Source organism: Onychostoma macrolepis, chromosome 01 (genome assembly GCF_012432095.1).
Source record: "Onychostoma macrolepis isolate SWU-2019 chromosome 01, ASM1243209v1, whole genome shotgun sequence".
Classification (NCBI taxonomy): domain Eukaryota; kingdom Metazoa; phylum Chordata; class Actinopteri; order Cypriniformes; family Cyprinidae; genus Onychostoma; species Onychostoma macrolepis.
The window spans coordinates 43,837,480-44,125,837 of record NC_081155.1 but is presented as its reverse complement, the minus strand read 5'-3'; the positions used below and the strand labels follow the sequence as shown (position 1 = coordinate 44,125,837).

Genomic DNA, 288,358 nt, shown 5'->3' with positions numbered 1-288,358 from the left:
CCTCAACAAGTCAGCCGTTTACTTGGATGATGTTAAACAAGTCCAAGTTAACCACAATGAACAACAATGTTTTTCCTTGAGGTTTTTCCCTTTACACTTGAAGACAGCCGCGTCGCGGCTTTCCGCCATTTTTCGAATATGACGCCGCCTCTCCCGCGGCCTCATGGGATAGTAAAGTGTCCATCGTATGCCTACTACAGAATTCGGAAGGAAGTAGTAGGTCATCCGGGTACTTCTCGCCTACTATTTTTCGAATACTATGAATTCGGACATACTACTCGCCTCGCATACTGTTTTTCGCATACTATATAGTAGGGAAGTATGCGATTTCGGACGCACCCTTTGAGATCACTGTTTCCAGGAAACATGTCGTTCAACCCGGAAACCACAGCTTGAACGTGGCCCTCATGTTTGCGGCTGAATACAAATTATCATAATTGATGGACAGCTAGGCTATATGCAGGGAAAAGACATAAGCACAGTCCGGCGCAGAGAAAATAAAAATTAAAAAAGCCCTAGATGAAGCCCGTGCATCACTTAAGTTTCAGGTAACTACTTTCATAATCCTGTGACACTTTTTTGATTGTTGACGTTAGTAATGTGTTTTAATGTAGGTAATAATTTCACCACCAACAACAACGCATCTAAATCAATATTCTAGTTTCCATGACTTATAGCTATTATATAAAAACAACGAGGCAATGTATTTTTTAAATATGGTTTAATTGAATAACACTGTTAAAATACATAATGTAATACAACATAAACAATTTACATTATTACAAATGCCAGCAAAGGGCACCACAAGCCTAATAATTGCTGTTGTTACACTTACAGGATGATCAAATCCTTTTTTAATATTGACCAAACATTTAATTCAAATATCCACTTAATTTGTCATTTTTGGCCACCTTTTTTGCAATAGAATTGCTACAGCCTCTTTAATGTCTTCAACAAAAAACATGTGGCCATCACAACCCTTACCAAAATTAACCATGATTGTATCGTAGTAAAACTGCTTAATTTTATTTTGTGTGATTTCTGAATGCTTAAGACCATAAAATCAATCAGACAACTGTATTAATAAAATCATAGCCATAGGTAACTGTCTAGAGCTACAATTGTAATTTATAAATAATACAATTTAATTAAAATTTTTTATTTACTTTTATATTTTATTAAAGTTCTATTTTGACCCCTTATAGTAGGTTTTTTTTTTTTGGGGGGGGGGTGCACAACAATACTATTCTGCTTGGAGCACCCATTTGGCCAGCAGCAGCTCTGCATTTATGAATTATTAATTAAGTTTCTTTTTATTTAAACTAGTTGCCTAGGAATGTTTCTTCATTCAGAATGTCAAAAACAACATTTTTTACTAAACTTAAAATGGAAAAATAAATAAATAGAATAAAATTAATAAATAAAAAACTGCAATAGTATCTTAATGACCTTAAAATAACTGGATGCATTGGGATTAATTATCTTTGTTGCATGTGTTGTGAATGCATGAGAAATTGTGAAAAGGCTAAATTAATAAAAGATACAATATTAATAATTAATAACAACAACAACAACAATAATAATAATAATACTTATATTTACTTGTATATACTTATTACTTATATACAATTCAATACAAATAAATGCTTTTGCATTGAGATTAATTATCTTTGTGGCGTTTGTTATGTATTATTATTATTATTATTATTAATTTATTTATTTATTTAAACTAGTTGCCTAGTATAGGTAGCATTCATTCATTAAAAAAAAAAAAGGTTACATTTTATTTCGATAGTCTACTTTAGACATTCTACTAACTATAAGTAACTTTGTAACTACATGTCAACTAATTCTCATTAATTTGCAACTACATGTCTACTAACTCTCAGTAGGGTGGGTTTAGGGTTAGTAGAATAAGATGACATATACTTGCAAAGCTTCTCATAGTCAGTATGATGTATGCTGTGGACCCATAAAAATAAAGTGTTAGAAGATATTAAGCAGACAGTCTGCTAATACTCTAATGACTGCTAGTTGACATGTAGTTGCAAAGTTACTTACTGTTAGTAGAATGTCTAAAGTGGACTATTGAACTAAAGTGTTACCAAAAAAAAAAAAAAAAGAATAAAAAATAAATAAATAAGTGTATGTAAATACTAAAAATGCTTTGGATGCATTGAGATTAACCGTTTTTGTGGAATTTGTTATGAATGCATGAGGAAATGTAAGATGAGATTTTTGAATCCACTAAAATAAAAGTAAAGTTTGGCAAGACAAACTTTGTTGTTGGTCTGCTGGATAAATATTTTTAAAGCTTGAAATATAGACATAAATGACTTTGTAAAAACGATAATGTTTCGTTTTATTTGCACTATAAGGTGATTGTCTTTTGCAATCAGTGCAAATGCAAATACTTTAAAACATTTCAAGATGAAATAATTGATTTGATTTCTCACCAGCCCAGGCAGCTGTTAAAGCTTTCCTTACATTATAAAGGCTAAAGTGCTAAAAACATGTGGAGTGGTGAAATGTGTGTCTGTAGCTGGATGCTGTGAGGCTGTTTGTCTGATTTGTGAGATGAGGATGTGGTTTTATGTAAACATAAAGCTGCTCACTGTTGTGTAGAGCTCGATGTGATCTCATAAATGGGAGAAATGTCGCCTGTGTCTCCCATTATGCAGCTAAATGACAAGAGCAGTCATTGAGAAATGACACAGAGAAATGGAGTTCATTTCCATTCACTCTCTTATTTATTGCTGTCCTTCTGCCGAAATTTACACAAGCAAGGCCTGAACTTCATTTTCAGGTATTTTCACATATCAACATTTATTCAGGTCTATGAGATGAAGTCATGACTATCTCACTCACCTAAAAGGCTTTGACGCGCACCAAACGAATGCTAAAAACAACACTTCTTTTTGTCAAACTATGCCAAAACAATTTGCATCATTATCATCTCATATCTAGAGGCATCAGTGAGTCTCACGTATCTCATTCGCAAAACAGTGCTAATGCAACATAACTTTCCTCTTCCTTCTGCCGATTGAGAAAAAGCGGTAACACTTTATTTTAGGGTCTCTTAACTAGTTGCTGTCACGGATCGGCCAGGCCCAACTCTCCACCAATCACAACGTTCCAACTCACCCGAGTACTAATCACGTCCACCTGCACCTCATCCGCTCATCACCATCACTGAAGATAAAAACCCCATCACCAGTCACACACACTGTCCGATCTCGTCAGCTAGACGTGGACTCTTCACCCAGCTACCTGCTAAAGACAAAGAACGATATCCTTTACGAATATTACTTACCTCGAAATCCTTACCCTCTGTTTCTACTCCTTGTGTTCCTCTCCTCCTCCTAGATCGTCAACCCCCGGATCAGTGCGCCTCTCCTCGTCCCTGGAAAAGAATTCAGTGTGTGTGTCAGCGCCAGACTCCATCTCTACTCCACTATCGTTGCCTCTCATCTCTGTCTAAATAAACTTTGTGTTATCACTCACCTTGTGTCCGGCCCATACTGTGACAGTTTCTTATTAGCATGCATATTGCTAGAATATTAGCCATTTATTAGTAGTAATTAAGCACATATTAATGCCTTATTCTACATGACCTTATCACATAAACTTAACAACTACCTTACTAACTATTAATAAGCAGTAAATCAGGAATTTATTGAGGGAAAAGTCGCAGTTAATAGTGAATAAGTGTTCCCTATTCTAAAGTGTTACCGAAAAAGCTAAATTTACAATTTTTGAGACTCAATTCTGAAAAACAAAATGTTTGCGACCACATTAAATAAAGGATTTTTCTTCATTATTTTCTTTCGCATTGGTCTGATTAGGCTGATATTTATGGAAGCTTATTTCCGTCATGGAATAAAATGCTAAAAAGATAATATTCTGTGACTTTTTATTTCACAATTCTGACTTATTTGAGAGGAGGTTCTGATAAGCAAAGTCTGAATTGTGAGTTACTGTATAAACTCAGGAATTGCAAGATGTAAACTCAGAGCTAAGATAAAAAATCCAGAATTGTGAGATGGAAACTCAGAATTCCAAGAAAAAAGTCTAAACTGTGAAATGTAATCTCAGAATTTCAAAAAAAAAAAAAAAGGTAACGCTTTATTTTATGGTCTCTTAACTAGTTGCTTATTAGCATGCATATTACTAGAATATTAGCCATTTATTAGTAGTAATTAAGCACATATTAATGCCTTTGTAACGGGGCTGACGAGACGTGAGACGTGCGGATCCAAGTGCAAGCTTTTATTTATAGGCATGGTCATAAATACAGGCAGGGTCGAGCAATGGCAAACAGGTATGGCAGGGACAAGACAAGAGTAATCCTAGGGCAAGCGAAGGTCGATGATCGGCGAACAGTATCCAGTGGGCAAGGCAGAGAGATAATCCAGGGAACACGGGCTAGAATCCAATAGGGGTGCAAACAGTGTCCAAACGGCAAGGTAAGGGTTAATCCAGGGAACACGGGCTAGAACAAACACAGGAAAACACAATCCAAAACAGGCAGGGGAAAACTAACAGGGGCTCTGTAGAGTTGCTACTGCTAGGGGAGCGGTAAACGCATACAATACTCGGCAGTGAGGGAAACAAAGTCCAGGGTTTATATAGAGTGTGTGATTAGTGAGAGCTGTGTGATCAGTGCCTTCAGCTGTGCGTGCAATCAGTGCAATGGATGATGGGAAATGAAGTCCAGTGTTATGTATGGTGTGAGTCAATGTGGTGAGCGAGTGACCTCTGGTGGAGGGTGAATGGAAGTGCAGACCAGATTCGTGACAGCCTTATTCTACATCCCTAATCATACCCAATACCTAAATTTAACAACTACCTTACTAACTATTAATAAGCAGCAAATCAGGAATTTATTGAGGGAAAAGTCGTAGTTAATAGTTAATAAGTGTTCCCTATTCTAAAGTGTTACCAAAAAAAAAAAAAAGAAGAAAAGTCTGAATTGTCAGATTTGTGAAACATAAATTCATACAGTATTTTTGAATTGTGAGATAAAAAGTCATATTTACCTTTTCTTTTTTTCTTTTTTCCCTTTTTTTAAACCCCTCATCAGAATGCTCTGTTTGAATAGACGTGGTGGATTGTAGACTCGGAAGTAAACGCCTAACAGTTGTGTATGTCTGACAGCACACATTCCTCACAGATGCTGCTGTGATTTACGTTAAAAATGCATAAATGCTCATATCAAACGATCTGTTTAACAGACAAGGCAATAGTGATCACGTAATAAAAACAGTTCTAATACAGTCACACAGCATCATCTTTTAGTTTCAATATTTCTGAAAATCCTGTGTCGAATTGTGATTTGTTTGCAAACGAATCTGTGGTAAAATGAAGTGAACAAACAAAGGGCCGAGTTCTTACTGACGCGGTCTGGATCTTCATTAAAAAAAGTTCATCAAATGCAGTTTATCGTTTGGTTTCTGCATAGACCTGTATGTTCGCCTCTCTCGTAAACACTACATGCACGAATCGGTGGGCGGGGCTAAACAGGCAGTGATGTCATTCCTCTTCTGCAGAGGCGGTGCTTATCCACACTATGACATCATAGAGTAAACATTCCACAAGCTGTCATTTTGACAGACTGCCTTCAATATAAGCTATTTTTAGACTAACCACAAAGATTTGAGTTCTGAAACTTACGGGTGTTCTTAAAGCACAGTGGCCTCTTCTATATCAAAAGATCAAGGGAATTTTGATTTCTAAGTTCGTGACCCTTTTAAACATAATAAAATGTACATTATGTTTTCACCAACTGTAATGTGACTTTTTTAAAGGGCAAAATAGATTTTTATTAAAATAGATTTTTTTTTATTTTATTTCATATATTAATTTTCACTTTTAAGCAAATTATTGATTTCTTAAGTTCGTTTTTATGTCCATGTGATTTGAAAATTACAAATAATAAATAAATGCATGCAGTCATTTACAAGTGGTCACAAAACTGCATGTATGCAATAATAATGCTATTAGAAAAGTGTTAATCTTAGCATAATTAAAGTTTTATCTTTGTTAAAGTAATTGTCTGCTCATTAATGCTGAACATCTCATTCTGTTATGTGGAGGTATCACACTGCAGGGCTAAATGAACACAATAATTACAAAATTAATTTACAGTAGGAGATGAAAGCTCTTTTTAGCTTGTCTTTTTGACATTTAAAAATGTCTCATTTACTTCCTGTTGGGTCCTGAAAACTGAAACTTACAGTAGTCTAAAAATTTGGCAAGAATAACTGAAATCAACTTCTTTACTAAACAGATCAGATAGGATCATTGAAGTTGTGTTTCAGTAATACAGTTTTGCCATTTTCAGTTATCCCCAGATGTTAGAGAAGCGCTAAATGTTTAGAAATGGAGTTAATATACAGGGTAATTGGTGAAAATATTATACAATTATTACATTTTCATAAAATTATAAAAATGTTGTTATTATTATTATTATTATTTAAAAGTAGTTGTGAGAGTTATACTGTAGCTAACTATATATTTTATAAAGTTAGCTATATATTGACAGTTTTTGACATGAAAAATGCATAATCATAATTATAATTTTTATATATATATATATATATATATATATATATATATATATATATAAACTGTATATATGTTTATTTATGAATGTATTAATTAATTCATTCATTCATTTGTATATTTATTAATTTACACATTTATTTATTTTAGATTTTATGGCCTTGAAATGTTTGAAAATAGAGCCCAATCCGATACCAACATGTTTATTTATATCAACATTTCACAAATAAATAATTAATTCATTAATTAATTAATTCATTAATTAATAGTTTTTTTATTTTTTCGTTTTTTTTTTTATTTGCAAGGCAAATTCTAAAAATATAAAAGTAATTTAGGCTTTTTCTTTGAGCACAGTAAATGACTCATCAGTGTTATCATGTGCTGTGTCTAGTTATGCAGCTTTACGTTGCAGATTCACCATTTGCGGCTGAACACAAATAGTGCGTTGTCGAGTGAGGAGGTGAATGAGGTTCCAGCAGATAGATCAATGTGCTGATGTGGGATCAGCGGCCCGTCACACGTCCTGTGTGTCTCTGAACACTCCTGTCTGGAGCTTCAGTGCTGCGATCAATAGCAGTTCACTTCAGTCCAGACTCACGCATGTGTGTGATAAGAGATCATGCGTCATGCTGCCGTTCTGCTGGGAGAGACAGAAGCTCTGATACTGCGGTAAAACATCATGATGGACACAACATGAGTTTACTGTGAGTTTATTGTAGCTGTTGGACAAACATAATTCATCCACACTGGCATAAATTCAGACATGATATATATAATCATAGTAGATTTGAATTGGAAAATTGATCTGCAATCTCAGGACAAGAGTATTTTTAAAAAAATGGCAGGTTAGAACAAGTTGTTTGCTGTGTTGTAAACGTTAAAAATGTATACAATTTAGTGTATTTTGATGTCTTTTGGCCAAAAATGTTTGATATTCATGTTTGAATTTATATGTACTGTATATATAAATACAAACACATGCATGAATACATTTAAGAAAAATGTTATGTTTATATATTAAATATATTTATATATAATATAAAATATAGGCATATAAATATATAAAATTATATGCATTTAAATATTCTCAAAATATATACCGTATGTGTGTGTCTTTATATATACATAATAAATATATACAGTACACATACATATATTATGTAAACAAAAACTTTTATTTTGGATGTGATTACTCGTGATTAATCGTTTGACAGCACTATATATATACATATATAATATGAAAAGTTGGTAACACTTTAGAATAGTGAACACTTATTAACTATTAACTATTAACTACGACTTTTCCCTCAATAAATTCCTAATTTGCTGCTTAATAGTTAGTGCGGTAGTTGTTACATTTAGGTATTGGGTAGGATTAGGGATGTAGAATAAGGCATTAATATGTGCTTAATTACTACTAATAAATGGCTAATATTCTATTAATATGCATGCTAATAAGCAAATAGTTAAGAGACCTTAAAATAAAGTGATACCGAAGAGTTTATTTGCAAAAACAGATCACTTCGTTTTAAATATTTTTTTATTTTTTTCATTTTTTATTGTGTTTTATTGTGTTAGTTAACTGTATTTCTTAGCTATTTTTTAACCTAATCAAAATAACCCAACTGCAGTTTGATTGAGAATAATTGGAATGCACAATGAAAAAACATGTTTTTTGAAAATTGTTAAAAACGGAGTTATCTGTTTTTGCAAATTAACTCTTCATATACAATATATATATATATATATATATATATATATATATATAAATATTTTTAACTGTAATATTTATTAAATGTACAGTTAGATGAATTATATTTTTTGTTTAAATCCATATTGTATATAATAAAATTCAAATTTTGATGCATATATAAACAACATAAACATCGGGTATGAAATATATATTAAATATTTGTAGAGAAGTTCTAAACATCTACGTAGTTAACTTTACATAGTTTTTTTTAACAGTTAGCTATATGTTAATTATTAATTTAATGTAATTATTTATTAATTAAATTATTTAATTTCATTGACTAAATATCCATTATTGCTTAAAAATAATATACATTTTAGTAGTAATTGTGGGATATCAGAGCGAATCAGACAATTTAAGATTCGATCAGATTGGTGTTAGAACCATCAAAAGAGCCACATTCCACAAAGAGGCCCAGGACAACACAACAGGATGTCATAAATCAGATCCAACCTGGTCTCATAAAAATACGTACCTTTGCGCACTTTTTGTGCGACACCGTTTTACGTACCTTGCTGCACGTTTCGCCGCAGTTTGAAATAGAAATGTCCACTGAGTGGCGCTAAAACACAGGTTCAATATGTGAACCCTGGCACATTTTTATTATGTAGATATTGGTACGTATTGCTGTTTTTTTTTATTACGTTGATATAGGTACGCGTTGCTGTTTTTTTATTACTTTGCTTCAGATACGTATTGCGGCGGTTCAGAATTCAAATATCTGGGGACTGTCGCTAAAAGTTACTCTGAAACCATTTGTCAGCCAACGCCCAACCATTGGCTTCCCAAGACATCACTTCAACGACTACTGAACTTTCAGCCACTCAGCAACTTGGGAAACCCCCTTTCTGCAAAGATCCCTTAACACAAAGACAACACAAGTACAAACTCCAGAATCTGGCTGAGCTGGTGCATTTAATATAAATTTTAGCCTCATTGAGAAAGTCAATGCGATGGTTAAATAAGTGATTGATGGTTGTTCAGGTCTATGCAATAGCACATATTGCCATAAACTTGGGATTTCACATTTTCATTCTCTTAAACTCATCCTTTCCTCACTTTACCTCACTTTCTGCAACTTGTGTGAATGTGTGAGTGTGTGTGCTCATGTGTTAGATTAGTTTACATGTCTTAGGTTTATCCAATAAAGTCTCATTTATATTGAAAAGAGAAGTATCTTGTGTTTTGTGCTTACAAGTTAATGTCTTAAACTGCCGATCTTGTTACTGTGCTATTTAATAGTGTTTTCACTATATTTTGGATTGTAATATCCATTGCAGAGTTGATCGCCGGCCAACTGAGTGATCAGCCGTAAAACAGTGATTCTGTCCAAATTCCCTATAAAATCTAATTAAATGATTCCCTTTGAGCTAAATAAATCAATATATAAAATAAATAAAGTTCATACTTCTGAACTAAGTGAAAATAATTTCCTAAAACTTGGCTCCAATCCAAAAAAATGTAATCGGCTGAGTTTCCTTCAGCGTTGTTTTGAATAACCTAGTTTAATATGTGTTTTTGCTCTTTAAACACAGTCGTACAGATCCAGTGTTTCCCAGATACCTGAAGAATCCTTCAAATGTGTAAGTTTTCTCATTGTTCCCTCTCTGTTCCTCAAGCACACACACACGCTGCTGTCTTCACAAAAGTGTCTCAGACGAGGTTTTGAACGTCTGTCTTTTCCCTTGTGTAGCACACAGACATCGACACAACACCTGCCACAAACCTCCAATCTCTGCTTTTATTCCAGTCAACATGTTCTCCTTGATGAAACTTTCCTTAAACCTCATGAGAAGGATGAAGCTGAGCTAAACATAGACGGGGGAAACGACCTTATTATCAGCGATTGTTCCTGCTGTTCAAGGTAAAAACTTTCTCCTGCATGTGTTGCTTCAGAGAAGTATCAGTTCACTCAATGCACCCATTAGTCGAGCAGCCTGCGGTTGATTCACTGTAACACCTTATAATTTTAGTCAAAACTGATGGTTCATAGAGAGAAGCGCTCGTCTTTCTTGAGAAAACTCAATCTTGGGAATATTAAAGACCCGCAGATCTAATCAGTCTTATACAGTCACTAATGAACAGAAAACACTGGCCTTGTGTGTAGTTGTTGTTATCGAACATTGCGTGTCCGATCTCATCTGTCATTTAAGCTAATCAAATTAGACAGATGCTAACGAGAAGAGATTGAGTGATATGCCATCATCCTTAAAAACCATGAACAAAATTACATAAGGTCAAATCAACAACACAAAACATGGAATGTGTTTATTTATTGATTTATTTGAATGTACTTTTTGCTTCTTACACAGTTGTTAAAGGGATAGTTCACCCAAAAATGAAAATTCTGTCATTAATTACTCACTCTCATGTCGTTCCAAACCTCTAAACCCTTCGTTCATCATCCCTCCATAGACAGCAACACAACTGAAATATTCCCAGGTCCAGAAACGTAGCAAGAGAGATTTCATTTTAATGTGTATTTTTTTTTTTTTTTTTTAAATAAAAAAGTTAAAAATAAATGATAATGTATATTTCGTGGAAAAGCAACACTAGATACATTTACTAAAAACCAACCAACAAACAAACAGGTAAATAAATAAATAAAGAAAGAAAGAAAGAAAGAAAGAAAGTGAACTAACAAATGAACAAATAAATACATAAATCATTTCTGAAAAGACTTAGTATCTCATTTAATGAATCCTGGATTGTAGTGGGAAAGAAGTCCTTTTTGCAGTGTACAGTGTTTCTTCAGTATTTATTTACCAAAACAGTACAAGATTACATAAAAAAATATGTGTGTATGCTAATTAACATTCACGAGTTTAGCTGTCACAACAAGCTCATCTGTAATGCTCATGGTTAATACGAGTTCAGCAAATTCATTTACAAAAATGAATAAACAGTGCTATTTTTAATGGAACATTTCATTATGTGAAAACCCCATAATAATACTTGTAAAATTCAGTATAATGAAACAAACGCATTTGATAGCAGTCGGTGTTCACCTGTAAAGATCCCTGACAACATCTGCATCAGAAGCCAGTGAATGCTGTGATCAGGAGGAGCAGCTCTCAGGAAATAACTTTCATTTCATGTGGTGCTGCTGCCCAATAAATCGTACTGAGCTTTATTAATAATTTGCTGTGGCAGCTGGGGTTACGGCGACAAGATGATCGTTTTTCCATAATAGTAACTTCATTTTTATCTGAAGCATCTGTGCATTAGGAAAAAGCTTCCAGCTGTATGATTTCATCACGATTGACTGGTTGTAGGTTCGAAATAGTAGAATTTGGGCTGTTTGTATTGCTTCTTAAGATGGTTTGTTGCAGGTCAAACTAACTTGATTCAAGATGGCTTTTATAATTGCATCATAATGTGAAACATATATGGGGGAAAAATGGCAAGACTTGATTTTATAAACTTTTATTTTGATAAAACTAATTTTATGAATGGTTGATTTTAAGTTATTGCATGTAATAAAAAAACTGACAAAAAAAAAAAAATATATATATATATATATATATATATATATATAAAACACATACTATATAATGCAAATGAATACATACATACAAAAATGAATGAATGAATGAATGAATGAATGTGTATACTGAGAATTTTCTGGTTGAAATGTTATTGTCTTTAATCATTTAAGCGAAGAGAGTGTAATGTGTGCACATCCAAAAACTTTGGGCAGGTGCTCGATCATATGAAACACTTCACAGTCAATAAACAAAAACCGGCACACTGCCACTGCACTCAAAAATGTATTCAAATCACAACGGTTCGACCCTAAGGTCATGCCAGACAAAGACCTTAGAGTCGAAACGTGATTGTTTCAAGCAAAATAAATGTATTCAAGAAACAGCGTTGCATAATTGTCAGAGATTTTATTTTTAATATGAGTGTATTTTGTCATTTTTATTTTCTTGTTGAAAATTTTCTTGAATGAATTAATTTATTAGTTGACTCTTAAGTAATTTTGAGAAACATATCCTAGATTTGTATATATTTTATTGGATTTGTTTTTGTTTTTTTTATATTTATTGAATATAACAGCAAAGGATTATGTGAAATTATAGTAAGAAGCAAGATATAGCAAGAAGTAATAAACCTTTGACAAAAATAATTTCATGAAAAGGTAATGTCAACCAAACTGGACAGTCATTTCAGAAGCAGAATAAGTTTAAATTACATTTAGTTAAGAGATTATGGAAAATAGAAATTTTCTCCTCGAATGAACTGATTTGTTGTCAATAAGAACAGGAATGTGCATTAAGAAAGTCCAAACTTTGATTTCATGTTGACTTTAAGCTGGTTTTAGCAGGATTTGCTCAACCCAGGCATCAGTGTTGTTGTCCATCATATGGCACTTACTGTAAGTTGAGGTCTTGGATGGATAAAGCTGTTCCTAGATCAGCATTAAAGCGCCTACTGCTTAGTGCTCAATGCCTCAAAGCTATTATCATCAGCTCATTCCAAATTGGCAGCCGAGGTGTTGCGAGAGGCCGGTCAAGGTCAGCTGAACATGTTGACACATAATGTTTTAAATGAAGAGGCGGTTTAGATGGATTAGTTCAGAATGATAAATGGTTGGGGGCCGAAAACATGATAAATAGACGGAAGCCAGAGGGGCCAAACCTGCAGATTTCTGTGCTACACCGTGGTATTAGAGCCGGTCTGGATGGGCTCCAGGGGAGAGAGGTTAAGTCCCCCAGTCTTGCTTATGTCAAAGAGCTGGAATTGAGCCAGCCGGTTCATCGACAGATGGAGAGAGAGAATGAGAGAGAGAGAGAGATGGGTTTGTGCGCAGGCATTGTTTCAGAACGAGGATTTTTACATAAAGCGCTGTGATAGAGATGTTCTTCTCTGATGAAGTCAAATGTGCAGCGGCAGTATCAGACAACATTTAAGTACAGTACAGTACAGTACAGTTTCATTTAAGTGTCAGCTTTGTGCCAGATGTTTCTCTGAAATCAAAGCCATTGTTGACATACAGTAGAGTCTCATGAAACCTGCCAAGAGCATCCGTATTATAACGTTACATATATATATGTATAAAGACATTTGTGAAAGAAATCTGTGCTACAGTAATATGTGAGCAAGATGGATGTACATGTTTGTATTTTCTAAAAAAAAAAAAAGATTATGAAAAAATGATGTAAACGCTGTTATTGTCACTTTTCTTTTTTATCAATTTAATATTGTTTAATAAAATTACTGCTTTTCTCAAAAATTCACATTTACAGAGATTTTTCTTTTCACACACACAAATGCTTTATTTATTCATTGGAATGACATGCTCACATGCAATTCATATTGTTAATAATATACATTATATTTCTAGGAAATATTTTTATCTGGAATATTTTTATGGATTTTTTTTTTTTTTTTTAGGCGAAACTTCTAAGACATCTGAGTTGACATTTGAATGAAACTGGGTCTTCTAAGCTGAGCACCTTTGACCTATGAAATTATCCTCTGGGAGTTTCTCCATTGGTCTCTCTGAGAAACCTCTCGCTGACATATGAAATGTGCATTTCACTCCATGTGACAGTACCTAGCGCCTTGCAATTTACTTTTCACCTGATCAAATACAAGAGCTCGATCAATCCCTAGACAGATCGTTCCATTTCTGACATCCTCTAGTCTTTTGCTTTTCTCAGAGGTGTGAGTCTGTGGAGAAGGACTTCATCAATACTGGAGTCTCACGCTGCGTCTCTCCCACTGCGCTTAAGTGCTCGCATTTGCCTACTGTTGTGCTTTCACACACAAGTTTGTGCCTCCAACATCTCAGCAGACTGATTACGGCAGACTCACCCAGAACGAACTACTCACGTTCAGCATGGGGCTCGATGCTTTCGTCTGAACCGAGAGAACAAACAGATCCGAGTGTAGTCAGCGAAGGGTAACAGAGACCAACAGAGACAGGTGAGGAAGTTTTGATGAGAATCACATTCACAGTCCATGCAGAGTGATAACTGAAGAAAATATCAGTGATTGTTCCTGAAAATAAGTGTATATTCATTTCAGTGATAGAAAATATTCAATTTTTCCATAGTTGTGTATACCACTAATTTTCCTAGTATTTTACTAGTAGGTGTTGTTAGGCAGTTATTAAGGTATTTTGGTTGGTTGCTAGGATATAGAATGTTGCTAAAGTGTTGGATAATAGGTGGTCGCTAGGGTCTTCTGAGGCGGCTATTAGAGTATTGATAGGTGTGATCTGGGTGGTTGCTATGACATAGGCAGTTATAAGTGTTTGTTGTGGTTGCTAGGCAGTTCCTATGGGGTTCTGGGTGGTTACTATGGTGTTGCTAGGGTCTTCTGGGTGATATGTACAGTGTTCTGTGTGGTTTCTAGGGTGTTTCTAACCAGTTGCTAAGTGTTTATGAGTGTTAGCTAAGTGGTTGCTAGTTATAATTGTTTGTTGTGGTTGCTAGGCAGTTGCTAAGAGGCTCTGGGTGGTTCCTAGGATGTCGCTAAGGTCTTCTGAGTGATTTTTACAGTGTTCTGGCTGACTGCTAGAGTACTGATAAGTGGTCTACATAGACTCTGTTGCTAGGCAGATTTCACAGTGTTATGGGTGGTTGCTAGGGTGTTTCTAACCAGTTGCTAAGGTTTTTGTTATGCTTTCTTGGCAGTTGCTGAGGGATTCTTGGTGGTTACTAGGGCATTGCTATGGTCTTCTGACTGATTTTTACAAAGTTCTAGGTGGTTGCTAGAGTATTTATAAGTTGTCTACATTGCAACTGCCTAGCAACAGAGCCTAAGGTGTACTGGGTGGTTGTTGCTAAGGTTTTATGAGTGGTAGCTTGGTGGTTGCTAGTTATTAGAGTTTGTTGTGGTTGCTAGGCAGTTGTTATGGGGTTCTGGATGGTTACTAGGGTGTTGCTAGGGTCTTATGAGTTATTTTTATAGTGCTCTAGGTGGTTGCTAGAGTATTGATAAGCGGTCTACATAGACTGTGTTGCTAGGCCATTTCTAAAGTGTTCTGGGTGGTTGCTAGGGCGCTTCTAACCAGTTACTAAGGTTTTGTGAGTGGTGGAAAGGTTGTTGCTAGGACACAGGAGGTTAAAAGTGTTTGTAGTGGTTGCTAGGCAATTGCTGAGTGGTTACTAAGGTGTTGCTCTGAGCAATTTTTACAGTGCTCTAGGTGGTTTCTAGACTACGGATAAGCAGTCTACAAAGGCTCTGTTGCTAGGCAGTTGCTAAGGTTTTCTGGGAGGTTGCTAGGGTGTTTCTAACCGGTTGCTTATAGGTTGTTGCTGGACATAAGAGGTTAAATTTTCTTAGTGGTTGCTAGGCAGTTACTAGGGCATAGCTAGGTGGTTGCTAGGGTCTTCTGGTTGAATTTACACTCTTCTGGCCGGTTGCTGGTGTATTGATAGGTAGTACTCGCCTACAGTACATAATCTCTGTTGCTATGTGGTTGCTAAGGTGTCATTGTTAATCTGTTTCCAAGTTTTTCTGAGTGGCTGTCGATCTGTTTTGAATGGTTGCAATGGGGTTGCCAAAGTGTGCTAAGTGGTTGCTAGGGCCTTTGGAATGGTTGCTATGATTACTAGGTTGTGGAACAGATTATGTACGTAAAAGTGTGTGTGTGTGTAGTACAACACCGTTTGACTAAGGCTATTTTGAAGTTGCATTACAAATGGACTAAAATGTAACTAAAATGTCCGTATTTGCTTTTGACTCGCAGAGAATCCGAGCACACAGTAGCATCTCCGGCTGTATTTGCTGTGTGTATTAAACCCAGTCCCATATATCCCACTGATCCACATTTGAGCTCAAACAGTCATGCTTGTGAAACGCTCCCATTCATTTTCTCCTCCTGACATGTGATTGGCTACAGTGGTTTGTTGGACAGGTCACTAGAGACAGGCAATATTACTCTAGTGAGAGAGCAGACAAGCTGCTAGAACAAAAGGTGATGTCTGGGTCATCTTGATTGTAGTGGGACAGCTGTTCATCAAATCACGCCTGATTTATCAGCACACGGCCTCTCCTGAGTGACTGAGGTGGAGCACTGAGCTGTTAAGCCCTCATTCAACTTAAAATAATCCAATAGCATTGCTAAAACTGCTTCTGATAGATAGATAGATAGATAGATAGATAGAACAACAACAACTATTCTCTGTTGTTGCTAGAAAGTTGTTCTGTGTGGTTGCTAGGCAGTTTCTCTCAGTTGTTTCTTAGAATTTTCTATGTTGGTTGTTTTCTGGTTTCTAGGGTGTTATAAGTGGTTGCTAGGCAGTTGCTGTAACATTGTGGGTGGCAGCAGGTCTTTTCTAAGCAGTTGCTATTTTTGATTAAATCCTAGGGCATTGCTATGCAGTTGCTAGGGTGTTGCTATTTGGTTACTAAGAGGTTTACTAGTCTGGAGAAGTTGACGCTAGTTGCCGAAAGTCAAAGCCAGTCTGATTCCATAGAAAATAACATAGTGTATAATGGGCACAGAATGGTCAGCTGATTTTAGAACAAATATATATACAGTATATATATTATTTTTATTTGCCAATGGTCTCCTAGCAACAAGGCACACATTTCTGTGTGAGTTTGATGTGATTGGAACGATTTCAAAGTCTGCTAGTGTGTCATCCCCAGTCGTGCAGTGTATGAAGCCCGGTTTTCCTTTCTCACTATTTAAAAAGTCAGTAAGTGTATGATGCCAAGTGTTTTAAAAATCTGTTCAGCCTGTGTATTCCAGCCTTAAGTGTTTGCTAAACCATTTTCCATTTTAAAAAGTTATTCAGGGTGGATTGTAGATGCTAAATTGCTCTGAGGGGTTGTTTGTAATTTTGTAGTTTGTTGCTAGGTGTTTTCTAGGACATTTGGAGTGGTTGCCAGGGTCACTCATGACACAGTATATAATAATCATATTTAGATAATTGCACAGCAGTGTAGGTTACACAGAAAACACCATACAATATTGGAACCATGGTTATACTTTGTAGATTTTTGGTCAATCTTAAAGTAAAAAATAAATAAATAAATAAATTCTGCTCATTGATATGTTGTTTACTTGCTAATATGTGCATCAGATGAAACGATGACTGTAGTTCTGCATAACCATTCAGGCTCATTCAAAATCGAGAAAGTGCTCTCCATTTTCTGTGTGCAACATGGATGACAAAACATGAAATATCCCAACAAATACTGCACTGTGGTTAAATAATAAACAGCTACGTTGATCAAGTACCAAAAAATTGGGTGTAGCAACCTCTCAAGACTTCAGCTCATAGTTTCTAATGCATTATAAGCTGTCTCAAAACCTGTAGTGACCATGAACCTCTGCAGATAAATCAAGAGTGCTTCTAAAAGTCTGATCCTCTTTTTGATTCATTATCTCTTCCATTATGTACCACATTCAGCCCTGGCATGGCTTTGACTCAGACGCCTCTTCAAGATGAAGGAGACTCACTGTACTTTGGGGTCATCCATTCAGCTCTTTTCTTTACATGCGCTCCTCTTGTGCTGTATTAGTATTAGTATGATAGGCCCTCAGTAAGGGAGTTTCTTTACTCGCTGGTGAAATTTCTGAGATCTTCACTCACATTTCTACATTTCTCTGAGAGAAAGAGACAGGACTATAGAATAGAGTCAGAGCATAGAGACCTGGATACACAAAAAGGCCCCATTTCAGGTGAAGTCTCATCGGAGAGGTCATGAACAAGCTTTGTTTCAAATGACGTAGTGTGAGTACTGAGATTTTACTGTGAGATGCTTCATGAATGGTGTCCTTTCCTTTTCACTGTTTCTCTTGTACTGGGAACAGACTGAACCCTGATATTGCATGATTTGTGTTCAATGGAAATTGAATCAGCTCAATATTCAATTGATTCAAGCGTTTCAATAGCTTCCCATGTGGGCAAGACAGGAAATCGTGGAAAATGAATGTCAGAATGAGCATGTCAGTGTGATGCGTAATGATTACCTAGGACATATTCAATAAAAGTATTCAACAAGAGAAGAGAAATGTCAGAATTTATCCAGCAGGAAATAACTGGATGGTAATTATTTTTATTAATTAAATTATGTAGATCTTCTAACTGTTTGAAATACAATCAGGAGATGTATTAACTCTCTGGGGTCTGAGGGGGTTTTGCAATTTGTGCTCCAATTACAGAACTAGTTCACCCAAAAATTATTTGAAAATTTACTCACTGTCAGGCCATCCAAAATGTGGATGAGTTTGTTTCTTCATAAGATTTGGAGAAATGTAGCATTTCATCACTTGCTCTGCAATGGATCCTCTGCAGTGAATGGGTGCCGTCAGAATGAGAGTCCAAACAGCTGATAAAAACATCACAATAATCCACACCACTCCAGTCCATCAATTAACATCTTGTAAAGTTAAAAGCTGCATGTTTATAAGAAAACAAATCCATCATGAAGACATTTTAAAATGGTTATTTCTCACTAAAATGTGTCCATAATCCATAATAACGCTTCTTCCAGTAAAGAAAAAATGTCCATCTCCTGTTGTCATCGTAAATCAGAATCCACCTGCATATTTGTTTTGAACTGTTTGTAAACGGTGCTTGATCTGTGCAGATTTCTCTCCTGATTCAGACCAGACCACTTTTTTTTTTTTTTTTACTGGAGGAAGTGTTATTATGGACTCATATTAGCCAGAAGCAATGGTTTGAAGTTAAAAATGTCTTAATGATGGATTTGTTTCTTACAAACATATAGATTTTCTCTTCACAAGACATTAACTGATGGACTGGAGTGGTGTGGATTATTGTGATGTTTTTATCAGCTGTTTGGACTCTCATTCTGACGGCACCCATTCACTGCAGATGATCCAGTGGTGAGCAAGTGATGAAATGCTACATTTATCCAGATCTGATGAAGAAACAAACTTTTCATTTTTTTGGCCAATTATTCTTTTAAGATACTAAATGGAGCTAGTTTTGACATTAAGTCCAACTGAAGATAATTGAAGATTCATTAAACATCTAACAGAGTGCTTGTAAGGTTTTTATGCACAGTAGCAGTCTGTTGCGATGCTGTGTGTGTGTGTGTGTTTTTTTTCGTTTTTTTTTTGGTCTATTCTTGACTCTGGGCCTTTGTTGCATTCATTTGCATATTTATTTATTGTTGAATTATGACTTTATACCAACAAAGGCAACAGATCCGACACACATGCTCAGGTTACTGATGTTCCCGGGTGAGTAAGCACTACCTCAGTGATCAGGAGAGACACGCTCAGCATTCACACCAGCGTGCAAACTAAAGGCCCTCTTGCACCAAATGCAGAGTCATTCATTTAAGCATTTTGAGTGCACTTCTTATATAAAGATGTATTTTTATAAAAATACTGCAATGCATGCATGAATCAATGCATTCTGAGTTGAACAGAAATAGTGGCACATTCATTTTCAGTTTCATTTATATTAGACAAGTCTTAATGTTTTACGTTGTCACAGAGCTGCCCTCTGTTCCTTCTGCATAGTCCCTTATGGTATTAAGACATGAACACATACTTGGGATTTACAAGCTCTTTATTTACCTTGATGTGTCAGCAAGGTGGGGAGATGGATTATACAAACACATGCACATACGTTTACACACCTGCAACTGCCCGTTGTGTTCAGACTGGCCACCTGAACACTAAAACCGTTGGACATTTAAGTTTTTCTTATAAACTGTTTGCTATTACCTGGTTCAGCATATATAGTGGTGGCCATCTTGAACTGCATAAAAGACCCAAAACGACTTTTGTCAGCCTTTTTATACCTTTGCTGTGTTGCATCATGGGGAGTGGGAGATACCAAGTATGAGTGAAAAGGGGTGGAAACTGTTTTATGAGTTCTTGCACTTGACTTTTTATAATTATTGCTGAATTGAAGTTATGGTATATTGTGCTATTGATATTGGTGGATTGAAGGAAATGGTGTTATTCGATTACTAATCCTTTATGTGAGATTATTTTATATTATTTTCATGTGATATTACGGCTTCTGAGAAATGGTTGAACCCATGAGTATAAATTATCACGTAATGAAGCAGTCAGTTAGTTCTTTGACTGGTGTGCATAGCTATTGAAGAGTACTCTGATTGAGTCATTGTAATACTGGAACCAAGGTTTTTTAAAGTTTTATTTTATTTTATTTTTTTGTTTGGTTTGGTTGTTTTTTCTATGGAACTTTTTCCATGTTTTTGCACCTGTGAGCACTCTGCACTTTATTGGCTTGGGAAAAAAAAAAAAAAAGGAAAAAGCTGGCATTCAACGCCCTCCATTCATTATTTGAAGAACTTTAGACGGTGCCCCTAGGTGAACTCTGACATACATGCTGTGATATAATTCAGATATTTGAGTGATTCAGTTATTGAATTCATGTTGCTGCACTTGACCTCTGTTTATTTTGATGAGTGTCAATCATCTACACGACGACTCATTCTGAATCTCATGCAAAAATTTTGCAACATTGATTTATAGGAATCCACAAATGATAAACCAGGAGCTTCTGTTGAAAAAAAAAAAACAAAAACAAAAAAACAAACCTTTTTTTTTTTTCCTCCCCCAAACAGGCATAACGACAATATGAAATTGCAGATGACATCATTATAGAGTATTAAAATTGCATAAGTATGTATAAATAAATTACTAAAATCCTCAGGTGGCCACATTCAGCACAGGCTAACGTATCACGATTCAAACTCTGTCAATCATTGCAGTGAATAGAGATTAAGAGCATTAGTTGAGCTGGAGTGACGCCACTGATTCTCAGCCCACCTTTTAGCGCTCAGAGAATGAGTGCAGTGGTTTTTGCATATTCCCAACACATTAATGCATAATTTGGGGCTGTTCCCCATGAGAATGGCACCCTGATCGCTTTCTGTGCTCATTTAAATATATCGCAAATGTGGTTCAACCTGTATGCCCATTAGCAATAATTACATTATTACAGTGCCTCAGCCACTTTATTTCATTTGAATTAGATCATGTGTCTTGGGTTAAAAAGGAATAAGTCATTTTTAAGCAACCTCATTTTGTGATGTGTCATTAAAATCATATGAAGGCTTGTTTGTTTGCTTTTTAATATGTGAGAGTCTGTTAATTAATTTCATGCAGCAGGGCAAAATAAGACATTTTGGGGATGCATTCGATTGCTAACATGTTCAGCTATATGTGGTTTACTGGCATTGTAATGACATACAAGATAATTTATTCTCAGTTATGCATGTATTATTGTTGTGAACATAATACATAACATCACTGGAGTAGCAGTGCGGTATGGCTGTATAAAGGTAATCACAGTGTGCCAATATACAGACATATTGCGCAGCAACTACACTGAAAAAAATAAGAAGTTAAATTTACTTAATTTTTCTTTTGCAAGTTTTTGCAGAATATTTTTAAAATCTACTTAACTAAGTTATCTAAAATTAGTAAAGGAAATAAGTAAATTTAACGTGGCCAGGTAGAGTTTGATGAGTAATTTCTACTTAATTATTTTAAGTTTACCCTACAATGCTCAAGCACTGTACATTTCACTCAGTCACGGTTTGTAAACTTTACTTAAACAACATAGCACTGAAAAAAAAAAAAAAAAGTCTATAAAGCATGTGGTTAAGTTATAAGCATGTATGTAAGCAAGTAGACTGCTGGTCATTCATTTTAAGGTAATATGTTGATACAATATATTTATTAACTGAATGAACACAGAGACCTCAATACTTGGCCATGATACACAATGACGGTGACAATCAGTAAATGGTGTTTGAGTGCGAATGGGTCATTTTGAGTAAAAAATTAACTCCAGATGTCATAAAACAGCAAGTTACTTCACCTAACAACAAAAGCAACCATAAAACAGTGTAAATACATCTCGAAAACAGCAAAAAAAAAATAAAATAATTACCTTATTAATTATTCATGCCCAAGTGCATGATGGGAACAACGGGATCATGATGTTGATATTTACTTAAACAATATTTGTAAAAATAACAAACAATTCCAAGTAAAATATACTTATAAGTTCAAACTTTAAATTCTACAAGCTTAAATTGAGTACTAATATTGAATTTACTCTTTTATTTAAATTCTTGCCTGAACTAAATTATTTAATGTAGAAATTGCATTTGTTTTTCTGTAGTATTTACTTCACCACAAAATCATTGTTATCAGTGTAGTGTGATATTGCGTTTATACAACAGCTTGACGTATTGTGTAAATACATAAGACATGGAGTGTTTTTTTTTTTGTTTTTTTACAGAACTACTTCCTTCCACCACAGATTCAAATCTCAAGTTGACAGCTGAGCCCAAGACTCCATTACTGATTCGAAAATGCATCTGATACTGCATTCATTCTTCAGATCAATCTCATATTCACAATAAAACATTAGTTTGAATGTCCACAGAGGAAAGCGATATCTTTGTCGTAAATTACTATCCTTTCATTTGTTAAGGGTGATTTCCAGTGGCAGCGCTGCTTAGTGCAAACAGCCATCATAAAAGTTGCTAGGCAATTCAGTCAAAAGTACAAAGACTGCGCTCTGATATACAGCACTAAAGTTCTATAAAATATAACGTGATGAGATTTTGCCCACAGCCGAAACTATTTGCTTTGGAACAAATTAAGACTGCCTGTTAGATTTACCGACAATGAATTATATCTCATGTTTAACCACTATAGAGACATCAAAGCCAGCGGTAAATTCCAGAAGATCTGGCTGAGGTAAGGCTGCTCTCGGCGGGTTTGTGAGCGTTGAACGGCCTCTAACGCCCTGGAGCTCACATCTCTGAAAACCTCGAAGCAAATTTTCAAAAAGACATAATCTTTATTAACAAACTGCGTATTTGAAATCTAAACAAGTACATTCTCTCCCAAAAAAATCTTGGTATTAAAAAAAAGTTTTATTTATAAAATTATAGTGGATTTGGGAGTCTGCCATGACACTTGCTGTGAGATATACTGCAAGCGGAGTGAAATGGTGAAATGGTTGGATCTGTTATCACTAGAATATCACACTCCTGGAAAAGGCTCTCAGCCAATCAGACTTGAGGATCAGAAACGTTTAATTAATTCTATTAATTCATGATATAACAAACAAAAAAAAAAAAAAAAAAAAACTGATGACTTATCATGGTATCTATGATTCCAAGAAATTTATTTTGACTATAATTTGGCATCTCTTCAAACGTCCACAAAATGTCTGAAATACGTGAAAACGAGACCTCATGACTTAAAAAGGTCAGGCTGTTTTGCAGCGGCGCTCTGCTGTAGAATATAATTGTAGCTAATGTAAACAACTAGCTCAGCATCTTAGGATCAATGTTTGCCTTGTGTGGCATTTTATAGGTGATGTGAAAATGATTAAAACGAAGACACACTGTGATGTAACATTTAGACAACACGCTACTTATTGATCCAGATCTTTACTGCTGAAGACAACAGCCAATACTACTCACTCGTGATGAATTTCAGAGCCGTTTTGTTAACCTGCAGGTGCTCTCGAATTCAGAAAATATAAGATAATGGCTTTAGGTAGAGAAAGGTTGTGGATATTTAAAGAGCAAAGACATTTAACGACAAAATGACAAAAATCATTATTTATTTTGTTTATACACTACCCGTCAAAAGTTTGGAATAATTCAACTTGATCATGTTTTTGAAAGAAGTCTCTTCTGCCCACCAAGGCACCATTTATTTGATGATAAATGCAGTAAAAACAATAATATTGTGAAATATTATTACAATTTAAAATAACAAAGTAATAAATATATATTTCTGTGATCAAAGCTGGATTTTCAGCATCATTACTCCAGTCTTCAGTGTCACATTATCCTTCAGAAATCATTCTAATATGCTGATTTGCTGCTCAAGAATCATATCTGATTATTATCAATGTTGAAAACAGTTGTGCTGCTGATTTTTTTTTATAGAAACTATGGTGCATTTATTTTATTCCGGACTATTGGATGAGTAGAAATAAAATACTGTGTAACATTATAAATGTATTTACTGTCACTTGTGTTCATTTTAATTAATCTTAATTCATCATTTTAATGCATCGTAAAAAATATTGCTGTTTTTTTTTTCTGTATTTTTGATCAAATAAATGCAGCCTTGGTGAGCAGAAGAGTCGAGAGTTACAGATTTGAAACAAACTCATATCCCTAAGTATAAAAATGCAGTACAATCTGTAAACAGCAGCCCGTACCATAACTATTATAATTCATTATCCCAATTTTTAACTAGCCATCCCTCTTCACGTGTGTTTCCATATGGCTAATGTTGGCTCATTTCTGCTCTAAAGGTCCACTTTGCCTTTGAGATATTAAGCGTCTTGCAATTTGTTTTTAGTGCGATATGAATCATAGCCTGCCATAATCACTTAACCTGCTCCCGAGATTTGAGTTTCTCCCCGCTGACAGCCATTTTCCACGTTCTTAATCATTCCTCCTCAAATCAATTTAATCTCCAGGAAACAATGTGCTCAGGCGTACCCAATAGACACTTTGCTGCCAGCGTGATGAGAAATGGCCTCCGTCGAGGGTTAGTAAAAAAAAAGAATAAGCATTTCGACCTCTTCCGTCTTCCCTCAGGCCCTCTGATTGGATGCGGCCCTCAGGTCGGCACTGCAGGCATCATGGGTATCTTCAGGCCTGTGAATGATGTTCTGGCAGGGAAGCGATGGATTATTTTTAAGGAGAAGCTGCCTCGTGGGCACAAACAGCTCCGACAATATTGATTTTGGGGCATGTGGACTTACCAAGAAACTCTTTTAATATTTAATTGTTGCTCTCAGCATGTACTGATGGGATTGACTTTTGCCTTAGGTGTGCTGCAAATTAAATGAGGAAAATGCAAAGCATATTTAAATAGGATTGTCATTTAGGGAGTTTCAACTAAAGTCAACAAGTAAACAAATGGTAGAGCAGCTCCTCCGGGGCAAAGCCGAACCAGGTCACTCGCTGTTGTGAGGATTTTCGGGGAAAATAAAAGCAAATGTTTCACTGGAGAAAGTTTGAAGGAGTTGCTTGTGTTCGCCAGACGTCTGTAACGAGCACACAGTTGACTTTTGAAAAGTGTGACCGTGAAGATGATCACATTTTGACGGTTTCTAAGGAGAATGTTATATGGGTCAAAATTAGGATTTTATGTTTTTTAGTCTTTTATGCGCACCAAAGCTGTATTCATTTGTTAAAAATACAGTAAAAAATATAAAATAGTATTACAATTTAAAATAACTGTTTTCTATGTGGATATATTGTAAAAAAGTAATTTATTTCTGTGATAAAAAAAAAATGCTTTCCAGCATGTAAAAAAAAAATTACTCCAGCCTTCAGTGTCACATGATCCCTCAGAAATCATTCTAATATGCTGATCTAAGTATTTCTGATTATTATCAATGTTGAAAACAGTTGTGCAGCTTCATTTTTTTATTTTATTTTTTGGAAACCTTCATACATTAAATCTTTTTAGGATTCTTTGAAGAATAGAAAGTTCAAACATTTATTTGAAATAGAAATCTTTTGTAACATTATAAATGTATTTATTGCCATTCTTTGATCAATGTAATATATCTGTCACGTCCTCTGTCGTGTGTGTCATGTGTTCCCGCCTCTTGTGTCCATATTTGGTCTTGTTCCTGTCCTTGTTAAGTGTGATTATTAGTTAAGTCTTGTCCAGCTGATCACATTTCATGCACTGGTTCTGTTATTAAAGAGTGTTCACTTTGGCTGACGTCTTCATTCGAAGTTGTTGTTGAAGAAGCAGCAACTCTGTCAGCCTCTTGTCTCGGGACAAAGCAGGCGCGGGCGCAATCATCAATCTTATTTAAACGGAAGCCGACGCGTCCTGACCGCATCACTGTCTTTACTGGGTGTTTTTAGGGAATATTTGCATTTATTCACAGATGATTTGATTAGCAAATCATGTGGTGGACTGTCATTATTTTGACTAATGCGAGGCACCACTGAATGCGCATCAGAGGGTATTTAGAAGTAGGTATAGTCTGATACGCCGTATACCTGAATATACCCTGCACTACACCACTGAGACTGACAAAACCATGCATCAACAGATTCTTAGCTCACTGACAAATATCTGATCTTGTAAGATGTTCTCCCTTTACACAGAGCACTGTAGGCGTGATGGCCAAATCGAAAGTGAAAGTGAAAGGCGCGAGCTCTCATTCAAAAGGATTTCAATTCTGCGCATATTGATAGCGGCTCCCTCATGTGTGAAAATACAGTATTAGCACGTATGTGGGTGTGGACGGTAAGAAAACGAAAAATAAAAAAATATATGAACCTCAGTTGAATATCACAACAATTTTGTGATTGGCTGTTATGTGTGGGGCCAGGGTGGGCCAAGCTTCTGATTGGGTGGGCCTGTATTATTGATCTGACTCCACTGACACTATTGGATGAGTACTGAACTGAGCTAGATGATGACACCACTGCTATCTAGATGCACTGAAATTATTTTATATTTGATGATTTTTATACAGTTAATCGAAATTAACTGAGTCAACACTGATTTCAACTGAACAATGACACGTTTTACTGTTTAGAGCTGCTTCACAGCAGATGTGAATTCTGTTTGCATCATTATTTTTCTTTTTATCACTGTAAAGCAGCACTGAAACAATCTGTATTGTATAAAGCGCTATATAAATAATGGTGACTTGACTTAAATTGGTTCAAATCTTCAAAAAAAAGTGCATGAAACAGGCAACCTGAATAAACACAAAATACAGTTTACAATATTTAGTGCTGATATACTCAAAAATAGAATAAATCAGGATTTTTTTTCACAGCACTGTACACCAGCATTTATGTGCTGTAGTGTGACATTAATGTGTGGAAATGGACATTTTATCAGTGTGTGATTGCTGTTTTCAGGAAAATGCACTGGTAACAACTAAAAAAAGACGACCAAAAATATAATTCAACAGAGGATGATGGCTGTGGTGAAACAAGCACTCAAATAATGGTGAGCAGTAATCTACTTTATTTAATTGATCTTTTATTAACTATTATCTTTATAGTTTATAATACATAATAACTGCTATTGTATTTCAGGAACTAAGACCAGTGGGAGTGCTGGAGAAATCAAGTGTATAAGTCCTCTGTCGTCTCATCCATGGAAGAGATCTTCAGACATGAAGAGATCGAGGAGTTAAATGAAATCAAAGAGCTAAAAGAAGATCTACAATATTAGTGCCATTTCAGTATGAAAACAGAGAGAGAGCTGAGGCAGTGGAAAGGTAATGAAATCTAGTTATAACAGCAATTATTCTCAATGCTTAACATAAGCTCTCAACTTTTTTTTTTTTTTTTTTGTGGACTCTGATTCTCTCTGATTGACTGGAAGGTGTGCATTAAAACAGTGAATGCAGATAATTACAATCAGTTCCATCGCTATTTTAAATCAATGTGCTGCTTGTACTGTAGCACACACATACAGTCAGAACGCTAGATCTAATGACCTGTAACCAAACAAACTAATGAAAATTTACTTGGTTTTACGCTTCCAGTCAAATTGTACTCCACAAACATTAAAGGGTTAGTTCACCCAAAAATGAAAATTCTGTCATTAATTACTCACCCTCATGTCATTCCAAACCCGTACGACCTTTTTCATCTTCAAAACACAAATTAAGATATTTTTGATGAAATCTGAGAACTTTCTGAACCCTCTCTATAGGCAGCAACGCAACTTACACATTTAAGTTCCAGAACAATAGGAAAGACATTGTGAAAGTAATCCATGTGACTCCAGTGGTTTAACCTCAATTCTGTCTTCTGTCGCATGAACACAACTCTCATGCATTGTGATGCTCTTGTGAATGCACATTACAGATCAATATTTTTGTAAATAAGTGGTAAAGTAGTTTTTTTTTTTTTTTTTGGATGCAAACACTCGTGTCGCTTGATGAATTACTTTAACGTTGTCTTTCCTACCATTCTAGAACTTGAATGTGTAAGTTGCATTGCTGTCTATGCAGGGTCAGAAAGCTCTCGGTTTCTTTATAAATATCTTTGTTTGTGTTCCAAAGAGGAATGAAGGTCTTACGAGTGTGAAACCACACAAGGATGACTAATTAATGACAGAATTTTCATTTTTGGGTTAGCTATCTCTTTAAAGGCAGCTTTAACTTAACTTTTTAAACTAGCTGTAACAGGTGTGTATTACACAATTTTAATCAACTTCAGTGGAGGCAACCTGTTTCATGTCGAGTGGTTCTTTGCCTCCACCTCATGCATTAAAATCATGTAATGCACACCTAGCCATGGATTAGCCCTTATGTGTGAAGAGAGTTATAGGCTACACAAAGTATTAAATGAATAATAACACAATAAATTCCACAATAACTGTGGAACACATATATTCTATATACTGTATTCTAGTAGTATTTAAATTATATACTTGTATATTTGTAAATTGTTTTTTTTTCTATTATTTTTTCTTTTTATTATTATTTAATTAATTTATTTAAGGTTATAATTTTGAACGAAAAACCAAAATGATAAAGAGGGCAAATAACTTTGGAGTACTTTGGAGTACTTAAACATGATTGTGTCTATGCTTTTTTCCAGAAATGCATGTTATTGTTCAAGGGGTAGTTGAATGGACTATCAATGCAGGAACAGAAAGCTCTGAGATTTCATTATAAAGATCTTCAATTGTGTTCTGAAGATGAATGAAGGACTTGCGGGTTTGGAACGATATGAGGGTGAGTTATTGATGACAGAATTTTCATTTTTGGGTGAACCAACCTTTTAACTTCTGTTACCTGGAGTGTTCAAAGACATTGTTAATGCTGACCAATATGTCATAAGAATTTAATTGGGAGTAGAATGAATACTTTACACAAACACTTGGTAACATCACAATTCAGGATTTATTTTAAGCATACTAAACATGCCTGTAGTAGTGAAAAGTGTAACTGAAACTTGAGATTTTCTGAGTTTTTGTTTGTTTGTTTTTCCAGACTACATCCAAAATAGTGTTTCCACATCTGAGATGAAGGCAATCATAAGAACCAAGCAAAACGATGAGGATAAGCTCTTCAAAAAATGAAACCCGTCAGAATAATGCGGGAAGAAATGTGCATGATTGTGTGATTTGTAAATAAACACTAAATACATTTAGTGTAACTCTCAGCCTGTTATTTTAAGTTTAAAGAAAAGTAAAATCATTTATTGTTGCATTGCTGTTTGAGACATTCACTGTTGTTTTGTACCTTAATTTATTATATTGCAGTTGTGTAAAATAAAACTTGTTATTCTGAATATTCTGGTTGCATTTCAGTGTTACTGTACATCATTTTATTAGTATTGCACTTTGGTAGTACTGAATTGTACTTCAGTTGTATTATATATTGCAGTACTACTGCAGATTTATTGCAGTATAATTGTAGTACTACTTCAGCTGTATTGCAGTAATACTGCAGTTCTATTGCAGTTGTTTGTTAGTAATACTGCAGCTCTACTGGAGTTGTATTTCAATAGTACTTCAGATGTATTGCAGTAAAACGGAAATAATGCAGTTTTTTCGTGTCCAAAAAACGGCATTTTTCTACATGTAACAAAAACTGCAGTATTACTTTTTTAAACTGCAGTAATTTTTTGTAAGGGCGCCACGAGTGCGTACGGCAAGCCCACCTGGAGCGCGTATGGCAAGCCCGCCTGGAGCTCCCGCCCGCCGGCCGCCGCTGACTCCAGTCCAGACCCGGGTCCCCGTGGAGCAAGTCTACATGTGACGGCCAGGAGTGCCGTCCTGTCGTGCCCACAGGAACATTTTAACATTACCTTGTCTTGTCCATGGAGACTCGTCTGGGGCAGGCGGCTCCTCTTGTTGTGGCCATGGAGGCCATTCCAGCCGCCTGCCTCCCTGTTGTGGAAGTGGAGGCGGTTGCTGAGGGACCCTGTGAGGGCCCCTGACTCCTTGTCATGCCCAGTAGAATCCTCAGCTTCCGAACTGTTCCTGTGGGCTGTCCTGTCTGTGTGTCTGGCCTGTCCTGTCCCCGTCTGTTTAGCCCTGGAGGGCTACCCGGTCCTGTCTGTGTGTCTGGCCAGTGTCGTGTCCTGTCTGTTAAGCCCTGGAGGGCCCCTGATACCCCCTGGATTCCCCAAGGAAATTTTTTTGGGGGGGGTAGTAGAGCTCTTGGTAGGGTGGGCGGGCCGAAAAATGTGGCCAGGGCCACGAAGACCATCCGCCATGGCCGCCTGAGCTCCCTGCTCCGCCATGGCCGCCTGAGCTCCCTGCTCCGCCATGGCCACGAAGATCATCTGCCATGGCCTCCTGAGCTCCCTGCCCTGCCATGGCCTCTGTCTGTCTGTTCCACTCTGGAGGTCCCCGTCTGTGTTCCTGTCCATGTCTGTCCTGAGGGGCTTCCAGAGTGCCCACCCCCCCTCCCTGGTGGAACTGTTACGGCGCGGGTTGCCCCTTTCGGGAGGGGGGAGTACTGTCACGTCCTCTGTCATGTGTGTCATGTGTTCCCGCCTCTTGTGTCCATATTTGGTCTTGTTCCTGTCCTTGTTAAGTGTGATTATTAGTTAAGTCTTGTCCAGCTGTGTTTTAGTAATTATCAGTGATTGTCATGTGTATTTAGTTCCTGCCTGTTCAGTTAGTTTTCGTCTGGTCTACTCGTTATTCCCCGGTGTTCCTGTCTGTGTCTACCTTGCCTTGTCTTGCCCTGTCCTGATGTCCTCATTAAAGACTGTTATTTTGAAGTTACTCCTCGTCTGCGTGTTCCTCGTTCCTCCCTGCTGTGTGCACCGTGACAATATCATAATAAAAGTATTCATTTCTTTGAAAAGTATTCAATGCAATTTCATGCATTAAATTGATCAAAAGTGACAGTGAAGACATTTATAATGTTGCAAAAGATTTCTATTTCAAATAAATGCTGTTCTTTTGAACTTCTTCAGAGAATCCTGGAAAAAAAAAAAAAAAAGATCAGTTTCCAAACAAATATATATAAATTAAGAAGCAAGGAATGTTTCCAACATTGATAATAATAAAAAACATTATTTATAACTGAACACCAATAGTAACTGAGCAGCAAATCAGCATATTAGAATGATTTCTGAAGGATCATGTGACACTGAAGACTGGAGTAATGATGCTGAAAATTCAGCTTTGATCACAGGAATAAATTACATTTTACAATATTCACATAGAAAACCGATATTTTAAATTGTAACAGTATTCCACAATATTACTGTTTTTACTGTATTGTTGATCAAATTAATGTAGCCTCGGTCAGCATAAGAGACTTCTTTCAAAAACATTTTTAAAAATCACAATTATTCCAAGCTTTTAACTTGTAGTGGTTGTAAGTGTGTTGTTATGCAGTTGCTAAGGTTGTCTGGTTGGTCACTAAGGTGTTGCAAGTTGGTTGTTATGGCAGTCTGAATGGTTACCAACCCAAACTTCATTGAAACTGAGCACCGTATCAAAGACTCTATTCTACAGAAAGAAAGAAGTTTATAAAGAACTTGCTTTTATTTTTCATTTACGAAAAGAGAAATCTGCAAGAACTCGGTTGTAGCCACAAATACGTGAAATTGACAATCATTTTTTCATGCCCATGAAGAGAAACGGCAAATTCTGTGCTTCTATCTTTACTTTTTCAGTGCCTTAATATTTAATTGAGATTCAGGATATAATGTGGGCGTGTATCTAATGACTACAGCTCTTTTGCATATTCATGAGGTCCTCATGAATTACACAGAAAGAGCAGAAACACCGACAATTTTGCCACGTACTGAGTGTAAAAGAAATGAGCAACTTTACTCTGTCATTTTAGACTCTGGAACACTTTGTGCTGTGAATGTTATGCTGCTGACTAATATTCTGTATTGATAATGACATTTTTGCCATGTAATTCTAGTCTTTCATGATTCATTGATACATTTAATCATTGTGTGAAAAGAAAAAAACAATTTTGCAAATATATTATTATGCAGATTCTATTAATAAAACTTTGGCATTTTTTTTGTGAAAAAGTTGCTTCCACAACGTTTTTATATTGCTATAAAAATGTTTAAAAATATACAATAAATAATAGTTCATAGAAATTCAACTGTAAGGTTTCAAATCTCCAGTATAAACGATTTATCACCTGTTTTACTGTGAAACTTTATGTGTTATCAATGTGTTAACTTTAGGAAGAGCAATTTTTTCACAGTTTTTCTGAAAAAGCTTCATGAACTGAGATGTCGTCGTGTCAAAGACAAAGTCATGATTATGGATTTATGCAAATTACAAGGCAAAACTAGAGTAACAGCCTTAGCGAGCAACACTAATTTTATTAATAATAATGCAGATTTTATTGTTCCATTAACTGAAACTTCATTTCCTTTTACATTCAAAGTCGAAAACAGCATTACGGAGGTTGATGTGGCAAAATTAAGATCCACGATTGTTCTCTCACCAGATTACAATAATTGCCCATATTTGTCTTTAGGATTCATAAATTATGGAAGGCTCATTAATAATGCAAAGGCTTACTCTCAGCACTAATGCGAGCAAAGAAACCTTTCTCTTCCCTGTAGTGCTAAATTAACAAAAAATTTTTTGTTCTCGCACGGCAGGCATCCGCTGAAGCACGTAGAGGAGGGTTTGCTGTAATGGGTAACTGTAATCCAGATCATATTTAGAGAGACTTCTGTGCGTAATGGTCGCTCACATCACACGCTCGTGAACAGTCACTCTAATGGCATCTAATGGCATGAAATATGAGTGCTAAAAGAGTAGAGTAATTGTCATTACCGCATCACAACAACCTAAATTATGAAGTTTCACTACTGCAGTGGAGATGAGTCATGAACAATGAAACTGCATCTGATTCCACTTTGCATTTACATTTCCATAATGATTCAGTGTATGTGAATCAGTTTCTGGGGTGTATTTGTTGTGCAACCTATGGAAACCTGCTTCTGCCACAGAATAAAAAAAAAAGAAGATAATTGAGACGAGAAGCACCGTTTTGAATCCAGTGTAACTACGGTTCGACAAAGCAGTTAAAATCTGCGTAAAAGGAAGTTCAAATGGCACAGTTGCATCAGCTAACACATTTTTATATCAGTTTTGCATTTGTTAACACTATCGGGTAGATTTAGGGTTGGATTTGGTGTAGGGCATATTTCCAACACGATAGAGCATTAACTTTTAGCGACAGTCCCCGGATATTTGAATTCTGAACCGCCGCAATACGTATCTGAAGCAACGTAATAAAAAAACAGCAATACGTACCAATATCTACGTAATAAAAACGTGCCAGGGTTCACATATTGAACCTGTGTTTTAGCGCCACTCAGTGGACATTTCTATTTGAAACTGCGGCGAAACGTGCAGCAAGGTACATAAAACGGTGTCGCACAAAAAGTGCGCAGAGGTACGTATTTTTATGAGACCAGGTTGCCAATTCACTATCTCAACAAATTAGAATATGGTGACATGCCAATCAGCTAATCAACTCAAAACACCTGCAAAGGTTTCCTGAGCCTTCAAAATGGTCTCTCAGTTTGGTTCACTAGGCTACACAATCATGGGGAAGACTGCTGATCTGACAGTTGTCCAGAAGACAATCATTGACACCCTTCACAAGGAGGGTAAGCCACAAACATTCATTGCCAAAGAAGCTGGCTGTTCACAGAGTGCTGTATCCAAGCATGTGAACAGAAAGTTGAGTGGAAGGAAAAAGTGTGGAAGAAAAAGATGCACAACCAACCGAGAGAACCGCAGCCTTATGACGATTGTCAAGGAAAAATCGATTCAAGAATTTGGGTGAACTTCACAAGGAATGGACTGAGGCTGGGGTCAAGGCATCAAGAGCCACCACACACAGACGTGTCAAGGAATTTGGCTACAGCTGTCGTATTCCTCTTGTTAAGCCACTCCTGAACCACAGACAACGTCAGAGGCGTCTTACCTGGGCTAAGGAGAAGAAGAACTGGACTGTTGCCCAGTGGTCCAAAGTCCTCTTTTCACATGAGAGCAAGTTTTGTATTTAATTTAGAAACCAAGGTCCTAGAGTCTGGAGGAAGAGTGGAGAAGCTCATAGCCCAAGTTGCTTGAAGTCCAGTGTTAAGTTTCCACAGTCTGTGATGATTTGGGGTGCAATGTCATCTGCTGGTGTTGGTCCATTGTGTTTTTTTTGAAAACCAAAGTCACTGCACCCGTTTACCAAGAAATTTTGGAGCACTTCATGCCTCCTTCTGCTGACCAGCTTTTTGAACAAGCTGATTTCATTTTCCAGCAGGATTTGGCACCTGCTCACACTGCCAAAAGTTGGTTAAATGACCATGGTGTTGGTCTGCTTGACTGGCCAGCAAACTCACCAGACATGAACCCCATAGAGAATCTATGGGGTATTGTCAAGAGGAAAATGAGAAACAAGAGACCAAAAAATGCAGATGAGCTGAAGGCCACTGTCAAAGAAACCTGGGCTTCCATACCACCTCAGCAGGGCCACAAACTGATCACCTCCATGCCACGCCGAACTGAGGCAGTAATTAAAGCAAAAGGAGCCCCTACCAAGTATTGAGTACATATACAGTAAATGAACATACTTTCCAGAAGGCCAACAATTCACTAAAAATGTTTTTTTTTTTTTATTGGTCTTATGAAGTATTCTAATTTGTTGAGATAGTGAATTGGTGGGTTTTTGTTAAATGTGAGCCAAAATCATCACAATTAAAAGAATCAAAGACTTAAACTACTTCAGTCTGTGTGCATTGAATTTATTAAATACACGAGTTTCACAATTTGAGTTGAATTACTGAAATAAATGAACTTTTCCACGACATTCTAATTTATTGAGATGCACCTGTATATATTAGGGCTGTCAAAATTAATGCGTTAATGCAAATTAATTTTAATGGCACTAATTTTATTAAAGCACGATTAGCAGCGCACATTCTCTGTTTGACCCCTGGCCTAGCCAGTAGTTGGTGAAATGGAGATGCACAGTGTTGCGAACTTAGCGACTTTTCAGACCCCTTTTTGTTCAAAGAAGTGCCTAGTGACAAATCTTTAGGGTTTGCCCAAACCTTATTTAGTTTCTGAGACTTGCCGGTACACTCTCTCTCTCTCTCTCTCTCTGCTCTGTTCAGCGAGCGGCAGAGAGGAGCAGCGCTTAAAACAGATATTATGTTGCTTCTCTAATTTTACATGCAAGTATAGCCGAAATCACAGCACAGTTATTGTCATTATCTTATGTGTATTTGATTTCATCAGACGACGACTCGATTATCAGGATTTTTGTGCAGATTAACATCTTGGAAGGGAGAGCTGGTTATGTAGTCTTAATGGGTCGCATTTCAGTCACTATTTCATATTCATTCCTTTGTCTGACAACACGAACAGTAAAATATATCAATGAAAACAGTTTTATTGAGAATTTAACTGCATCAAAATACAGTATGGGCACAGAGACAAATGTAATAATAAATAATAAATGTACATTTTGCATGTTCAGAAGAAGTGAGCTGCCCTGTCCTGCAAAAATGTAAACAGGTTTGTGTAAGTAAATTGCTCAATGCAAAGAAAGAGAAGTAATGGGAACCTGGTATTTCTTTTTTCATGTGTCTAATAGACATGAACAAGTTCTTTGAAAAACATCTATGACCTTTGAAACATGTCTAGTCTTCATGCTCTATGTTGACTATGGTTTCAATAATAATAAACATACATTTGCAATGCATAAAGCATCCATATTTGTCCATGCCCATGTTGATTAGATTATTAAAAACATTAAAAAGTGTTAATTTAAGGTACATTTATAACAGATGAAAATGTGATTAAGTTCCAATTAACAATCATGTGATCAATCGCGATTAAATATTTTAAACGATCGACAGCCCTAATATATATATATATATATATATAACATTTGATGAGCGATTACTAGCTTTCAACACTTAAAAAAAAAAAAAAAAGGGGAAGCATGTTTTACCTTTAAACAGAGCAAAGCCCCTGTAGCACGGCTTGGCTAATAAGAGCAGATAGGAAATATTGCTGACTTCTGCTTAGTTAGCGCTAACAAAGCCCTCAGCGTAACACACGCTCTGGAAAATCATCAGCGCAGCGAGCGTCATGACAGAGGGCTGCTAGTTTATTGTGATCAACTAATAAATATCTGGAGAGTGAGATATGATAGTTAGTTCTTTATCTCCACGAAGCATATTTGGTTTTGACAGAAGTGAGCCAAGAAAGATGCTGTTTTACGTCTGGAAAGAACAGAACAACAAGACTATTAGCAGGGTTGCAACCTCATGTAAACATTCCTGAGGCTAAAGACAAATAAATGCACATCAAAGTGTGCTGCGTGTTTCCTCCGTGTCGCTTTATTTTATCTTTGTTCTCCAGACCGTTGCTGAAGCATCATTAGTGGCGTTTGGGAGCCGTTGCCGTCGGGAAGCAGCATTTGTATGCGTCCAGCAGCTCTGGCAGAACACCGGCCACCTCCTGTTGATCCGGTTATGTGATTTATTTCTTACAGGGCGAGGAGCACAAGATGCTCCGCAAGGCTTGTTTTCTCATTTTTGTTTTTTTTCCCCCCTGGGCTCTTATTTCTTTGCTGGAGAACAAGTGGTGACAGAGCATCATAGAGGGCGTCCTTGACTATGTGTAAACCTGATGCTCTTTATTAGTTTGACTGCTTAATCTTGGGTTGAGTTAGCAAGTTTTCCAGCAGATGCTTTCATGCACAGTGCATCTAAAGGGTTAGTTTGCACAAAAATCAGCAATGTGGTAGCCGGAAGATGCAGTAAATACACCATTATGGGAGGAAAAGCATCCGTATTGGTGGACATTCAAAGTGGCTGTACATTCTGTCAAAATAAAATGTTTGCAGCAACCTGTGAGTCACAAATATTTCACAGTATTATAGTAGATATTTTGCCAGTGATCGATTTTTATTTTATTGGATTGTAAAAGCATGAAATGGACTTGTATTTTTCCTGTCTGCCGCCTTTGATGTCACAGCTCAGGACAGTTGCTTGGTAAATTAATTTGAAAACTTTACAATTATTGTTAAGGATTTTATTCAAGGTACTCTTAATAGTTCTTATAAACCAAATAGGTATAATAGGTTTTATAAAAGGAGCACTTTAGTAGGTTTTAAGGATATTTTTATCCTAAGTATTAAGTTATAATAATTACAAATTTTATTAGCTTTTTTATATTATTATTATTATTACTATTTATTTTTGTTCTTTTTTTATATTATTATGGAAAATGGGATACATTTTTTCATTTATTTTTACGTATTGTAACAATTATGTAACGATGCTAAAATCTTTCAAAATTGAATAAACAAAATCTATATAAATAAAACAGACAGACAGACAGATAGACAGATAGATAGATAGATTAGTTTTTGGAAATCTGTATGCTTTCTACAAAGTTGTGTCTATTTTGTGTGGGCTTGATGAGAAGTGTCAGTATAAAGTCAAAGAAAGATGAAGAAGAGAAGTGAGATGTAAATAAATCCTCACGGAGTGCAGCTTTCATTTAAGAGGTTTGTTTGACTGGAGTCTTGCGCTTTAGCCGCTTCACCAGCACAGGCACAGAGAGGTTAAACCCACAGAAGCGCACATTTCAAAAGCGTTTTCAGATCCTCACAAGATTGTGCACCTGGAATGGAAAAGTAAAAAGAAGACCTGACAAAATATCAGGCTATTGTGTCTGCTGGGATTTGCAGTCTTTCGACTTTTTCCACTTAGATGAATGAAACATCAAAGGCAGCCATTCACAGCCGCCGTTTGCAGAGTGGACTCATTTCAGCCAGATCAAACATACATTCTCTGACTGCTGCTCCTGAGCAGACACCGTGCTCCTTATGAGTGTGTGTGTGTGTGTGCAAACAGGAACAAGTTGGAGAAACAGTGTAAAGAAGGAAAGAAAGCACTAGTGTTCATTGAGTGTCATCGATCCATAAGAAGAGCAGCAGAAGTTGCTGGAGACTCCAGAACTCATGGTGGTCAAACTGCATCCTTTAACACTAAATCAGCTGACTTTTTTACTACGGTCAATCAAAACATCATGGCGAAGAAAATGTAATATAAAAATTTGAACTATAATGTTATCAAATTATTTAAGTGAAACATTTTTACACACACACACACACAAAACAATTTAGTACATTTAATCAGTTTATTGTTAAAATCAATATACCTTATGAATTGAGTAAATGTTAATAAATGATGTAGAATATTGATATACAAAGAATAATAATTGTAGTTCTTGATAAGTATAATTTCTTCGAGCAATGCAACAAAATTTTAAAATGTGATTTTTTAAAATCAAATACCACTTTTATGTTTTGTTTCATAAACTCATAGAAAATCATGCATCCACACTGTAAAAAATTAAAATAAATAAATAAGAAGTTAAAGGAAACCAGCTTCAGCAGATTTTTGAGTTTTGTCAACTTGTTTTGTTTTGAGAAAACTCAAAAATCTGCTGAAGCTGGTTGCCTTAAAATGTTAAGTTTCCTCAACTTTTTATTTATTTATTTATTATTTACAGTACAGATGGAATCTGTATGCCAACATTTATGTACAAATAAAATAAAAATAAAATAAAATAATCAATTAATTACAGATGGATTTGTTGTTGGATTTTTTTTTTGGATCAACTCAAACAATCACTTATTCAAAGATTTTATTAAGCTCGTGTAGGTATTATTCTGGAAGATTTAATATTTGTGAGTGTAGTGATGGACCGTAATGATTGCAGTATGAAAAACTCAATCTCAAATGATAGGATGCAAATCCAATCACAATTATATATGCATTATGTATGCAAATGAATGCAAGAAAGAAGACCAATCACATTTCAAAATGCTGACAGTATGCTGACATCAGTTAACACAATCAATTAAACTGGTAAATATTGTTAACATAAGTCAATGAATACATATTAATCAGTCTATTTTTAGTCATTTTGGTAGTTAAACTTACACTAAATTTAATTAGTTGCCAAAACAGCATAAAACCTATTTAGGCTTTATTCAATTACCATAAACTTGGTGTTTGTTTGTTGTACAACTGAGTGTGGAAGCCTGTTTCCAACAAACAAACAAACAGATCATTGTGAGATAAAGTAAAAAAAAATTAGCACACTGATTATTTAAAGTCACAATTATGAGGAAAAACGTGATTGCGAGATAAAGTTATCAAATTTGTAATTAATACCTTACCATGAAGGTGTTTGAATGATTTCATCTTTAAGTGCTATACTTAAAAGCTTTTGTTCTCTAATAAGTCAGCTGGGTTTTTTGATGTGTCAGAGCTGTGGTGTGGTGGTTTATGGATGCAGGTTTGAATCTGGCCAGCGTCATTTGGCCCACTCTTAGCCATCAATAAAAATGAATAATTTGCACCACAAACTGAGAAACTCAATACTGGCGCAGGATGCGAATTGACTGATTTTATTCTAGGCCTGTGAGTTTTCTGTGCGGCCACGGCTGGTCTCAGAGGAGACACGTGTTGCTGAGACAACAGGCAGAACAGAGCGCTACTTCCTGTTCACACACACACACACACACACACACACACACACACAGCACCTGCAGTCACAGAAAAACCACTGACCTTCCATGTGGTGAAACACTAAAGTAATCCATCTTCAGGATGCTGAGCGCGGCCGATGGCTTTCAGACCCTCGCTGCTGCTGCTGCTGCTTCGCTTCAGTACATGATGCATTATCACAAGGACGATGCACTGATGTGTGTATTCGGATCAGACTTCAACATCTATTTCTTATTTCATTCTACATTACAATATGGATGAGCATAGTGTGTTTGAAACATTGTACTGCTCGTACTGTTTTCAGAGTGGATATGCACTGAAAAACATTCCAAGTTGTAAACAAAACAGAGATACTTTTGTCAGTGTTCATATGTCAAAATGTCATTTTTAATTGTGACCCCAGATCACAAAACCAGTCATAAAGGTCAAGTTTTTGAAATTGAGATTTATACATCAAAGCTGAATAAATAATGAAAGGAATGAATAGATAAATAATGAATGAAAGCTGAATAAATAAGCTTTCCATTGATGTATGGTTTGTTAGGATAGGACAATATTTGGCTGAGATACAACTGTTTGAAAATCTGGAATCTGAGGGTGCAAAAAAAAAAAAAATATTGAGAAAATCACCTTTGAAGTTGTCCTAATTAAGTCCTTAGAAATGCATATTACTAATCAAAAATTAAGTTTTGATATATTTATGGTAGGAATTTTACAAAATCTCTTCATGGAATATGATCTTTACTTAATATTAATGATTTTTGGCATAAAAGAAAAATCGATAATTTTGACCCAAACTAAAATAAAATAAATATACCTGTGCTGCTTATGACTGCTTTTGTGATACAGGGTCCAGTTTTTTTGCAATCAATTTACAATTTTGAATCAATATATTTTTCAAAGTTGCAAAGAAAACAACCAATGTTCAACTAAGTTTTACAAGAAAATACTATTTCAATCTTTCTATTTCAGGTTTAATGTGTTAATTGCCATTTCTTTATAATTAAATTGTGAAATTTAGCATTGTGTGAGTGAGAATTGTTTCAAACTAACACAATTTAATATATATATATATATATATATATATATATATATATATATATATATATTGTGATTTTTTCCACACAATTTTGCATCAGTTGATTTTCAGTGATGTAAACGAAATAATATTTATTGTAGTACATTTTACTAAATAAATACTTTCCATCTTTCTACTTAAAAAAAGTCACGTTAATTCAATGTTTTTCTTGCCATTTCTTTGTAATTAAGCGTGATTTTTAAAATTGATTGTACATCAATTTATTAAATTAATGTAATTTTTAGATTTTTGTTCACCCTTTTCCCTATTTGTTGTGACCCCCCACACACACACATAATATTGCATCAACATAATATTAGCCGTCATTTCCTTCTTGATTTGAAACTGAATTAAAAATGCAAAGTTCTCATTCAGTTTATCATTTAAGAACTGGTACATATACTACTGTTTTTAGTATTTATCATTGAAAATATTTATTTCATATTCAATATTCAGCATTTTGATATTTGCCAGTTAATATTCAGTTTCATCATCTGATTGACAGCATATTCATTTTGACATACAGTATATGGAAACCTCATATGTTGGAATATTTCAATAAATTCCAGTTCAAAAAGACCAGATGCATTCAACATTCGTTGGGATTGAGCATTTATTTGCAAGAAAAAAATATGCCTGGCATTTCAGGCCCATCGGTATAAAACACTCACATATGCATTGAATAAATATGAATCAGAGCTAAATAAACTGGAAAAGGTGAACTTTATGATGCCCTCAGCAGTTTAACCATTCATGAGAGAGTGATCTGGGAAAGTCAAACCTGCTGGTTATTACATTAGACTGTGTAGTGAATCAGTCGAGAGATTCCCGCAGGCTCAACTACAGCTCCTGTCCTGATACTGAACTCATGCATGCATGCAGAATATGCTGTTATACCTTTCTTTTTTTCTTTCTATTGAGAGAAAGAGAATTAAAATGTATTTTAACTGAAACAGATTAAGGCGATTAAGACAGAAATACTTTTGACCAAATAATACAACATAACCAGTGGTGGAAATAGCCAAAATTCACTGGGGGGACTCTAGCTTGAGGGGGAGGGGGGCTTATAATGGTAATTTTAGATGACCTTTCGAATGCATTTAATTATAAAACAGTTTATAATCTATAATAGATTAGTTAGCGGTTAGTTTTTAATATTACATTTATTACATTTTTAAGGATTCTACGCTTACATTTCCTTTCAGGAGCTAAAAAAAAAAAAAGAGGAACAAACACCTTCTGATCAATGACAGAAATGAACCTTCCCATTATGACTCCTTAAAGGTTTTTTGGTCACACTTTATATTAGGTGGCCTTAACAACTATGTACTTACATCAAAAATAAGTACAATATATACTGAACAAAATTATAAACGCAACACTTTTGTTTTTGCCCCCATTTTTCATTAGCTGAACTCTTTGACTTTTTCTATGTACAGAAAAGGCCTATTTCTCTCAAATATTGTTCACAAATCTGTCTAAATCTGTGTTAGTGAGCACTTCTCCTTTGCCGAGATACTCCATCCACCTCACAGGTGTGGCATATCAAGCTGCTGATTAGACAGCATGGTTATTATACAGGTGTGCCTTAAGCTGGCCACAATAAAAGACCACTCTGAAGTGTGCAGTTTTACTGTATTGGGGGGGTCCGAAAACCAGTCAGTATCTGGTGTGACCACCATTTGGCTCACGTAGTGCAACACATCTCTTTCGCATAGAGTTGATCAGGTTGTTGATTGTGGCCTGTGGAATGTTGGTCCACTCCTCTTCAATGGCTGTGCGAAGTCTGCTTTGTGTGATCAACCTGTGCTGTAAGGAGCAGGACACGCAGCGATAGAAAAGCATTTCTATTGGCTGCAGTCTGCAGGTATTATGGCAAAAGATGGCATTGCGCAGCGCTACGTTTATATGCAGAAATGGGATCGCTTTCACAGTCTTTTGAATGGATAAAATATAGAAATCACTTTAACTTCCTAAATGAAAAAAATAAAAAATAAAACCTAACCAGTTGGAAGTGAAACGCCATCAACAAACCCCCGGAATTCACTCCCCGTGTCCCCCCATTTCCAGCAGGCGCGCAGATGGCACTAGGGACGGGGGGAACATGACCCCCTCCCGATCTGTCCCCCTCACTGTCTTTACAGAAGGCGACATTGGTAAACAGAGGATTAATCGGGGTTTCCGCTATGTACATTAGCCTAAGTATTGGCAGCTAGGGATGGGTGATACCTCTTATTTTATTTTAGATCCAATACCAATATTTTCAAGCCCAGTATCGTCGATATCGATGACGATACCTCTAAACTAAACTGATCTTTTAAATTATTCAAATAATATAATCAGTAATTATATTCACTTAATATTATATTTTAAAGCCATGATTTTTTTTTTTTTTTTTTACATTTCATAGGCCTTTTTTTTGTTTACACTGTCAGAAATAAAATATATTAAAATTGTATTTTAGCCGTTTACTGGGGCAGTAATCTCAAAGGTGCACCTGTACCCCTAAAAGGGAGCATATTAGTGCCATACAAGTATGCATGCTTTAAGGTTAGATAAGGTGTACCTTTAAGGGTACCTCAAGAAAAATAAACATGGTGTTACATAAGTACTAAAATGTATTATTATTATTATTATTATTATTATTACCATGGTAAATTTGTGGTTACTGCAGTTTTACTACAAATACTGTGGTAAACTGTGGTTACTGTAATAAAACCATGGTTAATTTTTGTAAAAGGTTGCCATGCTGTTGTACCACTAAAGGTGAAACTTTAGCATATTTGTTTTTCTGTCAGATTTATTAACAGCAATTGCAGAAAATAACACAATCTATTTGAACTTTCAACAACCAGTTTAAATAAATTTACTTGCACAAGCCAGCCTATTTAAAATAAATATTACATGTACACAAAAGTTTTTTTTTTTTTTTAAATAAGTGATGCTCACCAAGGCTGCACTTATTTAAACAACAACAACAAAAATAAATAAATAAAAAATAAAAACAGTAAAAATAATAACAGTAAAATATAATTAAAAACAACTACTTTCTATTTTAATATATTTTAAAATATAGTTTAAAATGCATCTGTGATCAAAGCTGAATTTTTGCATCATTGCTCCAGTCTTCAGTGTCACATGATCTTTCAGAAATCATTCTAATATTATTTTCAGAAACATTTCTGATTATTGCTGCTTCATATTTGTGTGGACACCGTAATGCATTTTTCAGAATTAATTTTATGTATAACGATGATATGTAGTAATGTAATAATGTGGCAATGGTTTCTTAAGATCTTCTTATGCTTCTGATGCTTTTGGGAAACGCAGCCCTATTTGAACAAGCACTGTTACTGAGCCATGCGTCAGCAGCGAACGCTGTCTGTGATTGGTTGGCTCTGTCTTTCAGCATTTGCGTGTGTTCCGATGAGCAGGAGAAATAGCTCTATCCAACACAATTATTTGCTAATATAGTCTATTTTTCCACTTGGAAGCTTATTAATGCACCAAGTTTCTTGATAAATAAAATTAGTGGTTAAAAAAAAATGCACTTTAGAATCGATATTTTTATATGAGGATCGATCCTTTCGATACAACATCAGTATCGAATGTATCAATACTTTAGGATCGATTGCCCAGCCCGCCGCTCCTTAAATGTGCACTAAGCGATTTTTGAAAAACGCTTTTGACTGCAGTGCCTGACCGAGTCCCAAAACACACTTGCAGCCAATCAGCAGTAAGGGGGCTTGTCTTGTACTGATAGAGAGAAGAGTATCATTAAATATACCATTAGAATATCATTAAAATAAATCCTGCCAAAGGAAATTCAAATGGTTGGTGGGTGGAGAGAAGGCTTGGTTGAGCACTGCACGTTTCAAAATCGAAACCAGGTCTGAAACCAGGTCAGGTGTTTTTCAGAAGGAAACTGACTGTCTTCAGAAAATTTTTGGATGTCATTTTCATTTCATCTTGCATGTAATGTCTGATAAAGCAGTGTTTGTGAGCGGAGCTCTGCTTTGTGTTCATAAACATAATACATACTACCGTTGCACTTATCTGTACATAGTAAATGCAGTTATTTTTAAGCTGTTGTTGACATCTTATCTAAAAGGTGATTTAGCCCAAAAAAACAAACAAAAAAACAATAACGTTACCACTTTAATATGTCTTGCAATGTTCATGCGTGCAAAGGTTCTGCGCGTTCAACTAGTTCAATATTCTTGGGGTCTGAATTGATATGGCAATATTGACTAACTTGCTGCTTTGGCAAGGGGCGGGGCAGTACTGAAACACCATCTAAGCTCTTTCTCCAATCACAACACATTTAGTTTTTTGGAAGGCAGGCCTTCATGATACCTGGAACTAATCGAGCCTTTGTGCCAGGCTGAGGAGAAAGGTATTGTAAAGTAAAACTGTAAATGTTATTTGAAAAATAATGCGATTTTCGAACCACCAAGCACGAGAGCATGTTCTAGTACACCCCCAAAACAAAATCAAGACTTTGTAAAAGAGCATAATAGGACCCCTTTAATAAATTAAGTAAGTTAAGGATTGGATGTAGTACAATAAAGTAAAAAGGTTTAGTCTTGTTGATGTCGTGCATAATTATATTTATTGGAAATATCATGGTTTTGAAGTGAATGAAGAATTGTAATGATTTTTAATTGATCAAAACAACTTTTTTTACCCTCTAATTTTATTTATTTACAATTGTATTTTTTTATTTTTTTTATACTTATTTTTTACTGTTTTCATTGTTACTTTGTTGTCTTAGTGATTTTTGCTCTGCCATGGCGGCTTGGCCAAATGCATCAGTTATTGTCATGCCAATCTAGCGCACATTTTCTCATACACAATCCACTGAATTGCATAAGAAAAGGGCAAAACATGACGAATAGATCAGATGCTGACAGCTTGAGCTCAGAGAGTCCAGATCCAGGAACCCCCGAGGAGAAACTCCATGAGCCTTCACGAATCCAGTCCATGTTTTCTCTGTTCTGATACTGGCCACTGGGCTGTGCGGTTTATCTGCGAGAGAGGGAGACACCTTTCTTTCTTTCTTTCTTTCGCTCGACAAAAAACTGCTGGAAAAAGCAACTGATTGACAATGTATATATATTAGCCTATTCTTTGCTGTTATATCATATTTAAATTTAAAATTAATTAAAATGAAAATAAAATGAATTAAGTGCAAACGCTTAAATCAATAAATATCATTAAATCATTACATTTACATTACAAAAAGATCATTACAATTGCTAAAGAATGATTAAATGTATATTTATAGTATTTTTTTATTTTATTTTATAGTATTTAATATTATTTCATTAAAATTTGTTCTAGTTTTTGCTTCAGCATCTCCTAAAGCAAAACGAATCCAGTCCGTGTTTTTTTCCATGTTCTCACACTCACCGCTGGGTTGTGCGGTTTGTCTGTGTTAGTGTATGTGTGTGTGTGTGTGTGTGTGTGCGTGAGAGAGAGAGAGCGCGCAGAGAGAGCAGAAAGAGAGAGGGGATTGCTACTTTCTCCCCGCTGATAGAAACACACAGCAGAAGTTGAGAGCGCGCGGCTCCGGATCTATTCTGGAGGTTTCGCTGTTCTAATCACACGCGCGTTCGTTCTGAGCGGATCCGTCGGAGAATTCTGCTATGAGCCGGATGCGACAGAAAGCCTGATTGATCATTGATGAGCGATTGAATGATTGAAACATTTGTCCACCTGCAGCTGGAGACGCCGGTGCGCTGAGCGCGTCTTGCGGGTTTTGCGCTTTTACGCATCGGCTGGATTTGCGCACAGGAGGGATGTTGAAGACACCTGTCGTGGTTTTCACTTCTTTATCGCTGCTATTGTCGCTGTCATGTGCAGGAGATGTAAAATCGCGCAGCTGCAGCGATGTGCGACAGGCGTTCACGACCAAAGGCTCCAGTCTCCATAATGTGCCACATCAGGAGATACCAGGTGAGGACGAGGTGCCACATCACAAACTCTGGCGAAAAGCGCATTTCTGCTTACATTTCAGTTAGACTCTGGCTGAGAACAGCTCGTGCTCATGCAGAAGGTTTGCCTTCAAGTCCTATTGATCATTAATGAGCTTGATCAATGCTGATTTGCGGATGATTTACATGTAATGAACGAGAAAACCTGAGCTCAATAATTCGGGGATTTGGTGACTTGATCTTTGAAAACTTTTCCCACCACAGTTGTCTTCAGTATTGAGGATGGTACTCTGGATATATAGACAGCGTGAGGTCATTTAGCAATTGCGTTCACAGAAATGCATGTTATTGAACAGATATCGAGCATAGCGTAATTTGTTTGCTTAATTGTTAAACCTATGCATCTTTGAGTATGCACGACTTGGAGAAGTTGAAAAAGTCTCAGACTTTCCCATATATACTTAAAAAGTTAAATTTTGTATTATTATTTAGACTGTCATTGCAAATCCATATACATAGTTCAAAATGAGCAATTTTGAGGCCAAACTACATTTGCATTCAGCTTAAAAAGTAAATATAATTTTGAGATCAATTTATTCAATTTTTGTAAAACATTCAGCACGTTCACATGCAGAAATCTTGTAAAATGAATACATATCCAAATCAGTTAAACCAAGATTTTCTTCAGAAAATGTTACTTAAAACCAAAAAAGAAAGACAAACAGGTAATATAGCGTCAGCCAACTTCATAGTTAATGCAAACTTTTCACCTCAAGACAAACACAATTTTGCATCATCAGACACTCACAAAAAAAAAAAAAAAGATCAGTTGTTAGTAAATCTGTGTATTATGATGCAACTCATAAACTCTTTACCCACATTGTAAGAGTTGTGCAGCTCTGCCTCCAATTAAAGCCCACTTGTGCAATATCAACAGCCCCAGTAGGTGGCCCTACTCACTCAGTAGGATGAGCCCCTGTTTAACATTGGATTTATGGAGTCCTTAAGGCCATAGTGTAGCTTTAATTCATACTCCATGCTGTGGCATAGATAGGCTTTTTTCTCTTTGTTATCTGTTGTGAAGTAATCACATTTGAGGGCTTCACCCAGTAAAAGCAGATTACTGCGGTAGGGACATAATTCAGAAGACAAGCGATTGTTTGAAAGGATAAGATAATGCAGTCATAATGTGTTTGATCCCACAGTACAGATGCATTTGGCTTAACATGACATTTGTTGCTCGTTCTGATGGCAGGCGCAGCCGGATATTGCATGGTTGTGATGATGATGTTTTGATTTTTGTGAAGTCCTTTTCAAATAAAGTAAACATGCACATTGTTTTTGGCAAAAGTTTGGTGGTGAATAATACACGAACGCCGGAATATTGGGGACTTAGAAGCACTGAAATGGACCTTTGGGATGTGTGTACAAGCAGTGTTTTGTGCATTTCTAAAATAAGATTATTTTGTCTTTTCCCTGTGGTCTCAGCTGTGAGCATGTTGTCTTATGGTTGTTCTCCAAGGGCTCAGTCCCTGTGAGCATCTAGTGTGAAGGTCTGCTGTTGATGTAGGGTGCACGTCTGTGTACAGTATATATGTATTCCTGCTGTTGTATCAGTGAGCCATAATATAATAGCATGCAATAGTGTTTGCTAGAATACATATGCAATGCAAATTCAAATCCAAATCAGTTTAGTGTTGACAAAAGCAATGGCCTTAAATTCCGTAGGGTTTTCTTGTGTATGTAACCTGAAGTTGTGGTGCTGTAAGATACTTGCTAATTCAGAGACTGCAGTAACTGTTGAACCTGTGTGTGTGTGTGTGGCGTTCAATTCGAATCAGTTTTCACTTAAAATTTACTAGTATAGTTCATACATAATTGCAAAGGAATGGGGTTACAGTAGAAAGGTGTAAACCATACTGTACTGCAGTGATCTTTATTTGCAACTTCAATATATATATATAAATATAAATATATATATACAATTTTTTTTTTTTTTTTTTTACAGTGTAGGTTAGTAAGTAAGTAATATTTATTTCTATAGCACCTTTCAAGCGCAAGTGTCACAAAGTGCTGTACAACAACAGTATACAATGAAGAAATAAAAGACATGACAATTTAAAAATTAGACAAAAGCAAGTTTAAACAAGTGAGTTTTCAGCTGCTTTTTAAAAATGTCCACTGAGTCCAAAGATCTCAGTTCCCGAGGAAGAGCATTCCACAACTTGGGAGCAACTACTTCAAATGCACAGTCTCCTTTTGTCTTTAATCTAGACCGTGGAACAACTAGCAGGAACTGATTTGAAGATCTCAGATTCCTACTAGAGTTATAGGGTTTCAACATCTCATGTATATACACAGGGGCTTGACCATTCAACGCTCTAAACACCATGACAAGAATTTTAAAATGAATTCTAAATTTGACAGGAAGCCAATGTAAATAAATTAAAATTGGGGTTACGTGAGATCTCTTTGATGACTTAGTTAAGAGTTTAGCAGCAGAATTTTGAACCACTTGTAAACGTTTGAGTGTTGAATTACTAAGACAGGTAAAAAGAGAGTTGCAGTAATCAAGGCAGGAGGAAATAAATGCATGTATAATCATTTCCAGCTCCGCTGTAGACACAACTGGCCTCAATTTTGCGATGTTTCTCAACTGATAAAAACAATTTCGAACCAAATAATTCACATGCTGATCAAGACTGAAGGCTTGCCCCATATGAACACCTAAATTACGAATGGTAGATTTAACAGAATGTGATAAAGAACCAAGACTTTCCATCACTTTTGGAAGAACACCAACAGGAGCTGAGATAAGTACTTCAGTTTTTTCAGGATTTAACTGTAGATAATGATTTGCCATCCAGACTTTAATGGAGTTTATACAATTTAAAAGAACAGACAATTTTGGGTTGGATATAAAGCCAAACAAAAAAGTTTTTTTTGACACTGATGTCTGAATGCCATTGCATTAGATACGAAATACCAAAGCAAGTGTATGTTATTTGAGTGAAAAACAGCTCATGCAATGAATGTGACGAACATGAGGAGAACTGACTTCATACATGCACCAAAAACCATTGAGCAAAAATGACTCCTGATTGGACAAAACGTCCTGCTCAAACCAGGTTTGACCACTAAGCTTAAGCTGAGGGGTTTTTGGCACATGCCAGGCTTGGAGACCGTGCGACTGATCAACTAAACCAGCTGAACAGCTTAGCTAGACTGGAAGACTGATTTAACCAGTTTCAGCTTGAAAAGATGAAATTATTATGTTACATTCACAGAAAGATGTTATTGAGCTTATATTGGGCTTCATTTGTGTGTTTAACTGTAAAACATGCATATTTTAGCATGCAGTTGGATGTTGTACTTAGATAAGTTGAAGATGTCTCAATCTTATAGACCATATCAGCTTTTATTTACAGATGATATCCATGCAAACTGCAATCACATATAGTAAATCATTATATAAATAGCTCAAAAATGAAGGAAAAAAAAGACAAAAACTACAATTGCAACATTTGTTTAAATGTAAATATAACGCAATATTCCAAAGCAAGTGCATTTTGTTTGATTGAAAAACAGCTGATGCACTTTTGTTTATAGTTAATGTGATGAATTTGAAGAGAACTGATTTCATACATGCACTAAATATCATTGAGCAAAATACACTGACAAAAAATGACTCATGATTGGACAAAACATCCTGCATAAAAAAAGTCAAAGGTGGTCTGTTGGTCTCAGCTGAGCAGCAAGATGTGTCAGCTGGTCTAATTTAGATGGTTAACATAAGGTTATGAACAAACATTCTTCCAGTACCATTAATAGACCGTTCGTTCAAAGTTATGCAGTCTTAAATAACTTTCTCAAAATGTTAGCACAAAAACAGTATTTATACATCATACATGGAAAGTTTTTTAAGACCGTTTAGTTGGATGTTCGTCTAATGTTTTAGTTTTAGTATCAGATGGTTTAGAAATCATACAAAAGTAACATTCCCATATTTTGAAAATAATGAATTGGAACGTTCCTTTAATGTTGTCTTTAAATTCACATTTTTCAAAACATTTTTTAAATACAAAAAAAAACAAAAAAACCTCCATAACTTAAAGGGAACGTTAGCGAAACAACACCAGCTGATTCCAACATATTGAGCAAAAATGTAGGGACTTTCGCACCGTGTAGTTCTGGGAACTCCGTTCTAGAAACTAGCCAGCAGGGTGGTTCCTAGAGAACCAATTTCCAACTTCTTTATTTTTACATGGCTTTCAGACCCTGCTCTGAAGAGGGGCTTCTGCACCGGAGGAACCTTTTCATAATTCTTAAGAACTATTGACAGTAGTACATGCTTTTTGGCGTATTTGCCCTGGAACTCCATTTGCAGGGAACTAAATTAGCTCCTACTTCATAGTAGGGTCTAAAACAGTTCAAGGAACTACCAGTGACGTACTGATTGGCCAAATGCATGCGGAACAGGAACTATGGAAATGTCCGTCCTGTGTGAAAGCCCCTTTTGTAAGCTGGTCTAATTTAGAGGGGGTTTCGGCACTTGAATGTGGTCGATCAACTAAACCAGCTTTGATAGGGTTGGAGACTTTTAAACAGTTTTCAGTTAGAAAAGATGAAATGATATCTAAGAAAAGCAGTAACTTATGATATTTTGTCTGCAGAGATGATGTTTGGTGTAATTATTTTATTATGTAATGCAATGACATTTACGCAGTTTTTAGTGTGATGTAAGCGATAGAATCATTTCTATCATCCAGCCATTGATACTGGTTGTGTATGCAGTTACATTAACATTCAGACATGAGCTACAGAAGTGAAATCACCCAAACATGAGCATCGACCTTTGCTGTTCAAAATCTAGATTTATAAAACAAAAACCAACAGCATTAGTTGTACTTGACGTGCATTTACACAGTTTTAGGGTAAGTTGTTGATTTCAGAGCACGCTTAATTTGAAGCAGACACGTGTGGGAATATTATATCAAAGTTTGAGACACTTAGAGCAAACTAAACACAGAGATTCAAACAAAATAAGTTAAATCACTCCCCGCTCTACACTATATCAATGTCACATCAGGCTCATGGGTGTGTGAGAACATTCCACAAAACACGGATCATACAATTCCCAAATCATGAGATTAGATTTCCCAACTCCGGCCAAAACCAAACAGACAAACCCAAAGAGAGTCAAAGAACAAACATTTAAGCTACATGATGTATTGGGAAACAGCGCTGGAAAACACACACACACACACACACACACACACACACATACTGGTAAAATAAGGCTTTGTCCTCAGATAAATCATTCGGTTGATTAATCACACATGTCTGATTGTTGCTCCTCTCATGAGCTCATTTGGGCTCTCAACGGGCTGTTGTTTGTGTGGTGAGCGTTCAACGGGTAAATCGCTGCCTGACAACACAGAGGTCATCTGGGAAGTGTTACATAGCGTTACACCAGCTTCATCACAAATAGACATTTCAAATCAACAGGATTTGCCTCATATTGTCTCTGTTCATTTCTTAATTTGAATTCATCTTCATTTTTTTTTTTTCAATAAATGTAGGCCTACCTGGGGTCACTTTTTAGCGAGACCGTTTTTACGTACCTTACTGCACGTTTTGCCGCAGTCTCAAAGAGAAATGTCCACTGAGTGGCGCTAAAACACGGGTTCAATGCGTAAATCCTGCCACGTTTTATTACGTTGATATAGGTACGTATTGCTGTGTTTTTATTATGTTGCTTCATTCAAATTCATTGCATGAATTCAAATATCCGGGGACCGTCGCTAAAAATTAATGCTCTGTGGAAATATGCCCTGATAGTGTTGACAAATGCAAAACTGATATAAAAATGGATTTGTTGATGCAACCATGCTATTTGAACTTCCTGATTTGCAGATTTGAACTGTTTTGTCCCGTAGTTACACGAGATTCGAACCAGAGCTCCTCAGTTCTCAAGTACGTCTCCGTACTCCGTGAGCTACCGAACAAACTTATCATCTATGAAAACCCATTGATCTGAAGCTGGATATGTGTGATGCTAACGTTCAAAATAATCAGTTTTCAAATCTCCCAGCATATTAATATTGTTTTGAAATCATAACATGATATTCTTCAAGTAATTGTGCGAAAATTATGCTTTATTAATCAAAACTCTGTAAATTTGTGTGAAAAGAGTTTTACTGCCTCTAGTGTTCACCGCAGTGATATGTACTTATTGGTACGTATTTCGCATCTGGCTAAAAAGTGCCCCAAAGTACGTTTATGCCATGAGACCAGGTAGTTTTTTTTTTTTTTTTTGCATTACTTTTCTACATTCTCATTCAGAGATAAAAGGGAACATTCCCATAACTTTTACTAATGTTTGTATGCAAATGTTAAGGCAAAATAATGTTTATGGAACATTCCTATAACATTATTAATATCTGATATATGTTCTCCTAAAGCTGAGAGGAAACATTCTTAGAACAATGATATTATTTGCACATTCTTAGAAATTACATTTTCATAACTGTTTCAAAATGCTAAAATGTAATGTTCCTCTAACGTTCGCATAACCAGGAAAAGTTATTTTAATATATAAAACATGCTTTAAGTTTTGAGTGAACATTCAAATGTAACATTCTCATAACATTTTCAAACTGATGAAATTGAATGTTCCTCTAACATTTGCATAACCCAGAAAAGTTCTTTAAATATTAAAAATAAAAAAGGGTTTTAGATGTTGAGGAACATTAATTCAAACATTTTAAAAACTTCTAAAATAAGTTTGATAAAATAAGTTCATAATATGCTCATAATTTACTGATGATGTTGTGTGATGCATTTGCATACTGAATTGTGATTGGTCTTCTTTCTTGCATTTATTTGCATACTGAATTGTTATTAGTCTTACCTTACTTATTTATCTATCCATTTGTTTTGCATATTAATATAAATGACAACATTTCTAACAATTTTCTCTCTTTATATTTATTTTCTACTATCTTGAAATCATGAAACAGCTTTTGCCTGTCTTGTACAGTTGCAATACAGGAATCAAATCATGACCATTGCTGCTGGTTTTAACTACCATCAAGGATTTTAGAAGTTTAGCAGTGTTTAGCAGTTTATTTGTGCTGGTTAACTCAAGATCACCAGTTTAGTTATGACAGGTAGGGGTTTTGTTGAATCGTTGATACCATGGTATTTATTTAGTGTCCAGGACTTCTGTACGTCATTTGAAGTGCAGGAGAAACATGAAAAAATGTCCAAAAACAAAGTGAAAAAGGAGCAACAATGTATTAATTTTGTGTTGTTTGGCACAATATGAATTGTTTTTGGTTGCTAAGAAACACCACAGCTTTGGGTGTCATAAGTATCACTTTGATCAGTTTTGTGTGTTTTTTTTTTTTTTTTTTTACTCACTAGTTAAACAGTGTTATAAACAATCTTTTTAGTTATAAATAATCTTTTTTTTTTTTTTTGTATGTGTGTGTGTGTTCATCAAGTTCACCACCTTTGTGGTGCTGATTCCAAAAATAGTGTCTGCTTTGCTTGAGCACATCACACTTTATCACAAAACATGATGCATTTTGTAGCATTTTTGATTTTACTTGTAAGGTTAAAACATCTTATATCATCCCTTCATCACAAGAAAAACTGCCACAAAAACAATTTCTGTCTTCACTTGAGCCTGTTACCACTATTTTGTTTAATCCTCAACCCATTTTTAAGTTGTAAATAAAACTAAGATTATTGGAGCATGTTTTACAAGAAACTACAATTTTAGTTTAGTTTTACATCACATTTCCACATTTAATTCAGTTATTTCTTTATAATTATTTGTGAAATTTACTAGCAATTTCTGAGTATTATTATTTTTTTTTGTGGGTTGGGGGGGAATGGGGGCTGTACACGATGGAAAGTTTTACTGGTATTTTTTAACTCGGCATGCACGATGCAGGGTTGTGTTATCAAATTAAAATTATATATTTCACTCAGTTTTCTAAAATAAAACAAGCATTTTCACACAGTCATGTGATGTCTATACCACGTTGTCATTATATTTCCAGAAAAAGTTAACTATGTTGTGAAATATACACAAGTTAAATACAACCCAGCTCTGGGTAAAATATGGACAAACCCAGTGATTGGGTTGTTTTGACCCAGCGGTTGGGTTACTGCCCAGAAGGTTGGGTTAAACATTTAACATTTAACCCAACTGTTGGTTGAAAACAACCCAATCATTGGGTTTGTCCATATTTTACCCAGCGCTGGGTAATTTTATAATTACTTGTGCTATGACATATGAGATGTTGACTGAACCGCCCACATCTACCACTGCCACTACTTTATTAATGCTCAAGACAGGTTGACAGATACTAAATAGACTGATTTTGCTGGAGGCAGGTTCCTCTGTCATATCATAGGCGTTTCTGGCATGTTCAGCAAGATCTTGGACACGGCTCCGTGTTTAATATCGCATCCACCTGTGTGTAGGGCAGCGCTGCTGATCCCAGCTGTCTGTTCCCTTCTCTCTGCTTCTCTCCTCACTTCTGTCTCTCTTTGTGTCTCTGCCTGTCGTCTAATCACTCTGCTTAATGAAAATCTTGGCCTCTAAATGTCAGGAGCTGGAGTGAAAGGCTTTGATCAGTGTCGCGTATGCACACAGCCTGTTTGTCCAGTGCCGGCGTATTGAACGACATCCATTTGCATTCATTATGGAACACAGACCTGCACAAACACAGAGCACTTCGCCAACATCGTGCCAGTTAGGAGGTGAACAGAGGTACAAAGAGAGAACTTGAAGGAAAATATGCTAATGTATGTGAGAAGAATGAATTATGCTGTCGTTCAATATGTCATCAGCAGCAGGTGAGGACACAGAGCGTTGCTTCAATAGATCAGAGCAATATTTGTATGATTATATATGCAAAAGAATAACATTAAACCTTGGCAAATGACAAAACATTGGTTGAAATGTAAAGATGTTAAGAAACAAAGCAATTGTGCCTTTTCTGTGATTTAAAAAAAAAAAAAAAAAATCTGAGCCATTACAATCCAATTTTTTTTTTTTTTTTTTAAGTCATACAGGTTTTCATGAGTGAGTGTGAATAAATGATGACAGCAAGATCATTTGCATCCCCAACTGTCCCTTTAAGGCCTCCACAGTTCATTATAGGAATAAGAATACAATACAGTCCAACATCTATATGTTTTCATTTGATTTCATTTGATTTTTCCTTTTCATCATCAGTGGTAATAGAGAAATCTAATATTAGCTCAGGGCCTGTATATAATATGGCAGAAAACTCTAGTCTGGCAGTTGCTTGATGTACGGACTTCTGGGAAATCCTCCTACAAGAGCCTCCAGTGATGTTCACAGAAAGAGAATATTATTTATAGATTAATGTGTTTCTATCAAAAGGCTGTTTATGTTGTTCACTAAGTTACAGACGTGATTATTATCACTCATCTAAAGGTCAAAAATGTACTCACACATCTGTAAATGCCACATGCTTCTAAAATTGGCTTTGGCAATTAAGCAAATGAAAGAGTTGCCTAGTAATTATGTTACGTTGGCTATTACTGTTACCATTACTTAATAGTAAGTTGTGCTTGTAAGTGCTATATGTTGGCTAGTAATTGTTGCTAGCACTTATGCTGCTGTTCAAGAGTTTCCTGGTATTAGTATTGGTGTTGGGGTTGGTATTTTGAAATAAATATCTCTTCTGCTCACCAAGGCTGCATATATTTGATCAAAAATACAGTAAAAATTGTGAACAATTACAACCCGAATTTCGGAAATGTTGGGATGTTTTTTAAATGTGAAAAAAATGAAAACTAAAAGAATTTCAAATCACATGAGCCAATATTTTATTCACAATAGAACATAGGTAACATAGCATGTTTAAACTGAGAAGTTTTACAATTTTATGCACAAAATTAGCTCATTTCAAATTTGATGCCTGCTACAGGTCTCAAAATAGTTGGTATGGGGGCATGTTTACCATGGTGTAGCATCTCCTCTTCTTTTCAAAACAGTTTGAAGATGTCTGGGCATCGATGTTATGAGTTTCTGGAGTTGTGATGTTGGACTTTGGTGCCATTCTTGCCTGATATAGGTTTTCAGCTTCTGAAGAGTTTGTGGTCGTCTTTGACGTATTTTTCATTTAATGATGCACAAAATGTTCTCTATAGGTGAAAGATCTGGACTGCAGGCATGTCAATTCAGCATCCGGACTCTTCTACTACGAAGCCATGCTGTTGTAATAGCTGCAGTATGTGGTTTTGCATTGTCCTGCTGAAATACACAAGAACTTCCCTGAAATAGACGTCGTCTGGAGGGGAGCGTATGTTGCTCTGAAACCTTTATATACCTTTCAGCATTCATAGTGCCTTCCAAAACATGCAAGCTGCCCGTACTGTATGCACTTATGCACCCCCATACCATCAGAGATGCTGGCTTTTGAACTGAACGCTGATGACACGCTGGAAGGTCTCTCTCCTCTTTAGCCCGGAGGACATGGCGTCCGTGATTTCCAACAAGAATGTCAAATTTGGACTTATCTGACCATAGAACACTTTTCCACTTTGAAACAGTCCATTTTAAATGAGCCTTGGCCCACAGGACACGACGGCGCTTCTGGACCATGTTCACATATGGCTTCCATTTTGCATGATAGAGCTTTAGTTGGCATCTGCAGATGTCACAGTGGATTGTGTCTACTGACAGTGGTTTCTGGAAGTATTCCTGGGCCCATTTAGTAATGTCAATGACAGAATCATGCCGGTGAGTGATGCAGTGTCGTCTGAGGGCCCGGAGACCACGGGAATCCAACAAAGGTCTTCGGCCTTGTCCCTTACGCACAGAGATGTCTCCAGTTTCTCTAAATCTTTTGATGATGTTATGCACTGTAGATGATGAGATTTGCAAAGCCTTTGCAATTTGACATTGAGGAACGTTGTTTTTAAAGTATTCCAAAATCTTTTTATGCACTCTTTCACAGACTGGAGAGCCTCTGCCCATCTTTACTTCTGAGAGACTCTGCCTCTCTAAGACATCCCTTTTATAGCTAATCATGTTACAGACCTGATGTCAATTAACTTAATTAGTTGCTAGATGTTCTCCCAGCTGAATCTTTTGAAACTTTCTTGCTTTTTGAGCCCTTTGTTGCCCCCGTGCCAAATTTTTTTAGACCTGTAGCAGGCATCAAATTTGAAATAAGCTCATTTTATGCATACAATTGTACAATTTCTCAGTTTAAACATTTATGTTATCTATGTTCTATTGTGAATAAAATATTTGCTCATGTGATTTGAAATTTTAGTTTTCATTTTTTTTTCAAATTTAAAAAACGTCCCAACATTTCCGAATTCAGGTTGTATTACAGTTTAAAATAAAAGTTTTCTATGTGAATATCTGTTAAAATTTAATTTATTGCTGTGATCAAAGTTTTTTTTTTTTCAGCATCATTACTCCAGCCTTCAGTGTTACATGATCCTTCAGAAATCATTCTAATATGCTGATTTGCTGCTTACGAAAATGTTTTGATTATTATCAGTGTTGAAAACAGTTGTGTTGCCCAGTATGTTTTGTGGAAACTGAGATGCATCTTATTTTTCAGGATTATTAAATTATTATAAAGTTCAAAAGAACAGCATTTATTTCAAACATAAATATTTTGCAACATTATAAAGGTCTTTACCATCACTTTTGACCAATTTAATGCATCCTTGATGAATAAAAATATTAATTTCTTTTAAAATAATGCTAATGATGTCAGAGTTGCTTAATGTGCAATTCACTTTACCTTTTTCTCCAAACATTGTCATTTTTGGAAAAAATAATGATTTCAAGTGAGCGCATGTGCAAATATCTGACATTTGAGACGGTAATAAACTTCAATTCAGATTCACCGTGAACCACGACAAGCGTAATTGGTTTTTCTTTACGTCTCCCAAATAATCCGAGCATAAATATGCCGCAAACGAGCTGCCGCCCCAGAGGAGAGAGGCTGTAGAAATCACTTAATTACTGCTAATTAGGAATACTAACAGGAGCGCATCAGGTGCTGTACACACAGATCCGGATTAGATGGTGTTGGTGATGTTTATCCCTTCAGAGGATGCTCCATCACACCAGCATTAATAAATTCAACATTAATAAAGCTCAAAGACATGTTTTTATTAAATGGCCAAAGCTCACCAAAAGTCAATTTACATAAGTTAATTATTTGGACAGCTTTTTCACCACAGAACGGCTGTATTTGATTAATAGCGCTTGGAAGGTGAGTTGCATTAAAGAGGCGAGCCGAACGGCGCCCTGGAGAGCGCTCAGATGCACAGGAAGTAATGAAGGCATTAATACTGTGGAAATTGACTGCTACAGGAAGTTGTAGCTCAGACATAAGGTGTTTGGAAGCGTGGGCGAGGTGAAAACCCGACGCTTTGTTTTCCCTGTCAGTCGTGAGATGCTGATAGCGTTGCTTTCTTGCCTCGCCGTCTCCCCCGGAGCAGCAAGAAAACCAACACTACATTATTCTAGCGCTGCTTGCAGGGCTTGTAGTCACTGTCAGCATCATTTGGGACTGTTGTTGTTGTTGTGGTGGTGCTGCTATATAGTTTTTTTTTCTCCAAACTTTCTGGTTTTCTTCTGCGTGTTTGTTTTTCAGCAGCCTGACTTTGTTAAACGGGATGTTCTTTGAAACAGCTTATGTCAAGGAAGACTTTCAGATCAAGCCGAGCATCATTATTACTTGTAGTAGAACTTAAGGGATTTAAACAAACCTTTAGAACTTATGTGCTTCTTAAGACAGTGTGCTTTTACTTTTTCTTTAAGGCATATAACATAGTAAGACATAAATAAGTAAGTAAGTAACTAACAAACTAATATATCTATCTATCTATCTATCTATCTATCTATATGCTTGCACGTCCTGATATTGCCGAGTGCGACGTGTTCCTGGGTCAACATATTTTGTTGACCCTGGAACAACATTTTAATCCAAAAATATAATCTTAACCATATTCCTACACCGAACCTTACCCATGAGTAATCCCTAAAATCAGAGGAACTGATAGATGAATTACACTGATGTACAGGCACCAAACACTGATTGTAATCCTAAACTTTACAAAAATTATAAACTGGTTCTTGAAATCTGATTGGTTAATCGCAATGCTGTTCCAGGGTCAACAAAGATGTTGACCCAGGAACACGTCACACTTGGCTATATGCTTGGTATTAAAAAAGTCTATAGTGTTGGTGAGTTTTTGATAAAGGCCGGTTTAATTTCTGAACACAGAGCATCACATTAATCAAATGGGTTTAAAGTGCAGCTATGCCATCTAAAGCATGTGCTACTTGGCTTTTAAATGCAGATTTGTTCAAGCTACGTTTTATAGCCGCTTTGCTGCACAATCTTGCCAACTCACATTTTTGGGGAATTTATGGAAGTCTCACCTTAGCCGACCCGTGTGCCTCCTTTAATGATGCTGGCCTGCAGTGAATCACTTATTGTTTAATTTTTATTCAGAATTGGTTGTCTGCAGTGTTGAACTTTGAAACTGTACTTTGCCAAGCTGAAAGGTTTGTGATATTTAGTAGCATTTACCTGGCACAAAAAAGATCCTAAAAATACACCCTTGATAGAGAAAGAGCCTGTTACATGAGAGATGCACATGCACATATGAAAAAGAAAAAAAAAAAAGAAGAAAAAAATAATTTTCTACTTGGCAGTAGGCATTAATGAGTGGGCTTGTCAAAACAAATCTATCTAGGTATCTAGTATCTTCCAACAACGTGGATGCTCCAAGGAATATCATCTTGGAAGAAGATCTGCATCACCATAGTTAGAGTAGTTCCTACAGTTGCAGCTTGTGGCAAAGCATATCTGATGTTTACTTCACCTAATTATATAATGCTATTATGTAAAACTATGCCACTTATTTGGTAAATTAATTAATAATGACACAATTTTGACAAAATCATTATATTCATTCATTCATACATATTCATTTATTGTGCATTAATATTTTTCTAATTTATGTTTATATATTTATTTTACATTTTTATCATTGAAACACTATTATTTGTATATTTTTCATATTTTATTTATTTGTTTTTTGTTTGTTTGTTTGTTTATTAATAATGTGCTGCAAAATAATAGTACTTGGTAATGGGATTCTGCATTAGTATATTTTTTTATGTTCATAGATTCATTCATATGTGTATATCAGTGATTTTGAACCACTGAGTTACTATTATAGTTTTTTTTTTAATGTTTTATTTGATTTTATTCCAGTTAATGCATATTTTATTGTAAATAACATTTTTAATTGTTTTAGTTTGTTAACTATAACCCTGGTGTATGTGTGTGTGTGTGTGTGTGTGTGTGTATCATTTTTTATTTTTTCATATTTCTATTGTTGTCTTTTAAATGCCTCTCATTTCAGTTGATTGCTGGCAACCTGATATGATTAATGGTATTGGTATTTACATTTTGCATATTTCTCTTATTGCATGTTAAATGCTTGTCATTTCAGTTGATTACAGTGATCGTCATATAATTAGGTGTATTAGTTTTACATCTCACTTCTCCATGGCAAGACAAGTTAAAAGTGAAGAAGTACACACTCTCCCCGATCTATTTTATATTCTCGTCTGCTTTATCAAAAGCAATGCTACGGTTAAAAATAAGACTGGGCCTCTTAAAGACTGTGGCTGACAGTGTAGAGCGTCTGTGAAGAAATCCAGAGAAACCTGTGAGCGTTTTCAAGTCTGACAGCGATGGCTCAGAAAAACAATGGAGAGATGCAGCGAGACGGACTGACAGCGGAGCGCTGCTTCATAGCGAGCTGCTCCTCTAGTGCTCCTCTGCTCGGCCAAATCAGCTGTCAGCCACTACATTACACGCCAGTCAGTCTCTCAGTAAGGCCTGGCCTCCAAACACACCTGTGTGAGTATGTGTGTGTGTGATACAGAGCGTGATGCTGAACACCGTCAGTCCATGGGACGCTCTTATAGGGGCTTCCAAAAGGATCTGGAAACTTCAAATGCATGAAGGTCTTTAAATAATAGAAAACAAAAAGTGCAATTAATTATAAAGATAGACATAGGTATTCTTTCCAAGCCCTTAAATCACCAGCTGATTAAGTGCATGGTGAAGAAAAGTGAAGAGATCCTGTAGCATTTTTTTGTGTTTTGTTATATAATACTTTGACTTTCATACAGTGTCACTAACTCTACCATTTAAAAGTTCAGGGTCAGTGAAAGAAATTAATGCTTTTATTATGCAAGGACACTTTAAACTGATCAAAAGTAGGTGTGAATACATTTGTAATGTGAAAAAAAAAAAAAAAATCTATTTTTATTCTAATTCTATTTCCACAAAAATATTCAGCAGCAAAACTATTTTAACATCGATAATAATAATAATAATAATAAAAATGATTTCTGAAGGATCATGTGACACTGAAGACTGGAGTAATGATGCTGAAAATTCAGATTTTGATCACAGGAATAAATTACATTTTAACATATATTCACATAGAAAACAGCTATTTTAAATTTTATTTTTTATCAAAAAATTCAGCCTGGGTGAGCAGAAGAGACGTTTTTCAAAAACTTGTAAAAAAATCTTACCAACCCCACAGTTTTGAACAGTAATGTCTAATAAAAGTATTGCAGTGTGTAAAGTTGACATAGTATATAATTTTACTGTTATTTACTATAAATTTACTCTAATATTTTCATTATTCAAAATATTGAAGGAATCATGTGGCTGCATTTGAAATGAATGTGCAGCATATTTGCACAGAAATATCATAAAACCAAAACATGATTTTAATCAACCTTTTGCCTTCATTATTTAATGTAAAATAAAATTTAATACAGAAACATACAGAGTACAAAAAATTCCATTTATTTTTTTAAAATGACTTATAATGAATTTACATGTTGCTCTAAATATGAAAACACACAAGCAAAAGCTCAGGGGGCTGTTTCGTAAAACAAGTTTACCAAATAAGCCAGGCTTATTTCAGTTAGCCTGACTAATTTTGAACCAAATCAACTGACGATAAGTCAGACTAACTGAAATAAACCTGGCTTATTTGGTAAACTTGTTTTATGAAACAGCCTTGAGTTTAATGATTTAAATCCAGTAGATCAATTCTATACAGGCAGCCTCTTGGGAGTCCTTGAAAATGGTGCTCATCAGGACCCCAAACAGAAAAGTATAAAGGCATTTTCAAGCTGGTAAAAGCTAAAAGAGCTTTAATGTCCTACAGCTATCTGAAGTTGTGATGTTTGTGTGTTGTTCTTGTGACGCCTCTTCAGCTTTAATGAGTAAAGCTTCAGGCCTGTATTGGAATCTATCCGAAACATTGTGTGAATGTGCTTATGATTTACTGTGCGTGTGATCGAGAAACTGCATGGAATGTCTGCAGTTTTAAAAATGCATTTGTCACACAGAAGGAACATTTAAATAAAATTGTGAGGCAAAAGTTATTTAAAAACTTGGAAAATGTGCGAAATTAATTTCTCTATTATGCTGCTGTGCCTGCTCCATTTCAAACGCAGCCATGTGATTCAGTATCATTACAGTTGTGTTTTATTTCCCTTCAGTGAACTGGTTTGATTTGATCAGTCAGAGAAGCTGTGTTGTGCATAAATGAATGTGTTGTCTGTAATGGATGCCAGTAGGCCTAAATTAAAATGTGATTCTCAGTTTATTTGAGGCCTGATTTCTGCTCTACCTGTACATTGTGTGCATCTAAAGCCACGCGACCTCTGCATCTGCTGTTGTTGTTGAGATACTAAATACAGGATTATATTATATTATATTATATTATATTATATAGTCTTATAATGATGGCTTTCAATCTGATATCACAATTTCAGCATTTTGCCATAAGGTCCTATTAGTTAACGATAGTCAAAGCATTAACTAATGCATTTGTTAAGCTGTTTAATCTTTGTTAACATTAGTTAATAAAAATACATCTGTTCATTGTTAGCTCAGTTATCTCAGGTCCATTAAATAACATTAACTGATACTCAGGATTTTAATAATGTATTAGTAAGTGTTGATGTTAACCGGAAGATTAATAAATGCTTGTATTTTCATTGTTACTTCATGTTAACTACGCTTGACTATTTTCACTCTGAAATTGGTGGTAATTTTCACAAACAATTACAAAGAAATGTCAATTAACACCTATATTAAACGTGATGTTTTGAAATATGAAAATAGTACTTTCTTGTAAAGCAAGATAACACTTTTTTTTTTGTGTTATCAAACATTACAGTATTAAATGCAAAATTACACTTTGTGGCTAATTAAAAAAAAAAAAAACATTAAAATTGACATTAACTAAGAGTAATAAATGCTTGCGTTTTATGAAATGAAAGGATTTTATTTTGGAAATGATTGACATTTATTGAAAAAAATGCTGTAGAACAATTTTACTCTGAAATAGCTAGTAAATTATTATTATTATTATTTTTAATTTATGTGTTTATTTTTATTGTTTAGCTATAGTATTTATGATTTATAATATAAAAGTAATTTAATATATAAATAATATAATAAAAATTGTAATTGATATAATATAATATTTTTTCTTGTATTCCCTTTCTCTTTATCTGTCATTTGTTCAAGACTTTAATTAGTTTGAATTAACGTTAACTACTGTAAGACTAGTAAATGGTTATCTTTTTTAATAAATGAAAGTATTTTATTTAAAACATTTGAAATTTATTGAAACAATGGTGTAGAAATTGCTAGTAAATGTACAAATAAGCAAGTAAAATAAATTTTAAAGTAGAAAATTGTGCATTGAAATTAACGTTAATTAAGATGAATAAATGCTTGTATTTTCGTGAAGTGAACGCATTTTCATTGTTATATGCGTCGATATATCGCAGGCCACCTGTTGAGTATTTTCGCTGTGATTTATTATTTATTTGTCGTTCTCTCTGATGTAATTGTGTACAGTGTGTGTATATTTAGGTTCAGTACATGTACCAGAGGTATTAGTGCAATAAAAACAAGCACTACTGAAGTCCGTTTTAGGTGTGCTGGAGGTACAGAGGTGTCTAATTAGGCAGTGGGGGATTTCAAGTGATTGCAGAATAGCTTTGTATAGCGGTGCTGGCGGTGGAGAGCGTGTAGGAAAGCGCTGTGAAGGGAAGATGTTCCTCAGAGACTCGCCGCTCACGAGACTTCATTAAAGTAGCTCGGGGCTGTCGCTGGCGATTTGTTCACAACAAGTGCTGTCTGCATTTAACCAGACTGTGACGGCCACGACTGCCTGGGCTAAATACAGCTCCCATGATGTTAAGATTACTGTTTTGTGGCTTTAAATGTTGATGCTCTTACACTGAAACAAGGGGTATTGGATTTACTTGCAGACAGCTTTCACTCAGAAATTGCTAGTAAATTTCACAAATGAATTACAACGCATTGAATCAAATGTGAAAGTTTGAAGTCAAAAGACTGAAATAGTGTATCATTATAAAACACGCCAATAATCTTGAATGTTTTATTTACAACAACTTCTTTTGGCAGATCTTTTAACATCTTTTTAGCATCTTTAACTTGCTATAAATATTGTTGATGTTCTCTATTATAGAGTTGGAAGTGGCAAAGAGCCATGCATGGAGTTGCGTCGTCATTTTTGGCTGTTCCTGTTTTAGTTACATGATAAATCAAAGCTACTGAATGGTCAGTTTTGTCAAGAAATGCAATCAATAAATGTTGTTTTGTGGTGTTTGACAGATTCAAATGGTTTTTATGTAACCAGCTGTTATAGAAATCGCAACAGTTGTAAATGTTTAATTGTAAATATATTATGTATTAACACTAATGTACTGTTTCTATTATTTTTCTATTATTTTTATAATACTAAATAATAATAATTTATGTAATTAATATTGATAATAATCAATTATTAATTTTATTAAAATATATAATTATAAAGTTATAAATTATTATTATTGATAGTTCATTATTTAATTATTAAATTAATTAATTATTTATTTATTAATAATAGTATTAATTAATAATCATTTAATAAGTCATTTTAATTAATTACATTTATTTTACTTCAGTTTTAGTTGTATAATAATAATAATAATAATAATAACAATAATAATACATGATTAATATAAAATATAAAATGTATTTTTATTATTTATTATCATTTTTAGAATTTTATTCTTTGGGTTTTATATTTATTAATTTTTATTTGTTTTGGAAAATATTACTATTTGGGTTCAGTTTTAGTTTAAGCTCAGTTTTAGTTTAGTCTTGTTTTTTTTCAGGTAGTAATTGTAGTGATTCATGTTAAACTTATTTCACTTAATTACCAAGTCCATGTCAATGTTTTAGGACAGCCACCATTTAAATGTGTAAATCTCGACAACTGCTTGGCAAAATGTCATTAAATAGTGAGATTTTCATTTTCAATTCAACGCAAAATGTCTAAGTCAAAATAATGAAGCAACACAGCGTGTTTCTCTGCCTCTGATTAGAAATACTGCTGAATGACAAATCCATGTATTTTGAAACAGGTGCATGCTTGATCTGTAATATTACTTTAGAGCCAACATGCTGTTTCACTTTTGTAGTGTGGTGAAAAAAAAAAAAAAAACATTGGCCAATTGATTGTAAGAAGTGGTTGCAGGGAAAGGGCTAAAAAAATAAATAAGAAAAAATCATGTTTTTGCATTTTGATGAAAGGCTACAAAATGGCCCATGTAACATGCTCCATGGCTGCAGAGTCTCAAGACTGTTTCTAAAGCGTGATCAGTGCATGTGTGTGTTCGTGTGTATGTGTGCGGTCTTGTTTGGTTTTTATTTCTCGAGCGGCTATGAGGCATATGCTGCTACTTCATCTTGCTGCTGGAATGAGAGTGCTTTGTTTTCATCTGACGCCATCCAACATATTGCAGCTTTAATTCCACTCTCCTCCAGAGACACGCGGAGAAACGCCGGCCCATTACTCTCTGTCATGGTGTCATATGTGAAGAAGAGATGCTTCTTATATAGTGTGACTGTGAGAAACTGTGAAGTCTTATTGATCTGCTCTTTCATGCCAACCAAGTTCTCACATGACATATCCAGTTCTTCAAGACGTTTCTCCTAAAATGCCTTTAGAGAATCTTTGCAGAAGATATAAATTTAAGAATTCTCAGGAGAAAAATCTACATTAAGATGACAGAGAGGAGAAATCTGAGCACAGTTTGAGATATTGTTGAGATTCCTCTGAAATCTACAAGAGTTACATAAGAAATTTCAGGAGAAACAAGTCTAAGTTTCCATATGCTCTCCATTTTATATATAAAAAAAATTATATATATATATTATTTTTATTTTTTTATTATTTTCAAATAATATTTTTATATTAAAAAATAATTATTCAATGCGAGATATCTAAACTGTTTCTTACATTTGTTTTCCATGTGTTTTTTCATTTTAGTTTGTTCAATTTGAATAATAATAATAATAATAATAATATTTAGTGGATTTAAATGTGAAATATCTGATGACATTGTCAGGAGAAACTTCTAAGAAACAGGAGACAGATTAAGTTTCCATGTGCTCTCTAAAAATGTTTGTTTTTATGTTATTTTTAATAATAGTTATAATAACAATAAAATAATATAAATGACAAATTATTATAATATAATAGTTTTTTTGTTTTCATGGTTTATTATAGATGTGGTTAAGTGAGAATAGACGCAAGCATTGTCCTCTTGAAATGGCTGTCATACTAAACTTAAATAGCCGTCATGCAGATACCATTAATATAATCTATTCAGCCTAACAAAAGGATTGTTTTAAGCCTTTCAAACAGGGTTCAAAAAAGCCCATCTTTAGTTTCTAGGGGCTTAAACTTTCCATCACTTCCCTGCGACGGATTAAAGCCGGATGCGAGCGCGGCCGCAGTGAATTTGACTTCTGTAAGCCTCTGTAAGCATCCATGTGTGAAATACATGAAGTCAGTGGAGAGCCCTCCAGCTCCTCATAAACTCTCATATACGGCCGCATCCACGCTGCTGAGGAACGAGCTTGAGCCTCAGGCAGGGTTCGGCGAGACGCCGCTGTTTTCAATCAGACGCCTGCCAGTAACTGTAACGTATAGGAGAGCAGGATTATGGCAGAAATATAAACTTTACAGACGAGAGGACTACAGTGAGGAGCAGTGTAATGGTACTTGAATTACCATCGAAACATTACTGCTGAAGGTTTAGAGAATAAAGGTCCCAGATAGAAACAAAAAGGATTTCCCAGCATGATTTAAAGATCTGAGAAAGCACAACACTGATCCAAATGACTTATGTTGAAACGTTAACATCTGCTATATCTTTAAAGACCAATATATTCATCTTGATAACTAAGGAACCATTGAAGAGTCATTATTTTTTAATAAAGAAACAATAGAGTCCAATGAAAATCCTGTCATCAAGCATTCACCCTCATGTTGTTTCAGATCTATATGACTTTTTTCATGGATGATAAACTGACATTCATATTGAGATCCATTTCTTTACAATTAAATGAATGGAAGCAGAACAGTGTTATATTAAGTATTTAAAATGTATTATTATTTTGAAAATGGTTATTGTAGTTAACTAAAACTAAAACCATAGAACAGCTTTTTTGTTGCTTGGAGTAAAACAGTCTTTAAATGAAATAAATACAATATTAAAAACCTTAAACTTATTTAATTTCAGCTAGTTGAGTTTGTTTGAAAGTGAAATTTTTTTTTTTTTTTAAATTAACTTGAACTAAAATTAATATGAAAATTAAAAAAAACAAAAACAAATTAATACAACTATAATAGTAATAGTATGATATTAAAAGAACCCTGCAATTGAATTGCCTTTTAAATCAATATATTTTTCTAAAGTTGTCATTTGAAAGTTGCACAAGTCGTATGAACAACTTTTGTGATGCTTTTATGGAGCTTTTTTAATGTTTGACAGCCTCAGCTACTATCGGCTATCTATCTAAAACAATTCATGCGGTGTTAGATCAACATGAGGGTGAGCAAATGATGACAGAATCAGTCTGCTCCGGACACCGGCATCAAAAGCACAACGTATGCTGGCGACCGGCTCTCGCCAGACGGGGAAATGAAAGGAGGCGAGGAGCGCGGGGTCAGAGAAAGTGTTGTTTCCACGATAAGAGCCGAGTGCAGGAGGCGTTCATTATCTGAGCTGTGCTTTAAGGGATTACGGCCTTTGATAAGCCGTCTGTGGATATTGCCGGGTCATGGATAGTCCGTGACAGATCGCAGGATGTGCTGTTCATCTGCCGGAGAGAGGCTTAATGGCGTGACGTTCATTTGTTTTCCGGGACCGAGTAACAGCAAACAGCAATCAAGCTGAAAACACAAAGATGAGTGGAAGGTTACAGTTTCAGAAAGTGCTTAGATTATAGCTGAGAACATGTGCTGATTGCTTGTTTTATTCAGAAAGCTTTATCGTAACCAAACACGGTGTGTTTAATTGACTGACCCACGTCTACAGGTGCTCAAGTGTATTGTTGAAACTAGTGTTAATGTCACAATAACAAGTTAGTGTTTATATTTCACCATTTTGTATACTGAACATCAGTGTAATTATTAAATACAGTTTTGTCCATTGAAAAGCCTTACTATTTCAAACTGTAGTTATATGCTGCTAAATGACATGTGGTAAAGGCAGGATAATTGTGTTTCGAGATACTAACACCTATAATATAGCTTTATATGCTAGGATAATTCAATTAATTAATTACTGTAATTTTCCTAGTACACTGTAAAAAAACAACAAAACAAAAGTTGAGCCAACTTAAAATGAAGGCAGCCAGCTTCAGCAGATTTTTGAGTTTTCTCAACTTGTCGTTTTAAGTTTAAACAACAAAAATGTGAGAATCTCCCACAAAAATAAGTTGAGCAAACTCAAAAATCTGCTGAAGCTGGTTGCCTTACAATTTTAAATTGGCTCAACTTTTTTTTTTTTTTTTTTTTACAGTGTAGGGAATGCACAAGGATTCTTGTTATGGTTGGCTTTGCTGAGTACTGAGTATCCATCCATCCATCCAAAATAGTAAAAATTGTAAAAATTTAAAATAACTGTTTCTATATGAATACATGTTAAAATATAATTGATTACTGTGATCAAAGCTGAATGTTCAGCATCATTACTCCAGTGTCACCATGAGCCTTCAGAAATCATTCTAATATGCTGATTTGCTGCTCAAGAAACTGCTTTATATTTTTGTGGAAATGGTGAATAGAAAGTACAAAAGAACAGCAATCATTTGAAATAGAAATGATTTTGTAAAATTTAAATGTCTTTGCTGTCACTCTTGATCAATTTAATGTGTCTTTACTGGATAAAAATAGTAGAACTGAACCCAGATTTTTCAGTGGTAATGCATATTTAGTGTTGTATCAACACAGTATGACATCCTTTTGAACAGACTGTACAATCAAAAAATAAATAAATATTGCAGTATGAATTGGTGTATACTGTATGTTCTTTTGATATCCTGATTTGAAACACAAGAGAAGAGAATCCATGCAACATTGTTTGGAAAGTATATTAGCTTTCAGATTTCAGAGAGGAAAGAGAGTCTTCAAGCAACGTAGATCTTTCTTCTTCCACAAGCTTCTTTTATCTGTGTGAATTTTGTTAGATTTGTGTTCTGTAGAAGATCTGAAAGTAAGCCATACGCTTGTTGTGAAATGTTCTTTTACCTCTGTTTTGTTAGAAGGTATACATTTTGGTGTTTATTATTGTTCTTTGCTCCTATTGTTTTATTTTTATTTTCAAATGCATGTTTTGCATCAGTCAGTATCCTCAAGAAAATGTAAAAAAAAGTCTAGTTTTATTAGTGTCTTCGGCCAAGCAGTTAAAAATAAGAGTCAAAAACAGCAGAGAAAGGACGAATATTTCAGTGGCTTCATCCTGAAGAGTTTCATCCAGCCGGGGTTGCAAAGTCGCAGTATTGTTTGATGCACCTTTGATTTGCGGCATCTTTTCCCTTCAAGAGTTCTTTGTAGTGTCCTGTGGGGCTCGACTGTATCTAAACCCCCTGGAAAGGCGCTATGGAGAAGATTTGAAGGATGTGCAAGTAATGCAGAGCAAGTTTCAAGCTCTCAAACAACACGGCAAGGTGTCAGGCGCGCAAATAAAGCTCCCCGCGGGACGCCTTTATTGTTGTTTACATAAGAAAATCATTACACGCTTGACGAAATTTGGCATCAGTCGTGCCCAGGGGAAGTTCATCAGGAAATATCTTGTTGCTAAAAAACAAACAGATGACTGAAATTACCGTGGTAACGCATTCAGAGTCACTCATGCACACAAGATTGTGTTCCTCAGCGTCTTCTGAAAGTTATTGGTGCCGTTCAGATTTGAGGAAAGCAGGAGGGGTGAAAGTTTCAGAGTCTAAATTAAACCCAAGGGTCAGTTCATATGCCTGTAAGATGCTTTTTGTTCATGATCAAAGACGTTGTTAATAAGTCACCAGGAAAAGACATCTGACTTCATGTGAAACATATCCCAGTGTTCAATGAGGAAAAAGTGTAGCATGGGACGTGATTTTTATTTTTATTTATTTATGTATTTATTTTGGAGAGAGAGACTTATTTACAGTGAATATCACATTTAAATTTCCTTTTTATTTGTATGCAATTTGTTAGACACATTGCACAATCGTGTGAGTTTTAGAGCTTTAAAGACACAGATGTTTTAGAAATTTGATTTTAAATGTCAGAAAATGCGGTTAAGTTGACAAGCTTAATTAATTTTTGTGAATCAGTTCAAAACCGAAAAGCACAGAAATCTCTGTGTGCTAATTTCAAGTGTTAGAAATTTACTAATCATCATATGTGTAATCCTCATAGTGAAAACTAATGTAGAAAATATGCATTATTTTGAGATACAATTATTATTTATTTTGGTTGCATGCATTAAACATTTGGCAAAAAATAACAATCAAATGATTATTACTGTGATTCAATTAAAGAAAAAAAAAGAGAAAATGTATACTTTTATTGTGCAAGGATGCATTGAATTGATAAGTGGCAGCAAAGACATAATTTTACAAAATAGTTCTATTTCAAGTAAATGTTGTTCTTTTTAAATTTCCATTCATCAAAGAATCCTGAAAATAAATAAATAAATTAAATGTGTGTGTGTGTGTGTGCATATATATATATATAATATCTTAATCATTTATAATTTATTAATTAATCACATCCAAAATAAAAGTTTTTGTTTACATAATATATGTATGTGTGCTTTGTATATTTATAATGTTCAAATACACACACATGCATGCATATATTTCAGAGAAATATGTTATGTTTATAAATTAAATATGTAAGGGATAATCAACGGCTAGCTGTGCATTAAACGATTTGAATGCATGACGTGGAGGCGAAGAACCGCCCGACGTGCAGCGGAGGGTGCTTGCCTCCGCGAAGTGCATTCAAATCGTTTAATGCACAGCTAGCCGTTGATTATCCCGTTTATGCCATGGTCATTTCCCAGCATTCACATATTAAAGATGTTAACAATATTTGCGCTGCAATATTTGACCGGAACGATAAAAATGACGGTTATTTTCGTCTGTATTACTATTCAACTGTAACTGTATGTTACTATGGTTACCAATGTTTATAGGAAGTGCATTAATATAGAACGTGATTAAACTGACCTGGAACTACCTGTGCGGTTCAACGAATTTAATCAACACCTGCCAGCCAATCAGAATTGAGTATTCAGACAGACCATGGCATAAATTTATTCATAACATAAATTATATGAATATAAATATTAGTGCTGTCAAATGATTAATCTCGATTAATCACATCCAAATCGCCAATCCAAATAAGTTTTTGTTTACATAATACATGAGTGTGTACTGTGTATATTTATGATGTGTATATATAAATACACACACATTCAGTATATATATTGAAAATATTTACATTTATATATTTATATTATCATATTTTATATTATATATATATATATATATATATATATATATATATTATATAAACATAATTTTTTCTTAAATATAGGCATGCAAGTGTTTGTATTTATGTATACATAATAAATATACACAGTACACACTCATATATTATGTAAACAAAAACTTTTATTTCGTATGCGATAAATCGCGATTAATCCTTTGACAACACTCGTTTAGAGGTGAGTGAATTCGGGCTAACTTGAACGGAATGGCCAATCAGAGGTGTTCAAGAAATCAACAGACATGTCTGTGATTGGCTATACTGCTCAATGCTACAAAAACACTTTGTAAATTGAAACATTTGATGCTTTCCAGAGGGCAAACACAAATACGCACTGGAGCCTTTACTAAATCAGTTTCGCCGATATCCTGTCATTACAGTTTTAACTGAGAGTGCTTTTGACTATGTGAGAAAATGAGAGTTGCTAGCCTTGTCAGAGCGTGAGAACAGTGCCAACTTGCCTGAGTCTCACGGTGAATGCGTGAGAATTGGCAGCCCTGTCAGATAGATACTGTAGCTTTGCTAATTTTATATAAAATAGCTTTTAATTAATATCTGTTTTAAGTGATTCATTGTGGTTAATATTGACCACTCATATTGTACCAAAATATTAACAGCGCATGAAAGCACTTAAAGTACAAGACATTTCCGTGTGTGTGTGAGACACTGTGGTAATTTTGAAGTAGGCCTACCTTGTAACTACAGCTGTTTATAGTTATCATCCAGTACACACAGCATTGGTGGTTTATTTTAACATTGTAATTTAATTGGCAAATTACAGCTGGTTAATTTTAATGTTACATATTTATACAGAAATATGAATAGTTGCTTTCTCCATAGCTGTCACACTTGTTGTTGTTGATTTAGCTATTTTTTCTGTAGCTTTCCCAACACTTTAGTACAGCTTTGAAGTACTTAAACTGCATGAAATACAAACGCAATGCAAATACAAAAAGTGACTAAACATGATTGTTCATACACATCTCTGTTGTACATTTGTACTTAACTTCATGACAATCTAGCACGTTTTATCATTTATATAGGCTATAGAGGTTATCAACTGCTGGTGGTGCATCAAAGGGAGCAAGTCAACTGGGAGGCATACAGCTTGTTATTAATAACAATGTTTTGTTAAAAAAGTTTTCTCAATGTTCCGTTATTATTGATGTAGCTCTCTGAACTGCACAATGAATCTCTTATTTTTGACACTGAAGACCGGAGTAATAATGGTGAAAATTCAGATTTGAACACAGCAATAAATTATATTTTAACCTATATTCACACAGAAAGCATCTATTTTAAATTGTAATAATATTTAGCATTTTTTTTTTTTTTTTACTGTATTTTGATCAAATAAATGCAGCCGTAGTGAGCATGAAAGCATAACAAACTTTTTAACAGTGCGTTATGTCAGTAAACATGATTAATTTTAATGTCATGTTGATTTTAGACACAGCTTTTATGATTTGTTACCAGATCAAACAACCTTTTGTTGGCTAACGTTCACCTTTGGTGAATGGGACACACATGCTGTTCTGTCCTGGAGTTCATTACAGAAACTCGCAGCCTAATAAGAATTCACAGCAGCTCCTCTCGATGTGTTACTTTAATTCAAGGTCTGTTTCAGACGGCTGTTGATGTAAAAGCTTATTTTGACAGACGCAATACCTCTTGAACTCACGACAAATTGGATAACAAGCCGCGGTGAAGCGTATCGAGGAAGTCACTTCAAAACAAACCAGCGGCCGAAAAATAGCGTCTCGCACATTTCCATTTATTTTTCATTTCTTTATTTGTTTCCATCTGTATTATTTTATTTTTTTATTTCAGCAAAAACACATTTGTCACAAAATGTCACAGCCATCAAAGTCTATTGACACAGTGTACTGCACAGCGCAGTTGTCTGATGGAAAGACCGTTGTTGTCATTTCCTTGAAGGTGCACTGCTCTTACAAGATATTTAGCGTAGAAAATAAAGCCCACTGTCCATGAAATAATCAAAATCTAACAGACAGTCTCCTCAGATGGAGGAGTCACACACCATTACGTCTGTGAAGTCTGCTGGGACGGAGGTGAGCCGGTGTGCTGGGAAGAGTGATGCCGGCTCGTTCCTCACGCTAATGCATAGGGAATTAAACTAATATTTAAACAATGGCAGCTCTGACGAGCTCCGCTCAAGCACAAACCAATCCATTCAGCGACCCAAACGCACATCTAGACCAGAGACGATAGGAATTGGAGTTTGCCTTCTGGATAACAGCTGTATTTGATCATGGAAATGATTTCTGACAGGGCTGAGTTATGACACTTTTCAAGTTTAACCATATAAATATTGTTTTAGCTGCTTAAAGAGGACATGATGTGCATCAAAGCTAAGAATTACGGGTGTCATATGCTCTGTGGATGATGAAGTTTTAGGTGCATGGTTGAAATTTTCATTATTTTGAATTATGTTTTTCAATGGCTGGTAAAAACTTGCATCACAAGAATTCATTGCATTGGAAAAAAATCAAGTCGGGTATGCATGAAAGTTTGTGAATTTCATTCATTCATTCATGCATTCATGCACTCATTCATGCATTCATGCATTCATTCCTGCATATATTGTAAAGGCAAACGTTTTAAAGGGAAATTCTCACTATTATAAGGGAACGAACACAAAGTGTTCACAATAATACCAAAACATGTATTAGGAAAGTAAAGTCAGTTTACTTTAATTCAGTTTAATTCAATGTTTTCACTATTTTGCAGAAAATGACAAATAAATCAATAAAATTTGCATTAGGCTTACTATAAGTTTGTTAATATTTTAGGCTAATTAACCAGCCTGATCGATGTTTCACTCTTTCATTTAGTCAGAATGTTTAGTGAAACTTAATGAAGCTAATAAACTGATGAAATAAATAGTGTATCATCTTATTTGAACTAATAATGCTAAATTATACCCTATGTGCAATAATTAAACATTGTAATAGTGTTACGTACTGACACTTTATAGCTAATTATATTTATTTATATATATATATATATATATATATTGATATAAAATCAGAGTTTATTGATCATATTTTGATGCTTTACTACCTTTGAAAACATAAACTTTTGGGAATGTTTGTATTTAATCCTTCATATTTCTGGAAATATCTCATAAATTTTAAGTATTAAACATTATTATTATTGGTAATTGATTATACTTTCTTCCTAGTAATTATTTGATAATTATACTTTCTTCCTGATAATTATTCTAATTTCCTTGAATTCAAATTCTACATCTTGTTTGTACTTCATTTGAAACCAAATTGTAATTTTAAGGCATTCTCAATTCAGTTCATTAAGCTAACTACAGCTTCTATAAGTATTATAGGCTAATTAATTGATCTGGTTAATGCTTTGGTCTGTAATATGTCTGAATTTTAAGGCCTAAAGTAAAGGGTAAATGAATTGGAATTACATATACACTTTAATTTTCTACAGATAAGACATGAACTTTGAAAGAAACTGTTAGAAAAATCTGTTGTTGGTGATGAAACATACTGCTATGATCATTATAATGGACACATGGTCAGTCTGAAGATCAGTGGACGTGAACCATACCGGTCACATTAACAGAGCGTTATGAAAACAGTGCTGTGGTCCAGCATGACTAATTTTTGTGGAGATTGCAGCATGGCGCTGTTTACTTGATCTGCACATTGAATTGTCCATTAAAAAAAAAATAGTTTTAATATATTTAAAAAATATGTCTAATTATGCATGATTATTCCCTGATTAGCTGTTTTCTAAGCTAATTAGACATATTTTACTACTGTATATTGACATTAAAAATAGAATGTAATTATATTTGATTTTATATTTTTATTTATGTGACATTTTCTTTTAATTTATATAGTAATTTATTTATTGGATATATTATGTTTGTACATAGATGCATACTTATGTATTTAGTTAGTTGCACTTTATATGAGATTTTTCTTTTAATATAACAATCTATGTAAATGTAGTGTTTTTATGTATTTTAGTTATTGATTATTTATACATTATAATTGCAGATGATAATATAATTATAAGATAATAATCCATATTTATTTATTTACTTTTATGCCTTTTTAACTGTTATAGAATAATCAATATAATTTTATTGAATATATTATATTAATGATGTATTTATTTATTTATGCACTTATTTATGCATTTATTTATTCATTTACTTCTACATTTGTAATTTTAAGACATTCTCGAGTCCGCTCTGAATGCCGCACATTGATGAAGTGCTGTAGGACATTAATTTTTCATTATATCACTCCTGACATTCAGTCATAAAATAAGCATACTAAAGTTTTATTCCGCTTGTGAGTGGAAGAGTGTTGTAGTAGTTTTAATAGCCTGCATGTATCATTGTGGACACCTGCGTTCCTGGCTAACAGCGTATTCCTCCATTGACATTTAGCAGAAGCGGCTCCACCTGCGTGCGGTGTGTGTGTGTGTGTGTGACCCTCATTAGTGCTGGAGGAGCTTTGAGCAGGGAACTGTAAAAATGCTCATAAGGCTGTTAATGCACATTAAGTGGACTTTAGATTACAGCAGGCCTGAGCACTGTATGGAGAGCATCTTTGAGTGGATGAGGGGCCGGTTATGGCGATGTTGGATGAATTGCTGCCGTCTGTCCGTTTTGTAATAGCTGTGGATCAGTGGCTCATGGAACCGTTTGCTTGAGAGCGCATTTCCATTACAGCACGAGGTGTAAAAGCTGCTGATATCGAGGAGTTTGAGGTTTAATGTCTCAACGTTATTGAAGAGTTTCATATTGCCCCTCCTTAAAAAAAAAACTGTATTATTTTAGCAACAATAATAATGATAATAATAATCAAAATTGTGTTATTAGTGTGTGTGTGTGTGTGTGTGTGTGTGCATTTGGAGGTATACTGACAATATATATATTTTTTGGAACATGTAATGCCGTAACCACTATAGACATTTCCAAGTAATATTTGACCCCAAAATCTTAATCCAATGTGTCAATGTGAGTGTATTTTTTTCATTACTTTTCATGCCAAAAAGGCAAATTTGCCTCAATGTCTCATTACTGTAAGGGGGGAAAAAATCATTACAGCTAACAAAATTAATCATTATATAATTCTGTTAGAATACTCATTACATTCACATTGTTTTATATTCAAATTATGTATAAAAATACTATGTGTTATTACATTTTTTTTTTTTTTTTGGTAACATTTTTAGTTACAATTTCAAATACAATTTACCGTTTTTTTGTGATGTTAAAATGCATTAATTAAAAAAAAAAAAAAAATGAGTAAAATATTTTTGACATGATATAGTTGTGTTAAAATATGGTTGACCTTTCTTTCTTTCTTTCTTTCTTTCTTTCTATTTAGCTAGTCAGTTTTTGCCATAATACAACATAAAGATGGAGATGTAGTTTAAAAAATCGTAGTTAAGAGCAGACTAACCTAAACTAAAAAAATAAATAAATAATAAAATAAAAAAATATAATAAAATAACTATTTTTAAATGTTTTGTATTTCTCATTATATTCACTTTACATTACTTTAAAATTATAAAACATAACTTAAATCAGCTTAAATGAAAACATATAGAACAACAAATTGAGTAATTTTGACAAGCATAAAGTCTGGTGTTTTCTGTATCTCTTTGAATGTGCCTTCACCTTTACTCGAGGAAATCCCAGATATCTGTGGGCAAATTATGAGCGGCTGCCAAAGCGGGAAGTGATTTGGAAGTTGAAGTGAAGCCTTCATCGCCTCGCAGAGCTGCAGCATATGGTGACATTTCGTTTGGGGAATTCTCTTCAACATCTTGTATGGATGAATTCAATTTGGGTCTCGAGTTTCAGCTCGGAATTGAGGAAAGTGGGATATGGAGTAAAAGTTCACGTGGGCAAAGATCATGTATTATGGCTTTTTTCCCACTTCCTGTAAACTCACTTACATGTTAACATCCAATTAGAGCATCCACATGGAATCTGTTTTTTTTTTCCTTGTTTGGCCAATATGTCAGAAGCAAAACTTTTTTTTTGGAAAAATCCTTAGTTTCCAGAGATGTGAATCATGATATCATGACATGAATGCAAAGTTGGGTTTATTGTACAGCTTTAGGTGTTGAAAAGTACATTATGGTAACTGATACACAGCAGGTAAAATAAGTATTGAACAAGTCATCATTTTTCACATTAAATACATTTCTAAAGGTGCTGGTGACATGAAACTTTCACCAGATGTCGGTAACAACCCAAGCAATCCATACATACAAAGAAAACGATACAAATAAGTTCATAAATTAAGTTTTGTTAAATAAAATAGCATGACCCATGGGAAAAGTATTGAACACGCTTACTGAAATTGATTTAATACTTCTCACAAAAGCCTTTGTTAGTAATGACAGCTTCAAGACACCTCCTGTTTGGAGAAACTAGTTGTATGCATTGCTCAGGTGTGATTTTGGCCCATTCTTCTACACAAACAGTCTTCAAATCTTGAAGGATCCATGGGCCTCTTCTATGAACTCTGATCTTTAGTTCTTTCCATACATTTTTCTATTGGATTCAAGTCAGGTGATTGGCTGGCCATTCTAGCAGCTTTACTTTCTTTCTCTGAAACCAGTCGAGTTTCCTTGGGATCATTGTCTCGCAGAAATGTCCACCCTCATTTCATCTTCATCATCCTGATAAATGACAGCCGATTTTTATCAAGAATATCTCTGTACATTTTTCCATTCATACTTCCTTCAGCTATATGAATTTTGGCAGTGCTACACCATGATGTTTTGGGGTGATGTGCAGTGCCATTTGACCTCCAAACATGGTGTGTATTATGGCATCCAAAGAGTACAGTTTTTGTCTCATCTGACCAGACTATATTCTGCCAGTATTTCACAGGCTTGTCTAAATGTTGTGCAGCAAACTTTAAACGAGCTTCAGCATGCTTTTTCTTCATCAATGGAGTCTTGTGTGGTGAGCGTGCATACAGGCCACGGCGGTTGAGTGCATTACTTATTGTTTTCTTTGAAACAATTATACATGCTAATTCCAAGTCTTTCTGAATCTCTCCACAAGTGATCCTTGGCTCTTGGACAACTCTTCTGATAACTCTTTTTACTCCTCTGTCAGAAATCTTGTGAGGAGCACCTGGTCGTGGCCGGTTTATGGTGAAATGATGTTCTTTCCACCTCCAGATTATGGCCCCAGCAGTGCTCATGTAGAAGTATAGAAATCCTTCTGTAACCAATTCCATCAGTATGTTTTGCAACAATAAGGTTGCAAAGGTCTTGAGAAAGCTCTTTGCTTTTACCCATCATGAAATGTTTCTTGTGTGACACGTTGGTAATGAGACACCTTTTTATAGGCCATCAGTTGGGACTGAACCAGCTAATATTATTATTTATTATTATTTATTATTTCCACTGACAAGGGGCAGGATTGCTTTCTAATTACTGATAGATTTCAGCTGGTGTCTTGGCTTTCCATGCCTTTTTGCACCTCCCTTTCTTCATGTGCTCAATACTTTTTCCTGTGTCATTCCACTTTATTACACATAACTTCATTTCTGAACGTATTTGTATTGTTTTCTTTGTATGTATGGATTACTTGGATTGTTACCGACATCTGGAGAACATTTCATGTCAACAGCACCTTTAGAAATATATTTACTGAGAAAAATGGTGACGTGTTCAATACTTATTTTACCTGCTGTATAATATTAAATAAACAAATAGTTGTGTTATTGAGAAAAAATAAATAAAAACAAATAAATTGTTTTATTAAAATTATTATTCCATAAAATAAGGAGATGCTAGTCAATAATAAATATGTTATAATCAAACAAAATAAATTATTTTAGAAAAATAATAATTTGAGAAATCATTAAATACTAGTTATTATATATAATTATATGTTGTTAATATAAATATCAAATATATCAATATAATATATTATATAAGTTAATATAAATATCAGTATCAAATAAATAAATAATTAATTGTTTTAAAAATAAATGTCAGTCATGAAATGCTACTTAATGTTAAATATGATGATTTATAAGCAAATAAATTGTTTTATTAAAAATAATACAATTATAAAATATTTAATTGTTTTATTACAAATAATTGAATGCACTGAGAAGTTCTATTATTATTATTATTATTATTATCATATTTATTCATTTTTAAATGATGTAATTTAGTAAATATTATGTAAAATACATTTAATTTCAGCAGTTTCTAAGCATGTGTTTTTGCTATCTTTGCCTTTAAACAGTTTGATACCCATATTTAAACAGTATGATATCCATAAAACCCATATCAGTCGACTGATAGTTTTTTGGATAGTTTTTTTTTTTTTTTTTTCTGGAGCTTGACAGCTATGAACAGTTCTCCTTTAATGCATATGCAGTTTGAAACTTCATAAAAGTGAGTAAATAATGACAGAATGTTAATTTCAGGGTGAATTATTCCTTAGATTCAATTAGACTGAATCAATTACTTAGATCTTCCTCCCAAAAGCGACATGAACATGCGGACTCGGCGTTGGCCTGGACCCAGTTGGATCTCAGCATCCATCTTGGCTTGAAGGGATAATTAAGCAGCGTTTGGTCTGAAAACTCATTCATTATGCAGCATGAAGCTGATGTGTTCATTAGATGGACTCGTGTTATTATTATTTTAAAGGGTAACCCGGCCGTGACAGCACAAGCAGCTTGAAGGTCTTTAATCATGTTTGTTGGTTTGGTTGGAGGAGGTCTGGCAAACGCTCAAAGAACTCGGGACCGAGAGCGTCTGTCTTCGTCTTCGTCTTCCAGGACCTTTAATGTTTGCTTTGGCTCATCTGAAGGTGCTCAGTGTGTTGAGGTGGGACATGCTTCTGTATTAGTCTGGGGTAGCTGATAATGACAGACTAGATGAAGATAAGTCTGCATGTGGCTCTGACTGTCCGAGAGCGTTCTGTGGGATAATTTTGGATGGAGATGTATTGAGTCGTTTGTTTAGCTCAGAGAAGAAGTCAATGACTGTGTCTCATTCTACTCCTTAGTTCCATTTAATATGAATTAGGATCAGTTTCAGCATCTTCATTCTAAATAGTATAAGCTACATTATGGTCACTGATTATGCCATTATGAAAAATGATATATAATCAAATAATAATCCTATATATATATATATATATATATTTATATATTTATGCCATGGTCTGTCTGAATACTCGATTCTGATTGGCTGGCAGGTGTTGATTTAAATTCGTTGAACTGCGCAGGTAGTTCCAGGTCAGTTTAATCACGTTCTATATTAATGCACTTCCTATAAACATTGGTAACCAAAGTAACATACAGTTACAGTTGAATAGTAATACAGACGAAAATAACCATCATTTTTATCGTTCTGGTCAAATATTACAGCACAAATATTGTTAACATCTTTAATATGTGAATGCTGGGAAATGACCATGCCATAAATGCTGCACGTCGGGCGGTTCTTCGCCTCCACGTCATGCATTCAAATCGCTTAATGCACAGCTAGCCGTTGATTATCCCTTACATATATATGTGTAAATACACACACATGGATGCATATATTTAAGAAAAATATGTTATGTTTAAATATAAATATATACATGCAAATACATGTCAATATTTTCAAAATATATACTGTATGTGTGTATTTATATATACATAATAAATATACACAGCGCACACACACATGTGTATTATGTATTATGTAATTTTATTTTGGATACAATATTATTATTATTATTATTATTATTATTACTTAAACTTGTATTACATATTATTTCATAAAGTCTTGAAATCCTAAATAATATCCATAAAATCCATAAAAAATAATTTCATGAATGTTTTATTAAAATAATTATTCCATAACATAATTGTTAATAATAAATAGTATATAAACAAATAAAATAATTCAATGTTTTAGAATAATATAAGTAAATATATCATTTCACAAAATAAAAAAAATAATAAAAATACTAGTTAATGTTAATTATTTATTTGTTTGTTTTAATTTTAATTTGATAAAAGGCACTTACATTTGTAACTATTGTAAGTAAACATTAGAATGCATGAATTTAACTCGAGAGATTTGAGAAATCATGACATTTCCAGTATAGGTGAATATAGTGAGCTGCCCAGACTTTTTTTTGCACTGAATTCAGGGATGTTCATTGGAGCAAATGGAGCATTGTAGTGATTTTGACAATGGGACAGCTCTGTATTGTCCTGTCCCTGTAGTGTGTTTACTACTGAAGTATAGAGCGGACGAAGACAGAAACAACAGAACTTTTAAAACAGTGCAGGCTGATTTGTGTTTTCTCCTCGTCTAATAGACGGAAACATGGTGTCCTGATCAGCTGCACAGGAAAGCAACAAGCCCTTTTATTGGTTGCTTTGTTTCTATTTACATTGCATCAGCCTTATTCACACTGGAATCTATTTTTTTCCCGAATCCCACCTCTCATAGCTGTGTTTGAACCATTAATATATTTGGATTGGTTGTGTTGTTGTGGTATTTCACTTACACAGAGGACAGACAAATTATTTGCTGCTCAAAATATTCTGTTGGAAGTTGGCTTGATTTTGCATAACTAATGTTTTGAATTTAAATGCATTGTGCTTATTTTATTTTGTTTTATTTGCATATATATTTCTCATTATATTCATATTATATTACTGATAAAACACAACTTAAATCAGCTTTAACTGAAACACAGTACAACAAATTTCTAAGAATTAAGCACATTTTGCTCCAATTTCTCATCTGTAATGTATTTAATTTAATTTAATTTAATTTTATAAATATAATACAATGTATAATTCTCTATTATAATTCCCATTACACTGACATTATTGCATTACTTTAAATAAATAAATAAAAAATGTAATAGTAACAGTAATTTGCTTTAAGAAAAATATAATTGCTAATAAATATAATTTTCGGGTGAAATATGTTTCTAACAGGTTTCACGTGCTTCTTTCAATGGCAAGACTGTATGAAGCAGATCAATGCTTCTGCTGGACTCCAGCTCGCTGCTTTCCTCCTCATAATGCGGTAATGGAGCACCTGAGCAAGATGTCTGATCTATAAAGGTAGTGCTCGGCCGCTGGAGAAGTCACTGGAGTAGTGGAGCAGCTTCTGATGAGCACGTATCTGATGGTGGATCGATGGGCTGCAGGACTCCTGCGACGTGCCACAGCAGCCTGCAGTTGATTAGTCTCAGAATTAGCAGAGAGCTCGGGTTTCCCGTCTCAGCCGCGACTGATGACGACCAAATCTCTTTGCGGTTCTTAAATGAGTCCGAGTGCTCTCTGGTTTTCGCTGTCCCATCGTTCTCTCCAGGGCCAGGGCGCTACATGATAAATGACTTATTGGGTGGCCGCTGACAAAAGTCTCCACACACCAGCCAGGCAATAAACAACAATGATTATTGATTTTTCTCTGCTCCTCGCCACAAAACAAAATGAAGCAAAATGACGTGTGGTTTGTGGGGACCGGCTCCAGGTGCCGCGAGCGGTGTGGGCTATCAAAGCGAGCGGCTGTAAATTAGGCTAGCACTGTTTCGTGAGGTGCTGGAGGTGAAGGCGCTGGCAGAGAGGCTCTCGACGGGCCGCGGGACGCACCATATGGCAGTGGCCATATGCAGGAGATCCCTGTGGCCAGGTAGACTAATGAATACCATGGAGAGTTGCTCCAAGTTTTTTTTGGCATGACTTTGTTCGCTGGGCATAATCAGATCCCATGGCTGGTTTTGCCGCAGTGTGAAATCTCTATCCCACTTACTTTTCAGAGTTGTGTCAAATACCTGCCGTATTTCTCAGGGTTTGCTCACTTCATGTCCAAATCAATTCCCATGACAGTGTCCACTTGTCCAGAAAAAAATATCCACTATCAGGTCAGAAAAATGTAGGAGTTTTTTTTTTTTTTTTTTTTTCAAATAGACTATTTTAATATTTATTTAATGTGTAATATATATATATATATATATATATATAAAAAAAAAATATATATATATATATATATATATATATATATATATATATATATATATATATATATATATATATATATATATATATATATATATATATATTATTATTATTATTATTATTATTATTCAGTTATTGATGTTTAATATTTTGTAATTTTTTTAGTTTATTAACTACTTTAGCAAAACATTTTTATAGTGAAAAAAAAAAAAAAAAAATCTTTAAAGACAATTAGTAACAGAGGTTTTGATTATTAGCTGGAAAGTTTATATCTCTAATATGACCAGCTATAAACTAGATAAATAAACTTATAACTTGATCATTTTTTTCTGCCAAATGGAGCAAAACATAATTGAATTGTCCAATATAAATTTACATCATATTAAAAGCATCACAGAAAACCAAATATTAAAGAGTGCATGGCATCAAAATGCAAGGATGCTATTGTTGAGCCTTGATTATAGAATTTGTCTATACAAATTTGTTTGATTTCCATGATTTTCCAGGCCTTATGTGAACTAATAAATCACAAGGATTTTGTGTTAAGAAATTAGGGCCTATTTTAGTTTCAGTTTGACTTTGGAGATGAAGATAAATATTTGCACTGCACTGTATAAACTTAATGTTTTTAGCATTTGATACCAAAGTCATTTCCAAATCTTCAGCCACTGAATGCAAAATCTACATTTATATAAACCTTTTCCCCTCTTTTTAATTTCAGTGTTAAAATACTTATATTCCAGCTTCAGAGTTATTACACATGTTTATATAATTATATATTATATATACAGTAATTATTTTACAATAATGTTTTACCACTGTTTTGCTGAAAAGTGGTTGAATTGATTTGTCCATTCATCCATTTCTTTCTTTTTTCTTAGCTTTACAACATATTGAAAACATAGAAAACCAAATCATAGTTGATTTCCTGACGGATTGATCTGTTGATGCATTGATGTGTTTGTTTGAACATCCCAAAACTCTATTGATTGACCCAACCAGTAATTATATATTATATTATATTATATTATATTATATTATATTATATTATATTATATTATATTATATTATATTATATTATATTATATTATATTATATTATATTATATTATATTATATTATATTATATTATATTATATTATATTATATTATAACTATTTGCCAATGAGTTTTGAAAACTGTTTGACCAGAAAATGTTAATAAGCGGTAAAAATCAATGCAATCTGCATAAGAACTCTGTGTGCACGGAGCTACAGTCGTGTTGCGGTGTAAGTGTTGTTTCTCTGCTTGACTGTGGTCATAACATAATGAAACATGAAAATCCTGTCTGCTCAGATAAACTTCACTGAGTGAAAAATCCAATTCAAAAGCCACATATGAGCAGAAACAGGCAGGTAAAAGCGAGCCGTTTGCTCAGAAACAGCCCGTCTCTGTTTGGATCCACGGGGAGGTCTGAAGATGGAGAGCTACAACAGTTTGTCTTCTGTTTAGCAATATAATCCCACCATCAATTACTTCCATTTACTCACTTTTAAGGAAAGCTAATTTGTCTTACACTACAATCAAACACTCATTATGTGAAATGTAATTACTGCCAGCTTGAGTCAAGATTCAATTGTAATGATAGTGCTACAGATGCTTCCTTCTCCTCCAGTCCTTCCCAAAGCAAACAATAGACACTTTTCTGTTCCTGCGACATATTTCAGTTTGGCTTTGTTTTCTTAGAGCTTATTTAACTTTGCACCACATCATTGTACTTTCAAAATGACAGCCGTATCTCTAATTCGGTTCATTGACTCCACTTGAAGGCCTCTCCGTTGATGAATCGCATGGCTTATGAAATTAGGCAGATTGTGGGGAAACTGGCTGCATGCATGTTGAAGCGAAGCAAGACGCTGACGTTTAATGGACGACGGGTGGTCAAGTATGCTCCGGACTCAGTATGAGAGAAACTTTATATTGATTAGCACAGAGAATCATTTGATCTCATCCTTCAGTAAATGCTTTAAGAAAAAAATCAAGCTTACTTCATTTCAGCTCTGTAACACCAGTTTTACTTTTTTCTGGTTTAAAAAAAGTGGGACGAAACAAAATTATTCTCTGTGCTAATCAACATTATGCCATGCTGTTGATAAAGGTTAATAACTGAACATGTGATATTTATTTTAAAGTCTGCAAGTTATTTTAGACTTGCTTCTTTCACTTCTTTCTGTATTATATTAATTTGAAATGTATTGCACATGTTGCATTATTATATTATATTATATTATTATATTATATTATATAAAATAATGTAATATTGCAATGTATTGCAATATAATATAATATAATATAATATAATATAATATAATATAATATAATATAATATAATATAATATAATATAATATAATATAATATAATATAATATAATATAATATAATATAATATAATATATAAAAAATAAAGAATTACTAGCAAATTTTAAAAGGACTGTACCGGGATCAGTTCAATTTACCTTTACCAACATTATAATATAATATAATATAATGTAATGTAATGTAATATATTTCAAATGTTATCTATTATTTTATTTTAATGTAATTATTTTATTAATTATATTATTTTTACTTGTATTTTTGCTTGTATTTTTTTTTTTTTTTTCAGTATTTTATTGTTCTGTTTACTTTTTTTGGGTGCAGATTGATCGTAAACTTAGGCTAAAGTTGTGGAAAGTAAGATCATTTTATAAATAAGTAATTCAATATAAACCAACTTTTCGACATGGAGTCACATCCTCAGGATGATTTACCACTAGTTTTTATTTAATTATTTTTTCATAACTACAGCAAGTTTATCTGAGCTCTGGGAGTTTAGCCAAGACTGTAACCTTTAACCTACACACAACTTGCACAGTAGAAGTAAAAATTTCCAAAACCTTTTCTTTGTCCAACAGCTACTGGAAACTGGAGTCTAATGCAGTGTTTAATTTGTGTGAATCTCAGAGGAACTGCTCAATTGCTGTATTCACTTCTGTTTAAATTTAATTTTGCATTTATTATTTACAAAAGTTTTACAGTATCACTTCTGCACATGAACGGAGATGCTTTTATAAAGAAAAAAATCAAACTTTGACTTTGGGTTATATTTACTAGCTGGCGTGATTGGTCCGTGGAGATATTGGCCCATCAAAGAGATGCAAATTCAAACGATGCCCAGTGGAGGAAGAAGCTTGAAATCGTTTTATGAAGCAAGCACTGCCATAGAAATGTCTATTAACTCTATCATTTCTATAATGATGCAATAGAGAGTAAGCATCAAAACAGCCGACTCCTGAGGAATAGAAAATAATGAGAAAAGAAATAAGCAGGGTGTTTGAATATGATCATGCTTTTTGCTTTTTTAATTTGAAGTTATCCTCAGGGTGTGGAGTGTTTTTTTTTTTATATGAGTTTTGGATTATTGATCACCTTTTAAAAATGTAATTAGTAAAACAAAATACTGCAAACAAATTTCATGTCTGCAACTCATTTTTTGCTAAGTCAAAAGTCTCAATAATGTTTTGGTTTCTGGTTAGAGTTAGAAGTTTTACGCCAGACTTTAATGCTCAATTTAAGGGGATTGTTGATCTTCTTAACTGAAAGTATGAGGAATAATAATGCTATATATATATATATATATATATATATATATATATTTTTTTTTTTTTTGTATATACGCTGAATTGGTTTTGGTGGCCTTGGGGTCTTTCTGATATGTTCATGTACTAATGAATAAAAGATTGCATGCTGTTAAATGTACCTGTGGTTTTGTAGACCTTTGATTTTTTTCCAGCATGCTCTCAAACAGCTGATGTTTATACTATAGGTGTATTCAAACTATTTTTAGCTACCTAGCTGGTTAATAAGCTGATTTGGTTGGGTTTGAAGTGTGAAGGTGTAGCGCAGCAGTTAGTCTTACTGTCAAACTCTTCGTCAGGTTGGATGTTGAATCTTTTGATGCAGAGAGCATGTTCAGTGCCGACAAGCATCATTTGTACTGAATAATCTGATGTGTTTTTTTTTTTTTTTGCCTTTGGTACTTGAAGATAAAGTCATTTCTTAATCTCCAGTCACTGAATGCATTTTGGTTTTCAGTAAACCGTTTGATTCACTGCTTTTTTTTTTTTGGCAACATTTTGTTTATTTATGTATTTTTGTTGACAGCACAGATGGGGTTGTTTGTGCATCAGCAGAATATTTTTAATAAATGTAATCCCTCTTGTAATCACCATATTTTAAATGCATCTTTAATCTGATTAGTGTTATTTTGATATGCATATGTCTATTGCACCGCTTCCCGTCCTGGTGATGATTAGCACAAATCCAGAACGAGTGATATGAGGCTTTGCTGCTGTAATATACAGTACCTTGGATTTGACATTTACATGTACATTTATCAAAACAAAATAAGATCCAAAACTGTATTAAGTGTGAAGTTAAATGGTATGCGTAAATAAAGATGCACTATTTATATACAGCTTTAAACCTGCATTTGCAACCAATTTTATTTCTGTAACGTGAAATAAAATGTTTATCTTGAATGCAATGCACGTCGCCTTAGATACATTAAATGCATCTGCCAAATGTGTAAATGGAAAATGGAAACATGATATTTAGTAAGAAAAAAGTAAGCTGTAGAGTGTACACTACTGTGCCAAAAAAAAAAACATTGACTTTTGTGAAATTGTGATATTTCTGACTCTACTATAGTTTGCAGAAGGACTTTATGAGCTCTTGTGGCAGGACTGATCTTGTCGTCTGTCTGTGGTAAATGGACGTTGTCTCAGCATCTCTCATTTGAACACCAGCAGCACTCGCTCCAGCTCCTCATAGTCAGCATTTCCAGCTAATTACAAGGCTGCGCTTCAATCACGCTCCGTGCTCGAGGTTCCAGAGATAACGATCCGTAACGATCCGCCACATCTGTGCAGAGATAGAGAGGAGAAGCGAGAGAAAATGACCGTGAATGAATAACTTAACGTCTTGGAACGGTTTGTGAAAACCTTGTGTTTATCATGACCTCACCTCAGTGTGCTTAAAAACAAGTTGGGTTGAAGCCAGTGTAACGTGTGTTGAGAAATAACAGGCTTTTCTTCAGTTATTTTGCCCTCATGAATTACTTGCATCATTCTGAGATGGAATGTGTGGGCTTCGTCTGTCGTTATCTTTGAACAGTTCATCTGACACCAGCCAGCTGTTGGCACACCGTAAGGTGAGCGATGAATCTGCAGCATGAACATTATTGTGCTTTAGAATTCAGCTGACCTCAGATTTCATTGCTCAGGAGACTCGGAGGACTTCTTATGTATGTTTTTGTTTAAATGGCAGCTTTGTTTCTTCTAAAATTCCTTTGGAGCAATAAGAAATAGACCCGCATTAGTCCAAGGAGTCAGATAGTAAGAGTACAGAGAACGTGGATAGCAGATCAGATCATTTGGTGAGAAAGAACCGAGTTGATATTGAAATCTCTGATTCTTGCAGACTTTCTGGAACGCCTCTTGAAATCCTTTGTGAACTCTAAAGGAGATGCATGTTGGATCACTGGTGTCATAAGAAAAACGTGAAACTTCTTCAGAAACTTCATTTGATCTTCAATCTCATTGTTCTCTAGAAGATGTTAAGATATTATTGAGGTATTAAAGTTTTTGAACAATACTGTGACAAGAAATTAATGCATCTATTCAGCAAGGATAACAGTAAAGACATTTATGTTTAAAAAAAACGTCTATTTCTTTTGAACCTTTTGTTCATCAAAGAATCCTGAAAAATAAAATGTATTTTAATTTCCAAAAAAAAATATTAATTAGTACAACTGTTTCCAACTTTAAACATATTTGGAAATGTTTCTTGAGCTGCAAATCAGCATATTGGAATGATTTCTGAAGGATCGTGTGACACTGAAGACTGGAGTAATGATGCTGAAATTCAGCTTTGATCAAGAAATCAATTACATTTTACAATATATTCACACACAAAACAGTTGGAATAATATTTCACATTTTTACTGTAAATGCAGCCTTGGTGAGCAGAATAGACCTTTCAGAAATCTTACCAAACAGTAGTATCAACTTCACCTTGATTTTCTATTAAAATACTATCAGGAAAATAAAAATGGACACAATTGTTGACATGCATTAAGAGTAGAGCTCCCCCGTTTAATGTCATTGTCATTGAAGAAACTTTTGAGGTATCTCATTTGTGATTTTCCTTTTATACGGGCAAAAAGCTTGAAATACCCTTGACCAACCAATTCAAGATACTGAAATCGTGCATAATGTGTGACGAAAGTCAAATGTGATTGAACTCTAATGTGAAAAAGTTTCTACAATGAATACTGAGGCTTATAATGTCTGTTTCCTATTATTCCCGTCAAAGACGTGTTCAGATACGGCCCTGTTCATAAACTGCACAATTTCTCACTTATTACATTAAAACGTGGAGACGCAATCAGAAATTAAATCGCACACAGGCTTCAAAATATTTTCTCTGCAGAAGTCAATATATACTTGAAAATAAACACTAGTATCCGCCTGCTCACTATATAATGGTCTGATATTAGTTTTCAAATCAACTGGCAGTATGAGAATGAGGTTTTTCTCACACACTGTTCAGCTGCCATGTCATTACCAACACACTCTTGTTTATCGCTTTCGCTCACTGGGAGCAACTAATGATTCCCTGCCAAAGTTTGAGGTGATTTTAAATGTATCATTAGCCTGTGGTTTGGCATTTCCTCCATACGTTATGTTGTCCCTCGATCCACACGTGCCAGAAGCGCTTTAGCTCGGGAGCCGATGCAGTGGTGCTCTGCCTGACAGCATGTTTCATCGAGCAGGTGTTGGAGATTTTTTTTTTTGGTGAAGTTGCGATGGGAAGGGCAGTTTAATGCTGAGCTGGACAGATGGTGGAGATGGGCAGGTGCAAAATACAAACTGGACAGAATGACTGGAGGGATGCCATTTACACTGTAAAAAAATGTAATTCGTTTGGTGTTGAGTTGGGAACCCTACTGAAAAACAGCTTGGAACAGTTTAACCTCCTCCATTTCTCCAATTCTGGTCTTTTAATTGTGGCATTGCACAATAAGTCATACAAACTGTGTGTGTGTGTGTGTGTGTGTGTATACAGGTGCTGGTCATATAATTAGAATATCATCAAAAAGTTGATTTATTTCACTAATTCCATTCAGAAAGTGAAACTTGTATATTATATTCATTCATTACACACAGAATGATATATTTCAAATGTTTGTTTCTTTTAATTTTGATGATTAGAGCTTACAGCTCATGAAAGTCAAAAATCAGTATCTCAAAATATTAGAATATTTACATTTGAGTTTGAATAAATGACCATCCCTACAGTATAAATTCTGGGTATCTCTTGTTCTTTGAAACCACAATAATGGGGAAGACTGCTGACTTGGCAATGATCCAGAAGACGAACATTGACACCCTCCACAAAGAGGGTAAGTCACAGAAGGTCATTACTGAATGGTGTGGCTGTTTACAGAGTGCTGTATCAAAGCATATTAAATGCAAAGTTGACTGGAAGGAAGAATTTGGGTAGGAAAAGGTGCACAAGCAACAGGGATGACCGCAAGCTTGAGAATACAGTCAAGCAAAGCCGATTCAAACACTTGGGAGAGCTTCACAAGGAGAGAACTGAAGCTGGAGTCAGTGCATCAAGAGTCACCACGCTCAGACGTCTTCAGGAAAAGGGCTACCAAGCCACTTCTGAACCAGAGACAACGTCAGAAGCATCTTACCTGGGCTGTGGAGAAAAGAACTGGACTGTTGCTCAGTGGTCCAAAGTCCTCTTTTCAGATGAAAGTAAATTTTGCATTTCATTTGGAAATCAAGGTCCCAGAGTCTGAAGGAAGAGTGGAGAGGCACAGAATCCATGTTGCTTGAAGTCCAGTGTGAAGTTTCCACAGTCAGTGATGATTTGGGCTGCCATGTCATCTGCTGGTGTTGGTCCACTGTGTTTTCTGAAGTCCACAGTCAACGCAGCCATCTACCAGGAAATTTTAGAGCACTTCATGCTTCCTTCTGTTGACAAGCTTTATGGAGATGCTGATTTCATTTTCCAGCAGGACTTGGCACCTGCCCACACTGCCAAAGGTACCAAAAGCTGGTTCAATGACCATCGTGTTACTGTGCTTAATTGGCCAGCAAACTCGCCTGACCTGAACCCTATAGAGAATCTATGGGGTATTGTCAAGAGAAAGATGAGAGACACCAGACCCAACAATGCAGAAGAGCTGAAGGCCACTATCAGAGCAACCTGGGCTCTCATAACACCTGAGCAGTGCCACAGACTGATCGACTCCATGCCACACCGCATTGCTGCAGTAATTCAGGCAAAAGGAGCCACAACTAAGTATTGAGTGCTGTACATGCTCATACTTTTCATTTTCATACTTTTCAGTTGGCCAAGATTTCTAAAAATCCTTTCTTTGTATTGGTCTTAAGTAATATTCTAATATTTTGAGATACTGATTTTTGACTTTCATGAGCTGTAAGCTCTAATCATCAAAATTAAAAGAAATAAACATTTGAAATATATCAGTCTGTGTGTAATGAATGAATATAATATACAAGTTTCACTTTTTGAATGGAATTAGTGAAATAAATCAACTTTTTGATGATATTCTAATTATATGACCAGCACCTGTATGTGTGTATGTGTATATATATATATATATATATATATACAGCTGATATTAGAGGAGCACACAAGGTTATTATAGTTTTTAATTTTTAAATTTGTTTTATTTTAATATCGTTTTCAAATTTACTATAAAATTCAGTTTAGTTTTTATTAGTTGAATTAATATTTTTGTTAGTTTTAGTTTAGTTTTTATTTTGTGAACACATTTTTATTTAGTTTTTATATAGTTTAGTTTCAGTTTTCATTAAAGTTTAGCAGAATCAACAGATCAATTCCAGAGCGAAGGCCAAAGAAAGACGTAGGCATAATTTAAAGTCTAGCGACAGAAAATTAACGCATGCTGAGATTGATTAGAAGGTAAAATTATACAAATATACATCAAAGGAAGCAGTCAAGCCTTTTTACTAAATAAATCTACACAAGTTGCGCTTAATGTCATATCTAATGGTGTTGAGATATTTAAAATAAATGTAGCCTAATTTGGTTATAGGCCTATGTCTTTTTTCTTATTTAACCATAATCATGATATTGTAACCGTCGTGTCTTGCTCACTTTTCCGTGAACAGCCGCGCAGAAATCATAACTGGGACTAATGAAATTCAATAATAACGGCAATCGAATTTAACAGTAAAGGCTCATATTTGAATAGCCTATGTTCTTTTCTTTATTTATGAAGAATTACAAGCGTGTGTATATGTGATTTAGCCTATGCTTATTTGTTCGAAAGTTTGGCAGAGTGATCATAAGATGCTAGGCCAAGTTACCTGATAGATTAATGCGGGTGCGGTTCGGGTCGCGACTCGCGGTCTTTATGTCAAACAATTCTGGTCTGGTACAGAAATAAATTAGTGCTGCTGTAGGATAACGGATCGGGTGTTCTGTTAAGTACTGCTGGTGCACGTTTACCAAACAGGACCAGTGGAGGACTGTTTTAAACTGCTTTGCGTCTCTCCGTCTGATAACCCCATGTGCGTGATGCACCATTGACAGGTATTTCCCTAAACTGTCACTTATATATTTTTCCACCAAGGTAATGATTACGAAAACGATTATTTATTTTTGTTAATTATTATTTTATTTCAGTTAGTTTTTCAATAACTCTTATTGTTATTGTTAGTTTCGTTTCGTTTTAGTTTTTCAAATATTTTGAAATTTTTATTTTATTTCAGTTTACGAAATTGTTTTTTCATCAATAGTTTTAGTCTTAGTTTTCGTTTACGAAAATAACCTTGGGAGCACTCACTCAAAAAATATTTAAATCATATCTTAGGACACATTTTTTTTTATGTGCAAGGTGTGTCAGTAAAAAACAAAAAAAAACAAAAAAAAACACAAACTTTTTAAATACTTAAGCTGAAGATAAATTTACTTCAGATGCACAAATGCATCTGATATGCAATTAATGCAAAGTCTGAATATCAGTTCTGATACTCGGAATATCCTGTTTCAGTCATACAGTATGTACCTAGCAAAATGCTTTTTCATGCTGACTTGAACCTGGCTTAGACTTTTTCTTCGCAGGGAAACTACATAAAACATCACTATGAACATATTATAATGCAATGTAGCCTGTCAAGCATGAAGTTTTAAAAATAGATGAGAAATACTTTTTCACACTGACACTCTGACAAGTTTTCTGGTTGTTCGCAGTCATTAAAAAGCTCACCCGAGTGCGAAACACGTGCCTGGAGGAAGTTTGAGGACGGCTCTCAAACATCCATCTGTCGCTTTGACGTAATTAAAGATGTCACATCCAGCAGCGACATGCTCCATTAATTTCGCTTGGTGCACCTTCACGTCTTCGGTGCGGTTTGGGAAATCACACATCGCAGCGCTGGCTTAATGAAGCGTGTTTGATTTGGTGCGATGAGCTCCGTGTCTCCCAGTGCGGCTGTGTGAAATATGTCCTTCTCTCGTCCCACAGGTGAACATCTGCGGGTTTGTTCCCAGGGCTACACCTGCTGCACTTCAGACATGGAGGACAGGCTCGGCCAGCAGAGTAAACTGGATTTCGAGAAATTAGTGGATGAGAACAGCCACACCATACGGACGATATTTACCTCCAGGCACAAAAAGTTTGACGGTAAGTGTGCAACAGTTTTCAGTTTGATTTGTCTTTTATAGCCCGACATTATCCATCTAGGCTTTTTGGTTTAATTACCAGATTGTCCATAATAAACAGATGCAATGCAAAGCAATCGTACTTTCAAATTGCACTGGAACTGATGTGCAATGAGACCTGGATGAGTTGCAAAACAGGGGGAGGAAAGCAATAAATCTTTGTGGGAAATGTTTGGTGTTACTAGTGGCAAATTTGAGGTAGCAATTTGTGAATGAATTGTTCTGTTGGGTCTGATTACTGAATTGTTTCAACCAGTTCAGAAAACATATCCTGCATATGAATCTTTGTGTAGTAAAGTGTTAAAAATAATGTTATATGTTACCGCTAGTGAATTTGAAGTAGCAATATGTGAACGAATTGATCTGCTGAGTCTAAGCTTTTGAATTAATTGTTTGAACCAGTTTATAAAGCTGAGCTTGCAGATGAATCTTTGTGCAGTAAAAAAATAAAATTGTGTAGTGTTACTAGTAGTGAGTTTGTTAACAGGTTGTTCTGTTGAGTCACATATTTTGATTAAAGGGGTGGTTTACTGCTTTTTTTCTTTGCTTGATTGTGTTTATGGGGTGCAATATAACATGTCTTCGTGTTTCGTTTGTTAAAAAACGCCTTATTTTTCATATATTTCACCTTTATTGTAAGCCGCTTTCTCCTCTGTCATTTGAACGACCGGTTGACTTCCTGATTCTCTGCAACCACTCCCTCAGAGACAGGCGATGGGCTCAGATTGGTCAGTTGGGCCGGTGTGTTGTGATTGGCTAAACAGCGTACTGCACATTGTCCGGAAACTTCACGCCCATTCCCTTCACGGGCAACCGTGATATTGCCGTATCAGTTTGAGCCAGAATCAGACCCAGAAAGCGGTAATGAAGAGAGTCAAGCAGAACTTCCGCAAGCACGGCTCTTACAAACGTTTCTGAATGGAAGTTTGCTGTTGTGATTACATATAATTTTTTGAAGTTCGTACACGTTTGTCTTATGTACACACAAAATAGCATCGAACTAACTGGCTACTATAACCAAACAGCGTTGGCTTGTGTTTACGTTCTTGATCAAATCGAAAAATTACGTCATAAAGTATACATGGAAAATACATTTACAAAATTAGTACATAATTACAAATTCGGGTCCAAAATGTTTGTACGCGTTTGTCAAAGACACACAAAATAACATTTAACTCTAACTGGCTACTAAAGCCAGCGTTGGCATTTGTTTACATCCTTGATAAAACTAAAACATTACGTCTGAAATTATACATGCAAATGCATTTAAAATTATGAAATCTTACTTACAGGTTGTGGCCCAACAACTGCTGCCTCTGGTTTTAAAATTGTAACTGCTCCATGTTTTAGTAATAGTTTCTGTGTGAATCCAGCATTGAACTCGTGTAGATTCTGGAAGCTGTCTTCCGTAAAATGCGAAGCACAGAGAGCTGAATTAGGATTGTAATTGTCAGGAACATAATCAAACATAAATTTTAACCATTGCTGGCGAACTACAGCGTCCGTAGGAAGCCCGAACACAGAAGACCTGACAGCTGGGTGAAAATAACACCGTTTCGACGGCATGGCTACAACTCTCCACTATAACTCTTCCTCTTCGACAAAGCCGCAGAACATGGCCTTGCCCCCTCTTTTGCATGTTCCGGAGGGAGGGGTTTGATGGGTTTTTTACGTATGCAACCTGGGAAGTATCTCGTTGTAGTCCCATAGGAGTCGTTTTTGTAGGCATTAAACTTCCTGATTTTTAAAAGACGATATCCCCGCTTACGGTGAACTTTCAGTGCCTCAACTTTGCAGATACTGTTCATGCACCAACAGCAACATTACACACTATTTAAAATGAAAAAAGTGAAATCGCAGTAAACCACCCCTTTAAATTAATGCAGGTGAAAATGAATGAAGTAGGAGTTTTTGAATGAATCATTATATTGAGGCAGATCTTTTGAATTTACTTTTTGAACTGGTTCAATAAACTAAAACATGTTTAGCATTTTGAGTAGGAATTGGTGAACAAATCATTCTGTTGAGTCTTGAATACTTTTGAATGAATTGTTTGAACTGTAGGGTTTGATACATAAATATAATTTAATTTATCTCAAAGGGAATCATTTATGATTTTATAGGGAATTTGAACAGAATCACTGTTTTGCGGCTGATCACTGAGTCGGCAGCGATTCACTGAACGAGCCGCATAACATCAACTCTGCACCGGATATTAAAATCCAAAATATAGTGAAAACGCTATTAATAATCACAATAACAAGATCGGCAGATTAAGACATTAACTTGTAAGCACAAAACACAAGATACTTCTCTTTAAATATAAATACGACTTTATTTATATAAACCTAAGACATAAACTAATCTAACACATGAACACAAGCAGTCACACATTCACACGTTGTAGAAAGAGAGAAATGAGGAGTTTAGAGAATGAAAATGTGATATCCCAAGTTTACAGCAATATGGGCTATTGCACAGACCTGAACAACCATCAATCACGTAATTAACCCTTGCATTGAGTTTCTCAATGAGGCTAAAATTTATATTAAATGCGCCAGTTCAGTTAGACCTGGAGGTACTTGCTTGCGTTGCCTTTGTGTTACAGGGATTCCCTTTTGTCATCGTTGTTGCAGGAAAAGGGGTTTCCCGAGTTAGTGATTGGCTGGAAGTTCAGTAGTCGTTGAAGGGATGTCTTGGGCTTTGGCTGAGGATGCGGAGTTGGTCTGGTTGAAGTTTTGAGGCGGTCACAGGCTCGAGTTGAACTCGGAGACAAGGCGTGGCGGCAAAACTTAAACTGAGAACACGAAACTCGCAACGGAAAATAAAAGAAAGAAAGAATGTAACGAGACTAGGTGGTTTTTCTTCTCATCGTGGTGTTAAGTAGCAACTGGCCTGTAGGCCAGAGCACGCTCAAAGAGCGCTAAAAAGCAGCGTCAAAACGCGGTGGCGAGAAGGGAGAAGGGCGAGAAGGGGCGATTTGATGGTGTCCTGAGTTTTTAAACTCGGCTTTTGGACACATCCCATCTGGTGTCTTGACCAATTAGATAGGCTATTATCTTAGCTAGGGTTGTTCCTTCCATCATAAATCAGCATGTTATCAGTCACATGGTCAGAATTTTACACACTCTTGCAAAGTAAACTTTTGGATGTGATTTCTATAACCAGAATATGATACATTTGACAAAGAATCAGTTGGAAGAAACGTTTCAAGGTAGAATTGTCAAACTCATACATACCAAACACGAATAACCCTTAAAATCGTTCAATAGTTATTAAAAAGACATACATAATATGTGCTTAAAACATGATAGTCTAATGTGTGGGTTACATACATAATATAGTGTTATGCTTAGAAATGTCCTTTTAGGATGATTTTATATGCATATGAAAAAGAAAGTCTCTGTGTAGTTCTGTGGAGACCAAAATACATTTTCTTTGGACAGAGGAATTTCAGTCTGGTTCTTTGTCTTCTATGTGAGGGGGAAAAGTCAATCTAAAGAAGCTTGTGATTTCTCTCGTGGAACACATGTGATGGCCATCTCTTTGACCATTAATTTTGATTATTTACCCCAAATTTGACAATCTCCTTCCTGCGTTGGACTTATCAATAAGTGTTCTTTTGTCTTAATGTTGCAAACTGTTCTGGAAGAGGCTTGTTGGTTAGGCTTGCTCCAAAGGTCGGAGATAGGAATCTGATTTACGACATTGTCCTGTTTTCTTGGGGCTTCTCAGGAATTTCGGCTCCTCATGTTTCGATGTTCTGATCGAATCTTAGTTTTGTCTGACTCGTTCTGATCCTACAGAACCATTCAGAAAGCTGAACCTGCATGAAAGCATGAAGCTTTGTGTAGTAATGTTAAACAAAAGTTTAGTGTTAGTAGTAGGAATTGTATACGAATCATTTTGTTAGATCTTTTGAACAGGTCTAAGTGATTCGTTCCCAAACTGGTCAAAGTGGTTCTTGAGTTAATGGCTTCATAGAAACAAAATAATTGGATAATTTCCAACTAAATTTTTGCATTATGTTGCTCATGAATAACTTCTCAAGTTTTTTGACTGGCAAAGTTGGAAAAAGAGAACAAATATTTGAAGTCTGGTTAATTTGAACCTACTAAAGGAGCTTTGAACCTAAATTGTTTAAATTGGTTCTGCATTTGTGAACGTATCATTCTATTGAGTCTTTTGCCTTTTGAATGAATTGTTTGAACCGGTTGAATAAACAGAACCTGCAGATTAAAGGTCTAGATTAAAGGTTTAGAGTTACTAGTAGGAGTTTGTGAACGAATCATTCTGTTAAATCGGTTCAGAACACTGGTTTAAATGATTCATTTGCAGATCAGTCACAGTACAGTAGATCTTGACTTAGCAGTTTTATTATAATGAAACGTTTGAAAGAACCGGTCTGCACTAGTAAGTCATAATTCCCATCTCTTGCTATTCATTTTTGCCTACTTTGTTTCTCTAATTCTTCAAGTTTTTAGACTGGCAAAATTAAATATAAAGAGAAATATATGAAGTCTGACTTCAAAGTGTCTTGGTTTTGACCGTTATGGACAATGTGTTTTCTTTTTTAAGCTTTTTGAAGTGTTAGGTGTTTTTAGGCAGTGGCTGGATTTTACATTGTTTTTCAAGGTAGTCAGTTGTTCCAAAGGTCATTAAAGGTCATTTAATTTGGCTGTTCAAAGTGGAAAGTGTTCAAGCTTTGTTCACTTCTGTGTGTGGAAATAAATGCTCTGATTTATTGTTACCTACTTTTGTGGCCACTGAAAAGTTCCTTATGTAATCTTTTGAATGAGAGATCTACTTTTTAACCTTTTGTTATGCCTTCCTTTAGGGGGTTCGGCTTTAATTAAGCGGGTCAGACCCGCTCCAAACCACCACTGTAATGTGCCCGGAAACCAGACAGACCTGCTCCATACAGCTCACACTAATTATACAGTTTTTGAAATGTCATAATGAAGGCGTACAGTGGAGAGCTGAAGTACATATTCATGGGTTATGTAAAGGTTAATATCAGTGCTCTCGAAAAGTTGGTGATTTGCATGCAGTGCGGATGGAAGTGACACTTATGGAGCAAATCATGTGACGTAAACGAACCCTGCTGTGTCCTTAGAAGATTCAGTGCATATAGATTGAAACTTTTTTTTTTTTTTTTGGTACTTTTTATGTACTTCTCTGGCTTCGTAAATGAGACTTGATGGAAGGGTTCGTACGGTCATGAAAAACCAGGAAAAGTCATGGAATTTTAAAACCGCAATTTCCAGGCCTGGAAAAATTAACCCAGAAAGTTTTGGAAAAGTCATGGAAATCTATTTCACAAATCTCTGTATAATATAATTGTTTAATCAGGTCCTGAATTTTGGTGCGGGATTGCGCATAGGCTATATTGCATAGTTTTACTCATTCCCGCAGCTTTTGACTTTAAAATGATGGATATTCACACATTTATTCAATAGCTTATAGCATGTAGGTTTGATGAGTAAATAGGTCCACACAGAATATCAGATCAAATCAGTCATTTGAAAGCAGCGTGAGTGATTCAGCTGTACCGCATCTTCTCTCTTTGACTTCATCTTAAAACGGCTTCATGTCGGCACGTCTCGTCTGCACTAAAGAGCTGCTGCACGCTGCGATACAAGTCTTTCGCTAGAGTTTTGGTACAGCTGACAGAATTGTCACTTGACTAAAAGAGTCATTGGTGCATCGTCACAAAAATGTATTATTTCTTTGCACGTTTGTTTAAGCCATTTGGTACTGGCACGCTCCAGAGGCGGTTTCCTGTGCGCTCAGTAGAGCCCTGCATGGGCCTCAAAAATATGCCCTTGTCCAACAGCTTATCAGAATTGTCGGCCCGAATCCGAGTGGAGCCCGTGTCTTTTTTTCTCTTTCTCTCTTCCCCATTACACAGCTGCTATTGTAGCCATTCAAATAGTTCAGTTTTGTTTTTTAAGGGCAAAGTGGTTGTATTTATTTTCGTTTCTTTATTAAGTTCATTTAAAAATATGCTTGGAACATTTTTTAGTTTGTTAAATTCAAATTTTTGTTTTTAAAGTAGCCTAACGACCAAGTGGTCAGCTGCAGACAGTGAGTTAACCTATATGTTTGTTCAATTTAGCCTTCTCCAATCATCACCACTTGACTAAAATAAAATCTATAGAAAATACTTAAAAAAGCATATCACAATGTTAGTTTAAACACATTCATCATGGTAATTGATTCCTGGGGTTTTGTGGCAAGCTTTATTGCGTGCGCTTTAACGCGGAACTCTTCCAGCACTTGCTGCTGCTGCTGCACACTAAACACCATCCGAGCCGCTTTTGACAGTTGCGGTAGCATCGTGTTGTTTCCACCAGCGCGGCAAATCCTTTTCATCACCATAATAATTGATGGATATCCAAAATATAAAAATAAGGAGGAAGCCTAAAACAAGCCCGATGCCCAGTCAGTGTCTGAGCTATGACATGAAAATTGTCCCGAAGCCGTAAATAAGTTGGGACCCGTCGGGGTTTGGGGCTGAAATATAGGGCCCCAAAGCGCAGCTTGTTGCATTTAAGCGGCAAAAATAAACACAAAATGACGTTAAAATGAGTATCCTCATAAGCATTGTCGTTTTTTTTTTCTTAAGTGAATGTAAACAATTGCGAAAGAGAAAAGTTTCCAAAACAAAATTCAGGTCCTGCATTTAGGCTAACTGAGTTAAATAAATGATAATATTCAGTGATGCGATATGTTCTTTGCGTGGAGTAAAGTTCATTGCACACTGGTCCGAAATTTTCGCACAATAAAAAAAAAAATAATACAACTTCACATTGTGTCAATCACGTTTACACACTGCCTCCGAAACTTTCGTCCGTCTTCAAAAAATTCAGATCGGATTCGATTTTCTGCATTTTCGCATCCGTATCAAACATTTTGATTGGAAAGGATGACGAATATGAAAAAAAAAGAAAAAGAAAAAAACGCATATGAAAATTTTGGACTCAGCGTGCAAGGACCTTCATTTTTCTATTTCTATTATTCTTATTGTAAATTAATGGAACATTAGGTTGTGAATATTGTCTCAAAAGTCATGGACATTTATTGGTAATAATGTGTACGAACCCTGTAATGGGGATCACAGTGGCTTAAAGTATCTCAAATGTCTCCTCAAATTCCCCAGGAGAAATAAAAATAGACCCAAATACAGTCAATAATTGTCATACAGTAAGAGTACACTCAAATGTGTGTATATATATATATATCTTTAAAAATATGACTTTTTTTTGTGCAGTCTGACCTGTTTCATTTAATGTATAGCAGACAAATATTTGTTTTCAGTGTAATTCAAATGGATGAAGATTGTATGCAATTCAAATACATAAATCTTAAATTTAGTCCTATTTTTTATTTCAGAGCTTCACAGGTTGCCACTGGAGTCCTCTTCCACTCCTCCATGATGGCATCATGTAGCTGGTGGATGTTAGAGACCTTGCGCTCCTCCACCATCCGTTTGAGGATGCCCCACAGATGCTCAATAGGGTTTAGGTCTGGAGACACGCTTGGCCAGTCCATCACCTTTACCCTCAGCTTCTTTAGCAAGGCAGTGGTCGTCTTGGAGGTGTGTTTGGGGTCGTTATGTTGGAATACTTCCCTGCGGCCCAGTCTCTGAAGGGAGGGGATCATGTTGGCATTCATGGTTCCCTCAATGAACTGTAGCTCCCCAATGCCGGCAGCCCTAGACCATGACACTCCCACCACCATGCTTGACTGTAGGCAAGACACACTTGTCTTTGTACTATAATTATGTACTCCTCACCTGTACTCCTCACCTGGTTGCCGCCATACACGCTTGACACCATCTGAACCAAATAAGTTTATCTTGGTCTCATCAGACCACAATACATTGTTCCAGTAATCCATGTCCTTAGTCTGCTTGTCTTCAGCAAACTGTTTACGGGCTTTCTTGTGCAACATCTTTAGAAGAGGCGATAACACCAAATTTAACACACCTGCTCCCCATTCACACCTGAGACATTGTAACACTTAACGAGTCACATGACACCGGGGAGAGAAAATGGCTAATTGGGCCCAATTTGGACATTTTCACTTAGGGGTGTACTCACTTTTTTGGCCAGCGGTTTAGACATTAATGGCTGTGTGTTGAGTTATTTTGAGGGGGCAGCAAATTTACACTGTTATACAAGCTGTACACTCACTACTTTACATTGTAGCAAAGTGCCATTTCTTCAGTGTTGTCACATGAAAAGATATAATAAATTATTTACAAAATGTGAGGGGTGTACTCACTTCTGAGATACTGATTAATATATATATATATATATATATATATATATATATATATATATATATATATATATATATAATATATATGCTGTATTATGCATTTTTATATGTTTGTTTAAATAAGCAATACAATATATACTTAGAAATATTAGTTTTTTCGCATTCTGTAATCTGTAATAATATATCATTCTCTTTATTGCACCACCAAACATTCTTATATAATTATTGTAATCATTCCCATAGTTTAGGTCTATTTTTCATAGACTTGTACAATGAGTGTAACTAGCAGTTCAAATTGTTTGATGAGAAATGTTTGAGAAAACGCTAAAGACTTCAGCAAAACTCTCCATTTAATGTCGTTGCTGTCTAGAAGAAGCAATTGAGCTGTTAAAGAGATTTTTTTCTTCCGTTCCTATATGAGAATGTGAGCAGAGTCACTCGCTGAATGACTGCGAGACAAATCACACCGGCGGTTTGCATACTGATGTTCCTGAGAGACGGAGGCCGTGATACGACATGTCATGCTGGAAGTTTCTAGAGACTCTGTGCTATCCAGCCCACATGAATCCAGTGACACAACACAACCCTTCACCATGAATCACTGCTAGCTGATAGCCTACAGTACATTATTCCTCTGACGGCTCCAAGTCCACTCCAAATCAAAGCCCTGTGTTCTTCTGCCCACTTCTTAGGGAACTTGCATTGAATCGCTAACTCAGCCTAAAAGAGTTTTACAAACCAACAGCGAGGCTTTGATGAACATAGGCGGCCTATAACGCTGACAGATTGTTAATTACGCTGGTGAGTTGCTGGATCTGGGCATGGCCATGATTATAGATGCTGTTTTGGGCCAAAGGAACGGGAGAATTTTCATTAATAGTGAACAGAGCCATTAATACTTAAGCAATGCCATTAATAAACCTGAAATATACAGGCGCTGTGGTTTTATAGCTTTTTGGCCATTGTATTCGTAGACGAAAATCAACCCCATTCACAGTGCTGTTATTAATTAAGCTCGGCTTTGAAATCTACAGTTTGTTTACACTCACTTAGTCGAATGCATTAGCATTAATTAGTAATTAGCATATCAGCATGTAATAATTTGAAGTGGTGATGGAGTCATGTGACTTGTTGGCTGTTTTATGGATATTAAATTCAAGTGTAGACTCGGATATCTCATGAAAACATGTCTTGAGCATATTTCACCTCAAAATCAAGGAGATGCAAAATTATATTTTGCTTTTAGAGCGTTTAGGATCATGTCATTTAAAGAGGATACATGTTTGGCTTTGTAAAACAGGCTAAAATGGTGATTTTCATTAACGTAGTTAATGTTTATTTATTAAAATACATGTACAAATATATTAATTTAACTAATCAGAATAACCAAGACTTTAAAACTATATATTTATTTATATATTTAATATAATGCATTGTATAAAATAAATCCATAGTTTTTCAATTAAAAATTAAGCAAAATTTTAATTAAATTAAAATATCAATTATTATTATTATTATTATTAAAGTATTTATGCTGATTTAAACAAAACTATTATACAACAAATGTGTATTTTATATTTAATATAAACATTAATATATTTAATATATATGTTTTTTATATTTTTGTCCATATTTTTGTTTAAATCAACAATATAATTTTAATTAATTATTATACTTTTTTATTATTAAGTCTCTATACGATACATATATTTCTATATATCATCGTCTTTATACTCTATACAAATGAATTTCTTCCAAATGGATTTTGAGATGAAGAGACTTGGCCATCCATCCATTTAGTAAACGCATGATCATAAAACGTCATGACCTGATGGTTTTATCTGTGAGATGAATAATCCGCTCTCTTTAGCCACACGTCTGTATCATTGAACGGTTCTCTTCTGATCTGAAGTCAGGTCGTGGCGTGTGTTTTCTTTATCGTCTCCAGCTCATGCTTTGCTTGTCTTCTGGTCTTTATCTCGGAGGGCAGGTGTGTATCTGACAGACCAGCACACTTAAACACACACAAACACACGCATATACACACGGCTTTATTTATCACTCTGATAGGCAGCACAGATTTGGCAGCTAATCCCCAGAAACACCTTCAGCTTGGCGGGATAAATATCGATCCATCCGCAGTATCTCTTTTCCTCAAAAAGCCGAGCTGCCGTGTGATGAATGGATCTCTTTTTGTACTCTGTTGGGTGTGAAGTGAAGTTAGTCAAGTCCATCTGCTTCCCCCGAAGAGTACAGTTAGCCAAAAAAACGATGCGAACTGCAGATTTGTATCTGTTTTTACATGTATTGTCTGTCATATATGAATTAGCTGTAATGCACACAAAATGATTTATTATTAGTATTTGTTCATTGCATAGAATTTATTTTACTGCCTTTTATTTAAATAAATTAACATTAATTAATTAATTTTTTTAAATGTTTTAATCCAAGCATAATGGCAATCGTCATGAAGATTAATGATTATTTAAAGTTATTATAAAAAAGTCTAGTTGTATTACAGTAATGACAATGAGATATTTTGAGATATTACAGTAGGTAAATAGTAATAATAATAATTAAAAGTAAAAACGTTTTCCCCTAAAGTAAACTTCAAATGCTATAATCATTATTTTAGTTTTTTTTTTTTTTTCTTGTCAGTAGTCTTTATCTTTAAACTGCCTTTATGCTGATTTAGATGTAAATATATTTCAAATATCTTTTAACGCAATAAAATAAAAAACATATATATATATATATGGTCATAAAATAATGCAATAAAACTTAATCTTCATCCATTTTATTATTGTACTGCCTTTATGCTGATTTAAATATAAAAATGACAGTTTATTACATTAAAATGTATTTGAAATATATTTAATCAAGTCCATCTGCTTTCCGATGAGTAAAGTGAAATTTATGTGAACTGTGTATTTTAATCTTTTTTCTTTTTTTTTTTTTTTTTTTTTTTGTATATCATCGCCTTTATACTCTATACAAATGAATTTCTTCCAAATGGATTTTGAGATGAAGAGACTTGGCCATCCATCCATTTAGTAAACGCATGATCATAAAACGTCATGACCTGATGGTTTTATCTGTGAGATGAATAATCCGCTCTCTTTAGCCACACGTCTGTATCATTGAACGGTTCTCTTCTGATCTGAAGTCAGGTCGTAGCGTGTGTTTTCTTTATCGTCTCCAGCTCATGCTTTGCTTGTCTTCTGGTCTTTATCTCGGAGGGCAGGTGTGTATCTGACAGACCAGCACACTTAAACACACACAAACACACGCATATACACACGGCTTTATTTATCACTCTGATAGGCAGCACAGATTTGGCAGCTAATCCCCAGAAACACCTTCAGCTTGGCGGGATAAATATCGATCCATCCGCAGTATCTCTTTTCCTCAAAAAGCCGAGCTGCCGTGTGATGAATGGATCTCTTTTTGTACTCTGTTGGGTGTGAAGTGAAGTTAGTCAAGTCCATCTGCTTCCCCCGAAGAGTACAGTTAGCCAAAAAAACGATGCGAACTGCAGATTTGTATCTGTTTTTACATGTATTGTCTGTCATATATGAATTAGCTGTAATGCACACAAAATGATTTATTATTAGTATTTGTTCATTGCATAGAATTTATTTTACTGCCTTTTATTTAAATAAATTAACATTAATTAATTAATTTTTAAATGTTTTAATCCAAGCATAATGGCAATCGTCATGAAGATTAATGATTATTTAAAGTTATTATAAAAAGTCTAGTTGTATTACAGTAATGACAATGAGATATTTTGAGATATTACAGTAGGTAAATAGTAATAATAATAATTAAAAGTAAAACGTTTTCCCTAAAGTAAACTTCAAATGCTATAATCATTATTTTAGTTTTTTTTTTTTCTTGTCAGTAGTCTTTATCTTTAAACTGCCTTTATGCTGATTTAGATGTAAATATATTTCAAATATCTTTTAACGCAATAAAATAAAAAACATATATATATATATATATATATGGTCATAAAATAATGCAATAAAACTTAATCTTCATCCATTTTATTATTGTACTGCCTTTATGCTGATTTAAATATAAAAATGACAGTTTATTACATTAAAATGTATTTGAAATATATTTAATCAAGTCCATCTGCTTTCCCGATGAGTAAAGTGAAATTTATGTGAACTGTGTATTTTAATCTTTTTTTCTTTTTTTTTTTTTTTTTTTTTTTGTATATCTTGCCTGCCTTAAATGAATTAGATTGATTTCAGCAAATCGGTTGTGCTTTAATTGATCTGGTTTGTGATTTTTGTTGGAAAGATCTCTGTTGTGGTGGTAGCTGCTCATGAATCTGAATGGTTGGAGTCGTTGGGCTGCCCACTCTGCCCGGCTGTGAAGCAGCATTCATCCTTTATCTTTTGGAGCTCTAGCCTCCTCCTAGGGATTTGATCCTTCATCCATTTTCCATGCCCTCATTTTTTTCATTCCTTTGCTATTTATAGGAGCCTATTTAGAAATTCTTTAACTCCCACTTTTTGATTACCGCCTCGGCTTCCTATGGGGCCTTGTGTTTTTTGATGCATTATTGAAAAATCCTGATGCTGTTAAGGCCTTTAAAGGCTGCAAGATTAAGTCTGAATTGGAACGCAGGGTATTTTTTGGTTCTTATATGTCTTTTAAACACATTATGTGTAACACTGGCACTTTTATGCAATAACTAATGAAAATTTGCAATGCTACAGATTTAGCAAAATTTTCAACGCCATGGATGTAGCTTCTTTCTAAACGATTCACCTGTCAAATTAAGGACATTTACTACCAATCACAAGTTTGATTAAAATACAGTAAACACTACAATATTGTGAAATAACATTACAATTTTAAATGAGTGTTGATTTGTTTGATTATATTTTAAAAAGCAATTCATTTTTGTGATGCAAAGCTGAATTTTCAGCATCATTACTCCAGTCTTCAGTGTCACAGGTATTAAAAATAACAACAACTTTTGAATGGTATTGCACCTTTTTTGTAGTTTAATATTTTGTTAAATTGTTAAAATTGTTGACATATAATCCAATAATGCATCGCACCGAGATCAGTTGAGACACAATGACAGTTGAGTTGAGAAAATTTATTAATATAGTTTTATTAATTTATTCATTCATTTAATACTAGATGTATTAATAAAAATGAATAAAAATACACAATTTTACTCAGTTTTTATCTGTGAATGTTTTAATTTATTTAATTTTATTTTATTTCTGATGCTGTTAAGGCCTTTAAAGGCTGCAAGATTAAAACACAGGCTTTTTTAAAGACATTCTTTATATGTCTTTTAAAAACTTTGCACTTTTATGCAATAACCAATAAAAATTGCTATGTTTAAATTTTATTTTGCTAGATAATTTTTTTTTTTTTTATGTTTTATTTTTTTTACCATCAAGACATTTTATTGAAATAAACTGTTTATTTTGTTTTGTTTTGTACATTTTTACAACACAAAATGTATTGTGCTATTTTTGTGTCATCACATGGAGTTTCTGTCTATGTAGTGCGTTCCAGATCAATCACTTATGAGGTTCCGTATCAGTTTGACAGTTTGACAGCTGACTGGCATCAAGGCAATGTGTTTTTGATAGTTATTAGTTTGTCGAATTTGCCTTTAAGTTTAATGTTGCCACCCTAATTGTGATCCTCCCTGGTTTTGTGGTAGTTAATGCTGCTCAGCTCGTTAAAATAAATATAATCTGACAGTTGTTCATTCATAATACAGTACATCTCTCCTCTTAAATAGCTTTTATGCAGTTAGCTACTTTTTCCAAAGCAACAATTTGACTGTAGTTGAACTACTTTATGAGAAACATGTAGACTGATGAAGAAGTTTTTAAAGCAGCTTCTCCAGCACATCGGCACGTTGTTTGGCACAGAGTCCTGAATGACGCAAATGCGAAACGTTCATCTCTCTCGAATCGGCCATCCATTAGGCCGCATTACTCCTCTTTTAATACATTAGTCGGGTTCAATCTCCCGCTTTGCCTCATCCTGACCTGTTTTTAAGCACAGCTCGATGAGTAACTCTCAGGATTAGACAAATACGGGCACTTTGCTCAGTGTGGGAGAGCCAGTGAATCACAGATGTTATGGGGGGAAAAAGCCACAGAGGATTGATTACATCAGAGCGAAAAGCCTCTTTCTTTGATTCTGGTCACCCCCACAGACTCGACAAATCTTCTGCTTTTTTTTCCCAGCAGGGCAGCTTAAGGGAGAGAGCAAATTTTTCACAATGTACAGGTTTCAACATCACTCACTTTTTAATTTCGTACGGCTGAAGCTTGGAGGAGCCGCCTTGGTGGAACTCGCACTGGCATTAAAACCCTGTGAAATGTCAAACTCGGTGGGTTTTCAAGGGTTGAAACTATTCCCGATAGAAGCCAGGTGCAAATTTTCTGTCCAAAAGTGCTTTTCAAAACACTCATATTAAATTAACATGGTGCAACTTTCAGAATCCAAAAAGCATGGCAAGATTTTTGTTTTGTTTTGTTTTGTTTTAAGTTGTAAGTAGCATGAATGATTGATTGATATTGATATATTTACTTGTTTAATATATAAAATAGATGTTTTATAAGCTTTTGTGTATTTTTATATTGTTTTATTATATTTATATTTTTTACATTTTTGTTTTCTTTTATATTACTTGCAAATTGTTGTGGAAATTATTAAATATCATATTCATTCATTCATTCATTCATTCATTCATTCTCATCTCATCTCCAAAAATGATCTCTCATCTCCCACAGAACTTTTGCAGTCTCCTCTAAGAGGCTTTGTCCCAAAGGATTTTTGAATGTGACTAATCCACATCAAACTTATTTTGTAGTTCTTACCCAAAACCACCTAAAAGACCAATTTATAAAGGCGCTAAACAGATGTCCTTGCTCTGGGATGTCCAAATCCAATTACATAGGGTTGTGCAACTATTTTGCCTCTTTGACCATTTCAAACAACATTTCAAGCGCAGGAAACAAGACAAGAAAATATGAATAGATTTAGCTTTTCCTCACATGATTCCTTCAGTGCTTTTGATTCACTCTTGGCTAGAGAAAAATAATGGTTACAGCAACTGTAAGTAAGCAAAGGCCAATCCATGCAAAAACATATGCATTAGAAGATTGCAACAATTTTCACAGAAATATATAACAGAAGAATGTGCAAAGTGCTTTAAAACCAACAGTATACTCTTGAATGCAGTACTGAATATGAGGATGAGTGGATGTCTTCGTCTTTGATTCCTCCCAGAGGGCCAAGTGTTTGTCTCCAGCCCCTGACCTGAAAGAGAGCATGTTTAAGGCTCCTCTTCACAGCTGAAGCACAACCTAGACTTGAACTCCATCTGAAGATGCTTTTGAAGCTGAGATGGGTTTCCTGCCTGGCGAAGCGGGGCTTGGATCGCTGTAAAGGGCAACTTCCACCCCGAGCACTGGATTCCCATTACACACCGCAGACCTCAGAAGTGTTTCCTTCCTACCCAGAGTGAGACATCAGCAGTCGACTAGACTTTCAGATGAAACTGCAAGGGGTTTGCGCATCTGCAAAAGCTGCAGTCACAATTCTAGGGTGAATTGTATGTTTGTTTGTTTTTTGTTTTTTATGATCTTTGCATGATCTTTGATTAATTCTTTGCATGCAAATGTGACAAGAAAGTGCTTATAAAAATTGTCGACAAATAGTTTTGTTGCTGAATAGTTGTTTGATCTCATGTGACCTAATGGAAGGGCCTGCAGTAATGCAGTTTGACCAGTGTGGCACTGTAGCGCAAGATTGTAATTCAGCCCTTCAGTATGCAGTCCAAAAGAAGAAGACATGCTTATGAGACGTGCAAACAAAGCAGTATTGCCAAGTCTGCACTTTTCCTGAAGAATTGGGCTACTTTTATACAGTTACCGTTTTGTGATTTTGGAGCAAGTTTGATAGCCAATTTCCCTTGCAACGCAATTGACCCTTCGCAAAGAGCTTGATTGACAGGTGATCTGACCAATAATAATACTGAATCCGCCATCTTTCCTGACAAATAAATAAGACAGGAGAGTAGATTAAATTCGGTGGACTTAAACTTGAAAAATTGTGTGTATTGATGTCTTTCCGTGGTTGAAATAAAAATGCATTCTGATGTTCATTCATGTTTATTTTGTACTTTAACTAAATATGAAAAGACGATTGAATGAAATACAGTACTGAACTGAGAAAATACAGTGATCTGTCATGACACATTATAGAGCCACAAAATGGTATTTATTGTTTGAATTTCTTAGAAAATGACAAAATTTGAAAGCTGAGACCTTGTTTCATACCTAAAGTAACCTGCTCTGTCTTATCTGTCGGTGCGTTGTCAGTTTCTTCTTTGTTTTGCGATGTATTTTTTTTACTGCATAAGAACATGATGTGTAGTGCGCGGCATTGTTTGTCAGACATAGCAACAGTAACTAAGGAGGGCAGATTTTTGTGAAGGGTCAATTGGGCTACTTTTGGCCGAGATTTGGCTAGTTTTGAGTAGCAGTTGGGCTGGTTTTGTTATGCAGATCTGGCAACCCTGAAACGGGGCCAAAATTGTAGAGTTTTACAAAAATACAAACAAAAAAATGTTGTTGATATATTCATGGGCAAGTTTTTATTCTTCGGTTAGGAGTAAAAAGTTTTATATACGCTGCTTTCCTCTCAATAACTAAATAAATATACAACAAAACATGAAGAAAACAGCTTTACCGTTTTAAAACGCATCTTTGCACCTAAAAACGTGAGACACAGCCTCAGGGAAGGTTTTTAAAAAGCGCAGTGCAGTTTGCCTCCTCTGCCATGTTGGTGTCAAATAAAACAGTTGCCATGCCAACCAACTTGCTTCTGTAAACAAAAGTTTGCAACGTTTGCCCTGCCTCCGGGGTCTTCTGATTGGTCCACTGTTTTGGAAATGACATTGATGAGCAGCACTGCGTGTAAAAGTTGAAATCATTTTGACACAGCATCTTAAAAATGTGGTGCTCATGTGCAAGACACTGCAAAAGACGCAAGACATGAGCACAACGGTCATACACATCCATCTAGCATGTGTTTACACAGGAAAAACAACGGAAAAGTTGCGCATTGCAATGGAAAAATGGGTAGCACTTTATTTTACAGTCCTGTTCCTCATGTACTAGCTTTCCTGTAGCTCAAATAGTAGAGCATGGTGCTAGCAACGCTAAGATCATGGGTTCGATTCCCAGGGAAAGCAAGAGCTGATAAAATGTAAAAAAAACTCTAACTTGAATGCAATGTAAGTCACTTTGGATAAAAGCGTCTGCTAAATGCATAAATGTAAATGTACATACTATGTACTTATTACAGTAATTACAATAACTAGGTACTGAACCTAAACCTAACCCTACCCTATTTAGTTACCTTATATTAGCAGAACTTTCTTAGGTAGGTACACTGTAAGTACACTGTAAGAACATGTAAGCACATGTACTGTAAAATAAAGTGCAACCGAAAAATGCATTCCGCGTGAACACGTACAAACTGTCAGTGCTGCTTTCAGTTAGAATTACGCTTTGACTTTCTGCTATAAAGCAGCTCTATACTGTATGTATAGAATATGTCTAACTCAGTATTTTAACAAATTGCACAAGCTAAATAATCAATCAAAGCCTGATTAATTAGTAAAATAATTGAGAATTAGTTGATTTACTGTTCTAATAATCATTATATTAATCAATTATCAAAATAATAGTCTGTTGCTGCCCTAGTATGAGCAATAGCAACAGTCATGGTTGATTAAACCTCAAAAATCAGTAGATAATATGAGAAATACAATTTTGCACGCATACTTTACTGAAAGTTCTCGTCTTCCCATGCATTTGAGGCCCGAGGAGATATTATGGGCATTTCTAAGTAATCTAGGATCATATTGTGTCTGAAGCAGATGATTTACAGAGAAATCAATTTACAGATTGAGACATACAGGAAGAGGCAAAAAATAGCAGAGAGAGCGAGAGATACAGATGCTCTCTGGCAAACACTGTCAGATGCCCATTACGACTGCAGTGTAGGAGCGCGTACAAGCCAGACCTTCAGCCTGTAGTTTTAACTAAGCCTATAAACATTCGTTATGGAATCTAAGGATAGACATAAAATAAATTGACTTTACATTTTGACTGTGCAAAACTCAACACAAGTTGCTTTGACAATATTTCTATTATTGTGAATGTTGCCAAGTTTCTCATTATTTTAATAAGTCATTGTTAAGATGTTCTGTAAGGTTGTTAGGGTGTTCTGAGTGGTTGCTATGCTGTTCGTTCCAGTTGGGTGGTTGCTAGGGTATTGTGTTTGCTAGAATGTTTTTATTGGTTACTAATAGTTCTAAGCAAGGTTACAGGCATTGACTAAAACTAGTAAAACTTTTTTTTTTTTATTAAGCTGAAATAAAATGTAAATAACTGCAAAATGAATACAACTGAAATGATTTAAAAAGTGTGAACTGAAAAAAAAAAAAACTAAATTGTAATATTAGTATAAATAGCGCAAATAACATATATGTGTATATATATGTATATGTGTGTGTGTGTATATATATATATATATGTATGCATGTTCCTCAAAAGAGAGGAACAGTGAAAGTAAAGGTTCTAGAAATAAACATTCCTTTAAAACATGTTGATCATGTTTTCTAAAAAATGATGTATGGATATCAAGTAAACCTAAGTTGCTCCAGTCCAGTAAGTGTTCATCTATGAAAATTGTGTGTATGTTTACTTTCTGAAAATAAGTAGCAAAAAGAAACATCAACCATAACCTGAAGAAAGTCAGATCAGTCAGATGTCAGAAGGCATGTAGTAGATGCCAGAAGTTTGATCATGTTGATCACATATGATACAGCAGGTTTTATAGAGTAAATTATATCAAGGATTTCACACTTGAGATGCATGTATTTGGTCCACAGCATACAGTCCCCTTAAATAATTCATGCATATCTGTGAGCACAGCACATATTCTTGATTGAATGTCAATACATCGATCAGAACATAGTATAATCCCAAAAAGCTGTGTGTTTGACAGAGCATCGCTCCGTTTGTGGTCCCGTGCGGCCGTGACGCGTTGACAGCAACATTTCCTCTTCAATTCTGCAATTCGAAACCACACGTGTAGTTCCTGGAAGCCAGCATGAATAAGTAAGCATTGTTGTGATGGGCCGATGTCAGCTGAAGTGACTGTCAGCGAGGGCGGGTTATTCTCAGAGGACGTCGACCGGGCTGTCTCTCTCTCTCTCTCTCTCTCTCACGGCCTCCATCATCAGGGGAAAGGCTGCCACTCCGGGTAATTTCATCACGGTGCAGATGACTGATTGGAAATTCGGGTCATGCCGTTTTTTCCTCTTTTTTTCTCATCCTGACTAGATGGACAGTCGGAAGAGGTGGCCGGACGTCCCCGTGGACTCTCCTGGAAAGGCTATATGAGATCCACGGCAATTTTATTTCATCTCTTTTCATTTATTTATTTCCTCGGCTGCCTCGCTTCGGTGTGTCAAGGATGCTGAGAAAACCGCACTGCCATAATTCACTTTGTTCCGAGTCCCTCTTCAGTTGGATATTGAGTTTGCTCAGCCCAAATCCTCCCTGCTCACTTACTCTGGATGAAAAAGTACTGGTTATGATGGATTATTTCTTTTGTTGTTATTTCTGTGTACACATTTTTTTGCACGAGGCATTCAGGGATGAATTTGCTAAACTGCTGTGCCTCTTAAGCATGCTGTATTTCAGGGTAAACACCCGAGTTTTATGCTAGTTTAGCACTGTAAGGGAAAAAAAAAGAAAAAAAAGTTTTTACATAAACTCATGAAATTAATTCAATGCAGAAGTACAGAAATACAATTTCTGTGGGTCTTAAAAAGTCTTAATTCACCCTTTTCACAAATTAAAGGGTTAAACGGTCTTAAATCGGAGCAGAAAGTCTTAAATATTGCATGCAAAAAATGAATGCCTTTGTCACTATTTCTGGCTTGCATTTACATTTGCATACATTTACTTGAGATGCAAAATGAAGATAAGAAGCCTTATTTTCTAAGAAACTGAACAAAATTGAGTTTATCTTTAAAACAAGAACAAATACCTGTCAATGGGGAGTGGTAATAAGTTGATTTTGTTTTTGAATCCATTGGCATATACAGTATTCTTGTTTCACTTCCTTTTTCATAAATTTCTCGGAAAACAAGATTTATTATTTTATGTAAGTTTGTGTCTAAATTAACTGTATCTTGATTTAGACTCTTTAGACTATTTTTTTTTTTTGGCAGCGTGATCAGGAGTTATTGTAAGTTAGGAGCAGAGCTTGTTTTTATAAAATGAAGTACAGGAGATCTGTTGTATTTTTAAACTTTTAAGCATTACTAATACAACTCATTGTGCTCCCTAAACATTTAGATATTTACATTTAGAGAACACACATGTTTTGACATATTGTGTAAAAAAAAAAAAAATCTTACATTTTCTTTACTTGGTCTTAAAAAGGTCTTAAAGTCCCGAAATGACTTGCACGGCCAATTGTATTATATTAAAAAAAAAAAAAAAACCATTTAGTTTACATTTAATTTTAAAGTTGAATTAGGTGGAAACCTTTTACAGTGTAAACTGCACCTTATTCACAAAAGTCAGCACCATTAACTTAATATATCCAGACTTAAGTTGCTCATATTGTACATTTTGGAGTTAATTCTGTCTTAATTGCTGAAAAGTCATCAGATATCATGCTTTCTCCTCGTTTGATACTGTGAATTATGCTCAGCACTAATGTTTTTACAATGTTTGAGCCATTAGATGATTTGCATAAATCCTTTTGTGAATCATGATGCTATGAGTAGCTGTAATTCATTATTATTGAATCCCCCTTCAGCTTAGTGACGCAGTTAGCAGGTTCATATTATATTGCATCTTTCCAGAGTAATTTACCAATGTGATCTCATTAGTGTTCACAATAAATTAGTATTCAAATATATCAGTGACTGTCCAATTCATTCATTCACTCACTGATATACATGTAATAATAGGGACAGCTACACTCTTGCATATGTATAGCTTTAGAGACCATAATTTGTCGACATTCAAAGCATATTAAATTCTTAGGTTGTTTTTCACTAATAAATGGATTTCTAGTAAATGACATTAATTAAAGATGTGCCATGCTTTTAATGCACTGATGTTTCATTATGAGTTTTGATGCTAATTAAATTGCGCCAAGAGTGCAAACTGCATACATCAGTCTAATCTGGACATAATTTGTAAATAAATGAGCCAATAATGCACTTCTCTGACAAAGTTTATGCATCATACATTTTCTGCAATGGTGCTGTATATTAGAATTGATTTGTTTTAAATTATTATTTTTTTTTTTTGTCTCTAAAACGAATTGCTTATAGTAAAGTGTTTTAGATAGATGCTGTTTAAATATTAATATTGTACATTTCAGAACTACCTACTATAAAACTGCAATCAAGAATCATGAAGAAAATGATTTGATGAGATTTACACATCTCTAAAGTTGAAGTGCTTAGGTTTTGAATGCTGTTTAAATGTTAATTTCAAAAGTACCTTAAATACGATCAACATCAAGAAATCATGAATAAAATGCTCTGATTTAATTGATTTTTAAAGTTTTGCGTGTCTCTAAAGTCAAAGGTTTTACGTTTTTTATGCTGTTTAAAAGTTGATGTTGTATTTATTAAAACAAACTACTATGAAAATACCATTCACATCAAGAAATTATGAAGAAAATGGATTACTTGCTTTGAAAAGGTTTGCACAAACAGGGATTTTGTTTATGCTTTAGATGCTATTTAAATGTTTATGTTGTAACATACGATCCATGAAGAAAATCAATTGTTCGCTACATACAGTACAAACACGCTACACAGAGCTTCAGATGAGTCATGCAGGAATGAATCTGAGTTGCTGATAAAATTTTAAGCCGACGCACCGCATGCAGCCAAAGCAGCTGGAGCTTTAGTGCTTCACACGCATTAATGTTTCAAAATCTCTGTTGGAACGAGCCGTCCATGTTTTTCTGCTTTACAAGGCCAGGCAGTATATTTCTCCACTTTTCAGCGATTTGTGAAATACTTCGGAGACCATTTCACCAGTAGCATTATATGCTGTCAGGATAGGAACTAATTATATAGGGCTTCCAGAAACCATTCCTCAAGCCCCATTAGGTCTGCTAGCGCGTGCCAGAAACCCACGTTACTGATATATCACTGCGACGTAATTGTATTTCATTCGCTCTTCTTAGAGTTTGCTTAGTTAAATGGAGCGTTAGAATACAGTAATTTAAGAGAAACAAAACTAATGTAGCTGCGATGTTCTGCGCAAAGCCAGCCGAAGTGCTTTAAAACTTCAGCGGTCCTCACGAACCCCTCACGAGGGAAGGAGCGCTCGCGTGGAAAGATGCATCTCCGATAGTGTTGCCAGGAATCATTGCCAGAAATCCCAAGGTTGCAAGATTATTTATTTATTTTTATTTTTTATTTTTTGTGCAAAAGCACTTGAGAATGCATCGGAGACCTTAAAACCTAATTGAATTCATCCTTCTTCATAAGTACGATGGAGGCATGTGTTCCTAAGCTCATGACAAGATCGCGTTTATTTATTTATTTCCACTCCAATTATGTTTCAAACCACAACAGGGGCAAGTCTGCACAGGATTTAATATCCGGGATGTTTATCAGCGTTTGGCAGTTGAGCTAACATGGAGTCTGCGCTCAATTTAACATGCTCTCGTTTCCACTCGCTCAGGGCGTTCATTCGTGTGCATCTCTGTATCAAACCCTTATAAGGAATTGGAATTTCTTTAAATATCTTGGGAACGTTTATGGTCAGGCATGCACAATAATCCACAGGATGTTTAGTTCTTGGGAACTGGATATATATGTTGTTTTTAAGCTGCTCTGTCAAGTAAAAATGATTCTTTTGTAGGTGCTTGGTTGTTTTTAGCATGTCCAGATGTAGTTAAGAGCTAAATTTTGTCTCCTGTCTGACACAGTCTGCCACAAGAATCACGTCATTCATTTTTTTCCCCCTCAATTTGTGGTTATCAGTCATGCATATTACAATACATATATATATATATACAATATGTTGTATCAAATGTATTTATTTATGTATTTATTTTTTATGTCAGACTAACTCTTAAATGCTTTATTTTTTTATTAGATGCTAATTAAAAATCTTTTCCAAAATGCTTTTGTAATTAAAAGTCAGGAGAATGAGGCATAAGAACAGCTTAACTATCCATCAAATGCAAATCTTGTGTAACTTTTTCATTTGGGTCTCTATGCCAAATTATGTTATGTCCAAAAGCACACAATCACTGTTTATGCACTGTTGTTTTTAGCACAGCTTTATGAATGTTTGGAGGTTTTCAGAGTTAATGTTATGGCTATAAGTGCTCTCAAGATATTCACTGTGTTCGACTTGCACTCGTGACGCTGGAGTCAAACCCAGCAGACTGACGTTTCCAGAAATCTCACATTCTGTTCACCACAGGAATAATTGCATGCTGAATATGAATGCAACAGCAATCAGGAAAATGTTTCCTAGCTGTCAGAACATAAATACCCTCAGAAGATACACCTTTCAGAAGAATAACAGTCCAAATATAATTTCAAAAAGACTTTGTGAATGAACTTTGATAACCGTGTTCATGTTCAAATCCTATGTACATCTTCATATGTGAAAGATCCTGCCAGTGTGTTGATAATGATATGTCAGTGTCTTTCCGAAAGTACAGGAAATAATATCTGAGAATAGCAATGAGATCAAGTTGAGCATCTGTATTTAGGAAGTAAGGCTGGGTTTGATGGATCTTACTGTAAAACCCAAACCTGAAGAGTCCAGACAGGAGTTCCTGCAGTGAGGTGAAGACAAAGCCGCTTATCCCGTGACTCAGGCCTGCTGGGAGCTAATGGGACGTGAAGCCGCTTTCCTCCTCAGTGTTCAGAAGAGTCAAAGTGAGGTCAAGAGGAGAGCTTTCATGCTCCTGTGTTTCTGTTTCAGCGACTCAGAAGTTGGCAACTTTGCCAAATGTGACTAAGTTTTATAATCTTTACAAAGTTGAGTTAACACAGGCTTTATCCATCCTTATTATAGTGTGTGTGTGTCTGAAATTGGAAGACCGTTTCAGATTATGTCGGTGTTTGAGTGTCTATACGGAAGTACAAGTATTACACAGACATTACACTTTATCTTTCATTAAAGCAGCCTGTTTGTCGTGTTTTTTTTTTTTTTGTTTGTTTGTTTTACACATCCTGTAAAGTAAAAAAATAAGAAATACTAAACTAAAACTTCAGTTATTTTATTTTATTCACATAAATTAACCCCCCTCAAAAGAAGAAAACAGACAAACAATAATAATAGTAATAGTAGTAGTAAATACAATTTTAATTTATACAATTAAAAAAATCATTAAAAAGATATGGTGTTTTGATAGTACCATAAAATCTTAATTATTTTGTTATGTTTCGGTGCTGCTAGTGTCATTCATTCTGCATAAATAAAGAAAGAAAGAAAGAAAGAACAAAACAAATAAAATAAGTAAAAAAAAAATTGTAAAAATAATTTGTTCCTTCCTTCCACACATAAATTACACCCACCCAAAAAACAAACCAATAGTATAGTAGTAAATAAAATTTAAATTGATCTAATTATAAAAATAATTAAAAAGATATGGTGGTTTGATAGTACCATAAAATCTTTATTGTTTTGTTTTGTTGCGGTGCTGCTAGTGTCATTCATTCTACATAAATAAAGAACAAAACAAATAAAATAAGTAAAAAAAATAAAAATAAAAATAAATTGTAAAAATAATTTTCTTTCTTTCTTTCTTTCTTTCGTTCTTTCTTTCTTTCGTTCTTTCGTTCTTTCGTTCTTTCTTTCTTTCTTTCTTTCTTTCTTTCTTTCTTTCTTTCTTGATAGTAGGTAGTTTGATAGTACCATAAAATCTTTATTCTTTTGTTTTGTTTCGGTGCTGCTAGTACACAGAAGTGTCATTCATTCATAAATAAAAAAATAAATAAGAACAAAACAAATAAAATAGTAAAAATAATTTACATTTAAATTTATTTATTTATTTAGTAAATTAAAAACAAAACCTTACTTGTTTAATAATTTCTAACTTTGCATCATTCTATTCATATTTTGCATATGTTCTTATGGTATTGTACTTCAGTTCATTGTCATTTTTTACTATACTCTCCATTTTATTCTTTTTATGTAATTACATTTAAATTAAAAATGAATGAATAAGTAAAGAAATAAATATCGTCACTTAATCCGAGGTGCTGCACATTGCAGAATATCATGAAATACATCAGAGAAACGTGACGTGAAGATTGCCTGCAGTAACATGGGCTTTGGCCCGTCAGGGTGCCTCAAAATTATGATGTAGTGTTTACAATTTGCCTTTGCGCAGCCTCCTCGACTAATGTTTTGGGTGGTATCAGCGCTCTTAAACTGTTATCCAAGAATTGTTGGGAGAGAAGATGAATGAGGTCATTTGCTTGCTAACCTCAGTTCGGTTTCTTTGGGAATGCTTTTTCTATTGTCGTTATTCCCTGGGGTTTTGTGCTTCATGTGTGTGTTTGAGAGCGCGCGCGCGCGTGTGTGTGTGTGTGTGTGTGTGTTTGAACTTGATAAACTAGGTGAGAAGCCATTTCGCTTGACATCCAGTTTGGCGGCCGTATAAACAGCTACTCATTTGACTTGGCGTGTGTTTTGACCTCGGCGTCCTCGCTTTGACTCTATATGGTCATGTGTTTCTTCTGCGTCAAGTTACTGTGGAAATTCAGTCTTTACATCAGTGTTTCTCCAGCGGAGGGTCATGAACCAGTAATGGGCTGCAGGTCTGTTCTGATTGGGTCACGGACAGCAAGGAAAACAATGCTAAATGATCTAAATCCAGCTTTTCACAGCTACTAAAGGTCTTGAGAGTCCCAGATGAGAAACGGTTGAGCTTTGAGCTCTAGCAGACTCGAGGAAAAATCTGTAGGAAGAACTTTATAGCAATTTAGGCTTCATTTTAATGGAAGGTATGGATGATCATGTGACATTGAAGTCTGGAGTAATGATGCTGAAAATTCAGCTTTGATCACAGCAATCAATTACATTTTACTATAGTAAACAGTTATTTTAAATTGTAAAAAAAAAAAAAAAAAAACACGTTGTTTTTGTTGAAGTTTTTTAAACAAATGAAGCCAGCCTTGGTAAGCACGAGAGAATAAAAATGATAATTATTCAAGATTTTTACCAGATATATGAGAGAGAGATAAATGCTTATTAGAAAAGTTTATATTAATATATAATTAATATATGCCACACTATTTGATCACAATATATATATTTTTTTTAATATATAATTTGATTACATTTTTAAAATATGTTTAAAATGATTTGAATGTTTATATTTCATTGATTATGTAATATTCAAATAAATTATTTGCATTTTAATTGTTGTGGTTTAATTAAGACAAATATAAATGACAGACATTTTCAAATTGTTTTGTCTTGTTTTGTCATATAATTAAGTCCAATATTCAATATAATAAAAATATAAAATGTGCTTTTAGATATTTTTTCTAGTAGTCGATATTAAATATTTTCAATATTACAATTTTAATAATTTCATATATGAAATAATCTAAAAGCACATATAATTTTATATATAAAATAAAACATTGAAAATTCTTTCTTTCTTTCTTTTTCTTTCTCTGATATGTTTGTTACAGATGTGTATGACTTTGGTTTGGCCAGTCAAAGAGTCTAATAACAGCTTTCAAAGTCCCAGATGAGAAACATTTGAAGTTTCAGCTCTAGCAAACTTGAATAAATGTGTGTAGGAAGAAGAAGCAGAACATCTGAGCACGTTTACAAAACGTTCTCCCATCATTTTGTCACTTTCAACGAATGATGAGCAATTTAGACTTAGGTAATCAAAGGAACGGGTGAGAATGACAGCCAGCGGCTAATTGAAGCAGACGTGTTGGAAAGAAAGGCCCGCTGGGGCCGGAGCTTCAGTGAATGACAGCTCTGTGTCTGCAGCATCACGACTCTCTGCCGGATCTCGCTGGACCTGGGGAAAAAACACAGCCTAAACGGCTAGCCTCGTAAAAACCTGACAGGAATTATATCAGAGATAAAATTACAACAGCGGCCTTGTAACTTTTTGTGACATGGGTTGTTCTTGGCGCCATAAGAATTTTGCTGGAGCGATTTAAGAAACAGGAGCCTGTTGAGCTCGATGCCGATGTGAGCTCTGAATCATTGATCATGTCGTGTTTGATCGCCAAAATGTGTTTCTGCACATCTTTATAGCCATAGACAAGCTCTTCTGTTCCCTAAACTGTTTTTTGCATCATATTATATATTGAAATCAACGATAAAATTGCTATTTGCTTTCTTATTGCATGTTCCTGGGTTTTTAATGAATTATTAATCAGACTTCATCATGTTATTTCAAGGAAAAAGAAGTTCATATCTTTCTTATGTTAAATGTCAATATTTAATATTAGAACGCAAAATATTTGAAATCTGTCCAATTATAGTGTCTAAGCAGCTCAACTGTTTTCAACGTTGATAATAATCAGAAATATTTATTGAGAATGATTTCTGAAGGATCATGTGACACTGAAGACTGGAGTAATGATGCTGAAAATTCAGCTTTGTTCACATAAATAAATGACATTTTACTTTGTATTCATATAGAAAACAGATATTTTAAATTGTAAAAATATTTCACATTATTGCTGTTTTTGCTGCATTTTTTAACAAATAAATTCAGCCTTGGTGAGCAGAAAATTCATCAGTCAGATTTGCGAGAAATTATAAATGTATACCTTTGATATTTGTATTATATTTCATAAAAACTGTCAGCTTAGCATAAGTGAATAGTATGTTAAAGTACATTATAAATAAGCAATTTCCTTTCCCACATGATGCTAATGTAATTGCATGGCAAAGATCGCGTCGTCAAACAAACCCTTGAGGAAGTGTTCTAAATACGAACTTGATGTTCAACGTCCTCACGACCCCGTCTCATTTGCCTTTATTAATGCCAGCCTACGCTATTCTTTCACACTTCCTGGTGAACGTGCAAGCGACCGGCTCGAGCTGCGTTCCAGCCCCTAAGAGTCAAAGGCAATTTCAGCTCATTAAAACTCCCCCAAATTCATTAGCAGCGAGTAGCGAACAGCAACCCCAAGGGGAAGAATCGCCAGCGTCCAGTTAGCATGGTAATTCCGAAACGCGCTTAATTCATCAACCCCAACACAAGTCCTAAATTAAAGCATGAAAGTAGAAGCCTTTTTCTTCATCAATTAATTACAGTCAAAACTGTGTGTGGAAAGAGAAAAATGGACTGAGGTCTTTGTTAACTTTAAGGCAGACCAGATTACATTATTATAGAGTTTTCAAAGGCAGAAAGTTAAAGCTGGGTTACGTTTCAAGGAGGTTTTCATCAGGCCTGTGGGAAACTAATCTGTGCTACAGTGAAATTATATTAAAGTAAAAGTAAAAAAAACAAAAAAAACAACAACATTTCACTTTTGTAATAGGTCAGGTAATCCAGATACAACAGTATATTCAATTATTATAAAAAAAAAATTCAGTAGGGTAACTGCTACAATGAACATTTCATAAGTAGAACAAATCTTTTTGGATGTTTTTTTTTTTCTTTCTTTTTTTTTTCTCTTCTGCTCACCAAGGCTGCATTTATTTGATTAAAAATACAGTTAAAAAAATAAAAAAACAGTACTATCACACAATATTATTACTATGTAAAATAAATGTTTTCTAATGCAATATAAAAATTATGATTTATATTACATACAAATTTGTTAGGGGTTGGAGTGGTTTTCAAAAATGTTTTTGAAAGTAGTCTCTTCTGTTCACCAAGGTTGCATTTATTTATTTATTTATTTATTTATTTAATCAAAAATGCTGTAAATATACAACATATTACAATTTTAAAAATCTGATTTTTTTGTGAATATATTGTGCTCTGCAATTTATTCCTGTGATCAAAGCTGAATTTTCAGCATCATTACTCCAGTCTTCTGTGTCACATGATCCTTCAGAAATAATCATAATATGCTGATTTGCTGCTCAAGAAACATTTTTGATTATTTGCAATGCTAAAAATAGTTGTGCTGCCCAGTATTTTTGTGGAAGCCACGATACATTTTATTTGTCCAGATTGATGAATAGAAAGTTAAAAAGAACAGCATTTATTTAAAATATAAATATTTAGTAAGACTAAAAAATGTTTTAGTGTCACTTTTGATGAAATTAATTTGTCTTTACTCTTTTATTTTATTTTATTTTATTTTATTTTATTTTATTTTATTTTATTTTATTTTATTTTATTTTATTTTATTTTATTTTATTTTATTTTATTTTATTTTATTTTATTTTATTTTATTTTATTTTATTTTATTTTATTTTATTTTATTTTATTTTATTTTATTTTATTATCCACCCAAAATATTACATTCATTACAGGACTAAATTACATATTACAATATATGTATATGTATGTGTGTATATATATATATATATATATATATATATATATATATATATATATATATATATATATATATATATATATATATATATATATATATATATATATATATATATATATATATATATATATATATATATATATATATATATATATATATATATATAAATAATAAATAAAATAATGGTAGCTATTGTAAATTTGTAAATGTCTTCACTGTTACTTTTGATCAATTTGATTTTTCCTTGCTAATTAAAAGTATTAAACTAAAAGTAAAATAAAGTATTTATTTGTTTCTTTCTTCAAAAAACAAACAAAAAAGAAAAACAGTGTGATGATTTGAGATGTCATTCATGTCTTTAGCACAAATCTGTGATTCAGTGATTTCTGTTTGCTTTTGTGCATTTCACAAAGAGTGACACTCGAGTGTTACGCTGTCAGATGAATTAAGAGCACTGCATTACTTTGACATCTGTTAAAGAGCGAGCGACGGGTATATGCAGTCGCTCTGGCACTCAAGCTAAATGTTCTGCAGAGACAAAGGGCATGTGAGACAGCAAGGGATGTACTTTGCACTATTGGTTTTTATTTCGCTGCCTTCTGGCTGTATGTGATCCTGCGGCTCTCCTGCAGTCACAGCTCCTCTATGAAGCTCATTAGCATCCGCCAACAAACACACACAACTCAAACCAGATATAATGTCAGGCACGACCCGAGAGCGGCACGCAGATGCCGATGGCTTCACGTTTCGCCGATCCTGCGTAGGTGTGTATCTGCTCGGAGAAACCCAGAATTGCATTTAAGAAATGAAGATCATGAGTTTTGTCATTGCTAAAGTTATTTTTAGCTTTCGTATTTAGAGTTAAACTTCATGTGTCTGAAGGAATCCTACAGATCTGACCAAAACCTGTGCAAGCTCATATCTGTCATACCTTATTCAGATTAGCAATTTTGTGACAAGTCATGCAAAGAGAGAGAGAGAGAGAGAGAATTTGGAAAAGTCAAAAATTGTGAGAAATAAATTTGCAAGCAAAAAAAAAAAAAGTCACTAACTTTTTTTTTTTTTTTTTCAATTTGTGTCCTTATTGAATGACATTTCATTTCATATAATTTCTTATTTATCCTAAAGTTTTAATGGCGAGGTATTAGCATGGTTTACACAAAAATATTACATTCATTAAAGAAATAAATTACATTTTAGGACTAATTCAAATAGAAAAGTTATTTTGTAACTAAGTCGTTTGTAACATTTAAAGGTTTTTGCTGTCACTTTTGATTATTTTAATCCATCATTTATAAATAAAAGTATTGAAAATAAAAATAAATAAAAGGATCTTCTTTCTTTCTTGCATTCTTTCTTTCGTTCGACAAGAGACAAAAGACAAAACAAAAAATGACAAAAAACGGCAATTGAATGACATAGTATTCTTCTAGTATTTTATTATTGTAATATATTCTGACTTTTATGTCTCAGAACTGCAAGGACATAGTCTGAATTGTGAGCTAAAATTGACACAATTATCTTTTTATTTCTTTATTTTTATTGTGGCGGAAACAGGCTAACATTAAAGCAATGCTTAAGTAACATTAATAATTTGTTATTCATGAATATTAGCGGTTATTTCTAAAGACTGTCATGAGCTGCCGGCTGAAATATCACCGAGGCCAAATGTCTGATAGCATCATTGTTTGTTAAGTGGTGGCGCTTGAAGAAGATGATGTCATTCATAATATAAATCATCTCCTCACCATGAACAGACTTTACTGACCATTAGCAGAGCACAGAGCTGATCTTTGCTGAACTCTGATTTTAACAGCAGGCTTTTAATGTTCATAAGCGATCGTCTCTGTTCACAGAGTTAAGTGCTTTACTTACATTCACACTGAAGATCACTTTGAACTTTTCCCACGAGTTTGCATGTGTTCTGTGTAAATGCTCTGATAAACACATGAGCTTGTGTGACTGAAATCCATCGACATCAGAGAGACTGCAAAAACTCACTTTCCTAATGACTGTTTTTCTCTTGTTTTCCATAAGAAATACATAAGCAGCTGTAAAAAGCAAAAATGCATAAGATAGATCTTGTACATTAGTTTTTCTTGTTTAAAATGTAAATTGGAAAAAGAAACTTAATTAGGAAAAAATTTACCTGTAAATATGTTCAACGTACAAAATGCAATACTGATTACTGAATACTAATTAGTTTTATTATTACTATTTTATTTTATAAGAATTGTTTTTTAATTAATTGCACGTTTCTTTCTTTCTTTCTTTCCAAATTTCAAATAATGTGTTTACAGATGTGGATGACATTGGTTTGGCCAGGAAAAAAAAAAAAAAAAAGTCTAACAACGGTTTTTACTTCTAATCTGTATTTAATGCTCATGTCATGGATGTGTTTATGATACTACAGCCATAGTAGTTTGAAACAGCTCTGCCCACCCATCCATCTTTAAAATGTCATTTTAACCATGAGCAGATGTCAACAGAAGCAAATCTGATGCTGATAAAAGAGTTTATTTCCCATTCCATGAACTAATGTGCGATTTAGTGGAAAATCTCTTCCGATGAACGCTTTTTTCACATTTCAAGCCACCACTAAACCACTTTCTCCCACCCACTCACATCCCAATTTTTTTTGTTTTTTTTGTTTGAATGTCAAGTTCAATGTACGACTTGAATGTCGACTTGATTAACAGCATGTTCGTATGCTGTCATTCACCTAAATACATTTCATTTTTCCTTAAATCTGCCTGTGGGGTGTAATAAGTTTCCGTTGAGGCCCTTTAGGACATTTCTTTGAATCTTGCATTAACATCAGCGCAATATTATTTTTTCATTTATTCTTCAGGCTCTTCTTCGCATAGTAAAGTGACAATAACATGGACATTCGGGTATCATTTTTTTCTCTAATGTAAATCTATCCAGGACACCTTTTCGGAAACACGCTGCAGGATTAGAGCCTCCTCCACAAATGTGATTACAGAGCCGACTTTCTGCAGGGAATTGACTGCGTTTAATACAAACGTGCTGCGCATTGACGTGACCTATCAGAGTTTGCCAGAAGGAGTTGATCCAACAACAGCACTAGATCCTGGTCAATATCTGCTCCATTCAGAGGCGAGAGGTTTGCGCGTCTGTAAAGAGGATAAAGCCATGGATTAGCTCAGCCGTGTGGCTTATACAGTCTGACTGACATTTGTATTATGGGGGCTGATTAGTTCTGGATTTATATAATTCTATTTATTTGTACAAATGAACCTGTGGAATCCCATTGTCAATTCAGCAGAAGATTGTCTGTCTTTAAAAAATCAGCTGTGAAGATGAAGAGATCCGTGAGTACATATGTGCATCTGATGAGTTTTTTATGTGACTCTGCATGCTGGTTTAGCCGTCTGGTTCACACTGCAGCTTATTCTGGCAAATATCTGTTAAATTAGATGGCAAGAGGTCATCCACACAATGATTAAAATGCCTTTTGAGGGTCTGGAGTCAAGTCAATTTGATTTCCCAGTAATTCAGCTCGGTTTCAGATGTCTACATCAGAGGATATTGTTGAAAAAGTGACACTTTTCTCAACTATAGGCTGCGTATAGAACTGTCACTGTTGTTAACTTTTGCTTTGTTTCCTTATTGATATCAATAGATCGATACTGTTCTCTGATGCAACGTTTATTGTAGTTTGTGAGCTCCCTCAATCAATCTATCTGTCTGTCTGTCTGTGTCTTTACTTTACATTTTAGACTTTAAGCAGCATCAAACAATCGCCATAACAATATCCATGAAAGTTTTAACCAAAAACACATATATAATATAATTTATTTATTATTATAAATTATATTGAATTATTTTCAATAAATCTAGTTCTATTTTTGTTGTGCTTTTTTAAAACATGAAAAGATGTATTTATGTATTTATTTATTTATTTAACAACATATTTTAATATAAAAATAATATAATTGTTATATCTCTGTATTTATTCATTAACTCATTATTTATTTATATTAATAGTATAATTTAATAATAATAATAATAATAATTATTATTATTATTATTATTATTTAGTACATGTGTTAAATTGTTAATTCAATGTGTGAAATTATTACTTCAGTATGAGAAATGTGGTCATTTTTAGCATTCAGATACTTCTTTACGTGATGTGCAATATGCTTGGATATCCCAGTTGTTGTTGTTTTTTTTTTATTTCACATTCCTTATCTTATCTTATAACTCTGTTAGCCTTCTACACCACACATAATGCAATTTTTGAAAGATTTAAATTCAGGTATACACATATAATTAATTACATGCACAAAGTGAAAATTTGCTGTATTTGATGTAGCCACGCAAATGAGTTTAGGCTGAAGTCTGACATCAGCATTCCTGTGTAATTACTGTATGTGTTACTGCCTTTAACATCAGTGCAGAGATTCAGCTGTGGAAACTGAGCTGATAGGAGAGCCGTTTCCACTCTTTTGCCTGGAATGGAGTTGTATGTCCTGGTTCGGAGCCACTCGGCATCTATTGTGGAATGCTGCGGTTTTGATAGACGTTAATTGAATCTCTTTTGATTGGCGGTGGAATGTAATGCTTTTTACAGCTTTTTGTCCAAACAGCTTGACATTTTCTTCATGTTGACAGCTCTGACATATGGGTCATGAATGAGTCCTATTTATTCTTCATATAAGTTATTGGGTTCTCACTATGATGAGCACTGCTTGAGCTCAATGTAGATTTTAAATCAGCGCTGGTTTGCTTGCGTGATCAAGCCATGCATGCCGACAGCTCTGACATACAGCTCACTTATGAACTGAACAAAACTCCAGTCTGTTCCCTACAAGTAATTACTGAAATGGAGGTAGAAAAAAACAGATGCTTGTTGCAATCTATACAGATACAAAATACAGTAAAAAAAATAAATAAATAAAACTGTAATATTGTGGAATATTTTTACAATTTAAAATCACTCTTTACTATTATAATATGTTAAAATGTAATTCATTCCTGTGATGCAAAGCTGAATTTTTAGCAGCAATCACTCCAGTCTTCTGTGTGCATTAATGTTAAAATATTTTCAAAGGGATTTTGACTGTTGCACTTTGTAGTAAGTGTAAGTGACTCAATTTAGATAAAAGCATCTGATAAATGACTACTACTACCAAAACGAGTTTTCCTAACCACAGCTTTGAAATATCTGTCAGAAATTGTTAACCATTTGGAATGGAAGGGCATTACTTATGATCACTTCTGCCTATCACTGTATGCTTTTAAAAATGATGATGGTGGTGGTGGATTATAGTGCAGGGCTCGCAAAATTTCAAAATCCCTGGTAGCCCTTCGGGCAGGTACTCTTCAGATTTTGGTAGCCTGAAAATTAATTTAACTAGCCCAAATTAAAAAAATACTATTTTATTTTATTTTTTTTTTAATATAGAAAATCAGATAGGAGTTTAATTGTCAATCAAAAATATTTTCAATACACAAATATCAACAAATATAAACAAGGAAGGAATTTTATTTCACTATTTACAGGGTAACTGCAGAATTTTTAAAAATATATTTAAGGCAATTTATGACCCATTTTAAGAGCTGCACGAGTAAAATGAACACAGAATGAGCGGGGTTAGACAATGTCTATGGTAACATACAGTATTGAGCCATAAAATTACATGATTTACAGTTCAGATACAGGTTTTCACAAAAACAAAAATCTTATACAACAGTGTTTCAGGCTATAGACCATTTTTATGAAAAGGGATCAATCAAGCATATAAATTATGATGTTAATTTAAAACGTATAAATATTACTGTCTTAATTGTTTAGATTTTTAGAAGGCACATCAACTTCTTTCTCATTTACAACTCTATGTGTTTGCTGCGTAAAAAACATGAGTTGATATTTACATTGATCTGAGCATAAACAGCAAGAAAGGCTTGCGCTCATAAACGCTGCTTTATCAGGAATTCTAGGTAAAATGAAATTAAAATGCCAACGACACGTTTCTGAGGACAGTCGGTTCCCTTCAGATATATTCACATAAAGACATCCGCGCCGCGTTTTAACTTGAAAGGTGCAGCGCTCATTATTTATTCAATGACATCATTGCCTTTTGAAGTTTAATCCTGCCGTATTGCGACTCTTGTCTTTCCGTCCCCAACTGTAAGTCCTCTAGAAATTATAATTAAGACATTTCTTATACCATTTGACATATTTAAAACTTTTTATGGCCTTAATTTTGATACAACTCACTTTAAGAGTTTTTAAGGACCCGCGGGAGATCTGTATTTAAGGAGCCCGTCGGGCAGGCGGTGATACATTTTGGTAGCCTGACTGGAAAACACAATAGCCCTGGGACGTCGGGCTAGTGATTTTGCGAGCCCTGTAGTGACAAAATGCTTTTCAGTGTCTGAAAAGCTCTCTATTCATTACAGCAGGGCTTTGAAAACTGGGGTCTCTGAAACGTTCACTGTAAATGCCTTAGCCATGAGAAATATTAAACTGTTTGTAATAATATATTTATTTTAATCTATACATTAGTTTTTTGTTTTTTTAATTACATTTTATTTGTATTTATTTCATTTTATAGGAAATCAGTTACATAAGAATTAAAAACAAACGGCCACATTTTTCTGTTTCAAACCAAAATTGAAACAATTTCCATTCAGTTTGACTACTGTTTTCTGTCTGCCTTTTAGAGATCGTCTTCAGATTAGATCGTTCACATTTGAAGAGAGACACTATTGAAACATGCTTCAGTGAAATTGAAATCATATTGAAATGCATGTGGTGAATTACAGCCCTCTTACTTGGATTTATGCCATTATACCACAATCTGTGGCCTTTACGGCAAAAAGCCATGCATTCATTTTACATACGCAGTTTAGCTTTGGATATTAAAGAAAGGCAAATTCTGTGGAAACCCTCAGAGGGAACCACGTGAAGGTGGTGTTAAATAATAATGAAGCAAAATGACAGTCTGCAGTGATTAGATAATTTCATTTTCATTATGTGAAAACTGAAATCTCTGGCTTTATCCGTACTAGGCGGCACGCCACATACACCGGCACATCTACCTGAAAAATGAAGCCTGATAACGGATGAAAAATGCCAGTGGCTGCATTAATTCTCCTCAGTCAGGACTGGGGAACGCAGCAGAGCACACAAGTAATTAATTTCTCAAGGTCAATTATTTTAAGCTTTTAAAATGAGCAAAGAAAATCACCGCAGGTTAGAGAGAGTTGGGAAAGCTGTGCACTCTTTAACGTACGTAGAAGTTTTGATTAATAAAGCAATTAGCCGCTTGAGGCCGTGATTTTACCACATTGAAGGCAACGTTTTTTCAGGCACTGCTCAAGTTTTCTTTTGCTTCCAGACTAGTGGAAAGAAAATGTCAAAAATGCACATTTAAGTGTTTATTTTGTTACACTTTATCTATTAGCATCTGTAGATTTCAATTATAATGCATATCTTTAAAGGCTGTGATTTTTTTTTTTTTTTTTTTTGTCAACAAAATGAAACAAGATTCTTGAACCCGTCACGGTGCACACAGCAGGGAGGAACGAGGAACACGGAGACGAGGATAAACTAAATATACAGTCTTTAATATAAACAAGGCAGGGCAGACACACAGGAACACCGGGAGTAACGAGTAGACCAGACGAAAAGGAACTGAACAGGCAGGAACTAAATACACAAGATAATTAACACACAGCTGGACGAAATCATAATCAAACTTAACAAGGACAGGAACGACCATATAAGGACACAAGAGGGTGGGAAACACACAACAGAGGACTGACAGAACCATGGCTTTACCTTGAGTTCAGATTTCTGTTCTGGAAATGTATGCAAATGAATGCATATTTTTTTAGACAATGCCTCATTTAAACATTTTTCAGAAAACATCTTATACAAAACAGTTCATAGAGTGCAACCGTCTGGTTCTTAAAGTAAAAACTCATTTATTTTCTCCATAGGGATTTATAGGGAACCATAACTGATAAACCTTTAAAAATGCAGATCTGTTTTGAGCTCTGTTGCTGTTAATCTACGGAATATGCTTTAGTTGAATTGTTTGTTGAATTTGTGGTAAAAACTACATTACCCATGATGCTCTGCAGAAATTCCACCAATCAGAGTGTCACAGTGAGTAAAGAGCGCCAAAGCTCAGCCCACTCAATTAACATAATCAAGCCCACCTCTCTACGCTGTAAAAATACATATGCATGTTATGCAATAAATGTAAAATATATTGTTTCTATAGATAGTCTTAAATTAACTTTAAAAGAACAGTTTTATATTTCACTGTTATTTTTCATTTGATTGTCTTTCGCAATGTTTCATAGGATTGTAGTTCTTTCCCTCACTAAAGCCTTTAAATAGACTGTCTTTGTGCTTTTGTCCAGTTTTCAAATACTTTTTTTTTTTCTCCTCTTTGCTGGCTGGTTTGGTTCATAGCTTATAATGCTTTAATAAAGACTAAACATCCCTATTGAAAAAATGAATGGGAAATATGCTTCTGTTGTTGTTAGGCACAACACTGATCACACTAAATCCTAAAATGTGGTAAAATAGGTCTCATGAAATGGCAATATTAATAATATGATAAAAGATGCCGCTGTGCATTGAATTGTTTCACAGTTTGCCAATGCAAAACTCTCTACCACAATGTTGACATTTAAAGAAAGCCCTAATGTGGGTGTGTTGTTAATATGCAGCTTTGTAATCGATGTGGTATCTTCTTTCTTCGCCTCGATGCACAGCACTGTTCATAAAGCCATGGAACGTTATACTCGCCGTCCTCGTATTACCAGAGAGCGTATCGATCGTTTAATTCTCAGTAGGAGTATGCACCGAGTCATAATTCATGATCAATTAGCCTCATTCCGAAGGTTTGGCACGTCGCAACGAGTGATAACTGGTGTGAAGGACATCTATCAAGAGTTTTTGGAGGCTACTGTTTCACTTGGAAATAAACTTTTTGTTGATTTCGATGTATGGCAGCGTGAGCTGTGGCTCCCACAAGAAAATCTGGGAATGCGGACTGTTCTGGATTCAGTTTCACGACTCTCCAGCCCAGAAAACAACTACTGCCAGAGCTGCAAAGCCTGGAGCGCTGTGTCCTCCTCGACTCCTGCTGCTGCTGAGGAAGATACTTTCAGACTCTAGTTTTGAAGTAGCTGAGGTACTGTAAGCAAGTGCATGAATCTGTTTAAAGGAAACCTTGTATGTTTGCAATCAGAGCAGTATTTAACATGCTACTTGATTAGGGTGGCGCTCTGAAGAATGAAGTCTGGGATCTCACTGTGCACATAATGAGAATGAGAATTGAAATTGTCTAATCACTGCAGAGTGTCATTTTATTTAATTAATATTTAATTGTTACCTTACATGCGCTGCCTTCATTTGGCTTCCTACATACTGAGGCTTTCTACATACAGTATACTTTCTAGACAGATAGATATATAGATATTTTGCATCGTGACATTTGTGTTTTTGTATTTTTAGTAACAACTGAGTACTTTTCCTGCAAGTGTGATTTACTGAAATGTAAAATCAATCAATCGATCAATCGATCAGTCAATCGATCGATCAATCAATCGATCGGTCAATCAATCGATCGGTCAATCAATAAATCAGTCAATCAATAAATCAGTCAATCAATAAATCTATCAATCAATCAATCAATCGATCAGTCAATCAATCGATCGGTCAATCAATAAATCAGTCAATCAATCGACTGGTCAATCAATCAATCACTCAATCAATCAATCAATCAGTTGATCAGTCAATCAATCGATCGGTCAATCAATAAATCAGTCAATCAATCGATCAGTCTATCTTTCAATCGATTAGTCAATCAATCGATCAGTCAGTCAATCAATTGGTCAATCGGTCGGTCGGTCAATCAATCAATCAATCATGCCATAGCAGAATATACTTGGACTGACATTTGTTTTTTTGTTTTTGTTTTTGTTTTTTCACAACTTACTGTAAGTCCAAGTCTAACTACTAGAATGTTAGAAGAAAGAAAGAAAGAAAGAACAGCAGAATAGACATAGCAGAATATACTTGGATTGACTTTTTTTTTTTTCATTTTCATAAGTCCAAGTCTAACTACTATAATGTTAATAAATAAATGAATAAATTATATATTGAATCAATATTTTTTGTTCAGAATTTAATTCAATAAGTGAAACTTATTCTATATTCTATCGTATAAAGTTAAATGTTTCAGACTTTTTTTTTAACTATTATTTAAAATTAACTGCAATGACTAGTTATTTCTCACTATATTTATATTTCCATATGATTCGTTTGCCACCAACATGGCAAACGCTGGCAAATTGAGTGGTTATTTATTCCTCAAAGGTGTTGGCTGTATCAGCCCAGTAGCTTGTAAACAGGTTTTTGTTTCCAGATGGAGCGATAAACACCTGTGCGCTCGTGCTCACCAACAGACAATCAGATTACAGCGGGCCAGACTGAGAAAGTGAGACTAGTTACCCATCGCAGGCGGGTCAGCGGTGCTATAGCACTTCTAAAGCACATCTACGCTCCCTCATGCTCTCCTTTCTCCAGTTTTCAGCATTTGGCTGTAGATAAAGAGGTTCTTGACTGACAGGCCGTATTTGTCATGCTGTCTGAGGGTCTTCAGAGGCTGAAGCGCTGGGAAGGCCCGGCGACTCCCAGGCCTGAATCCTGTAGCACTGATAAGCTGCACGTTGGCCGCCGGCCGCCGCTGGACTCAAGTGGACTGGCTTTCTTCCTGCATTTCGGGAGCCCAGACCGGCTCGACTCGTGACTGAGCGCTAGCCACAGGGAAGGATGCTGGCATCGGTTCTGTCTTGGTTATCAGATGAAAATTGAAAGTGGACCAGACCGCAGACGGACGCCTCTTGAGAGACGCGAGGCTTTCAGATGCTGGCCTGTTATTCAAACAAGGCGACTGTGGAAATATGGGAGCAGAGGTCTGCCAACTAAATGAACTGATGCCCAACTTCTTGTTGCTTTTGTTAGTTAATTATACCTTGTGCCCAGGTTAAAGGAAAACACCACAGTTTTTCCATATTCCAATATGTTCTTCCCTCAACTTAGACGAGTTGATACGTACCTCTCTTGTCTCAGTGCGTGCACTCAATCGCTGTAGCACGTGGTGCCACTATGCTAGCGTTTAGCTTAGCACCATTCATTCCTTGGGATCCAAACAGGGATTAATTTAGAAGCCACCAAACACTTCCATGTTTTCCCTATTTAAACATGTTTACATGAGTAGTTACACGAGTAAGTATGGTGACACAAAATAAACAGTGGCGATTTTCTAAGCAGATAAAAATGATGACTATAATGTATGGCGGAAGAGCACTTCACAGCACTTCGACCTTGGCACAGTAATATCATCATTCCTGAAAACTATTACTGCGCCAAGGTTGATGTGGTGCGAAGTGCTCTTCCGCCATACATTATAGTTATCATTTTTTCCACTTAGAAAATCGCCAAATAATAAATTGTTATAGTTATGTAATGTAATGTAATGTAATTTTAGGTAATATAATCGGACTACTTTCTGATTACTTTTTGATTACTTTTGACTTAATTTGTTTATAACATTGATTCAAATGGGATAATCTACCATATTGATATAAAATACAAAAATAAAGACAATATATTCAATTCATTGTTATTAACTACATGAAGTGCTTTACGTCAAGGTTTCCCAAACTGGGGTGTGTGATTTTAATGAAAAGCTAACAATTAATTAAATAAATAAGATTTAAAAAGGTGCAATTTTAATAAACCAATGCCAAAATAAAAATTGTTGTTTTTTTTTTTTCAAATTTTTTTTTTTTCATTTATTGGTTGGTTGGTTGATTGATTGATTGATTGATGTGGGGGTGTGGGTTATGATATTCACACTTAAACATAATTTTATACATTTACTTGACGTCTCCAAACCCAAAACCTCCACCATTGCCAAATGAGAATAATTCAATCATTTTATATGTATATTTTGGTGTAATTATGCCTATTAATTGCATTTGCATTTCTTTCAGATTTCTTACTTTTTATTAGAAGAGCAATAAGGATTACCTTATTGAAAAAAAAAAAAAAAACGCTACATTTATTGAGGACATAATTAGTAATAATTCCAAGCTGCTTAGTGTTGAGCTGGATTATAAGACTTATTATTTCATTCGACAAGAGCAAAATCCTCCATTAAAACACACAGTCTCTATTACAGAACTAATTACTTTCTGATTCTGGGGTCGTTTGGATATCATGCGATGTACCTTGTACATTTAAAAAGCATTTTTAGTGTGAAAAACAGGCTGTTCTTGCTGTATTCCTCCGGTGGTTATTCCTACAAGCCTGACAGCACAGCATCATGAATTTTTCAAGCTTTCCCCACACAGAAACCAAAACAAGATATTACAAACATGGAGAAATGTTAATCTGTATTTGTCTGGAGGGTTCAGCGTTTGTTAGACCTGTTTGTCGTAACCCCACGCGTCGAGGATCATCGCAGGAACGGCTGCTAATTAAAATGAATGAGAGGGAGCAGATGGCGTCTTCACAGCTGGAAACAGCTCAGTGACTTTGAACGTCTGTAGAACCGTGGAGATATGAACTTCTCCCTTTCACTTTGTATTCCCTGTATAGCCTTTGGACTCTACGGTTTGGCAGAGGTTCGTGTCTTCATTTTTGATGATGGTCTCAGAAGCAGATCTGTCACATTTGTTGAATGTTTCCCTGTTGAGATTACACAGAATTTTATTTATTTATTTTATTTATTTTATTTTTTTCCAGGGTGATTCAGTTCACAGATCATTGGAGTTCATTTCCATTCAGACAAAAAATAAAGAAAGAAAGAATTTTGATTCAGACAAGTTCAAAGCAATATCTAATGCATTTGAGACATTTGTGATATTTGAAAATTTTTGTGTCATTGATATAGTTTTTGTCAATATTTTGAATTAGATTTATAGATATAATTTCCATTTTCACGTAGTTTTACTTGATTCGTTTTTTTTTTTTTTTGCTATTGTTTTGAATTTATTCATTATTTGTTTTTATTTATTATTACAATTTATCAAATGTATTGTTTAAGTTTTTATTTAATTATTTAAAATATTTTAAATTAAGTTTTTATAAATTTTTGTTATATTTTATTATTCCAGATATTAATTTAATTAAATGTATTTTATTTATTTTATATATATATATATATATATATATATATATATATATATATATATATATATATATATATATATATATATATATATATATATATATATATATATATATAATATTATATAAAATACATGTTTTTTTTCAATAATGGTTTAATAATAGCATCTTTATTAGGACCATGGAAACTACACAAATATGCAACAAACCATCAGAAATTGCAGAAACTGTAAATCAGCCAGAGAGGGATGAATTCTCTTCAGAGTTCTCTCTCTCTCTTTGTTTGTGTGAGTGAGTGAAGAATAATGCACGGTGTTTATGTCGACCGTATTTATGTGAATACTCACCAGTGCAGGCATTTTGACACTCCGTGTTTTGACCGTTTTAGGCGCACCATTGTAGACAAAGTCTACTATGCTTTTCTGTGTTCCACTCGGACCTCGCGCACAGAAAACATCCAGTCAGAAGTGGATTGAATTCTGTTTCGCGGCTTTGAGCTTTTAATACCAAGGATGTCTCACTCTTTACTGTCTCATTCATTCATGTTCCTTTATTATTAACGCTAACAGTCCCACCAGAGCTGGCCCAAGGCATAAGCGAACTAGGCAGCTGCTTAGGGCCCCCAAGAGTAGCCTACAATTTATTTTATATAATTTAATTTTAATTTGTGATTATATTATGTCAATGGACAGTGGTAAATATACGAAAGCGCAATATTAAGTAATGAAATAATCGATAAAAATAATTGTATTATTTCCATAGCGACGCGTCATGCAGGCACAATAATGACCATGTTGATAATAATTATGCGCTGGACGCTGCCGTGTGGATCTGTTGGATTAACATCACGTAAAGTCACCTATTTCTCCCGAAATACTTGAAAGTAAGTGGCCAGTTAGCTGGTAGAAAAACAGAATAAACTTTTATAGTAACCTACATTGTATATATTTAATAGGAATAAAACACCTCGTCCGTTAATTGAAAGGATTATTATTGAAATCTTTCTATAGAAATCATGTATATTTAACAAACTAAATGTATTTTTTACTTCATTGAAGTGTATTTAAATGTCTGAAACCTAAAATAAACTTTATTCGGTTGAAAACACTGAACAGTTATGAAATATGAAAAGCACTGTGCGCATTTTTCCTTTTTCTTAGCTTGTCTTTGGCAAAAGAGGGTTGAAATCGATCGCGTTTTGGGGGTGGAGGGGGGACAAATTCAACATTTTTTGGGTTTTGTGAGGGTATCTTTTTGTTTTAGGGTAGGTCATGTTTGAACATCAAAACATCAGCAAATAGACATCTTAATATATTATAAATATAACATTTTACTTAGTTTTAGATGAAAGTTTTGGTCTTCTGCGTAAAAATAACATTCCTTGGTATATATTTTTGTAATAAAAATAAGCTTTTGTTTCAGAAACTGATAGCAGCTTAACATTATTTACCTTAGCCTACACTTTGGGTCTTTGCTATTATATTCCAATATCATTATGCCTCAGTTAGCTAGCTAGATAGATAGATTAAGAATTGTTTTATATGTACAGATGCTCTCTGCTGTGTTTAATATTTATTATAAAAAAGTACTACTTCGATTAAAATTGATGTTGTTAAAATAACATTCTGTTCTGTAAATGCATTGTCTGCTGGTTTGTTTAGCTACTTTTCAGCACACCACATTAAGTATGCCATTTAATACTTTAAGACTTTAATGAATGTTAAAGTGCAAATTAACACCTGGCCACTCTTGTATGTTTGCAACTGTTATAATTAAAAATCACAGAAGGGTAAAAACATGCCAGGCAGACAGTATGATGTAAGCAACACAGCTACAGCAAACAAAACTGATAATGGGTGTGTTAGATTTATAATCAAGCTTTGACAATAACCAGTCATATTGGCGGCACTGAGGGGCCCCCAAATAAAATTCTGCCTAGGGCCCTAGGGAACTGGTGTGGCTCATGAGCCATAGGTTCCCGACCCCTGCTCTAGACATTTGGAATGTTTTGCATTTTAAAGTGTCCTTCTGCCATCTTTCTTTAACATGAATGTCATTGGGTTTGATATTTGTTATCTAAAGCAGTGGTATTCAGACATTGTGAGTGTGAGTTAAGCATCCCCTTTACATGTCACATACTGTATAAATGGTGTGTCTTCAAATATCCTATTATGTTGAAGTAAATCATGGTACAAGCATATAAGCCTCCCATTTTAGATCCGTTAAAGGTCATGATACCTTAATGCACACTAACATGACATTCAGCGCTCAGATTGAATATAACATAGAGTCGAAGAGAGCATGTCTGTAAATCATTAACACGAAGCGCTGCCGGCTCCTTCCCCTTGTGATCGAGCACAAGACATTTAAAATGAGATTCCCCATTGAAATATTTATCCGAAGCTTTCATTAATAAATGTCTGTCTTCATAATTGATGTGACTGAATGGGATTTTTATTAGGAAAGCCAAGACAACAGCAAAACACATAGATTTCTGGCATCATTCTGGGCTCATTTGAAGCTTCAGCGGCCTGTGGGTGTATTTCCACGTTTAATTGATGGCCGTTCAGAACTTGTAAATGGATGTTCTGGTCCTTTAGGTAGAGATTGTAATAGTATTGAGCCTGGAAACATCCTTAGACATCGCTGGAAACACCTACTTTTCATATATGTGGCAACAAAATGCTATCCATGTGTGTCTGTATTATTATTATTATTATTATTATTATTATTATTATTATTATTATTATTATTAATTATTATTTATTTATTTGTATTTTTTAATGGATGTTGTTTGTAAAGGTGAAATGTGTAATTTTTTTGTCAAACCAAACTGGAGGAGAGGGTATCTAAATAGTGTAACATAAATTTACTTACTACATACTTTTAAAGTTTGTATTTAAAACAAAAAGTGCATTGTGTACACAAGCAAAACATCTGTGAAATTAAAAATAAGAGATGATTTTGAGAGATATTTTATATTCACCAAGGCTGCATTTATTTGATTAAAAATACAGTAAAACAGTAATGTTGTGAAATATTATTACAATTTATTATAATAATATTATCACAATCTGAATATATTTTCAAATGTAATTTATTGTTGTGGTCAAAGCTGGATTTTCATCATCATTACTCCAGTCTTTAGTGTCACTTGATCCACATGATTTGTATTTATTTTTTATTTTTTAAGAAAACAGAATTCCAAAAATATATTTCTTTGAATAGAAATAGAAATCAAAATTGAATAAAAAGCTGAATTTATTTGAAATAGAAATATTTTGTTAATTGTAAATGTCACTCTTCTTACATTTAATGCATATACTTGTGTAAATATATATATATATATATATATTATTGAAAACAATTGCTTATATCTGCTGGAGACGCAGTAAAACAAAACACACTGATGATGCTCCAAATACAGTCAATGCAAACTGTATATTTTCTGCAGTGTTGTTTCTCAGGAAAATTTAAACAACATTGAAACGATTTTTAGATATTTTTACTGGAAGGCATAAAAAAGACCAATTCAAAAATTGAAGGAGTCTTTACTCACTAATTAAAGTTGTACTTCATATTACCCATACATTTATCAAAGTATCCTCACCCAGTAATGATTTCCAGCTCATCAGGCCATCAGCTCATGGGAACTCAATTCCCGTCTTATGTGCTCCACTGGGTTTTGGAACATCATCCAACTTGGCAGTGGCCATAAAACCGAATGGCTGCATCAGCGAGGAGGCTTTTAATTAGTGCATCTGGGGCGTTGACTTGGGATTGGGAGTTTGGCCAGGCAGTCTGTCCGGTTCTACACAGCCAACTCCGGACCAGACCTGAGCGTCCCACCGCGAGTCAGGACCTCGCTGTCACATCCAGATCACGTTTACATCCTGCGGTGCGCTCAAGAGCTCATGCTTAGAGGTCAGATGATGCAGAAGATGCTCAATTGACTGTTTTTAAGTGCTCTTGACCAACCCACTATCACAAAGGAAGTCTCTGGTATGAGTCCATTTAACCAAATGATTGATTTTAGGCTTCACAAGAATGTGTTTTAGTGTAAATGTATAAATAGAAAATTCTATGCTGTAGTGTTAATAAACTGCATCTCATTTCAAGATAAATGAAATATAATATTAATGCAAAATAGTGTTAGTTGCAATGATAAATAGAAATATTTAATATTAAATATATTTATTTTATATACATGTCCATATAATTTAAAATATTAATATAATTTATTAACACTGTAACATTAAAAAATAGCATATTTGCTTATTTATTCATAGAAAATGACATAGCACATAATTGCAATATGAATTTGAATATGATGACATTCATTTTGATTTTACAAAGCCTTTTTCAAACGTTTTAAAAGATTTTATCATTTAAATGATTTATTTGATTTAATTTAGCTTGAGATTGCACAATGCAGTTTATTAACAAAATAAGATCAAATTTAAAATGAAGAAAATAGCATAAACATTTTCTTGTTTGTTTGGACTGTTTTGGCCTTGATGCTGATTGGCTAATTTGCTATTCAAATCTGAATATGAGTACTTATAATTAAAATGATTTAAAGTTCAAATACTGAAAGGTCTGTGATTTCCATAGAAAGATGTTTGCTTTTGTTTTAAATCTGACCTCTTTGTGTTGGTTAGCCCTCGTTCTCATAAACAGGCTTCCACGTAATCTGATTTGTCAGTTTGTATGCATAAAACATCAGCAGTATTCGCTGAGATTCAGTGGGCTTATTGGAGGAATATACTGTATCTATACGTTACGCCGCCGTATGAATGAGTTGTCGTGGTGTGATGGATGGAGCTCTGCTAAATTGTCTCCTATATCACTATATAGGGAGTGGTTTCATTGAGTGACCTAATATTGTCCTGTCAGCTTCAGTGAGGCTTGTTTTCCAGGCAGGGAGGCAGGAATGGATGTGGGGTGTTTGAGGAGGATGCTGGCTTGTTGAGTGTTGTGTACGTCATCGTGTCTTAATTGCGCTGTCGTCTGAGGGCACTGCTTGAGATGGATCAAAGCCACGGCCGCTGTGTCAGAGACTTTCAGATATTCACCCCACTGCTCCGCTGCTGCCTGCCTCTCTAATGAATATGGAGAAGCCTGGTGTCGTGATGCTAGCATGCGGCTAGGTGCAGTCGTGCGGTGGGAAACATCCGTCCTGCTGCTGAAGCTTTCTCTGGAGCCACAACTAGCATCATGATGGACAGAATAACAGGAACATCCTAGAAATGTGTTCCTAACTTTAAAAAAAATTCTATCTGTCTGTCTATCTAAAATGACATTTTGACATTTAATATAAATATAACAGTTTATCATTTTTATTTAATTTTTATTTTATTAAATTTGATCTATGATACACTGTAAAAAGAGATACGTTGACTTAACTTAAAAAAAATTGAGGAAACCCGTTGCCTTAAAATTAAGTAAATAATAATAAAAAAAAAAAAGTTAAGTGAAATTATCATTTACTTAAACATTTTAAGGCAACAGGTTTCCTCAATTTTTTTTTTAAGTTAAGTCAACGTATCACTTTTTATAGTGTAGAAACCCTAACCCTTGATGTTATATTAATATAGCAATTTATTATTTTACTTTTATCTATTTTAATACATTTGAATTTAAAACTTTTCATTAAAAAAAGTTAATTGGTCCCTGTTTACTTAAAATGAAATATTATGCATATCATATAAATATAGCAATTTATTTTTATTTTATTATATATTTTCAGTCTGTCTTTTAATCTTTTAAAATTTCTGTTATTTCATTTAAATTTGAATACATTTAAATGTAATATTTTACTTTTTATTCTGTCTGTCTGTCTTTTAATATTTTAAAAAGTATATTATTTTAATTCATCCATTTGTTTGTTTATCATATAAATATAGCAATTTATATATTTTGTATTTTATTATATGCAGTTTTTATCTGTCTTTTAATCTTTTTAAATTTACATTATTTAAATTTATTTTTCAATTCATTTAAATGTAATATTTTACTCTTTTTATTCTGTCTATCTTTTAATATTTTTGAAAAAATATAATATTTTAATGCAATTTATTTATTCATTCGTTCGTCCGTTCGTTCGTTTTAATTGCCAAACTTACAATTTGATTGAATGACGCTGGATATGCGTTTATGTCACTGATGTAGTATGTACTGTAGATGTGTTTATGTTAACGTTTTTGAATGGCTTCATACAATTAATTAATATATCTCATATACGTGTTGTTCCGTTGTCATTTAATCAAAATTTACCCCTGTGCTTCCCTTTCCAGGGGTCTGTCAGCTTTGCCCATTTTGCCCCATAAATCTCCATTAAATACAGCAGTAATGCGTCACATCTGCACATCCTTGCGTTTTTTGTTGTAAGGAGCGGAGGACGCTGCAGATGTCTGCGGTCTGATTACAATGCAGAAACTCATCAATCATCACTCACCAAAACCAAAGCAAGGACCAATAGCCGGCCATCGGTCATTTCGCTGACACTAACACTGCCGCCCCATTTATTATCATCAGCCGAGCGGCAGGCTGCATTCTTTAACAGCTTATTTTGATGTCCAGACATATTGTTATGAATGACATCTTAGTGGGTTGGATAATGCTCAGGCTTCACAAGATGCATATTTTCAGCACTATTAAGAGGAAACAAATTGCAGTTTTGTTTTTGCTTCCATGCTAGACTTGCATAGCCAGAGTTTTTTACTGTAAGCATAAAAGGGCCTACATTACCTGAAGTTGCTTTCCCTTTCATTTCAATGACAGATGTCCATGACCTGCATGCTACCATTTTTGCTGTTGCATGTTTAAAGGAATAGTTCACCAGTTTGCTAAAAATGTCCTCACTCTTAGGTCACCCAAGATGTAGATGAGTTTGTTCCTTCATCAGATTTGGAGAAATGTTGCATTCTATCACTTGCTCACCAATGGATCCTCTGCAGTGAATGGGTGCCATCAGAATGAGCATCTAAACAGCTGATAAAAACATCACAATAATCCACAAGTACTCCACACCACACCAGTCCATCAATTAATGTCTATAATCTATATTTGAGAGAGGTTTTAGACTGTTTTCTCTTGTAAACAGTGCTTGATTTATGCAGATTTCTCTCCCGATTCAGATGATACAAACTTTTGACTGGAGAAAGCAATATTACAGATTATAGACTCGTATTTTAGCCGGAATCAGCTGAAGTGGTGTGGATTACTTGTGGATTATTGTGATGTTTTTATCAGCTGTTTAGGGTCTCATTCTGACGGCACCCATTCACTGCAGATGATCCAATAGTGAGCAAGTGATGGAATGCTACATTTCTCCAAATCTGATGAAGAAACAAACTCATCTCAGGTGGTCTAAGGGCGAGTACATTTTGAGCAAATGTTAATTTTTGGTTGAACCTTTCCTTTAAATCTGAAATTGCGTATAAATCCAGTAGCAGACTACTGTGGAATAGGGATTTGCTATATCATATTTTCTTGTTAAATCCAGTGACTAGTTCTTGCTCAAGCACTCTTTATATCAGCCTGGTAACTTGTTAAATGAACAGTTAACCCCAAAATGAACATTTTTTACTTTTGTCATCTTTTACCCTCAGTCCAGTGCATTCACATGCATCCAAATATAACTCCTCAAAACGTGTCAGGCCAGGTTTGCATCAATGACATCATTGCTTCTTGTGCATCTCGTCACTGATGTCAAACCTGCCTCAGTGCACCGTATCTGAATGCACGCAAATGCAAATGAGATTTGTGCATCTTGCTGTTTTCGTGTGCATGTCCGTGTTTGTATGACATGCAAACCCTGATTCAAAACTCACTGGAATCTTCTGCCACAAGGTTTTTGGTCATTAAGGGATTAGTTTTCAATGTGCTGTAAACATCTATTCAGAGCGCAGGATAAATAACAAACTCTGTCCCCAAAGACCGCCCGTCCTGCTCTTATATCTGTACGTGATGGAATCTGCAACAAGAGGAAAGAGATCTGCATAATTGGCAAGCGTTGAATACACACAGTTGTCATCTCTTCTTCAGGTAATGAATCACTGGTTGCGCACAAACAACAACAACAAAACCGAGTCTTAACACTTTGGAAACCTCCAGCAGATTGTGTCTTTACTCCTAATGAGTCTGTAAGTGATATCGCACCATTCCAGTGAGCAATTAGTGAGCAGGCAGTCACACTTTCACTGAGGCATGGGGCTTCTGGGTATTTCCAATGGCTTCTTTGAAATGGCCACTGGCAAGGGAATGGAAAACTTTCTGGAAACTTGTGCCGTATATAGAAGCTGTTTCCATCCTACCCTTTTTTGTATCATTATCTGCCAATCTTTTGTCTACCTCACAAAAAACACTCAGATCTGAGTCTTTTTAATTAGCTTAATCAGCTGGGCTGGGCATAGATTTTTTTGATACAGATTTTTGGGTTTGATTTGATTCGATTACAAATGATTTCACCTTGTTTATCTGTTTCTTTATGTATTTTCATAAAATGCTCTACCATTGAAAGCAGAGTTATTTTAACATTTTTATATTCTATTGTAGTATTTATTAGTATTATTATTTTTTTAATGTTTGTGTTTTAGTTTAAGTTTACATTTTATTATTTAGCGCGTTTGTAATTAGTTTTTGTTTATTTTGGCTTTTATGTAAAATATCTCTAGTTCGATTTGAGCTATTTTCATTTCAGTTGTATTTTTAGTCATTGTTGTACTTCAAATTAAACCTAGATAATTGAAAAATGAGAAACGAATGATAGAATAATAAATAAATGCATTTTATTTTATTTTATTTTTCAAATTTTATTATTTATTATTTCATTTTATTTTGTTATTATTTATTTCAATTAATGAAAATTATTTTTAATAGTTAACCATAACACTAATCAAAGGTAATGTTGATTCAGTAAGTTCTGTGAAGGATCCGTCAGAGTCATATGAGCTGCTGAGTCTTTTAAAAAAATTAATTAAAATGAATCATTTGTTCATAAATCGGGCTCCACTCTCTGAATTTGATTCACTGAATCATTTGTTTTGTGAATCAGACTCCACTGATATGTTTCTCACTAAAAAGAACAAAGTTCAAAGAGTCATTTTTGAATTGGATTACACAATTTGTTTTTGAATTACTAAGAAAAACCTGCTTAAAAATGAATTTGTTCTAGTGCTGTCAAATGAAATTAATCGCGATTAATCGCATCCAAAATAAACGTGTTTTTTTTACATAACATATACATACTACTGTTTATATTTATGTAAATACACACACATGCATGTATATATTTAAGAAAAAGTGTTGTTTATGTATTAAAAAAAAATATATATATAATATAAATTATATGAAATTAAATATATACATGCAAATATTTTCTAAATATATACTGCATGTGTGTGTGTGTGTATATATATATATAGTATACACACATATATTATTAGAATTTTAATTTTTTTAATTAATCGCGATTAATCGTTTGACAGCACTGATTTTTGTTCATGAACGGAACTACACTGATAAGGCTATTGCATGCAGCCTGCAATGACAAACTTTTTTTGTTTGATTGACTTGTCTGGATTGTCTTTTTCAGTCATTCCTCATTTATGTTAGGTTCAAAAAGCACATCGGAGTCAAAAGCTAAAACCGCAAAGATCAGTAGCACACAATACCATATAGCGTTATGTGATATCTTGGTGTACTAGATGCTGTGGGACCGAATCTCATCATATCCGCGCCTACGCACACGCGCTGACGCCCATGAGGAAAAACACTACATAATGAGCCACATATCGGGTGTCACACTAATTTAATTAGAGTGAATTGAGGCTGTTTGCGGGAGGCCTAAATACAGCCGGCGACTGTCAGCAGCTCAGTTTGTCTCTGCTGATTACAACACAAGCTGCTGCTTTCTCTCACCCCGTCTCTTCTACACGTCCTCATTCTCTTCATCTGAGATGATGAATCTGATGCCAGTCTGTTTATTACACTTTGGATTGCTATTTTGAGGACTGTGATATCAGACACTTGGTTTTATATGTGCATCTTTGATATGTTCAGTTGATTTTTTTGTATGGCTTTCTATGTAAAGAGCTTACATTTAATGTGAAGTGCAAATCTGCCTTGCATATTTCATTATTTGTGATGTTTAAAAAAACATGATTTTGACGTCCTGTGGAAGACTTGTGATGAGGTTTAGTCATATTCATGTTGTTAGATCTTGAAAACTACAACCCAATTGATATCAGCATTCATGGGTACAGAGTCAGTATTTACGTATATATCTAATTGTCATTCAGTGGCGACTTGGAAACAATGATGAAAGTCATGATGTATTATTGATTGATTGATTTATTTACTAACACGTTTTATTATTTGTGTATAAGCATTTATACATGCAAATATTTACACATTTTCTTATTAATGCATTCATTTTTATGCAATTATTTATGCATTTACTTAGTTATGCATGTATTTATTTATGCATTTATTTATGGGTTTATCTGCCAGAAAACATTCAGTAGTCCAAATGTAACTGATGCACACTTTGTGCATACAAATATATGGTAAACGTTTTGTATTGAATTGTGTGTATCGCTATTTTATTTTATTTTTTTTCACCCAATACATTTCTGTCTCTTTTTTGTATTTTATTAGTTGTTATATTTGTTTTCATTCATTCATTCATTCATTTTTTTTTTAAACTTTTTTTGCATTTACTGTTTTCATGTGTCCAAGAAAGTTGCACTAGATTTGACATTTTCTAAAGCGAATCTCAGTGGGTTTGATGCTAAGTGGCTGTAAATGGTTTCTAGTCTAAAACTCTATAATTTTCTGGTTATTAGACTATTCAGTGTTAGTCAATGGTAGTCTTCTATCATTTCTGATTGCCTAACATTAACACCTTCACTCAACGTACCACATGATTTGAGGTGTCATTTGCTCAGTTCTGAGCAATATTATAGTGATTATCACCTTAGAAAGCACCACTAATTGTTAGTATGTGAAGAAATTAGCTGCATTTAATGAACAATCATCTTCAATTTAGCGTGCAAAATCAACGACCTTCTAGTGCCCTTAGAAATCATTTTAGAAGTCGCACATCCTCAAAACTTGTGAAGTGACCCCATGCAGAGAAAACATTGAAATGGCTGCCAAATCGCTCAGCTGAGGTCCTTTCAAAGTTTCCTCTTAATTTAATATTTTAACAGAGTCTCTAGAAATGAGAAGGTATAAAAAATGATCACCTGTACGCTTGCTTGGCACAGATTATTACAAGACAAGGTGAGAAAGGCAGTCTTTAGTGTTTAAATTATATTTTTAATGTTACAGTATTACTGGCTGAACCATAGAAAGGTCACCCTCAACATTCATATTAATTATTCATCCTAATTATAGCTGAATGGACTCGGGCCTAATTTCACCGTATCTCGCACTGATAGGTGAAATGGAGAAAAGTCATTGGAAATGGTCTAAATGGGTTTAAAAAGCGAGTAAATCCAGCGAAGAGAAGCAATAAAGGAGGAGAAGGTGACGCAAACTATTGAAATAAATCTGTTCGAGCGGCATTATTCTCGCATAATCAAATTTACGGAAATGAACATCATTTCAGCTTCGTGGATTATGTTTTCTGGCAGCATAAAGCTTATTGGACTTTTTGAAGGAGCAAATGTATGAAAAAGTAATTTAGCCCACGGTGATGTGGTAAGGTGAAGTATTATTATTTAATATTTCTAGTGAGATGATAAAGACAGTCTGGTTATTACTGTAGAGATAATTAATTCAACTACTAGATGTAGATCAGGAGTTTTCACTTTTCCACATATATTAAGATTTGCTCCTCTTGATGAGTAATTTAATTATGCCGTTATTAGCCTGTCATATTCCAATAGATTTTTTTTTTTTTTTTTTTAGAATACAAAAATCTGCTGGTTTTTAGTTTCAAAGGCATTTAATGCTTTTCATATAAAGTACTTCTGAAAATACATCTCAAATTAATTCTATAAATAATGGACTTTATAAAATAATGGATTTTTTTAACTTTTTTTTTTTTTTTTTAAGTAGCTTGATGGCTGTTCCTAAAATAAATAACAGCACATCTAATATTTTAAATATATTTAAGAATGTTCAAATTTATTATTAACATATATATATATATATATATATATATATATATATATATATATATATATATATATATATATATATATATATATACACACATTATTTAAAATATATAAATAGACAAATTAAGTGTAGAAACAATTTTCACTCAGAATTTCACTTATAATTACAAAACACCAAATCACACATTGAAACTATGACATAGAAAACTGAAATAGTATTTTCTTGTCAAACATACTCCAATAATCTAGATGTTTCTTCTCCTGCCTTCTGCGGTTTCAGTCGCCTGCTAATATGTTTCCTTGCACATTTGCATGTTTATTAAATAACTCAAGGTGTGATTAATGTGGGTAGTTTGTTTAAGACCAATCCAAAGTTCTCAGCTGTTGCTATGGCAATGCACAAGCCAATCACATGCTGGAATGACAGGAGAGGAGCAGGAAATCATGAAGCTGTATTTACAGTAAAAATCACTTCTGTTAGTGGCTCCATACCATCATCAGTAATTGATATGGATAATTGCACTATGATAAATGTAATGTTGACACATTTCACACCATCTGAATTGTCTCCCCGAGGTTCATATTACGAAGCAGCATGAGTTTGAGTTCACAACTCCGCATGAGATAAACACTCACAGCGAAGCCTTGAGAATTGCTGTAGTTCTGATGTTTCTCAGAAGAAGTCCTAAACTGGTAGGCGATATTCATATACGTGAAATTGTTAAGCAGTGACAGCAATGTCCTCCAGTGAGATGTGCTGTATCATTTATTCATTTTTATTTGTTATTGTTATTGCTTCATGATTACAGTGTTGTTGTTGTTGTTGTTGTTTTTATGTCATTTATTTGTTGCAAAAAGATAAAAATGCTGAAGAAATTGAAATGGGGACAATAAAATATGCAGTGCACACACTGACATTAAAAAGTGTTAGGACACTTAAGTCACACTTTAAGAATATGATAATGAAAAGTCAAAGCAAGAAAGATTCTGTAAGATTTGTAATGGTTTTAAAAATTGTGAAATATGATTGTAATTTAAAATACCTGTTTTCTATGTGAATATATTTTAAAATGCAGTTTATTCACATGATGCAAACCTGAATTTTCAGCATCATTACTCCAGTCTTCAGTGTCACATGATCCTTCAGAAATCATTCTGATATGCTGATTTGCTACTCAAGAAACATTTCTGATTATTATCAATGTTGAAACCAGTTGTGCTGCTTCATATTTTTGTGGAATCTGTCTTATAGGATTCTTTAATGCATAGAAAGTTTAAAAGAGTATGCATTTATTTGAAACAGAAATCTTATATGCCATTATAAATGTCTTTGTCACTTTTCATAAATTTAATGCATCCTTGCTGAATAAAAATATTATTATTAATCTTACTGACCCCAGACTTTTGAACAATAGTGCATTTCTGTTGCTTAGTCTCACACACACACACACACACACACACACACACATAATGCAATGGTATTCAGACATTTTAATTGTAATGTAATTGTGTAAATATTTAAAATATTGATGCTTTGTCACTTGCACATTGGTATTGTCAAATTATTTAGTAACAATATTAACTCAAGAATTCATTCTTAGTGTATTTTTGGCACATTTCAGCTCTAAAATGTATTTCTGGCCCATTTAATAATTGCTGGAGGTAGAGAACGTTAAATGGGGCAACACTGTAGAGACATCTACATCATGATATTTCAGAGCTGAAGTCTAACCATTGATTCTCATTGACTTCAGACAGCTTGAAAACAAACCTCTGTTGGACAGGCCGTTTTCAAGCCAAATATTGAAGAACAGATTTTCAGAGAAAGAATGCATGAGAGAGAATCATTTCAGCAAGGAAAAAAAACCCAACAAATGCGTAAATAAGCCTAAAAGTGGCACGCAGAAAACACCTGGCTAATCTCAAGAGCTCTGATGGACGTTTGCATTCATGTCGGCTGAAATCCTCGCCTCGTGTTTGTTTTGAGGACTTTCCCATTAAGAGCAACAAGCCCTTTGACAGTCAATCACTCTAATAGGTGACTGTTTCTGATGTGCAGATCGATAACCACAGCGTCGTCCTTCAGCAGCCGCAGTCCCGGCGACCTCCATCCGATTTTACTGCCCACAGACACTGAGAGATGAACAAAGACGTTTTATGAGGTTATTACAGCGAGTAGCGCCACAGGGTTAGTTGTGGTTTACAGTGGAGCGCGAATCGCAGGGCATCCCACTGATGAATTATACATAGACAGCTGGAGTGAGATGAATTTTCCTCTGCCGTGTGAAGCCACACGTTCTAATATAATGCATTCAGCTCTGTGTAGAATTCGATTGTAGGGTAATTGTTGATAGTAATTCCTTGGCATTTTGAAATCTACTACTACTTTTTCTATATAAGGGATATGGAAACATGCTGTAGTATTTACATGGAAAATCAAAGAATACCATGGTTTTACAGTGGATGCTATTCTATTCTATTCTAATCAGGCAATTATAAGTATTTTTAAACTAAATAAATAGGCACAAATTATAATACATATTTCATAAATTAATAATAATAATAATAATTGAATAATTTAAAATTAATTTATGCATCAACAACAATAGATAATAATATTTCTATCTATCTATCTGTCTATCTGTCTGTCTGTCTGTCTACATGGAACTTTATCTATTCTGTTCTATTCTGTTATATTGTATTTTGTTCTGTTCTGTTCTGTTCTATAAAACAATTTCTTCTGGTCCTTGAATCTGAGGTCTTTCCAACCATGAGATATTCACCCAATATCAGCATGGGATGTGTTTTAGAAAGTCATATAATTAAAAAAAAAAAAAAAAAAGAAAACGTTGAAACATTGAACATTGTTGATTGTTGGGGTGGGGGTGTTTTATTTATAATAGAATATAATGTCACTGATGTTCAAAAATCTGCACCATTGGCACAGTTTTTAATTTGAGAACTATGATAGTGGAAAAAATTATTTAATTTTCCAAATAGGAAGTTGTAAATGCCAACTTTCTAAGTTGAATGAAATGCAGCTCTACCTCCAATTAAACCGGTCACAAAACTCCACTGCTTTGCCCACTGTGGGTCACTGAATTATGTCGGAAAAGAGCCATTTCAGTCCATAAAGGCTATTTCTCAGCTGTTTAAGCAGCACAGAGTTGTGTGAACCGTCTGTGTGGGTCACAGCATTGACTGTGAGAAAAGGATGAAACCGTAGACGTAGGTAAGAGGCCTCGCTGAGCATAATTAATTGAGCCTCACACAGGCTAATTGAGAGTGGGGAAAATAATTTGAAAGGCCATTACCTTCATGTCACATGCAATCACATCAGCTCTCTGTTGTTTAAGCTTCGTGAACATTATAATCTGACGCTTGAAATGCGGCGATAACTAAAACATGGTGAAACGTATATCAGGAACAATTATTAGCATACAATATTCTGACTGGAAGTAATAAGAGAAGAATAATGCTTACTTTACCCCTGCTGAATGGTTAGACATCAGAAAACCTTGGTCTGCTTAACTAGTTAGATTCCTTGCTCAGTCTCCTTCACCAGGTAAGTTTAGCTGGTTATGCCAACAAAAACTAGTACTAACCAGCATAGAAGAGCCTGTAGCAACATTGACAATGCTTTCTAGCCTAAAGTCTTGCAAACAGAGTAAAATCACAGTACCATTGCTCAATGAGGGTATCTGGTGGTAATTTCAAGGTATTTTGATATATGCTATGGTACCCATTTATTATGATATCATAATATACAACCTATAAGAAAAAATAAATAAAAATAAATAAATTGCAAATGGGATCTCCACCATGCGTCGGTTTCATCCTGACAGTAATGAAATTAAAGTGAAGACTTTTAATAAAGAAAAAGAAAAGTGTTATGGTATTATCAGGGTAGAAAGAAAGAAAGAAAATAAATAAATAAAATTATTAAAAATAATTATTAAAAATGAAAAGTTATATTATTATTATTGTTGTTGTTGTTGTTATTAAATATGTACACATTATTATTATTATTATTGTTAATGCTTTCATATTTTTTACTGTGCATATTTATATATAAATATACATGTAAATATTTAAGAAATATATGTAATACATATTTATATTTATGTATAATATAAATAATAAATAAACCACACACACATATGCTGTATTATGTAAACACAACATTTTATTTTGGATGTGATTAATCACAATTAAAAGATTTGACAGCAATATTATTGTTGTTGTTGTTTTTATCTATTTATTTTGTTTAAAATGACCTATAATTGTATAAATATTATATAATAGATGAGCAATATCACGTGGGTAGCCATGTGATGTCACTCTATATCAGCATGACTGTGATTGAGCCATAGACACGAGGCGGCACTGAATAGCTCTTTAAGTCATTTCTGTCTGATTGTTAGAGGGGGAGATTATGAGACAGGTGTGTAAAACACAGTAAATTATCCTCTCTGTTGATAATCGTTCACCTGCTAAACAAATGCTAGCGTGGCATTGCTCTGCAGTTTAGCAGCTAGGAGAAATCTTTGTTATATCTGCTAGGATAACAGTATAGCGTTGCCATTGTAATGTCATCTTTTGAGGATCAGTTAATGCTTTTATGGTCAGAAGTCAGAGAGATCCAGCAGGAATGTCCTACATGTGTCTTTGAATGCTTCTCTCTGTAATAAAGCTGTGGCATGGCTTGGTACCTCGACCTTAATCATCTGGAGATGTTTGAGGTGGCCTCAGGGCTGCTAATGCTGCAGCCAACACGTCGTTGAGTGAATTAGATCTTCGAGGCTGTGGAGAGGCCTCATAAAAGTTTTAGCATGGCCGTTGTGTGCTTTGACTTGGTGCCTGTGAGTTTTTGTTTCAGCTGAGAGCATTTTCATAATTCAGTCATTCGTTTCGTCTGCATTTTTCATGCAAGGGAAGTGTTCATGGCCAAGAGAAAAGAGACCGGCAATGATTATAATACACACAACATAAAGTAAATCTGAATGTAGAAGCTGATGCATAATTCAGCCTGCTACCGTCATTCATTATTTTCCCCTCAAAGATGTAGGTCATTTGAGTAAAATGCATTAAAATATTCACTACTTTTCATTCCTGTTCAGGGAGTGGCTGAATAAATAAAAACCTGCTGAATGATGGTACATATATTAATTATAATGGCAGGATATGTTACTGTGCATCATTTATTTCAGCACAAATCTTGGACCTAGACTAGGGCTACTATGGTTAAGTAAAACTTAATTAAATAATTTAAACCAGAAAAAAGAAAAGAAAAGGAAAAAATGTATAAATAAAAATACGTCAAATAAAATAAACCTTAACTTAAGTAAAATAAAAAAATAAATAAAAAAAACACTGTGTATAAATGTACAGTGGGTACGAAAAGTATTCAAACCCCCTTAAATTTTTCACTCTTTGTTATATTGCAGCCATTTGCTAAAATCATTTAAGTTAATTTTTTTCTCCTCATTAATGTACACACAGCACCCCATATTGACAGAAAAACACAGAATTGTTGACATTTTTGCAGATTTATTAAAAAAGAAAAACTGAAATATCACATGGTCCTAAGTATTCAGACCCTTTGCTGTGACACTCATATATTTAACTCAGGTGCTGTCCATTTCTTCTGATCATCCTTGCGATGGTTCTACACCTTCATTTGAGTCCAGCGGTGTTTGATTATACTGATTGGACTTGATTAGGAAAGCCACACACCTGTCTATATAAGACCTTACAGCTCACAGTGCATGTCAGAGCAAATGAGAATCATGAGGTCAAAGGAACTGCCTGAAGAGCTCAGAGACAGAATTGTGGCAAGGCACAGATCTGGCCAAGGTTACAAAAAAATTTCTGCTGCACTTATGGTTCCTAAGAGCACAGTGGCCTCCATAATCCTTAAATGGAAGACGTTTGGGACGACCAGAACCCTTCCTAGAGCTGGCCGTCCGGCCAAACTGAGCTATCGGGGGAGAAGAGCCTTGGTGAGAGAGGTAAAGAAGAACCCAAAGATCACTGTGGCTGAGCTCCAGAGATGCAGTCGGGAGATGGGAGAAAGTTGTAGAAAATCAACCATCACTGCAGCCCTCCACCAGTCGGGGCTTTATGGCAGAGTGGCCCGACGGAAGCCTCTCCTCAGTGCAAGACACATGAAAGCCCGCATGGATTTGCTAAAAAACACCTGAATAAGATTCTCTGGTCTGATGAGACCAAGATAGAACTTTGGCCTTAATTCTAAGCGGTATGTGTGGAGAAAACCAGGCACTGCTCATCACCTGTCAATACAGTCCCAACAGTGAAGCATGGTGGTGGCAGCATCATGCTGTGGGGTGTTTTTCAGCTGCAGGGACAGGACGACTGGTTGCAATCGAGGGAAAGATGAATGCGGCCAAGTACAGGGATATCCTGGACGAAAACCTTCTCCAGAGTGCTCAGGACCTCAGACTGGGCGAAGGTTTACCTTCCAACAAGACAATGACCCTAAGCACACAGCTAAAATAACGAAGGTGGCTTCACAACAACTCCGTGACTGTTCTTGAATGGCCCAGCCAGAGCCCTGACTTAAACCCAATTGAGCATCTCTGGAGAGACCTAAAATGGCTGTCCACCAACGTTTACCATCAACCTGACAGAACTGGAGAGGATCTGCAAGGAGGAATGGCAGAGGATCCCCAAATCCAGGTGTGAAAAACTTGTTGCATCTTTCCCAAAAGACTCATGGCTGTATTAGATCAAAGGGTGCTTCTACTAAATACTGAGCAGAGTTTTTCTGTCAATATGGGGTGCTGTGTGTACATTGAGGGAAAAAAAATGAACTTAAATGATTTTAGCAAATGGCTGCAATATAGCAAAGAGTGAAAAATTTAAGGGGGTCTGAATACTTTCCGTACCCACTGTATATATAATTGTTTTTTTAATATATTTGTTATATTTTTATAACATTTATATTTTATTTTTTAACTATTACAAAAATAAAAACACCCAACACAACTTCTAAAATTTTCACTAAAAATAACATTTAAAAAAATGTTACTTAAAATAAAATAAACTTTAACTGAAATAAAATCGTATTTCAACTGAAATGTTTCCCTTGATGTAATAACATAACTATAACTAAAACTAAAACTGAAGAAGAAATTAAAAACTATACTACAAAAATGACAATATGTATTTTCAATTGTATAAAAATATACAATGATGTTTCAATGATGTATTTTATTTCAACTTTTGTTGAATTTGTATGGTTTTAATTTCATATACTTTAAACTCTATGCAACTGCAAATGAAATGAAATAAAAATCCGAAGGAAAAAAAAAATGATTGAAAATATTAATAATATCTACATTTACATTTACGCATTTAGCAGACACTTTTATCCAAAGCGACTTACATTGCATTCAAGTTACAGTTTTTACATTTTATCAGCTCTTGCTTTCCCTGGGAATCGAATCCATGATCTTGGCGTTGCTAGCGCCATGCTCTACTATTTGAGCTACAGGAAAACAATATCTCATAATAACACTGAACTGGACTGAGGAAGACATACATTTTTGCTAATTTATTAGATTTTGACAACGTTTTAATTGCAAAAGGTTGTGTTATACAGCGTATGTGTCTGCCGCAGTCATTCTGGTACAGTACATTACGAATGTGGTGACCGAGTGTCTCTTAGAACAATTACTTTTAACTGTGACTCCATCTCGATCTGGATTCGTCCTTGACTCCTTTTATAAGAATAAAGGAGCGTCTGTGGCACACAGAAGTGCTCGGGGCCTATTATTACTTAAATAAATGAAGGGGTAATCATGGGTCAGTCGACTGCAGTGAAACTAGACTGAGAAACTGGGGACTCGCGGTTGTAATGAGAACAGGACGTATGCTTACAATACGTGATTTCTTTGGCATTGCATGCATCGAGTTTGTCTGTGTTCTCAATAGCATGCACGCAACTCTTGCTGTTTATGCAGTCTGTGCACAGTTGCATTAATTACTGTAATGACTGTATCACACATTGCAATGCACCGACTTTTTACTCATTATTTACTGATTATTTGATTGGACTGCCAAATGTTAAGACAGTTTTGCGCATGAATGGATTAAAAATGTAAATTTTCCACCTTTTATTTCTGAGATGGTTTATTAAATCTGAAACTATGTCAAAAGCAAGAATCGCCACGTCAAATGTATTTTGTTTTTGATTCAGCATCTATTTTACTTTGTTCCTCTTGTAGGTCTTTTCCCTGGAAAGACCCATTTATTCTAGTGAATCAGTTCATGCAAATAGTTCATTTAAATAAACAAAATCAAAATAATGATTTATATTTTTTGTGTTTGTTTTACAGGTAACACTTTACAATAAGGTTCATTAGTTAACAACATTAGTAAACATGAACTAAGAATGAACAATACTTCTACAGCATTTATTAATCTTAGTTAATGTTAATTTCAGCATTTACTAATGCATTATTAAAATCACAAGTTGCATTTGTTAACATTAGTTAATGCACTGTGAACTAACATGAATAAACAATGAACAACTATATTTTCATTAACTAACATTAACAAAGATTAATAAATAGTGTAATAAATGCATTGTTCATGTTAGTTAATACATTAACTAATGTTAACAAATGACACCTTATTGTAAAGTGTTACCGTTTTACATTTTACAGTATATTCATATGAAAACACTTATTTAAAATTGTAATAATATGTCACAATTTTACTGATTTTATGCAGCCTTGGTGAGTAGAGTTTTTCTAAAAAAAAAAAAAAAAAAATAGTTTTTGTATTTATAAATTGTGCATTGCTTCTTTAATCCGCTTCAGTGTAGTTAGCAACTTTTGGTTAAAAGAGTAGCTTTACTATAGCTTAACCAAATAGTGAGACTATTTACAGTTTTTCCAACATTCCCAGTATTTCACTGGATTCAAATCTGTGCTTTTAGAGAGAAAAATAAAATGAAAACAGTACATGGTGTTGTGTGTGCATGTGTGTGTGTGCGCGACCCTTCACATCTGTTTAATATCTCTCTCATTGCTTATCTCTAATGAGCTCTTAAAAAGCCATTTGAAGACGAATACGTCCGCTCTAATGTGTGACTGATAAGATACAAGAGATAGGTTTTCATAAAGAGACACCAGCAGAGGCCGAGCAATTAGTCCAAATGGAAAGTTTCCAGAAAGCAGCAGATGCAGGCTGATACGAGCCGGTCCTCAGATGCCCTCTTTTCTTCACATTTGGAAAATACAAACAGCCAGTAGTTTCTGTCTTTATCTGCGAGAAAGCCATCTGTCCAAACCTCTCGTGTCACCGTGTTCATTACGATTTAACAGCACTGATTAAACAAGTGTTTGGATGCACTCGAGGACGTGCACAATAGTGGAACAGTGTAATTAGTGCTTGCGTTTGTGCTGCAGACATGAATGATTGTGCAAATCATGCGGCTTGTTGAGGAGAGCTGTGCTGCTGCTTTAAGTGATCAGACGTGCAATTTTCACCTGCGGGATGATTAAGATGAAAAGATCTATTTCAAATAAATGCTGTTCTACTCATCAGAGAATCCTTAAAAATAAGTTTCCACAATTTTCGTCAGCACACCTGTTTTCAGCACTGATAATAATCAGAAATGTTTCTTGAGCAGCAAATCAGCATATTAGAATGATTTCTGAAGGATCATGTGACTCTGAAGACTGGAGTAATGATGCTGAAAATTCAGCTTTGATCACAGGAATAAATTACATTTTAACATATATTCACATAGAAAACAGATATTTTAAATTGTAAGAAAATTTCACAAATGTACTGTTTTTGCAGTATTTTTAATCAAATAAATACAGCCGTATTGAGCATAATATAAATATTTAAAAAAAATTATGAAATAAATAGAAATGATAAAAAGTCAGCTCTTTTAAACTGCAATATTTAGTAAGCAAATATTTGTACCTTTTTGATCATTATACATTCATATATAATATCCATATATTTAATATTACAACCATGAACCTGAAGTAAATCTGAATATAAATCATAAATGATTTTTTTTGATCGTTTTATTTGTTTTTCCTAACTGGTATAATGAGATTAAATGAAATCAGAGTTCATGTAGCTCAACTGTGCAGGATTATACTCGCAACAACAAGGGCGTGGGTTCAGTTCATAGACCAAAAATACATCTGCCAAATGCCTAAACGGAGACGAAAATGAGACTTTTAATGACTCAGAAAGGCAAGGATGACATTTAACAGCGGACGAGGGACTGCAGAACAGAACACTCCTTAAATACACAATACAAGACGAGGGGATGAAGAGACACACCTGGAAATCAATGAACTAATAATGACACTAAACGAGGACAGGAACAGGAAGACCAAATAAGGGCAGTAGGAAACACGAGGGAGGAAAAACAAAAGACACAGGGACACAAGTCTGACAGTACTCTTCCCGTGACATCTATTGACTCATTTTCAGGACAAACATCGCGAGCGCTTGTGAAGGAGAAGGTGTGTGGGGTTGAGGTTTGAGTGCTGTTTGTGCTGCACTGTGGGGTCTGAAGGGAGAGAGATGTGTATTTGCATGATTTACTCCATTGTAATTATCTGAAGGGTAAAGCGGCTTTTCCGGCGCTGAGTAATGAATATGTTGTTTTACATCATCAACAGCCTCCATCAGCGTGATTAGAAGGTAATTACTATTATTTTGTCGGTTGTTTTTCAAAGGGGGCAATATATGCAGCGTCTAGATCAATCTACTTTAATGAAACCTTTGATTATATAGCCAGATGACCCAAGGATACAATTAATTAGCCTTTGCAAATGGCAAAATGTTCCATTTGAAACTAAAAAGAAATGCTTTAAAGGCTTGGAGAGCTACCTAAGAAACCCGTACCTGCATCTATTGCTTGCATTTCTCACTTAAAGAGACAGTTCGCTTGAAATGAATATCTATTGATTTATTTTGTCACCAATTTGTGATTTTAAGTACTTTCTTATAATGTATTTAAATTATTTTGCCACTATTTTAAGCAAACATTTTGTCGGTATTTATTCATTTATTTTGTCACTATTTGGATGATTTTTAGTTCACTTATAAATATTTTGTCTGTACTTTACAAATTTATTTTGGTGATTTCAATTCACTTAAAACTGAATTGTGTGTGTGTGTGTGTGATCACTATTTCAGTTCACTTAAAAATAACATTTTGTCTGTATTTATTTTATTGGTAACACTTTACAATAAGGTTCATTAGTTAACATTAATTAACAACATTAGTAAACATGAACTAAGAATGAACAATACTTCTACAGCATTTATTAATCTTAGTTAATGTCAATTTCAGCATTTACTAATGCATTGTTAAAATCACAAGTTGTGTTTGTTAACATTAGTTAATGCACTGTGAACTAACATGAATAAACAATGAACAACTGTATTTTCATTAACTAACATTAACAAAGATTAATAAATAGTGTAATAAATGCATTGTTCATTGTTTGTTCATGTTAGTTAATAGATTAACTGATGTTAACAAATGACACCTTATTGTAAAGTGTTACCATTTTATTTTGTCACAATGCAAATGAACATCCGTCTGTTCATCCGTCCGTGTAATATTTTATATATATACAGTATATATACACACTGTATATCACATCACTTAAAACAATGACTAAATAAATATATATTGTCACTCTTTGATGATTTTAGAAGACAGCAAGTCATACAGGGATTGGTAAATGACATAATTTTCAGTTTTCTTTGGACTATTCCTTTAATGTTGTGAGAAGTATTTCACGGAAAATGAAAGCTGACAAGTCACATTAAAATCATTCTCTAAATCCGAATGTCCTTCGTTTGAGGACAAACAATCAGCAAGAGTCTGTTAAAAATAATCAGCACACTTGAACTGCAGTATGTAGTCTTGAAAGACAAGCCGGTCTGTATCCATCTGAGCAAACGCTGCCGGCGGTGTCTTCCATAAATCTTTGCCTGCGGCTGGTAAAGTTAAAGCAAGACGTTAATTTGAGTACCATATGGTCGACTGGCAGTATTTCAGAAGCTGCTGTCTGCATCACATAATTTGATATCCTCTCCATTTGAGAACAAGGTGAGAAAATGGTATTGGGAGAGTCCCACTGGCATAACAAGCATTTCTGAAGCTTGCTTTTTTGTTTGGTAATGTAATACATGGACTGAGAAAAACTTTTTTTTACGCTTAAGATGTGGTAAATCCTAAAATAAAATAAAACTAAATAAAATAATTATTAAAATGATTACTAAATATTATTTTATATATATAAAATATGACCCTGGAGCACAAAAGTAATCATAAGTAGCACAGGTATATTTGTAGCAATAGCCAACAAAACATTGTATGGGTCAAAATGATCTTTTATTTATTTTTTATTTATTTATTTTTTTTTTATGCCAAAAATCATTAGGATATCATGTTCCATGAAGATATTTTGTAAATTTCCAACAGTAAATATATCAAAACTTATTTTTTGGACTAGTAATATGCATTTTTAAGAACTTAATTTGGACAACTTTATTACAACTTTAACTTTATATTTGGACAAATATATATCAATATTTGTATTTATTTATTTATTTTTGCACCCTTGATTCCAGATTTTCAAATAGTTGTATCTTGGGCAAATATTGTCCTATCCTAACAAACCATATATCAAAGCTTATTTATTCAGCTTTCAGATGATGTATAATTGTATTTGTGTTTTTCTCTATTCCAGAATTCTTTCTGGAGTTGCTGGACAACTCAGAAAAGTCTCTGAACGACATGTTTGTGCGCACATACGGCAAACTGTACACGCACAACTCGGAGATGTTCGAGGATCTGTTCTCCGAGCTCAAGCGATACTACACCGGCGGAAACGTCAACCTGGAGGAAGTGCTGAACGACTTCTGGTCCAGACTCCTGGAGCGCATGTTTCAGCTGCTCAACTCTCAGTATACCTTCACAGACGACTATCTGGAGTGCATCAGCAAATACACCGACCAGTTAAAGCCCTTCGGAGACGTGCCGCGCAAGCTCAAGGCTCAGGTCACCAAGGCCTTCATCGCGGCTCGCTCGTTCGTTCAAGGACTCATGGTGGGTCGGGAAGTGGCCAACAGAGTGGCAAAGGTAAGGCATCTATTTTTACACGAGTCTTCCTGCTCGTGCTCAACTTTCACTGGACGTCTAGACAGGTCAGTGGCCTTCAGTGTATGTCGATGAAATAGACCCCATACTGCGCACGAGATCTGGAGAAAACATCAGTGAAGCAGAGAGATATGCTTTCCTGTGTTTTTTTTTTTTTTTCTAGTTCAGTGTATTATATTAGAATATGTAGAGTATAATATGTATTGTATTATTACATTATATTAATTAAAAATGAACTTTAAAAAATAATAATTTAGAATGTAATAATTTTCAAACTATATATTTGATATGCAAATTTGACACATACAATAATAATAATAATTATTAATATGAGTATAAATTATATTAATAGTAGTAATAATAGTATAATATATTATGGTATGTTAACTTCATCACTTGTAATATATTATAATGTTATTTTTGGTCAGCAAACATGTAAATATGTTTGATATTTAGGGATTTTACATTTAATATATAGATTTAAACTTAAATATTATTTTATGTATTTTTGTCAAGTAAAACTTTACATAAACATGTACAGTATATACTTTGTAGAAGCAATTTATTATTATTATTGTTATTTTTCAAACTATATTTGATATTTACATTTGCCACATACAATGATAATAATTATTAATTTAATTAATAATAGTAATATAATATGTTAACTTCACTTGTAATATATCATAATATGTTAATATATTTGGGGATTTACATATATATATATATATATATATATATATATATATATATATATATATTTTTTTTTTTTTTTTTGGTCAAACAAGAATGTAAACATGTAAATAACTAATATATATATATATATATATATATATATATATATATATAAAATAAATAATAATAATAATTATTATTTATTGGTATTTTATTTAGTTAGTTAGTTATTGTAAACTTGTATTAGTCTTTTAGACTTTGCATAAACACCATGCATATTTTGTAAAGCCGTTATTTTGTATGTATTTTTCTGAAGGCCAGTAGGTTGCATGTTTACACTGTTAATGCGTCTTAACAGCACAGAAGCGCTTTGATGTGACAGTGGTGCGCTGGACAGGTTATGACATGTGTGATGAGAGATGCCCTGCGGAGCCACGGACGCTTTTCTGAAGGGAAGATAAAAGCGATCGGCTGGCAGCCGCAGCGGGCATCTCTGCCATCGCTCAGATCCGCCTTTGATAGCTCGTCTCAATCATATTTTCCGCTGGATGTTTATGCTTTTTAATGGCTTACTGGATGATTAGAAGAATTATTGACAGATTTGCTGCTGAAGGAGTCCAGAGAATGTAGTGAGGCAGCCAGGCCTGGCCTGTTTTACGTGCTTTTGCTGAGGTAATATGTAGATAAGCTGCTTTTGTATTTGTGTTCATCTGTGATGGCAGAGGTAGTGAGGAATGACTGTTGTTTTTGTGTGTTTATAAGGACCTCTGTGACGTTCAGCATGTCAGAGAGATGAGCACATCTGTCGCCAGTCACAGTTCACCTTAAGCTAGGGTTAAATGCTGAGCAATATATAGCAAATTATATATAATTGTGATTGCGATTGTGACTGTGTGTGTGTGTACCTGGTTAGGACCTTGTGAGGACATTTGGTTTCCATAATGAAGGAAATACCAGGGGGTCATTTTTTAGTTTTGAAAATGTAAATGCAGGACTTTTGTGTGAGGGGTGGGGTTATGGTGAAGGGGTTAGAAAATACAATTTGTACGGTATGAATACTATTATGAAAAAAATGGAAACTCAACTCAACACAAAAACAGAATATGTAAAAAATAAATAAATAATTAAATAACTAAATAAATGAGTACATATTGAGTACATACGATTCTCTCTCTCTCTCTCTCTCTGTTTTTTTTTATACTGACAGAATTATTATTATAATTATTTTTAGACGCATTATAAATGTGTAATATACACCCTGTCTCAAATACTCTTTTCAATTTTATTATATTTAAGTATATCATTATGTATATAAAATTAATACATTAATAAATATTAATAACATGGTATATATTCATATTTATATAAAATTATTATTAAATTTAGATTTTGTTTTCTACTGGCAACAAACACAGATTTTTATACATGTCATAAATATGTGATAGTATATCTCCAACAGGTTTATCTCTCTAGATTAACCAGTCTTTTTTTTTTTTTCCATGTACTTTTAATTAACATGGTTCACATTTACGCTTACATTTATGCATTTAGCAGATGATTTTATCCAAAGTGATTTGCATTAAAATAAAATAAACAATATCTGTTTTTTGTTTGTATGCATCAGACGGTTGTCTGTGAATGGCTCTGAATGGCCAAAGACGTGCCTGATTTTCAGCAGTTACTTTAAAACTGCTTTAACAACTACACATGGGCAGAAAATACATAAATATGGTCCACATAAATGTTTGAATTATGTTTTTGTCACTTTGACAGAGTTCTCATGTATGATTGAGCAGGATTATTCTTAGCCAATCAGGCCGTATTGTTTATAATGGCACGTCTGTCCAATCCACAGCAGTAGGAAGAGCCGCAAACATATTTCTTGGGTAATAAAATATAATTGTCATTAGGAGAAGTGTTCTTGAGAAATGCTAACTGAGACCGCAGATTCTTGAAACAAAGAGTCTATAATTACTCTGTTGGACTCTGAAAATGTCTGCTATTAACAAAATGCATTTTAGCAGAAGTTAATTTGCTCCAAAATTGCACTAATCCTCAAATTTACCTTTAAATGTTTTAGCAGTGTATGCAAAACTAATGATATAAGACGTTTTCCTTTTTAGTAAACAAAAAATAAATAAATAGAAAAAAAAACTAAACTAAGATTAGCTAAACTAACTTGTAATTTGTAACATTTTACTCAAAGTATGCATTTAATTGCTTTTGTCATATACTGTTGTCTTGAAAGTAGGTTCACTAAAGGACATTGCCAACCAAATGAAACTCATTTTAAACTAATACAGCCACCTTTCATCAACTCTAATTATCTTTGTATACATAATTCATATTGCATGTACAGTTTCGATGCTAATATCAAAGCAGGAGCCTCTCAGAGTGAAGAAAAGCAACAAGAAAGAAAGACAAATCACCTTGACCCCTTTACATAAACATGCCACGAATTTCTGCATTCCTATAAAACGATCGGTTCTGAAAAACGGTATTGTTGCATCCCTTAGATAGATAGGCATGTGTGTACACTCTCTCTCTCACACACACACCGATAGATAGATGATAGATAGATAGACAGACAGACTGTATAGGTGCATCTCAATAAATTAGAATGTCGTGGAAAAGTTCATTTATTTCAGTAATTCAACTCAAATTGTGAAACTCGTGTTAAATTCAATGCACACAGACTGAAGTAGTTTAAGTCTTTGATTATTTTAATTGTGATGATTTTGGCTCACATTTAACAAAAACCCACCAATTCACTATCTCAACAAATTAGAATACTTCATAAAACCAATAAAAAAAACTATATTTTTAGTGAATTGTTGGTCTTCTGGAAAGTATGTTCATTTACTGTATATGTACTCAATACTTGGTAGGGGCTCCTTTTGCTTTAATTACTGCCTCAATTCTGCGTGGCATGGAGGTGATCAGTTTGTGGCACTGCTGAGGTGGTATGGAAGCCCAGGTTTCTTTGACAGTGGCCTTCAGCTCATCTGCATTTTTTTGGTCTCTTGTTTCTCATTTTCCTCTTGACAATACCCCATAGATTCTCTATGGGGTTCAGGTCTGGTGAGTTTGCTGGCCAGTCAAGCACACCAACACCATGATCATTTAACCAACTTTTGGTGCTTTTGGCAGTGTGGGCAGGTGCCAAATCCTGCTGGAAAATGAAATCAGCATCTTTAAAAAGCTGGTCAGCAGAAGGAAGCATGAAGTGCTCCAAAATTTCTTGGTAAACAGGTGCAGTGACTTTGGTTTTCAAAAACACAATGGACCAACACCAGCAGATGACATTGCACCCCAAATCATCACAGACTGTGGAAACTTAACACTGGACTTCAAGCAACTTGGGCTATGAGCTTCTCCACTCTTCCTCCAGACTCTAGGACCTTTGTTTCCGAAATACAAAACTTGCTCTCATCTGAAGAAAGGACTTTGGACCACTGGGCAACAGTCCAGTTCTTCTTCTCCTTAGCCCAGGTAAGACGCCTCTGACGTTGTCTGTGGTTCAGGAGTGGCTTAACAAGAGGAATACGACAACTGTAGCCAAATTCCTTGACACGTCTGTGTGTGGTGGCTCTTGACGCCTTGACCCCAGCCTCAGTCCATTCCTTGTGAAGTTCACCCAAATTCTTAAATCGATTTTGCTTGACAATCCTGGTTCTCTCGGTTGGTTGTGCATCTTTTTCTTCCACACTTTTTCCTTCCACTCAACTTTCTGTTAACATGCTTGGATACAGCACTCTGTGAACAGCCAGCTTCTTTGGCAATGAATGTTTGTGGCTTACCCTCCTTGTGAAGGGTGTCAATGATTGTCTTCTGGACAACTGTCAGATCAGCAGTCTTCCCCATGATTGTGTAGCCTAGTGAACCAAACTGAGAGACCATTTTGAAGGCTCAGGAAACCTTTGCAGGTGTTTTGAGTTGATTAGCTGATTGGCATGTCACCATATTCTAATTTGTTGAGATAGTGAATTGGTGGGTTTTTGTTAAATGTGAGCCAAAATCATCACAATTAAAAGAACCAAAGACTTAAACTACTTCAGTCTGTGTGCATTGAATTTATTTAATACACGAGTTTCACAATTTGAGTTGAATTACTGAAATAAATGAACTTTTCCACGACGTTCTAATTTATTGATGCACCTGTATTTCCAAGTCCCATCTCAAATACTCTTTTTAGTTATGACTGGCAGGTTTAACTCTCTTGCAGTATGAAAAAAAAAAAAAAAAAAAAAACATTTTAATAGAACATGCCAGTAAGTGAAGCTTTCTAAATGATGTAAATTGGAAATCCATTTAACCACCAGTATTTCATAAAGAGTTTTTTTTTTACATGTGGAAGTATACATATGTCTAAAACCAATAATACTTTTTTTTTTGTTTTTTTGTTTTCTAGCTACAATAAATAAATCATTTAAAAGCTTTTTATGTAAATTAAATGATGTTCAAAGAAATTAAGTTTGCAGCCAATCTTAAGGTACACATGAGTATATTTCTCCAGAATGCTGCAGGAGGACAGGAGTGTACATCACGCAGCATCACTAATAGCTGTGTTTGATTCTCTGTGTTTTGTGCTAATGGACCGGGCCTGTTTTCACAGTACTCTGATCTGTTCGGGGCAGGGATGTCACTGACCTGATGTAGGAAACATGAAGAGAAACACGCTAAAATGTTGTTTACATGCACGGACGCGCTCGTATACCTAGCCTGCTACTGTAGTTATTTTGACATTTTATTTGTAGCTCAGTTTTGCTTTGAAAAACAAGCTGTTTGTGCTTTGCTACTAATTAAAAAAAAAAAAAAACTCAATGATCTTGCTGTTCAGATCACTAATGGTTTGTCATTAGACAGATTTCATTTTGCAAATAAACAGAAAAATAATAAATAAAAGGATACAGTTTATTTTAACTTAATAAAAAATAAGTCATTATTCCTTTATTCCCTTACAGAGGAGAAGTGCATATACGTGCAAATATTAATATCTCTGAAAATAAGTTTTACTTTTTATGTTTGAATTGTCATTCATATTATTATATTATATTAAAATGCAATAATATAATTACACATTATTTTATCTATTTTCATCATTATTGAACAAATAATGATGATTATACACAAAATATTAAAAGTTCAAGTACTTTCAAATGTTAATGTCTATACAAATTGGTTTTGAATTTGAATCATTTAAAATATATAATATATATAGAATTATATACATATATAATAGAAGTTGTGTTAATCCGAACATCTGTTCTTCTGTTTCTTATTTTTAAGTATGTGTATTTTTAATGTCAGTGTTCAGAAATCATCTGAAACACACTGGTGTCCTCTGGAATAAACAGCTCCGATTACATATTTGGGATTAATTGCAATCCGAGGCCGCATCGCTGTTCTCCCTGAATTAAGCACTGAAAATCCCACTCATATTAGATTATGAGAACCATTTGGAGAATTCCATGCTATACTTGGAATGCTGAAAGAGGCAAAGGAAGATTTAGCAGATTATTATTATTATTTTTTATTTGTCCAGAGGTTTGAGGATAAAGTTATTTAAACTGCTGCAAAACAGCATTAGAGTATTCAGAGGTGTGTGTGTGTGTGTGTGTGGTATCTGATTTAAAGGAATAGTACACCATAAAATTTAAATTAAAATGTACTCTCAGATCATCCAAGATTTAGATGAGTTTGTTTTTTCATCAGATTTGGAGAAATGTAGCATTGCATCACTTGCTCACCAATGGGTCCTCTGCAGTGAATGGGTGCCGTCAGAATGAGAGTCCAAACAGCTGATAAAAACATCAGAATAATACACAAGTAATCCACACCACTCCAGTCCGTCAGTTAACATCTTGTGAAGTAAAAAGCTGTTTTTAAGAAACAAATCCATCAATAAGAGGTTTCAACTTTAGACTGTTGCTTCCGAATACGAGTATATAATGCATAATGTTGCTTTCTCCAGTGAAAGTCATCTCGTGTGAATCAGGAGAGAAATATGCACAAATCAAGCACTGTTAACAAGAGAAAACCGTTCAAAACAGTTCTAAACAAATATGCGGGTGGATTTTGATGTGAGAGAACAAGAGGTGGACTTTTTCACTGGAGGAAGTATTATGGATTATGAACTCATATTTTAGCCAGAGGCAACAGTTTAAAAGTTAAAATGTGTTAATGATGGATTTGTTTCTTACAAACACACAGCTTTTCTCTTCACAATATGTTAATTGATGGACTGGAGTGGTATAATTGAATTGTGGATTAGTGTGATGTTTTTATCAGCTGTTTGGACTCTCATTCTGACGGCACCCATTCACTGCAGAGGATCCATTGCTGAGCAAGTCATGCAATGTTCCTGAGGGTGAGGACATTTTTAGCACATTTTCATTTTTTGGTGAACTAGTCCTTTAAGACAGTTGTGTTTGAACTAAAACTACATGCTGTTATTAAAACAAAGAAAATTAAAGGTAAAAATGTAAATACCTTTCACATTGAGTAGCCGTGATTTGTCTGAGCTTAAACCACATTAGATTCATGACGCTATGCGTGTGAATGCATGCAGACTTCTAGATACGCAAGCTCGATTTCACAGTCTTTGTGTTCTGAAATGCAGTTCATAATGCAACACAAGTGCACATTGTTTTATTACTGATGCTTTTTAACTGTATGGCACAGATGCTTGAAGGAAAGTCTGTCGCTCTTTTGAATTTTGCAAGAATGCACTTAAAGTATGTACAATGTTTAAGCATGTACAAAGTATGCATGCATACAATCAGTTGTCAGTATTTGCATTCATGTGTGTGTACTTGCATAGAGTATGTTTCTTGCTGCTTTAACTTTTAGAAGGCAAAGATAGGGAATGTTGTTTTGTTTTTTGTTTTCACCAGGATATTGTATTTTGAAGAGTTCAAAGAGAGAATAGGCTATTATAAGGATCAGGATTTATGTCTGTTTAAGAAACAAAAATCTAAGCAAATCACTGTTCAGTGTAAACATGTTAGAAATATAAGTTGCATAGCTGCATTTAAAAATAATGCGAGTTTGACCTTAAAGCGAACTTTGGAAGTTTTGCATGCTTTATCGGGCTGTTTCGTTAAAAAAGAAACTCGTTTCTTACAGTTGGGAGGATAGAGTTGCCTAGTTCAATAGGATCAGTAGTCTGTCTGTCTGCTGAACAGACGTCTGTTAGTGTCTCATTGATGGTCTCCCATGGGAACGCCACCGATTTTTCAAGTGCACATACTCTTTTTGTTTGAGAGCCGAGCTCGCCACATTGTTTACAAGAATGCCACATTCTGTAAAAACAGCAATACTTCAAGTCTTCGTGGAAGAGTTTACCTGAAATGACATGACTAAATGCTTTTTTGCATGAAATATTGCTTTAGCTGCATAAGGATACCTCCTTCACAGATTGACACTGTCATTTTAGTATTGAGATACTATTATAGTTTTTAATTCATATTTTTAATCAGATTTTATTTTTATATTAGTTTTTATTTTAATAATTGATAGAATGATAGTAAAAATAGAACACAATGTACTGTATTTATATGAAGGCATTTCCAAATTGATTTTACAGGTGTATTTTGAATTTTTTATTGCAGTGTGTAGTTTCAGGGTTAATGAAAATATCTGTAAAATTAATGGATAATGTCCTGGGAGAAAATTGCTAGTACATACTGTTTTTTTGTTTTGTTTTGTTTTTTTATTAATAAAATAAATAAATAAAATGAGAAATATCACAAATTAGCTAAACAAAAAGTTTTATTTTTTTCTTTTAACATATTTTATCTTAAGTTTTTAAGCATTAATTTCAACGTTTTAAATTAGAAATGTTGCCTTGGCAATTAGCTGAAATAATAATGATAAAAAGGTTAAAATTATATTTAATTATTTTTTATTTTTCCCCACTTAACCTTTATTTTATTCCAACAAATGTATTACTACTCTAGTTGCATAAAACACCTAATTATCTCATAATGGTGATGTTTTAAGTGTTATTTTAGTATCATTGAGATACTTTTATAGTTTCTATTAATATTTTGAATATGTTTTTATTATATTGATTTTTTTTGGCAATATATTAACTATGTTTGTCTGTATTTTAATTGCATTTAATTTCAGGTTTAGTTATTTTAGTACACAAAGTTAAGCTAAATTTAAATGAGAAATGTTGCTGAGGGAAAAAAATAATAATAATAATTTAAAAAGAAATATATATTTTATATATATATATATATATATATATATATATATATATATATATATATATATATATATATATATATATATATATATATATATATATATATATATATATATATATATATATATATATATATATTATTTTTATTTTTTTTATTTTTTTTATGGTTTTAGTTAACTATAATAACCCTGCATCTGTATTTAGTATGTGTGTGGTTGGTGTTCTCAGTGTGTTGGTCGGTAATTGAGCATCAAAGCTGTCAGAGGCCGTGTTGTGACATTATGTCGGTGCGTTCCTGCCGCCCGCCGTGTCCCTGCCGACCCCTGACATTTGAGACGCGGCTGAAGTGCAGACTCTGTCAAGTGCGGCACCTTTCATCAGCAAGCGAGCAGGCGGGTGGCCCAAGGGTGTAAACCTAACACCGTATGACACTCCGGCCTGAGCCTGAGGAGTTGGCCTGGGAGTGAAGGGGACCGCCGGAGATCAGGTAGACAGATGCCCGGCGCACGACTCTGGTATTTTCCTTTTAGTCAGCCGGCGTATGTCGGGGTTCATCAAAAAAAGCAATCGTCTGAAGCAGTCATATGGAGGTGCGGGAGGATCTGATGGGTAGGAATGATAAAAGATAAAACACGGCCCTTCACCTTCACGGCTGCAGATAGCCGGTTCGCCGAGGACGCTTGGGGTGACTTTTTCCGCCTGTCCTACCTGACTGTTAAGAAGGGCCTTTTGACTTTACAATAAGTGACACTGGACCAGCCTCGCTGGGACTGTCTTTCTCCTCGACTTTTCATTTTAAAATCCAGCCAGCCGTGTGTCCTTCCTGTGTGGCAAGAGCCTTTGAAAGTGCACAGATATAAAGTGAAGCAACGGGCCCTGTTACACATACAAAACAGCCACAAAGTTCGAAAGTGAGCACAGCGGGGAATAGCAGAAACACACTGGCTTGTAGAAGTAGGCAAAAAAGAAAATGGAAAATTAGAAAGTAGTAAAATATATTTAGCAATTTATTAATGTAGCTTAGTGATGTATATTTCACAGCATTTATTTATCTTTGTTAACATCACTTAAAATGCAATTATTATTTGTTTGATTTGTTATTTCACAGTACATTAACTTGCATTAATAGATGCAACTGATTTTATTTTTTATTTATTTTTATTTTTTTAGCTGTTTTCATTGCATATGCCTGGCAAGCAGCCCTTGCCGTTGTGTCGCTGGCAAGCACTGAACTGCTCTTTAGTTGACTGTTTGTATCTCTTTGATTCAATTTGCTTGTGTTAATGAGGGTCAAACTATTGTTCCTATGATGCTGTTTAAATGGCATAATGCAATGCCTCATAGTTACCATCTCCATTTTAATTACTCGTCAAAGACAATTTTTACTTGCATTCAGTTCTTTCTGAACATTAGAGTAATATTCTGGGTTAAATGCAAGTTAATTCCTCAGAAAATACTTTTGAATATGGAACCAGGAAATGTAAATCTAAAACATTACCCAATAGACAACAATAAGCACAGCACAGAAACTGTTAACTTGTTTTTACTTCTGAGTGTGTTTAAACTTACTTTAACATGTATTCAATTGTAAATATTCTTTCATTTCTGAAATTACCTCGCAATAATACAACCACCAAAAATGTTCTCACATAAAAGTGACTTTGAGCTCCTTCTCCTCTTGGATGTATTTTTCTGTGGCTGTAATTGGCTGTCTCTCACTATAATACAGCAGGGAACATTACAAGTGGCTGTTTGTGATTTGCACTTTGGCAAGAAATTGGCTGAAAAGAGCATAGCAATAAAGACTTTGTTACCTCCAGCAAAATTGTTCTCAATAATGTCTCGATAAAGCCTATTGTATAGTTGATGATAATGTCGCATTCACTAACAGTGTCTGAAGTGTTACCTTGTCTTTGAGCTTGTTGAGTTATTTTTCCCATAACATTTATTAATATGGGTTTTGTTTTTTTGGGGGGGGGGACGGTCTAATATTTGGACATATTTTGGGGAGGCAAGTCGCTTGTTTTGTTGCCTGTTGCTTGTTTTTTTTCTTTCTAGCAAGATCTTGCAATCTGAGATTGCGTGTATGTTATGTATGTTGCATGTATCTTATTTACGAGTTGAATGCATATGTACGCCATCACAAAATCTAAATTGCATGTACAAAATACGATAGTATTGTACAATTACAATAGAATATATAATGATTCAGTTCAACACCTTTATAAACTGAATAAAGTGTCAGTGAGAAAACATGTTGCACAGTGGATGCAACAACTGTATTGACTGTAAATGTGTACAAATTAATGAAAATATTATTTGCAACAATAATAAGTTGCATGTGCAAGATACAAAGGTACAATTATTGCCTTGCCTTGCCTAGAAGATTCAACCGACAGCACCTTCATGAACTGAATACAAACATTAAAAAGCAAAACCACACTAATTCATGCTCTGTATTCATCCTTTTGTATAAGTAGAGTTTTAAAATCTTGCTGAATTTTATAGTATAAATGTCTACAAAAATCTCCATTTTGCTCCGATCTACAGATTGAACGCATCTGTCATAAATATGACTTCCCAACAAGTTAATAGTCGTAGAAGTTAGATCCTTGTAGAAGTCCTCAATGTGTCGCCCAAATTTCACGGCCTCTATATTGGCTCACACCCATGATCAGCAGCAGTGTCGTATAATCTTTATGAACATTCAGATCTGCTGCCCGGATGAATCTGTGCCCTTGAAAGTCATAGAGGAAGAGGAAGAATCTGACGAGCATCTGAGCACATAAAGAGTCAGTTGAGCGTGATCCACTGCAAATACAGTGACGGCACGCTTGTCATTATTACCTGGCTCTCTCTCTCTTGTGTGTGTGTGTGGTACTGAGCTGATTGTTTTGGAGGCAGCGTCTCATCTGGAGGGTTAAACTGTCACTGTACTCTCACTGGCTCTCGCTCGTCCTCAGATGCCGTTTGGTTCAGACTGAACCTGCATGTGAGAATACGCTACTGAGCGTTAGAAATGTGCTGAAAGAAAGGCAGATTTGGTGAATCTTGGTTTAGAGATGCATGTTTTGATGCCCGTAACATACGCGCAAATGCTGATGCTTTTAGCTGTGCAAGCTTTGCGACATTTGCAGCTAGTTACTTAACGTTAATATGGTTTTATTTATATGCTTTTATAATATTTATGGTAATATTTTGCAATAGGGTCTTATTTGATAACATTAGTAGCATTAAATAACAAGGGGAATGAGCAATATATTTTATGTTAGTGCAGAGTGCATTACATGATTTTAAAAATATTTTAGTAAATATTGAAATTAACATTAAGATGTTAATGCTGTATGTTAACAAACCTTAACAGTTATACCTTAAACACTTGAAAGGTTATGAAACCTTTTAAGTGTTACCCAATTTAAGATTTTTATTTGATATGTGCTTTTGTCATTTTTATTTATTTATTTATTTATTTATTTTGTATAATATAGTCCAGTTGCTCATATTACATTTCTAATTTTCATTTAGGTTTAAGTAAACTTTTTAATATTTATATTTTGATATTTTAGCTTTATTTCAGTTTTAACAATGATTTAATAATTTAATTCAGCTTTTATTAAACTATGCAAATGATTTAGAGAAGCTTTAGTTTTAGTGAAATTAAATAACAGTTCATCTCCTGAAGAGGATTTTATTGCTCAAAAGTTGCTCTTTCAGAGCTCAGGAGATCTTAATGGAGATTTTAAGTAGCCTATGTTTAATTTAAAGATCACCATCTCTCTGATGCCTTTAGAGAAATGCAGACACAAATGAGCTGACATGTAGTAATATTATAGAGTTATAAACTTAACTCTAGAGGAGACATATTTCTGTTTGCCTTCCATTTAGTCATTTTAGACAGAAGTTGCAATGTTAAAGAGATTTCTCTCTCTCTCTCTCTCTCTCTCTCAGATTAAAGCTCCTGTTGAGTGTGACATTGTTCAGAATAATCCTACATTTCAGGAGTGTGATCATGCAGCAGAAGCAGAAGAAATCTTGTTGTGTGGGTTGTTTCTGTTGCCTGGGGCGTAAGCAAAGGTGCTCTTCAAGAGTTCAGTCAAGGTTGGTTTAGTTTGAAAGATGTGCTAAGTTGTGCTGGCATGTTAGTTTCAAATGTTTCCATCCATTCATTTTCCAAACCACGGAGTATAGTGGGAGTTTTAATATTTACTCGAATGAAGGTGAGGTCAACACAGACGATCAGCAAACAGCCCACTAAACTCCAGCTCCAAGAACAATAAACATTGCATTTATATATATTGACATAAAATAAAGGTTAACTGAAATAAAATAAAATGTATAAAAACTTAAAAGCTGAAATAAATATATTTAAACATTTCATTTAAAATGACTAAAATGGAAACTGAAATAACAATTACTAAAATTATATAGATGTATAAAAACACAAAACAAAACTTTAAATAAAATTTCCATGCATATAAAAATCAGGGTTATTATAGTTAACTAAAACTAAAAACATAAAAAAAAAAAAAATGTTTTGTTTTCTTAAAATAAATGCTAACTGAAGTAAAATAAAATATAAAGAACTGATTTTATAATAAAATCAAAAAGGAAAAATGTAAACTTGACTCAAAATATTAGTAAAAACTAGGATCTCGGTGTACTAAAATAACACTGATTTTAATATTGTAATATTACATTCTACGCAATTGCATGAAACCCAGCCTGAAACCTGACAGTTTGTCCCATCAGATTTGGGTCAGGCCGACGTGTTATTAACATTATTTATTTTAAATTAATTGTGATTAATCATGCTTATCTTCATCATGTGCATATGTAAGTAAGAGTATTGGTTTTGAATGTGTATCCTGCACTACTGGATTCACATTTCCTCTTTACCCACTTTTTTAGCCGTCTTTCTATGTGGCAGATGGCGTGTTGACTTTTGCCGTGTTAGTTCACAGGCAGTGCCAATGAGGCTAATGATGCTGGCCGGACATGCCTAATGTCCGAGAGAAAGGCCATGCGATGCTGGCGTGAGCGCTAATGTAAATCTGTGGAGAGATTGAGCTTTATTTGGATTAGTAGGACAGTGTGCAAATCTAGTTTGTTTCATCGCCAGCAGATTTCTGCGCTTGCATATGAGCTTTTGTGAAATAAACAACGATTACCGGAGCACTGCAGGGATGATGTGTTTTTGCAGGCCGACCTGTAAGTTCACATCACTCTGATTCCCTGAGTTTGCGTAAGTTAATTATAAATGCAACGAGGCTGTAAAAGCAACTAGTAATGAGTTTACCTGTTCAGCATGAACAACTATATTATATACTATAAAATTCTAAATAAAATATTAAAATTAAAATAAACATTCTAAATCAAATTTTAATTTCTTATTTTTTGATTAAAGTAAATAACTTAAAAAGCATAATAAAAACTTTAGACATTTAAAGAAAATCAAGAAAAATGGCACGAACACAAAAATTACTAAAACTTTAACTGAAATTAAAATCAAAACAAAAAATAGAAAAATAAAAACTAATTCACCGTATTAACAAAAACTATATATGTCATCAATACTAAAATAACAGCCTCAGTTTAGCCACTTTTTTTCAATCTTAATGCTTAAAAGTGACTGTATTTTGTTTAAAATTGATAAAATATGAAAATATTTTGAGCTTATCCACGGACGTTATTTCAGGCATTTAACCAAATACTCCTTCAAAAACCCAATGAAGAAGTGCACAAACCATGCCTCATTCCTACAGCACTCTATAGAAAAGATTACAAAAATTGGCAAGTAACACTGAATTCAATGTAAAAATGTTGAATTTTAAAGAATATACTTCAATCTTTGTTTTATTTCACTCTTAAAAAGGGGTTTCCCACAGTGATTCCATTGAAGAACCCAAAGGAACCTTTCAATGAATAATTAGTCTTAAAAGAATAGCATCAAGACAATCTAAAGAACCGTTTTCCACCAGAAAACAATGGAAAGGTTCCATTGATGTTAAAGGTTTTTAATGAAACCTTCAATACCAATAAAGAAGCTTTATTTTTAAGAGAGTACCGCTTAGAAAAATCCTACTTTGCAGTGTACCAAAGTCACGGTTAAGACCTGAGAAGTCGTGTAGTTTCATTCTTGAGGAGCCTGGCATCTTCCTGTTCGCTTCGGGCCCTTATTAACTTCTTGTGTCACATCTCGCACCTTCTCAGCCCTTCTCTGACATTTGAAAGGAAAGAGAGGAACAGAAGGAGGTGCCACATCTTCGGTGATCTGATTATCTCATATCCAAGCCTACACTCGCAAGCTGCTCGGCTCCGAGTTTCGCTCCTTCAGTGTGTGTTGGGGTTGATTCTGGAGGCTCGTGCCAGGTTGGATCGGGCCTACTGTCATAATAACTGCGGATTAGATCCATCTGCTGACAGGAATGTTCTTTTTGTCGTGCCAAAAGCATCACATTAGAGCGGCTCTAAGCTCGCGGCGTTGCGTCGCATCTCTTAACACCCTTCAAGGTTAATTCCGCGCCTTTTCCTAAAACCATTGGTCATATATTTTCATTCCCAGATGCGGCTGACGAGTCTCAGGATTTGTTCGGCAAGATTTCCCATGGGTCGCTTTACCCTGGCTATGCGGTTCAGCGCTGAATGAGAAATCAAATGTGCCAGGCTTAAAATGGAACACAATGTACCCAACAGGATTTCTGTGCAGTCGCTCAAAGGCATTTTATCTTCTCCCTGTACATGCAGCACAGTGTATTATTGTCCGTTATGGTTTTTTTATACACAGGACTCCCCGTTTCGGATTTATGCTGAAGGCGTTTCCTTGCAGAAGGATTGAGGAGGCGCTTTTCTTCACATCAGCGACACGCTGATATAATGATATCATTGTGCACTTAGGATTCGAAACCCTCGTGAGGAAAAATCCCACATATTTATCTTTTAAAGGTTATGCACGCAAGATAATGACGCAAATACACTGAATTCCATTGGAACGGATGTAAATGGATGAAGTGTGACCGAACGCATGTAGGTTTTTCTATATACGTTGACTAATGTGAATTAGCAATCTGTTCAGAGGCTCAGAAGAGAATGTATAAAGACATGTGAGTCCACGTGTGGTTTCTGAAATCTAATTTGTTGCATTCCTGCTTGATTTCAAGCTGACCCGGCTCTTTTCAGAGCCACAGACCAGATCTTTAGACATTACAGTTTGTGAAACGCTCCATCAGAGCTGCTGGATGATGTGCTTTAATGTGAATCTAACTGAATCCTTCATTTGAATTTGATTTATCTAATCTTTGATTTGAATCTTTATATTGACTTGTTATTCATTGACTTGAATCTTTTGAATTTAATCCTTGATTTGAATATTCGGTCCCACTTTATATTCGGTGGCCTTAACTACTATGTACTTGCATTTAAATTAATTATTTGGTACAATGCACTTATTGTGTACATGCATGTTTTTACATTGTACTTATATATTTAAAAAATACCTATATGTAGTTACATCTGTAATTAATTTCTGTAATTACATTCATAATTACACTGTTGACCCATCCCTTACACCTTAACCCACCCTTAAACCTACCCAGACCACCAAACCTGTCCCTAACCTTACCCATATAACACCTCGATAGCAGCAGAAGTGTTTTGCAATACAGTATGAACACAATAAGTACATTGTACTTATTTTTTGATGTAAGTACATAGTAGTTAAGGCCACCTAATATAAAGTGTGACCGAATATTCTAATCTTGCTGTTAAAAGATGTAAAAATTGATTTTTCAAAGTTTAGAATATTGTGGCACATTTGAAAATTGTGGCACTTTTTTTTCTTTTTTTTCTTCAGAATTTCATGTTTAATTCAATGTCACTCACCTTTTCTTTGTAATTGTTTGTGAAATTTACTAGTCTTTGATGATATTATTATTATTATTATTATTATTATTTAATTATTTTTTTTTCTGAAAAAAAAACAAAAAAAACTCCCTACGCTTGAACGGTAATAGAGCAAATTTTTCATTTCCCCCACCCTTATTAATCCAAATTGTGCAATATTTCATGTAATCATTTCATAAAAAATATTTTCTGAGATACGATTCTTCATTCATGGCAGTGATTTTGTGAATAAATCTTCCTCTTTGTTCTAAAAAATACAGATTGTACACACAAATAGAATTTATTTGATTTTACTTATTTATTTTTATTTATTTTTGAGAGTGCAAATTTTGCATTAAATGTTAAATATTAACTTTACAGTACACTTTAGTATGGGGACTAATTCTCACTTTTTTTATTCTCACTTTATTCTCTAGTTGCTATATATTGGCTGTTTATTAGTATTTATAAAGCACATTTTCTGCATGACCATATTCTACATCTCTAATTCTACCCAATACCTAAACTTAACACCTTACTAACTATTAATAAGAAGCAAATTAGGAGTTTATTGAGGTAATGGCTATGTTAATGGCGAGAATTGGACCTTAAAATAAAGTGTGACTGAAATATCGTAGTAAAGTGAAAGTATTTTGTGGTATTTATGCCAGAGCACTAGAGTTTCCATTTCTATTCAATGCTTTCTATGTCATTTTGTATATGCTAATTATTTAAAATATATATTTTTTTATGAACAATTGTATTAGTCGGTTTAATTCATGAAGACTGCTGATCTATTCTGAATCTATTTTGAGATTAATTTGGTCGAATTAAGCATTGCATTGAGAATAGTTTAAATGAAAGTTTCTAAAACGACACCTGAAATGTTTGAAATTTGTCAGTGTGGTATCCGTGCCTCCCATGTTGACAGCAGATTGTCAAACTAGGGCCTTTACTGGCCGTCGGCCTGTAAGCAGAATCGCAGCTCAAGGGATTTGACGATTGTGACCGGCTGCTGTAAAAAAGAGGGATTTTGCTGGAATCGACTACTATTGTGGAAATGCGGGTGAAGCCGGAGCTCATAAATGACTCTCGGGTCTCACTGTCCTCAGGAAATCTCGGCTGCTGATCGAGCTTACTGCTTGTTTCATTCTTCACGGCTTTGGCCGATTCCTGGGCTTTTCAGATTGATTTGCAACAGGGATATCAGAGCATCTCAAGGAAGGCTGCTTTACTTTGATGAAAAATGCATTGTTTTGCATGCTTTGAAACATGGAAATGACCTGGTTTGTGCTCCTGCATATCATCTCGCGTGTTGAACCTCATATTTCTGCTCCATCACTGCCAGGCATTTCTTCTGCGTGACAGGTTTGTCAAAGTTAAGATAGATTGGTGGTGGAAATATGTAGTGGGCAAACCCACAGGAACATTTTATTGCTCACAGGTTACTCTTTAATATCTCCACGCTATGGGTACATGAGCATGACTCTGGAATAAATCATTTTGTTGACCTCAAGTGCCTACGATCTATACTATTTATTGGCTTGAGGAATTTCATTACTTTTTATACATCAGTGCACTTGGACAGCTCCATTTTAAAGATATGCGGCTGGTGATGTTTTTAAAAGCAGGCTCCGTATGAAAAGAAAATGTATTTGAAAGAAGTCTTTTATGCTCACCAAGGCTGGATTTATGATAAATGCAGTAAGAACAGTAAAATTGTGAAATATTACGAATCAAAATAGCTGTTTTTCAGTGTGAATATACTGTATGTTAAAATGTGTTTTTATTTCTGTGATCAAAGCTGAATTTTCAGAATCATTACTTTAGTCTTCAGTGTCACATGATCCTTCAGAAATCATTTGAATATGCTGATTTGATTATTATCATTGTTGAAATCAGTTGTGCTGCTTTATTTTTTGGTAGAAACCATGATACATTTTATTTATTCATTTATTTATTAAGATTTATTTTAATGAACTACTTATGGACACCAAACTTTTGAACTGTAATGTCTAATTTCCCCCTCCCTTATTGATCCAAATTTCACAATATATCATTTAGTCATTGGTGTGATCTATCTATCTGTCTGTCGAAGAGAAAATCATATACAAGTATTTTAAAGGAGAAAATAAGTCTGAAAGGACAAGCCCAAATGTAACTTTTCTGAAAAATTGCTTAAATAAAAATGAATAATTAAATTAACTAATTAATATATTTTGCCATTATATGAAGAGAACAATTATTTAGTTTAGTTTTATTTTATATTATTTTATTTCCCTTTATTTATTTTTAATAGGGAAAATTAAATCTGAAAGAACAAGCCCAAATTCAACTTTTCTGCACTTTTAAAAAATGAAGGAAAAATTGCTTAAATAAAAATGATGTAAAAATGAAACAAATCCGTCTGTTCATGGTGTTACAGTGGCAGAGAAGTCAGCAGTGTGGTTCCATTGAACAGACTTTGTCTTGTAAGCATGAAAATAATATTCAGTCACAGAGCACAGTGAAATATCCTGCCGGTGTCCCTTGTTCAAAGTCCCATGTGCAACTAGACAGTCTCTGTGTATACTGTGTGAAGCTAATGGCTGATTAGGAATCGTATGAAAAAGCTGTCAGCTCACGGTGCGAGAGAGACTCGCTGTGATGTAATTGCAGACACACTACGTTCAAAGCACTCCTGCGCTCTGCATTTGATGTGGGAGTGTAAAACGGGCCGCGTCAGAGCAGCTGCGTTTGATCCTCTCCCCTCACAGTCTTCCAGAAACACTGGTAGCTTTGCAGCGGGAGAGGAAGGGTGTCTGGATCATCACAGACGAGCAGAATGATGAAGACGCCAAGAGTTTATCCCCGAATCCGGAGGTGTGACGCGCAACTGATCCTCCGCTTGTTCTTTCAATTATGGGCCGACGGTGGAGTCGTGTAAAGCAAAGATTCTGAAGGGTAAATAAGTGGAGCTTGACAGGATACATGTGTTTGAAACGTTAGCAAAGTTCATTGAAAACTCACTGCCGTACTCTCCGTCAGAAGAAGGCAAAGCCTAGCTGAAAGCGCTGCTGATCTATTGAAAAGGTGTAAGATTGCTAGTGTACTGCATATTGTATACTGCCTACCATTTTTACTTTCACTAATCCAGGAAATAAAATGGTTTTCACATTTTTAGTCTTGTGTAAAAATGTAAAATCTCTTGGCAGTCCAATTCCGAGTTTATGTATTTTAAAATTATGTATTTTATGCTGCACATTTTGGAATTATTATTGTCATCATCATCAGTCTGCAGTCTGCAACCAAATGTACTTGATTATACTTCAAATATTCGATTTGTTAATAAAGATAACAAATCACAGCTGTGAGATCTGAAGTCACAATTAAGAGAAATAACTTTTTCTTTTTTTACTTTGAATCGGAAGATAATCCTGAGCATACCTTTGTTGTATATGTTTTTTTTTTTTTTTTTTGCACTTCATTTTCCGATTTTCACTCTTAGACCTCCAAATCTCTACGAGTGTGAGGTGAGGTAGTTATAAAGCAACACTGTCAGGTTTGTTCAGAGCAATCAACACACGTCCTTTTGGATCTCAGCAAGAAACTCAATGTTTCCAGTTGACCGTCTGCCTCCTTTCTGCGCGGCCTTGACCTTCGGAGAGCCACCTCCGCATGATGGACAGAAGACGGCTGGCGTACAAGCTCTGAGTCAAGTGTACAGATAGAGAATGACACGCAATTATCAGAGACAGCTGCAAGTAGATATATGTCTGCCCTGAAGGCTAGCTGATGTGAGAATGCTGTCACTCGAGGTCTGTCAACGAGTGTCTGTGAATGTAGTACCCTTGCACCCATATTGACGCTGAAAATGGACGTGCGACTGCTTTTGCAAATATCTCACCCCAATGTGCTTTAAAAGACACGTTTGACCTGTTGTCAATGCGGTTCTTCACTCTGAAAACCACTTTAAGTGTGGCAAGAACCGCTCAGACCCTTTCAATACCCAGCAGAGGTCCTTTCATAGATTATGAGTGCATAGTGGAGCGTCCCGCTAGAATATTTTTCTACTCGCTTCTTGATTTCTTCCAGCAGCTTGCAAAACAACTTTCGAATGCAATGCTGTATAGTCAGGACTAACTACTTTCCATTTTTATTTCTCCTGCAGGTCAATATATCTCCAGGTTGCAGTAAAGCATTGACTAAAATGCTGTACTGTCCGTACTGTGGAGGAATTCCAGGCCTCAAACCCTGCGCCAACTACTGCCAAAACGTCATGCGGGGCTGCCTGGCCAACCAAGCGGACCTGGACCCGGAGTGGAACCTCTTCATCGGTAAGAGTCGCTTTTCTGTTTCCGGCTCTGTTTTCAAAAATAGATTTCTCCTTTTGGATTGCTGCCCGATGGATTTTTGAGCTTCTGTAAGAATGATTCCCAGTATTCAGAGAATAGATATTTTGGCTTTATATTCATGGTTTTATATAAACAGGAAAGTGCTTCTTTTACTTTCTTTTGCTTGCTTTCACAAGTAGTGTCTGGTCTTATTCCGAATTATTCATGAGTGCACACTCCAGTGTTTTTATTTTATTTGAATGATTATTAAACATTTACATTTTATGCATTTGGCAGACCCTATTTTATTTTTTATTTTTTTTTAAATCTGAATCAGTTAGCGCTTTCCCTGTGAATCAAATCAATTTTCAAATATATATATATATATTTTTTTTTTTTAGTGTTTAGTAAATATTTAATTTTGATAATATTGTTAATTATATTTTATTTTTAGATTGTATGTTTTCACTTTAATTTTAGAGAAAGTTTGGCAAATTGATTGTGTTTTTATTATTTTTTCACTTTTTCAAATACTGTATACATCTATATTATAACATACATCTAGTATTAGTATTTATTCATTTTTATTTGTTTAATTTGTGATTTTCTTTCATTCCCAATGTTATTTGAGTATTTAGTAAATATTTAATTTTGTTAATATTTTAAATTATTTGATTTTTGATCTGTTGTTTTCAATATTTTTGTTTTTATCATTTTATATACACTGTGTGTGTGTGTGTATAATATAACAAACAAGTTTTTTTTTTTTTTTTAGTTAATAGTGATAGCCCTGGCACATTCAACTAGACATATAAATATAGATTTTTAATTAGTTTTTTGTTTTGTTGAGATTGCATATATATTACTGTAGGATCACATCTTTTGAAGGAACTCGGTGTAATCATTGGATTGGATTGATAGGTGGTCCAAACAAAGAGTTTTCTTTTTTGGTCCAGTAGATTTCCTTTTTTTCCCCTGCCAAACATTTGTATTTCAGTGCATCACAATCTTTAGCCAACTCACATAGAGTTCTGGCTCCATTCTGGTGTTTTATGTCACATAGCTGGAGTAAAACGGGTTGTGAATGTCATTTCATGTTGTTTTAGAGATTTGGAAATGCAAAAGTGAGAGCTTGCTTGATTTCAGAAACACTGCTAATTGCTCACCGGTGGTTTGCACCTCCTAAAGCTGCTCAAATCTGCTGAATGTTTAATGCATTTCCGTTGATAGCACATAAATATAGTTTGAGTGACGGGTCGGCTTGATTCGTATGACCTATAGGCGCTAGCTGTAGCAGCTTAATGCCGTCCACCCACAGAAACGACTGCAGAGACGGTCCATAAAAGCTATGCAACATACTCAATGCAATGTGAAAATGCATGCGTTGTATAACCTAGAAAGTGAAACCATTTAATTTGCTAATAATGCATTTAATGCATGTTATTTTTTAGGCTAAATGTCCTGATGTGGCGTGCATATGGTTTGCCTTTCTTGTTTTGTATTTTTCAGAGCTTGTTTTCTGCGCTATAGATTTTAAATCAGTATTTCGCTCCCCCGCTGAGAGATATCGACTGGCTTTATGGTGCCTCAGTTCGATTAGCAAAAGAGGATAATTCATTTTGTTTTGAATATTTGTAGAAAGCTGGTTCTTGTTTGAAACAGCCTGGCTTTGTGCGCCGGGCTTGGATGGGCCGTCGTAGGGACTGACCTTTGCTCCATGTGGCATACATGGCATTTACCCGCAGCCTCTGTTGATGTGCCCTTCTCACCTGCATTGATTGGCAGGCCTGTGAAGACATTCAGACGGCGTCTCGCGCAGCTCTGGCCTCATTCACTGTATCGATTGTAGAAATTGTGTGGTTTACCAAACTTTCACAGAAGCAGCCTGGGAAGACCTTTTGGAAATCGGCAGTATTGAGTGGACCGAGTCAACCAGCATGGGTTTTTAAGGGACGATGCCAATAGCGCTAACTCAAGGGCATATATATGTGATATGGGTTAATGTAGTGTAATTATAGCAATTCCCAGAGGAAAAGCCGCTCTTTTATAGTTCAGGAGAGTTAGCGAAGCTCTCGTGCATGTGTCTGTATCAACTTCGGCTCAGATGTTTCTCCTAACATGCATGAAAAAAAGTGTAGAGCTGTAAAATGAATGTGGATTGCAGATCAGATCATAGAAATGTTAGAGGTCTCTGATTTTTGATTGCAAAAATTATTGACATCTCTTTAGATCTCTTTTGAAATTTTAGTAGATATTACTAGTGCAAAATAAAGTAAATAAAATAAAATTGCAGCTAGTTGCCAAAGCAACATTTCTTTAACTTGATGTACTAAAATAACAAAAATAAATAATAATAATAATAATAACAATAATACTGTAATATAGACATGATAAAAATGACAAAAATACACAACAAAATGGAAAATATGAAAATAGAAAAATGGTGTTTAAATAATAAAAAAATTACACTACTACATATATAGACTAAAAATAAAGTTACAATATACATATACAAATATTTCAGCTAGTTGTTAAGGTAACATTTCTTTACCTTACAAACATTTTATGCACTTTTGTCATTTTCAGTCTGTCAATTTTTTTGTCAGTTTCTTATATTTTTAAATTTATTTAATTTACTTGTGTGTTTTAGTAATAATTCTGTTAGCTGCCAAAACACCATTTTTAATGTTTATTTTTAAGTGTAAGTTTTTCATCTAATGTTTATGTAATGGATAATACACGACGTGGAGGCGAAGAACCGCCCGACGCGCAGCGGAGGGTGCTTGCCTCCGCGAAATGCATTCAAATCGTTTAATGCACAGCTAGCTGTTGATTATCCCGTTTATGCCATGGTCATTTCCCAGCATTCACATATTAAAGATGTTAATAATATTTGCGCTGCAATATTTGACCGGAACGATAAAAATGACGGTTATTTTCGTCTGTATTACTATTCAACTGTAACTGTATGTTACTATGGTTACCAATGTTTATAGGAAGCGCATTAATATAGAACGTGATTAAACTGACCTGGAACTACCTGTGCGGTTCAACGAATTTAATCAACACCTACCAGCCAACCAGAATCGAGTATTCAGACAGACCATGGCATAAATATAATGAATGAATGATGCATTTATATATAAACTTGCAATATATATATATAAACTTGCAATTGCACAACTGAAGTGGATATAGTTATGAAACTGATCTAGATGCATGTTGAATTTGCATATACATAGGTATCTTGTATTAAAACAATTTTGTTTGCATACCTCATGCTAGGATCTTTCATTTGCTAATTATGGTTCGTTAGCTCTCCTCTGAGAAATAATCATATTTTGTGACATTTTTTGGTCAGCAATTAAAGATTCCTACTGCGATGCTCTAAAGTTTCCCGGCAGGATGTGATTCCACAGAACAAATGTAACCGTTGTGAGAAATTAATAATCGGTGTTATTAATTTTCTCATAAAGCCGCAGGGGTTTGCATTCATCTCAATTCGAGAGACCGCAGGAGACGTTCTGCCACCATTAGCCTCGAGCTGCAAAAAAAGCTGGGCGATCGGTGATCATGCTGTTTGGGAAGAAAACAGACGGCCGTGGCATTTCATCAGAGCCAATGAGTTAGAGTTTCACAGGAAATGAGAAACATCAGGCCGCTGGTTTATTCTTATCCTGATGAATACGCCACCTCTGGTCTGGGGTCAGACGGCCGAGGAAGTATCATTTCAGCTTCATCCTATGAGCATTCGTCTCTTTTGGCTTCTGAGACTCAATTATACTGCATGACGTCTGAAAGGTTTTGTGTGCACAAGGACACCGTTCACTGCAGAAAGGGTTTGTTTACTGACGCACATAAGATCCTTAACTTATATGTGCATGGACACGGTGAATAAGTTATACAATGTCTTTCTGAAGGATCAGAGCGAGATTCTATGCAGTGCATTATAGAGTTATATGTGAGATGACTTATTTGACTTTTTATCGGTTGAGATGTAGCTACATAATGAAATGAGACTGAAAACATATGAAAAACACAACAAATTACCAGAACTTTTACTAAAATGAAAACACAAATATTAAAAATAAAAAATAATTCAAATGATTTGATTTATTATTTTTTTTATTTAAACTATCTTTTGTTTGTTTTTACAGTGTAACTGGTTATGAGGGAAAATTTTAAAGCCACAATCATCATCTTATTCACTTTGTTTTGCATACTTTAATTTATTGCAGCATTCGCTAGCATGAGAAGGGTTATTTATAAAGCACCTTTCATGCAAACAGCGCTGCAGGGACAACAAAAGATCAGACGTACCAACAATGTACAAAGCATTTGATGTTAAAACACTTCCATTAGAGTAAAATGAGCGCTTTGCCGTCTTTGAAGCGTTAGTATTGCTGAGACTCGGCAGCTACTGAAACGTGAGATAAAAATATTTAATTTTAATAAAGGTGTAGTAGAAAATGTTGCATAACGTCTTAAGAAAAATAAAACATGCAAGTGCAGTAATTTCAAGTAGTTTTAATCCGTGTTGAACTCAAATGAGATTTTGATTATAATCCCTCCTTGACCTCATGGAAAGGTCCCGCTGTTGTGTAATCACATCAACAGCAAACTCAATGTAAGCCACGCTGATTAAATGCATATTTGCTGGGCTGTATTGATCCTCAAGGGGAAACTCAGGAAGGAACACTTTGACCTGAATGTGATATGAACGTGGCCTTAAATGAGGTGAATATGAGCTTCTGCAGTGGTTGTAGGTGCTGCAGGGCAAAATATGATCATTTTAAATACTTATACTGAGTTATTAATATGTTAATAATATTATTAATTATTAATATGCATTTATTTACATGTATTTATTTATTAGTGCTGTCAAACGATTAATCGCATCCAAAATAAAAGTTTTTTATTATATACACACAGTATGGGTACTGTGTGTATATATTGTGTATATGTATTGTATAATATATATACTGTGTATATATATTATATAACTTTCTATTCATCTGTGAATGATGAAAAAAATGCATCACGGTTTCCACAAAAATATGAAGCAACAACATTGATAATAATCAGAAATGTTTCTTGAGCAACAAATCATTTACATTTAGTCAATTAGCAGATGCTTTTATCGAAAGCGACTTACAAATGAGGACAATGGTAGCAATCAAAATCAACAAAAGAGCAACGATATGCAAGTGCTAAGTCTCCGTTAACGCAGTACATGTCTCTCTGAGAGCAGCTGAAGTGAATGTTTAGTAAGTATGAGCGCTGTGGTGTGTGGGTGATTTCTTCAGCTCAGAAGTGTCATTAGGATGTGATTAGGGATTTGTTGAATGTGTGAGTGATGCTGGCCACATCTGCGTGCGGCTCTCCCTCATTGATGACTGACACAGCCACCGGAAAACATGTAGAGTCGTGAAGAATCTCAGCGAGACACTGAGGAGAACTACCACACACACACACACACACACACACACGCTAGGCTGCATATTAAGAGCCTTTAGGTGTGTAATGTGAAGTGCTCTACAGTGATGTGCTCAAACACTGAAGCGCACTACACTGACACTCTCAGCCAACAAGCCAGAGCGACTTTGACCCAACGCTGTCCTTTCCCAGAGGAAAATATCATGAGATGAGTTCATACTGAAATCTCTCATGTGGAGACATAAATCTGAGCACTGAGTTTAAAACAAATGACTTACAATTTCTCTTTCTTCCTATGTGTTTATTTTTACTAAATACTTATATTATGATTTTTTTTTTTTTTTTTTTAACTTTTTAATGCATATATATTTTTAGGAAATGTATTTGTTTAAAAAGTCAAAAATATGTTATTTGTTTCACTTTAAATAAATAAAAATAAAATAATAATTACACCAGCAACATTTGTTTAAATTGCATTATGTAAACATACAGTACATATTTATTTATTTATTTATTTATGAGAGGATATACAACACAACTGTATATATTAAACAAAATGAAAATAAGAACATTTAAATGTTTTGAATTGTGGAAGCGTTTATTTTAACAATTTCTCCTCAATTCTCATTATATATTTTGTATGGATGTTATAAATTAATTTTTTATAAAAACTATATGTATTACTGTATTAAATTCAGCAATCGTTAAATTAGGTATAAGTACTACAATGTCTAAACCATTTGCAATTAAAATAGTATTTAAATAGCAGTAATAAAAGTTAAAAGAGAAAATGCCATGAAATTATTGTGAATGATTTTAATACATTAAAAATATACAACATGCAATGTAAATATATAATGCAAAAATGTTACGTATATTATATACAGTATGTATTGCATGTACATTTAAGATGGACCATTAAGATGAATTGACATGTTTTTAATATTTGTTTGTATATATTTTTTTTATTTAATTGTATTTTATGTTTATAAAGACTTTGGTGGTGAAATGTGATCAGGTTATGTTGTTGACAGCTTTCATTCAATCATAAACCTGTGATGAGTTGGCGTCATTGAGCTGTATGTGTTGAGGTCAGTGAAGGATGTAGGAGTCATTATGTGCTGGACTTCTGCTTATAAATGCCAGAGTAACATCACTCAAACGCTTTCATGATAAACAGCCTCTGCTCGCTTTTATGACCAGCACATCATTATCATTTTTCTCGTCAGCACTTTGTTGGCATATTCAGTGTCAGAAAAAGGTGCCGCGGTATAATGAATGCCTCACGACATGCCCTCGCCGTGTGGACATACAGTAGCTTAAGGCTACATCCTACATGTGAACGTGTTTCTGTGCATGGTCATGAAGCTTTGTTTGTTTTTTTACACTTTTTGTACAATAAAAATACAACTAATTACATTGCTACATTTTTGTTGTGCGTCTGTCTGTCTGTCTGTCTAGGGGCATTAAGCATTTGTTGTTTTTAAACTTTTTTAAAAATATATTATTTATTATATTATTTTATGTTTTTATGTTTTAGTGCGTGACTTTTTTTAAGGTTTTTAGTGCTGTAAAATATTATTTTTTTATTTTTGTGCATGGCATTAAGTATGTTTGCTCTTTTTTTTTGTAACCCTTTTTATGCAATAAATATATAACTGATATTATATTATGTTCTTTTTAAACATTATATTACAATATATTGTATCTAAATGCATCTGCTCTGTTTTTGTAAATATTATATTATATTATGTTTTGATGTATCTGGTTATCTGTGAGAGTGCTGCTCCAAACATAGTCTCTTTTTTTTTCTTTTTTGCATTAATCAGTGAATACTAAACATGAATCCTGTCTTTATTTTATGCTGAGCCAGTGATACCATCCTGTCTTGGTATCGGATTTTCCTTCATGCATTGGGTTAATTACTAAGGCTAATTAAGATTTAGGCCTGTGTTGTCCTTTGGTGAGTCCTTTGTCACCACAATGTAAGTGATCTGCATTGATTTTATTTGCTCATTTCTTTTTAATTGCATGGCTTTGTCTCCATGTGAAATAGGAGCTTTCTGCAACCTCACAATTCATGAAAATGTAAGTCAATATTATTTGCTTCCCTTTCATGCGGTGTCCTTGTGCATAAGATAGAGATGAGGAGTGAAATGGCAATAATGATGCATTTAAGAGGATCTCACATCAACAAGCATTATATTATATTTGTAAGGGTTTTTAGTGCTGTAAAATATTTTATTTTATTTTTGTACATGCATGGCATTAAGCCTTTTTGTTCTTTTTTTAGAACCCTTTTTATGCTATAAATATATAACTGATATTATTATATTATATTATAATGTTCTTTTTAAACTTTATATTACAATATATTGTATCTAAATGCATCTGCTCTGTTTTTGTAACAAATTCACCACCTATATCAGCAAATTTCATTTTCTGTCTCTGTTTTTAGAGGAATATAGTTTTGTGCGATGAAAGGTTAAAATTTTGTATGCTGTCTGTCAGTTACTCAATTGAACATCTGCGTTTAGCGTTCAGTTAACACTTCGAAATGCATCGGATGGTGTTGCGTAACTCCCCAGAGTTGTGCATCACTTTCTGATATGCTTTTCTTAAAATGAGCCGTTTTTATCTCTGGTTTAAGTATGAAGTTAGTCACGCATCAGATGTGTGTGATTTGAGATAGCGAATGTAAATGCACAGTGCTGCTGTCAGAGTTTTGAGTGGAGGTAATTATTCCTCATAATTCTGCGAGTGACAGCTGGGACGGCCGGCGAGCTCTAATGTGACGAGGTCAGCCGGGCCGTTGCCATCGGTGACCGTCTCCATAATGGCTTGTCCAGCTGTCAGCTGCGGAGCTGCAGATGTTCACATGTGCCACTCCACGTCTCTTCTGCCCGAGAGAAATGGGAGGAAATGATTTCATGTCCATTAGTTACCGTCAGTTAAAGCAATTATTGTTTGGTTTTGTGAAAATAAGTTATTATATATTTTTTTTTTAACAATACATGTGATCATATCATGTCATAGAACATTTGATTTGTTGCTTAAATAAAGGCTTAAAAAACATTTTACATATTTGTGTATATATAATTACATTTGTTTGTTTACATTCTTCAGTAACTGAGAGGAAATGCAACATAAATGTATATACATTTCCTTCTTATTTTTACATTTCTCAATATATTTATTTATTGATTTACTTACTCATAAGTAGCTGAGAGTATGTATTATACAAATTACAAATAATATATAAAAAACTTTCCCCCTTTTCTCCAAAAAAAAAAAAAATCAAAATGTAAAAAATTAAGATTATATATATATATATATCACATTGAGAGAAAGTAATGCAATTAAAAGGGCCATATATACCATATATATATGTTTTTACATAATACATTTTACATCATTAATTTATTTAGCTGAGAGTAAGTACAATACAACTATAATTTAAATACATTCAAAATGTTTTACAAATGTATAAATAATAGGCCTGTGCATATACACTATATATACACAGCAAGTTTTATTTTATCCCCTTGTCTTTTTATTGCAAGTTAAACCATTTATTTATGTATTTGTTTGTTTTAATTTCAGTTTAGTTGAAAACAAAAGATGGGTATTAAGTAATATTCATGTATAAAGCCCTATATACAATAGCAAGAGTGATTTAATTGTATTGCTTTTATAAACTGCTTTTATTGCAATTTAAACCATATTCTGTTTTACAATTCCTGAAATGGCCCATTTAATTAAATTTGAAAATGAGGCTATTGTTTTGAAATTAACCCAGGAACCCCACACACACACACACACACACCACCCCGCATGGGCCTTTGTTATAAAAGAATAGAAAATTTGTTTCTGAGATTTAGAAAGAATCATTTTGGTTTCATGTTGGCCGTCCCATAATAATCGAAGAGCGAGGCTGTCATTGAGAATGTGTTGGCGTCTCTGGAGTCTGTCGTCTGTCCTCTCAGCACATTAAGCTCTATTTAAGGGCCGTGTTTCTTCTGTCTCTATGGCTTTCCCCTGCGCTGGTGAAACACACTCAGTCCTGGCTGCTGTACTTGAGCGAGCTCTATCTCTCTCCTCTTCCTCTTCTGAGTGATTGAGTCACAGATGGTAAATGGTGACAGATATGACAGGTACAAACCAGATCCTGAACCCCTGGCTGACAGAAAAACAGCCGAGGATGGAAAGATGAACTCCTCAGAAACGCGGCTGGTGTTCATAGACACGTCTCGCTGCTGCTCGACTGAGTGGGTGTGATTCCTCCTGCGGTTTGTTATTAAGAAAGATGGCATTTGTAGATTGTGCTGCTGTTTTTTGAAGCCAAACCCTCACTGAGAGTTTCTAGCGCTGCTGCTTTGTCACTCGGGTTGTTTTAGGAGCTGTCAGTCGACGTTTGCGCTTGTTTTGTATTAAAGCTGGTCAAAAATCTTGTCCAAATGCTCCTTGTCCTAATATATGCTCTAAGAACATTTGCTAATGTTCTCATTACACTATAACAACTTTATTTCTAAACATATATATTTTTTTTTTAAATGTTAAAACATTATTATTATTATTTTATTAATTTTTTTATTTTATTTAATTTTTTTTTTTTGTGGCTATGTTAGAGTAAATGTTAAAGGAATGTTCAGTGTTATCATTTTGCAAACATTATGGGAAAGTTACTTTTGAATGATCTCTGAACCATCTGAAACTACAAAGTTTTAACAAACGTGAGACAAACATCCAACTAAAATGTTTCAGAAAAACGTTCCATGACTAATGTACTGTATAACGTTTTTGTGCTAACATTTTGAGAACATTAATTAATACCAGACAACTCTGAACAAACATTCTATTAACGTTCTGAGAACATTCCCTGTTAACTGAAAAGTTTTATTATTATTATTATTATTATTATTTTTTTTTTTTTTACATGTCTACGTGATTTTTAAATTTTTATTATTTGTTTGAGTTATTTATTTTTGGCAACTAATATAGACAGATAGATAGAGGCACAACAAAAATATAGCAATGTAATTAGATGCATTTTTATTGTACAAAAAGTGTAAAAAAGAAAAATAACTAAGTTTAAGGTTTTTATGTTTTTTTTTGTTTTGTTTTTTATGCCAATATCATTCATTGGTTCATTCATTCATTTGTTTGTTTGTTTGGTTTATTTTACTTAATTAATTTTTGTTTGTTCATTTTAATTTACTTAATTTTAGTTGTTTGCTTACTTTATTTCATTTATTTGCCAAAAATAAATTACTAAAATAAGTTTAATTTTTTTAATATCATTGATTCATTCATTCATTCATTCATTCATTCATTCATTCATTTTAGATTACTTAATTTGTTTGTTTGTTCATTAAAGTAAAGTAAGTTAATAACTTAAAGTAAGTTTAAGGTTTTTATGTTTTTAATATGTTAATATTGTTTGTTTATGTCTTTATTTTGTTTGTTTGTTTGTTTGTTTGTTTGTTTAATTTACTTAATTTTAGTTATTTATTTTGGCAACTAAGTGGTATAAAGTAAGCTTATGGTTTTAATTTATATATTTATATATATATATATATATATATATATATATATATATATACACACACACGTGATATGTATATATTATATGTATATGTATATGTGTTAATATCATTTGTTTGTTTATTCATTTTAGTTAACTTAATTTTAGTTATTTGCTTGAGTTATTTATTTTGGCAACTATTTGAAATAAAGTAAGTTTAAGGTTTCTATGCTTTTTTATGTCAGTATCAATTATGTATTTGTTTGTTTGTTCATTAAAGTAAAGTAAGTTAATAACTTAAAGTAAGTTTAAGGTTTTTATGTTTTTAATATGTTAATATTGTTTGTTTATGTCTTTATTTTGTTTGTTTGTTCATTAAAGTAAAGTAAGTTAATAACTTAAAGTAAGTTTAAGGTTTTTATGTTTTTAATATGTTAATATTGTTTGTTTATGTCTTTATTTTGTTTGTTTGTTTGTTTGTTTGTTTAATTTTACTTAATTTTAGTTATTTATTTTTGGCAACTAAGTGGTATAAAGTAAGCTTATGGTTTTAATTTATATATTTATATATATATATATATATATATATATATATATACACACACGTGATATGTATATATTATATGTATATGTATATGTGTTAATATCATTTGTTTGTTTATTCATTTTAGTTAACTTAATTTTAGTTATTTGCTTGAGTTATTTATTTTTGGCAACTATTTGAAATAAAGTAAGTTTAAGGTTTCTATGCTTTTTTTATGTCAGTATCAATTATGTATTTGTTTGTTTGCTTGTGTGTGTGTATAATGTATAATATATATATATATATATATATGTGCAGAGCTGGGTGGATTACTTACAAATTGTAATCTGTTACTGATTCCAGATTACATGACAAAAATTGTAGTCAGTAACGTAATCCGTTACATTACACATTTTAGGTAATATAATCAGATTACTTTTGACTTAACTCGTTTATCACATTGATTTAAATGGAATTATCTTTTGACCATAATGATGTAAAAATGCAAAGAGTAAGAAAGTGTGTTCCATTGATTGTAATTTATAACATGAAGTGCATTAAACATTATATTACATCAATGTTTCCCAAACCAGGGTTCATAAAGGAACTGCAGGGAGTTTATGAGTTTAATGAAAAGCTAACAATTAATTAAATCATAAAAAAAATGTAAATAAATAATTTTAAAACAAAGTCCCTTTCAAGGAAAGTCTCTTTTTTTGTGGAGTCATAACGTGCTTATAACTGTGCATGCGCATTGGCTCGTCTAGCTTCAGATTTCTATGGGAACCGGAGCTTCTAATGGCCACTGCAGTGAATGCCTGCATTACATGCAAATAAAAAATAATGTGAATATATGCATTTTAATGAGTTTGAAAGACAAAAGCCTTCCAAAGGCATAATAATATATGGTAAAAAAAACCAACAAAAAAAAAACAACAGAGTGATAATTCAAATAAAAATGAATGTGTTCATCAGTAGTTGATGCAATGTTGAAACCCTTCTTAAACCTGAAATGATTTTTGTAAATCCAGTGGTCAAATGCTGTCGCCACCTGACTAATGACTAGTCTACAGTATGTGTGAATGTCCACAAAACTGGACTTTCTGAATGTATATAATCGGTAGGCTATTTTAGAAAGGAAAATTTAAAAGATGAAAAAGTAATCCATAAAAAAGTAACTGTAGTCTGATTACGAATATTTTAAAATGTAACTTACTCTAATTACAAGTACTTAATTTTTGGAATCTGATTACGTAATCCAGATTACATGTAATCAGTTACTACCCAGCTCTGTATGTATGTATGTATATATGTATGTATGTATGTATGTTGTTATATATGTAGTTTTCCTTACTATAGGCATGAATACATATTTGGTTATGAAAATACACCTTGTAAATTATTTTTCCCGGTGTCATTTAAAATGCCTGGGCCCTGAAGCGGTGCTGTGGGCTATAACCAGCTCCTCTCTCCTCAAATTGGAGAAGAGCCGTTGAGACTGGAGAGAAGCTCAGAGGGAATGTGTTCTGACAGAGAGTTGGACTTGAAGTGCAGGTCAGAGTTGGGAGAGTCTCTGATTACCGCTCGCGTTACTGGGGAGGATTCGTGATAACCATTTTTATCTTTTGCCAGGGAATGACAGGATCAGTCCAGGATACGATCGTGTGATCACATACAGACACATAAATTACAGCTATAAATTATGATTGGTCCCTTGAATGTAGCATTGTGCACAGTACAATACAGTTCTCATGTCATACAGTATATATCTCACACACACACATACAAACACAAATTCTAAATGCCTTTGTTACTTTTGATCAATTTAATGCATACTTGCTGAATAAAAGTATTAATTTCTTTAAAAACTTTGGTCTCACCAAAATGTATTTTTTAAAATTTTATATAGATTAAAAAATTAAATAAATAAATTGCAAATATATCAAATGTAAAAGGATAAGAAATAAGAAAATGAAAATAAAAATGGTATTTCATTGATAGCTACTAAAATTACATGCTTGTCATTTAATACGTGTGTGTGTGTGTGTATATATATATATATATATATATATATATATATATATATATATATATAATTTTACATTTTAATTTTACTTAGTTTTAATAATTCTGCTGAAATTAAATAAGGTTAAGGTTTTTTTAATATTTTATTTTACTTCAAATTACGTTTTTTTATGGTTTTAGTTTAATTAACTATAATAACCTGCGTGACCTTCATTTGTACGCAAATAAATAAATGCTTAAGGACAAACAAGCAAAAATACATACATAAATGTAGACTTGAGTCTGTGTAATATGTGAGATTGATATTTGTCATCTGAATTGGAGTCTGGACATCTTGAGTCCAGAGGAGCATCTTGGTAAACAGCTCTTAATGGCTGTTTGCGTTCACCTCCCTCTCATGCAGGTTAAGCTCACACTAACAGCTAGCTGTCCTCATAGGGAGCTGTGGCTCACCTTTGTGTCCGCCGCACAGCTAGTGAGCATTAGCCGTTTAATGGAACATCACGATCTGTTTTCCAATGTTGAAAATAGCTATAAAATGCATTTTGAATAGAAAGACAACAGCAGCGGTCGTGCAGAGGATCATATACTGGCCTAATTTGGACTGTTGTGCAATGCTGTGTTGTTAAAAATGCATTAAATGTGCCTCTGAAAAATAAATCGGAGGGGTTTTGGATCTGTGAATGCTTAAGTAATGGTTTTGGCCAATGATAACCTGTCCATCTTCCAGAGCATTTTTGTTTTAGCGCGTAACGCTGCTTTCCAAGTGTTTGTGGCTTTTTTGAGCAGGAAAATAGCTGTTTTCTTGCAGGAAGGGTTTAATCGGTGTGTTTGCGGTTCAGGCTGTTGAAACACTCTCTAACTCAAATGCTAATGCTAATGAGAGACATTTAGCAGCAAATGTTCATTCCAATTGTACCCTCAGACCATGATGAAACGCGTTTGTTTTCAGCCAAGCTTCTCTACAACTAAACACATGGCGTGTTTTTAGAGGTTTGTCACAGTTTATTATGTGCCTAAAGATGTGGGACAAGGACATTCTTGATTTTTTTTCACATATTACCTAGAATATGCAGAAATTGCATATATTTTAGTGTAACATGACAAGTGATTTTTTAAGTAAGCACACATCCCATTATTCATTCTTTCTTTCTTTCTTTCTTTCTTTCTTTCTTTCTTTCTTTCTTTCTTTCTAATGTAACATTGGATTAAATAAATATATAAATAAATATATATATATATATATATATATATATATATATATATATACGTAATATGTATGTGTGTGTATATATATATATATATATATATATATATATATATATATATATACACATGTTGTATGTGTATATATATATATATATATATATTACGTGTGTGTGTGTGTATATATACATATATATATATATATATATATATATATGTATATAATATATATATATATATATATATATATATATATAATATATGTATGTATATAATATATGTATATATATATATATATATATATATATATATATATATAATAATATATGTATATATACACACGTGTATACATGTGTATGTGTATCTGTATGTATACATACATGCATGCATGCATACATACATACATACATACAATCTGAATTCCAGAAATGTTGGAACGTTTTTAAAATTTGACTTAAATGAAAACTAAAAGACTTTTAAATCACATGAGCCAATATTTTATTCACAATAGAACATAGAGAACATAACGGAGCTTTCATGGAAAAACTAGAACAAACAATAAGCCAAAAACCAAAGGAATCGAAGAACTGAATGACAGGTAAACAGACAACCACTACATTCAACAACTAACAAAGAACTAAAGAAACACTGGGGTCATATATATACAGGAGGCTGACAAGCTGAACAATATAAGATTCAAACTTACTACAAACACCACGGGAGACAAGAAGTGACATAAAAGTCCGACAAGGCACAGAGAACATGTAACACAAACAAGAAAAGCTGATTTGTCAGGAGAGCAGTCACGCTTATTTTCTAAAACCAAAATAATACTGAACACCTCAAAATTGCAACAAAAAAAAATAATAGTAAATAAATAAATAAATAAAATTTAATTAAAAAGTGTAGGATATCAGAGAGTGAATCAGACAAATTTAAGATTTGATCAAATTGAACAACCCAAAGAGTCTTTTAATAACTATTGAATGGCTTAAGAGTTCATGTTCGTGTTTAGTATGTGTATGTGTGTGTTTGAATCTTCTTGCTTAAAACGTTTCTTTCAATTAATACTTTGTCAAATGTATCATATTCTGGTTATAGAAATCACATCTAAAATATACTTTGCAAGAGCGGGAAAATTCAGACCATGTGACGGATACATGATTTATTTATTGGGAGGAGAATATCTAATTGGTCAACACACTAGTTGGGAGGTGTCTAAAAGCCGAGTTTAAAAACTCAGGACACCATCAAATCGCTCTCTTCTTCTTTTTGCCTTTAGCCATCGCGTTTTGATGCTGCTTTTTAGCTCTCTTTGAGCGTGCTCTGGCCTACAGGCCAGCTGCTACTTAACACCACGATGAGAAGAAAAACCACCTAGTCTCGTTACATCAGTTTATTCTTTTACTTTAGTTTCTTTTCTTCCCATTGCGTTTCGTGTTCAAAAGTTAAGTTTGCCGCAAAGGCCAGCTCCGACTGCACCCGCTTCAAACTTCAACTAGCAACGGACTCTGAAACTATTCTTCAGCCAACGCCTAAGACTTCACTACGAAAGACCACTGAACTGTCAGCCAATCAGCAACCTCGGGAAGCCCTCTTTCCTGCAACGACAGTGACAAAAGGGAATCCCTTAACACAAAGGCAACACAAGCAAGTACAACTTTTTTCTGAGCTGGTGCATTTAACATAAATTTTAGCCTCATTGAGAAACTCAATGCGAGGGTTAAATAAGTGATTGATGGTTGTTCAGGTCAATGCAATTGTACATATTGCTTTAAACGTGGGATTTTACATTTTCATTCTCTTAAACTCATCCTTTCCTCACTTTATCTCACTTTCTGCAACGTGTGAATGTGTGAATGCGTGTGCTCATGTGTTAGATTAGTTTATGTCTTAGGTTTATATAAATAAAGTCTCATTTATATTGAAAAGAGAAGTATCTTGTGTTTTGTGCTTACAAGTTAATGTCTTAAACTGTCGATCTTGTTACTGTGCTATTTAATAGTGTTTTCACTATATTTTGGATTTTAATATCCAGTGCAGAGTTGATGTTATACGGCATGAATAACATGAGTTAATAAAGTGAGTACACCCCTCACATTTCAGCAAAATTTTTGTATATCTTCTCAAGGGACAATACTACACAAATGAAACTTGGATATATTTTAGAGTAGTCAATGTGCAGCTTGTATAGAAGTACAAATTTTCTGTCCTCTAAATATAACTCAACATATAGCCATTATTGTCCAAATAACTGGCAACAAAAATGAGTACACCCTAAGTGAACATGTCCAAAGTGTCAATATTTTGTAGGGGCATCATTGTTATCCAGCACTGCCTTAATCCTCCTGGGCTTGAAATTCATCAGAGCTGCGCAGGTTGTTGCTGGCATCCTCTTCCGCTCCTCCACAAAGACATCACGGAGATGTTGGATGTTAGACACATGGTGCTTCTCCACCTTCCACTTGAGGATGCCCCACAGGTGTTCAATAGGGTTCAGGTCTGGAGACATACTTGGCCACTCCATCTTCACCTTCAGCTTCATCAGCAAGGCAGTTGTCATCTTGGTGGTGTGTTTGGGGTCGTTATTATGTTAGAAAACTGCCGTTCGGCCCAGTTTCTGAAGGGAAGGCAACATCTTCTGCTTCAGAATGTCACAGTACATGTTGGAATCCATGTTTCCTTGAATGAACCGCAGTTCCCCAGTACCAGCAGCACTCATGCAGCCCCAGACCATTATGCTACCACCACAATGCTTGACTGTAGGCAAGACACAATTTTCTTGGTGCTCCTCACCAGGGCATCATCACACATGCTGTACACCATCTGAGCCAAACAAGTTCAGAGCACAGAACATGTTTCCAGTAATTCATGCTCTTGGCCAGGTTGTCTTCATGTATCTTCATTGCTGTTATAGTCACGGTCACATGCACACATTGTACATATTAAACAAAAGCTATATAAACAGATGAAAGATGTTTCTTTGCTGTTGTTTTGTTCAAGCGCAGCATGAGAAGTGTATTAACATCTTTGTGTTTCGTTTTATTTCCAGTAGCAAGTCAGGATGAGCTGTAGTCTCCCAATACATTTACATCTTATTAGCTCAGATTGAACTCCCGTTGCTCCGAAGAGCTTTAGAGAAAGAGATGCAGCGATCCCATCATTAAAATGTAGGACTTTATCCACAGCTGGCCAAGCATGAAGAGCTGTGTGACGATTACCGCCTGGGCCGCTATCAAATTCTCCACTGACTTGTGAGACCAACTGTCCAATTAAGACCGGTGTGAATATTCTGCGGTGAGATTTAATTTTCGGGGTCCATCAATTCACAAGCCCTCAGTAAAGTCTTCATCTGAACTCGGAAAATTGGGTCTGATTCGTCAATAACTGCTAAAGTCCAAAGTCCTGGCAAATTCGAGCACCTTAATGACTCTCCGGATGCTTTTAAATAGCATTAATTTAGTTATTGATCTGAAAATTTATTGTTGGTCATATCTCATGTTCTAGGTGAATACCAGAGTTTTGAAGACTGATTCATTCCAGAAAATTGATCCATTTGAACTGTCCGTTTCAGTCATATGATTCATTTGATTCAATATTCAGTTGCATTCCTGGAATTCATGTCAGGGTTATTATAGTTAAAATAAATAAATAAAATATAAATAATAATTTATTATTTTAATATTAATGGAAAAATTAAATTAAATTAAAAATGTAATATTTTATAGCTAGATGCCAACGCAACATTTCTCATTAAAACAAATACACACAAACAAAATAACAAATAAATGTATAATAATTCATAATTATTATATTTTTAGCAATAACTTGGAGTGCTCTTTGATTTATTTGAAAAGAAAAGTTTGCCTAATTGCTTAATAGTAGCTTGTACCTTCTGCCGATCTTCACACTTTTTATGTTGTTGACCTTTTTAAACTTCACAGTGAAGATGAGATGCAGATCTCTCCGCTGTCTTCATTTATCTATTTTTATTAATGCTTATTGCCAATACAAGTGGCCATTAACATTAATAAACATATGCTCTGTCGCTGTGGCCCGGGTCTGTTTGTCGTCAGGCGTCATAGTTAAATCCATTAGGCTCCAGCCGTTCAGCCGTTAATGTATATGACAGTTTCAGTTTCAGCAAACTATATTGCAATTATATGTTCATCCATGGAATCTGCAAAGGAAAAACACCATGCTTTGAGAGTTGCATGCATCAGCAACAGCAAGTCATTTTCCCCAACAGAGATTCAAGGTAAACAATGTTTTACAGTGTATGTGAAGCCTCTGAAAGCATGCATGCTATTTGTATACTGAAGCTGCAAGTAAACAGATGGTCATCATGGGAGAAAAGGAGCGGTTTACTTCACAGTTTGTGGTATTTACCAGCTCTGTATGAGACACACACTTCAGTTCTGTATTCCTGCTCCCTTTAGCAGTATCTGTGAGTAAATGTGACTGAGCATTCAAAGTATTTGATGTTCCTTTCTGTAATTATTTCATGATGAAGTCTAAATTGTCCTTGGCCGATGAAGACAGCTCCATCATTTTAAGAGACTAATTATTCCTGCTGGGATCCAGCAGCCTCCCACATGCTCTTTTATATGCAGACAGACAATAAACAGCAAAGCCACGTTCAGCACCCCATGTAATCCGCAGAGAGAAGACGCCTGGAGACGCTGAGGTTTCGTCTCACGGTAGACACCGGCCGAAGGCCCGGAGACTACTGCAGATGTGAGAAAGATGGACTGAGAAAGTGAACATCACCAAATTCGGGTTCAACAATCTGCTGTTCTGTAAAATATAATGTTATACGTTTCCCTGTGGTTTTCCCGCTATGTTTTAACATAAATAAATTAATGAATAAATAAATAAATAAATATCAGTATTACAATTTTCATAATAATAATAATTTAAATTAGATGTGTTCCCCCAATTTGTTCTGTTTATTTTTTTTTATAAATTATGCAAATATATTTTCAGGGCTTATACAAATATTTATGGCCAGTATATATTTTAATGTGTGTTTTGTTTTGTTTTGTTTTACCCAACATAGAGTAAAAACAAACAAGCAAATAAATAGGAGATATATAGATAGATAGATAGATAGATAGATAGATAGATAGATAGATAGATAGATAGATAGATAGATAGATAGATAGATAGATATAGTATATAATAAATGAGATTATATTTCACTAATTACATCAAAATAAATAATTATATTTTATATTAAAATTATATTGTTTTGTGACATGAGAACTTTTCCCCACTTCTCATTACCATCATGTGAAGAAACTTTAATACAAAAATTAAATACAATATTGCAGATACATATATATATATATTTACCAGTAATATTAAATGCAAACAAGAGGGTTTATTTCCAAGAATTGGCTGTTTTTTTCTTCTTCATCCAATAAGGCACAAATTTTGTCAAACGTCTGGAGCTGCTGCAGCTCCACATATCTCTTTGAATTGTGTCTGTTGAACTAATTTACTTTTTGTTCAGCCTGACAAATATTTGTTGTGAATAGAACATTCTTATATGATTTGTTTTGCTTTATCATTTTGCTTTTGGAGTGAGTAGGCCTTAATATAGTCATGAAAATACTGTCACAGTGCAAAAAGAACAAAGAAAAAATAAGCTCGGAAAGGATTTCTTTTTCTTTATGCAAAATAGAATTATTTTCGGGGTGAATTATAACAGGAAATGCTTTTGTGAGCTACCAATAAGGACAGAATGTTTATTTTATTTATTTATTTTTTTAAACTGCCAATTATTTTCCTAAAATTGTATACTGACCTAGACGTGGGAAATCACTCTGAATTAAATTAAGCACTAGACTTTAGCAGAAATCTATGTCTGAACATTTTAGTATCTGAAGTTGGAGTCTGTTTCAAACTCCTCAAACTTCTAAATCATTTTTCTGTCGTCTTTTAACGCCTTCATACATTCCTTCCAGGAACTGTTTACATATCCGTCATGTCTGATTTAAAAGAGCTCCGCTAGCGTGGATCTGAGGTGTGTTTCCACCCAAAACAAGCACGCCAGAACAGAATCTCTGTGTCAGGAGCCGTGCGTCTCATAAAGATGCTTTTACACCTCCGATCACCGGACCTCTCGTGGTGCTGTTTTCTTAGAAAAGCAACAGTCAAGCCTTATTTGCAAAGTATACAAACCCTGCATTTAGTCAGAGAGTGTTTGGCATATCAAAAGACGCTTATCTGCACTGATCTGCCATCAAGAGCACCAACTGTGTCATTTTGCGATGGCTTGTTTTCTCAGACGCACATTTTGTCAACACTCACAACAACGGTTTTGAGCGCTTTGACGTCACGTCTTGGGCGTCTGAATGCGATGAATGGAGCAGCTGTGCTTCTTCACTTCTGCGTTCGGTTAGGAAGCAATTACTTCAATTACACAGCCGCAGCTTTTCGGCTGATGTTTGACTCGTGTTACGTTTGCTGAATAAAATGCACTACAGTCTGTCCAAATCAACAAATTAAATCATCTTAGGCCCAGTTTGGGAATTTTACAGTTACTTTCGAGTGGGTCAAATTGACAATGGATAATTTCCGGGAAGCAGTCTGTCGAGGCTCATCTGGCACAGACTAAATCATTTTTTTGTGATGTGCATGTTCATAATAAAGTGGGAAATGATGACAGTACTTGTCGTGTTTTGTTGATGTAGCATCTGATGCAAACAAAAATACGTGATTGGTGTTATTTTGAGGATCATATTTGACACATCAGGCTTATAGTGAGAATATAGAGGGAAAAACCCCTTCGTTTTATTCAGAGGCCCCAAAAAAGTGCATAAACTATGAACTTAGGTTTTTTACTTGCTAAAAAGTTTAAACTATCATTTAGACAACAGAAGGCATTGAGTGCAACATGTTTTCAGCAACGTTTTGATCATTTAGAGACCTTTAAATTTCATGTGTCAAACAAGATATACATTATAAGGTTAAACCGGCCTAATCTGTTTTGGCCTTACCGAATTAGAGGGGTACTTCTGAGTAAAATCCTCTCCATCTTGTCATTGTGACTCATAAATCAGAAGTGTATTGCTTTTCTGCCAATTTCTGAAACATTGTTTGGAAGTCCTAAACTGTGACTTTCTTTTCCCAGTTATTTCTTCTGTCAAAAATATGTATATTGCCAAACAGTTTTACTCGATAAGCACTGGATAAGAAAAACTACATATGTTTTGTGAAACTTGTGAAAAATATATCAAAATGAAGTGAGTTTTTACTTAAAACAAGAAAAAATCTGCCAGTGGGGCAAGAAAAATAATATTGTTTTCCTTTGAAGTTTATTTTTCTAACCCCATTGGCAGATGTGTGTGTTTTTAAGCTTGGTGCATTTTTCAGAAAACAAGATTCATTTATTTATTCATTCATTTATTTATTTTTGTAATCATTTATTTATTTATTTTTTGAAATTTTTACTTTAGTTTGGTTTAAGAATGTTGAAATAATTGTAATGGAAAACAAGAAGTTTTTTAAGTTTATTTTTCTAAACCCATTGGCAGATGTTTCTTTTGTTTGTTTGTTTGTTTAGTTTTTTTTTTAAGCTTGATGCATTTTTCAGAAAACATGACATTCTTTCTTTCTCTCTTTCTTTCTTTATTTTTGTAATCAGTTTAATTTTTTGTCATTTTACTTTAACTTGGTTTAAGAATGTTGAGATAATTGTACTGGAAAACAAGATTAAAATATTGAGGAAGTAAATCATGTTTTGCAGTGCAGAGTTCCAGTCTATCATTTAGTAGTTTTAACCAAATTAAAGGGTTACTTTCTATGTAAAAATCCTCTCCGTTTTGTCACTGTGACATACAAATTTGAAGTGTATTGCTTTTCTGCCAGTTTATTGAAATAGTTTGTTTGGAAGCCATAAACTGGTCATTTAAGAATTCGATTTTCGCTTATTTGTGTCGACAGAACAGCTTGATCTTCCCAAACGAGACACTTTGTAGAAACGCTGATGGACCTTTGAGCGCCGATGTTTCCCAGCAAATGAAAGCCATCAATTCTGAGTGTGTGCTGGCGACCCGTCGTTCCTGCGCAACAGTTCATGCCGAGAGGTTCGCCCCGTGTACTTAACACTTCCTGTCCGTGAAATCCCTTGATAGAGCCCTAGCCTCCCTCGACCTCCATCTCTTATCCTTATTTTTATCTTTACCCTGAACATTTTATTTTCGCCAGAAGGGAAAAAAAAACCTTAACCTTGATGGTGGTGGACTGCAGGATTTTCCGTCTGTGGATAAAGAAATCCCTTTGCTGTTGCTCTTTGCTTTTAACGATTATAAAATGTGATATTAATGGAAGGTTAATGGCGCAGGATGTTTCAGCATTTGGCAAATTAAATTAATAATATTTACTAGGCCATTAAGGACAAAAAAAAAAGGATGAGAGGCATTACAACAGCAAAATCATTTTCCACAGGAAGCATTTTATGTTATCAAATGAATACAAAGTGTTTTATTTTATAATTGGCATAAAATAGTTAACCGAGAACTCTTGTTTGTTGTTATTTACACTCAAATATTTATCAGTCAGCTCGTGTTTATCAAAAAATGACTAGCTTAATCACCTGGCTCGTTAAGATTTTTCATACAGAAGTCTCTTCTGTTCACCAAAGCTGCATTTATTTGATCCAAAATAAAGTTAAAAATATGAAATATTATTGCTATTTAAAAAAAAAAAATGTTTTCTATTTGAATATATTGTAAAATGTAATTTATTCCTCTGATCAAAGTTGAATTTTCAGAAATCATTCTAATGTGCTGATTTGCTGCTCAAGGGGGAAAAATCTTCTTGTTATAAATGTTAAAGATGCTTTGTTTGTGGAAAATGTGGCATATCTCATTTCAGGATTCTGTTCAGATGAATACAATTTCAAGATGACTTATTTGTAAATCATAATCATTTTAACAGTCTTTATTGTGACTATTGATCAATTTAATGTGTCCTTTGTCAGGGTTATTACTATCAGGATCATTACTGTAAAACTTAAATAATTTTTTTTTTTTGTAAATAAAATAACTAAAACTGAAATAAATTAATTTAAATATTAATATAAATAAAACTGAAATTAATTTAAAAAGAGAAAAGCAAACAAAAAAAATAAATAAATAAATTGAAACATTAAATATATAAATAAATTATAATTCAAACTACCAAAAACTGTGCATTTGCAAAGTTTTTAATAAGCATCTTTATTTGCATGCATACAAAATGTTCAAAAATCCTTGCAAATACAAAACATTTGGGTAGTTTGCTTTTTGCAACTAAATAATATTGAGTATATCTAGATCCCTTGATATACCTTGATATTTGAAAAGAAAATGTAGTTTTTCACGATATGTCCACCTTCAGCCATCAAACAGTAAATCTCGAGTCAAGAGTAAAGCGGAGCGGCACCTGCATGTAATGGCCACAGCAGCCTCAGACTCCACCGTCCCCGGCGAGGCCTCGGCTCTGACCTCCAGCGAGCTCCTGATGGAAATCTAACCAAGCATCACGGCCAATTTGAGTCCTCCGAGTAAACAAACAGAAGTGCTCTTCAAAGGCCGAGGTCCAAACAGAGAGCGCTGTGCAGGCGCTGCGGGTCCATTCACACAGATGGAGAGACCCGTGATTAAACTGCCTCCTCCCAGACCACACTTCAAGCCTTAAAGGACACACTCAGAGAGGAAGCACTTTTAGTAAGTGCCATATACATGTAGCTTTGTCATTCTGCCTTTGAATTTGAATCAGTTTGGGGGAGCTAATGCACAAAAGTAATTAATACTGATCGTTGCACTCTTATATTCAGCGTGCTCACACAGCTTAAGGGGATGTTGGAGGAAGGAAAGAAGAAAGTCGTTAGAGTCTATGGAATTGTGTTTTTTAATTACCGACAGGATACAGGACGTGGAATTTGGGCCTATGGATCGTAATTGTATGCCACTTATCAGTTTGCATACTTTGCATTAAAAGTATGTATACTTTAAAAGAACATACTTCTGATGCTGCAAGACAGTCTTCCAGTATTGACTGTAAATATCGTCCTTAGTCACATGCTGTTCCAAGTTCTTGGTTGGTCGTTTATTTATTTATTTTTTAAATTTACTATAGTATTTTTTGTTGTTGTAGTTTTTGGATTGAGGGGACTGGCTTCCATAATTACCCTTTTATTTTATTTTATTTTATTTTATTTTATTTTATTTTATTTTATTTTATTTTATTTTATTTTATTTTATTTTATTTTATTTTATTTTATTTTATTTTATTTTATTTTATTTTATTTTATTTTATTTTATTTTATTTTATTTTATTTTATTTTATTTTATTTTATTTATTTTATTTAATTTATTCATTTTATCATATAGTTACATCCATTGCCTACATTTTGGAAGCATTTTTTTCAGCTCAGAGTAAAGAACAAAACCTCAAATTTAAAATAAGCAGTAATATTTGAGCTATAAAGTCAAATTCACATTTTCTCTCTCAGTTCAGTGGGCTTTCAGATTAATTTCATTTAATTAAAAAGTGTTGTAATGGGGTTGCATAACATACAACTTTTGTTTTGTTGTTTTCATTATGTTTTGGCATGCACTAATTCTAATCTTTCTTACTATATAGGATAAAAGCATGCACAAATGTATACATGTACACATTTGTATTACAGTAGAAGGATACTTTGAGTGAAAATCGCAATGCAATATATAACAATTGTCCCAAAAATAGGCATTGTGTTTTCGACGGCATTACAGATTTGTGCTGATGTGAAAAATCAACCACTCAAGATTGGAGCGAATCTTAGTTTACATCCATTTTCACTTGGCATTACAGACATCTGAGAGCGTAGCGTGTCCATCACATTACAGGATCGAGTTTCCCCTGAAGCGACGTTTGCATTTCCTCCTCATTCAACATGGCAGCTCAATGCTTTCTCTCCAGCGAGTCACTGACGTTCAGCTGACCTACATTATCGTGCAGTATGCCAATGAAACCCTCCAAGTTTTAATTGCCTGTGCCATTACCGTGCCGTTGCGTTGGGTTTCCGTGCCCCATAGTCGCTCGTTCGCCACGAGCCAACCCACAATGCAACTCTAATTGACAATCAAGTTTTAAATCAGCCTTTTGTGAGCACTTCTTGCCCTCTTTTGTTCGTAAATGAAACGCGTATCCATCACGTCCTTCTTCTGGGGGCATTTATGAGTTCAACCGAAGGCTAGGACCAAATGAAAAGATCAAATACTTTTTCTCTGGCCGCTTTCATGGAAAGCTCGTGCCGATCAATGCCATCATCCAGTTTGCTGTAATAGGTTCCATGTGAGCGCAAATTAATAACACAGAGGTTTAATGACAGGACTGTGAGATTGGCAAATCGTCTGTCTTCATCATCGATTTGTGCCCCGGTCCGCTCAAGAGTAATTTGGCCGACGGGAGGAAAGATAGTTCACATGTACCTTCCCACCTTCGTCCTCTTTAAATCCGTCCCTTCGTTGTCGACAGAAATAGAGCGCAATAATGAAAACTAGAGCCCTTTTTATAAAGCAAAGAGGAAGCGGAGGCTGATAATGAATAATGTAGGTTAGTAAATTTCGGCCAGGACTTTTTCCAAGTGCATAAAATGAACTTTGCAATGCGATATCCGTTCTCACTCAACTGCCTCCATAATTAACAATTCAGCATGAGCTGCTATATATGGCGCTCATTAATAAATTATCATACACCGTGAAAAGGAATACTTCAGGCTAGGTTTGATTTTATTTCTTCGCTGAGCCCCGGTATATGTAATATTATCATATTGATATGAATGAGAGCCATTATGATTGTACGGCAGGGATCAGTAGCATCTGGTCTTCAGAAATGAGGAGCCTATGTCACATTTCTAGGTTTGACATGCTCACATTTTTAGTCCAGTGTGAATTGCATTGCATTTTGTATTTCTGTTTAATGTTAACACAGCTTCTGGGTTAATGAAACATGCAACCAATACTATAATATATCCTATGTGTATATGAATTTTATGTTTTAACCAGATTTTTTTAAACACGCAAATACAGTAATATAATACTACTAATATGTATTATTATTATTATTATTTAATAGCTTTATAAAAATATTTATAAAAGTATGTAAACATTTATCACATTATTCCATTAGTTTAAATAAATAAATAAATAACCTTCTATTTGTGAATTTCATAAAATTTTTATTTGACCTATTTTCTATTTATTTAATGTTATATTTAATGTTTATTTTAACATTGTTTATGTTATATGTTTGTGTTTATATAGAAATAAACATATAAACAATGATAATGTACTTTAAAAAGTGTGTTTATATTGTGTTAATGCATTTTAACCATCACACATTTCTTGAAATATCTACAATAATGCAGTTACAAATATATTTATAATTTATTATTATTATTATTATTATTATTAAAATGAATTTATTAATATTAATTTATTAATATTTTATAGGTAATATGTATGAATTATTTTATGTTTATTAAAATATTATGAAATGAATTAATATAAAGTAATTCAATTTAAATTAATACTAAATTATTAATTTATTATTAGTAGTAGTAGTAGTAGTATTAAATAATTTAAATTACTATTAAATAAAAACCTGATTTCCGAATCAGTCTGTCCATCTCCATCAGTTTGATCCATTCATGCAGATTTGCATGAACATGATAGATGTCATGATTGCGTTTACAGTGTGATCACAGCGATGGATGCACTGCCTCCTCTGACATGTCATTTTGCTACACTTTAGGACAGTAAGGACAGTCGGGGTTGACTATATTTTGTTGCATTTTCTGCACCATTGAGATCACATACATCAGGAATCAGGTGGTTTGGTTTATTATTGTTCCATCATCCATAAAGTTATGCATACAGTCTAAAAGCACAATATTCCGGCCTGTGCCTGCTTTATCTGTTTCACTGCAGGCTTTACAGTCAGATCCTATTATCATCATATTCAGTATCTCTCTGATACTTTTTAGCTTTTAATGGTCTTTTAGTATAATTGCTTCATGTTGCATAAAATAAATAGATGCATAAAAACTTGTGAAATTGGATCCACGGATCAGTCGTTTACTGAAGTGAATTGCTTTTAGATGCTTCTGTGAAAATTAGAGCTGTAATGGAGAACCGGCGGGTTCAGATGCTGAATGCGTCTTCAGAGGTCTTCATTTATAATTTGTTTGTCTTATTTTCACCTCGTTTCACCTCACCGTTACTGTTCAAGCAATTCTGTACAAATGCACTGTTTCTAAAGTTTGTTTCCTAGCTACAGTTAATTAGTGTTTTATCTGCTTAAATACTTTCACACTGGACTGCAGTGAGATCGGGTTATATTTATAGATGACATCCATTTGTGAAAGCTTGTTTGCAAATTTCACAAGCCAGCATGACTTTCAAAAGTGACTTAATAATACTTGCAGAGTCTTAGTTGTCCTCCAATGTAACTTTTTTTGTCATGTTTCTTGTCTCGTGTGATGGATGATTGAGCTGTCATCAGTAAAGATGAATCTAGTAGGGCTTTTTTTAATAACACCCCTTCATATGATTTTCAATATGTGGATTTAATAAGAGAGTATTGAACTTGAACCTTACAAATATGTACTGTGATAATGATAGTAATACCATGATATTTTGAAATATATTATGGTACCATTGAACTTTTTGACACTTTCTTGTAAAAGTACTTCAAACAATACTATTGTGTTACCATAGTACCATGTCACTTGCAATGTTTTACCATGATATTTTGGATACTGCCTTGCCAATACAATACTTGGGTACTTCCATGTTGGACATATAGGTCTACCATGGTAATATCATGGTATTCTCTTCATGGTGTTAAAGTACTAAGAAGTGTCATATATATTATATGTATATTATATGTACTGTATATATTATTGTTGTAGTCAAGACCAAGCCAGCATTCCTGAAATTCATCTGAAAGAGCATCATTTAAATGGATAATAAGATACTGTTTAGAGCTGTGACCAATCAAATGAAATCAGTAACAACAGAATTCATCAGCGGTGGCACAGAAGCTGCATTTGAATTGGTACAATTACAATTGCATTACAATTACAATCATATATTCAACGATTCAAAGCAGCTGATTCATTCAGTAACCAATCATCGCTGTGTGTTGCTCAGAAACACAACAGTTGCTATGGATTGCTGAAATAAATAATGAATAAAATAAATATATAATATAATATAATATAATATAATATAACATAATATATAAAATATAATAACATTTGTATAAAATTAATATCACATTTTGCAATCGTGCTCATATTTGTGGAAAAAAGCTTTTGATGTTGCTTAATTTTATATAATATGAAAAACTAGATGTCATACAAGTACTTGTTTACAATCATATCTTGAATTTTTTTGGGCATTTGTATTAATTTTGGTTACATTTTTGACACAATTCCCCATTGAATCCTCTCTGGGCACAACAACATCAAAATAAATCAAATTAGAAATAAGTTATTGATTGCATTTAAAGCCAGAATTTTTACATCATTACATTAAAGTCAGACAATGCAGCAGCAATTTAGTGATGTCTCTGCAGTTGTGGTCTTGACCGGTCTTGAAATAAAATCTTGAGTCCTTTTAGTCTGAGACCAAGATGTAGCAAATCAGCTTAAAAGGGAAATGTATATAAATAATTACAATTAATTATGATTAATTACAATTATTTATATCGGCTGACAGTAATAACTGTAGCAGAATTAAATTGCCATCACTGATCTGTTCGTCCAGCGACCATTCAGTGTAAGTTCATATCAGCTCTAAGAAAGGATATTTTCGTGGCCACAGAAAATACTTTCCTAAGTACTAATGCATTAGAGCATGTAGTAAGGATTGAAAATCGTAAAGGGATATTAATTTGCAAGGCAGAACCAGAAACTCATGTAATTTGTGCACACAACTTTTATTAAATAAACGCTAACACACATAACTAATCTAAACAAACAAACAAACATACATACACTCACGCATATATACAAAAGGGGAGCTAAAGTGGATGAATGAAGCCATTAGAGAAAACAGAATGCAGTTATGGAAAGAGTCAGTTAACCACCTGAGTAAAACCATCAGCGCTGTTTATAACGGAGTCTATAACTTATACTAAACCTCTGTTTAGTTTAGTTAGATGTACAATACTTGCACTTCCTTGGTCGTTGGTGAGTGTCCAGAATGCAGTCTCGGATGAAAAGTCTTGATGTTTCAAGGTTTTGGACTCGCGATCACGTTCTTGGGTTGAGGAGTGATGAATTCCAAAAGATGTTATTCTGGCTCGGTGGTGATTGGGAGTTCCTTCCCAGGTAGAAAGTGAAAAAGAGCTAAGAAAGAGATCATCTGAGGTCTGAGGACCTTTGGTTGAATGGAAAGTCAAGGCTGCAAGGCCTGGCACAAAAACTTAAGGGTCCAGAAGCGTTCTAGCTCACATCCTCATCTTCTCAGTATCTGATAAGAACCACAGACTGAGATATGTTTGAGCCCACCGGGCACGCCGGTACCGGCTCAGGCTCTCCACACGGGCAGCAATCCGGAGATTTAGCAGAAGAGCTTTTGCAGAAGAGAAGTGGCGGAACTGTGCATGAGCCCTTTAAGGTCTGCGAAGAGTCACGCCTCTTAGGATGGGCTTGACCAATGAGAAAGTCTGAATTTCCAAGCGGGAGTTTGGAAACACTGGGGGGTTTTACGACCCTTTGTCTGAGAGCATGGTAATCTGCAAAGGGGTTGGATTGGAAGATGATATACAAACTATTAAAGATTCTTAGGACATTAATATGGTGCATAGGTATCAACATGTAATATTCACTCTCAATTAGATCATCCAAAGACAAACTGATAGAGACCAGACATGTTACAGTTAGAGTGATATTAACTAGTGATCTATCATAAGCATGCATAAAACAGTATATAATACCCAAAAACATATACAAGAACAGTAATAATATACACAATGACCTGAAGATATGTGTGTTCATTCAAAGAAAGGTTTTTCTATGAATTAATTAGAGAAGAGTCCGTGTTTATGGCATAATGTCTTTCCTATAGGAAAAAGGTAGTGAGAGTTGCTCTGCTTGCATTCCTTTGAGCAATAAAACTAGTGTTATCTGATGGGTTGCCATGGAACCAGAGGCCTGTTCTGCCATTCTTAGGTGTTGGATGCATTTTGGGGGAAGGGTCCACAGACCCTCATATTTGGCTCTTTGGTTGGTTGAGGGGGCATAAGAGATTAGTTGTTAAATATAACAAATAGTTGTGTGTCTGATCGGTCCAAACGTTACAAAGACAAGACTAAGACCTTCAAAAAAAAGTCTTATAAGACTCGTCTTGAGTGCTACAACACTAAAATATATATTTATATATGTGTGTGTGTGTGTGTGTATACATACACAGTATATGAATGAATAAAGCATTTTCAAGTAAATGGTAGCTGATTAGTAAAAAATAAATAGTCAATTTTTGATTTCATGTTGACTTTGAATAACAATGTCTGTTATGCAATCAAGCAAATTAAATTATGCAAATGAAAAAGCTTTATTATGCACATGCACGCTAGTAAACCGTATGAAGTGTCCAACAGATGGACTGGTGGTAAATACGAGACTCAACAGGCCCTCAGAAAGCGGCATGGCTCGATGAACATTAAACTTCCTGTTTTCCCGATCAAGCCCTCGGAGTTGTATATACGACTGTCACACGGGCATAAAAACATATAATGTATTGATTCAATTAGTGTCAGCGAATTGATTTTACCCTTGAGGTTTTTCGCTCATGCTCATATTTTGAAATCTCGAGACACATCGTCTCTCTATAATGTCCCTTGCAGCTAAACAAATGGAGAGTCATTATGTGTTTCTGGCTGCGAAAGACAGTTTGCTAGAATAAGTAACATTGGCAGGGCAGTAATGTGTACATTTTCCTCAAAATCACTCTGGAAAATGGGAAGATGCCAAAGAAGCTGCTTGTGTGCTGTAATTAAACTGTCTTGATTTGTCTCAGCTGCTGAAGTTTGAAATTTAGCATTTTGTGTGTCTGTTAGGTGAAGAGAGTCTTTTTCCTCATATTGCATATTGTGTTACTTTTTCCTGTTTTTATTTTCTTTAAATAATATGATAAAAATAATATGATTTTCATTATTTGATATTTATTTATTATTTATTATTATATGATATCGACTATCTATCTATCTATCTATCTATCTATCTATCTATCTATCTATCTATCTATCTATCTATCTATCTATCTATCTATCTATCTATCTATATATATATATCTATCTATCTATCTATCTATCTATCTATCTATCTATCTATCTATCTATCTATCTATCTATCTATATATTTACATGTATGTGTGTGTGTGTATATATATATATATATATATATATATATATATATATATATATATATATATATATATATATATATATATATATATATATATATATGTATATATATATATATATATATATGTGTGTATATATATGTATATGTGTGTATATATATATATATATATATGTGTATATATATGTATATGTGTGTGTATATATATATATATATATATATATATATATGTATATACAGTGGGGCAAAAAGTATTTAGTCAGCCACCAATTGTGCAAGGTATCCCACTTAAAAAGATGAGAGAGGCCTGTAATTTTCATCATAGGTATACCTCAACTATGAGAGACAAAATGAGAAAAAAAAATCCAGAAAATCACATTGTAGGATTTTTAAAGAATTTATTTGCAAATTATGGTGGAAAATAAGTATTTGGTCAATAACAAAATTTCATCTCAATACTTTGTTATATACCCTTTGTTGGCAATGACAGAGAATTTGGCCCATTACTCCATGCAGATCTCCTCTAGAGCAGTAATGTTTTGGGGCTGTCGCTGGGCAACACGGACTTTCAACTCCCTCCAAAGATTTTCGATGGGGTTGAGATCAGGAGACTGGCTAGGCCACTCCAGGACCTTGAAATGAATGAATGAATGAATGAATGAATGAATGAGGCATTTATATAGCGCTTTAATGTGTATTGCAATACACCCAAAGCGCTTTACAATCATGTGGGGGGGTCTCTCCTCAACCACCACCAGTGTGCAGCATCCACAGGACAACGGCGCCAGTGCGCTCACCACACACCAGCTACAGGTGGAGAGGAGAGAGAGTCATAGAGCCAATCAAGTGGATGGGGATTATTGGGAAGCCATGATAGACAAGGGCCAGTGGAGGGAATTTGGCCAGGACACCGGGGTTACACCCCTACTCTTTACGATGAGTGTCATGGGATTTTTAATGACCACAGAGAGTCAGGACCTCGGTTTAACGTCTCATCCGAAAGACGGTGCTTTTTTTTTACAGTATAGTGTCCCCGTCACTATACTGGGGCATTAGGACCCACACAGACTGCAGGGTGAGCACCCCCTGCTGGCCTCACTAACACCTCTTCCAACAGCAACCTAGTTTTCCCAGGAGGTCTCCCATCCAGGTACTGACCAGGCTCAGCCCTGCTTAGCTTCCATGGGCAACCGGTCTTGGGCTGCATGGTGATATGGCTGTGGCTAAATGCTTCTTACGTTTCATCTTCAAGGCCCTTGCTGATGGAAGGAGGTTTTCACTCAAAATCTCACGATACATGGCCCCATTCATTCTTTCGTTTACACGGATCAGTCGTCCTGGTCCCTTTGCAAAAAAACAGCCCCAAAGCATGATGTTTCCACCCCCATGCTTCACAGTAGGTATGGTGTTCTTTGGATGCAACTCAGCATTCTTTCTCCTCCAAACACGACAAGTTGAGTTTTTACCAAAAAGTTCTATTTTGGTTTCATCTGACCATATGATCATCCAAATGCTCTCTAGCAAACTTCAGACGGGCCGGACATGTACTGGCTTAAGCAGGGGGACACGTCTGGCACTGCAGGATTTGAGTCCCTGGCGGCGCAGTGTGTTACTGATGGTAGCCTTTGTTACTTTGGTCCCAGCTCTCTGCAGGTCATTCACTAGGTCCCCCCCGTGTGGTTCTGGGGTTTTTGCTCACAGTTCTTGTGATCATTTTGTCCCCACGGGGTGAGATCTTGCGTGGAGCCCCAGATCGAGGGAGATTATCAGTGGTCTTGTATGTCTTCCATTTTCTAATAATTTCAGTTTTGGATAATTTTGACCCATACAATGCATTTTTGCCTATTGCTACAAATATATACCAGCGACTTAAGACTGGTTTTGTGGTCCAGGGTCACATATATATGTGTGTGTGTGTGTGTGTGTGTATATATTTATACATATATACGTGGTTATTACGCTTATTGTGACAGCAATGCCATGTTTTTCTCAGCATTAAAGAAACACTAAGAAAGTGGTAACACTAATTTTGAATAATTAATGTTTAATTTGTTTGCTTGCATAACAGAAATTGTTTCAAAGTTGAAAAAATTTCAAGTTGACTCTAAATATAGTATAAAATGGTCAGCAAGATTCCACATATGGAGGTTTTGATGGAAGAAACGTTTTTATGTGGATGTAGATGGATGAGAGACTCATCGCATCTGTGTGTGTTTTGTGTGTATGTGTGTGTGTGTGTGTGTGTGTGTGTGTGTGTGTGTGTCATGGGTCCTGTACATGACCGTGTTTCTCGTCTCATGTTGTGACAGATGCCATGCTGCTGGTGGCTGAAAGACTGGAAGGGCCCTTCAACATTGAGGCCGTCATGGAGCCGATAGATGTAAAGATCTCTGAGGCCATAATGACCATGCAGGACAACAGCATGCAAGTTTCATCCAAGGTACATCTGCTCTCACACACACACACACACACACATCAATGCAGGGACACATTCACATACACACAGATATCAAGGACTGGAGCAGGTCCATGTGTTTTCCATACCAGAAGGAAGTCAAAATCCTTTCTTATTTTTAGTTCTTCAGATGAGCGCTAGCGAGGAACATGACATGCCATAATTATCTGCAGTCTTGATATGTTTGTTATTTGGGTCAATGACAAATAAGGATTTGCAAGACAAGGATAAATCTCACTCTATTCTTAGAAATGGACATTTTTATTGAATCTTAGAAACATGATCTTTACTATGAAGTGCTGTATGTATGTATGTTTGTATTATGTTAATTTTAATTATTATTTTAATATAAACATTAAATTAATGATTATTATACAGTTGTTTACATTTGTGTGTTATTTTTCATTTGAATATATTTAATAGAATGTATTTTTACAATTTTACATTTAAACAGTTATAGAATTTAAAATTTTGTTTAAAATGTTTACTGTTTAATTTATATATTAAAAAGCTAATTTAATAGTATTAACAGTAAAAGTTGTATATACTTATTAATATTATTATTAATATTATTTATTAATAGTATATACTTATACAGAATATTTATTTGCTTTGTAATTTAAATTTATTAATTTAATTTATATACTTTTTAATTTTAAAAATAAGATTTTTCTCTAAAAAAAATGTCCTTTTTAAATGTGTTGTCATGCCATTTTTGCCTGAATAAATAAAGCCATTTAAAATAAATGATAACACTTTTCAGTGTATTCAAGTGTAAAGTGACAGGACGGGACAGGCAGAAGGACAGATGGATGTATTTTTTACACATGTTTTGTGGTGATATTGATGAAATTTGCATGTTGCTCATAAAACATGTTGTAAAGCTACACCGCAGGTAGTGAAGCTTTCAGCACGAGCTTTCATATTTAGGCAAATTAGCCATGTCTCCCTGATGGACTTCCACTCGAAGGCCAGGACAAAAAAAATAAAATGTGGCTTGGTCGTCAGATTCTAATGCGAAAGAATGAAAGAAAGAAATACGCTCTGTTTGGTGTGTTTCGAGTGTTGCGCTCCGCTTTTACATTAAAAGCTTCTCGAAAGCAGGACCTGATTGAAAATGCACAGAGAGCATGGAAATCAGTGTGTACATGTCAGCCCGAGACTCTGAATGGTAATCATAGTGACAGATCGTCCGATATCAGAGTGCAGACAACATCCTGCCATAAGAGCCAGCCGTGCCATTAAAATCTTCCATCACTGTCAGCTCACCCACAATTCACTGCAGCGTGTCAATGCAAAGCATGCATTATTGCTCTCGTGACACACATTTTTAACATGTTTGCCTTTGATTTGACCAGCTGAAAATCTTGAGGGTCAGTATCCTTGGAATTACAATTTGCTTTTCACCATTTATTGAATTATTTTTTTTTTTAATATTAATATGCTAATATGCATAAATTTAGGCACTTAACTTAAAATGGTGTTTTATCTAAATGTAGATGTATTAACAATTTGACTACACTGACACTATCGGATGAGAAGAAAACTTAAATAACAAAATAAAATTAGTAAAAAATAAAAGCAAGTTGAGTTAAACTGAGTTAAATATTCACACCATTGTCTTCTGTAGAGCATTTTATATCTGAATCAAATTTGTTTTTGTTCATTTTCAAATTTATTTGTTTGTTTGTTTATTGACATTTCTGTTTCTGTATCTAAAAACATAAAAAAAATAACTGAAATAAAAATTTTAAAATAAAGCTTAAACAATGCTAAGGCAAAATTTTTGTTTGTTTGTTTTTTGTTTATGCTCAGTTTAACTTGAGGAACTAAATAATTTAAAATGTATCTATTCAGACATTTTTTTTTTAAAAAATGACAAAAGCACAACAAAAAAACTAAAATTGTAACTAAAATTAAAGCAAAAAATATAAAATGTAATTCTTTTTTTTTTTTTTTTTTTATAAACATTTTTTTATTTTATTTAACCTTAGCCACTGATTTAAAAATTCAGCCATGCACAAAACTGGTTAAAACTGGTTAAAATGTTTGCATAGAGTCAAGGTCCTTGCACACTGAGTCAGAAATTTTCATATGCGTTTTTTCGTATAGAAAAGTTCGGACGAAAAATTCAGACTCAGTGTGCAATTGCCTTAAGATTGTCAAATCAGGATATAGTGTATAGCTCAAAATGAGCACACTGAGCAAATGAGCATAAACATTTATGCATTCAGCACATGCTTTTATTTGAAGCTTGACTTACACTTTACACTTCATCAGTGCATGAATTCAGCTACAGCAAAATGTCTGTTGCATTAAACAATTCAATGCAAAATATCTCCTTGTCATCGCACTTCATTCTTCATTTTCACCTCTTTTACAATAGCTGTTTTTATACCCTAACCGCAGGGACTGATGCATCTCCTCTTTGGTAATTATAGGTGTTTCAGGGATGCGGTCATCCCAAAGCAGCTGGAGTGGGCCGATCTGCCCGCGGGATCTCGGATGTGTTCAACAGTCGCTTCAGACCCTACAGTCCAGAAGAGAGGCCGACCACGGCAGCCGGCACCAGCCTGGACAGACTGGTGAGTGGGTGGCAGCGAGGGCAGTGCGGGGCAGTGTGGGAAGGTGTGAGTGGGCAGTGGTGACCTTTGCAGGTTGGACCCGAGAGAATGCAGCGGCCGCTGGGGAAAGCTTTAGTGGTGGTACTGGACAAAAAATGAGAAAAATGTCTTCTTTTTTTTTAGGGTCAAATTAAGTAGAAATAGCTCTGAAGTCCAGCTTAATAAGGTTGGGTGAAGGTTTTCGCGGTTATTATTTTTATTTTATTGTTTGTTTTTGTTTATGCTCAGTTTAACTTGAGGAACTAAATAATTTAAAATGTATCTATTCAGACATTTTTTTTTTTAAATGACAAAAGCACAACAAAAAACTAAAATTGTAACTAAAATTAAAGCAAAAAATATAAAATGTAATTCTTTTTTTTTTTTTTTTTTTATAAACATTTTTTTTTATTTTATTTAACCTTAGCCACTGATTTAAAAATTCAGCCATGCACAAAACTGGTTAAAACTGGTTAAAATGTTTGCATAGAGTCAAGGTCCTTGCACACTGAGTCAGAAATTTTCATATGCGTTTTTTCGTATAGAAAAGTTCGGACGAAAAATTCAGACTCAGTGTGCAATTGCCTTAAGATGGTCAAATCAGGATATAGTGTATAGCTCAAAATGAGCACACTGAGCAAATGAGCATAAACATTTATGCATTCAGCACATGCTTTTATTTGAAGCTTGACTTACACTTTACACTTCATCAGTGCATGAATTCAGCTACAGCAAAATGTCTGTTGCATTAAACAATTCAATGCAAAATATCTCCTTGTCATCGCACTTCATTCTTCATTTTCACCTCTTTTACAATAGCTGTTTTTATACCCTAACCGCAGGGACTGATGCATCTCCTCTTTGGTAATTATAGGTGTTTCAGGGATGCGGTCATCCCAAAGCAGCTGGGTGGGCCGATCTGCCCGCGGGATCTCGGATGTGTTCAACAGTCGCTTCAGACCCTACAGTCCAGAAGAGAGGCCGACCACGGCAGCCGGCACCAGCCTGGACAGACTGGTGAGTGGGTGGCAGCGAGGGCAGTGCGGGGCAGTGTGGGAAGGTGTGAGTGGGCAGTGGTGACCTTTGCAGGTTGGACCCGAGAGAATGCAGCGGCCGCTGGGGAAAGCTTTAGTGGTGGTACTGGACAAAAAATGAGAAAAATGTCTTCTTTTTTTTTAGGGTCAAATTAAGTAGAAATAGCTCTGAAGTCCAGCTTAATAAGGTTGGGTGAAGGTTTTCGCGGTTATTATTTTTATTTTATTGTTTGTTTTTTGTTTTTTTGTTTTTTTTAGGCTTATAATGAAGTAGTGTCTGAGTGTATTGAGTTCCTCTACTGTAAATACAGTGTTCTCATAATACATAACAAGAAAACAGGGAAATATTAATTTGGCCTAAAAGTAGAACAAGATTCCCTTTTTCTCTTGGGTTATACAAGCATTTAGGGAGCAGTCAATTTTATCATTAACACGAGTTACTTACAATACTTAACAATAACAGATGGAAATATGAATTTGACCTAAAAGTAGAACAAGATGCTTTTTAAATCTGTAAAATATTTTATTTATTTATTTATTTGTATATTTGTTTGTTATATGACCAGTAAGGGAACGTTCCATTTTGCAAACAATTCCATAATGTTTAAAGGTGCAATAGGAGATCTCGGAAAATGCTAACTTTAGCCTGATAGCACTGAAAGCGAACGTCCCACCCTCCCTGCAATCGCCGTCCAAAGCCACGCCCCCTGAATGCACATACGCTCAAAGAGCAGAATACCAGAGACAACATTAAATTACTACAATAGGCTACATAAACGGTTTCCAATTACAGTCCTCGCACCCTCCTTTTCATATGTATATCTTATCACGTCCGATGGTTGTTCTGTTCGACCGTAATAAGTGCCCTGCGAAGTGGACATCACCAGATATTCCGCCATGATTCCAGTTCAAAGCATATATGTTCCATACAAAGGGCATTAAAGTGTGTGAGACGTGAATTTAAATGGTATTTATTTACAGAGGTATATTATGTCACACTTAACACTTCTCTAGTAAGTTTTGTCCGTGAAAGTGAATGTTCCGAAGTGAAATAAACTTCAACGGATTTCCCTGCTCAGGGAGTAGAGAGCAATGAACACTGTGTAGGGAGCATGTCAGTCGGGACACAGTTCATGCACGGAGCTCTCTTCTAATGAGCTGGTTATCTGAACCGAGTGTGTTAACTAAGCGAGACATGCAAAATATGCAGAGACGGGGGGTGCGAGGACTGGAACTGGGAACCGCTGGGCTACATCATGTGTCATTCACCGGTGAGAAAACTTTACAGTTAGTAAAAGTACTACAATACCAGGAAGGAAGATCGGGTTGTTGATGTTTACCTGCCATTCTCGCTCTGTCTGCACTGTGTGCGTGATCGCGCTGATGACGTATCCTGTCTGCGTGAACAGGGTGCGCAGAGGTATGCTAATACATACGTTGACAGGCAGGTAGGAAAGCCAATTAAAACGCTCGGACGAACATTTCTTGGTCCTACCCCTTCCGCAGAATATATAAATACAGATAAATACATTTAGACCACTTAACTTAATGATTGCTATCGGGATGTGAAGAGACTTTCAACCAGAATAACAAAAAAATGTTTCTGAAGACAATCACCTATGGCACCTTTAATTTTGCAAGCATTATGGAAAAGTTACTTTTGAATGTTTCTATGAAGATTCTGAAACAAGTAGTCAGAGTTACAAACAAACAAATAAATAAATAAATTGCTTGTACCACTTAATGCATTTTTATATCCCTTGTACTGAACCTTATGATGCACTGTATGGTCTTATGAATAATTGTAATTACTGTATATGATACATTATAATACTTATCTATTAATTATTACACATGAAAAACAAACCTTCCAATATTATATTGCATTTTAACTTTGGTTACAATTTCTCATGAGAAGTTATAATGCACAACAACATACATTTTATAATACATTATACATAAAAGCTTTAATTAAAATGTTACCGAAATGTTGAACATTACACAAATTGTATGTAATGTTTTTGTGCAAAATTTAATTTTATTTTATTTTTATTTTTAGTCTTATGATGTAGTAGTGTAAAAAGTGTACTGAAGTTCCTCTACTGGAATAAAGTGTTCTGACTCATAATACATAATACAAGAATAGATCAAATTTGAATTTGACTTGTAGAACAAGATGCATCTTAAATGTTTGAAAATGTTTTTCTTGATTATATGAACACTGAGAGAATATTCCATTTAATCATTTTGAAAACATTTTTGAAATGATACTTTTGAATGTACTTTAAAACATCCAACTAAAACATTCCATGTATGATGTATGCATTTTTTTTTTTTTTTTTTTGTGCTAACATATTAATTAAATTTTTCTTTTGTTTTCTTTCTTTTTTAGGCTTATAATGAAGTAGCATCTAAGAGTTGCTCTACTGGAATAAAGTGTTCTGACTCATAATACCTAACAAGAATTGATGAGAATATGAATTTGACTTAAAAGTAGAACAAGATTGCATTTGCGCATAATCTTATTTTAGCCTCCAGCTAACTGGGAGAATTCATGTAAAATGACTTTCTATCCAATATGTGCCAGTGCTTTTTTCCACTCAGCTGTGCATTGGATGAGTTTAAAGTTAACCCTAGAATTTATAATGCAGAGACGTGATGGTTAAATAAATGTTGAGTTAGAGAGAAGTGTTTGTGTGTAAAGGGGATGTGCTTGGTTTTTTAGACCGAGGGGAATGGGATGGAATATCCCAGCAATGCCATTCATCAAATGTAATCGTGCATATTGCTTTTCTGTCTAATGCATATTTATCATGTGTTTGCCCGTGGTATGCTTTCTCATCTCCACTTTCAATGAAATCCCTTTTTTCCTCTGTTTTTTGCTTCCGCATCCCAGAGGATTGTCTGGAGGACGATGCAACACAGCGTAAGCCATCCAACCCTCCTCTCACTTTACCTCCGTCATTTGTCTTATGGCTTCCAGCCTTCTCTCCATCTCTCCATCCTCTCCTTTATCCGCTGGTGTACTTTCTCTTGTTTTCTGAGTAGTTTTGCGCTGTATATCTGTGCTGGTGAGACTTAAAGAAGATGTTAAGTCCATCCTCTCATTACAGGGAAAATTCACTTAAAAATGAAGAGTCTGCCACCATTTACTCACCATCATGTTGTTCCAAACCACTTTACTACTCACTCTTTTTTCGTGCAATTACAATGCAAGGGGACTGAAGTTTTCAAGCTTCAAAAAAAGACATAAAAACATAATATGAGGGTGAGTAAATGATGACAGAATTTGTATTATTTGGCTGAATTTATGTAGGATGTGTATTGAGTTACTTCCATTATGGTTCAAGAAAGTATTACTGTTCAAAATTTAAAGGTCAGTAAGATTTTTATTTATTTATTTTTTAGTTATGGTTTTATTCATCAAGAATACATCAAATTAATAAAAATTCATCATTAAGACATTTGGAATGTCACAAAAAAATATTTTAAATAAATGCTGTTCTTTTGAACTCTCTATTGACCAAAGAATCACAATATCCACAAAAATATGAAGCAGCTCAACTGTTTTCAACATTGTTAATAATCAGAAATGTTTCTTGAGGAGCAAATTAGTATATGTGACCTTAAGTCTTAAGTCGCTGGGGTATATTTGTAGCAATAGCCAAAAATACGTTGTATGGGTCAAAATTATAGATTTTTCTTTTATGCCAAAAATCTTTAGTATATTAAGTAAAGATCATATTCCATGAAGATATTTTGTAAATTTACTACTGTAAATATATCAAAACGTTGTTTTTGATTAGTAATATGCATTGCTAAGAACTTAATTTGGACAAATTTAAAGGTGATTTTCTCAGTATTTTGATTTTTTTGCACCCTCAGATTCCAGATTTTCAAATAGTTGTATCTCGGCCAAATATTGTCCGATCCTAACAAACCATACATCAATGGAAAGCTTAGTTATCCAGCTTTCATAGTTTGTATAAATGTCAATTTCGAAAAATTGACACTTAAGACTGGTTTTGTGGTCCAGGGTCACATATTAGAATGATTTCTGAAGGATCATGTGACACTGAAGACTGGAGTAATGATGCTGAAAATTCAGCTTTGATCACAGGAATCAATTACATTTTAACATATATTCAAATAGAAATCAGATATTTTAAATTGTAATAATATGTCAAAATATTCCTGTTTTTTGTTGTTGTTGTTGTTGTTGTTTTTTCCCTGTATTTTTAATCAAATAAATGCAGCCTTGAGACTTAACATCTTTAAAAAAACAATCTTACCAACCACAAACTTTTGAATGACAGTATACGTAAGTGTGTGTGAGTGTGTGTGTGTGTGTGTGTGTGTGGTATAAATAGCTGGTAACAAAGCACTTAAACTCAGGTTGCTCTGTAGGGACTGTCCTGTAGTAAACGTCCGATCAGTTGCTTGCTTGGAGAAAAAATGGGTTTGCTAACTGACAAATAGCCTCAAATATCAGGGAGTTGAAATTGTCCTCACAGAAGTAAAGGCTTAGAAGGGAATCTTTGTGCTGTTTTCCGGCAGTGTTACTCATAACACAGAGGATGTGGAGTGGCAGCAAATTACTGCGGCTGCCAACGCAGCTAATTCAACAGCGTACAGTTACAGAGACCAACAAAACACTCTGAACAGACTGCTGGAGTGTGACAGTGAGAGATGGAATGAAAAGTAATTAAAAGCTTATTGGTGGAACCAGTACAAAGTGAATAATCTCAGTTTTTCATTAATTTTCTTGGGTTTTCAAGACTTCTTGAGTTTGATGCAATGTTTTGGAATTGATTCCAAAAGTTGATTCCAGACTCATTTAGAAAAAGTGAGAGGCAAAGTGGGACTTTTTTTATTCAAACTAAATAGATATTTTCTTTGCACACTCACAGATTAGCTGTAGCAGTAGGAAGCATCTTTAAAAAAGCATTTGCAGTCGGTCTGAAATGAATAACCGTGTTAACCAGCTGAAAAAGTGTTTTCATGACCCTTGACATAACGTAGACCTGTAAATACAGAATAAGCAGCACAATGTTCGATTTCTTGGTCCTTTACGATTGCTGTTTGTCAGATTGTATGATTCCCAGCGTTTTATGTTTTTAATTGTGAAGAAATAATTTCTGAATCCGAACATTTTGTCAGTTTGGAAACATTGTATGAACGTTACTTTTGAATGTTCTCTGAAAATTCTGAAACAAGTATTAACATTAAAAAATATATATGCACGTTTAACTAAAAAAAAAAAAAAAAAAAACATTTTGAGAACATTAAAGATCATATAAATTTGAATGAACTTTTTTAACGTTACTGCATTGTTATTTCTGAATGTTAAAAATATCCAGTTTTTAAAATGTTTTAAAAACTTTTTTTTTTTTCTTAGTTGTACTAACATTAAAAGAACATTTCATTTTATTATTTTGCAAACATTATCGGAATGTTAATTTTGAATATTCTCTGAAAAATCTAAAACAAGTAACATTTTAAAAAGACAAATGCCAAACTAAAACATTTCACAAAATAAGTTCCATGAACGAACATTTTGAGAACATTACAGATCACATAACTTTGAACAAACATTCTCTTAATGTTACTGGAAGAACGTTTGTTCATAAGTTTGAGAGAACTTGCCTGAACTTTAGCCGAATTCTGCAACCATTCCCTGTTAAAGAAAGGCATGAGAGACTCAACTTCTTGTTGAGTTTAGACAATAGCATCCACCTGTCATCACGCAAAAGAGTCCTATGTGGTGTATTTGTCATTTTGATTTGCTCTGACTGAAGGTTGTGGTTGTAGTCTATTCTGGACGCTTACCATCCCAAGAGTGTTGAATGAATAAAATATTACATAAGGTCGCCCAAGTAGGCTGCAGTTGAAATGTCATGTGAGCTGCTGACTTGCACGCAAAGCTTTTCCTTGTTGGTTTCAAACATTACTAACAGATCAAATGTAGAAATCTCAAGTTTACCAAAGGAGTGACCCGTCATTGCACCATGAGTGCAGTCCATTACATTAATTGCATTTTGTACAGCTGACCATCACTGCAAATTGCCTTGGAGAGTTTTGGAGTGTCTTTTTTTTTTTTTTTTTGGCCTTCAGTTTAGTTTTGTTCAAAGTGGAGTCATTATATTCTTTGTAACACCAGAAACAGTATGCTTATACAGTAAATAACTCTCATCAATAGTAAACACTGTAAAGATTTGAGCTGAATATAGCCTTCCTGTTCCCTTTCAGTCGGTCACTCAGAGTCACGTCGGGTGACCGACGAATTGGGATCTCGCTTAGAGAGACCAATCCACTTCGAGTGTAACTAAATGAGCCAATGCACATTGGCATGCGATTATTGCATCCAGCTGCGGCTGATCACAGCGTGAGTATAAGTAGGCAGCAGGTGCAGCGCATATTCAGCTCTCACTGGAAAGGTGATCATCTCAGAGTTGCGGGCCAGGCTCCGTTACCTCGACAAAGGGGCGGAGCCCTGTTGCCTCTGCGTCGATCTGGTTCTCGTTCTGGCTGCAGACAGGCGAGGACTACTTCAGGCAGTGGCACGGGTGGTCTGAGGATTACAGTAGTGGCAAACCCTCCAGGGAACCAACCCTCGAGGGACCATCGCTCCTCTTGCGCTCCGAAACCAGTGAGCTGCCAGTGGAACGTGCTGGCGGAGCTTACCAGCAGTGTCCTTGGCGCTCCTTCCGATGACCGGATGTCGATCGCTACATTGGAGGGTGAGCCAGAGCTTCCTGGGGAATAAGATTTGGTTGCGCTGCTGCTCCGGCAGTGGCAATGCCTGAATCAGACCCGGAAATGACAGCTATGCTTTCCCGGGCCGCTGAGCGAGTAGGGCTCGAGTGGAGACCGTGTCCCGAGCCCTCGAGGTTGGAGGACTGGTTCTCGGGGTAGCTTGTGCTGGTTCTCAGCACCCTGCCCCGGTGCCTCTCTTCCCGGAGGTGCATGGGGAGCTTACCAGGTCGTGGATGGCAACTTTTACTGCCAGAAACCGACCTGTTAGATCTTCCTCCCTCACCACCCTCGATGGTGGTGCAGCTAGGGGGTATACGGGGGTCCCCCCGGTGGAGCGGTCGGTTGCAATGCAGTTGTGTCCTAGTACCGCCTCCACCCAGCAGGGCAAACCATGCCTCCTCTTCTGGGCCTGTAGGTATTCGTCTGGTCTGTCCGGCGATGCTTATGTGGCCTGTGGAGAAGCTGCCTCCACCTTACGCTACGGCATTACTGCAGGTTCTTCAGGCTAAAAGCACTGAGGGACATGCACGAGGGTGGTCAAGATCCGGAAGTTCTGAAAGAGCTTTGTAACGCTACTGACCTCGCGCTACAAGCGATGAAGGTCACTGCGTTGTCTCTGGGTCATGTGATGTCCACACTTGTGGTCCAGGAGCGCCACCTCTGGTTGTGTCTGGTTGACATAGGGACACCGACAAAGTTTGGTTCCTCAAGGTACCTGTGTCCCAGACTGGCCTCTTCGTCGAGAACGTGGCCCAGCAGTTCTCGGCTGCACAGGAGCAGACTGAGGCGATCCAACATGTCCTGCCCCGGCGGGCAGCTGCTGCCTTCACCCGTCTGCTGGCTGCAGCGCCCCAGCCTGCTCGTCGCCGAGGGCGGCCCCCTGCGTCAGCCTCCACTCCCGCACCGCATCCACAGCAGCCTCCAGAAGCGGCGCCCTGGACCCCGTCAAACCTGACGATGCTCTGAAGAGCAAGAGGCCAGGGACGGGAGACCCAGAGAGAGAGGGAACTGCTTCGGGAGATGGTGGATGCACCTCTCCCTCCCCCGGAGGAGGGCCGGGTGGAGAAATCTTTTGTTTCAAAAAAAAAAAAAAGACAAACCTCGACAAGAGGCGGTTGTCTCTGTCTCTGGGTCCCACAAGGGCATGGAGAGTCATGGACGGACCAACACCGTACCACACTCATCCCCCTCTCTCGCCAGTGAGCAGCTGTGAGCGGTTCGAGAGTGCGACCAATCGTACTACTCACGCACCCTCTGCCAGAACGCAGGTTGGTGTTGCACACACACTGACCCCGCATCGGACCGGCAACGAGATGCCCGAGCCGGGTCCCTGCGTTCCCCTCGCTGCCCCACCGCGGGTACGTCGGTGGCTCCGTCGGTGGCTCCGTCGGTGCCACTTGTGCGGTTTCTGGGAGCCTGGCTAGTGCTTCCCAGTCCGTCTCGTTGGCTCCGTCAGACCTTCAGACTCGGCTATGCGAAGTTCAGGGGCGTCCACTTCACTTCAGTGAAGGCGGCAGATGCTCCTGTCTTGCGTGCAGAGATCGCAGTCCTACTGGCGAAGGATGTGATAGAGCCGGCCTCCAGCCGATATGAGGACGGGTTTTACAGCCCTTACCTCATTGTACCCAAGAAGGTGGTGGGTTGAGACCAATCTTGGATCTGTGTGTCTTGAACAGGGCCCTTCACAAACTTCCGTTCAAGATGCTCATGCAGAAACGCATCTTGGTGCGTCCGTCCCAGAGATTGGTTTGCAGCGATCGACCTGAATGACGCGTACTTCCATGTGTCGATCCTTCCACGCCATAGGTCATTCCTGCGGTTTGCGTTCGAGGGATAGGCATATCAATACAAGGTCCTGCCCTTCGGGCTGTCCCTGTTGCCCCATGTCTTCACGAAAGTTACGGAGGCAGCCCTTGTTCCCCTGAGAGAACAGGGCGTTCGCATTCTCAACTATCTCGACGACTGGCTCATACTGGCTCAGTCTCAGTTGTGTGAACACAGGGACTTGGTGCTCTGGCACCTCAGCCAGTTGGGCCTTTGGGTCAACTGGGAAAAGAGCAAACTCTCCTGACGCAGAGGATCTCTTTTCTCGGTATGGAGTTGGATTCGTCGATCAGACAGCACGCCTCACGCAGGAGGGCCGGGTGGAGAAATCTTTGTTTCAAAAAAAAAAAGACAAACCTCGACAAGAGGCGGTTGTCTCTGTCTCTGGGTCCCACAAGGGCATGGAGAGTCATGGACGGACCAACACCGTACCACACTCATCCCCCTCTCTCGCCAGTGAGCAGCTGTGAGCGGTTCGAGAGTGCGACCAATCGTACTACTCACGCACCCTCTGCCAGAACGCAGGTTGGTGTTGCACACACACTGACCCCGCATCGGACCGGCAACGAGATGCCCGAGCCGGGTCCCTGCGTTCCCCTCGCTGCCCCACCGCGGGTACGTCGGTGGCTCCGTCGGTGGCTCCGTCGGTGCCACTTGTGCGGTTTCTGGGAGCCTGGCTAGTGCTTCCCAGTCCGTCTCGTTGGCTCCGTCAGACCTTCAGACTCGGCTATGCGAAGTTCAGGGGCGTCCACTTCACTTCAGTGAAGGCGGCAGATGCTCCTGTCTTGCGTGCAGAGATCGCAGTCCTACTGGCGAAGGATGTGATAGAGCCGGCCCCTCCAGCCGATATGAGGACGGGGTTTTACAGCCCTTACCTCATTGTACCCAAGAAGGTGGTGGGTTGAGATCAATCTTGGATCTGTGTGTCTTGAACAGGGCCCTTCACAAACTTCCGTTCAAGATGCTCATGCAGAAACGCATCTTCGGGTGCGTCCGTCCCAGAGATTGGTTTGCAGCGATCGACCTGAATGACGCGTACTTCCATGTGTCGATCCTTCCACGCCATAGGTCATTCCTGCGGTTTGCGTTCGAGGGATAGGCATATCAATACAAGGTCCTGCCCTTCGGGCTGTCCCTGTTGCCCCATGTCTTCACGAAAGTTACGGAGGCAGCCCTTGTTCCCCTGAGAGAACAGGGCGTTCGCATTCTCAACTATCTCGACGACTGGCTCATACTGGCTCAGTCTCAGTTGTGTGAACACAGGGACTTGGTGCTCTGGCACCTCAGCCAGTTGGGCCTTTGGGTCAACTGGGAAAAGAGCAAACTCTCCCTGACGCAGAGGATCTCTTTTCTCGGTATGGAGTTGGATTCGGTCGATCAGACAGCACGCCTCACGCAGGAACATGCTCAGTCGGTGTTGAACTGCTCAAATACATTCAAAAGTAGGACAGCGGTCACACTAAAACTATTTCAGAGGCTCCTGGGGCATATGGCAGCTGCAGCGGCAGTCACTGCTTCATATGAGACCGCTTCAACACTGGCTCCATGGCCGAGTCCCAAGGTGGACGTGGCAACGCGGCACTCACCGGGTCCGAGTCACACCGGCTTGCCGCCAAACCTTCACCCCGTGGTCAGACCTCTCATTTTTCTGGGCAGGAGTGCCCTGGAACAGGTCTCCAGGCATGCTGTGGTTTACACGGATGCCTCCACCACCGGCTGGGGCTTGCAGTATCGGGGGTTTTGACGGGCCCCCAACTGCACTGGCGCCCGCCTCCTCCTCCTCTGGAGTCAGAAGCATCTGAGGTCGCTTCGTGCTATTCACATTCCGGGCTTGCTCAACCAGGCAGCCAACGAGCTGTCACGAGCTGCGCTCCCTAGAGAGTGGAGACTCCTTCCCCAGATGGTTCAGCTGATTTGGAGACGTTTCGGACTCGCTCAGGTAGACCTGTTTGCTTCTCTAGAGACCTCTCATTGCCAGTTGTTTTACTCCCTGACCAAGGGAACACTCGGCACGGACGCACTGGCACACAGCTGGCCGCGGGACCTTCGCAAGTATGTGTTTCCCCCAGTGAGCCTTTTTGCACAGACACTGTGCAAGATCAGGGAGGACGAGGAGCAGGTCCTGCTCGTGGCGCCGTACTGGCCCACTCGGACTTGGTTCCCGGAACTGATGCTCCTCGTGACAGCCCCTCCTTGGCAGATTCCTCTGAGGAAGGATCTACTGACTCAGAGACGGGGCACCTTATGGCACCCGCGTCCAGACCTCTGGAAACTTTATGTCTGGTCCCTGGATGGGACTTGGAGGTTCTAGGTGACCTACCCCAGGAGGTAGTTGACACCATCACTTCGGCGAGAGCGCCGTCTACAAGACATGCTTACGCCTTGAAGTGGAACCTGTTCGTCGAATGGTGTTCTTCTCACCAAGAAGACCCCCGGAAGTGCCCGATCAGAGTCGTGCTGTCCTTCTTGCAGCAAGGGTTAGAGTGAAGGCTGTCTCACTCCACCCTTACAGTCTGTGTGGCTGCGATTGCAGCCAACCACGACCCTGTAGAAGGGAAGTCGGTGGGGAAGCATGACTTGGTCATCAGGTTCCTTAGCGGGGCAAGAAGGTTAAATTCCCCACGGCCCCCCTCTATACCCTCTTGGGATCTGTCTCTAGTGCTCAGAGCACTACAGCAGGGCCCATTCGAGCCTTTGCAGACAGTCGAGCTGAAGTTTCTTTCAATGAAGACTCTGCTCCTGCTTGCATTGGCCTCCATCAAGAGGGTAGGGGACCTGCACTCATTTTCGGTCGACGATTCGTGCCTAGAGTTTGGGCCGGCTGACTCCCAGGTAATCCTGAGGCCCCGGCCTGGCTATGTGCCCAAGGTTCCCACTACTCCCTTCAGGGACCAGGTGGTGAGCCTGCAAGCGCTGCCCTCGGAGGAGGCAGACCCAGCCCTAGCTTTGCTTTGTCCCATCCGGGCATTGAGATGCTACGTTGACAGGACGCAAAGCTTCAGGACCTCAGACCAGCTCTTTGTCTGTCACGGAGGCCGGCAGAAAGGGAATGCCGTCTCTAAGCAGAGGATGGCCCACTGGATAGTGGACGCCATCACCCTGGCTTATCAGGCACAGGGTGTGCCCTGCCCGTTCAGGTTGAGAGCTCACTCTACTAGAAGTGTTGCATCCTCCTGGGCACTGGCTCGCGGTGCCTCGCTGGCAGATATTGTAGAGCTGCGGGCTGGGCGACCCCTAAAACGTTTGCTAGATTCTATAGCCTCCGTGTGGAACCGGTTTCCTCCTGTGTTCTCACCTCAAACGGGTAAAAGCACTTAGAGGCTCCGGTTTGGGTCGGCTTGCTAAAACTGCTCCAGAGAGTCCGTACAGTAGACCCTGTCGACCTCCTCCGTCCCCTCGGTAGCCAGACGTGGCGGAGCGTCTGGCGCCAGGCCCTCATTCGATGAATCCGTGAGAACCGGTAGGGGGCTGGGTTCCATATGTAGAGACCTAATTGAATCCCATATGTGTAAGCCCACGGTATAGCCTCAGAGCCTGTGTTTCCCCGGCAGACTTCCTGCCATTGCCCAAGAGGCTACAATCACCTCTAATCTTCCATATTCACCTAAATGGTTGTTATATGTGTAAGTGCTTCTGAACCTCCTTCGGGAAGGATGGGCTTCCACAGCGTTCCTGTTCCAAGTGGAACGGGTACGTTTTCCCAGTGTTATCCAGTCTTACTGAGTGGGTAGTGCCATAGCAACAGTAGCTGGTCTTCCTGTGGTGAGCCCTGACCTACACCAAAGAGTAGGGGCGCAGGAGGCTTCCACAGGACACTAGAAGGGGCAGTATCCGTGGCCTTTTGGTAGGGATCCCAATTCGTCGGTCACCTGACCTGACTCGGAGTGACCGACTGAAAGGGAACGTCTCGGTTATGTATGTAACCCTCATTCCCTGAAGGAGGGAACGGAGACATCACGTCCCGTCGCCACGGCTGCTGTACCACCGCTGAGCGGCCGGGTCACCGGCTCGGCTCCAAAGCGAAAACCTGAATATGCGCTGCACCTGCTGCCTACTTATACTCACGCTGTGATCAGCGGCAGCTGGATGCAATCATCGCATACCAATGTGCATTGGCTCGTTTAGTTACACTCGAAGTGGATTGGTCTCTCTAAGCCTGATCCCAATTCGTCGGTCACCCGACATGATGTCTCCGTTCCCTCCTTCAGGGAATGAGGGTTACATACGTAACCGAGACGTTCAATATAATAATAATAATAATGATAATATCACATACATACTGTACATACATACATACTTATTTATTATTATTATTATTATTGCCAGTTGTTTATAATTGATACAGTCATCTTTATCATTTTTTTATCATTTAAAGTCTAAAGTCTAATCTTCTGCCAGTCCAATCAAACGAGTCAGGAAGATGCTTATTTGTCATACTGTAAATGGAAGGTTTAGTTATTCTATATTGCATTACAGGATACACTGTATGTGTTTGCACACTTTTACACTTGATATTGAGTAGTACAGCATTTCAAACATTCATTGTCTCAGTTTTCAAGTGATGCTTATAAAGAACAATGTTGAGCAAGTGAAACAGATTCTGCTTATTATTCGACTCCATCAGAGATCCATTAAGTCCTCAGCTATAAAACCCCGAACCCACAGGCCCGTTTTCAGAAAAACCCCAGAGATCTGGCAAGCTTTGAGAGCTGACCACACAACATTTGCTAACTTGCTCATTGCCCTGTTTGCTTGTGTTTTGTGCTTTAATGAATCAGTTTGTGATCCAAGCATCACACCAGCTACAGAAATCAACAGCTCTGATGACAAAATATCAGTGCAAATGAGTGCTCGTGGTCTGATAGCAGCAGGTAAACACACAGCGGCCAAGTGACTCAAATGTAAAGATGCATTGTCTGCGCTCTCGTCCAAACGCAGCACTGCAGCTACATTGATTCTTCCTGTGCGCGTCTGGCAACCGCACTCATGGGTCTCTGCTCTACACCCAATTTATTTCCATCACTGTGTACATGACTTGAGTCGTAAAAGAGCCACTGCTGCTAACCTTGGGGAGCAGACGTGTATAGGAGGCTCAAGCACAGGGTTTAAGCAAGAACAGGCTGGACGTCCTTCATAAAATAATGATGAGATGCTTCTCTGTCAGTGTAGTGATTGCTTTCTAACAGTAGGACGCTTTAGTGATATGTTATTGTGTTGTTTTTCTATGGTCATCATTGTTTATGATTTCTTACATCAGCTGTTTTTCTTGAGAACATTGAACGATGCATTTCAAGTGCAGGCGACCAGAAAAATGGCCTTAAAATCAAACATTAAACTGATTTTTTAATATATATATATAATCTAATAATATCTAAGTGCCGTTTGAAATTTTTTTTCAACCTATTCATTACCATGAAAGTGAAATTACTGAACCTACCACATAGGAGCCTGATAAAAATGTTAATTTTAGAAGAAAATTTCAAAAGGCATTTAGAGGCTTTTGCATCTGAACCCTTCATTCATATATATATATATATATATATATATATACATACACACACACACACACACATATATATATATAATATTTAAAACAATTGCTTTTAGTTTTTAGTGTTTTATTTCTTATTTATTTTGATAAAATAGTATATATTTTTAAATAGCATATTTTTAAAACGATTGACTTGAGTGTTTCTTTATTTAATTTTACAAAACATGAAATCATAAGATCAAATATTGAAATAAATCAAAATAATCATATTTACAAATTTTTGTTGTTTTTTGTTTTTTGATGAGGTGCTTCTCTATCAACATAGTGAATGTTTTTAACAGTAAGACGTTTTAGCAGTGTGCTGTTGTATTATTTCTCTAAGCTCAATGTTTATGATTGATTACAAAAGCAACTGTTTTCTTGAGGAACTTATGATGCATTTCAAGTGGCGACCAAAATGATTTAGCATGCAAAAGTAAACAAGGTCCTTAAAATCAAATATCGAAATGTGTTAAGTATAAAAAGCTGCCTGTGTAGAGCAGCCCTCTTGATCTTTGGAGCTTTAAATGTCTGAAATGATTTGGATCAGAGACCTGGAAGGAGCTTCCTGTGTGTGAATAGGGAAGTTGTTAGGGGAGCACTTTTGCAACTAAAAGCAGTTTGCTGTACATGACCCAAGTATCATAAGTATGATTAAGGAAATGAATTTACATAGGTTTTATAGCTCATTGAAGTTTTAATGGAAGCACTTAGCCCTGAGACTTATAGGCGTCCTCTTGGGAGCCGAATGAATGAGAACACGAGAACAAGCCGTTTAAAGTAACGAGCCTCTTCATGCTGGAAGACACGAAATAGCGTCAGGAAGTTGAGCTGGAGGTGTGTTAAAGTACACGTAGATAACATAAGCTGTCATACTCTTTAAGCACTGATAGATTTATGTCTTACATCATTCACATCACAGACATCGGTAGTCAGGCTTCTATCCATGTATTTTAATGCAAATATTGGGAAATCGCATTAAAACCGCTGGATTGAAACAAACTTTCAAGTATAACTTGGAAGGAAACATAGCTAATTATATTCTTCCCTAAACTGAAATCAGACTGTATTTCAGTGTTTGTCACTGAATGCAAATAAATTGGATATTGTTTTGGTTTAAGGTGATGTGTGTAATGTTTGTAATGTTAAAATACGTTCTTCTACGGGCATTTTAATCAGCAGATAGTTTGTAAGACATTTGTATAGTTTGATTCCAACCCACAATTCTGTGGTGGTTTTAAAATCTGTTTGTTTGAGCAGCCTGGCATTACTACATTAGCACAACCAATGGCATGAGTTTGGGGGTGGGGCTATAAGTTCGTTGACCAATAACAGACAGGGGAATGTTTTGGAAACTTGTTTCTGTTGCAGACAGAATTTCAATTCAATTCAATTCTACCATTTTTTTTTTTTAGATTTTTTTAAGTAAACTTTTGAAATTGGAAATTAAATTTTAGTTTTGTAAAATTTTAGCCTAATTAAATATAATTACATTAATCCATTTTAAATCCTGAAATTTTGCACACTAATCCCACTGCAATTATTGCAATTATTATTGGAGAAATTATGACTTTTTGAAATCAAAAGTTAGAGATATTTAATTTAGATTAAATTTGATGTAATTTTAATTAAATTTTTTTATTTAATTTAATAAATTCGATTTTTTTATATTTGAATTTTTAAATAAAATTTTAGTTTAATTTATCATCTTTCAGCATGAATCATGTTTTTTTTGTACCCAAAGATTCTGCATTCTAAGTCCAGTTCTGCAAAAAAAAAAAAAGTTGAGCCAACTTAAAATTAAGGCAACCAGCTTCAGCAGATTTTTGAGTTTTCTCAATTTGTCGTCTAAATTTGAGAATCTCCCACAAAAATAAGTCTGAAAATCTGCTGAAGCTGGTTGCCTTAAAATTTTAAGGTGGCTCAAGGTTTTTTTTTTTTTTTTTTTACAGTGTGTGCCAGCTGAGCTACCACGCAAGATTGTTACATCCGGAAATCGAAACACATGGAGCTGTAATCATAACTGTGTATGAAAATGATTACAAGTGCTCACTGTTTTACCAACCTCTAGTGTTCATTTCTGTTGGAAACTGCAGTGATATGCAGTACATATTTCGCGTCTTGTGAAAAAGTTCCTACGGGTACGATTTCTCATCAGTTGATCCAAGACCAAATTATCTGACAAGTGTACTTAATTTTATAGCTCTATACTATATGTGATTTGTTTCTCTTTAGAGATAAATTCCTAAAAAATTGGCCAGTAAAATCTTCAAAGAAGTGTTTTTGAAGTGGACGTTCAGCTTCGAGAAGTTGAAGCCATGCTAGACTGTTTTCAGATGATAAAACACAATCTGTAGCTGAATTCATGATAATCCACATTGTGGAGGATGTTTCGGAGGCGTTCGCTCAATGCAGGCCCACTTTATTATGAGTAGGCGTCGAACCGGACTGTTCCTCATCTAGCTTGAAGGCTTGTCTGACTAATTACTTGACTTACAGATGTCTCCGGCTTATGTGTACAGACAAAGCAGAATGTCAAGCGGATGACGCAGGTTACATGAGAAACACATGGTTGCAGGTGATTTGTAGGATGTCATGCAAGTCAGTTGTTTTTTTTTTTGGCTACAAATCAGCCGCTTGACATGCTCATGATGACAGATGCATGAACCGAAATCTGTCTTCTTCCATTACGAATCATCACCTGTGATTTAGTATGTTTTCCAAGCACCGATTGCTCCCAATTTGCATCCCAACATCTAGAAAGATGACAGGAAGAAAAATGGCCGTGGCGTTTGGATCAAGCGATGAATATGGTCACAAAGTTCCAGCAGAAATAAACAGAATTTCATTTAGCAACCAATAGTTGTTTGGAAACCAAATAGATACTCCTTCATTGGCTATTATAAGTGCCATTTCCATAATACTCTCCATCTCCAGTGTATGTAGGAGGCTTTTAACAGCAGCCAGAGGAGAAATGGAAATAAATGAAGAGGTTTGGGAAACTGGATGAATGAGAGCCACATCTGCAGGTCATTCTCATGCTACATCGTCAGCTTCATGTGAATCAGGAGTGTGTATGTGTATATGCCTGCTGGGGGACTTGTAAGTGTAAAATGGGAATATGCATTCCTGCAGCCACTTTTTAATTATATGGCAGAAGGATTTTATGTCGGACTTGGCAAGAAGCGCTTTGACCCAAACAACTGGATCCCTGTTCTCTCATAGGCTGCCAGTGGCGCATTTTTGTCTGTTAATGCCAAGCGTAATTATCCTGCGAAATAAATGAAGACGTTTTATAACCTCGGTCAGCCAGAGAGCTAAGATTCTGTGCCCTGAATACATCCATAGCGTCATAAATAGAAAAACCCTACCTGACATTCAAACACTCAGGATGGTTTTTAGCACTGCGCTAGTGATATTACAGTATGAAGATGTTAATATTTAAGCAGAGGATTTTCTTTCGGGCTACAAAATACTTTTTCATTCTTTTTTTTTTTTTTTTGCTTCATTTTCTTTCTTTTTTTATATAGTGGAAAAGAGGCTCATGTAGCGTGATTTTAGTTTAAGTATGATTATATTAACTAGAGTTTCTTAAACTCAGTCTCATCAGAGAAGTTGCTTTTACCAAATAAACTTACATAAATTTCCAATTGCATAAAGCATTGATTTATATATATACATATATATATATATGTATTTACGCTACCATTCAAAAGTTTGAGGTCAGTAAAATTATTATTGTTTTTGAAAGAATGTCTCTTCTGCTCACCAAAGCTGCATTTATTTGTTAAAAAATACAGTAAAATCAGCAATATTGTGAAATATATTTACAGTTTAAAATAGCTGTTTCCTATGTTAATATATTGTAGAATGTAATTTATTCCTGTGATCAATGATCCTCATGATTCTTCAGAAATCATTCTAATATGCTGATTTGCTGCTCAAGAAACATTTCTGATTATTATCCACAGTTGTGCTGCTTTATATTCAGTGAACACAAAGTTCAAAAGAACAGCATTTATTTGAAATAGAAACACTGTAAATATATTTACTGTCACTTTTGATCAGTTTAATGTGTTCTAATTTAATTAAAGTGTTAATTTCTTATAGTTTAGTATACTGGTGACTTTTACTTTGTATTGCTGTTGCTAATAAAACAGCTACTGGGTTTTTTTTCTGCAATTTAAGAAGTTTTCATGGTTTCCCTGGCTTTTTAGACGCCCATCTAAACATTTCAGGTTGTTATTAGCCATCAGCGTTTTGACAAGTGACATCCTACGATTTCCTTTTGTGGCTGCGTAACCTCCGTTTCTCAATCTGTCATTTTATGGCTCTGTTGACGTTCGCCTCTCTCTTAAACGGTCTCTGTTGACATTTTACGGTCACCGGGCTGCGGCATCCCGGGCTAAATCCGTGTAAAATACAAAGGATGTGGCTGGGAAGAAAGAAGCACTTGTAAAAAAGCAAACCCAAAGTCTGTTAGCTGAGCGCTGGCTGATACAGCGTCCAACCGCCTCTGCCAGCTTTAAAACACAAAGACATTCCATCAGATGGTTTAAGTTACAGTTTAATGGAGGCGTGCATTCAGATAGCCACTCTATATTTTATTCCCCCAAAGCCACAATTACCGTGCGGCTGAGTAGGGTGAATAAAACACCAGTGCAGTCAGCGGCTGTTTTTTCTTCCTCCTCGGCATGGCCTGCTGCTGCGTCATGCTGTTTTGCAGATTCAGCAGATGTTTTTATGAGCAGAATAACCACAACGGGCAAAAATGTGGGCATTTCCTAACCAACTCGGAGAAGACGTTTTCAAGGGAGGACCCATGAAACGGGATTTTCTAAACCAACATCCTTCCAGCTCAGTCATATAATTATGGATATTTTATTGTGCCTTCTGTCGTATTTGAATAAACAACCATAGCTTGCGCGTTTCCTCGGTGTAAAGATGAGTGTCATGCATGAAGTCTTGAAATGACCAATTTCACCCAAAAACATTTGTTTCGTAAAATGTTTCATTCACATTATTTAGGTTTTTCGGATGCTAAAGCTTTGTGTGATAAACAGACATAAATGCAGCTGTTGTTTTTGCCGTCTGCTTTTCACGCACATCCAAATACACAACCTTAGTGTAAAGTTTCATAGCATTAAAGGTGCATTTCCAATTTTAATTAATCTAATCGAAACTGGCTTTAGCCACATATTCCAGGATTGTTAATGAGATATCAATTGCAATAAATAAATTGCTGAATATCTCTTCAATTAACTGGACGAATGTGATTATTTATTCAATTTACTGCATTGCTTAAATATTTAACGTTCCACTATACCTCCTTTACATACACTTTCAAATACAGCTGCGCCTGAGTTGTATGGACCACATTTTGTGGAGCTTTTTTGAGACAAAAAAAAAGAAAATGTAACATCATTCTCAACAGTTTTTGCCATATTTGAATGGATGCAACTGTATGAAATCCCAGTCTATTCCTCACAATAATCTGTTGTATTACGTTTAAAGGCGTTGAATACAGTGTACAAGTCATATGGACTGTTGATATGATGCTTTTATGTATTTTTGAGACATACTGAGTCATTCATATGTCATTTGTAGTCATATGAGTTACTGATATATGATGTTTTTTTGGTTTTTTTTCTTAACTGACAATAAATTTTGTGTCGTATTTGAGTGGACACAGCCTAAATTTCAGTCTGTTCGTTATCACACAGACTTCAGCAGACATTGAATACAGTCCTCAAGTCATAATGGACCATTGATATTGTGCTTTTTATGTATTTTGGAGACAAAAAATACATCATTAGCAATAATTTTTGTCTCATTTGAATGGATGTAACTGTACATTTTGGTCTGTTCATCACGCAAATCAAATAAGACACAGAATACAGTTCACAAGTCATATGGATTACTAATATAGTGCTTTTTATGTATTTTTTTTTAAATTACATCACTGACAATCATTTTGAATGTCATTTGAATGGGAAAACTATATCATTACTCAAATGTGACTTCAGAAGTCATAATGACTACAGATATGATGCTGTTTATGGTTTTTGGAGACATAAATGTGACATTAGCAATCATTACAATAATTACAGTAATTTTTATATTGAAGTGGATGCAAATATATCTTGACTTAAATATCAGTCTGTTCATCCCACAAATGTCGTATGACTTTAGAGAATGTTGAATACAGTGCACAGGTTTTATGAATTACTGATGTGGTGCTTTTTTGTCATTTTGATCATTGACAATAACTTTTGTGTCATATTTAAGTGGCTCCATTTTAATTTTCAGTCTGTTCATTAGACAAAATCTATCATATGATTTCAGAAGAAATTGCATACAATGCACAAGTCATGTGGACTATCGACATGGTGATTTTTTTTTGTCATTTTGGAGCCGTTTTATTATATTGAAAGGGGTGGTCAGTTCATTTCTCAACATTTGCAGTTTCTCCATTCTGCACAAGTCATACTGATTTGAGTAAATGAGGACAGACTTGTAATTTTTGGCTGAACTATCCCTTTTAACACGATCCCTGCGCTCATACATTTTCTGTTGATTTCAGGACCAAGCGTTTGTCACCCCATCCATTCACACGTACCCTTCATTAATGCAGGCCGTATTGTTATTCAGAAGCGCCTGGTAAATTAATTTAACGTAATTGAACCGCACCACCCCTGATGTCACATGGAGCGAGTGCCAGCGACTGGCAGTGCATCTCAATGGCCTCCTCTTCATGTATCCCCAGCTTGCAATTCCCCACACGTCACGCCAGTGGAAAATCCATTCATGTCCCGACAGAAGGGGCCAGCGAAATTCTTCTCTCTTTGTTGATCAAGTGACATCCCTCTCCTCTCAAGCGAAGAGGAACCTCAGAAAGCCTCGTCTTCTTAATCTCCTCTAGACTTTCTCTTGTTGTTCAATCGTTTGTCGACTCGTATGCGCTTCCCTCTCGCTCTCCGGGTCATCTTAAAAGGCATGATGGGAGGTCATTAAAGCAAAGCTCTCTGCTCAATTAGAGAGAGTTTAATGCTTCTGTTAAAGAGCAAATGCTGAAACAATGTGAGTCTGATTATATCAACCTAACTATTGTGTGACAAGTGAAATCCTAAGGGACCATAGCATTACCATTCACATTTCTGGACATGCTACTATGTTTTTGGATGAATACACCGTGGTAAATTAATGGGGTAGTCATTTAGTACTATGGTATTTATCATTGTTTTTGTATTAAAATGCAGTAGAAATATCATGTATTTGGACATGTGGTAATAAGAGTATGGCAATCATTTAGAATCACAATCAATCTATTATCAGTTTCAAAATCATACCATATTTCATGGTACCATGTTTTTAAACATATTAATACTATGGTGTATAATATGGTAATTGTTCAGTACTGTGGTATTTATCATGTTTCTGTATTGCTAATTCAAATTACCATATGTTTTTGGACATGATTGGATTTTGGATTGGCAATCATTTAGTATCACAATCATTCTGTCACTAATTATAATGCCTATAGTGTTACCATGTTTTTGGAAATAGTAACACTGTGGTACCTGAATATGGTAATCTTATCACTTTTATATAGTTTCTATATAGTTAAATTAAAATACTATAGAATTGCCATGTATTGAACGTGCTACGGTAATACTATGGTATAAGAACATGGCGATAATTTACAGTCATTTAGAGTCTATAAACAATTTTAAAATAATAAAAATTGGCAAAATGTAGCTATTTTTAAAATATGGTATGGTTTTTGAACATATTATGGTATATAATATGATAATTATCCAGCACCATGGTATTTATCAGTTTTTGTGATAATTTATCAAGGATTTACCTTTTTTTTTTGATTGGATATTTGATTGGCAATCATTTAGTATCACAATCAGTCTGTCATCAATTTCAAAATAATAAAAATTACCATAGTATTGCCATAGTTCTTTTTTGGACATAGTAACAGTATGGTACATGAACTATGGTAATACTATGGTATAAGTACATGGCAATCATTTACAGTCACAATTAGTCTATAATCAATTAAAAAATTACAAAAAATATATATTTAAAATATGGTACTATGTTATGTTTTAACATAATAATAATAATAATAATAATAATTACCATGCATTTAGATAAGGTTTTTTTTTTTTTTTGGACAAGTAATACTCATAATTTTCAAAATAATTTATACAAATTACCATAATATTAGAGATGGGATGATTAATTAAACTTATGTTACCATATTTTTTTTTTACTTTTTCGGCTATGTGAACAGTACCACCATGGCATATGAATATGTTAATCATTTAGTATTTATGACCATCAATATTTTGTCTGAGGAACTTGTACCATGATAATTCATCAACCATTCAGTAATCCATAAAACAAGAAAACAACGATCGTAAATGTTCAATATGATCAGAAAGTATTTTCATTAAGTCCTGGAAAAGACGCAGTAAAAATGTACTTGCATTAAAATTTCACAATCGCAGTCAGAGCAGTTCAATTGGCAATAAAAGGCAAACAGAGAGGAGTGGTGATTAGATGGCAGCTTCAGGTGTGCTAACGGGCCTCCGGTGGAGCGTTAGGACACACTGGATTAGCAAAAACAGCCCATAAAACCCACAACACACTCACACACTTGACATGGAAAGTCCTGCTGGCTGAAGCAAATTTATGATTGTTTTCCAGCGTCAGAGCACCATATGCAATAACCTCTGCTGTTCAGGAGTGAAAGTGTTTATTTCCAACAAGTACACAGGAATTTGTAATGTGCTCAGAATTATAGGAATGTGTTGCTGGTTGATGTTATTTATTATCAGGTTTCATTATCAGTAGTAATAATAATTCTATTCTATTCTATATTATGTTATGTTATGTTATAGATATTTTAAGCATTAAAGATTCATTATTATCAGAAGTTTTCACTGTAATTCGCCACTTGTAAATTTGCTTCTCATCCAAGTTCTATAATATCAAAATATATACATTTCTATATATTTACATGCACGCACCCATATCATTTCTAAGTGATTTAGCATAGTTTGGTTAACCTTAAACTCCACGCAGAGCCGCTGTCAGTGCTCATGGGTGTAGCTGTTACAGACACACATGTGGTTTGTTTTGACAGACTGTGTGTGAATGAGAGCCTGAGAATGTAACATGAACAAAAAATACATTTTAGCCATTTTAAAGCAGCAGTCTGGCTAAAGTCAAAAGAGAGCTCATCCAGTTTAACCCCACAAAGGCTTTCATGAAACAGGATGTCCTGATAGGCCTTAAATGGCTATTTGCACAGTATTGATTGGAAGACTATGATTGCTTTAAGTAATGCAAGCTTTTAGAGTGCCAAACAAAATGGATAATGCTCAACGCTATCTGCAAATGCCTTTGCTAATAAGAGTGAAGGGTAAAAATGCTTAAGAAGTGCTAACGAGGCATCGCCGAGCCTTTTCCAGTGAATGCAGCCATTATCACTAGTGCTAGTGGCATCATGACTGCATATTGACTTCAGAAATCCAGAATAGATTGGACGGATGACTTTTAATGTACTTTATTTATTCATTTATTTTGAAGATTTGAAATATACTGACATCATATAACATTGCATTTGCCGATAATTATGAAAAAAGCTCACATTAACTTCAACTGTAAATTGAGTTCACTTCTTAAAATTCTCTCTCTCATATATATATATATATATATATATATCCACTTTATTACATACATAAAATAAACATTGTTAAGCACATGTATGAGGCACACAAACGACACCCATTTTGCAGAATGACTAATTGTATGTTCCACAAATGCAAATTTACCAGAGCAGTACAAATCTATCTTTATGACAACTTCAATTGCACTTGGGAGGACGAAAACAAACAAGTACAGAGATGCCATTAAATATTTGGCGGAGCTGCAGCAATTCAAGATGTTCCGGGCGATAAGCATCGCTATTCTAAATGTCAGAAAAAGAGGGTGAAAAAAAAACAATAAAACTGTGAGAATGTGCCATCTGTGCCACAAAGTCCCTCAGACAAAGGACAGAGCAGACAGATACTGTGTTCACTCTCCCATCTGCGCTTGTCTTATAAGACCGCCCTCTTATGAATTGGTTCACCCTAAAATATTCACAAGGGAGACATTATAATGATTATCTAATTTTCATTAATGCAGAATAATGACGTTGATGACGTGGAATGGTTTAACAGAGTTGAATCCATCATGCAATATCATCTTACAAGTGGTTTTGGTTTTGCATTTGACCAAGCTCTGTTGGAAACCATAATGAGCTGCCTATATAGATATCATAGAATTAGTTTTAGTGGTTCAAATGAAATAAAATGGGGTTAAAAACAATACTGGACCCCACTGACCTTATTTATTTTTTCATTTTTGGGTGAACTGTGTCATTGCAATGTGGGATTGCATTCTCTAAAATGTGATGGGATGCTGGCTGAAAATTTGGCCAAAAATAGGCATCTTGGAAGACGGCTTAAAAATATCTTGCCTACCTTTCTTTTTGTTTTTTGAAACAACCTATCATGCACCTAGGTAGGCAGCTCACAAAACTGTAATATCTACAAAGCTAAAATCATAGTGAGAACTTCTGATATTATGAATAAATATAGCAAATAAATAAAATTGTATTGTGTAAATATGTATACAGTTTATTAAATATTATAAATATCATTTTTATAAATAGTGTTTTATGTTAATATGTTATGGTTAATAACATTCAATTGAACACTCAATAATATTCATTTCAACACTTTTTATTTCAAGAATATACGTACTAATGAGTATATTTAATTACGTATTTACACCTATGTAAATGTACAGCATATGTAAATACAGAATTAAATCATACTAATTAATGAGTCAAGTCATAATTAATAAGTGCAATGTTGTGGCAGATGATTAAATTACTAAATATCGATGCCATATTAAACTGACGGTTCAGTTTAGCTGTGATTCTGATGCTTGAGGTGCAAAAAGGAAATATTATAAATTGGCATGGAAAAAACCCTTGGCAATACTTGCGAATTGAGAACGATAAATATTACCAATGAAGGAAAACAACTAATCATACGATATATACTGCTAATGAAGTAAGGAAAAACAACTAATCACAGTGTATATTAAATGAAAGTCCCACAGGTCACAGAAACCTTTCTGTAAACCATCTGCCACTTTGATAAGCAAAAACGTCTTGTTTTAATGAAAGTGACCAATGCATGTACAGCATTTGCATTTTAGTATCAGAAATGCATGCAACCAGAAAGCAGGTGTTCTCAGTTTCCTTAGAGCATCATGCAAATATGGTCTTCTGACAGACGAGGGGAACTGCTTCATGCAAGCATGTGACGGCATTGCTGGAGCAAAAGATGAGGCGTTCAGTTCAGCGGCATCATGGGAGGCTATGTGTGAGCCTCCTCTGGGTCTGACCCCTCTGTTCTAGCAGTCTAGGATTTTTTTGTTTTGTTTTTTTTTTCTGCATGAATAATAAATAGCTCACAACCATGCAGTGTTGGCTTGTTTCATGTGTGCGCAGAACCTTTGGGAAGATCCTGAAAGCGTCTTTATGTTGATACACTGCAGTTATGTCATCCATCCAATTCAGCGCTTTCATATTTAACGTAGATTACCGTTTCCTAGGAATTGCTGACATGCTGGTTGATGGATCACCACTCTGATCTAATACACGGGGTACGTCATGCATTTATCACGGAAATGGATATGTCTGTAGACTCCAACTAACCCATAACCGCATTAAATTCATAGCCATGTTGCATAGATAAACCGGATTTCGGAGTCCAGCTGCATTGGGAATCGCTTTATCTGGAACGTTCCTCGCAGGCTTATCATCGTGTTCATAGTTGAGAAATTTTCAGACAGACAGCCTTTTACCCAAAGCCTCTTTTTTGACACAAACAACCCAGCAGACAATGAAACCTCAGCACGCTTAACCTTTCCACAGATTCTGGAGATATTCTCAGCCAAACCAACTATATTCCTATCCGCAGAAACCTTTATGTGCAAATAATGCAACAGACGGTTTCCCACGAGTGGCACAGCAAAAGAAACAATGAATACGATGTAGAATACAAAACATGTAGAGAAGATAGCAATACAGATGAATTATTAAATTAATAGTATACTAAGACATCATTAGAGAGATAAATCAATACGAAGATAATGGGCCTCATTCATGAAATACAAGCCATGTGCACCAAATAAAAGCAACCAAAAGTCAATTATTTTCCATAAGGGTTTGTAATTTTCCAGCAATATTAGTGACAGACTCTTTATTATATGTTTTATTAGTTTTTTTTTTTTTTTAAACAAAATCAATACTTTTATTCAACAAGGGTAGATTAAATTGATCAAAAGGCACAGTAAAGACATTTATGATGTTACAAAAGATTTCTATTTCAAATAAATGCGGTTCTTTTGAACTTTATATTCATTAAAGAATCCTGAAAAATAAAATGTATACAGTTTCCGCAAAAATATGAAGCAGCACAACTGTTTTCAACACTGATAATAATATTTCCCAATTATACTGTTTTTACTGTATTTTTGAAACAAATAAGTGCAGCATAGCTCAGCATAATAGACTTCTTTTAAAAATCTTTGCAACCCCAAACTTTTGAACGGCAGTGTATGAATTAATATGAAATCAATAGGCAAAATGTGTGTGTAATGTCAATGTTGAAATGTCAATGAAAGGACCCAGTTGTTCTTTGTCTGTGTTTGTGCTGCAGTGTTTAGAATAGTTTGTAATGTAGCTTGAGTTTGGTTGGAATACAAGACAGGAAAGTATAACACTTGACTGTTTTAATATTAACAAAACATACATCAATCTATCATTTCCATGCTCCAGAGGGGAACAATGTTTATTTAAAGAAGAAAAGCCCAACAGGGAGCTCAAAATTCGCATTTGGATCAAACTTTATACAGTGTTTTTAATAATGAGGGTCTTGGTATTCAGGGCAAAATATTTGAACATGGTGAATATAACTTCTCATCATAATAGCGTCCTTTATTGTTCTTGTGTTTATTTAAACTGATTTTTGTGGTGTTCGTGTTATTATGCTCACAATACCTAACATGTTTGCCAGTATGGTTGGAATTACTTGCTGTAAATATAAAAATGCAAAGCTGAATTTTCAGCATCATTACTCCAGTCTTCAGTGTCACATGATCCTTCAGAAATCATTCATATTCAGAAATCATTCAGAAATCATATGCTAATTTGCAGCTCAAAAAACATTCACTATGATTAGCAATGTTGAAAACAATTGTGCTGCTTCATATTGTGGGGAAATGTGAAAAGTTGTGTCTCTAAGTTTATGCCCTTTAAAGCACTGCTTGTAACAAATCCATCACCTTCAACAATACATTTCAAAACAATTACTGTTGGACACATTTTTTTGGTCTGCATAAACATGAAGATGGATTACTTTGACCTTTACTCCACATATTTGAAAAATATGTAGCTGTGCACATCAGTTATTATCATATTAGCTGATCAAAAGACATACTTTTCTACTAGACAGACAGGATCTAAACCTATTTAAATCTGCCTCAAGGGCCAGTCCACTTCTGTAGTTGATCAATTAAAGTAGTAGTTCTCCAAAAATGAAAATTTGCTAAAACTTTACCCACCCTCAGGCCATCTAAGATTAGGATGAGTGTTTCTATTCATTAGATTTGGAGAAATCTATCATTCCATCACTTGCTCACCAATGGATGCTCTGCAGTGAATGGGTGCCGTCAGAATGAGAGTCCAAACAGCTGATAAAAACATCACAATAATCCACACCACTCCAGTCCATCAGTTAATGTCTTGAGAAGCCAAAAGCTAATGCTGCCTTCACGTGCTATCAGAATTATCGTAAATATGAGTTTCCTAATCGGAAATTGGACGTACTACTGGGAAATTCGGAAATAATTTTGATACCAGAGTTTTGGAGTTGGGCGGGTCATAAACTTTAAACGTGGTGGAGGGGACAACCATTGCTGCTGTCAATACTGTTCTCACAACAACTACATCCCTTTGTCTTATCGCTAAAGTATTGTATTTAAAGGCTAGATATGAACGATCATGCGAAGCATATCGTATGTTTTATAAGCATTGAAATAAGCATGTATTTGGCCGAAATTCCAGAATTCTCAGCAAACTGCATGGGAATGTCTATGGTTGTCAACCAATGGGATGCTACATTTGATTCTTTCCGACATTAAAGCACTTGAATATGACAAGCTCGTAATCACAACTTCATAAGTGGGAAATAGGAAATTTCCGATAGCACGTGAAGGAAGCATAAGAAACAAGAAACAAATCTATCATTAAGGCATTTAACTCCAAAGTAAGTCCATAATCCATAATGACGCTTCCTCCAGTGAAAAAGTCGTCTGGTCTGAATCTGGATAGAAATATGCACAGATCAAGCACTGTTTACAAGCCACAACAGTCCAAAACAGATCTAAACAAATATGTTGGTGGATTTTTATGTGAGAGGACAACAGGAGGTGCATTTTTAAACACTGGAGGGAAGCGTCCTCCATTCGCTGCAGAGGATCCATTGCTGAGCAAGTGATGGAATGATACATTTCTCCAAATCTGATCCAATGAAGAAACAAACTCATCTAACAAATAGACACTTTTCATGTTTGGGTGAAATACCCCTTAAAGTGTTTTGATCAACAGTGTTGAAAGCTGTAAAGGGAAACCAGATAATTTAGTCAACGCTGTAACGTTCACAACAAAGCAGTTGTTTTCTCTTCTCACATGCTTAACTGCTACTGTTTTGCTAGCAAAAGTGTCTGTAATTAAAACGTTCAGCTAAATGTTAAAGCTCTGCGCTGATATACGAGCGTCCACAGTGACAGGCACTAAAAAGAAAGAGGCTACATCACTAGCAGCTCATCCTGTTGGAGTTGGCTTTCAGCTCTTGGCAGGGAACGTCAAGGAGACGGGCTGTAAAAAGCGTTGAATTAATGCGGAGGGTCGGCCTTAGCAGTGTCACTCGGTTCACTGGCGCTTTCATGAGAAAGCAGATGACTAGACAGTGCAATGTGAGGACCGTCTCATCTGGATACATGCGTGTGTTTATGGAGGAGTTTTGACATTGTGATGGCAACTTGCGAAGTTCTGCTCTTAATTGGGACGTCCAGTGGCTGCTGTGTTCATTTCAGGAGTTTGATCATAAAATCAAGAAGAGTGCCAAGAAGAAAATAGTTTTGCTGTGGTATTTTCATTCTAAACACACTGGAAACTCAAATAAATATATAGAAGTCATGCGGATATGATCCTGATTAAGTTAAGGGTTTGGGGTTAGTATGATTTTTAAAGTCTTTTCTGGTCACCAAGGCTGGATTTTTTTTATTTAAAAAATACCATAAAAAATAGGAATATTGTGAAATATTATTATTATTTAGATAACAGTTTTCTGTTTTAATATATTTTAAAATGTAATGTATTCCTGCAATGCAAAGGATTTTCAGCAGCAAAACAATTTTCAGCAGCCATTACTCTGAAACCATGACACTTTTTCGGGATTGTTTGCTGTATATATAATATATATGTGTTTTAAGATATATATGAATGTATTTTTTTGTTTTGTTTTTTTGAAATACAAATACATTTAATATTATTTACATTACATTTGCATACTTTTATCCAAAGCACCAAGGGTGTTTATATACAAATATACAAATCGGAAACTATATCGTTTATATAATTTTGTATATTGTACTGTATATGTGACCCTGGACAACAAAACCAGTCATAAGGGTGATTTTTTTTTAAATTAGATGTATGCATCATCTGAAAGCTGACTAAGCTTTCCATTGATGTATGGTCTGTTAGGATAGGAGAATCTTTGGCTGAGATACAACTAATTGAAAATCTAGAATCTGAGGGTGCAAAAAAATCAAAATACTGAGAATACTGACACGCCTTTAAAGCTGTCTAAGTGAAGTTCTTAGCAATGCATATTGCTAATCAAAAATTAAGTTTTGATATATTTATGGTAGGAAATGTACAACATATATTCATGGAACATGATATCTGCTTAATATCCTAATGATTTTTGGCATTAACCAAAAAAAAAAAGTAAAAAAAAAAGATAATTTTGACCCATACAATGTATTGTTGGCTATTGCTACAAATATACCCATGCGACTTATGACTGGTTATGTGGCCTAGGGTCACATATAACAAAAAGAAAACAAGTAGATAGAATAGAAACAGAATAGAGAGTGTAAAACAGTTGGTGTAGCAATTATTTACAAAGAAACCGCAAGTAACACTGAATTAAAAGTGAAATTTTAAAGTAGAAGTAAAGCATAATCTTTATTTACAACTTTGAAAAATATTTTTTTTTTACAGTGCACATTCCATATAGTCTCGTTAATGAGTTCAAAAAATCTATTTACTACAAAAACTGTAGTAGAATCCAGTTTAAAATGATTTTAGATGGCATTTAGCATGTCACACCACAGGACATGTCAAGTATTTCATGTCAAAACCCACATGCAAACAAACTCGGTTGGAGACCAATTGATTTCTGATGAGCAGATATCATAGCTCAGTATTTTATCAGTCGAATATCGTCTCGGATGAAATGCCACTCGCATGCTGTTTGTGTACAGAACGCCAGGGGACGTTTTCCTGACTGCGAATAACACAAAACAGTGAAACATCACGCTGCGTAATCCCCCATCCAATTAGCCAAATCCACTCCACACGTCTAATCTATAGCAGCATGAGAGGAGCGCATTAACACGACGCCGCTCGTTCCCTTAGGGAGGAAGGAGTGCGAGAACAAGTAGCCCTAATGAGGAGCTCTGACCTATACGAGGCTCAGATCTTCACATGGCTCGGCCTGCTAACGGTGGTCCCCCGATCTTCACAAGGAATGCTTCAGGGGACGTGATTCGCCAGCCATTTGATCAGACGCTAAGAGGGGTCACCGAAGCCGGCCCCACATGAAGCGGCGAGGGCGCATTTGGTATGCGGAGCCGAGAGCGAGCAGCTTGCATGACTGGTTCAACTGGCATTTGACATCACTTCCAAGATCTCGGGCTTCGGGGAAGGGAGAGCTGGAGACACAAGAGACGAGGCTGTAAACTTGGTTTTCACTGTTACAGAAGTCGGCAGGGCCTTTTAACTCTGTTGTAAATACTTAGTTAGGGTCAACTCGTGAAGTACTGCTCGCAACCCATTTTACTCGTGCCGTGTGATGTATTTTCGAGTGAAAATGGATATTAAATGGGTAAAAATGGGATGTAATTTTAATCTTTTGTTAAATTATGAATGGCTTTAAGGTCACTTTTGATGCATTTAAAGAATCCTTGCAGCATAAAAGTATAAATTTATATATATATAAAAAAAAAAGTTACTCACCCAAGACAAAATCTAAATTACATTTAGGTTTTGCCATTAAGTATAAAAAATATGTAAGGACCCATAAAAGCCTTAAGTGGTTTATTGATATGCCTGGGTTTTTATAATGAGTGTCAATAATGTATATGTCTTTTATAATGTAGTTGTCTTCAGTACAGGACTCTTACCAAACATGTGAATTTCGTTGCAGATTAGACATTGCATGTAAAACATGTAAAACATTGCATGTAATGTAAAACAAGTAATTTCCTGTTGCCAGCAGGTAGTGCTATGATCCCTGTTGAAAAAAAAAACAGCATATGCTGGTTAGGTAGGTTTTGAAGCATGGATGCTGGTTTGAGCTGGTTTAAACTGGTCTTTAGCTGGTCATGTGCTGGTCCTATTCTGGTCCTAAGACACTAGTTCCTGCTCAGGACCAGCACGTGACCAGCTGAGGACCAGCTCAAACCAGCATCCATGCTTCAAAACCTACCTAACCAGCATATGCTGGTTTTTCAACAGGGATTATAACTGAAAATTGGCCTAGAGATGTGTTCAGGCCAGGACTCTTATCAAACATGTGAAGTTTGAGGCAGATCAGACATTGTGTGGCTGAGTTACAACAACTTCCTCCTTCATGGCATTAATAGCATGCATTAGCATTTAGTAAGTGTGTCTAGCATGTTTCTAGCATGTTTAAAACAAAATGGTATATTTTGCTGTGCTTTTAATAGTGCATCACAGTGTTAAACGTTACTTCCCGTTGCCAGCAGATTGCGCTATAACTATAACGGAATATGGACATGTAGATGTCTTCAAGCCAGGACTCTTATCAAACATGTGAAGTTTGGGGCAGATTGGACATTGTATGCATGAGTTACAACAACTTCCTATTTCATGGCATTAACAGCATGCTTTAGCACTTAGTGTTGCTTACATGTTTGAGCATGTTTTAGCATGTTTAACACTCAATGGCTTATTTTAGTGTGTTGCTAATAGTGCATCACAGTGTTAAATGTCACTCAGTAGATGGCACTATGACTTTAACTGAATGTTGGCATGTAGAAGTGTTCAGGCCAGGACTCTTCTCAAACGTGAATTTTGGGGCAGATTGGACACGATATGCCTGAGTTACAGCATGCTTTAGCACTTAGCGAAGTGTTGCTAGCACGCATTACCATATTTGTAGCATGTTGCATGTTAAGTTTGGGGCAGATTGGTCATTGCGTGCCTGAGTTACAGCAAGTTCCCTTTTTCACTGCATTAATAGCATGCTTTAACACTTAGCTAAGTGTTGCTAGCAAGTTTTAGTATGTTTCTAGCATGTTGCCAGCCTATTTAACACTTGCTGATGCTTTTAATATGTCGCTAGGTGTCCATAACAGTGTTAAACATGTCACTTCCTGGCACTATGACTATAACTGAATATGGGTGTGGACATGTGTTCAGGACATGGCTGTTATGCAATATGTGAAGTTTGGGGAAGATCGGACAAGTTTGCCTGAGTTACAGCAACTTCCTGTTTCATGGCGAAACATCAAATTTTGTCAGGCCGCTAGGGACACGCCCTTTGACGAAAACTCAAGATCTTCACAATTTAGCGTTGCAAAGGCCTTATGAACACACTCACCAAATTTGAAGATGATCCGATTAAAACTGTAGGAGTTCGTTAAAGTATGAGGCCTGAAAATGTCAAAAACTGCATAACAATCATAGAGGTAATTAAAAATAGCTTCCTGTTGGGTTTCGGATGTTGTACCAGGTTACTTTTTTGTAGGTATTGGTGTGTTACATATGTCTACCGAGTTTCGTACACATACGTGAAACATAGCTCGAGGGGCACTTTGTTGAAATTTATAGGTGGCGCTATCGAGCCATTTTACCACACCCACCTCTCAGACCTATATCAGATGTAAATTGTCGACTGTTCTGACGCGTGTGCAAAGTTTTGTGAGTTTTCAAGCATGTTTAGGCCCTCAAAAATGTGATTCATTTTGGAGAAGAAGAAGAAGAAGAAACGGAGCAATTCCAATAGGGTCCTCACACTGCAGTGCTCGGGCCCTAATAATGTGCATTAGCATGCCACAGCAAACAGAGAAAACATAAAATTATACTGACTCTCCAGTAACAATTGCAATAACATCAGAAAATATCTTGTCCATTTTACTGCACTGAAATCATCTGAACAATTCTTCAACATAGCAATCATTTCAAAAGGTTCTTTTGTTTGCTATGATTATGGCCTGCCCTTTGCAGTCTTCTCCGTAATGAATTTTCCTGTTATTCTAGTCATGCAATCTTTAACGTATCATTACGTAGGCATGGACCTCATTGCATAGAAAAAAAAAAAACTCAACTGGGAATAAAATCATTATAAATTGGGACATGTCATCTCCTAAACTTTCTAATAGAGGGCAGTTGCAGGGGAATTTTGAAGGTTGAAAGTCGCATGTAGACCTGGCCAGCAATGATGGGTCCTGCTTGTATTCCCCAGTGAGCTGGAGAACTATCAGGTCTAAATGGTGCCGAGCACATTTAGTACCACTATGATGGATTGTACCCACCAAACATTTCCTCCTATTTTAAGTGAAAAGGAGTCCAGAGGCTAAACTGCTGTTACAGGCACATTTATATCCATTTGATATAAAACAGACAGTTCTGACCCTCTATTCTTATGACATATGTTCAAAAACATAAAACGGCAAATGTGCACCAATTTAAGTTATATAGCCAGAGCTCCAAAAAATAAATACACTGAAGATTTGATATTGTTATTATGAAAAGCATAAAAATAAAATAATTTATTAATTAAAAATGATTGTGTAAACGTACAGAATTATCGATTGATCATCTCGAATAATTATCTCAAATCAAAATTATAATTACAGAAAAATAGCAAACATGTTGAATTATATCATTAAATGCACCAGATAGCATATTTTTTCACAATCCACTGTTGTTGTATTGTTAATAAAACTATTTATTTGTTTAAACAGTTCTGTATTTAATCACATTTTCATTGTATAGATGCGATAAACCACTGGAGGCCGAATAATAGGGGTTTTTTTTGTTTGTTTTTTTACCATGGGTTTTGGTCGTTCTGCTTTGTTTACCATGGTAAAAAAAAAGTTTTAGCTTACTCTACCATACCAGCTAATTTTGATTTAGCAAAGAACAGACTTGTAGTTGAATTAATTACACTATATTAAATGGAAAATGAATCAATGTATGGCTTTTTCCTCTGCTCTGAATAGATACCGCCATATTTTGGAGTGTTTTTGAACTGGCGCAGTAATTACAGCTACACATTCACTGAAAATAAGGATGCTTTTCCACGGATAACACAATGACGTCTCAGCTGTTGTTGTTTTCTAGACTGTTACAGAAATGTTTTCTAAATGAGTGCTACGACTGAATATTACACTGTCTTTTCCCACTTTTTGACTGCAAATACATTCACTCACCCTCAAGACATTCCAAACCTGTATGACTTGATTTTTTTCCACATAATAAGAAATAAAAGCATAAGGGTTTAGAATGACATGTGGATGAATAAAAGATGACAGTTTTTTTTATTTTAGGCTTTGAAGTATTTCTTTAAACCTCTCTAATGCTTTAGCCCAGAACATCACGTCATCGAGGAGCTACAGATTTGCTGGGAACCCACGTGTGGAGCCGTGGCACATGTAGGGAATGATGCCCAGCGCTCGGACTCTGCTGTCTGGCTGTTGTCGAGCTCAGACGAGTGTTGAGCAATGAGGCCCAAGCGAATAGCAGTTCTGCCCTTAACTCATCCCTTCTGGCAGGCCTGTGTGCTAATGATCTGTGTGGCCAAACGGTTAGACGATCCGCAGCCTGTCCCAGCGCGCAACGCTTGCCCAATATACAGCCACTCACTTACCGCTAACATAAGGCTTCTCTTAATACACAGCATGTATTTTAATACACCTTTGAAACATGAGTTGGTTTATTTATTTATATGCGTGCTCTTGGCACGCTCTCTGCTGTCTGGGGAGTCTTTCTATATCGCTCTCTCTCGCTTGCTTGCTCGCTCTCTCTCAGAGGTGCAGCAGCATCTAGTGGTCTTGCTAGAAAGAAATGTTTGCGTGAATGAAAAGCATTTTTCTCACCTTTGCCTCAGTTATGCAACGTCTTGCAAAAAGGAAGCTGCTGAATAGTAGTTTTTTTTTAATTTGTTTGTTTGTTTGTTTGTTTTCTCTAATCTGTTGTGCAAATCAAAATGCTTTGTTTGATTTTGTTCTGGGCACATGCAAATAAAAAATATATAGTTGCATGTATTGACGAAGCATGAGCAGAACAAATATCTGTGTAAATTTATGCATGAATCGAAACTGGATGGATGCAATAAAGTATTGCAAGAATTTACGGAAACATAGTTGCAAAACTACAAACGATTTACGCAATGTCAATTTATGGTTTTACGACTGATTAGCACAACTCTAAAACAATGCAGCTCACGCAGAGTGCAACAATTTATGTAAGAAAGTTTTACGAACAATCTATGTAAAATGCTTTTCGCACCAATGACAATAATTATAATGATATAGTTTTAAAAGTAGATCTGAATGTAAAAGCATAGCAGAGTTCATATGATAAAGGCACAGAGGAACAATATCTTTGGAATCATGATTTTTTTCCAGCTGATTAATAATTAAAACATTGACAGCCAATCAGAATCCATTCTTTAAATTGCTTTAAAGAGCTAGAGCATTTAAAGCGACAGGCGACAAAAGTGCAGCATGTTGTAATAATAAACAGAACAATATTGTGCGTTGGTGCACAATATAGTTATTGTTATAGTTATTGTCTTGGTGTGAACGGGTCTTTTTGACAGGTTATGCAATTAGCTAAGCATTAAAATGTTTGATGTAATTTGCACAGAATTTGTTTGTATGAGAATCCAACTCATTTAAACAGAAATTTAATTTCAGTTGTCCTTTATGCGTGAGGCCCAGAAATTTAATTTACAGTTTGTGTGAAATATTGTAAGTAACATTTACGTATATATTTTGGTACAATTTTTTATTTTTATTACAAAATGTTTTAATGATTACTGTAAAATGATTTGTCATTTATTTTATTTCTTTTTCAGTTTTTATCATTTTTCTTTTTATTTATTTTTATTACAAAATATGTTTAAGTATTACTATAAAAGCAAAATATTCATAAGAATTTTTTTGTAATTTTGTTAAAAAAAATAGTTGTCATCGTATTTACTTATTTTTACTACAAAATATGTTTATTACTGTAAAATCAGAAATGATTCGTGAGAAGAGTCCATTCTGTCATTTTAATTCCTTTTTTATAACTTGCTGTTGACTTGACTTTATTTGTTACATAAGGTTCATCTAAATCCCTTACGTACTGTATCTAACAAAAAAAAACATCATCTCAGCCGCCTTTTCTGTACATTCCGCTGTTGTGTGTTTATCTCGACACCCTCCTAAAGCATCCATGCTAAGGTGTTAATATCAGCATCCAGCCTAACAGCTTATGAATGCTAACCAAAAGCTCGGTGTGAAAGCGCTCCAGATCTCTGCAGCCCGTGCTCACAGATTAGCACTTCAAAAAGGGCAAAGCGGTCTCCAACTCTGACACGCCGTCAATACACATTCTTTAATGTCGTGCCTCTGGCTGTTGCTGTTGACTTGGGCAGATAACCTCGGCATCGTTTAGCGCAGCTTATTTCTGCAGAACGTGACATCCGGCACCTTTTAATCCCATTATATCATTATTATTTGTCAGAAACCTAATATACTCATATGATGACACATACAGGATGTGTACAGGTTTCCTGTGCCAACAAGAATTAATGTCACTTTGCTTGAGGTATTTATGGCGAATTGCGTAATGATTCTTCCAGGGCTCTGGTGCTCATACATGTCTAATATCAGAAAATAACTCAAAAAACAACCCCAAGTCAAGGATTCAACGTAAGCTGCATTCAACATAATTCAAAAATACAGCAGCAAATTCCTCCCTATAATGAAGTAAAACCATTTCCTTCCAGTATTTTCATCTTATTTTCCAATAAAAATATAAGTATTCAAGATCAATTTACTTGAGAAATAAAAACATGTATATCTAGTTCACCCAAAAATGAAAATTTGCTGAATATTTACTCACCCTCAGGCCGTCTAAGATATAAATGAGTTTGTTTCTTAATTTTGAGAAATGTATCATTCCATCACTTGCTCACCAATGGATCCTCTGCAGTGAATGGGTGCCATCAGAATGAGAGTCCAAACATCTAATAGAAACATCACAATAATCCACAAGTACTCCACACCACTCCAGTCCAGCAATTAATGTATTGTGAAGTGAAAAGCTACGTGTTTAGAATGAACAAACCCATCATTAATAATTTTTTGAATATGAGTCCATAATCCATAAAAACGCTTCTTCCAGTGAAAAAGTCCATCTCCTGTTGTCTCTCACATCAAAATTCACACACATATTTGTTTAGAGCTGTTTTGGCTTGTAAATGGGGCTTGATCTGTGCAGATTTCTCTCCTGATTCAGACCATATGACTTTTTCACTGGAGAAAACAACATTATAGATAGAGGACTCATATTTTAGCAATGGTTTGAAGTCATTAAGAGAAACGTCTTAATGATGGATTTGTTTCTTACAAACATGCAGCTTTTGGCTTCACAAGACATGAGTGAGTGATGTGGATTATTGTGATGTTTTTATCAGCTGTTTGGACCCTCATTCTGACGGCACCCATTCACTGGATCCATTGGTGAACAAGTCATGCAATGCTACGTTTCTCAAAATCTGTTCTGATTAAGAAACAAACATAAATGATAACTATAAAATTTTAAAAACATTCTCATCATTCTGGGATTTTTATAGAGTGCTAAATCAGTGGAGAATTGGGCTTAACCCCTGACATGAGTCACATGAGAAGGCTTTCAATATTTCCTACGATTTGTGTAGCATATACAGTATCTCCCATCAGATCAGTCAGAACCCTGCACTGATAAGCATCAATCTGTTTGCTTTCTGGAGTGCGGTGCACTTCATTAATAAAATCAATCTGCACACGTCTGAGGCTCTGGGCTCAGATCTGGTGATGGCGAGAAGGCGAGATTTTATCGATGACTCGCTGTAATGTCTCGGCACGAGCTAATTTTCTCTTGCACAAAAGGCAGTAAGAGTATAATGCAGATAAATAATAGAGTACACCTTTGGTTGAGTGAAGACCGTCTGGGGCCATTTTACTTTGACCTATAAGGTACACCTTATACAAAGGGGAATATACAAGTATATTATCTACTAAACCCTTAATGGGAATCTTTTAAAGGAATCTATTAAACTCTGATAGACTTCTCTAACAACACTGAAGCGGTTCTCTTCTGTGAAAAACTTGTGCCATGATGCTATGCATGCCAGTTTTATTTTTATTTTATTTGTTTTATTTTATTTTTATTTTATTTGGTATTAGTTTGTTTAATAGTCCATCTGGGAAAAATCAAAAATCACTTATGTAATGGCATAGTCTCTTCATTAAGCCACATAATTTGAAGAATTGTTTCTGTCTTAGCACAAAAGTTGCAGTTATGAAACAAATTGTATTATTCAAGCAATTCAACATAAGCAAGAGCATTTGTACTATACAGAAGATCAGTAAACAATAAGTTGAATAACTTAGTTCTGACACAATATTGCCAGTTAGTTTTGATTCTTGCTCCACCAAGGAAAATGAAATGATTTGAGCATTTTTTAGATTCGACGACTCACTTGTAAAGACAGCCATTTGTTTTGTCCCTGAGTAAATCCATGCTCAAAAATGCTTTAGTTCCTGCTTTGCTCCTGAATAAATCAGTGCTTTGAATGAATCGACTGAATGAACGATTCAATGACTCGCTCATAATGAAACCCAGTTGTTTTAGCCCAGTGAATCCGTGTTCATGGATGCTTCAGGTCATCGGTTAAATGAATGCTTCAGTTAGACACTTGCATGCTTTGTTCCTGAATGAATCAGTGCTTTGAATGAATCAATTGAATGAATGATTCAGTGAGTCACTCAAAAAGGCAGCCGGCTATTTTGGTCCTGTACAAATCTGTTTTCGTAACGAATCAGTTTAGTGAATGCTTCAGTCAGTCACTTACCTGCTTTATTCTCTAATGAATCAATGTTTTAAACAAAAATTGGTTGAGTGAATAGTTTGACAATAAATATGTCTTAATGATGGATTTGTTTCTTACAAACATGCATCTTTTGCTTTTACAAGATGTTAATTGACCTGCTTTGTTCCATAATTAACTAATGTTTTAAACAAATTGGTTGAGTGAATGATTCAACGACACACTAAAAAAAGACAGGTCATAGTTTTGATTGTGTTTTTCAGCAAATCAGTTGAATGAATGAATCACTGACGCACTCAAATATGGTTACTTGCCACCAACTGGTGCAATGATGTAACTCACAGAAAGAGTTGCTGAAAAGACTCCAATGTGATACAAAAGTTGCAACTAACTGTTGTATAGTTATATTTTGTTGGTTGTCGAAATCGTTATCCCAATTTGTAGGTAATAGTAATAGTGAAGCAAGCACTGCTAGCCATTAAATAGTAGAAATATTGTGGATGTCTACAGAGTTGAAGAACAGCACCATTTAATAAGGCATGTTATGAGTGAAACAGACAACCAGTAACGCGTCTAACAATGGACTAGACATTTATAAGCAATTTTTACAGATAAATCTTGGCATAATGCCTGCAAATAAGTCCAATTTCTAAACCTCTCACTATGCCATGGTGGGTTGAGAAGAGATTCCAGCGATCCCGTTCAGTCATTTTGAGAAAATCCGTCCTTCTGGTTGGTACAAAAAATACCAGAACAGCTTAGTGGAGGATTAGACTTGCACCTGGTCCCCAATGAATTATCTAACAGTGTTAAAACTGAAAAAGTGAACGGAATGAGATTTCCATGCAAATTGTTGGCCTCATCTTCCACCTTCTTTATAATAATCCAGACTCAATCCATCCCTCGGTTCAAAATGTGCCTAAATCTTCATTCTCTTGGTGTATTTTAGTCGTCTTGCATATGCTAAACTGACTTTCTGTGCGTGATTCCAGGTGATCGACATTAAGGAGAAACTGAAGGAGTCGAAGAAATTCTGGTCGTCGCTGCCAGACAGCATCTGTGTAGAGGACGAAGTGACTGACCCAGATGAAGAGCAGTGCTGGAACAGTCACACAAAGGGAAGGTACGACGGTCACCTTCAGACACAGATTCCCTTGAGTCGCATTGCAGATTGTTGTGTTTCAATGACACCTTCCACGGTAATTGTTTTAACGATAATAGGTCATAGGAAAATACAAAACACGCTTTTGGCACAATAGAAGGTTGCTGTCTGTCCAAAAAAAGCATATATTGTGTTAACCAACCAACCATGAATAAATAAATAAATAAACAAATAAATAAATAGAATCAGTTTGACTTGAACTCAATTGAATACTGTGCAAATGTTGTATTATCCACTGGTGGTATAAAATATTAAAAATTCAATTCAATTCAATTCAATTCAATTCAATTCCAAATTCAATTCAATTCAATTCAAAATTCAATTCAATTCAAAATTCAATTCAATTCAATTCGTACAATTTTTTTTTTCTTCTTTGGAGTAAATTACATTTAAAAACAAATCTAAAAGAGAACATTTTAAATTGTAAAAATACAATTACTATTTTAATGTTATTTGATTAATTAATTAATTTTTTATTAAATAAAATATCCAGCCTTGGTGAGAGGAAGAGACTTGTTTCATAAATCAATCAATCAATCAATCTGTCAACCTCACCAACCCCACACCTTTGAATGTTTCTGTATTAATTATTAATAATTATTAAATAATTATTCATTATTAAATTAATTATTAATATTAATATATGTGAAGTTGAGATGTTGCATTCATAAACAACTATAGGGTACAATGGGGTAAAAATCGCCTTTGATATTATTTTAATCAAAACCACTTGATGTCACAAAAATGTGGTTTAGCACTTTCCAAAACATCCGCTTTTCAAGATGCACGTGTATATTTATCTGATATTTGACGCGATCGCGCGCAACAGCACAAAGTTGATTCTGTGCTTACTTGATCTAATATTTGATGTTTTTTTAAATGTTGTAAATTTAAGTAGCAAATTAGAATCGCTAAAATTAATGCATATATTTTGAGACAAAGGTCTTCTTTATGATTTTCAGTTTTGTTTAAGATAATTAGAGCAACAGTTTTTAAATAACGGAAGAATATGTAAAAGTATGGTATTTGGGGTAAAAAAGCGCCCCTGCTGTTGGGGCTAAAGGCGCACAGTAATTAACATGATAATTAATAGATGGCTGACTTTTCCATTTGTTGACATGACATGATTAGATTCAGATGGTGAATATCATATATTATGTTGGGTGTCCATATTAGAGATAATCACCATGTTTAGAATGAAACCATCATATTTAAAACAATGATATTAATAATATCATATAAAAAAATTTAAAAATATATTTTTTACTACTGTAAATATATATTAAATTATTATTTGATCTACTTCAATGCTTTCAGAATCTTTACTTATTAAAATGATTTTGTTTCTGTATTTTAAAATATATTTTTATAGTAACATATTTTAATGACAGTATATTTATTGAACAAAAATTAATTATTTTATTTTTCAAAATAAGCAAAAAATAGTACAAACTTTGTTAAAGTGATTGTTTTGAACATGTATTAACTTTGACATTTTTTTTTTTTTTTTTTTTAAAACATTATTTTAGCCGAAGTATTTGTATCAATACCGTGTGCCCCGTGCGTGGGGTAAAAGGCCCCTCTTGCCACCTCATACATTTATAAGATTTTTAAACAAAATAAACAACTTGAATGATTTATTTTCACACAAAATCTGTTGCTCCATTAATGTTCAATACAACGTATATATTTTTCTGCAATTATACATTTTAGGCGCAGTGAATATCACATTTTTTTCTTAAGGTGGGCCTTTAACCCCATTGTACCCTACCACTTTGTGTTTAAAAACAGCCTTTTAATAAGTTCTTCTTTGTCTTGACTTGTTTTGGAACAAGTACACTGTGACAAGCTATCAATGCAATTAATTTTTTTTTTTTTTTTAAATGCTGCAAGACTTAGAAAATACTATGTGAGACAATGAAATGCCCAAAGACAGCAGTTTGCTTGTTACATTAGCGACAGATATATATGGAATAAAAAGCAATAAAAGGCTTTGGATGGATTGACAGGCCTGTGGTTTTACAGTAGTTCATCTCTTCAGTTCATCTCAGTTCTCATGAACACGCCATGATGTCTGTCACTCCGTCTGCCCGCCTTTGACAATAAGCCAGACGGCTTGGCAGAAAACCCATCCGCTTTGCAGTCCTCCACAAGTGATAATATCAGCAGATGGTGCAATATAAGATGTGTTTCATTTTCTTTCCAAGCGGCCTCATCATGTAAATGACCCGTACTGTGTGAAGAGAGGTTTTTTTAGAGCACCTAAAAGACAAATTAACACAAATGATAAGACTTGGTGGAGCTGGAATACATGTGATTTTTTATATATATATATTTGTCAGATCCACGGAGTACACCGGTCTCATTATTGGCTAATTACTGCTTAAAAACCACACGGATTGCATTTGAATAGGAGCACATTTACGATGCCGCAACCTGGGAGCATTCAACAAGTTTAATTTATTTTTTCCACAAAGCACCACCTGAAATATTAATTAGGCACAAACAATTACCTCTTGCTAAAGTGCTTATTAGGAGATTAGATCTCAATAGAGTTTGTTGCATGCATAATGCTGCAACATGTGTTTATACTGACTCACAGGGTTCAGATAAAGAGGCAGAAATTTAGCAAAGGCAAACATGGTATATGCAATCAATTCAGTGCGGATCACAGATTCTACAGACTTCATTGTGTAGATCATTCAAAAAGATAATTGTGACTATAATTTCTTGCTTTAAAATTCATCACTGTTCACATTCATCACATTCACATTTATCACTTTATTTTATTTTAGGCAGAAACTGGTTGTTTGGATTTATAATCAATAATTTCAACAATTCATTTGACTATTTCTCATTAAACTTTATTACGGTTACTTTTGCTTTTTTTTTAGACAGAAACTGGTTCCATATTTTTTGGATTTATAATGTTCATAAATATTCAATGATATTCATATAAATGTATTAAAATAAATTAATTTTGACTACAATTTTCAATTTTAAACCACTACAGTTACCCTTTTAATTAATTTTAGGCAAAAACTGGTTGCATAGTGTTTGGATTTATTATATTTAATACATTTAAATACATGCTTTTAAATAAAATAATTTTACTATATTTTATTATTTTAAACTTCATCACAGTTACTTGTTAATTGTATTTTGCAAAGAAACTGTTTGAATAGTGTTTGGAATTATAATGTTCAATAAATTCAAATAAATGTATAGTATATAAATAAGTTTGACTATAATTTTTCATGTTGACCTTCATCACAGTTACCTACCTAACTACCTACCTATTTATGTATTTATTTGTTTGTTTATTATTTAGAAAGTGGTTGCTTGGAAATTATAATATTCAATTAATTCAAATAAATGTATTTAAATTAACATTGAAATAAATGTAAAAAAATAAAATTAAAAAAAACATTAAAGATTGAGAATATCATTGTTAGACTGATGATCCATTAATAATCCAATTTGCAAGATGATTTATTTACAAAATTTGCATATTTATTCATCCCATATGTATTGCCTTTTTTGCAACTACTTAAGAATATAATCTGCTAAAGTGTGTTTTATTTTTATTTTGTTAATTTTATTTAACCAGGAAAACGGTTGACATTTAAAAAATAAATAAATAATAATAATAATAATAATATATATATATATATATATATATATATATATATATATATATATATATATATATAATATATTTTGTCTTTTCCTGGACGAGTAGTGCAAGTAATTACACAAAATTTAAAAATAAATAATTAAATAATAATAATAATTATATGAGATCACCCTAATGCCCTTTTGTGAGATAATCTGCATGTACCAGAAATATGTTTTATAATACATGCTAACTTATTAAAAGTGTTTTAGCTGTCTTGCAAGCACAACATTTCCTTCAAGAAATGCAGATCTGGTAATGTTTGCACCTTTTCAACCAAGGTGATTTTCACACTATAGGTGAAAGTGCAGCTTGCAGCCTGCCATTATTCTTGTGTTCTACAGCGCAGGACAACGCAAAAACGCTGACTTCTGATGCACGCGGTGCAAGGGAATATTGCAAATGAAATCATTCTGCACACAATGTAGAGCTGCAGGGCATGTTAATGTTAATGTGAATGTGAGAGGTGCTGATCCTGCTGAAGTTGCTCCTGATGGGGTCATGCTTGAGTCAACAACAGTACCACTTCATCATGTGACCATAAGAAATGCAGCAAAATATTAAGGTTTCATTATAATCGGCTGGAGAAAAAAAGTTTTTGCATGAATGTGTTTGCATAAATTATGATTTTTGTTTAATTTATTACGTTTTTGTACATAAATGCATTTGCATTTGCGAATCCCTTGACTCGCTTGTTAAGATTGGTAATCAAATATAGATTGTATCAAATCACAGATTCAAAAAAGTGAATCATTTATGTGTTTGTTGAACCCCGACTGTGAAAGCCTGCGAATAAAATATTCCCACCAAATGTTTGGCTGTTGATTTCCAGATATTTCCCTGAAGTTGTAAAAGATGGCCTCACGAACCAGCTCAATAACCCTGAGGTGGAAGTGGACATCACGAGACCGGACACCTTCATCAGACAGCAGATCATGACCCTGAGAGTGATGACCAACAAGCTGCGAAACGCCTACAACGGCAAAGACGTCTACTTCCAGGACTCCAGTGAGTTGCTTCCTTAAAGGAAAAAAAGTTTCTAAAAAAAGCCTAAAAGTTTCAAAAATATCAGTAAAATATTTCCATTATATACATTTTTTTTTTTCACAAAGACAAAGCATATATATATGATTCTAATTTTCCATCTAATTTTTTTTTTATTCAAGAATTCATTTAAATCATGGAATAAATACAAATATATATATTTTTAATTTATTATCAAAAAACATTAAATATAAACTGAAAATATATATTTTTTAAAACGGCAATTGATAATATATGAATAATTAAAAATGTATTAAAATTGCAGTCATTAATCTGTTTGTAAACACATATTAAGTTTTTTTTTTTTTTTTCATCCTGATAACAGTCACACAAGGAAAAATACAGACATGAGATGCCGCCATGAATACAAACATCTACATATATGCATTTGGCTTTTATCCAAAGCAACTTACATTGTGTTTTGAGACAGAAATTATAAATGCAATTAATTCAGCGTGTGAATCAAACCCTGTGAATCAAATTGGCATTGCAAGCATTATGGCTTACAAAATGTTAAAATAAGAAGTTATAAAATATATACAGTAACTTCCCAGTTACTGTATGTTCGATTTTGTAAGTTGGAAAATTCACAGCCTATATAGGAGTTTGTTTACTTTTCAGTGCAATATTGAGGTACACAAATAACTCAAAGGTGAAAAAGTCAGCAAGCTCATCTCTCTGAATGCACCGCTCTGTTCTTAAGGAGACATATTAGTATTTAAGTCATGCACCATGCTCTGTTATTGACACTTATTTTGGTTTCGACCTACTTTAGATCTGACTTTTTTTAAAGGTATAATGCATAGATGAAAATAGATTCGATTGCACAGATAAAAATAAGCCCAAACTGACATGCACATTTACAGCCTTCTCTGATGCAAAAGCTCTCCAGCATGTGTTATTCCCTGTAAAGAGGCCAGCTCATCCCTCAAACGGTCGCCCGCCGGCTCAATTAATCATTCGACGGCGTCAGAAAGCGTCACACGCCGTCTAGACCCTCTGCCAGAGTCAGTGAAATGAGATCCCTCATCTGTCACAAACTCACACCAACAGGAAGCTGAATTATGATAATGGCGGGTCGGGTCCAGGAATATTCACGTCCTCCGGTGCCATTTATGTTTGCTGGGGTTTGAGTTGATCGGGAGAAACTCTAAACCTATGTAGGGACCAACTAATAATCGTTCAAGAAATCAGTAAATCAATTCAGAAATCAATGAATCAATGCAAATATACCAAGAAATAAATAAATATGATTTAATAATAACAAAATATTAGTAAAAGCATTCAAAATAAATTGAAAATACAAAATACATTTTAGCAGTTGATAATATGTGAATAATACAAAATGCAATTACTAAGCCCTTTATAAACATACATTAAAACACATTATTACATTAAAATATAATATTAACTTAATATAATAAAGCAAAAAAAATATATAATATGCGTAGATATGGAGCCTTTTAAATATTAAAAAATATAATGCATAAAATAAGATGCAAAAATATACAATTTAACAAACAAACAAAAAAAACAGTAAAATAAATTGAAATTACAATATAAAATGTACCATTTGATAATATATAGATCAAATATAGAGAAATTAAAATGTAGTTACCACACCCTTTATAAACACACATTAAGTGTCTTTAACACATTACATATCTTTGTAATTTAAAATATAAATCTATAATAGAAAAAAATCTACTATAAAATATAACAATAATAGAAAATACACAAATTTACAAATTAACAATTAAAAATGGACTATATAAAGATGCAGATAGCTGGTGCATGCTATTTCTGTGCATTTCTTTGCACATTGACTCGTGTGTTTCTCTACGGCAGGTGATGAGGAGAGCGGCTCGGGCAGCGGAAGCGGCTTCACCACAGAGCCGGAAGTGGTCCATACGGAGCCGCCGATGCTGGAAGCAGACAAAAGCGACCCTCAGCCACCAGCAGACGCGGCGGGCCCTCAGCAGATGCCTTCTCTGCGGTTACTATCCGCTGTAACGGCCCTCACATGGCTGCTGCTGCGGTGGAGATAATGGCAGTAGGCGGCACGCAGCCACACGGACGCTTAAGACAGACGCAGCGTCGCTCGCGCTGTTAGCCTTTCCCTAACTGGACCGGACGTTTTCCAAAAAAATAGCAAGAAAAAGCCCATGAAAAAAGGAGAGCAAGCTAGCTAGCTAGACGTGAAGAGGAAACCTTTGCATCCTGCTTGTTCCAAAGAATGCTTGGTGCAATCAGAAGCCAACTGCTCTCATTTCTAAATGAAGTTAAAAGAAAAGCAAACTTTTCGGATGAAAAGTGGTCGCCGTGCAAATGGGATCGCTTTACTTTTTCGGGAAAGAATGGGAAAATATGAAAATCTATTTTTGTTTTCCTTTTATACTGCATAAAATGAGACAACAAAATACGCTTTTTTTTTTTAGTGTTTCGCCCCTCCCGAGATCATTGTGCGATTAAAAAGCAGACGTTATAAAGAAAAAAGTAAGAATAAAAATCTATATAAATCAACTTGTTTATGTACCACTGTGAGAATGCATGGGGAGGTCATGAGTAAATGTTTTTAACTGTGATTTTCACACAATGTGTTTTGACTTACATTTTTTCTTTTTCTTTTGTTGAAGTGTTTTTGTTGTTATTTTGCAAGGCTGATGGCGATTTAAGGTCATTTTATAGGACTTCAGATGGTGAGCGTGAAGGTCGAGTTTTACCGAGGGCTGCTCCTGCTTAATTCAGAATTAATGATCCATATCTTAATATATAAAGGTTTTAGTTAAAAAATGTTTTCTTACAGAGAAAGATTTATTTATATTTCTAATATAATTATATATTTTGGCTTTACCAGTTAGCAACTTTTATTCAAAAGCGCATATCTAACAAAATAGCTCTCGCAAAGAATGATGTTTTTTGCTCTTTTCAGTGCAAACCCGTTAATTTATTTAACAAATATTTTCTTTTTGGATGTACCTGATACAGGCTATTTTAAAAGAAATTGATTTCCTTTGCCCTGTATGTCATTCTGATTTGGGATAGTGTTTCTATTGAAAAGCCAGTGTTAAACCCAACTGATTCATGTTCCTTACGCTCATTTATATACTCATTGTAATCGATTATGTATATGCACAACCCTCGTTTACTTATCAACAGCTTTTTCATTTTTCAGTCTTTATATGTAGCTCACCATATCATCGTTTCATGTATAAACATTTACATTTACAAAATTATTTTGTCGTGAAACAACAGGCCTCATTTATGAAACTAAAGCAGATTCAATTTGTGCGTAAATATTAAATATATAAGACGTCTATTTTATTCTATATTTTGCAACATGTGAAATGTTTCTTTGAATTTGCATTTTAGACAGATTTGGAGAAATGTAGCATTCCATCACTTGCTCACCTGTGGATGCTCTGCAGTGAATGGGTGCCGTCAGAATGAGAGTCCCTACAGCTGATAAAAACATCACAATAATCCACACCACTCCAGTCCATCAGTTAACGTTTTGAGAAGCCAAAAGCTGAGTGTTTGTAAGAAACAAATCCATCAAGACGTTTCTAACCTTAAATTGTTGCTTCCAGCTAAAATACAAAATAAAATGCTTCCTCCAATGAAAACGTTGTCTCGTCTGAATCGGGAAGGAAATATGCACAAATCAAGCACTGTTAACAAGAGAAAACCGTGCAAAACAGTTGTAAACAAATATGTGTGTGGATTTTGATGTGAGAGACAACAGGAGATGGACTTTTTCCCTGGTACATAGCTTTTCTCTTCTCAAGATGTTAACTGATGGACTGGAGTGGTGTGGATTACTCTCATTCTGACGGCACCCATTCACTGCAGAGGATCCATTGGTGATGGAGTGCAACATTTATCCAAATCTGATGAAGATACAAACTCATCTACATCTTTAATTTTTGGGTGAATAAATTCAATTTAAATTGCATTCGACATTTTTTATAAAAGATTTACATTGTTCTGCTTATGTTTCACGAACGAGGCCCAATGAGTTTGAGTCGCTATGAATATTACAAGGGCACTTTCTTGGTTTGACTTGTATCTGTAGTTATGAATGTTCCCAATCCAGTGCAATTCAAATCCGATTTACACATTGAACAAACTGACAGAATTACCAGTTTAATGGCTCAGACCTCCCGTTATGAATGCTGGCATGTGTTAATGTATCGTTTTATGACAGCCTCTCCAAACAACTTGTGGTTTATGGAAGGACGCCGTGCATTCATCCAGAACCGTAAAGCTGTGCTTTGTGTTCAAAGCCGCCTGCTAAAACATCATGCTCTTGTCATCATTGAAATGCAAAGATGCTAAAAGATCCTCTAATGTCCTCTTCTCATAGATGCGTGAAGGTTGAATTGAAGCATCAGTGAGGACGGGTGGCGTGTGGAATATAGACACACAAACAGCTTTGAAAATGAAATGTGAGAGAGTCCGGTGATGCTCCACTGCATCTGGTTTTGAAGGCAGGACAGGTAGCAGAAGACGGTGTGCTTTTTGCTCATGCCTGGGTACTTTTGTCTTCACAGAAAGGCTCAGAAAGCACCTCGGTGGGTTTTGGAAATGAGAAATTCAGTGAGCCAAGAGAGAGGGCGCGTTGAGGAAAGGTCAAACACATAGCTGTGTCTTAAAGTCAACATGAAGTCAGATTTTGAACCCTGTTCACTGTAACATCTTCCTAGCCCTTGTGCTGTGCTGAAAGTCCTTTAGCCAGTTTGGTGTTCGTGGTCAAAAATGACCAGCCTTTTCAAAATTGCTTGTAAATCTGTCATTGTGCTATATTATCACCAAATCTTAGATTCAATCTTTTTGTCAGCGTGTTTTTTTTTTTCAATTAGCACAGGTTTTGTATTTCTTTTTGGAGTTGTTTGGTTGCTGGCTTCATTGATCTAAACTTGTGCACCTCAGCTTTTGAGTGAATATTGCTAAAATTACACCTTAATTTAACATTTTAATTTTACACCTTAACATTGCAAATGTTTTTCCTTAAGCAACATTTATATATATATATATATATATATGCTAATTTGGTATAAAGCATTATGTCTTGAATTTTTAACATTTTTACATCTATTTTCACATTTCATAGTCAAGCAACCTTTAAAATACGTAGAAAAAACAGAAAACACTGAGAACGCTAACACTAATAGTGAACACTTTTGAAAACTAGACTAATAGAAAAAAAAAGAATTTAAAATTATATTAAAAATTCTAAACTGTAATACTTTGCCAAATGCCATATTTATAATAATTCTAAAATTAAATTCAATTAATTAAAAAAAAAAAAAAAAAATGTAGGCTAGTCATTTTTGACCAGGAACACCACAAGTTCAACAAGTAGGTAAAAAAAATAATACACCATGCCAAAAACACAACATGAGGGTTAAATTAACTTTAAAATCATGTTTGTTTGTTTTTTTGTTTGTTTGTTTTCTCTCACTTAAAATAAACATAATGGAAGTAAAATACAGTAGGTAATTTTGTGTTGAAATGCAGATGCAAATGCAGAAAAAGAATAAAAAACAAACATAATGATTTCTAGAAGGTATAATTCGTGAATGCTCATCAGATGCTAACTTTACTTCAAGGAAGTCAAAAGTGGTTGAGGGTCTCAAAAAGGCTAGTTGCTATATAGATCACGAAGGGACAAGTTAGCGCAAAAACGCACGTTTTTTTTCTGTTTTCTCTTCCATTGCCCTCCTTTCTTGTGCGCTCCAGTCAGAATCTGAAGACGAAGCATGTCATGTAAAACTTTTCCTAATAGCTTGCGTGTTTCTACTTGTGGTCTGAATGTATTTGGCTTTTCTCTTTTGTGTGGAGATGATATCGATTCAACGGTATTGCCTATTTTATTGGTCTCGGAGGATGCGAAGACTTAAGCCGTCCATCCGTCAAATGGGATTTATTTTTCATGTTGTAATGTGTTTGATGGATACAAACGAGATCCAAGCACTCAGAGTGAATCTGTTTCTATAGTTTTGCTTTCTTTTTCCACATTGCACTTTGAAATTGAGTTCCACATTTAGATCTTTATATGAGTGACGAAACAAGAAAAAAAAAGAATAACGTTTACATGTAAACAAGTACAAGCCATGTCAAATACATGTTTGAAACACTTTGCGAAGATTGTTGTGTGAAAGTGAACGTTGTTCCTACTGAAGCACGCTGCTTTGAGCTACTATAGGTGAAGTTTTAATGCGACGTTTATGTCGTGCAAGCAGACATGCCTTACAGTTTGTTTCTTTTCTTTTTTTTTTAAAGAAAAAAAAAGTACTAAATGGATTGCATATTTGGATTTTGTTACTCTCTCTTATATACTGACAAGTAATGAAGGGGTGCAAATAAACATTTTATATATATATAAAAACAAAAAAAACATTGGTTGTCATTTTATGTGTGTGCATGTAAGCTTTTATCACATGCATGTATGAAATGAAGTCAATCATCCATTAGAGATATGCTGGTTACACTCATGCAACGTTTATTTAAGCATGCATCATTACTCAGGCATTCATTCTGCAGATCAAAACAGATTTTAATGGAAACGCTGATGCAATCAAATTTAGTGAAGGAAAGAAAATCAATCAGGCTTTAAGGAATAATTACAAGCATAAGAGGTGTTTATGGTTTAATGGGCAATCTGAATGAAATTGCATGTTAAAAACTGCATGATGGGATCATAAAATATGATCAAATTAAGGTTCGGTGAATGAGTTAGTCACCTGACCCAAATAAATCGAATCGATTGATTCATTAGAAAGAGCTCCCCCATTTGGCTGCAGATTAGACAACATTTTATGTTTGTTTTTTTATGTGCAGTCAGTGAGAACAACACATATTTTCAGTATATTATTTTGCAGCACCCAGTCTTTCTCTCTCATTGCACACAATTCACAACTCTGCTAAAATATAAATATATATATTTGTGCTGCAGCACTGCAGATTCGGGAAATGCTGCTGTAACCATCTATTCATGTTTTAATGAACCATTTCTCCCAAAACAAATTTACAGGAAAGCAAAGGCCTTTGTTGATATGAAGTAAACATTAGGACAAACCTTCAACTGCAAATTTAGTTCAGATTCGATTTATGTGCACAGGCACAAATTGATGCATTTATGCACATTACCTTAGCTGTAAGTAATTATAAAACATGCATTTTGCATATGCATGTTCTTTGTGGGAACATTTGATTGACTTGTTCCTACAGTAGATGCTGCTGAATACAGTTAATTAGTCTGAACAAATGTTTTGCTTTGGTTAACTCAATACCCAAGTCAGAAAACTAAATTTCAGATGATTAATTTGACAATAGACACTTAAAATAATTCCCAGCAGTTTGTAAATGATCTTTAAACTACAGCATTTTAAGTTATGTAGGAATTATGTGTTTTTTATTTATTTTTTTTTTTATTTTTTTTTTTTTTTAGATCTGCTTCATATGAGCATCTGCCATTGGATATTTTCCAATTCTCACTTATGATTTTCTAGTGTTTTGGGCTCAAGAAGGGATCATCTTATATTGAAGCTGCTCTCACAACACATATTTTTGTATTCAATTGTGTAGGAGAATGCTTGTGACACCAGCTTCTTACAAAACCCATCAAAAATATGTCTGCGTCAAATCAGACTTATTACACTGTAATAATGATTTTTTTTTTTTTTACCTTTTTTACCTTTGGATCCACCAAAACAATACAGTAATAAACATACAGTAGGCCTAATAAAAACCAAAAACATTTCAAAAACTTTAAAAAACACTAATCACTGTAATGATGACATAACAAACAGGTTTTTAAAAAAATATATATATACAGTTAATAGTTCTAATATATAGACAAGTAATAGTTGCAATATTAATAGTGCTAATATATACAATCAATAGTGCTAAACATCTTCTCCATACTTTAATCAAAAACTCAAAATATCAAAGTGAAAAATTTACATAAGTATTAATATAAGTAGTTTATACTAAATGGCCTAAAAGTGATTTTTTTTTTCCTTCATGTAATGTCACAATGTATTATAACATTTTCAAACATTGAAACTCATTGGACATGCTGATCAGTGCATTAACTGTGGCATACGAAAACTAAAATGAAATCTAAAAGAAAAGAAAAAAAAGAAAAGAAAAAAAAAACGAAACTAAATTAGAACACTGGAAAAGTAACAGTGGACATTAATTAATACTAAACTAAACTAAACTCATGGGACACTTTAAAAATAGACATAGAAAATTATATTAAAAAATAAAAACTGTGATTGTTTACCACATAACATTTATCAAATATAAAAATAAATAAATAAATAAATAAAAATGTTGCTTAAATAAAAAGTGCACAATAAACCCCAGAATGAGAATAAAACTAAATTCAACAATGCTGAAAAACCTCAAACTAACAGTGAACATAAATACTGAAGTAAACTGATGGGACCATAATAAAATACATGTGATGATTATTTAAAACTGTAATATTTTGTATAGTAAAATTTATAAAATAAGAAATAAAATCTGAAATTATTAAATTAAAAAGTTGATGTAATGTCAACAACTTCTAGATTAGATAGTCAAGCAACATTTATATACTTAAATACACAATGTATTTCAAACATTTAAAACAATAATAATAATAATATAAATTAGACTGTTAGATTGTTAATGCATCGGCTTTTGGATTATCAGTCCAGAAATACTAAAACTAAAATAAAATCGATATAAATTAAAAGGATAAAACTACATTCAAAAACACTGAAAAGTTAAAACTAACAGTAAACATGAATGAAAACTAAACAACTGATGGGACAATTTTAATAGATGTAAAAAAAAATATTTTACAGTTATATAAATACTTTTATATAACTGTAAATACATAAAACACGGGGGAAAAAATCACCCAAAACCTCATAATAATTGGTACAATTCCAAAAAAAACAACAAAAAAAACAATACTTATTATATGATGATAAACGATAAACGATAAGCCAGAACATTTTTAAAACTCTAAAAGCGTAACTTCAAATATATATATATAATTTTTTTTTTTTTTTTACTTTTTATTGAAAATACATTTGTGCATAGTAAAAGGAAAATGTCAAAATGATCACTAATTAGGTCCCTTTTTTGGAGTTTTAACATTGAACTCAAAGTGAAGTTAAATGAAACTAAAGCCAGTGACTCTGTGACCCCGTCGCCCGCATCTCATTATTTCACAGCACACGGCTCGGCTAATGACCTCACGGGTCATAAAAATCATCAGGTGCCAGAGATGATCTGAATATTTGATACAATAAATTGGAGTTCCAGTTGAATTATACTGAGCATTACGCTGGAACACCCCGTTATGAAATATTGATGACATAATTTCCTTTTTTTAACAGACCCCTCAAATGAATCTGAATATTTTGCTCTTGTAATAAAATTCTGAACACATAAGCTTTCATCCAAACCCTTGTCAACTGCACTGTACTCCCTACATAGGCATCTATGTAGGTAGGTAGGCAGATTGCTTGGTTTTAAAACAGAAATAATGTCTACAGAAAGTCAATATCCCTCTTGACAGCAAAAATGCTGTTAGACATTAAAATAAATTGCTTGTAGAATGCCATGCATTATGCTGCTGCTGTAAGGCAACATAACTATGACTTAATCAGGAGTTACAGATACTTGGCAACTCGTTGGAGCTTTACACTCGTTTGATGATTCCCAGTGTGTTTCTGACTGCAATCTGCTTTCCCTCAGTGATTTTCCGGGTTTAACATGTATGGCGTGCCAAGACTGCCTTTCCTTTTTTAAAAAAAAAAAAACAGACCCCATTCCAGTTCATTTATATGCCGACTTCATTTATTTAAGAGATAGTGGGCGGTAAAAAGGGAAGGGCACAATATTAAGGATATTAAGGTCAGAATGTACAAAGTGAATGTGCGCTTTCATAATACCCTTCATTTCTAGACTAATTGGGAATGGCCTTTGACTTACAGCTAATAGCACAGGGATATTGGAGACGCAGTAATTCCCATGGAAATAAGGAACGCATAATAAAATTAAATCTGAGTTTTCAATTTTCCAGTCCCATTAGAGTTTACAAACTAAATGGGTTCTCGATTCCACATGCAGGCTAATGAATTTCAAAAATAAGTTAGAGAGGGGAATCTAAATACGGACGCTTCCCCACTGGAAGATTGTTCCACATAAATGTGGCCTTGTTTTATCGTACATGAAAAACAAGGTGGAGGTCAGGCTGATTTGAAAGAGATTCAAATTTTATCATTTGCAAAAAGCAAAAAGCCAAAACCAGTGGAAGACTAGCAGAGGAATCATCTGATGTAGTGGCATTGTATTTGAAATATTTAAAATAAAGTAATCATTTTTGATTCAACAACAAAAAAAAAACTTTTACTTATAGTTACTTTTTACTTCACTATATATTCACAATAAAAAAACACTATAAAATGTCACAGCAACCCACAAATTACATTATTTATGAAAAGAAAAGAAAAGAAAAGAAAAAAGTAAAATATTAATGAATAAAAAGCACAAAATACTGACGCACAAAATATAGGCTAAATTTTTAAAATAAAATAAACATTGGTGAACCTTGTAAACTAAACTAAACTAAATATTCTTACACTATTATGCTTATTATTTCTGATAACTTATTATATGAGCAAAATATTAAGTAATAATGAGTAAGAGGCAGTCTTTCCATTTCTTTGAGTTTCAAAGCTTATATTATCATATGGGCTTTGCATTATTTGCCTCTTATAAAGCAAACATATAATTTGCCACAGGCACGAACTGAAATTGAACAATATATTTTCACAACATTTATTAACAAACAGATTTTGATTGATTTCTTTGATTGACCTTTCTAAAAAAAAATGGTCAAGTTCATGTTGGTGCATTAATTAATGTTGACACACTCTCAGAAATAAAGGTACAAAAGCTGTCACCGGGGCAATGTTTGTACCTAAAGGGTCCATTTTGGTACTTTAAAGGTACATATTAGTACTTGAAGTGTATATATTTGAACCTAATAGGCACAAAAGTGTACCTTTTGAAAAGGTACCGCCTCAGTGACAGCTTTTGTATCTTTATTTCTGAGAGTGTATTTGATTGTTTTTTGCAGATCTTTGATGTATGATGTAGAAGCTAAAGCTAAAGACGACAAGAAAAAGAAAGAAATAAACTAGAGTAGATGAGGTGGAAACCTTGGGAGGAACTCGGTTGCATTTGAGTCTTTTTACATCAGTTTAATTGAAGTTTTTCATCATCTATCAATATTTTCTCGTCGGATACAAAGAAACTGCACTTTTAAATGAAAGCTTAAGGACTCAGAATGACTATAGCAGTCACTTTCTCTCTGAATGCAGGTACACACATGCTACTATGCTTCCAAGGTGGCTTAATGACTGGCTGTTATGCATATTCTTTATGCAAGATCCAACTTTTTTGGAGAGAAAGTTTAGCTTTTCAATGGCAAAAAGCTATCATCATCCTGTGAATGAAGGCCTGAATATGTATGCAGGAACCAGCTTTGACTGTGAATTGAGAGGCGCTCTTGTTTCGGAAAGTGCTACTCGAATAGCAATTGAAGACATTATGATGAGCTATTTTCCGAAGTGAGATATCCTTAAGGGAATATTGCTCCCAAAAGTGATTCTATCATGTACTTGTGACGTTCAAAATGATTTTCTTTCTTTTTAGCAGGATCTCCAACCTGCACTTTTCCATTACAGTGAAAGCGAATGCGGACTGAAGCTGTCAAACCCCAAAAGAGACAAAAAGGCACCATGTGGTTCATGTGTCTCGTGTGCTGTAATTTTCTGCTCCGTCGTAGCTGTCAAATCTCATTTGTGACTCAGTAAAACTTCCGCCACACAAATGGCTGCAACTTCCCAAACGACAAACTTCTTATCATTTAAAATAGTTCAAGAACAATTCTTGTGAAATACTCTTGAAGATACTTTTGTGAAAAACTAGTGAGCTATTGCTTTAGTTCATCCAGAAATGAAAATTGGCTGAAAATGTACTCACCTTCAGGCCAGCCGAGATCCAGATGAGTTTGTTTCTTCATCAGATTTGGAGAAATGTAGCATTGCGTCACTTGCTCACCAATGGATCCTCTGCAGTGAATGGGTGCCGTCAGAATGAGAGTCCAAACAGCTGATAAAAACATCACAATAATCCACAAGTAATCCACACCACTCCAGTCCATCAGTTAACGTCTTGTGAAGCCAAAAACTGTGTGTGTGTGTGTGTGTGTGTGTGTTTGTAAGAAACAAATCCATCATAATTATTACAATGAAAAGCAGGTCCAAAACGAACCTGTCGAAAATCAGGCAATAAGTTATAGTGTTGTACATATTTAGGGGTACTTTATTTATTTATTTGTTTGTTTTTAATATAATATTTAATATAATTTATTTATTTGTAATAATTCATATATGAAAATTTGCTATATCAATGTAGTTACATTTACATTTTATACTATAATATGTGAAAATATCAAATATATGACATCATAAATACATAATAAATAAATAAATAAAATAATAATAATAATAAGGGAATATTATATATATTTATTTATTTCATATATTTTAATAATAAGATGGATTGATGGATGATAGACAGATAGACAGATAGATAGATAGATAGATAGATAGATAGATAGATAGATAGATAGATAGATAGATAGATAGATAGATAGATAGATAGATAGATAGATGATAGATATAGCAAATTTTAAGTTATTAAAAATAATATTAAAAATGGTCAGTATAAAATGTATAACAATACTATATTTCTCCTTACATTAATTGATTAAGATTTATTTATTATCCTAAATTACACCAAAAAAAAAAAAAAGTTTAATATTAATATTTAAAAAAAATGGTCAGTACGCTTTCTCCAAGCATTCAGAGTTGTATTAGGTTTATTTTGGACGCTGCTTCTGTTTGCAATCACGTTCTCTGGCGTTCATTAGTATTCCGTGTCCAGAAGCTCCGTGGGGTTTTCCTCTTTGCCTGCAGTATCTTTCAGTGGATTCTCATCCAGCGGGAGCTGCTGTGAGGGAGAGGTGCGGGGTTTGGGACACACAGAGAGTCTGTCATGGGAACGGGACAGGAATAATGGAAGGCATTCAGGAGCGACTGGAGGGTCAGCACTGTGAGCTGGGTTAAACATGTTTCACACAGGTGAAAGTAACAGAGGCATGTTTCAGATGTCAACACAGGCACGTCCTGTCTAGAAGGTCAGAGCACCAGCAAATAAAACATAGACAGGGCTTCTGTTAAAGGGACAGTTACCACATTAATGAAGCTTCTGTCGTCTTTTACTCACCCGTCTAGTTTTATTTATTTGTATTTATAAACACCATTATCATAAAGAAAAGCAGGATCCAAAATTAACTTGATATTAACATAATACTAATTTTAATAATTTTAATAACATTAAAAGTAAAAGGGTTTTAGTGCAATTTAGGCTGTAAATTATATAGCTATAAATTATGGTGTAGTTTAGACTATGAATTATATATTCTACGCTAGAATTTTATTTATTTATTTCACTTTAAATTATTTAAAATATTTTAATGATTGTATGGGAAATATATATTATAGTTATACATTTTATATAATAAATAATGATTAACATATATGAAATGATAATCATCATAAATACATAATAAAAACTTTAAATAAATACATGCATAATTTTTATACAAAACTTTTTTCTTTTTCTTTTTTTGTATCCCAGCAGGACAGATCAACCTTCCCTCAACCCAATCTGAACTCTACTGAACTCAGCGAGCGAAGGCTTTACTGAGAGAAGTGCCGGAGGTCAAGAGAGGTCAAGTCTTAAGCACAGCGCATTAGAACAATGAGTCTATAAAGCAGCAGCAGCAGCAGCAACAGCAGGAAATCGAGGTGCTCTGCTAAATATAGAGTGGCCTTTGAAAGCTGTGGTTCAGCGATCACTCAGCCTGAGAAACAGCAATTAAACTCTAGCCTGACAGGCCTGTCATGGTGAACTCTAGTCTGCCTCTGGCTCATTTCACCTGACGAGGAACTGCTACTTTTGAGGAACAAAAGAACCAGCATTAAACATACATGGAGGAGCGCCGCTACTTATTTTGGTGTTAAAGATTGGGTTTATGTCTACATGTTCTCAGCTTGCAAAAGGAAGAGTAGATTTATTGTGTTTTTGAAAGTGTTTTTGACAGTGCATTGCATATTCAGGTGTATTATCAGGTTGTGTACATTAATTATCACTTCACTAAAATGTAAATCACTTGTAAACATGTAAGCTCAAACTGTGAAGTTATTTTCTGTGAATGTTGTAACATAATGCTGCAAAACTTTCTATTTTTATAAGTTCACCAGCAAAAAATAATAAATACACCTGTGGAAAGTGTCGCTCAGATAATTAATGTGCTGTAGTGTGTTTCATTCTTCACTGTGGTTCTGTGGTTATGACAGTCAGTTTGGGGTAAAGCGTGTTGCCTGGTTAATTGTGAACTCCACTGGGTAATTCATTTGCATCGGCAGAAACACAATAGGCGTTTCATGTAGAGCAAAATGTCAAAGGAACTGTACAGCAGGTCTCCGGTGACACTGCATAATTATAGATGGAGACTTGTTGAGTTTTAATTGAGAAAGGAAAATACTGCTCTGATTTTACTCTTTTCCCCAGCTACTTACAACAATCAATAAAAATAAAAAATGAAAAAAAGAAATAATACAGAAATATATAATACATTGCGATTAATAATAATAATAATAATGCATTATATAATGCAATAATAATAATAATAATAATAATAAGGCTTTATTATCCATTGCAATAATAATAACAATAATAATAATAAATAAATTATTTAATACAATATATTAATATCCAATGCAACAACAACAACAACAATAATAATAATAATAATAATGTTTATAATAAATAAATTAATTAATTAATTAATTAATTGATTAAACTTAATTAAATTAAGGCTTCTGGCACAAGTTTTAATTAATTTATTTATTTTTTTGCCTAAATAAAACAGTGTGTGTATATTACCATTATTTGTTTTTGATCAAACAAAATTAATGCGAATGAATGAATGAACGAACGAACGAATGAATGAATGAATGAATGAATGAATGAATGAATGAATGAATGAATGAATGAACCAACCAACCAACCAATCAATCAATCAATCAATCCTGTATGCACAATATTGTCTCACAAAGACTGCCTCTGCACTTAAGCACATTTTGCATGCAAAATGGAAATATAATGATTATGAATGAAGGGATAATTCTGAATAAAGCATTACAATGTTTTTCTTTGTAATGCTACTTTGTCTGCCACTGTGAACTGTGTGGAGGACAAATATTTCTCTGGAGAACTCAAAGCAATTTGTATTGATTTTTCACCCACCCAAAATATGATTCATATTTGTTAGTGAACAAACTTCATTTGCAGACAGTTTGAGTCATATACGTTATTTGTTTGTTGGAATTGCTTAAATTAGTTTGAGGCCTACAAGCAACATTCTTCTTGTGCATCTATAACCAAATATTGCAGCTATATCTTTTTTATTTAGATTTTTTTCTACTCATTATTAAAAGTGTATTTTTAGCATTTATCATCAAAAAATTGACACTTCATTACAAATAAAAAAAAATCCTCAAAGCAATTTGTATTGTTTGTTCACCCACCCAAAATATGATTCATATTTGTTTGTGAGTAAACTTCATTTGAAACCATTTTGATTTATAAAATTCCCTCAAAATAATTTGTGTTGAAAATTACTAATTCATATTTGTGAGTAAAATTAATTTTTAAAATACTTATTTATAATACAAGCTATAGCTTAAAATTTTACATTTGTTTGATGCTTACAATTATTTGAGGCCTATAATTATTTTAACTTAATTTTTTATTTTTTACATTTTTGTACTACTAATATCTTCTTTTTTAATTGAAATACTTTATTACATGTCATGATTTATATTCAGTTTCATAATTCATATCATATGATTCAGATTTGTTAGAGAGTAAAATAAATATTTTTTATTAAATAAAAAAATACAACTTTATTACATAAAAACTTTATGTTTGATTGCATATTTGTAAAATACCTAGAAAGCTCTTCAGTTAATGCAAGAAAGGTGAACCAACCATTTAATTTTAGAATATAGAGGGAAATAAATGTATATCCTCACCCTATTTGTCCGCGATCTTTTGTTCAGGCTCTACAGGTCTGGGCTTTGTGCTTTCAGCACAGTATCAGACCGCACTTTTCTGACTCCAGATATCCTGGGATTTGTTTAAGCCATTCTTCCAGTCCCGAGAGCCCCTATCAATGGCAGATCTACCGCGGCTTTGACTCCAATGATTCTCTCTAGCTCTGCTTTTCTCCTTCTTCATGTGTCTGTTGTGTGGGACTGAGGCACATCTACCATCACGGCCATTTACTGCTGCTCCTACTCTGCAATCTTCCCTTCTTCCTCATGTGACTTCATGGTGCTGTTATATTGTTCCAGCTCCATTTTGCATCCTAGGAGCCAGAGCTATTGTAGTTAACCAAAAAATAAAAACATTAAAAACTAGAAATACAATAAACATTAACTGAAATGAGAGAAATGAGAAAAAAAAAAAAATTGCTGCCAAAGAAACATTTCTCATTTTCATTTAACTGTATGTATAATATAATTAAACGGGAATAAAAATGTGTAATAACTATAGAGCCCTAAAATAAATATATATTAAATTAAATTAAAAAGATTATTAAAACACTCAACACAATTACTAAAACTTTAACTAAAATTAAAATGAAAATACAAACTCCAAAACTAGAAAAAATAATTCTAAATATTATTACAAATTTGAATAGCACCTCACTAATAAAACAAGAATCTGGACTGAATTTATGCAACATTTAGTTTTTTCAACATCTAAAAAAATACTTTCTTAAACAGTATTTTGTCTTGCCTTTTAGTGAAAATATCTAAAAAAAAAAATTGTATAGGACATAAACTTGTTGCATTTAAATTTAAAAACTTGATAACGCTTTAGCGGTAGTCATGGCCTAATGGTTAGGGAGTCGGGCTTGTAACCTGAAGGTTGCTGGTTCGATTCTCGCACCGGCAGTAATTGAAGGTGGGGATTTTGAACGAACAGCACTCTCTTCACCTTTGATACCTTGAGCAAGGCACCGAACCCCTAATTGCTCCCCGGGCGCTGGAGCAATGGCTGCCCACTGCTCCGGGTGTGTGTGTGTGCGCATTTGTTCACTACTCACTGCTGTGTGTGTGCACTTGGATGGGTTAAATGCATAGCACCAATTTCAAGTATGGGTGACAATAACTTAACTTTAGAATAGGGAACACTTATTCACTATTGACTATGACTTTTCCCTCAATAAATTCTTAATTTGCTGCTTATTAATAGTTAGTAAGGTAGTTAAGTTTATGTGATAAGGTCATGTAGAATAAGGCATTAATATGTGCTTAATTACTAATAAATGGCTAATATCCTAGTAATATGCATGCTAATAAGCAACTAGTTAAGAGACCCTAAAATTAAGTGTTACCAAAAACGTTTAATATCTAAAAACATTAAACATTATCTCCTCCATTAACCTGATTTGAGTTATGTTTATGATTAAAACAATAAAAACTGTTTTTTTTTTGTGGGTAAAAAACAATTAGGCTAAAAAATTATTAGTGTTATTTTAGTATATTTATATATTACTATAGCTTTTATTATATATATACACATATATATCATGAAAAAAATCAGTTTTAATTTTAGGTAAAGTTTCAGTAATGTTATCATGCTTTTGTCATTTTTATTAATTTCACCTTTTTAAATGTTTTTATTTAGTTACAAATTATTTTTATTTCAGCTTTAGTTTTAGTATTTTTAGTACTGGAATAATTCTAGCTGGACTGATGTTTCAGTGTTTTTAGTTTTTTTGTTTGATTGTGCAACATTTTCTTTCATCTTAAATCTTAAAGATGAAATGAAGATTTGTATGAGGGAAGACATCCACTTTTTCGTGGACAGCTCAGTTGATTGGGCGGATACAGTATCTGTTGGTAAATTGAAGCGTTTAACTCGACAGCTGGACAGCTCTATATTGATGGGCTTGTTGTTCATTCGCTCACACCTGAGGAACCCGAGCAGCTGGCGACTTCGGCCGAGAGGGAACAACTCGGGCTAATAATCGCCAAACAAACAAGTTTAATTCTGAAGGATGGACCTGAGTTTGCAGCTTTACTTGGACTGCCTTGTTCTGATGGAATGTGAAACTTTAATGCAGCCAATTTGGGTGGAAGCAAACCACTAAAGCCATGAAAAAAAACACCAGAGAAAAAAATGATTACCATTGAAATGGACACAGAGTCTGGCTGGGCTAAACACAATTTGGATAAAAGCGCAAATCTAAAATATAAATGCAAAATCATCCAAATGCAGAAACAGCACATTCATTTGTTCTTACATCTTTATCTGCATTAAAATATATATATATATTTTTATTATTTATTTAATATTTATATTTAATATGTACAGTGCACAGCATAAATGAGTACACTCTAAAACTTAACAAATTCAGCAATTACTCTATACTTAGATGACATGTTAGCGTTCTTTGGATATATAATGTTCCAACAAGCCTGCTTGATCAATTGCCAAAGAAGAATGTCAAAACTATTCAAGATTTTCTTATCAAAGTGTTAAAATGTTGTGTTACAAAAATGAGTACACCCTCCTGAAAGTTACTAAAAAATATATATATATATATAAAAAATGTGTATAGGTTTAAGGCTATTTTTGATCAACAGGTAAATATATTGAACCAAAATTGTTAAAGACAAGTAATTTCCTGACAATTAAAAGTGTCATATAGCCCACCAAATCATACTCAGACTTAATGCTGGCAGCAGTGGAACCACTTGGGAGAGAACTGCCAGTTGACATTTCTTAGCATAAAAGAGGACAGTGTTACAAGAGGAATACCAAATTATTGTTTTAAGTGTGAAAATATAGCAGAAGTAGCACCGACATTCAAAAACAATGGACTTGTGACAAGGCTCCTGAAATAGTCAGGTCTTCACTTTAAGTTCTCATTTAGTGATGAGTGAATTTTTGCTAGAAAAAGAGCAGGAGAAATAACATGCAAGTGACTCAGAGCCGGCAAAAGCTATGAAAAGAGTGATACTTTCTCTCACAGAGTATGACGCAGCTTGCAGAAGTGGCATGCGCGGTTGTTGTCACCACTAGAATTAGCCAAAGCAAAATAAACTCATTTTAACCTCTTCCAAGACCCATATTTACAAAATAGAGACTTCTGGGAATCCATACTCTGCTTTCAAGAGACCAAGTCAATAATTTCGGATCCAAAAGCA

General features: G+C 34.9%; 1 protein-coding gene and 1 long non-coding RNA gene across 3 annotated transcripts; both read left to right on the top strand.

The window, feature by feature from the left end:
- Positions 1–10,007: 10,007 nt before the first annotated feature.
- Positions 10,008–29,600, top strand: LOC131542731 (uncharacterized). 2 transcript variants are annotated; one of them, XR_009271775.1, is made up of 5 exons: positions 10,008–10,181; positions 27,188–27,278; positions 27,368–27,552; positions 28,886–29,022; positions 29,281–29,600. It is a non-coding gene; the product is annotated as an uncharacterized LOC131542731 (long non-coding RNA). The 2 variants fall into 2 exon arrangements; XR_009271774.1 differs by lacking the exon at positions 10,008–10,181 and having other exon boundaries at positions 27,100–27,278.
- Positions 29,601–46,391: 16,791 nt separating this feature from the next.
- gpc6a (glypican 6a) lies at positions 46,392–275,285 on the top strand. The gene is made up of 10 exons (XM_058789995.1): positions 46,392–46,871; positions 95,533–95,691; positions 163,692–164,083; positions 185,020–185,185; positions 219,613–219,743; positions 222,200–222,343; positions 226,292–226,321; positions 264,039–264,169; positions 268,717–268,892; positions 270,777–275,285. Exons 1-10 carry the CDS (start codon positions 46,715–46,717, stop codon positions 270,974–270,976), a joined length of 1,686 nt encoding a protein of 561 aa, XP_058645978.1. The 5' UTR covers positions 46,392–46,714; the 3' UTR covers positions 270,977–275,285.
- The last annotated feature ends 13,073 nt before the right edge of the window (positions 275,286–288,358 follow it).

What these genes read in the sequence shown, in the direction of transcription:
- gpc6a (XM_058789995.1), top strand. Translation starts at nt 46,715, where the DNA reads ATGTTGAAGACACCTGTCGTGGTTTTCACTTCTTTATCGCTGCTATTG. An exon ending in GCACCAGCCTGGACAGACTG is followed by an intron (nt 222,344 to 226,291) that starts GTGAGTGGGTGG and finishes TCCGCATCCCAG; the next exon opens with AGGATTGTCTGGAGGACGAT. An exon ending in GGAGGACGATGCAACACAGC is followed by an intron (nt 226,322 to 264,038) that starts GTAAGCCATCCA and finishes GCGTGATTCCAG; the next exon opens with GTGATCGACATTAAGGAGAA.